General features: G+C 36.1%; 31 protein-coding genes and 1 long non-coding RNA gene across 63 annotated transcripts; 18 read left to right on the plus strand and 14 right to left on the minus strand.

Annotated features, from left to right (window-relative positions):
* The first annotated feature begins 1,884 nt into the window (after positions 1-1,884).
* LOC123309136 (troponin I) lies at positions 1,885-16,497 on the plus strand. Of its 18 annotated transcripts, none has more exons than XM_044892070.1 (15): positions 1,886-2,008; positions 3,122-3,158; positions 4,004-4,024; positions 4,377-4,505; positions 4,564-4,687; positions 5,472-5,572; positions 11,716-11,759; positions 11,861-12,002; positions 13,166-13,195; positions 13,604-13,642; positions 14,901-14,940; positions 15,004-15,267; positions 15,435-15,695; positions 15,951-16,307; positions 16,372-16,497. In XM_044892070.1, exons 2-15 carry the CDS (start codon positions 3,144-3,146, stop codon positions 16,380-16,382), a joined length of 1,578 nt encoding a protein of 525 aa, XP_044748005.1. In that variant the 5' UTR covers positions 1,886-2,008; positions 3,122-3,143; the 3' UTR covers positions 16,383-16,497. The 18 variants fall into 18 exon arrangements, 17 of the variants coding, with proteins under 17 accessions (XP_044748010.1, XP_044748009.1, XP_044748015.1 ...); XM_044892068.1 differs by lacking the exon at positions 5,472-5,572 and adding an exon at positions 6,209-6,309 and having other exon boundaries at positions 1,887-2,008; XM_044892069.1 differs by lacking the exon at positions 5,472-5,572 and adding an exon at positions 7,053-7,153 and having other exon boundaries at positions 1,887-2,008.
* A 998-nt stretch (positions 16,498-17,495) lies between these two features.
* LOC123309140 (CD151 antigen-like) lies at positions 17,496-31,142 on the plus strand. Its single transcript, XM_044892086.1, has 6 exons — positions 17,496-17,779; positions 28,488-28,593; positions 28,911-29,102; positions 29,160-29,333; positions 29,619-29,771; positions 30,390-31,142. Exons 2-6 carry the CDS (start codon positions 28,522-28,524, stop codon positions 30,564-30,566), a joined length of 768 nt encoding a protein of 255 aa, XP_044748021.1. The 5' UTR covers positions 17,496-17,779; positions 28,488-28,521; the 3' UTR covers positions 30,567-31,142.
* Positions 22,999-26,488, plus strand: LOC123309135 (sorting nexin lst-4). The gene is made up of 3 exons (XM_044892066.1): positions 22,999-23,823; positions 24,380-25,102; positions 25,179-26,488. Exons 1-3 carry the CDS (start codon positions 23,295-23,297, stop codon positions 25,562-25,564), a joined length of 1,638 nt encoding a protein of 545 aa, XP_044748001.1. The 5' UTR covers positions 22,999-23,294; the 3' UTR covers positions 25,565-26,488.
* On the minus strand, positions 31,139-40,389 carry LOC123309139 (transmembrane protein 237). Its single transcript, XM_044892085.1, has 5 exons — positions 39,788-40,389; positions 36,195-36,738; positions 34,180-34,404; positions 31,678-31,858; positions 31,139-31,350 (listed from the first exon to the last, which is right to left on the minus strand). The coding sequence occupies exons 1-5, from the start codon at positions 40,194-40,196 to the stop codon at positions 31,180-31,182; spliced, it is 1,530 nt and encodes a 509-aa protein (XP_044748020.1). The 5' UTR covers positions 40,197-40,389; the 3' UTR covers positions 31,139-31,179.
* Positions 40,390-44,811: 4,422 nt separating this feature from the next.
* LOC123309141 (phospholipid hydroperoxide glutathione peroxidase-like) lies at positions 44,812-49,973 on the minus strand. Of its 2 annotated transcripts, XM_044892087.1 has the most exons (3): positions 47,980-48,303; positions 47,777-47,918; positions 44,812-45,369 (listed from the first exon to the last, which is right to left on the minus strand). In XM_044892087.1, exons 2-3 carry the CDS (start codon positions 47,811-47,813, stop codon positions 44,834-44,836), a joined length of 573 nt encoding a protein of 190 aa, XP_044748022.1. In that variant the 5' UTR covers positions 47,814-47,918; positions 47,980-48,303; the 3' UTR covers positions 44,812-44,833. The 2 variants fall into 2 exon arrangements, with proteins under 2 accessions (XP_044748022.1, XP_044748023.1); XM_044892088.1 differs by lacking the exons at positions 47,777-47,918; positions 47,980-48,303 and adding an exon at positions 49,430-49,973.
* LOC123309134 (DNA-binding protein D-ETS-4) lies at positions 48,336-68,907 on the plus strand. Its single transcript, XM_044892065.1, has 5 exons — positions 48,336-48,553; positions 54,643-55,753; positions 59,591-59,745; positions 65,141-65,264; positions 67,659-68,907. Exons 1-5 carry the CDS (start codon positions 48,515-48,517, stop codon positions 67,994-67,996), a joined length of 1,767 nt encoding a protein of 588 aa, XP_044748000.1. The 5' UTR covers positions 48,336-48,514; the 3' UTR covers positions 67,997-68,907.
* A 2,535-nt stretch (positions 68,908-71,442) lies between these two features.
* LOC123310433 (uncharacterized threonine-rich GPI-anchored glycoprotein PJ4664.02-like) lies at positions 71,443-104,417 on the minus strand. Its single transcript, XM_044893900.1, has 15 exons — positions 104,097-104,417; positions 101,533-101,682; positions 84,300-86,252; positions 83,923-84,060; positions 80,514-80,855; positions 80,164-80,307; positions 78,795-78,926; positions 76,126-78,660; positions 75,384-75,680; positions 74,054-74,965; positions 73,943-73,993; positions 73,513-73,839; positions 72,670-73,449; positions 72,454-72,586; positions 71,443-71,779 (listed from the first exon to the last, which is right to left on the minus strand). Exons 2-14 carry the CDS (start codon positions 101,599-101,601, stop codon positions 72,473-72,475), a joined length of 7,794 nt encoding a protein of 2,597 aa, XP_044749835.1. The 5' UTR covers positions 101,602-101,682; positions 104,097-104,417; the 3' UTR covers positions 71,443-71,779; positions 72,454-72,472.
* A 540-nt stretch (positions 104,418-104,957) lies between these two features.
* Positions 104,958-105,882, plus strand: LOC123309362 (39S ribosomal protein L17, mitochondrial). Its single transcript, XM_044892444.1, has 2 exons — positions 104,958-105,253; positions 105,314-105,882. Exons 1-2 carry the CDS (start codon positions 105,056-105,058, stop codon positions 105,734-105,736), a joined length of 621 nt encoding a protein of 206 aa, XP_044748379.1. The 5' UTR covers positions 104,958-105,055; the 3' UTR covers positions 105,737-105,882.
* Positions 105,883-106,637: 755 nt separating this feature from the next.
* LOC123310103 (zinc finger protein 8-like) lies at positions 106,638-108,663 on the plus strand. Its single transcript, XM_044893484.1, has 4 exons — positions 106,638-106,714; positions 106,766-106,900; positions 106,952-107,759; positions 107,854-108,663. Exons 1-4 carry the CDS (start codon positions 106,655-106,657, stop codon positions 108,414-108,416), a joined length of 1,566 nt encoding a protein of 521 aa, XP_044749419.1. The 5' UTR covers positions 106,638-106,654; the 3' UTR covers positions 108,417-108,663.
* A 1,424-nt stretch (positions 108,664-110,087) lies between these two features.
* LOC123309624 (zinc finger protein 43-like) lies at positions 110,088-111,947 on the minus strand. The gene is made up of 3 exons (XM_044892825.1): positions 111,730-111,947; positions 110,874-111,681; positions 110,088-110,801 (listed from the first exon to the last, which is right to left on the minus strand). The coding sequence occupies exons 1-3, from the start codon at positions 111,853-111,855 to the stop codon at positions 110,290-110,292; spliced, it is 1,446 nt and encodes a 481-aa protein (XP_044748760.1). The 5' UTR covers positions 111,856-111,947; the 3' UTR covers positions 110,088-110,289.
* Positions 111,948-112,520: 573 nt separating this feature from the next.
* Positions 112,521-114,154, minus strand: LOC123309625 (upstream stimulatory factor 1). Of its 2 annotated transcripts, XM_044892827.1 has the most exons (5): positions 114,014-114,154; positions 113,657-113,826; positions 113,494-113,604; positions 113,363-113,433; positions 112,521-113,286 (listed from the first exon to the last, which is right to left on the minus strand). In XM_044892827.1, the coding sequence occupies exons 1-5, from the start codon at positions 114,040-114,042 to the stop codon at positions 112,927-112,929; spliced, it is 741 nt and encodes a 246-aa protein (XP_044748762.1). In that variant the 5' UTR covers positions 114,043-114,154; the 3' UTR covers positions 112,521-112,926. The 2 variants fall into 2 exon arrangements, with proteins under 2 accessions (XP_044748762.1, XP_044748761.1); XM_044892826.1 differs by having other exon boundaries at positions 113,363-113,604.
* Positions 114,155-114,332: 178 nt separating this feature from the next.
* Positions 114,333-115,537, minus strand: LOC123310136 (inner centromere protein-like). The gene is made up of 4 exons (XM_044893536.1): positions 115,426-115,537; positions 114,993-115,203; positions 114,673-114,935; positions 114,333-114,615 (listed from the first exon to the last, which is right to left on the minus strand). The coding sequence occupies exons 1-4, from the start codon at positions 115,469-115,471 to the stop codon at positions 114,434-114,436; spliced, it is 702 nt and encodes a 233-aa protein (XP_044749471.1). The 5' UTR covers positions 115,472-115,537; the 3' UTR covers positions 114,333-114,433.
* Positions 115,538-117,355: 1,818 nt separating this feature from the next.
* LOC123310133 (tRNA pseudouridine(38/39) synthase) lies at positions 117,356-119,213 on the plus strand. 2 transcript variants are annotated; one of them, XM_044893530.1, is made up of 9 exons: positions 117,359-117,525; positions 117,588-117,712; positions 117,775-117,976; positions 118,034-118,246; positions 118,301-118,448; positions 118,500-118,647; positions 118,697-118,843; positions 118,895-119,031; positions 119,091-119,213. In XM_044893530.1, the coding sequence occupies exons 1-9, from the start codon at positions 117,451-117,453 to the stop codon at positions 119,168-119,170; spliced, it is 1,275 nt and encodes a 424-aa protein (XP_044749465.1). In that variant the 5' UTR covers positions 117,359-117,450; the 3' UTR covers positions 119,171-119,213. The 2 variants fall into 2 exon arrangements, with proteins under 2 accessions (XP_044749464.1, XP_044749465.1); XM_044893529.1 differs by having other exon boundaries at positions 117,356-117,525; positions 118,301-118,647.
* A 165-nt stretch (positions 119,214-119,378) lies between these two features.
* Positions 119,379-120,466, minus strand: LOC123310134 (TIP41-like protein). The gene is made up of 3 exons (XM_044893531.1): positions 120,195-120,466; positions 119,742-120,141; positions 119,379-119,684 (listed from the first exon to the last, which is right to left on the minus strand). The coding sequence occupies exons 1-3, from the start codon at positions 120,368-120,370 to the stop codon at positions 119,388-119,390; spliced, it is 873 nt and encodes a 290-aa protein (XP_044749466.1). The 5' UTR covers positions 120,371-120,466; the 3' UTR covers positions 119,379-119,387.
* A 486-nt stretch (positions 120,467-120,952) lies between these two features.
* Positions 120,953-135,680, plus strand: LOC123310434 (TWiK family of potassium channels protein 9). Its single transcript, XM_044893901.1, has 7 exons — positions 120,953-121,629; positions 125,945-126,190; positions 130,087-130,348; positions 133,090-133,258; positions 133,838-134,019; positions 134,294-134,514; positions 135,390-135,680. The coding sequence occupies exons 2-7, from the start codon at positions 126,014-126,016 to the stop codon at positions 135,678-135,680; spliced, it is 1,302 nt and encodes a 433-aa protein (XP_044749836.1). The 5' UTR covers positions 120,953-121,629; positions 125,945-126,013.
* Positions 135,681-136,604: 924 nt separating this feature from the next.
* Positions 136,605-142,687, plus strand: LOC123310135 (lipid storage droplets surface-binding protein 1-like). 4 transcript variants are annotated; one of them, XM_044893532.1, is made up of 6 exons: positions 136,605-136,761; positions 139,032-139,166; positions 140,011-140,208; positions 140,611-140,884; positions 141,664-141,774; positions 142,337-142,687. In XM_044893532.1, exons 1-6 carry the CDS (start codon positions 136,753-136,755, stop codon positions 142,378-142,380), a joined length of 771 nt encoding a protein of 256 aa, XP_044749467.1. In that variant the 5' UTR covers positions 136,605-136,752; the 3' UTR covers positions 142,381-142,687. The 4 variants fall into 4 exon arrangements, with proteins under 4 accessions (XP_044749467.1, XP_044749468.1, XP_044749470.1 ...); XM_044893533.1 differs by having other exon boundaries at positions 140,623-140,884; XM_044893534.1 differs by lacking the exon at positions 136,605-136,761 and adding an exon at positions 138,442-138,600.
* Positions 142,688-143,239: 552 nt separating this feature from the next.
* LOC123310138 lies at positions 143,240-144,021 on the plus strand. The gene is made up of 2 exons (XR_006537333.1): positions 143,240-143,769; positions 143,983-144,021. It is a non-coding gene; the product is annotated as an uncharacterized LOC123310138 (long non-coding RNA).
* A 2,604-nt stretch (positions 144,022-146,625) lies between these two features.
* Positions 146,626-150,126, plus strand: LOC123310132 (cytochrome P450 4g15). Its single transcript, XM_044893527.1, has 6 exons — positions 146,626-146,778; positions 148,046-148,275; positions 148,337-148,717; positions 148,768-149,490; positions 149,551-149,736; positions 149,795-150,126. Exons 2-6 carry the CDS (start codon positions 148,059-148,061, stop codon positions 149,965-149,967), a joined length of 1,680 nt encoding a protein of 559 aa, XP_044749462.1. The 5' UTR covers positions 146,626-146,778; positions 148,046-148,058; the 3' UTR covers positions 149,968-150,126.
* A 1,022-nt stretch (positions 150,127-151,148) lies between these two features.
* On the minus strand, positions 151,149-161,121 carry LOC123309007 (DENN domain-containing protein 5B). 3 transcript variants are annotated; one of them, XM_044891844.1, is made up of 20 exons: positions 160,815-161,121; positions 160,648-160,757; positions 160,420-160,596; positions 160,115-160,359; positions 159,994-160,060; positions 159,705-159,927; positions 159,472-159,606; positions 159,215-159,420; positions 158,812-159,117; positions 158,164-158,754; positions 157,696-157,957; positions 157,401-157,466; positions 156,385-156,496; positions 155,623-155,873; positions 155,426-155,565; positions 155,250-155,368; positions 153,311-153,519; positions 153,073-153,252; positions 152,825-153,020; positions 151,149-152,379 (listed from the first exon to the last, which is right to left on the minus strand). In XM_044891844.1, exons 1-20 carry the CDS (start codon positions 160,888-160,890, stop codon positions 152,184-152,186), a joined length of 3,867 nt encoding a protein of 1,288 aa, XP_044747779.1. In that variant the 5' UTR covers positions 160,891-161,121; the 3' UTR covers positions 151,149-152,183. The 3 variants fall into 3 exon arrangements, with proteins under 3 accessions (XP_044747779.1, XP_044747782.1, XP_044747780.1); XM_044891847.1 differs by lacking the exon at positions 157,401-157,466 and having other exon boundaries at positions 156,385-156,493; positions 160,815-161,120; XM_044891845.1 differs by lacking the exon at positions 157,401-157,466 and having other exon boundaries at positions 160,815-161,119.
* A 255-nt stretch (positions 161,122-161,376) lies between these two features.
* LOC123309008 (integrator complex subunit 6-B) lies at positions 161,377-165,673 on the plus strand. Its single transcript, XM_044891848.1, has 13 exons — positions 161,377-161,540; positions 161,590-161,738; positions 161,805-162,020; positions 162,201-162,466; positions 162,517-162,718; positions 162,780-162,985; positions 163,041-163,187; positions 163,242-163,350; positions 163,468-163,616; positions 163,672-163,905; positions 164,050-164,450; positions 164,534-164,912; positions 165,041-165,673. Exons 1-13 carry the CDS (start codon positions 161,491-161,493, stop codon positions 165,299-165,301), a joined length of 2,769 nt encoding a protein of 922 aa, XP_044747783.1. The 5' UTR covers positions 161,377-161,490; the 3' UTR covers positions 165,302-165,673.
* A 581-nt stretch (positions 165,674-166,254) lies between these two features.
* LOC123310530 (proteolipid protein DM beta) lies at positions 166,255-169,380 on the minus strand. 2 transcript variants are annotated; one of them, XM_044894034.1, is made up of 6 exons: positions 169,238-169,380; positions 168,819-168,975; positions 168,549-168,708; positions 168,346-168,496; positions 168,142-168,290; positions 166,255-167,994 (listed from the first exon to the last, which is right to left on the minus strand). In XM_044894034.1, the coding sequence occupies exons 1-6, from the start codon at positions 169,239-169,241 to the stop codon at positions 167,866-167,868; spliced, it is 750 nt and encodes a 249-aa protein (XP_044749969.1). In that variant the 5' UTR covers positions 169,242-169,380; the 3' UTR covers positions 166,255-167,865. The 2 variants fall into 2 exon arrangements, with proteins under 2 accessions (XP_044749969.1, XP_044749968.1); XM_044894033.1 differs by lacking the exon at positions 169,238-169,380 and adding an exon at positions 169,028-169,198.
* On the plus strand, positions 169,285-172,946 carry LOC123310528 (NEDD8 ultimate buster 1-like). Of its 2 annotated transcripts, none has more exons than XM_044894029.1 (11): positions 169,285-169,369; positions 169,957-170,132; positions 170,192-170,451; positions 170,530-170,731; positions 170,810-170,967; positions 171,026-171,222; positions 171,291-171,452; positions 171,513-171,639; positions 171,694-171,943; positions 172,007-172,148; positions 172,202-172,946. In XM_044894029.1, the coding sequence occupies exons 2-11, from the start codon at positions 170,004-170,006 to the stop codon at positions 172,363-172,365; spliced, it is 1,791 nt and encodes a 596-aa protein (XP_044749964.1). In that variant the 5' UTR covers positions 169,285-169,369; positions 169,957-170,003; the 3' UTR covers positions 172,366-172,946. The 2 variants fall into 2 exon arrangements, with proteins under 2 accessions (XP_044749964.1, XP_044749963.1); XM_044894028.1 differs by lacking the exon at positions 169,285-169,369 and adding an exon at positions 169,494-169,628 and having other exon boundaries at positions 169,931-170,132.
* A 1,362-nt stretch (positions 172,947-174,308) lies between these two features.
* On the minus strand, positions 174,309-190,485 carry LOC123310435 (cilia- and flagella-associated protein 44). Its single transcript, XM_044893902.1, has 27 exons — positions 190,231-190,485; positions 189,997-190,159; positions 189,710-189,867; positions 189,404-189,567; positions 189,211-189,341; positions 188,640-188,963; positions 186,386-186,628; positions 185,917-186,027; positions 185,665-185,859; positions 185,223-185,493; positions 184,905-185,016; positions 184,523-184,636; positions 184,223-184,465; positions 183,628-184,168; positions 183,158-183,373; positions 182,678-182,869; positions 182,339-182,617; positions 181,355-181,554; positions 180,875-181,296; positions 180,565-180,733; positions 179,046-179,184; positions 178,788-178,984; positions 178,401-178,677; positions 176,951-177,181; positions 176,696-176,898; positions 176,378-176,630; positions 174,309-174,925 (listed from the first exon to the last, which is right to left on the minus strand). Exons 1-27 carry the CDS (start codon positions 190,374-190,376, stop codon positions 174,452-174,454), a joined length of 6,168 nt encoding a protein of 2,055 aa, XP_044749837.1. The 5' UTR covers positions 190,377-190,485; the 3' UTR covers positions 174,309-174,451.
* A 1,385-nt stretch (positions 190,486-191,870) lies between these two features.
* On the plus strand, positions 191,871-206,806 carry LOC123310529 (G-protein coupled receptor moody-like). 2 transcript variants are annotated; one of them, XM_044894032.1, is made up of 3 exons: positions 191,871-192,106; positions 203,143-203,283; positions 205,108-206,806. In XM_044894032.1, exons 1-3 carry the CDS (start codon positions 192,075-192,077, stop codon positions 205,937-205,939), a joined length of 1,005 nt encoding a protein of 334 aa, XP_044749967.1. In that variant the 5' UTR covers positions 191,871-192,074; the 3' UTR covers positions 205,940-206,806. The 2 variants fall into 2 exon arrangements, with proteins under 2 accessions (XP_044749967.1, XP_044749966.1); XM_044894031.1 differs by lacking the exon at positions 191,871-192,106 and adding an exon at positions 198,904-199,270.
* Positions 206,807-207,408: 602 nt separating this feature from the next.
* On the minus strand, positions 207,409-209,715 carry LOC123308977 (UMP-CMP kinase-like). 3 transcript variants are annotated; one of them, XM_044891804.1, is made up of 2 exons: positions 209,560-209,715; positions 207,409-208,030 (listed from the first exon to the last, which is right to left on the minus strand). In XM_044891804.1, exon 2 carries the CDS (start codon positions 208,010-208,012, stop codon positions 207,419-207,421), a length of 594 nt encoding a protein of 197 aa, XP_044747739.1. In that variant the 5' UTR covers positions 208,013-208,030; positions 209,560-209,715; the 3' UTR covers positions 207,409-207,418. The 3 variants fall into 3 exon arrangements, with proteins under 3 accessions (XP_044747739.1, XP_044747741.1, XP_044747740.1); XM_044891806.1 differs by having other exon boundaries at positions 209,504-209,645; XM_044891805.1 differs by lacking the exon at positions 209,560-209,715 and adding an exon at positions 209,224-209,363.
* On the plus strand, positions 209,266-212,171 carry LOC123308975 (probable methylmalonate-semialdehyde dehydrogenase [acylating], mitochondrial). The gene is made up of 5 exons (XM_044891802.1): positions 209,266-209,403; positions 210,220-210,580; positions 210,648-210,928; positions 210,987-211,409; positions 211,544-212,171. Exons 1-5 carry the CDS (start codon positions 209,380-209,382, stop codon positions 212,012-212,014), a joined length of 1,560 nt encoding a protein of 519 aa, XP_044747737.1. The 5' UTR covers positions 209,266-209,379; the 3' UTR covers positions 212,015-212,171.
* Positions 212,172-213,153: 982 nt separating this feature from the next.
* LOC123308976 (proteasome inhibitor PI31 subunit) lies at positions 213,154-214,433 on the plus strand. Its single transcript, XM_044891803.1, has one exon. It carries the CDS (start codon positions 213,266-213,268, stop codon positions 214,130-214,132), a length of 867 nt encoding a protein of 288 aa, XP_044747738.1. The 5' UTR covers positions 213,154-213,265; the 3' UTR covers positions 214,133-214,433.
* Positions 214,434-214,570: 137 nt separating this feature from the next.
* On the plus strand, positions 214,571-216,978 carry LOC123310436. The gene has a single exon (XM_044893903.1). The coding sequence runs from the start codon at positions 215,308-215,310 to the stop codon at positions 216,976-216,978; it is 1,671 nt and encodes a 556-aa protein (XP_044749838.1). The 5' UTR covers positions 214,571-215,307.
* Positions 216,979-218,121: 1,143 nt separating this feature from the next.
* On the minus strand, positions 218,122-231,322 carry LOC123308974 (probable serine/threonine-protein kinase MARK-A). 2 transcript variants are annotated; one of them, XM_044891801.1, is made up of 4 exons: positions 230,998-231,322; positions 225,741-225,873; positions 222,605-222,708; positions 218,122-220,059 (listed from the first exon to the last, which is right to left on the minus strand). In XM_044891801.1, exons 2-4 carry the CDS (start codon positions 225,744-225,746, stop codon positions 218,139-218,141), a joined length of 2,031 nt encoding a protein of 676 aa, XP_044747736.1. In that variant the 5' UTR covers positions 225,747-225,873; positions 230,998-231,322; the 3' UTR covers positions 218,122-218,138. The 2 variants fall into 2 exon arrangements, with proteins under 2 accessions (XP_044747736.1, XP_044747735.1); XM_044891800.1 differs by lacking the exon at positions 218,122-220,059 and having other exon boundaries at positions 220,208-222,708.
* A 5,313-nt stretch (positions 231,323-236,635) lies between these two features.
* Positions 236,636-239,897, minus strand: LOC123310064 (ADP-ribosylation factor GTPase-activating protein 2). The gene is made up of 10 exons (XM_044893432.1): positions 239,738-239,897; positions 239,461-239,652; positions 239,275-239,403; positions 239,017-239,130; positions 238,768-238,914; positions 238,422-238,708; positions 237,861-238,144; positions 237,363-237,554; positions 237,178-237,302; positions 236,636-237,122 (listed from the first exon to the last, which is right to left on the minus strand). Exons 1-10 carry the CDS (start codon positions 239,813-239,815, stop codon positions 237,105-237,107), a joined length of 1,566 nt encoding a protein of 521 aa, XP_044749367.1. The 5' UTR covers positions 239,816-239,897; the 3' UTR covers positions 236,636-237,104.
* A 313-nt stretch (positions 239,898-240,210) lies between these two features.
* LOC123310437 lies at positions 240,211-275,857 on the plus strand. The gene is made up of 3 exons (XM_044893904.1): positions 240,211-240,616; positions 255,299-255,465; positions 275,600-275,857. Exons 1-3 carry the CDS (start codon positions 240,505-240,507, stop codon positions 275,855-275,857), a joined length of 537 nt encoding a protein of 178 aa, XP_044749839.1. The 5' UTR covers positions 240,211-240,504.
* Positions 261,638-265,044, minus strand: LOC123309067. Its single transcript, XM_044891924.1, has 4 exons — positions 264,230-265,044; positions 263,130-263,621; positions 262,818-262,886; positions 261,638-262,208 (listed from the first exon to the last, which is right to left on the minus strand). The coding sequence occupies exons 1-4, from the start codon at positions 264,831-264,833 to the stop codon at positions 262,027-262,029; spliced, it is 1,347 nt and encodes a 448-aa protein (XP_044747859.1). The 5' UTR covers positions 264,834-265,044; the 3' UTR covers positions 261,638-262,026.
* Positions 275,858-281,413: the final 5,556 nt, after the last annotated feature.

The raw sequence follows: 281,413 nt of genomic DNA on the forward strand, positions 1-281,413 counted from the left end.
GTCATAATGCTTTTTTTAATCAATGTAATGATAAACTTACATAATTTATTCTGTAATTAAACCAGGACTAACTAGGAGTTCTTCAACCCCTTTCACGAGTTTTACCATTACAAGAACATCTGCAGGTTGGTTAAAGTTAGTTGAAGTTGAATGAATTATCCTTACGAAGATAATATGATTTAGCATCCATTTTAATGACGGTTTTTCATCAAATAATGCACACATCAATTCAGTCATTGGAAAATTATTGAATGACCCAGCATTCGTCGCCAAAATGCTGTATTCCTCTTTTTCAAACATAAAACTATTTTTTTTTTTTATTGAGATTTGATTCCAATTTTGGGTATAAGCATTCAAAGTAAATTAATTTTCAATCCTTCGGCCAATCAAAAACGATGGAAGGGAACTGAATACTCGATATCAAATATTTTCATCATTAATGAATGAATATTACATATCCCTTCATGGATGAATGGGAAATTCTTCAACCATTCATCCTATCGAAATCAATTCATGGTAGGAAGGTTCTTTCCCTTAAAATTAGACATACAACGCCATCTGTCCTTTATATATTCGTCTAGCCTCTTTGCTCCAACATGGGAGTTCGCTGCATTCAAAGCTGATATTTTTAAATGATGTTTTCTTCTAGTTTGCTAGGTGGATTGAACAGAAATACATCAGACTATTTTTAGTTGATTCAGGATTTGTTAATAGTCCACTGGTTGTTTCACACTGCAATCTATCAGCTTGGAAATTTATATTCAACTTCATAATCTTACCTACGCCATGGTAGGAAACACAAAAAAGCAGAAGCACATAAAAAATTTACACATGAGTTACAGAGAACCAAATTATACTATTTTGAAACCGATGTAGTTATTTCTGATATATTATATTGAAAATGAAGTCAAAAATTCTATTAAGGGAAAAATGAAAGACAAAAAGAGCAAAAACGAATATGTTCTTTATATGCAAACTCAAAATTTAATATTTTTTCGCACTACTAAAAAACTAGCTGAAGTAAGCTTATGTAGTGTGAAGTATTGTATTGGGTATAATTTTTTCCACATACAGATCTCAATCTGTCGATAAATTTTGGACTTTAGGACAATAATTCAAACTTTGCAGAAATCGTGTATAATTAGTGTATAAGTCGAAATTATTTTTGATTCTATAGAGTGATAAAAAAGATTCTACCTTTTTCAAATGAGAATACTGAATTATTTAATAATTTTCTGAGTCTACATGAAATTCTGATTTCGAAATACCCCAACTTCTTGACGTAGGTCACAAATTTCATGGTTATGATGGTTTAAACTTGAGATCGTTTGTTGCAAACCGTTCAAGATGAGTAGGTATGACTTTTTTATGTAACACCCGAAGAGTTTTCAAGTCTTCTGGAGTTTTTGGAACACTATTTTGTCAGTATAAAAGACAATGTGATTTTTCGAAAATGACCTCTAAAAATGTCCATTTTTCCAAACAAATTAGAATGTTTCCTCAAAATTGAAGACAGACAGAATAGTTCAGGGCATGCTCTTTGAAAATATGGCATGGTAGTATTTTATCTTTGCTACCTTATTTTATTTATGTAAATTTCACATGAAAGAAGAATATAACTTAAAATTTTCCGGTAATATTGTTGCCAAGAGCTGAAAAAAATTGAGTAATAATTATATGAGGACAGTATTGCTATCCCCACATGAATCAAACAAAATAAAATTTACACAATTCTGAAACAATACACCGCATATTGTACAACCCGAAAAATTCGGAGAAAAAATAGAAAATAACAGATATACAGCTAACCAATCAGCACCAGAGTATCAAATGCCTCCTGTTCTATTTCAGTACCTGTAGAGGAGGAAAATTCCTAATTGGTAGGTGCTGCCTGAGAGGGGGAAAATCAGCGACTTATCCTAGTGTTCCACGCTTTTCAGTCTCAACAGTCAGCACAGGAATCTCTTGTTGGCTGCTCAACATTTACCATCTTGAATTTTTGAACCAGGTACGTCACCCAAAGGTTATATAAGAAGTGCATTTATAAAACTTTTCTTGTCGAGGGACATCCTACACGATAATCAGTGCTACCAGTGAAAATCAGTGAATTTTTCTTCGGTTAGTGCGAGTGGTTTGTAAAATGTGATCACGTGATCAATCGCGCTATTTTGAAAGGGTGCAAACGTGAAATTTTGAAATGTGTCACCAAAATCAACAGAATATTTTTGATGCAAATTTCATCAAACGTGGAATTTTTATTTATTCATTCACAGGAATTGAAAGTAAAACTCTTTCTGAAATATATTATGCACCGAAAGATCTATTTGAAAAAAAGGATTAAAAAAATTGATAAAATTTTCGGAAATAACCACGAAAGTATTACTACATTTTTAGTCCAAATTTCAGTGTTGGCTCAGTATGAAAAAACCGCTCTCACAGTTATTTGAGATAATTGAAGAGAAATATCATTGAAAATTTTCCATATCAAGCAAGATTTCAATTTTATAGAAAGATTCGATCAATTCATCTACATCTTTCTGAGATAACGTGGTCCTTTAAATAACCTGCTGCCAAATTTGGTCCGAGCTGTTGTTCTATTTTTGTTGTTATACAGTAAAGGGGATATATTTAGATCATGGCATCAAGTAAACATGTCTAATGAAGCCTAAATTACTTCATATTCCTCTCATTATTAAACTGTCCAAATCTAATCCATGCATATTCTAAAATTTCAAATATTCAGGACAAGCAAAGAGAATTTGGCAATTTTCATATGTTGGGAGAGTTTTTGTTTATAGTCAATCGAAGATTGTGTGATAAATGGATTCTTGAATTTATTGCTTCCAAATTTTTAAACCAATAATCATTTGAATCGATCAACGGGTCTAAGGATCGATTTTCATAAACTTATTATTGAAAATTTTATTCGTGAATTCCAGAACAAAATAAATAAGACGAGGGGCGCAAAGTGAAAATACAATAGAATAAAAAAATATTACTGAAAACTGAAACATACCAATAAAATTAGAAAAAGTCTACATAAGTGACGTTTCATCCTTGTTCAAACTTGGATCGTTCAAAATAACAAACCTAATATATTGTTAATCGAAACTTTTTTCAGGACAACAAAAACATCCAACAAAATGGCGGACGATGAAGTGAGGTTAGTACATCAATCATAATACATCGTGTATTCGAAATAATTTCAAATACAGAAGAATTTCAGGCGTTACTGAAGTTATGAAATGCTATTATTGCATCAAATCATTTCAAATTTCTGATTTTGATTTCTTTTTCATGTATTTATTTTGATGCCCTGACCATCATGGACCAACAGTATTAGGATAATGTCTAGAAACTTCAAAGACTCCTCAAAGTTTCAAGGTAATTATTTTCAAAATATTTAGTTTTTGGAACAATGCTTCGTAGATGCACCTGAAAAATAATTGATTATAGCTTTTTGATTACCTTTTTGAGACATGACAAATTATACAGATCTGTTCTGTGAACTTAACATTGGCTTTGAAATTTGAATTTTGCTATGGCCTTCTACTTGTTGATATCAACAATGGTTTAATTTTTAAGCTTTGATTGTAGTTGTCCCCTTTTATGTAGTTTATTGGAATAATAGTGATTAGAAAATAATTACTTGGGAATTATTGGAGAAGTAAGTGCTTTTTAAGTTTTGTGTTTGCATGTTCCCATCATAACTGATATTTACATAATGAGTTTTGAAAATATTATCACAATGATTCTTCCATTTCTGTTCGAATCAAGTTTTATTACATTTTATAACTGTAATTCCTTTAAATACACACATGTTTCATCAACTTACTACAAAACTATTCACTGAGATTAATTAATTCCTCATTTCCATATTTTTTGCGTTAATTTCTGTGTACTGAACATTCACTCGTGTCGAATTCAAGCAAAATTCACAGTAACAATATTAACAACAATGAAAAATTTGGATATATTCTAATTGTTTTTTTTTATTTTCCAGCAAAAGAAGAAACTTGAGGAGGCACGTAAGATGATGAGATCGAATATTCCCTGATGTACAATACTTAAAAAATTTAAATTCATCCTTACATTTTCTTTCCTTTGAAATAATATAAGAGTTATTTGAGAAATCTAGGTATTTTATGAAGAAACGAATGTGGTTTGAAGTTCAAAGTAAACTTCCTTTTTGAAAAAAAATTATAATATTTTTTGAAATAAATAATGAAATTTTTTTTTCATACTTTGAGTAGGGAAAAAAAAGTGTTTGGTTGGAGGTTCTTTGAAAGCATTTTTAGTTAAAATGGGAATATTCGTTTGTTTCAAATTTAAAAAAGTTATTCAAAAAAAAAATAAAAAATATAATATGAAAATAGGAAAAGAAGAGGAAACAGTCCGAGATCGAGCGCAAGAGGGCTGAAGTTAGGGCTCGTATGGAGGAAGCCTCCAAGGCCAAAAAGGCTAAGAAAGGTTTCATGACCCCCGAGAGAAAGAAGAAATTGAGGGTAAGTACCTCCTAAACTTGTAATTTCGAAATATTGATTTTCACTTGGGGACAAACAGTTGCTGCTGAGAAAAAAAGCTGCCGAAGAATTGAAAAAGGAACAAGAACGTAAAGCAGCCGAAAGAAGGCGCATCATCGAGGAAAGATGTGGTAAACCAAAAATAATCGAAGATGCAAACGAAGGTAAATATCGTTTTTTCAGTTACGTATATTTTAAGTCGTTATTTTTTGACGGACTGGTGAAAATGATGACCACAAAATGAGCTTCAGAAAATTTCGAAGAAAAAACACATGTTTGAATGTTTGTTAGATCAAAGTTATTTTGAGATTCAAACATCACTTTATTGGCTGAATGAAATGGTTTTATTATTAAATATTATAATTATTATAATAATTATAATTATTATTTTTATTGAAATATCTATGTTTTTAACTAGGAATGCAATATTTGGAAAGAGAAACTTAATGCTCTACCAAAGCTGAGGAAGCTCAAAAATTTTGAGTCTTCTATTTTCAATTTTTTTCAGCAATTTTTCAAATATGAGAATCTAAACGTTTACTCACTTATCCTACACATTCTTTTGCCCATTTCATTACAAGTTCCACAGTTTCAGGTGGAAATTCAATCTTATATTTGTAGTACAATAGTACAAAACCAGTACACTCAAAACATTGATCCTGAAACGATCACGATATTCCTGAACTTTTGTTGAGCAGTATATTTATCGAAACATACGAATTTCAACATACCTCAATGTAGTCCAACAAGCTTCGGACATTTCAAAAATAGACGCCGAGCGATCGAAAACACAAATGAAATGTTTTCTTCGAAATTGGAATGATGCCATTTTGTGTCATCACTGACGCCCAAACGTTTCTACACCATGGGAAAGTGTACATCTCCTCAGATCATTTATGCGGATCTCGAACGAATAAAAATAAATTGTTGATTTTTCGTTTTGTCTAGAACAACTTAAAAGCATACTCAAACAATATCACGACAGAATCGCACAATTGGAAAGCGCTAGATTTGATGTGGAATATCTAGTAAGCGTCAAAGACATGGAGGTCAGCCCAAAATAATCGTAAATCTCAAGCACGTGGCGCTTCTACGTCTATGTATCCAACATAATAATTTTTTCAATGCGGGTACCTCTTTTTTCCCTAAACACACCACCCAAGTTACACTCCACTATGAAACGAAAAAATTTTTGATTTTTTTTACATATATTTTTATTATTCCCATCATTATGACATTTTAGAGAAAAAGTGGTACCCCTGTGCACTCGTCGTTGGCATGTGCAAAAATGCATTCAATACTTTTTTGCTTTTTGCTTTTTGAAGACTACTTTTTTCATCTTTTTTGACGAATGCATTTTCTAAGAACCATTTCTCACCATCGCAAGAAATTGTGTTTTGGGAAATTGAAGAAGAATATCTATGAAATTCTTCACTTTCACTTTCATTCATAATATTTTTCTTCTACATTCCGATTAGGTAGCGTTATTTATAGATCACTAGGTAGATCTAATTTTAACCTGGACCAAAGACTGCGTTCTGTAACTTGAGATGTGTTTAGATTGTTGGAAGATTTCTGGGATCTTATATGGAACAATTTTCGTGATATATTCTGACGAAATACTCAGAATTAATTTTAAGTGTTGCTTTTCGAACAATCCTTTACTCATACAAGAATACTTTTAGCCCAATTAAAACAATACTGTGAGGCTTACCATAAAAGAATTGTCGAACTTGAAAATAAGAAATTTGACCTTGAAAAAGAAGTGGAATTCAGAGATTTCCAGGTAGAACACGAGGGAGATTAATCTTGCACTTTGGCATTGATGATTACGGTGTTGCCAACAGTTTTTGTATTTTACACTTACACACCCATTCCACTGTTTTTTCAATGAGCTTCTTTTTTCACGTCACACATTTTTTTCGGGTTGTTGGCAACACTGGAACGAGCACGGTAGAGCTTTTCGCACAACGTATTATTAATTTGCAAACTTAGACGTTTTAACGAGTATATACCAATTTTTACTTATGCGAACTACACAAAACACTTTTTCACCCATTTTTACTTTTTCAATCTTTGCATTTTGCTTCGCTTCTCCTTTTTTATTTGGTGTATGGATGTTTCCATAATGCTACCCCATAACATTCACATCTTTTTCAGAGAATATCAGTATTCTTAGCTGAAAGGTCAAATTTTCAAAAAAAAAAATTAATTATTCGAATATCTTATCGAAATTAATTTGAATAATTATTCGATCAAGTATTGTACTCACAGATCGCTGTATAGTATTTTTTTCATTGATTAATTAAAATTATTTTTGAACCTTAATTGGTTCGCAAATGTTCTAAAAATATTCCTGGGATAAAATAGGTTAAACTGGATGAAAAAAACATCTGGCCCACATTGTTCTAAATTAATATGAATATCGAAGATTAAAACTTGGATTCGCTCAGATAAATAGATATATAAAATAGCCCAAGAGGACCAAAATGAATTCACCAATGATTTTATTGAAATTATTTATTTTAGCCGAACTTCAAACCATATGTAGGAGCTATTATGAAAAAATTTGCAAACTCGAAGAAGACAAATACGATTTAGAAGTTATCGAAAAAAATAAAGCATTCGAGGTACACCTCATTGAGGGTAAAAAAAATGGCAGTTATTGAAAGAGAACGATGTGATTTTTTGAAAGATTTTAGGGCGCTATTACGGAATGGCATATTTATTCCGAGTGTAATCTCAAAAATTTGCATCACCCAAAAATTCGATCAAGCACTTGAATCCATACAAAACTTTTTCAGTCGTGGATTATTCGAAAATATAGTAATTTAAAATGTTTAAATACACTTTCATTCAACGTTATTTTTGATAATGAACCATCCTTACTATTTTTCCTAGATGAAATAAAAAAGATAATGTAATTTATTTGCAGAATATATTTATTATTGATATTAGGTTCCATGTAACATGGAAAATGCGAAAAAACGAAATAAATTTAGTAGTTAGTAGTACTTTTTATTTATTTTTTTTTCAAGCGATAACTCTAGAAAATAAATATCATAATGAGTTTGTAGAATAAAAAATATGGGATTTTTTTTAAATACGTAATTGACAATCAACTGAACATTCCCTTGAAAGAAAGTATTTTAACCAGCCACTCATTGTTCTGATATTTTGTATGAATATATTCTGCGAAAATGCTACATTTAGAGTACGTTTACATCCATTTTTTGCTACTACAAAAACGGGAAAGTTAATTATAAATAATTCAAACGAATCGATATGACTGCGTCATTCAGGTACTTGATTGATCGAATTTTGTAACAAGAAGTGCTAAATTGAGCACAACGTGAGAATTGATTTTTGTTTTCATACATACGATCTTATTTTTGAGGTTATTCTCTATTTTACCCCGCAATGTAAATAAGCAGCTGTTGTGAATTTGACAGTAATCCCTTTTCATAGACAAAGGGATTCCATCCTCAAAACCAATCCCTAGTATACACAAAACACAAACAGTTTCACAACTGCAATATTATAAACACAAAAATCACAACATGACGATATAGCGTAAAGGGCCCCATACAATACTCATGATTTGTTCGAGTTAGAGAAGAGATCTCAGCTAGGCTCTTGAAACCTTATTTATTTTATTATTTTCAGTTAGTTTGAGTCGAGGACATACACATCAGATGACATTAATACATGATTTTCAAGAAAAATCTTGAGTGTGAGAATAGTCGAGTAAGATTTTCGACCAAAAATAATTTTATGCAATTTTCATATTAGAATGGGAAAGCAATCTTCGAAAATCTTATTTTTTTATCTTACGAATATTGACAAGAAGAATGCAGGTCCAATTTTGGTTTTGGCATTATGCCTGCAATATTTTTTCAAAATAAGAATGTTTATTTCTATATGTTTTATTGATATTAATATTTATGTTCAAAATCTTCTAGATTATGTATTTCGATTTTTGTCTTGTTAAGATCAAAATTGTTCACTTTTTGGATAAGTTAATTTGGAAAAATCAAAGAAATCCAGATTTCTAATATTCTTTTACAGTGCTGTCTTTTCACGTTAAATTCTCATACCCACTGTCAGAACTCATTAAATGGGGCAATAAATAAATTTTGGAGAAAAATGGTCAGAAATTAATATCGAGATAATAATGATTTCTGAAGGCATCAAAGGATTCCTCTTAATTTATTATTTTTATCATACATTCTTCAACGAATAAAATGGGTTGCTTTTGTTAGGTTAGCGATCAAGAAATTTCAGATTATTCACTAAATAAATTTATCGGAATTAAAGAAAATATTCCACGATCTTTTTCCTGATTTAAGAAATTATCGTTTTTTAATGGCCATTCACCAAAATTATGCTTTGCCCCACACGTCACACGAAGATGGTAAAACAAAAGTCGCCTTATGTGGTGTCCAAGTACTTCTGTTTTTCTGTGTCGGGCTATGACTGTACAACCATCTTATGGGGCATTTCCGTTTCCGATTTCTAGGAGAACTGAAGAAGATTTGCAAAGAATATTATGACAGAATGTATATTTGCGAGGAGCAGAAGTGGGATTTGGAACGCGAAGTCAGGAAAAGAGATTGGGAGGTACAAGAAACATATAAAACGAGTGACGACTCATAGTGTTAATAGCTTCATCAGACATAATTCATATAAGATATTACAGAATGTCTTTTCCAATCGAAACAAGTGCTATGCAGATTAGGCCGGTGATAATCAATAAATTTTGGCATTAATCGTAAAGCTCATGACATGTTTATGTCGAAATATCTTGTCAAGTTTCCAATGAGGTTGATCTTCAAATCTGACCAGTGGTTTCCGCGTTTTATCTTTAGGACACAGGCATAGAATATCAAGACTGAACTACAGGTTCCATTTTCAATCAATCAACAAGTTTGACAATTGAAATCTTCCAGTCTATTGATTTTGACAAAGAAAATACAAATTTCTATATGCTTCATCCGAGAACTCTTTTTTATATTGGGATATACTACTATATAATTCTCAACAGATAAATCTCATTGGCTTAAAAACCATTTCATACCATCTGACGTGACTTTTGAAAAAGATTTCAAAAGCTTTCAAGTCATCTCTATGATCAAATCGGCTATAGCTGCATAGCACTAGATATTCCACTCATTTTATGTTACTTCGTTGTGGTTGATACCTCCTTCAACCAAATGGTAGATAATTATCATGAAGTGTTGAGCCGTATTTTGACCATCCCATTTTAAGCCCTCAATATCGTGACTAACAACTGAGACTAAACAAAATAATACACCAAGGTCTGTCATTGTCAGTATCATTCTATGTTAACTTGTCCGGACAATGTCTTGATGTGCTGGTTGTCATTCATACAGTTTCATACGACGGTTTTTCAGTTGTTTTTTTTTGTGAAGTTGGTATCAGTGCAATCAGACAGACTTTCTTGTGGAAAGAGATCCTAAGATAATATCTCCTGGCTTCATGGCTTTGTTCGAAGTATCCCTGAACCTTCAGAAGCTGATCGCTTTGCTTTGGTCTCTGACAAACAATCAGATTTCTTTGTAATGCAGAAATACCTAGTTTTTAATGCAAATTTCAAGACAAGGCAGGCGACACAAAATTTTGGTTACGATCAAAAATTCACTATATCATTTGGAATTTCGTGGTTACAAAAAAAACAGCAGTAGTGCCTTTTGCTATGGTTTTCACTTCCTCAACTCCATTCTCCTAACCTTATTAGAGATTTTCTTTGTGGAACGTCAAGAATTTTGCCTTGGATGGTAAAAGGATGAAGTTGAGAAACTGGAGTTCGCATATTTTGGTTTGTTAATATGGTTGCTGCTAAAATTGCTAAAATGTCCAACAGAGAAATGACAACTAGAGGCTCTCTTAACGTTAGTTTAACATTTGATAATCGCCCTCGGATATAAACTCAATGTGAAATTTTTGAGATAAACTTTGCTTGCAAATCAAACATCAAAAAAAGAAGAAGCAAACTGATTGTCATTCAAAGTTGTTCTCTGGTGGAATCATCTGATATGCGGAATTATTCTTAATCGTAGATTAGGTGAAAAATTGAGCTTGAAACTAGCTTTCCTTACTCGGCAAGCAATTGGCAATAAGCACCTGCAGCTTTTCTGAGAATAATCGACTAGTACTACTGCCTAACGTTTTCTCACAAAGAGCATAGAGGCTCAACAACCCAACTTCCCTCCGAAATACGGCATGGCCCTTCATGCATGAAAACCCTAATTTTTTTGCGGAAATACTTCATGTTCCAAGCCTTTGACAAATGAAGAAGGAAGAAATCGGAAATCGGCAAGAAAACAGAAGTGCCATGCTTGTTTCACGAATTTTCTAAAGATCCAACATCCTCTTTGTTATTTTAGGATCCCGTTTCTATATTCAGTTTGTTAATAATATGTCTAATAACATTGAGAATCAAGAAACCTGGGGCCCACTCTGTCAGAAAATGGCATTCTTCGACACCAAAACAATTTAAATGGTTAAATAGTAATCTTACAGCCCTCTTCACAACGTTTCGGTTTGAAAGAGTGCCATCTTCTGCCTTTTTCTGAACAAATATAAAGTATCCAGCTTCTGGAACACTGCAAATGACCAGATAAACAACCAGAAGACCAATCCCTCTTTTGAAAACCTATGAAAGCGTTGTTTTTTCAGATTTTTTACCATGAGTATATTTTTGTAGTATAAACGTTTCACTATTTTATTTTTTTAGATTTTCTATTTTGTTACAATGTTTTTGAGCACATTGTGATTCTATTTAATATCACCTTTTTTCTCTGTTTCTGTCACTCCATTCTTGTATATAGCTAGCTTTTGTGTAACATCCTTTCTCTACCTATCCTTCTTTTCTGTTGTTTTCTGTTTGGTATTTGCATGCACGCATGAGTGTTGTAAGAGGTTTGTCTGTATTCTCTGGTGAACCAATATTTCCCATACTTCAAACAACATAATTGAATTAATCATTTCTTCTGATATTGTTTCACCTGAGCATTTTCAAAAGAAGTTACTGTTCATTATCGAATAAAACTCTGTAGATATGCTCTTCAATCTTAGTAAATTGTCCTAATTTGTGGAAAAAATTTAGAAACTGAACAGTAAATTCGTTATTTCCTCCTGTATACTTTCTAATATTTAAAATTGCGAACAGATTGCAGACCTCAACACCCAAGTCAATGACCTCAGAGGAAAATTGTAAGTGCCACCTGTACTGATTTAATTTAATTATATAATGCAACTTGTTTTTTCCATGAAAAATGGGTTAATTCAGAATTTTCATGTATTTTTTCTTATAGCGTGAAACCTACTTTGAAGAAGGTATCCAAATACGAGAACAAATTCGCTAAACTTCAGAAGAAGGCAGCAGAATTCAACTTCCGTAATCAACTCAAAGTTGTCAAGAAGAAGGAGTTCACCCTAGAAGAAGAAGATAAAGAGGTGAGTTATTCTGAGTGAAAAAAATAGTTGATTAGATATAATGTAAGCGAATATCTTTCTCAGGTAACCCAGGATGAAAAAGTCAATAATAAACGTTCATTTTTGTTGATTGTTTTTTTGTTTTTTTTAAGTTTTAATTATTTTTAACATTTTTTAATCTCAAAAATATCGCAATTCTTGATTTATTCTCACAACTAGCAGTGCAAATTTGTCCTTTCTTCGATTTACAAATAATAATTAATAATCGAGAAAGTGCTTTTTAGGTAAATCTCTCGAAACGCCTTATAATTAAAAAAAAAGGTTTCGATGAACTCAAATCTTGAAGAGAATTTTTCACTATACATACAGGGTATATCTTCATTGGTTGAGTAGATCTACTCAAAAAAAACTGGTGCCGAAAATTTGTGAAAATTTCTATAGACAAAAATATTGAACAACCAAGTTTTTTGCACTAAGATGTCGATATAATTTTGTTAATCACACTTTTCAATAAATTTAGAAAGGTTTAGTAGATTGCATCAGCTCTAAAGGATACATCCTGTACGCAACAATGCTTTATAACTTTTCAAAATGAATATCTTCAATAATAAATTGATTGTGAGCTTTTTTAATGAAATTATATCAAAAATTGGAAGCGAATCCTGTTATCAATGGCTATATTGATATATTTCTAGAAAGAATTAATAATTTCTTATAATTACCTGTCCCCCTTCAAATCACAGTTGATTCAGGTTGAATTTATTTTTCACAGCCCAAGAAATCTGAAAAAGCGGAATGGCAGAAGAAATAAATTTTGGCAGCCCAGTTTTTTTTTAAATAATCGAATACACATATTTTTCTTCGTTAAGTTAAAAAATAAAACATAGCCTAGATATTGTCTTGTTTATTCGAAGACATACCAATATATATACACCTTTTTAGTAGTTGCATTTTTCACAAGTAACTACATTTTTCCTAATATTTTCATTTTGTATTTTGAAGCTTTTTAATTTTTTTTTAATATGGATAATTAGAGGTGAGAGAACCTTGCTGCAATATTCTGCTGTTTGGTTTTTAACAATAATTATGCGCTGCTGTTTCTCAATTTTCCTAAGACGGTTTTTTATAATGTGCCAGTTTTAATTGACTAACTTGCTTGCTGTAACTAAATTGTCGTTTTTCAGACTTCTCAAAATGCTTCTGCATCTCAAAAGGTAAAAATGGTATAACGATACATTTTCAGTAGATTGCTTGTACTGCACATCTTTAGATATGAATTTGTAGGAAAGTTTATGCACTGTAATATATTTTTTTTTCAGGAAATTTAAATTTTAGTTAGTTCAAATAATTTTTTATTCCAAACATGCTATTGTTCGAAGCTTCAGATATTTTTATTTGCTAATTCATTATGTCCTGCCTATTTTAAAAGAATAAATGTACCAAAATCCGAAAGATATGTTGGTATACAATATTGAAAGATTAATTTTTTTTATTTTATTTTACTCACTTTTTCAGTAGGCTGATTATTGTTGAACGAGCACCCTCTTGCATTCTTTGTTGTTTTTCTTCACTGTCCTTTCACAAGTGCTAATAGACTCTGATATATTTGATGATATTTTCAGAAAAAACCCGACTGGTCCAAAAAGGGTGAAGATAAGAAGGTACAAGAAGTTGAAGCATGAGTATATCACCCTGATTAACATCGAAGCCTTGTTGGTGCAAAAAAATTTTAAATACTCCCTAAGAACTGTCAGTTTTTCGAAACTGCATGTACTCGGGTACTTAATTCTGTGTATGTCTAAGTTATACTTTATGTAATTTATTTTAAAAAAGAATGAAGATTATCTATGTTTGTGTTGTCTCTGTCTTGAACCTGTTTCCTGTCATTTTTAATATGTCCTTATGTTATTGATGAAATCACCAAGCATGAGTTAAGTAATGGAAAAAATTATCCCCGACGTAATGAAGTCCTGAATGAAAAAATAATAATTAAAATAATATTCATTCACGAATTAACTGATTTTAAAAGTCCAAACACTAAATGTTCGTAACAGTTAAGTCCCAAGTTGAAACAAATACTGACATAACATGAAAGATTATACTAGCGTCATAATAAGGTTTTGTAAAGGGCATTCGCGATAGGTGTGCACAAAATGATTATAACAGTTGAACAGATTTTAGGCCGGTCCTGTAATTATAATTTTGAGATTTCTTAAATTTAATTTCTTGGACTGATCATTGCAGAATTTATTCTAAAATTACTTTTTTTTTTGCTGACCATAAATACAAGATTAGGTAAAATAAAAACAAATTCATTAAAAAATAGCTAGAAAATTTTCGTTGACTAATTGATGAGGTATTTTCTTTTGAAATTTTTCGTATAATCCTTGTCCATAAAACATAAATTTCCATGGCAGTTTCTAGTTTATTTTCATATTCTTTATTATTTTTATCTCATTCTAGTAAAAGGCCTTGCTAGTAAGTTTCAGTTTACAATAAGTAGTAATATTATTCTTTCAATTAATTATTTCGTTATTTAACCTTACAATTCTATCAAAAAATATATTTAAACCATACAGAGTGTGAAGAAAATAATTTTAAGGAATGATTCCTAGCCAAAAAATAGTGTTGGTCTGTCAAATAAATTTTCTGTATTCGAGCAAACAAGGACTAACAGAGCAGACCTTCTATAGGAGCTAGAAGGCAATCAAAAAAGTGGTGTGTCCCATGATATCAATTTTTTTGATTGCCTTCTCGTTTCAATGGCTTTTCATTTACACCCTTAATAATAACAACAATAAATTGCACAAATTTCGGATAAATTTGACCTAGTTTTCTCGGCAGTCCACCTAGAATCGATCGAATAAACTGACTCACCCATATTCAGTCATATATATCACTCCTTTTGACACATTTCAGGAAGGTGAAGAACCACCCCAACCCCCACCAGCAGAAGGAGGTGAGTATTCCAACCCCATTATAAAACATTATTTAAGTTCCTCTCCCTTTCTGAATATATCAGATGCCAAAGCAGGGGAAACTCCACCAGGAGCTCCAGGTGAAGCACCTAAAGAAGGGGAAGCTGCACCCCCAGCAGAAGGAGAAGCACCTCCTGCCGAGGGAGCTGCTGAAGCTAAGCCACCTGCTGAAGGCGAAACTCCAGCTGAAGGACAGCCTCCCACCGAGGGTGAACAACCAAGTGCTGCTGAAGGGGAAGCTCCTAAGGAGGGAGAAGTCCCAGCAGAAGGGGTAGAGGCGCCCCCAGAACCACCTGCTGAACCAACAGGTGAGCAAATCTCCTCAGAAATATCTGTGAGAGGTAAAGATCTGACAGAAGCTGCCAGAAACATCGACCCTTCTTATTTAGAACAACATCCAACATTTTTCTTGAAAACTCTCGTTGACGGACAATAAAAATAGCTCTCAATCAGCAACAAAATAATTGTCTTGCAGGTTTCGAAAAGTTCAAAAAGATTGTCACCGAAAAGGATTACGACATCATCGCTCTACCAGAAGGTGTCATTGCCCCAACTGACAATAAAGATGATGTCAATATCCCCCACTATTCTCTTGTGGAAAAGAGAAGGAATAGTGGTGAAGGCGTTTTGCTTTACATCAAAGATTCTTTGAGATACAAGGTAGTCGACTTGGCTACTGATAATACCGAAGGACACCCGAGCATGGAGGATTTGGTGGCTAAGCTAGAGAAAAATGGTAACAAATAAAACTCATGGTGAAGTCCACTCATTTCATCCTTCGCACATCAATAATGGTCGAATTGTAACAAAACTGTAACGGTACTATATAAACGCAGAAGTTGATAATCTCTCATGGACATATTTCATTGTTATTGTTTTCTCTCACTCTTCATTTGGATGGACTAATCATATTTGTTATAATCTCCATGATACATCGAAGGTGTTTCACTTCTTGCGAGATTATTTGGTCAAAACATCGCTCCAATTCCAGGCTTACAATCTCCGACAAGTGGCGAAGTTCCTACAGACGCTGCCCCAGTGGAAGGTGCTCCTACAGAAGGTGCTCCAGCTGCAGAGGAAGGTGCTCCAGCTCCTGCAGAAGGTGCTACCCCCGACGGAGCAGTTGCGGAAGCAGGTGAGCCCAAACCTGAAGGAACTGAACCCCCAGCAGAAGCTGCCCAGCCAGCAACAGAAACTGTCCAACCCTCTGCAGAAGCTGGTGCTCCACAAGAAGCTACTCCAGCTGAACCAGCTCCACCTGCTGAAGAATCACCTGCTGCTCCAACTGAAACAGCTGAATCTGCTGAACCTGCTTCAGTTGAAGTACCAACATCACCAATGGTTGAAGGTAAATGACAGATGAATTAGGCGTTTTATAGATTGGTTTATGAGTGATATTTTTTCTGTTGCAGCTGCTGCCTAGGATGGGAGGATTTGAAGGGATTGCTACCTTAGAAACATTTTCTCTTGTTTTTTATTACTTATTTATTAGTTAAGATGAGAATTGTGGGAATGCAAGAATAAATATTTTTGATTTATCAGTTTTTTCTTTACATATTTGAGGTTTTCCAGAAAATTTACTTTAATAGGTATGAAATATGTGGCTGCGTCGACAGTTAAGGAAGCATGCTTTTTATTTCTCACTCTGTAACTCTCAAAACGTTCATAATGAGCCAATCGAATCCAACAACCATGAGGCATTTCCGCCACCGACTGCCACTATCTTGAATTTATGAATTTTGCTGATAAAATTGTAGAAAATAACATTTTTGAATATTGCGCATAGAATAACGAGAGTACGAAAGGTTTTCTATTTTCAAGATGAAAATCGTGAAAGAATATCTATGGATTCTGACAACTATTCTTAAGAGAGACTCTATTCATAGATAGATGGCACTACTTCTGCCCGAACAAAATAATTTCAAGGGAGTTAACCCCCCCTGACTCTATTCTCGAAAAACTATGACAATTTTGATGCTTTTCCTGTAAAAATACTTTAAGAATTGAATATTCTGTGAAATAATGAAAATATGGTGGGTAAATTCTTGATCTGCAAGATGTAGATTCAAAGAATATCTTTAGATCCTGAGAAAAATCAATGAGGAGATAATACTTTCAAAATAGCCTCAAAAAAGTATGCATATTTTTGTGTTTTTTTTTTGTAAAGGTTATAACTGAAATATTACGTGAAATAATGAAAACTATATACAATATTTATGATTCTCAGGATACAGATTAAAAGGATATTTATCGAGTTGGACAATTATTCATGAAAATGACCAATATTTTGAAAATAGCCTCGAAAATGTGTAAATTTCGATGATTTCTTGTTAATCTTTCCAAAATATACCGTTGTTAGTCGATAATAAGATGTTATAAAGACATGGGTCCAAGACTCTCCTCGATTACTGAGTCAGGCCACCCCGATCGCCTGACTTGACGCTGGTACACCACCAAGAGCCAAGGCGCATATTCGAATCGGTCAAACTCAAGCTCAATATTCCACCTTCACCTTGATCTAGGTACACAATAGACAAAAACGGAAGAGGGACTAGTCGAAACCATTCACCAATTCTATCCTCTCCCATTCTCTCTGATCCATTAGGTGAAATATCCTCAACGTGAACCACGTGATCTTCACGTACAAGCTGTCGCTGAATGAATCTCGGTTGGCTTAGAAAAGTTGCGCGTGCAAACCAACATCGATCAACGTGTGCTGTGCGTAAACGTCAAAATAGTGTGTGAGCCTTTTGTTTTTTTTTTTTGTAATGCGATAAGAAGAAGATGACAGCTCTCTATTGGTCGATATATTGATTATTGGTGAGTGGGCAGGCTGAGTAATTACATTTTTTACGTTGCGTTTTGCCGATGTAGCGTTAGAATTTACCACATCGGTATATATCTACCTGTGTGGAATTGCCAATTTCAAGGTTGCTCATTAATTCATTACCGTTTTTTCAAATGGCCTTACGTATTGTACAAGTGTTGCAATAGGTTAGAAATGTACGGAATGGATGCTGTAATTCTAGACGACGGAAATATCGCAATAAATTTGAATCCTAATCTTAAAGATTGCTCCTTCAACTCCATCCCAATTTGTTATCACGGATTGATATTATTCAAATTAATTTCGATTTTACGATGCTGGCCTTCCGAATTTTCCATATGTGCTCAGTTTTGTTATCTACGTATTTATGGAAATACGCGGAAAGAATATTCTATTTTAGGTGCACATTTTTGCCTATTCAGTTGCCAGGAGAAGTTGTCTGATATAGTCTATCGTTTGAGTTGTTTCCACAAGAGATCACACGTATTTGGAGATTCACAAAGTTCCATATAAGATTGTGAAAATATCCTAGAATTGATAATGCCAACTGGATATTCAATGAAAATAGCGATAAATGAAGAATTGTACAAAAATTTCTTATCTGAAAGACGTTGTTCATACTTATAACATTTTTTTTCAATGAATCAAACCAGAAAAAAGCTCTTCTGTCAAAGTAGTTCAATTTCCAACATCGAAATAAATGAAAAAATATTCTATGTTGAAGTCAATCAAATTTGTCACCAATTTATCTAAATATCAAGAGTGTTATAAGTCACTTATCACACTGTGGTTGATTATGGGTAAAATAGGTGAGCTTACTGGATGTGTTAACTACCATCAGGTCATTTAAAACAACTCAATACTAAATCAGTTCATTATAAGATTTGGGATTTCCAGGAGAGACCAGGTTTACACGAAAAATCCAAATTAGATAATGAAATTTCAATGTAAGAATAATTAATAAAACTCACAATACACTGAAAAATGCGTAAAAATAAATTGCTACATGATTTCGTACACCCAATGACTCTTTTACCTTTAATTTGAGCAAGAATTTTTTTGCTCCATTTTGGGAATATAAAATGAAAGATTGCTGCGTATATCTCCATTCAAATCATTCTTCGAACATTGTTTACCATAGAATTAATTGGCTGGTAAAAATTCAAATTCAATTCAATTCAATTTCATCCCTTTAATGAAAAATTGTAAGGAGAACCATATCAGGGATGAAATCAAAGATATCTCTTTGATTATGATAGAGCACAAAATAATACTAATTCTGTAGTTTTTAAGCTCTAATTTCAGGTTGTAGTTGTAGGAAAAAAATATGTTACACCACTGTTGATAGGTATATATTTGGAAAGGTTATCTACAACGCGAAATTCAAAGGTTAATCTACTGACATTAACAATATGAACAGGAGATAAAATATCAGCGGGCTTTTGGTCGTGATCTCCCTATTCAAATATTGCAGCTCAACAAGATAGAATGGTTGTTCCGAATAAAAAAGCATTACTTTTATCATCTGTGTGACAGTAGCATAACTGTAAGGGAGACTTTGATATAAAAATATTTCTCCCATTCGTAATCTTCGTGGAAAACATGTCATTCATCAATAATAATTCATTTTCATAATTTTCTATGATTTTCGACATTTGAGAAATGTCATGGGACCTGAAATTATACATCTATAGATTGAAACATAAGGTGTAGAAAAATTTTAATCGTCAATTATATCAACCAAACTGTTTCTCACATTAAATGTGAACCAGAGAATACTAATAAAACTTCTCTCTTCAGCGTATTCAAAATTTGAGTTAATTTCTTCATCAACACGTTATATATACAGTATATCTGTCACTCTAGCATCACATTCTGACTTATATGTGTACCGCTCCAAAAATATATTTATTTAATTGTCTACGCCATCATAAATTAGAACTTCATGACGAAATCTGTTGCACTCTGTTGGATTCAAAAATAAATAGTGCTCTAGAAATAAACCGTAAGTTCTGCTCTGTGTGATCATACGCCATAATATGTACCTATTTCTGGAATACCAGGAGAAGTTTTCATTTGAATTCTAAGAATGACCACTGATGGTCACGAAAAAATGAAAATCAAATTTTAAAAATGTCAATGGGGTTGTATGGATTTAATAATAACTGGAAGATTTATATATGTGGTTATTTTATTTGAATGTCATATTGAATTCTGAATGATTGATTTCGAAGTATTCTGGAAGTTAGTACATTTCTTAATTAAATATAAATAAGAATATAAAAATATGAGGCTGTATCTTTTTCTGACTCTAGAATTCCTCAAATTTGTCCTTCACTTGTATCTGAATTTGTATCATAATCATATCGACAGTTTATTCAATGTTCTCGTACAAACTGACGTCAATGAAGTAGTTATACAGTTGCATATGATTAAATTTGAGAACATCAATTGAGGGGTGGTAAATTATTTATGTATCAAAAGAGTTAGCTCAATGAAATCTGTTGCAAACGCAGTATATCCACAAAATCATTTCAAGCAAAAAGTATTGACGAGAAAAAATGTTAACATTTGTTACATAGTCGGAAATATTCAAGATTTTAAACACTGATTCATCAATTCCTAAGTTTCCACAATATTTGAATTCAAAATTGGGAAAAAATAGGCTTAAGCAAATGATCGGAATTGAGATTGTTTGCTGGTACAAGAATTTTATTTTTTTCTATTTATTCCTTTGGAATCCACGTCTCTCGAAATTAAACTAAAAATTTTATGGGTGTTATAAACATAAGGTCATTTTTTCGGGCAGTTATTCCTGGAGTCATCAGATCAACCACTTCAACCCAAAAAGTTCCACAGTAAGAAAGGTAAATCCACAATATCCGCAAAGTCCTCATTCTTCCCAACAATGCAGCTAGTTCATAAAACAAACAATAGACAGAACCTGTCTACGTGTAATCAGGTTTTCAAACTTGACACTTTCTTTTTATCATAAAGGCTCAAACAGGTCCCATTCTAAGAATATTGCTGACAGGTGGCTTGAAACTTGACACGTCGGTACCTTATTTTATTAGAGGTGTACCGTAAAGTACCCCTCCAAGAAGGGTTTTGAATTCTTACTTCGTACATAATGCTAAGCCGGAAAAAAATTATATTCAACTCGAAAACTCATGAACACTCAAATTCTGAATATTTTTTTCGAAGTTGAAAATGTTTTGTTCCCCTTAGAATAAAATTTGATTCGTTCTCTCTTGTTTGCATGATAATTCATAAACCATTTGAATTCATTCCTGGTTCAGTGTCCAAAAAGGTACTTCCTGAAATAACATCCTCAATTTTCAACTGCGGATGACAAAATTGGACATCATTTCGTGATCGGATTCAGAAGATCGGTTTTAGCAACATCGCAATAACTTTTAATTACAGAATTCGCTTTGAGTTATTTCTAGAAATTACCCTTCTTGTTTATGACTTGTGAGAAGACGAGATAGCTCTCTGCTAAATATTGCAAATCACTGGTTGAAGTCGATTCAGTGCGTTGCTAGATTTAGAACAATCTCAGTTCTAAAATTAATTTTACTATTTTTGTATGAGAATAGATGGTGAAAGATATAACGTTGAACTTTTGCGAATTAAAAGAAAGTATAGAAAAGTTTGACACCCTGTAGCTTCATACTTTACGTGAAGTATTTCAAACTCTGTCTCATTCACCAATTCGAAAGACCATCATCAAATTTGAAGGCCCTTTAAGCTTAAAGACTCATTTTTAGTAGGGTTGAAGGAAGCTTTGAAATTAAAGGGTCTAATATAAGTATAAATTCCTACGATTAATTGATTAAACAACCATCTGTTCAATTTCGAACCAGTCCAGTTCTTCAAACGATATAATTGGCGTTTTTTCTATAATTTGTGCACTTATGTCCAACTGTACTCGACTTTGAAGAGTTTAATTGATTTACGAGCATCGAACCGACTAAAAATCATGTGTCAACGCACAAGTGTGTCAGGACTCATAAAAAAAGTAGGTATATAAAACATTCTAGGCGTAGGATTATGCTTGAGCAATTCTAGAAGAACCGAGAAAGAAGAGATTGTTAATTGATGGGTGTTTGTGAGGTAAACTCCAGATTGGGTATAAGAAATAGCTTCGTTGTCATTGGTATCTGGAATATCAGTTACATATATCCATAAAAGGAACCTCGAAAAAACCCGTTGTATTGAACCAACGTCTATATCGAAAGTTTGGTTCACAATGGGCATATTTGAATTCTTGAATAATTTGTTGAGTAAACGGAACACCATGTTCTTGGGAAACGATATACAAATATTTCGAGAGTAATGAAGTCTAACATACAGAGTGACTAGAGTGAGTGAAGAAATATAATATTTTGCGTATACATTGTTTTGAAGAAAAATGCTCACACAGGTCAATTCCGAGGAGTTTTTTGTCAACTCTCTCTTTATTATATGGGTGAAATGAATTTATTGAATTAGAATTTTTACTTTCTTCATAAATTTAGAGGTCAATAACAATACACTTTAGGAATGTTATCGAAAACATGTCTTTTGTGTGGGGAAGTAATTTATGAAAAATGAAAGAACGTATCCATGACAGTAGGAGATGAAAAACGTTCACTAATTCATTAGAATGAGCCACACAAACCAAATCAGTGAATATTATTAGGATTCCATAATAGTTGTATTTGTGCTAATAAACAATTCATGTGATTAATTAAATTTCGCAATAGGTAGGTACAATATGAAGAATCAGGATCACGGATCAACAGAGAACGAGAAATATAACTTCTATATAAGGAAAATTCAAGAACACGAGTAAAGAAATCTAACGTCTGAATGGAAAATAAAAACTTGAATTGATTTGAATCGGTCTTGGGATTCATGACATAGTTTTTTTTGCTTCGAAAGTTGATGTAACACATTTACCATGCATTCACTTCAATCGTTTAACCATTTTTCAAACATGTATAATCTATTAGAAATTGAATGTTGATCAATCAGAATCAGTACCTATTTTATTTTTCTGATAGATTTGATCTATTTTCAAGTGAATGATGGTTTATTTGTTTATTATACCTTTTGATGAAAATGAACTTCGACTTTCAAGACATTTTTTGTTGAGCAGTGTACACAGAACGCTGGTGGCGGTACATATCGGTCAGTTATCAAACTTCACTGACGGCTGACTTCCTACTTCAATTTGACACTTGTGTATTGTCTTGTCAGCCTGTCAGCCACCTGCTATGTATTTGGGTGTTTTTCTGACCCCTTGGGATACCAAAACTCGTGAAAATAAACAACACAATATTTGTTTTGATAACGATAGTACAGTTCCAATCTTTAATCAAATGTTTTCCGCCAAGTTCAGTTGATCGTGTAAAGTGATGCGAAAATCGACTAGGTTAAGTGGTTCAGTGATATTCTGATTAAGCTCCTGCCTGAAATAAGTCAAATGTCAACTAGTGGTATTCCGATATAAATTAGTTGATAATGGAATCGTTCAGGGTAAGATCATTGTACGATTTCACCGGTGAACCAAACACAGCAGAGTTGTCAATCTCAGCTGGTCAAATCCTGACAGTAATCAGGACTGATGTTGGTGAGGGTTGGTGGGAAGGAATCAACGAAAATGGTCGTTCAGGACTCTTCCCTCAAGCTTACGTGGAAAGAATTGATTTCACCCAACCCCCTGTGGCTCCTCCACCGACGTTACCACCTCCAAACAATGCAGGTTGGACTGGGGCAACACAACCGACTCCGGTTCAAGGAACAGCCCCACAAGAAGACGACTGGGATGATGACTGGGATAACGATGAGACTTATAGTGAAATTGGCGGTATGAACGCAGCCCCCATTGAGAATATTTATAGCAACGAAAGGAATTTGAACTTTAATAATGTACCATCGGATTATTCCGGTGAAAGTAGCTTGAATATGGATGGTAAAGGCTCGGTTACAAAGAAGAGTTTAAATAGGTTTTCCTCATACGTAAAGTCTGGTTTGGAAAGTTATATATTAGGTAAGTAATTTTGAATGATGTTGAGAAGGCTGAACGGAAAGAGAAATTTTGAATCATGCTAGTATCACTGTTATGACTCACTTAGATGTCAATAAAAGTATCACGTTGAGTCATTAATAAGAACACAATTGATAATTAGTGCTTTATCATTGAATGAGGACAACTCCTTCGTTGTTTTCGTAGGTTTTTCTCAAATATTCTTAAACGCCCTCTAGTCAATTGTTTTAATTAGTAGTATGATTGAGAGGGGATGTTTTTGAGGCTGGTAAACAGGAAGAGATACTGCTTATCTACACCAGACAAAGAATTGGAATTCTAAGTAACGAAGATGATAAAGAGTTTTTAACAATGTGAGCCATATCCATCTCTTTTTGAGGAAATTTGAGGTGATAAATGGAACATCTACATCTGAATTGTTTAAATTCAAATGAAATATTTTGATTTAAGGTTTTGTTGATTCATATGTGCTCTTATTGAAGATGATCGATGCTATTCAAGTCTCTTTTTCGATAGCCAAAAATGAATTCTTGAATGATATCCTGTAATTTTCTTGCAGGAACCGTAAATCCCACACCAAACTGCTATAAGATAAGAATAAGAAAAGAAAACGAGACAATAAGATGGGATTTCGTAACGAACCCCTACACAGTGCAAATCGCATCTCCAAAGAAAGCCAGCAAAATGGGCGGTCTAAAATCCTTCATCGCCTACCACGTGACCCCCTCTTTTTCGGGCATCGAGGTAGCGAGAAGATACAAACATTTCGACTGGCTTCACGACCGTCTCAGGGCAAAGTACAACATAATCGCAATACCTCCCCTGCCCGACAAACAAGTATCCGGCAGGTACGAAGAGCATTTCATCGAGCATCGGAGGATGCAACTGCAGGAGTTCATCAATTACATGTGCCGGCATCCGGTTCTGTCGCAGAGCGAGGTCTGGCATCATTTCCTGACGTGCACGGATGAGAAACAGTGGAAACAGGGTAAGAGGAACGCGGAGAGGGATCAGATGGTCGGGGCCAATTTTTGCTTGCAAATCGAAGCTCCCGACAAGGAATTGTTGGCTTCGAATGTGGAAGCGACGATGGATATGAACATAAATAGTATTAATCAGATCGATCAGGCTCTGAAGGGGTTGATGCAGACCGTTGTCGATCAGCAGAAAAAGTGCTCCAATATGTATAAGAGGGAAATGCAGAAGGTCGGGGAGAGCTTCTTCGCCTTGGGTACGGCCTTTGAATCGGCAGAGAAGGGGATGTTCTCAGATTTCACCACAGGTGAGTTGTGGTCATTTTAAATGTGGAATCTTCCGTAGTTTGTTTAATTTTTCGTGAAATGTGAACCGTCTTTCAGATATTAAAAGAATGGGATCGACTTACATGACCATCGGGAAACTGTTCGAGGATCAGGCCAAAGTGGACTGGCAGTGCTTGGCCGATAAACTGTACATCTACAAGGGAATCACGGGTTGCTACCCTGACATCTTCTGTCTTCAGAGATCGGCCGAACAGAAAAAGAGGGAGTGCGAGAGGAACGTTCAGGTGCAACAACCTCAATTGTTGGAGATCAGGAAGAGGACCGACGTTCTGACCTACGCGGTCTTCGCGGAATTGGCGCACTTCCATTCGGAGAAAGACGGTGAGATCAAGCTGGCCATGAAAACGTTCCTGCAGGAACAGGTTAACTTTTATAAGAACATCGTCAGTAAATTGGAGGACACTTTGCAGCGTTTTCAATGAATCGGATTAGTCACTTTGTTGAGTCGATTGAAAATACACAGTTCCTTCCAGAATCAATATTTTTCCGAAATCGAGGAGAATTTGAAAAATTTGTATATCCATTTTATTTTTCTTGAATTTTCTTTGCGAAACTGCAAATATAAAATCGTTACCCAGGATGTCTAAGAAGAAGAAACTTTTATATTGTATTTCGAACATGCTCAACCTGGTTCAAGCGTGAATACATGGATTTCGCAAGTTTGGCTGTGTTTAAAAGTATTTCATACCTTTTGTATGTTGAGTAATCCACCTGGTATGTTCATATATATTTTCATAAGTATATATTATACATCCTACCGATATGTACATTTTGTAAAATTATACCTAGAATGAACTCAGATTTAAAACGGTGATCGTGAAATTTGCTTCTGGTTTTTACTTTTTATATTTATCGATAAAATGGATTTATTGAATTGTTTTTGTTATTGGGAAAAATTGGAAATTCATTGCATCAATTTCATTTCAGCTGCAGCTTTTAAAGTAATAATTATTCTTCGTTTTCTCTATTTTTTTTTTTGAATATTTTCAGTAATATTTGGGTTCAGCTTTAACAGATTTTCTCTGGCAGTTTATCGAATGGAGAAACTTCGTCACTTAACCAAAGCTTTTAATATTCTTTGATATTTCTTATTCCGTTTCCAGTCGTATTGTGCTGCTGCTCAAATGGGGTACTCTTAATCCTTAATTTACCAAACATTTTTTAAGTGTTTCAGCTTTATTGTTATACGTGTAATTATCTGTAATTTATGATGAACGTAATGTATTGGTTTTCCCATCAATTAATTATTACTTGTGCATTTAGGCAATTATGTAATTTTGTTGAATATGTATATTTTATTGTACCTCATATTATTTACTCTTTATAATTATATAAAATAAAAGTTTTGTTATGCGTTTTTATTTCCTGACTCGAAATCCTATTTCCATTCTGTTAGTACTTGTATTGCTGATAGTTCTGATCAAAATACAGGGTGTTTACTGAATATGTGGCTAAAATTCAAATTTCAATCTGCGAAATCTCCTGTTATATTCGTCTGATCCAATTGGAATTTCCGGTTCTACAATCAGCGTTGGCTAGGCTTCCATCCTAGCACAAAAACTCGATTTCGAAAATCTCGATTTTTTGGGTCAAAAATGAGCAAGGGGTTAGACCCCCCTAAAACGACCTATTTTCTACTCTGTCAGAAAATCAGGATGTTTTATTACTGTCTTAGGATATGGAGTGCATAGAATTTGTTTTGAAGATTCTAGAAAACCAAACAGTTGATGATTCAATATAGAATTTCATTCCAGAGAGCTCTTCGAAGTCAACTGGAAAATGAAAAGTGGAAAAACAAAAAAAATTATTTTCTCCTAAACAGTGTTAGATGTACGAAATTTTGGCATGGAAATATGGGTTTCCGAACACGCCGAATCCATTGCAAGCAATTTCGAAAGCCTATCTCCCTTCGTTTAGATTTTCATCTTGGAAATGGCATTTATCAAAAATTGCAATTTTCAATCTGCGATATCTCCTGTTATATTCGTCTGATCCAATTGGGATTTCCGGTTCTATAATCAGTGTTGCCTGAGCTTCAATCCTAGCACAAAAACTCGATTTCGAAAATCCCGATTTTTTGGGTCAAAAATGAGCAAGGGGTTAGACCCCCCTAAAATGACCTATTTGCAACTCTATCTGAAAATCAGGATGTTCTATTACTGTCTTAGGATATGGAGTGCATAGAATTTGTTTTGAAGATTCTAGGAAACCAAACAGTTGATGATTCAATAGCGAATTGCACTCCAGAGAGCTCTTCGAAGTCAACTCGAAAATGAAAAGTGGAAAAACAAAAAAAATTATCTTCTCCTAAACAGGGCCAGATATTTGAAATTTTGATGTGAAAATATAGGTTTCCGAACATGCTGAATCTATTGCAAGCAATTTCGAAAGGCTATCTCCCTTCGTTTAGATTTTCATCTTGAAAATGACATTTTTCAAAAATTCCGAATTTCACTTGAGAATTCGTCAGGACCGAACGGTTGCGCCGAAATGGATTAAATTCTCAGTTTTGTTACTTGAAGAGTTGCTCTTTCAGAATATATATCACGTTTAGATCTACGATAATTTTCCTGGAAAAAAAACTACTCGAAAGCTGACCTTCGAAAAATTCCCAAAAAGTTGGGTTCAGTTGAAACTTCCTCAAGAGCAAACGGTTGCGCCGAAATGGATGAAATTCTCAGATTTACTACTAGAAGAGTGGCTCTTTCAGAATATGTATGAGTATGTTTTTTTGCTAGATACCCAACTCGAATATTCAAAAATGGAAAAATTCAATATAGCGAGACCAGATCAGATTAGTCTCTTAATTTTGTGTCACACTTGAGCTACAATTCCTGTTTAAAAACTTGGAGAATTAGCTGAATACAAGGGGATGAAGTTAGACAAGAGAAATTCCCGCTTTTAAATCCTATGAACAAAGTTGACAAAAAATTTCAGATAAAACAGTCGTGGGCATAGAGGATGAATGATTTCACTTGAAACCGTATTTATAAATAACGTTTGAAGTCCCAATATTTAATTTTCAAGAACTGATTCAAATAAGATCAAGCCATCAATGCTCTTCGAAGGTATGAAACTGTACAAAATTTTTCGGATTTGTCCATTTTATTCGTTAAATTTCCGATAAAATGTTTCATGAACGTGTAGACGCCACAGTTTTATTGTAACCTTGCCGGATATCGTGCGATGGAATTGAAGATTCTGAATCACGACACTATTTCCCATCAGGAATCACACTTCTTATGCTTCCCCCATCGTGGCAGGAACTATAATTCTAAAAAAAATGTAAAATGCTCTTATTTATATCTAGATACCCATTTTCAATGAATATTTTTTATTTTCCAGGTTATATTGCAATGTGGAAATTATCGGAAAAATTATGGCAAGAAAAGGATGTTGCTCGACTACTTGCCTGAAGAATATCCTGAATTTTTTCAATTTAATATTCTTGGTGAGTTGTGCCTTAGGCTATACCTGCAACATACATGTTTTATTTAGAATAGGTAATTGTAGATATATTAACTTTCACTTGGGGAACCCATTTTCTTATTAGTAACCTTCAAACCTAATTCAGCACAGCACTCCTTGAAAATATTGAACGATATACCTTAGATGGCTCGCTTTCGTTGGGATTTCAATCTTCTGAAAGAAAAATAGAGCCCAGAGTAGGCGACTCTGGACTCTGCTAGTCCAATTTCTTATGTCTTTTATTGTTCATGGCCATATTGGCTTTAACTTCCTTGATTTATAATTTATTTTCTGTATTAGTTTGTCGCTTTGGGAGTCTTGGCTGTCACAATATGGAATCTTGGCAACCAATCTGAGCTGATCGACCTCCTAACATCACCTACCTACTCCATCCTGATAGATTTCTTGATGGTAGCTGGTGCGATTCTGCTGGTCGTTTCTTTCCTGGGTTGCTACGGGGTGATCAAAGAAAACAGGAAATTCCTCCTACTGGTAAGTGGCACATATGGAGATTTTTCGATATATGCTAAATTTGTGAATATATTTCAGTACGTATTTGTGCTTCTCTTCATTGTTCTGATGGAACTTATGGTGGCCTTTCTTGGGTACATATACAAGGAGAACGTCGACGAGGAATTGAAGGTGAATTTGAACAGAACGATGTTGGACAATTTTGGAATCGACGACTCCAAAACTCGTGCGATAGACGTTATGCAGAGAAGGGTAAGTGATTGTTGATTGTTATTATCATCATTATTACATTGTATATTGTTAGTTATTGTCTCAAATTTAACGTTTTTCTTTACTTTTGAAGTAAGTGTTGGTGATTCTTCGAAAATTTTATTATTTCTTCACGTTGTCTAAATCAATTGAAGTTGTTGAGATTTTGTTCAAATATTTTTTTTAAATTCAATTTTTTTGCTCTTATAGTTTAACCATTTTATCTTATAACTTTCTTCATTTGATGTAATATGTACAATTATCAATTATCTATGTATTTGTTTACAGTTTTCTTGCTGCGGTGCAGTGCAATTCGAAGATTGGCAGTACTCCATCTGGAGAACGTCAAATATGACGAAAAATCTGGTCCCAGATTCTTGCTGCAAAACAATCACTACCGGATGTGGAGTTAGGGATCATCCTTCGAATATAAATTACGATGTAAGTGAGAAAAATGTAGAAAATTCTCGAAAAATTCGAGAAAATAAGGATGATTCAATTTTTGAGCAGTGTATACACGGCGAGTCTTTGACTAGTACCACTGTTTTAACAGCAGATTCTTGAGCTCCCAAAAAACACTTTTTTTTCTTACCATTTTTACTGAATCGGCTCGGCGTCAAAGATACAGGCTGTTGAAAAACCATAAAAAATGTTATTTTCAATTATATCTCACTAAAAAAATCCGAAAACTCTCAAAACTAAGTTGTACGCTAACTAATGAATATTTGAACGTTTTGTAAAATAAAAGAATTCTTCATATTTTTTCGTATAATGCGCCGTTTTCGAGTAATTTGATGTGAAAATCGAAAAATTGGGTACTTTGACTCTTTTCAAAAGATCCACAGATGTGTAGTGTCACAGATTTAGCTATAGTTATACTCTGAATGTAATTTTTTTTCAAGAGGTGGCACAGCTCATTATCAGGGCCGAACCGAAAAAAATGGTATGAGAAAAAAGTTTCTTTTCACCTGAAGAATCTACTTTTAAGATATTTGTACGTTGGAGACTCACCCTGTATTATCAGTGGCGGAATATTTATTTTGTGTATGTTTTTTTCAGGGTTGCTTGGATAAGATGGAAGAAGAGATGAAGAATGGCTTGATAACGATGATTCTCTTAGGTTTAGGCGTAGGTTTAACTCAAATAATAGGAATAATTTTAGGCATTCAATTGTATTTGAATTTGAAAGAAGAAATCGACATAAACGAACTTAGGAGAATTTTACACAATACGTGATTCAGTCTCAACTCATTTCCACTCCAATTGTGAAAACTTTTTTTAATTGTTGTGTACTTAATGTAATTTCGGAAGATATTGTTGACTACCTATCGTGAAAATGTTTTTTGTATATTTTTATCTATATCAGATGATTTCGAAAGTGTTACCATGAACTTAAATGCATTTGAACATGAATATCGAACATCTGGATTTGTTCTTTTATATTCATCTTCCAGAATAAGAAATGATTAATTGAAAGTTGGAACTCGTGCATATTCCAGAAATGCAAGGAATAATTTACTTTTTACTGTTTGCTGAATTTCAAGAATCATTTACCTTTCAAAAGACATGATAATCCAGTTTATCATGATCATATTTTTGATTGATTTATACTAAATTGCATTCAATTATTGATGTATTCAGAGTAAACTTAAAATATATTGTATATATTTACCTATTTTAAGATTGAATCTAACCATGCCAGTCTCAAACAAGTGATATTAAATGTATTATTTATTTATTCTCCTCCTTTTACTAGTCAACTAAATAAATTGTGAGTATAATAAAAAGTTCAATAAAACTTTTCAAACTCAACCTCTTCGTATTTATTATCATCGTCGTGAAATAATTATTACCGACACAAGCATTTTTCTGGAAGATATTTCAACATGCTCTGCAGATGCACGTACAGCATGTTATCGACGTCCGATGCAGTGGCTGCAACTAACATCCATGGAAGCAACACAAAGATGAATCTCCACAGGGATATGTGATTCCACTTCTTGATTTCGCTCACGGTTATCTGAAAGGAATCATCGATTGATGTACTCGAAAAATTGGATAAACACCCGGGTAGTCAGAGGGTTTTGCGCCCTCTTAACCTGGGCGTTCACCCATCCACACTTCGAACTTGATCAACGATGCTTAGCTCTCAGAGAAAATTGATATTTCCAAATCTAAAATCCCAGTAATTTTTCCTTTATTCTTCAGTGATACACGATACCAACAAATTTTGAAAGAATTATTTATGAGAAATATCAGGGCTATCCCTCTTTCAATCATTGACCACAAAAATTTTTTTTGTACTTTTGTCTTCATATCTCTTCTGTAAATTAGATTCCGTACTTACATTCAGATCCAAGATTGTTAGATTGCTATCTGATAATAGGCCAAGCTTATTTTCTATGCTACAAACTGATAAATGCAATATCAATCCTACGGCGTATAAAAGTATCACTATGATGCCTATCACTCTATAAGTCATGGAGAAGTCGAAAAAATGCCTTCTGTTGATATGTGCGATGTCTATCCTGAAATATTCGAAAATATTAGAAACTTCCGGACATTTTTCACACTTTGTATATTTCGAAAATAGACTACGCAAAAAAATTAACGCACATTCTGAAAATCTCAATTTTAATGAAAGTTAACTCTACATTGACTTTATAACTTATTTTTTATGTTCTCTGGGGAAGGTTTTGAACGAAACAAGACACATTAAATGGAAGAAAAATTCAGGATTTCACCGAATCTTATGTTAAAGAAGAGAAATGAACAATTTTCAAAATACTGAAATGCTGATAAATGATTTAATACTTGGTATTTCCACCCCTTGCGTTAATTACAGCTCGGCAACGACGGTTCATACTCAAAATGAGTGATCTTAAAATGTTCTGATCTAATCCTTCCCAGATTTTTCCGAGTTGGATTCCTAAGTCATTAAGAGTAGCTGGATGATTTTTTGAACTTCTCAGCCTTCTATTGAGGTTGTCCCAAACCTGCTCAATCGGATTGAGATCTGGACTTCTTGCTGGCCATTCCATTCGAGAGACTTCAACCTCTTCAAGGTACTCCAGAACGATGCGCGCACGATGGGGTCTGGCATTATCGTCCATAAAAATGAAATTTTCACCAATGTATGGGGCAAATCGCACTACGTGCTCTTCAAGAATGTTCCTTATACTTATCAGCATTCATAGCTCCATTATCAACGACCACTAGGTCTGTGCGAGCAGTCAAAGATATTCCACCCCGTACAATAATCGATCCTCCCCCGAAACCAGTAGTATTCAGGAAATTGCACTGAGCATATCTTTTATGTGGACGTCTATATACAAGGGAACGTCGATCACAATGGTAGAGGCAGAATCTAGACTCATCTGTGAAGAGAACTCTTTCCCAATCGGCCTCTTCCCAATGGATATGCTCTCTCGCAAAATCCAAACGCGCCCTTCGATGGGCTGAGGTAAGAGCTGGGCCTCTTGCCGCGACACGAGGCCTTGAATCATATTCTCTGAGTCGATTTCTTATTGTCTGCGTGCTAATTTGAACCTCATGAGTTTGCTCAAGCTGAATTTGAAGGAGGCGAGCTGTTGCAAACCGTTGTCTCAACGAAGAAACTCTCAAGTAACGTTCTTGAATGGCAGTTGTTACCCGTGGTCTACCCTGTCCTGGTCTTCGGACATTCATACCTGTCTCCCTGAATCGCTGCAACATTCTGGACACACTTGTATGGGAAACTCCTAACCTTTCTGCAATTATTGTGTATGTCCACCCTTCTTCTCGCAAAACTGTCGCTTAGGCACATTCCTCTTGGGTCAAATTGCGTGTTTCGCGTTGCATAGCGATCGAGTGTAGAAAATCAAATGAAAGAAAAACTATTGATCACTAGAATTGATCGAGAACAACTGATTTTAGAATGGAGCCAATACATTCAAAATCTGATAATATCATTTTTTTTTATTCCTGCTGGGAAAAAACATCTGTATTGAAGAAAACCGTTGAAAGTGGATAACATATGCATGCATAATTCTGATAAAAATAATTATCATTGAGAACACCTTCAGTTGTAGAATAAATTTGAGATTTCTGTTATGTGCTTTAATTTTTTTGCGCAGTGTATTTTCAAAGTGGTAATATAATAATGTTTAGTGTAAATCTTGACAAACATTACATGTAAGAAACATTCTAGTAGGCTTTTTCGATAAGCTTCCTTCATCTTTCGAGAAATAAGACACACAAACTATCGCCGAAACTACAAATTCATAATTTCTCCGAAAAAAAATGAGTTTTACAAAAGGAAAGCTTTTCATATGAGACACCCTGTAGAATACAAAATTGAACCCGATTCGCTTGGGTTCGATAATGAAACGTGATCCAGGCTACCATCATAATTAAAATTAATTCAATCAAATGAATAGCCAGCGAAGTTTTTCCTGATTTAATGCGACTTCAGATAAAAGGTCAAGGTGATCGTTAAACTGATCGTTTCAATAACGAAGTCAAGGTGAATATCGATAGACATTAAATGAAATATTTAACGAGATAGAATAATAATGAAAATATGGCCATTCAAATTTTCATGCCACCGACAAATAAAGCCACAAAAACTTCGGCAATAAAATCATGAGTTATAACTAAACTTCCTCGTGATGAGAACGAAATATTTATGTTAAACTCCTTCAAGTAAAAATGGTGATTGATGAAAAAAAGAATCATCGTTTTAAGATTTTCACTAAGATGGATTTCTTTTGCATATTTCATATAAAGACAAGATTGTTATTCTAAAATGTAATCCCAGTTTTCACAAACTTTCATCAATGAAGAATCGAAGAATGCAGAGATTTCTTACCTGTCTAAGGATGAAACAAGGCATATGGTTATAAATAAGTAGAAAAGGGTTATATACACATCGTTGAAATTCGAATAAAAGTGTAGGAAGTCAACAGTCTGATAGTGCGAATTGCATATCAGATACAACCATTGTCCGAAAGCCAGTCCAGCTAAAAGTCCATGACATGGAAGAAAGATCTTCATGCAATATTTCTGAATGCAAATGGCGACAGTCAATGGCGCCCTGAAAAAAAATGGCGGATAAGAACTTCCTCGGATTTTTGGTTCGGAACAAAATTAACTGAGGATAACTTTATCAATAGTGACTGAATAGGAAATGAAATGCAGCCATTTCAAAACATATTTTACGATTTTATGACCATCTCTACTTTGATTTCTTAATTCTAATCTACGCGTACGAGGATATATTGAAAAATTCTTAGCCTACTATAGAAACAAACAAAATTTCAATGTCAAAATATTTTTTTACTCAATATATTCTCCTCTTTATTGGATACATTTATTACAGCGAACCTGCAACGTCTCTAGACCTTTCAAAAAAAATTTTCTTCTTGCCCTGCAAACCAGATCTCCACAGCTTTTAAAACCTCCTCGTTGGAAGAAAATTTACGACCCTTTAAACTTTCTTTCAGTTGAGGAAAGAGATGATAGTCGGATGGAACCAAATCTGGTGAATAAGGGGGGTATTCTAGTAATTCAAACCCTAAATCACGAATTTTTTGCATGGCGACATGAGTTTTGTGTGCAGGGGCGTTGTCCTGAAAAACAAAACACCTTTGGATAGCTTTCCGCGTCTTTTCTCTTCAATTTTTTCCCGTAGAGTGGTCAGTAATGTCGAATAGTAATCTCCGGTTATTCTTCTACCCTTATCCAAAAAATCAATCATGATTACCCCATGGCATTCCCAAAAAACTGAAGCAAGAACTTTTCCAGCAGATTTTTGGACACGAAACTTCTTAGGTCTTGGAGAACCAGAGTGTCGCATTTCATCGATTGTTGCTTTGTTTCTGTATCGTAGAAATGTACCCAAGTCTCATCCATGGTAACAATACGGTTTAAGAAGTCTACATCGTTTTCAAATCGAGCACAGATCGAACGCGATGCTTCTACACTTGCACGCTTTTGGTCAACATTCAAACATTTGGGGATCCACTTTGCAGCAATTTTTCTCATGTCCAAATTGACGTGAACTATATGATGAACGCGTTCGTATGAGATATTCAGTGCTTCAGATATCCATTTTAACCCAATTCGACGGTCTGATAAAATCATGTCATGAACTGCATCGATATTTTTGGGGACTGACACAGAAACTGGCCTTCCCGATCGGTCATCATCTTCAATGGAAAATTTACCTCTTTTGAAGCTTGCAGTCCAATTTTTCACGGTCGCATACGAAGGACATTGATCACCAAGGGTATTAAGCATATCTTCGTAAATCTGCTTACTTAAGGGGAAGTAATACCTCAAAAATCTAAATTCAAAAACGGCTTTCACTAGTTCTCAATTCACGCTTTCAATTTTGTACGTAAAGCCTTGTATTTCTTTTAAATTAAAGTTAAAGGACGTCTTGATGTCACCTCGTCTCTTTTTCTTTTTCAATTCAGTTGGTTTTTAATGGAAAAAAGAAGTTGAACTTTAGTATCTATAAAAATTGTTTCCACAAATCATTTTTAGACGGTTTTTCAAAATATTGTTGAAAAACTGTAAAAGAACTCGAACTAGTTTTCTTCTAGCTCTTTTATAGTTCTCGAGATTCCTCAGTAAATCACGAATTTTGCTCACCCTGTACACAAATTATTCACTTCAATTTAAGAGCAGTGTTTTTTAAGGGCGTTGTTTCTCTCACAAAATTTCATCGATTTATGAACAAAAGTTTCGAGAGAAAGCTTGGGAACTATCAATAAGTTTTTTGAGATATATAGCTTAATCAAATCTTTGACTTCTATATGAAAAAGTACGGAAAGAGTGAAATGTCTTCTTATCTGAATAAAAAAGTTGTCCCCAACCTACCTTGGCTTCCTCTGGGGAAAATCATCCAGCACATTCGGATCCTTATACATGGCCCTGCTGGACGGCCGGCTGGCAACCTCAAATTTATTTTTTTTCTGGACATACAAACGCTCCGTCGGATCCTGCACCTCCTTCACCCTCTTCCCCCTGCCCAAATCCTCGTGATTATTCTCGAAAACGTCATCTTGAAGCTCCTCCAGAGCTATCGTGATGTCGGTCTTCGCCTCTTGCTCTTCTTCTTTCTTTTTGTGTTTCCTCTTGTTGTTGGTCATCGGAGAGCTGGAATCTCTCTTCTTCTTTTTACTCTTTTTCTTCTCCTTCGGTATCATCATCTCCCTGCTGTCGCCCAATCCTAGTTCTGGGTCGACGTGTCTCTTTTTTCTGGATTTCGATTTTTTAGCTGTCGTCACTTCTTCGCCATCTCTGTTGTTGTACAGGTCCTGGATGGCGTTGTACGCTTTTCTTTCGTCCGGGTCTAGTTGGTTGTAGTCCTTTTTCCTTCGGTAGTGTTTCCTCTCTTCTGGGCTGAGGAGTTCCAAGTTTCCTGCGGATTAGGCTGGATTTAAGGGGGTTTATTTTTGATTTTTTCATGCTAGTGACAGTGACGTGTACTTTGATCGATTTTCTGAAAAATTCTAATGCTTTGTGGTCTTAGATGTTTCTTCTAAAAGGCCTGGTACTTTCACCTTCGAATAACTAAATTTATTCGATAGATAAGTCTTTTCACATTCAGAGAGTGTTATTCATCGAATAAATCTGTCATTGAAACTCGTTAATAAGATTTTATTTGTCATAGATCGAATGTCGGTACGTCATTATTGGTTGAATTTTCTAGATTCTGGATGTCTGGTTATTCTTTGTGTGATTCTCACGAAATATTTGCTTACTGGTTGAAATTATGACAATTTCTACAATGTGGTGTCTCATTTTACATTAATCAGTGAAAAGTAGTATACCGTGTTTTCATAGAATTGTTATTCGTCAAATAATTTCATCTGAAAGCATCGAAATAAGATATCCTTCTGATAGGAAATTATTCGAAAGATACTTTTCGATATTGAATAAAATTTATTCGAAGGTGAAAGTACCGGGCCTAAATCATTTAATTCTGAATTCTTCGAATCCTTCTGCAAACATTGGCAAAAAAAATAAACGAGTGTCAGTACTAGTAGGTCTAAATAAAATAAATTTTAACATCAATTATTGCGGTTTGTAGAAGAGAGAATTGATGAAAATGATCGTGAATAAATATGAAACGTGAAAATCCTCTTGAAAAGCTCAGTGAAGGTCTGAAATATGATAATAGTTTGCTAATATATGAAGTAATTAATTCATTAGGGAAACAACAATGAGAGGCAGAAATGAAATTTCCTTCAAGATAATATATGAGTACCTAACTCTGAATATATTCTGTGGTTTTTATGGGCTCCTAAGATATCCAGATCATAACCCCATAGAATATTTCTTATGGGGAAAATAAAAGGATATGGTTTATACATTGAAGACACCCAGTCGAGAGACCATTTGAAGAAGAGAATTATGTACTGTTATGTTTTATTCGGAAGGCTATCACCAATCTAAAAATTCGAGGAGGAATGGAGGAATGCGAGAAGAAATGTCTACAAGCAAATGGTTTTCATTTCGAACAACTCTTGAAATAACGTTGACTGAATTCCAATATCAGTTCCCATTTTTATTTTCATTACTTATTATTATTCAATGTTTTCCATTTGTTTTTATACTACTAAATGTATTTATTTAAACTCCCGACTACCTAATATATGTTTTTTTACGAATACTTTCAGGTTTCACATTCACATAAACAGGACTGTTTATGTGAATAGATTCAGTTTTTCGAACTTTGTCCAATTTCAAATATTCATAAAAAAAGTATTGAGGATGTCACAAATTTGAGTGGTAAAACGTATTGAAGCTCAATTTCCAAAAAGCTGAACAATTATTTGAAATTCGAGATACGAACTGATATTTTTAACTTTAACACTCCGAATGAGTACTAATGAGTCCAGCCCTGGAATATTAAAATAATTGATATCTCTCTGACTCGATCTTCGCATATGTCAATAACCTCCCACGTTTCAATAAATTCCGTCGATCAGTTCGGCTTTGATGATAGTCTCAGTCACTATTCCCATGAATTTCGAAAATCACACTGTAGCTTTCTTAGGAAAGTCAGAAATTAATTTTTTATAGTCAATCCGTACTCAGCTGGTCCTTCTCTATCTCTACTAAGAGTATGTACAGTTTCTCCCGGGACACCCTGTATATCCTTCCATACTTACAACAAGAAAACCCTTTATTCAAAGTTATAGACTCTCCCTATTCATTGAAACAACCACATTTACCACATTTAACTGCAGAAAAATTAATGGAATCGAATAGTGGTTTCTGAATTGCCCATAATATACAGGGTGAGTCTTCGACTCGTACAAATATTTCAATAGGAGATTCATGAGGTAAAAAAAAACACTAATTTCCCATACCATTTTTTTCCGATTCGGCTCTGATAAAAAGATATAGACATTTTAAGTTTTCATAATGAAATGTTCCACTATATCGATTGAAATTTATTCTGGGAGGATTTTGCATCTCTTCATAAACTTTTTAGAATTTACGCAGGAGCAAATCGTTGATTTCATTTTTAATTGATTTTGTTTCAGAGATTGGGAGTGAAAACCCTAAAAAGTTTATGAAGAAATGTTCCACTCCTGGAAGAATTAAATTAAATTCAGAATAACTAGCTAAATCTGTGACACTACACATCTGTGGATCTTTTAAAAAGAGTTGTATTCAGTCAAAGTTCCCAATTTTTCGAATTTCACAGATATTTTTTTATTTTCGAACATCATATTACTCGAAAACGGCGCATTATACGAGAAAATATGAAGAATACTATCATTTTACAGAACGTTCAAATATTCATTAGATAGCATCCAATATTTAGTATCAAGAGTTGGGTTCTTTGAATTTTTGGTATTTTTATGGTACGTAATGGTCATAATGAGAAAACTGGAAGACGTGGGTGTAATCTTGTATTCGAAAAAGATTCATCAAATAAATGAAAAATTATATTTCGAAATTCATTTCATTCGATAAAACCGTTTATGAGTTAGAACTAAAAATAATTTTTTTTTATAGTTTTTCAACAGCTTGTATCTTCAAAACCGAGCTGAGTCAGAAAAAATGGTAAAGGAACAAAGTGTTCCTTTTGACCTCAAGAATCTAATGTTACAATATTTTACCAGTCAGAGACTCCCCCTGTATGTATACCCTACATCCCTACATGAATAAAAATTTTGAGTGGTATCTTTTATTATGGTGGATCAAATTTTGAAACTTTTCTTGGGAAATGGATATTTGTGGGGTTGAAGATTGGGAAAATAATAAAATAAAATAAAATAAATAAAACTGAAAAAAAAATATAAAATAAAAGGATTAAAATAAAAAATAAAATAAAATTGAAAAAAATAAAATAAAATGAATTGAAATAAGAAAAATAAAATATAATAATGCAATTATAAGCAGAAGGTCTGCCTAAACCAGGAATTCGGAGTCTTTTCCATTGTGTGACTGACCTGAAAGTTCTTCGGGAATTTTCTCATCCTCGTAGAAGCTCAGACTTTGCGGCCTGGAATCAGTAAAATGGGAATGCTTGTTTATATCCCTCTTCATCTCTGTCTCGATGAGGGACAATATCTTGGTGTTGATCTGCGTCTCTCCATCCACCGATATCTCCCTGCTGGGCATGTGACCGTTGATGGTGTTGAGGTTGTCGTTGAAATCGTCCATCTGAAACGCTCTATTAGACTCGCCATCTTCAGAGTTGTCCGTCCGGCTCAGGCTGAGGTTGCTCTGGTTGTCCCTGTCGGAGCTGGTGTCCGATTTCAGTATTTTGTGCACCTGAACCACCGTCTCGTATTTCGAATCCTCCCTCAGCTTGTGCCTCTTCGTGCGAGGCGAGGGGGTTGCCAGTTTGGTGCTCATTTTCGGCGTGGGGTCGTTATCGATCAGCTGAAGGAAGACACGTCAATCACCGGTCACATTTTCGCGGTTCACCACTGAATCTCGGCGGCACTATGAGCTACTTTTCTCGTATTTCCCCAGGATTTCTCCCATTTTCGTGAGGGGTTGATGCTATGACCTTTGGACGTTTTGTTTGTGTTCCGACGAGAGCCGCTGCGCGTGCGCCCGATGCGGAAGAAGAGCACGTTGTGTGGGTGGGTGTGACGTCAAATGGTTGTCGTGGTAACTGGATGTTGGAATGAAAACACGGGACTTGACATTTGCGATTCGTCGTGTGGGTTGAAAATTCTTATTTGCTGTTTTTTTTTTTTTAATTTGTATTGAGGGTGAGGAGGAAGCTTTATGAGTCATAAAGATTTTTACTTCTTTATTCGGTGAAGCTTCGACTTATGCTCCACCTTTGATATTTGATAAAATCTACTTTTCGGTGAGTCTTTGATTCGTAAAAATATTTCAACAGTAGATTCTTGACATCAAAAGAAACACTTTCTTTCCTTACCATTTTTTCCGAATCGGCTCGGTTTAAAAGATACAGGCTGTTGAAAAACCATAAAAAATGTTATTTTTGGTTCTATCTCAGAAACGGTTTTATCGAATGAAATGAGTTTCGGAATATAGTTTTTCATTGATTTGATGAATCTTTTTCGAACACAAGATATCACCCACGTCTTCTAGTTTTCTCATTATGACCATTACGTACCATAAAAATACCAAAAATTCGAAGAACCCAACTCTTGAAACTAAGTTGGACACTATCTAATGAATATTTGGATGTTAAGTAAAATAAAAGTATTCTTCATATTTTCTCGTATACTGGTCCGTTTTCGAGTTATCTGATGTTCAAAATTGAAAATTTCTGTGATATTCGGAAAATTGGATACTTTGGCTGAATGCAACTCTGTATAAAAGATCCACAGATGTGCAGTGTCATGGATTCAACAAGTCATTCTGAAGAGAAGTTTGTTTCTCCAGGGGTGGCATAGGTCATTATGAAAACTTAAAATTGCTATATCTTTTTATCAGAGCCGAATCGGAAAAAATGATATAAGAAAAACTTTTCTTTCGACATCAAGAATCTGCTGTTAAAATATTTGTACGAGTCAAAGTCTCACCCTGTATACTAAATATTCTCATGAAGTATTATATTTTCTGTCCTTAAAATCTGCATTTTAATCGATAAAAATCAAATGTCATAATTAAGTGCATTTCACGTAAATTTAAAAAAATCGCAACTACTGAACTACGCGTTTCGGCAAATTGAGATTAAAACCATTCGAATTCTCACAAAGAAATTATCTATGAAAAAAAAAATCATTAAAATCCTAGGTAGGTCATAACTTTTATTCTTCTTATAATGTGAGAAAAGATGTACAACTTCGTGATGCGTTAGGCATTTCAAGAAGTCGACAAGAAAATGTAAATATTCTTGGACGTCAATGAAACATTCTAAGCATCTCAGTCATACCAAAAATTTGTTAGCTGTCCGTCAGGGCACTGAAAGCATCTTTCTGACTTGAGATATACAGAGTGTAGGTAAATGAATAGTTGCGCAAAATTTTAAGGCGTGATTTCCTGTCTGAAAATATAGATATACTTTTTTTGAGCGTCCCTTGCTTAGAAACAGCTCGCGAAAGATGGCAGTCAGAAAACTGAGAGAAATGACAGTAAGCAGACATTCTATGGGCGAGAGAAGGCAATCAAAACAAATAAAGAAAAGTATTCTGTTGATTAATTACTTTTTTCTCAAAAATCGTTACTTCCTGCAAGAAACTACAAGAGAGTCCTCATTTGTTTGGAAAAGAATGAATCTATACGAAAGTAAGTAATTTTTCAGGTGTATAATATGAATGAAGAAAAAAGTTTCTTAATCAACAAATTTTTTTCTTCTCTTTCTTGTCCTCATAGAATGTTTGCCCAATTTCATTTCTGTCACTTTCCTGGTTATTAAGGAAAAAATTGAAAATTGTTTTTCAAGTAACATCTCAAGGATCTGTACATCTAATTGAGGGCTGCTAAAAAACTTCATAGGAAAGACCTACACTATTTTTAGACAAAGAATCACCAAACTTCATCGCAACTTTTCACTTACACCCTGTATAAACAATAACATATTATTATAATCTACCCAATACAATAAAAATGTTCCTGAAACTTCATGTTGGCGTCTTAATACTCAGATCTCCCGTTTTATATTTTTTTTCTAGAGCTCATTCACGTATTCCTTCAAGGATATCAGACCTCTTTACCATCAGCCATTTACCAGTCTTGAAACGCAGAGTGAAATAACTCCCAGTTACATGAAACAAGCGTTAAAATCTACATGCTTTATCACCTTCGTTTCATTTTTCTCCTCCAGCCTCTCAATGTAAATTAGTTATTTGCATTCGGTTTTACCGCAACAAATGTTTCGCATAAATCTTATACCTTCCTATTGTTATCGGAATAACCAGTTATGTCATCGCAACGCAAACAGCTATTCTATTCCGCTCGATGGAAATCATTTTCGCGGTGTTTTCCCGACGTCCAGACTGTGAGAAAATCGATTTTTTTCGACGCCCACATTGTGCATCGATGATGTCACAAGAATTCACCGGTGCCATTCAGAATTTCTGGAATTAGTTCCCCGTTCATGTTTTTATAGATCGAGAATGAGGGAGATCATAATTGCTATTCTATATGACTTGATGTAAACCGCATGAATTGGTTTTTTTTTATCAGGAAATGATATTTTATGTGATGTAGGTATTGGCACAACGTGTTAACAATTCGATTTATGACTAGAAGAGTTGCTCTTTCAGAATATGTATCACGTTTAGATCTACGATAATTTTCCTGGAAGATACGCAACTGGAAATATGACCTTTGAAAAATTCCCAAAAAGTTGGGTTCAGTTAAAACTTCCTCGAGACCGAACGGTTGTGCCAGAATGGATGAAGTTCTCAGATTTACAACTAGAAGAGTTGCTCTTTCAGAATATGTACCACATTTCCATCCACGGTTACTTTTATTAAGAGAAAAATTACTCGAACGGTGACTATCGAAAAATTACAAAAAAAAATGGAATCACATAAATACAGTACCAGATATTCGGAATTTTGGTATGGAAATATAGGTTTCCGAACCCGCTGAATCCATTGCGAGCAATTTCGAAAGCATATCTCCCTTCGTTTATATTTTCATCTTTGAAATGGCATTTTTCAAAAATTGCAATTTTCAATCTGCGATATCTCCTGTTATATTCGTCTGATCCAATTGGAATTTCCGGTTCTATAATCGGTGTTGCCTAGGCTTCCATCCTAGCACAAAAACTCGATTTCGAAAATCTTGATTTTTTGGGTCAAAAATGAGCAAGGGGTTAGACCCCCTAAAATGACCTATTTCCTACTCTGTCTGAAGATGATGATGTTCTAATACTGTCCTAGGATGCTGAGTGCATTGAAATTGTTTTGAAGATTCTAGAAAACCAAACAGTTGATGATTCAATAGAGAATTGTACTGGGGAGAGCTCTTCGAAGTCAACTCGAAAATAAAAAGTGGAAAAACAAAAAAAATTATCTTCTCCTAAACAGAGCCAGATATTTGAAATTTTGGTGTGAAAATATAAGTTTCCGAACACGCTGAATCTATTGCGAGCAATTTCGAAACCCTATCTCGTTTCGTTTAGATTTTCATCTTGAAAATGACATTTTTCGAAAATTCCGAATTTCACTTGAGCATTCGTCAAGACCGAACGATTGTGCCGGAATGGATGGAATTTGGATTTGTTACTAGAAGAGTTGCTCTTCCAGAATATGTATCGTATTTGAATCTACGATAATTAAAAACTGCGCGAAACCTGACCTTCGAAAAATGCCCAAAAAGTTGGGTTCAGTTAAAACTTTCTCAAGACCGAACGGTTGTGCCGAGATATATGAAGTTCTCAGATTTATTACAAGAAGAGTTGCTCTTTCAGAATATGTATCACGTTTAGATCTACGATAATTTTCCTGGAAGAGAAACAGAAACTACTCGAAAGCTGACCTTCGAAAAATTCCCAAAAAGTTGGGTTCAGTTAGAACCTCCTCAAGACTGAACGGTTGTGCCGAAATGGATGAAGTTCTCAGATTTATTACAAGAAGAGTTGCTCTTTCAGAATATGTATCACGTATAGATCTACGGTAATTTTTGGAAGATACGCAACTGGAAAGATGACCTTTGAAAAATTCCCTAAAAGTTGGGTTCAGTTAAAACTTCCTCAAGACTGAAAGGTTGTGCCGAAATTGATGAAGTTCTCAGATTTATTACTAAAAGAGTTTCTCTTTCGGAATATGTATCACTTTTAGCTCTACGATCAGTTTTCTGGGATACAAGAAGGTTACCACCTCGTTCAGGTATGTTTCTCTGAAGATTCCTCTATATGATTCCAAAAATCAAAATGGAAAAGAGGTTAGATGAGAAAATCTAGAACAAATCATATTTTATTTCATACATAAAGAAAAATACATCTTCTAAACACCATCTAATTCCTCAAAACAGTCAGTTACAGAAAAAAACTTGTGTACACTTTCACTTAAAAATATTTGCATAATTCCAATTCCAAGAAGAATTACATGTTGCATTTACCAATACTTCTTCAACGAATCAACCAGCTCGTTGGGGCTCGTATTAGGCCCAAACCTTTCAACAGGCTGCCCCTCCTTGTTGACGATAAACTTCGTAAAGTTCCACTTGATGAAATCCCCCAAAACGCCACCTTGATGCAATTTCAGATACTTCCACAGAGGCGATCCATCCTTCCCGTTCACGTGTATCTTGTCGAAAACGTCGAAAGGTAAGTTTAGCGTCTTGACGTAATGCTTGATGTTAGATCTGTCACCGGGTTCGGTCCTAGCGAATTGGTTGCAAGGAAACGCCAAAATTCTCAAACCCTTGCTCTCGGCGTATCGCTTATGGAGCTCCTTCAGCTCCTCGAAGTGGGTCTTGGATAGGCCGCACTCGCTGGCGATGTTGACGATGATGCAAACGTGGCCCTCGTATTTCTCCAGGGACACAGGTTCGCCATTCAGGTCGTTCACGGTGAAATAATAGATGGATCTGGCTTCTTTGTAATCTACCCCGGACATTCTGTGTGGTTCAGCTTCGAGTTGCGAGTGGACTGAGGAAAGTTGACGGAAAATGGGGTAAAGCTTAGATGGTTACCGCGAAATTACTATTTGTATCTATTATTCAGTATCGACTGTTGGACGGTTAGATTAGCTGTATGAAATATTGATGGAATTCGAGTTGAAAATCAATAGAGTTATTGCGACTTACTCTTATTTGGTTTCATACAGGGAATTCATCATTTGGAACACTTCGAAATTCATAAACAATCATACCAAGAAAAATTCCTAAGAAATTCCAGATACCATGAATATGACACACGAGAGAAAAGCTATGTATGCTTGAAGCTCTACAATGGTCTTCCAGAGTTAATCACCGACTGCATTTTATACAGCTGTCAAGAAATGACTACTGGAGAAGACGACACTGTATACTCTCGATGAATTCGTTGGTTTGTCATTGTTTCTTTCTCTCGAGTCCCTGCTCGGGCGCCATTCTTTGTAACGACGCTATTTCGGATATCTCGAGTGCCAGCTATTCATTAAACAGAAAATAGCGAACCTACCTACAAGGTTTCTTGTTATCTAGGATGTTAGCGATAACTAGTTATAGTCAAAATCCGAGTTCACAAAGTTTATTAATTGTTTCGCAATAAAGAACACAATAGGCACTATTACAAAGCTCTGAGAATCCACCGATTTACAGGGATATAGAATAAATCAATTTTTCTCGGAATTATAAACAAATAGCAATGCAAAGTTCTTGAATTTGAGGAACGAGTTGAACAAAGACGGCAAAGAAAGACGACAGTTCACTGTTGAGTGCTTCCTATTCCTCCCCGGGTTTTCACACCAGCAGAGAATCGTACTAAGAGTAGAGGTCGAGTTGGGGCGAAGAATAACAAAATTACCTTCAGAATAACTAGCTAGCTCTGTGACCCTACACATCCGTGGATCTTTTAAATAGAGTTGTATTCACCCAAAGTACCCAATTTTTCAAATTTCACAGATACTTTTTAATTTTTGAACATCAAATTACTCGAAAACGGCGCATTATACGAAAAAATATGAAGAATAATTTTATTTTACAGAATGCTCAAAAATTCATAAGCGTCCAATTCAGTTTTAAGAGGTTGGTAACTATCATACCAAGTAAAATTCCCAAGAAATTCAAGATACCGTGAATATGACACACGACAGAAAAGCTATGTATGCCAGTATGCCTGAAACTCTACAATGGTCTTCCAGAGTTAATCATCGACTGCATTTAATACAGCTGTCAAGGAATTACTACTGGAGAAGACGACATAGTATACTCTCGATGAATTCGTTGGTTTGTCATTATTTCTTTTTCGCGAGTCCCTGCTCGGGCGCCATTTTTTGTAACGACGTTATCTCGTATATCTCGAGCACCAGCTGTTCTTTAAAGGAAAAATAGCAAACCTATCTACAAGGTTTCTTGTTATCTAGGGTGTTAGCGATAACTAGTGATAGTCAAAATCCGAGTTCACAAAGTTTATTAGTTGTTTCGCAATAAAGAACACAACAGGCACTATTACAAAGCTCTAAGAATCCACCGATTTACAGGGATATAGAATAAATCAATTTTTCTCGGAATTATAAACAAATAGCAATGCAAAGTTCTTGAATTTGAGGAACGAGTTGAACAAAGACGGCAAAGAAACACGACGGTTCACTGTTGAGTGCTTCCTATTCCTCCCCGGGTTTTCACACCAGCAGAGAATCGTACTAAGAGTAGAGGTCGAGTTGGGGCAAAGAATAACAAAATTACCTTCAGAATAACTAGCTAGCTCTGTGACACTACACTTCTGTGGATCTTTTAAATAGAGTTGTATTCACCCAAAGTACCCAATTTTTTAAATTTCACATATACTTTTTAATTTTTGAACATCAAATTACTCGAAAACGGCGCATTATACGAGAAAATATGAAGAATAATTTTATTTTACAGAATGCTCAAATATTCTAAGCGTCCAATTCAGTTTTAAGAGGTTGGTATTTTTATGGTATGTCATGATCATAATGGGAAAACTGGAAGACGTGGAAGATATCTTGTATTCGAATAAGATGCATTAAACTATATTCTGAAATTCATTTCATTCGATAGAACCGTTTGTGAGATTTTTTATGGTTTTTCAGCAGCCTGTATCTTTTAAACCGAGCCGTTTCGGTAAAAATGTTAAATGAGAAAAGTGTTTCTTTTGACCTCAAGAATATACTGTTAAGATATTTGTACGAGTCAAAGACTCTATCTGTATATAGCCCAGAATTCTCAATACCGCGTTAGCAGAATAATCAGAATACTTATTTAAACATATAATTAATCGAAATCAGAATGTACACTGAAAACAGAATGATCAGAATTCGAATTAGGTACTACTAAATACAGAATAATCAGAAGTAATGGACCAGCGGCGAGACATCTCCTTTTGTACCTACCGGTGGGGTGTGGAAAAGGTATGTCCCTCATGTGCATGTGATTCTCTTCTGTTTAGGGGCAAGGCGAGGGAAAACATCTCTTACTTAAGTCAAATAACGTCCACGATAAGCTACTGAAGTTTATTGTATCCTATATATACATCTGAAAGCATATTGAAACGTGAAATGTGCATAAAATGATCTCTTAAAGCTCTGAAACCTACCCTTAACTCATATCGAAAGATCAAGGAGTCTTAGCGACAAAATCCCAATCGATAAGTTTGGAAATACCACTGATTACCTGCCCCAACTCGCAAAAAACGGAAACAATTCCTTCTTCCGCAATTTGTACCAGGGCTTTACCGACCAATCTGCAAAATTGAGCAACCGCAAAATGACTAATCCCCGCTAATTCAAAAGGCAAATTTCAAAACGCATTGCATCGAAACCATACAACTTTAAAAACGTCGGACTTGTCTTCAGTTATCCACACTTCGTTCGGGCAGATCTTTCACTTGCTGCTTCGCTAGCCAAAGTAGGCCAGCACTTTAGAAAGAGGTGTCTCTGGTAACAGTGGTAACATTGAGTTGCTGACCGTGGTACTGAGCGCTTCGATCGCCTCCTTGTATCGAGCGTGTATTGAGGTGCAGAGAATTCTTTGAAAAAAAGTTGGATTTTCGATAGACTGATTGTTCGAATGTGGCCAAATTGGTAGAGGAACTTTTGTGGAGATTTTGTGCGAGGAGATAGCGATCTGAAATGGTTATTTTGAGGAGAAATACCGACGTTGAAGAAACGGTAAGTGCGCATACATGACTTAACCGCTTAACGTCTTTAAGAATGTACCAGAGAATTTCTTGGTGGAAAAGCGGGTCTCTCTTCAGGGATTGTTGGTTGAAATTCAATAATTGAGCGTTTTTTATAACTTTACACGAAAAGTAAAGAATACTTCCACTATCTACAGGGTATTCTGGCACTACGTGACACTTTCCCAAGAACGTGAATAAAGTACATATTTAAAGACGAGTCAGGAATGCTTTAATTTTTGTTCCTACGACGCCTCCTGCTAAGATAAACGCCACCAAATGGTACCCATTCAGTTTTTTGTGATGACGACTCAACCGATTCTAGTATTTTTTGAATTTGAGTCAAAACAAATATCGGTACCTACTACCTTCAATATAAGACTTTGGGACCGCCAGAAACGGACTGGCCCTAGCATCTAATGGTCAGAAACTTTTTTGTTTGAAGATATCGGGGAAATTCTTCCATTAATGTATTTCATTCTTAATCCTAAACAAACTTATACCACTGCAATATCGAAAAATTGAACCAAGCAATTCATGATTGAACATCAAAATATTTCTGTATGATTATTGCAAGCTGTTTATGGTTGATATGGTCACTAAAAACTGCTAAATGACTCCAAAATTTGTCTCCATAAGTATTCTCCTAAAAAGAGAAGATGGAGAAGGTAAGAGACATGTTAGGATAGCAGCATTGGAACTATTGGAAGAAGAGGTTTTGAATAGAAAGAAGAATATTTCGAATTCAATCATAAAAATGCTTGTAACACATGTAAATATAGTTTTTGTTTGCAGAATCAATGATAAAATAAATAAATGACACGCCCTCTATGTACCTAGAAGAAATTGTTCAGAAAAAGTTACTTACCCTTTGATTTCTTCTATCTATTTCAGCTTGATAATGATCTTGCTACTCAACGTCTACTCCCCTGTTTATTTTTGAATTCTCCAATTCTTTGAATATTTTACATCACTTTAGCAATAAGTCTTATCTACCAAAACATGTACTTTTCCCTTCTGCAATTCTGGTAAATCTAGTATTTCAAGGAGAAAAATCTAATTCGAATTATTCGTTAATATTACAGAAAACCGAATATATAATATCAATTCTGAAGAAGTAACGGACTTTTATGATTCCATGAAAAAATCGAAAAATTATATTTTTTTGTATGTTTACATGTTCAACACAAAAGTTTTCCAATTTTTCAGCGATAATATTCGTGGTTTTGTAAATTAAACATTTTCGGTATTCAGAATTATACAGACGAATGTTGTTATTAACTTTTTAACGTCGGAATTATCTATAAATAACAAAGGGAAAACCACTGTAAACAACTTCATTCATGCTTAATCCCCTCATACAACGTGATATGAAATAAATATGAAGTTTTTTGGTACGAATTGATAGACCTCGAATTGTACCTTCAACTTGTGTGAAATTACCATTTATCTATTGAATAAATTACGAGACGAGTGATATTTTTGTTTCTCCCCATGTATGAAAAAAATACACTTTATCAGTTGATGGTACTATGTTTTGTTGGGTTACAATTACATAAATCAGAATGTTAGTGATCATTTCTGAGGATGAATTTATTACAAATCTAAAAAGTACCGTAACATTTTACTTTCTCTCAAAGTTCTTCTTGAATTAGTCATCGGTTACCCCATTTACGAAACCTTTGCATGGGTGTTTTAAATTCCTCCCAAATGATCTTGAACACTCCTATCAACGTAGAATCAAACGTTCTATCCGATAAAAACATTGAAATTTTGACTCATTGATTGATCTTGAAAATTGTCTAGGTATATGATTCATATAATTGAAACACTCTATTTGTGACACGAAAAAATGAGATAATTAACGGTTTGTATAATCAATATTCGTAAAGTACGATTCATTCAATATCGATAAATTCCTACTACTAGCTACTAATACTAGGTACTCAAATAAGTTACACCTATTTCATTCAGTAATACTATTTCGATGACTAATAAGGTGTTGTGTATGAAAATGCAGTTTCATGTCATTTTCCCGAGGTTTTCCTTCGTATGTGTCATTCGCATATATTTAGAAGCGATGTTATAATGATTTCATTGATGTTTGTGGTTTTTCTTCGAAAGCATCTCATTTAAGCCTGATTGAATTTTTAAGAGGACTTTCTAGTGGGTATGTTCCTTCTCATTTATCGATTTTTGCTTGAATGTAAATTCAGAGATTTCTACAAATAACTAACATATACATTGTGTTTGAATAAAGCTATCAATGCTTCTCACATGTAAAGTTCTGACCTCCATCATTAGGGAGATGTATCTAAGTAGAGGCTACAAGAAAAAATGGGTATGGAAGACTCACTGTGGGCCACCCACAGTGGAACAGCCAGTGTATGACATTTAGAACCATTCTATGACCCGAAATTGAATTTTATTTTGCTGGAAATCTGAGAAAATACAGTCTGTCAAATTGAGAATATTTCTTCAGTTTCTACGTCTTACCAAGCCTTCAAAGATTGAATATTAAGCATTACTCCTTCAGTTTAATCAACATGCCATGGTCTGCATCTTGGCGGAGATGGAAAAAATCGTATACAATTGTAAATTTGTACGTAATATTACGTTTGGGGTTCCACGCCGAAGGTAACTTGTCATTACAGAAAGAACCGCCATAATTTCAGAGCTAATAAAGGAATGTAACTGGACCTGCGATATTTTTATTCGACACAAGTCATGGACACCGTATAATTGACTTTCTCTTCTTCGTGGAAGAATGACGCACTCTGTATGTGTTACCAGGTTCACTGCTATGTTCTTGTCTTGGTACATATTTCGATATCGAACGATATCCAGTAGTGAAAGTGTCAGCCAATCATTTTTAGTTCTTTAAATATCGGTTACCTAACACTGAAGAGGAGCACAGAATAAAGGGATACCTGTGACTCGAGTTACAAGACGTTTCTGAAAAATTGTCTCAAATATTTCGCCACATCTTGGTTTGTATTCGAGATATTGAAAAAAATCCAAAACTTTTCAGTAATTTTAATGTTTTATGTAATACTCTTAATGGATCATAGAAATTATTTGCCATTTCATAGATAGAGAGGAGAATCGGTGGTTTTTTAATGGGAAACCTTACAATTTTCAATGTAGTTCTTAGAAAGTTTTTAGAGAAACTAAATATCTCTGAAAAGCATGATATTTTTGAAAAATCGCTAACAAGATGCTTTTCGTTGAAAAATAAAGAGTGTCCCATTCAAAGAACACTGACTCCTCTCCTCTATATCCCTGAAAATTAATTTCTATGATACGTTTTGGAATTTCTCGAGCATAAACGAAGATATAGCAAAATATTTGAGACAGTCATTTCTCAGAAACGCCATGTCAAGTCTCATACTTCTCGAGATACTCTCAGTGAGCATCTGTACAAAAAGCCCACGCAGTTTTCGTGTTTTATTAGCTATTGCGATTTGATTGGTTTTTAATGTTATGTTGAACAGGCTTTAGGCCCTTACAGATTGCATTTTAGGACCTGAGTTGATATGAAGTTTCTTCATATTTTGACCTCTAGAGTCACCCCTGGAATATATGAACGTGAATCCGGACACCCTGTATGATATGTACTTCATGAAATCTCGAAAATAGCTATTTCCCAGTGTCGTGGGAATCTAAGGAGTCGGTTACCAATCATCACCTCGAATAAACAATCAAGCCTGTTGAAAAAAAAAACGGCATACATCTATGACGTAACGAATAGATGGGAATTTCACAGAACTCGAACCCGAGTGAACTGTGATTGAAGAAAAAAACGAGGAATTATATTGCGAGATGACGTCATATCTTTGACAATGCTAATTCGGTTAGATAGACCCATTCGTGATTTTCGCGGATCAAGGTGAGCACAGAAGAGACAAAGAGAGGGATTTGATACAGTTCGTGGTTGGACTAGGATGGATAGAGGAAACCCAGTGAGATCCGTGAATTTAACCGGTGTACATCGGTTTTTGTGCGTGTAATTGCGTTGGTTTTTGTGACGACTATGTTTGGTACGTACATAGAGAATTCTTCGTTTTTGGATTCGAGATCGAATCACAGAAAAAAAAACGTTATTCTTCCTCTCTTCCACGATTTAATCGGTCTTCAGAATTTCTTGGCAATATTTTGATTTCATTGGCATTGTAATTGCTCCAATTATTCCTCAAATGAGTAGTTTGTCTTGTCACCCCTCTGAACTAAACGGATGGTGTAATAGCAAGCAACACCTAATTGATTTCCCAAAAACTTCGAAAAATAACCTTTGGTATTCATCAAACAATAAGCTCAAATAGTCATCTGAAAGAATCTACAGATCATATTAATTTTTGAACTACCCTGCTCCTGAATATTCATTGAGTTCTCTACAACTATATCATAATGCTATATAATTTTATAAATTGCTCAGATTAATTCAACTTCACTATCTAGCTATTATATGAAAAATTAATCATCTGAAATTAGGTATTATTGAGTTCATTTAAAATTCGTGAAGTAACTTGTTTCTCGAGAATTATGACTGATTGAAAGATTATATTGGCTCAAAGGATAACAATTTGAACAATTGGATACTTTGGCTGCATACAACTCTGTAAAGAAGATCCACAGATGTGTAGTGTCACAGATTTAGCTAGTTCTTCTGAAGGTGATTTTGCTTTTCCAATCATGGCACAGCTCATTATGAAAACTATATCTTTTTATCAGGGCCGAATAACGAATATGGTATAGGAAAAAAGGGTCTTTTTTGACCTCAACAATCTGCTATATTTGTACGAATCAAAGTCATACCATGTATACAGTGCAGTGAGTAAAAACCCTGTCTCTGAAAATGTGAAGAGCCAAAAATTGAAGAAAAATTGTGGAAAACCATCCTGTGCAATACTCCCTCTTTCATCAGCCAAAAATGAATCCAAAAGTTGTGTAATCCCCTCTCCAATAATTCCACGAACTCTTGACATATCAAAAATATCAATTATCCCTACTCACAGTCTGTCAACACCATTCACGAAAGATAAATATTTTCAAGATATTCAAACAAACATATTGTCTTCATTTATATTTATCGATTTCTGGCTCTAATGATAGATCAAAGAAGTGTTTTTTTTTTACTTATTTCTGTCCAGTTTTTCCCGAAATAGGACCTGTAACTTACCATCATTGAGGAAACCTAAAATAATTCTCTTATTTTCATATACGTGACGTCGGTAAACAGACGAAGTTGCTTGTTTTTCTTTAAAATATTTCTTCTAATTTTATCTAAGACTCGGCCAATTCATAGTTTGTTGATCTGAGGAGACTCAGAATCGGTCCACGAGCACTGAAAGAAAGTGATTCATCCAAGAAGTTCGAGTTTTGAAGTTCAAAGTTAATCATCCAAGGTAAATTGTTTGAGTTCGACTGTGTCATTATTCAACCTTCTATTTCATTTATATATCATTCTTTTATTGCTATTGAAACATCGTGATTTCAATTTTGGCATTCTAACCGTGTCTGGGGCTGTATCACACTTTTTTGAGCCTTACACACTATAGATCAGTTTAAGCTAGTTGTGGATGAAACTCATTTTGAAAAATTTATTTTCAAAATACACCCAACAGAATATATTCCTTACTGTGTACGTTAAATTCTTGATGTTGGAGATTGAATACATTCTGGATGATAATTTGGGCTGTCTCCCTTTCCATGTTTTCCCAGAATTGAGAGCATCCAACACAAATAATAAATTATGGTTGTTCCTATTCCATTTCTACTTCTATTTCACTCTTCTTATAGCCTAATCATCTCCTTATGTACCTTCTAGAAGTTATTATTTGCTCTTGGAGTAAAAATCTTTGCTGTTCTCTGGATGAATCCACTTCATCATATGCTGATTATAGGGGTAACGCCATTTTTTTTGACCAGGCACCATTGATAACAAACTTCATGCTTCCTGAAGTAATTTGAAGTGTTTTCTAATCGATTCATTTAGGTTTGAGGAAAATGTTGTCTTTCGAAATGATTTCCGAACAGCTAACATAGTTTGAACACGTATCTCATACTTCTTTTTCTTTTCAGATGCCTCAAATAGTCCCTTCAGCAGGGTTCACCCCACCGTGCGACTATAGCACCTTCGCAGACAATTTCGACTTATCGTTGCTGCCAGGGGGAGAACAACCACTCTCCCCATCGACGCTCTTATACGCACAATCGCCCCAAAGCAGCGACCAGAAGAAAGACAACGAATTCAAGGTCTACACCACGTTTCACAACGTTGAGCAAGAACAGTGCGAAGATTCCAGCTTCCGTCCAGACTTCAACAAGCTACTGGACTCGGACTCCGAAAGCTCCAGCTCAAACCTACCCCAATCTCCTGTTTCGAACATTTATTTGGAGGTCCCATCCAACAGCTTCCAACCTAACAGTCCCAACAGTGTTGGTTCGCTCTCACCTTACTCGTCGCAGAGTTTGCTGTCGCCAAACGATCAGTTTGGTTCGTACAGGCAGTCTTTAGAAGCCAATTTCTACCCAAGTTCACCTGAACAATCCCTTTATGCTCCCTCACCTTCATCTGTTTACTCCAAGTCCCCAAGAGAGGATTACCTGCAGAATCACTACATCAAAACTGAATCTATTTCTCCAATTCCCCCATTCAGTACTTTCACGATCAAAGAGGAGTCGTTCCTGAATTCCTGTGGGTTTTCTTCTCCCTCCAGCCCTGACAACTCTGGTACTACGTCATTGAGCAAGATACCGGATGCTCCTGACGTCACTGGTTTGCTGGAAACCCCGTTTCTAAACAAACAAATCAAGCAGGAAGAAAGCACAGTGGATTTCAGCAGTTTGCTCAACCACTACCCAGAAAACAGCGTGCTTAAGAGCTTCTTGGACAGTTCCTTCAGCCAGAAACTCAGATCTGACCATCAGCAGATCGAAGAGGGGCCGAAAGACCACAAGCTCCTTAGGGAAGCCCTTAGGGACACCAGTTACCAGAAGAAGTACAACGCGAGAGCTATCGATTTCGACCTTTTGGAGTCTTACATAAAGATGGAGGAGGATGAAAAATCGACGCAAGACGAGTTGAACGAACAGATCGCGAGGGAAAACATCGAGCCCGTTTTGAACATAGCCATCGAACAGATGAGGAAGGAGGTGGATAAGACTTGTGCAACACTTGGAATTTCGACTGGTGAGCGTTGTTCTTGATTTGTTCCCCGGCGGGTGAAAGTTGGAGTCGGTATTTCCAGAGAAATTCGCGAAATCCATTTCGGTTTACGTAATTTGATATGTTTCTGGCGAGAAATGGGAATTCATTTTGCTCAATATCGATAAATTGAGGGATTGGAATAGTTACATCATTACTTCCACATCGTTTTTGATGGTTTCATTCGAGTATTGCACGATATCAACAATTATTTTCTTTGGAGATTCGATAACTGAAGTATATGATACATTCACTGAGCAAGTTGAGCTACTACAATAGTATCTTCTAGTAGATAAAGAATTTGAGTAGGTTAATGATCTCATTATTGCGAATATAACGTAATTTACTTTTGGCTCAATCAAGTGTATACATACAGGGTGTCCCAGAACTCAACGGGGTGACAGGATTGATTGTAACTATCATAAGAAAAAACAGAAAAAAAATCTAGCCCATGCGGTTTGAAATTATGGGCATTTAAAAAAAAAATTTGGTCGAAGTGTAACCATTTTTCGGTTATTGTGGTTAATTTTTATTATTTTTGTTCATTTAAGCTTTGGAACCGTAACCCTGAATAACATTTTTAGGGTCACAGTCAAAAATAATGACACAATTGCCCCAAGTTTCTCAGAATTAATACTATTTGTTAAACTATGAATTTAAAATTTTCAAAATTTGTCGACTTTAATAGGCCCTCCTGAAAAAAATGTACTAGAGTGCTTTGGCAAATGCCATTAAAAGTTGGCGCATTCAATCAGGATTGTAAAATGGTACAATACTTGTTAGTTTCATACTAAAAAAAAAAAGAAGAAAAAAATAAAAACCTCAAGTAACCCGATTTTTGCTAACCCATTCTAGATATCGATTGAAATTTATTTTGGGAGGATTTTGCATCTCTTCACAAACCTTTTAGGGCTTTCACTCCCAATCTCTGAAACAAAATTAATTAAAAATGAAATCAACGATTTGCTCCTGCGTGAATTCTTGCACTAATTTGTCAGGAGCAAATTGACTAGAAAAAATTGTTGCCTGACAATGAACTCAAAATAAATAACGTTGAAACTATAATTCTTCGTAACGTTTCGGAGTCTATATCAGACTCCTTCATCAGACGAAAAAATCTACTTTTGAAAATCTTCTGGAATGGGGTATTTTCCTAAAACTCAAAAAAAGAATTAAAAATTATTTTTGGAAACCATTTTCCATTGTTTAGTCACCACATAAAAGGTTCCACTCAAAATTCAGTAGGAAAAAAAATATAGCCTTTGAAAAAAAATATGTGAGAGCTTGTGACGTAGAATGCCTTTACTAGAGTCTAGTAATTTTTGTGAATTCGACAACATCGGAACTGATCAAGAGGATATAGAACTTGGAACATAAATGCATTTATGTTCCAAGATACAGAATTATATCTTCCTGAAACCGATGACAGTTTCTGACATTGTTTTAAACGTTCTTGTCAGATTGTTATAACTTGTGGAAATGGAGTCGAATTTTTCAAAAGCAAGCAGTGAAAATTTACCACCTGTAAACTTTTTCATATTGATGACTTTAGGAACCTATAAAATATATCAGCAATGCCTTCTTTCATCAACAATAACAGCCCAAGGAAGATCGAAGATCGAATATTAACTGACAATAAACAACCATAGACTCAATAATATATTATCAAGTCTATGGAGATCAGAAAACATTGATGAGAGTCATTGATGGCAATACACAACCATAGACGCAATAATATATGGAGATCAGAAAATTTGATGAGAAACATTGATGAGTGTTCCAACGATGCCGGATTGTAAAAGTGACGTAGAATGTTTCTGGGAGAATGCCTCCGCGATGTGAATTTCCGTAATTAAAAACAGGCTAAATACAACTGTTAAAATAGAAAAAAAATACTTTTCCATATATTTGAGATATGAGGATTTCGTTGATATATATTTTGAAATTTAGGAAAATACCCCATTGTCGCTTTTTGTCTGACATTAATTGTCAACACACAGAAACAGAGACTGCACAGAAACGTTGATTCATTTAATTTTGAAATTACCGGATGACAGTTCCTTCTTTAATAAATTGATCCAAATATGATCTATTCCTACCGAACAATTTGCCAAATTATTAATTTTGTTTCAGAGATTGGGAGTGAAAGCCCTAAAAGGTTTGTGAAGTAACCCATTCTACTCAATCAAAATTTTTTTTATTCGCACAAGTTCTTGGTAGGTTCCATCTATCCATCTCTCTCATCATTTTGCCATAAAATTCAGAACCTACCAAGAACTTGTGCGAATAAAAAACATTTTGACTGAGTAGAATGGGTTAGCAAAAATCGGGTTACTTGAGGTTTTCATTTTTTTCTTCTTTTTTTTAGTATGAAAGTAACAAGTATTGTACCATTTTACAATCCTGATTAAATGCGCCAACTTTTAATGGCATTTGCCAAGGCACTCTAGTATATTTTTTTTAAGGAGGGCCTATCAAAGTCGACAAATTTTGAAAATTTTAAATTCATAGTTTAACAAATAGTATTAATTCTGAGAAACTTGGGACACTTGTGTCATTATTTTTGACTGTGATTCTAGAAATGTTATTAAGGTTACGGTTCCAAAGCTTAAATGAACAAAAATAATAAAAATTAACCACAATAACCGAAAAATGGTTACACTTCGACCAAATTTTTAATTTTTTTTTTAAATTTTCAAACTGCATGGGATAGCGATTCCATTCAAAACATGGTCAGTAAAAATTTTCTGAGTTAAGATCGGAGAAAAAAATATAAACCTATTCTTGTTTTCAACATGTTTATGATTAGTCTCAAATACTTGGCCTTCTATCCACCTAAAGCGGATAATTTTTTTTGCCCAGTTATGTAGACCAAATCCAGGATATTCTTTAGGATACCAATAATAGAATTTCCTCCTACGCCTTCTAGACAACCCAATAACGATCATATGAATAAAACGATTATTAATTTATTCATTCCAATGTTCCAGTATACTAATGAGTTAATTGATCATTGAAAAAAAAACTTCATCGGCTCAAGTTATTTAGAGCTACTTCCCCTTGAAAACTGCAACCTTGGAATAGCTGAATAGATTACTACTAGTAGTATTAACCTGTCCACATTCACTCACGTAACTCTGGGAAAAATTCTTCTGGTATAATAATAACAATACTGTGTTAGAGTGATACACGCATTTGTGAAGGGTGTGGCATTGTATAAGGTTAAATTGTTGAGATTATCATTGTGGCCGATCGTTTGTTATTGTTGATAATATTACGAAATGATCTAGTTGGGTGGAGTACCCAGTATAACTACGCCTGCCCATAAGTTTGATACGGTTTCCGTAATTCTATTTGCATAATACTCAAGTGTCCCATATTTTCCACGTAAATACTTCGTTCGATATGAAGTTTTGAGAAAATACAAGCAATAGTCGATATCTATACATCATTATTTATTTTTTAGAACCCACCACTCTTTCATAAGTTCAAGTACCAACTTCGAACTAAAGGGAGGGTGAAGTTTATGTTAGTATCACCCTTGTAAAGATTATTTTGATTGCAAAATACCAGTGGTGAACCTCATCAAAATTTGGTTGATTACTCGCCAAAAAGTAGTGTGTGTCTTCAATACCTGATATTATTGCAAATAATGAAGAAAAAATTTTGGGGGTTCCACAAGGGAATATTCTTGGGTCAACTTTCTTTATTCATAATGGCGATACACTGAGGATTGCTCATGAATCGATCACGAAACTCAGAGTACCCCTTCCAGGAGAAATATTTCCATAGAAACAAGCCTAAAGTTGAATTTTCTTGCAGATCCATCGCATTGGAACGCAGCCAATGTTTTCTCATGGATCCAGTGGACTTCAAGGGAATTCAACCTTCCCGAACCTTCTGCCGATCAGTGGAACATTTCTGGAATAGATCTTCTGGAGCTTTCCGAAGAAGGATTCTTACACAGATCGAATCAGGTGAATATTTTCACTTATTTGAATTTTTTCGTTTCATCTCACACCTCTGGTCATCTCAGGTGCTGAAAAATACTTGTGAAAATTATGGAATCATTCTTGAGCCATATTTCAAACCGAACAAATTATTTCATTGAAGGTTCAATATGTTATTGGTGAGAAGATTAATCTGAGTGTGCTAATCAGGCCCCCTGCGATAATCAAATGTTATTTTTTCCTATATTTATTGTCCGGGCAACTGTACAGATAACATTTATCATTATTGCTTGAATTATCCTTGCGAAAATGACGAAATAATTTCGATAGAGAGATCTTTACTGCAGAAAAACTGTTACTATGTTAGTCCCTATCTACGGCTGCGAATTTAAAAGATAATCCATACGCCAACTTCGTGATCTTTATCATTCAAAACAAAAATGAGAGACGATTGTGTAAATTTCTCCTTTGGGACTATCTGGACGTGTGTTTACACAACTGATCTATTGGTCATCTTGGGTCGAAGTAAACAAGGTGTATGGACCCGATATAAAATTGTTTTTTGCCTGGATGTCAGGAATGGATTGATATGTGATGGCTTCAAATAAGTGAGCTGACCGTTAGGTAGAGCCTGCCTGTTTTCATACATGTCCAGATTGTCAATGATTAAATGAAGATTTAACCGTTATGTTCACCTTCTCGTGGATATTGACCTACATCCACATCCAAATAAAAAACGACGTAGACATAATAAAAGTAAAACCGACTTTTATTAGAGTCTACGTTGGACACTCAAGAACTAGACAAAGTTCGCAAAGTTCCATTGAAGGCAGGAAGACAGAAAATCAACTCCTACCCTTCTAAACATGTCTACGTCATCCTGATTCAATTTTGGGGAATACAAGAAAGATCCATTTGGATATTTCATAAGAATTGATTTGCTTTTAACCTCAAGGATCCACTGTTAAAATATTGATACGAATCAAAGACTCACTCTGTATAATTTGAAAGATACGTAACTTATATTTTTCTGATGACCTTTAAGACTTGCCCTATCACCTAGTTGTGGCTTGACCTGGTCATCTGGGACACCTTGTATGTCCCAACACGTAATTAAATCTCAAGTTATAATTTTTTGGTGCCCATTTGCGGAGGTTTATCATTGAAAGGCGATAAACCGAAGAAGAAACGCTGCTAAATGAGCCCATCCCCGTTTCTGCCTCACTAACATCCTCAACATCCATACCAATTACGAAATCCTCAACAAACCGTTTAAAATTCATAATTCATACTTCTTCGCTCCTTTCCTGTTAATATGCACAAAGACCGTTTCTTGGAAATTTCAATTTTCAACGCTTCGTCGAGAATATTTATGCGGACTGCTTGTGAAGAAAATGGATTTAATTTCTCAACAGAAATCACGACTGTTGTAAACTTAACATTCGAAGTGGAGATGTGGGAATGGCATGTAATAAAATGAACATTTCAAATAATATACTTATCTGAAAGGCATTAACGCTCCCATATAAATAAAGATTTTTCCATCAAACAAGAGCAATCTCAATCAACCGTGAACAATTAACTTAAATAGGATTCAGATTGCTTACTTGGAATAGAAACAATTACCCAGCGCTATTCAACGCGGCATTTAAAATAGAATCAAATCGTAAAGATTTTTTTTTTTGCGAGAATACACAATAGTGTAGATTTTTCGGACAACACTCAACCGGTGATGATATCACTAGTTTATTTATAATGATCAGATGAGAGGGAATGTGTAATTTCAAGAATGTGAAATGTTTACACTCAAGATACGATTTATTAGATGGAATATTTAAACTTTGTTCTATTCGATTCTTGTGTGTGGAATCAATTGTTTACACGAATCGAGGAAAACTGAAGGACTCTTTAGTGGTTTCAGAGGTCGATACACCTGAATATACTTAGGAAAGTGGGCAATTTTTCAACACTTTTCTTTTTAAGATATTTTCTAAAATAAATGAGGCACATTTTCGGCACATATCATCCAGAGACAAACGAAGATATCGTGAAAAGGTTTCCACTAATGGACTTTTCACGAAAATGTAAGAATATGTTATACAGCGTATCCCAAATGTGAGATATGATGTCATCGATAGTTTTTGCAAATAGTAATCCCAAATTTTCTACGACCTTCCTTAAAGTACACTGCGCATAAAAATTTACGCACATTCTGAAAATCTCAATTTTAATGAAAGTTAACCCTACATTGACTTTATAACTTATTTTTTATGTTCTCTCGGGAAGGTTTTGAACGAAACAAGACACATTAAATGGAAGAAAAATTCAGGATTTCACCGAATCTTATGTGAAAGAAGAGAAATGAACAATTTTCAAAATACTGAAATGCTGATAAGTGATTTAATACTTGGTTTTTCCACCCCTTGCGTTAATTACAGCTCGGCAACGACGGTTCATACTCAAAATAAGTGATCTTAAAATGTTCTGATCTAATCCTTCCCAGATTTCTCCGAGTTGGGTTCCTAAGTCATTGAGAGTAGCTGGATGATTTTCTGAACTTCTCAGCCTTCTATTGAGGTTGTCCCAAAACCTGCTCAATCGGATTGAGATCTGGACTTCTTGCTGGCCATTCCATTCGAGAGACTTCAACCTCTTCAAGGTACTCCTGAACGATGCACGCACGATGGGGTCTGGCATTATCGTCCATAAAAATGAAATTTTCAACAATGTATGGGGCAAATGGCACTACATGCTCTTCAAGAATGTTCCTTATATACTTATCAGTATTCATAGCTCCATTATCAACGACCACTAGGTCTGTGCGAGCAGTCAAAGATATTCCACCCCATACCATAATCGATCCTCCCCCGAAACCAGTAGTATTCAGGAAATTGCACTGAGCATATTTTTCATGTGGGCGTCTGTATACAAGTGAACGTCGATCACAATTGTAGAGGCAGAATCTAGACTCATCTGTGAAGAGAACTCTTTCCCAATCGGCTTCTTCCCAATGGATATGCTCTCTCGCAAAATCCAAACGCGCCCTTCGATGGGCTGGGGTAAGAGCTGGGCCTCTTGCCGCGACACGAGGCCTTAAATCATATTCTCTGAGGCGATTTCTCATTGTCTGAGTGCTAATTTGCACCTCATGAGTTTGCTCAAGCTGAATTTGAAGGAAGCGAGCGGTTGCAAACCGTTGTCTCAACGAAGAAACTCTCAAGTAACGTTCTTGAATGGCAGTTGTTACCCGTGGTCTACCCTGTCCTGGTCTTCGGACATTCATAGCTGTCTCCCTGAATCGCTGCAACATTCTGGACACACTTGTATGGGAAACTGCAAACCTTTCTGCAATTCTTGTGTATGTCTACCCTTCTTCTCGCAAAACTACACATTCCTCTTGGGTCAAATTGCGTGTTTCGCGTTGCATAGCGATCGAGTGTAGAAAATCAAACGAAAGAAAAACTATTGATCACTAGAATTGATCGAGAACAACTGATTTTAGAATGGAGCCAATACATTCAAAATCTGATAATATCTGATAAATCTGATAATATCATCTTTTTTCATTCCTGCTGGAAAAAAACATCTGTCATCTATCATTGAAAACACCTTCATTTGTAGAATAAATTTGAGATTTCCATAATGTGCATTAATTTTTTTGCGCAGTGTAAATATAAAGTTACATATGAGTACCAAATATCAAGTTCTTATTCCTTGTATATAACTGTTCAACCTTGATTAATTGACAGAAGCAAAATGAGCGGCCTTGGGCAATGTCATCCAACGTCCTTCGAACAGTTATATTAGCCGATATCGAAACAAAGAAATCTTATGGCATGCATTTGCACACGGGGAGAAAGTCTTTCGAATCTGACCCACTTGACTAATTCAACCACATGGAATGCGTTTTAATCTACTATCGAGAATCAATTAAACGGCCAACATATTATTTGCGAGGCCACGTTCAATCCATTCCCGACTCGTAGAAAACCGTTTTGCGAGAGTTTCTTGCGAAAAATGCTGCACTCAGGGAAAGTGTAATGATATATCTTCGTGTGGTATTCAAATGATCAGTTTTTCCGTCATTTCTAGGCGATGGAAATCGGCTTTTTCAGCCTTGTTAGAATGTATCGTATCATTTCATTATAGATCTCTACCATTTAGGCTACTGGCAATTGGTGACAGTCAAAAAATAGCAGCATTTTTTCAAACTTTTTGTTGAAAATGAAAAGTGACTAAAAACGCAGTTTTAATCAGAATATAACAGGAATTTCGCTTCATTTGACGATTTAATCGAAGAAGCAAGGGGTAGATGTCCTTTTTAACTTTGTTTAAAGGTTATTTTGAGCCTTCAGATTATCACATAACAGTTGGCTCTCATGATTCACCATCTGGAATTCATGAACATTAGAAAACGCATGTTTTCTTAATTTTTATTTATCTACAGGGTGAGTCTTTGACGCTTACTTATATTTTAAGCGTAGATTCTTGAGGTCAGAAGAAACACTTTCTTTCTTTTCCATTTTTTTCGAATAGGCTCGGTTCAAAAGATACTGGTTGTTGAAAAAGCATAAAAAAATTTCATTTTTAATTCTCACAAACGGTTTTATCGAATCATATGAATTTCGGAGTATAGTTTTTCACTTATTTGATGAATTCTTTTCGAACACAAGATATCACCCACGTCTTCCAGTTTTCTCATTACGACCATTACGTACCATAAAAATACTAAAATTTCAAAGAACCCAACTCTTGAAACTGAGTTGCACGCTATCTAATGAATATTTGAACGTTTCTCAAAATAAAAGTATTTATCATATTTTCTCGTATAATGAGCCGTTTACGAGTGATTTGATGTTCAAAAATTAAAAAGTATCTATGAAATTTCAAAAATTGGGTACTTTGGCTGAATACAGCTCTGTTTAAAAGATCCACAGATGTGTAGTGACACAGATTTAGCTAGTTTTTCTGAAGGTAATTTTGATTTTCCAGGGTTGGCACAGCTCATTACGAAAACTAAAAATGGCTATCTTTTTATCAGGACCGAATCTAAATAATGGTATAGGAAAGAGTGTTTCTTTTGACGTCAAGAACCTAGTGTTGAAATATTTGTACAATAATTAGTATTGAATAAGAAAAATAGATAAAACCACGTGTGATTCCTGAATTTTCACAACATGCAATGCAATTGAGGATGCATTAGAGAGATATAGCTCTCTTACGTCCAGTTGCAGGAAAGTCCATTGAAATTTAATACTTCATTAAAATCTTAATCCTCCATTTTCCCCTTCAAAAATGACAGTTTTAAATTTTGATGGGAAATCAAATCTTAATGGACTTTCCTGCAACTGGACGTTAGAGCCATAATTTTTTTTTTAATTATTTTACTGCGAAAGTACCTACAACACTAATTTTTTTTCAGGGTGGAATGATTTTACATGCCCAGTTGGAAATATGGAAAGCAGCACATTGCAGTGACGATCTCAGTATGTCATGGCTTCCAGAAACTGCATCCAGTAATGCTTCTAGTGGAGATATATCTGATGGTGAGTAATAACTCAAAAGACATATCCCTAAACCTAAACTTTTCAGTGGATTTCAGTGTACAATTAGCCTATGCAACCGAAAGAATGCAACAATTTCCCACGAAATTTTCAATTTGAATCATTCTTAGCATAGGTAGAGATATATTTAATTGAATTTGCACTTCACTGCGTCAAAAATCTTCTCAAATTGTTTTGATTTTGTGCAAACCAAGACAAAATAATCTCGCTTATCGAACAAAAGCTGTCTCTTCCTTATAACTCCTTCACTCGATTCGAAATATCAGTAGTATACTTCAAGGTAAACCACATTAACTCGTGAACACCCATTATTATTATGAAGAAACTATAATATGTCGATTGTTCTGTAGAAGAAATAAAACCAACGCGAAGCAGGTTATTTAATTGTTCAATGAAAATGGGCAGATTTTGAAATCTGATCGTTGTTTTACTTTTATGGGAAATCAGTACCTTCCCCATAATTTCTTAGTCATGCTGAATTTATTGTCTGGAATATTATTCATAGTCGAGAACCTCTAGATTTACAGATAAAAACCTGATTCTGAAGCCTGTTTTGAAGCGAAATTTGGTAGAATATTCTAAAACATGAAGCTGTCTTCATAATGATCATTTTGAGAATTTGAAATCACATGCCAAACCTGGGTTGGTCCATGGTCCTTTCATATAAGTTTTTCCGAATTTGAATAGATAGGTGTATCTATTTTATTCATTGAGCTGAGTTGTGGAGAATTTGGGGCGTTTTGAAAAAGTTTGTGAAGGAGTTTCAACCCAATCGACTGAGAAATTGCTAAATTTTTCAGTTGGATGGAAACCGTTTCAGTGAATTGATCGTATATGGAAAAAGCAAACTGAATTACAGATACATATAGGAGGATATATTGAAAAATTCTTAGCCTACTATAGAACCAAACAAAATTTCAATGTCAAAACATTTTATTACTCAACATATTCCTATCTTACTTGGATACCTTTATTACAGCAAACCTGCAACGTCTCTAGACCTTTCAAAAAAATGTTTCTTCTTGCTCTGCAAACCAGACCTCCACAGCTTTTATAACCTCCTCGTTGGAAGAAAATTTACGACCTTTTGAACTTTTTTTCGGTTGAGGAAAGAAATGATAGTCTGATGGAGCCAAATCTGGTGGATAAGGGGGGTGTTCTATTAATTCAAACCATAAATCACGAACTGTTTGCATGGCAACATGAGATTTGTGTGCAGGGGCGTTGTCCTGCAAAAACAAAACACCTTTGGATAGCTTTCCGCGTCTTTTCTCTTAAATTTTTTTCCGTAGACTGGTCAGTAATCTCGAATAGTAATCTGCTGTTCTTGTTATATCCTTATACAACAAAAAACTGAAGCAAGAACTTTTCCAGCAGATTTTTGGACACTAAACAAACTTCTTAGATCTTGCAGAACCAGAGTGTCGCCATTCCATCAATTGTTGCTTTGTTTCTGGATCGTAGAAATATACCCAAGTCTCATCCATAGTAACAATTCGGTTTAAGAAGCCTACATCGTTTTCAAATCGAGCACAGATCGAACGCGATGCTTCTACCCTTGCACGCTTTTGGTCAGCATTCAAACATTTGGGGATCCATTTTGCAGCCATTTTTCTCATGTCCAAATTGACGTGAACTATATGATGAACGTGTTCGTATGAAATATTCAGTGCTTCAGATATTCGTTTCAGCCCAATTTGACGGTCTGATAAAATCATGTCATGAACTGCATCGATATTTGTTGGGACTGACACAGAAACTAGCCTTCCCGATCGGTCATCATCTTCAATCGAAAATTTACCCCTTTTGAAGCTTGCAGTCCAATTTTTCACGGTCGCATACGAAGGACATTGATCACCAAGGGTTTAAAGCATATATAGATATCTTCGTAAATGTATGTACTTGATGATGACTCGATACTTTCGATTTTAACAATTTCGGTGGACATCTTCATTATTTTAATTTATTGCGTGACTCTGGTTCACTTTTTTGATCACAAACTTCACACTGACACTTCTTATGAGTAATTGTTCGATGCTATGGTAACGCAATATTTTTTTAAAGCATGGAAGGCTGGTCTAGGCTAACCAGATATCAATACATCCTCGTACATTGATAAATAATGATTTATAACAACCTATCTCAATCTCAGAAAGACTCTAGGTTACGATAGCTCAGGTTATGTTAGGTTAAGGTAGTTTAGGTTAGGATGGATTTGGTTAGGTTAGTTTAGGTTGGCTTAGCTTGGGTTGTATACATTTTGGAAGACAATAAGCTAAGAAGTACTTTCAAACACAGAACCCCAACTGCCAAAGTTCATCACCCTTCTTTATTTCCACTATTTTCAACCCAGTTTGATAATCTTAAATTTTCCAGATGACGATGACGTATCGTCCATCCAATCAGATCCAAGCAAACCCTCCACCTCCAGAACAGGCACTCACATCCACCTATGGCAGTTCCTGAAGGAACTCCTGCAGAACCCACAGACGCACGGCTCCTGCATACGGTGGATGGACCGTACGAAGGGCATCTTCAAAATAGAGGACTCCGTCAAGGTGGCACGCCTGTGGGGCAGGAGAAAGAACAGGCCTGCCATGAACTACGATAAGCTAAGTAGATCCATCAGGCAATACTACAAAAAGGGCATAATGAAGAAAACCGAGAGATCTCAAAGGTTGGTGTATCAGTTTTGCCACCCGTACAACAATTAAACCTGCAGCTTGTAAATTCCGTCGAAATTTGTAAATATTATATTTATTCCGGTTGTTACGGTAAGGTTTAGGTAAAGGGGTACGGTCGCATTTTGGATTTGTCAAAATGCGCTAAATCTCGCGGGGTATGACTGCGAGACGCTAATTATTAATGAAATTCAGCCAGTTAGGCGATTTCCGATGTCGTTTTGGAAGGTAATTTCCTCTATCGATTTTGTAATTCACCGGTGAGTAGGGTAGATTCAGAGGCAATGTAAACTGGGGTAGTTTCTGACAGCTCGGACTTGTAAGTTTCGTAGCGGAGATCTACGTCCCTTCAAGGTTTATATTTCTGAAAATAATACCCGAAAATGTCGGTGATTTTGGTCCCATATATCTATGATATATTACTCATGTAAGTTCTATGAACACGTTTATGAGATGCAATAATTATATAGTCAGTAAGTTGAGATTTTAAATTTATTTATCGTGATATTTAGTGTACTCTGAATGAGGGATTTCTCTTAAATTCTCACGCATATATAAGCAACATATTTAAGTACAGGATACTTCGGAAATGTTCCTCCTAAACTCATTAACGAAAAACAATAACTTTTTTCTATATAGAAAAATTTAATTTTGTGCCCATACCTCTGGAACCTTTTCGAAGACCTGTACTGTATATTTTCGCAATCCATTAATACTCAGCTTTTATTTATACTCATTAAGTATAACAGAATCCTGAAGTGTAAGGAATTCAATGATCTTGATAGCATAGGCACTGATTTAAAATGGTAATCGTATATTGTAAATAATAAAATGATTAAAATTCTTAGTAAAATTGTGATATTTTGTACAAAATCAAAATCCTAAGAATGTATTCGTCGTTTTGAAAATGTATTTAATATTTAAATAAATTCGATTTTCCCATACTTCTTTTCATTTTCCAAACCTTCACCTTTGATACAAATAGAGTTGAGAACATGAAAGAACGACAGTGAGATGATCAGAAAATTTCGAAACATATTTGGATGTTTCTCGAAATTTTCGTTTTTGAACGATACCTCGAATGTGACTGAACGTAGATAAATGGAGAAAAAAGAAACTACTGTGAGTACTTACTAATTTTTTTTTAATTTGCCTTTGCTTTGACTTTTGTTGTTTCCCTTTCCCAATAAACCAAGAGGTTTTATTAAATCTATCATCTATGGTGTTGGTTCTTTCAGAGTCAAGAAGGGAAATGTTCTATGATGGTTTCTCCAAAAATTCATTGACTTCTCAGGAATTTTATAATATCTATCTGAGAAAACCTTGTTTTGATTATTGTGGCGTATGAGATGGAACATTATCCAGTGATAACTTCTGAATAATTCATAAAGTAATTCAGAATATTAGGTATGTTATAAAATGCTAATGACAAACATCAAACCAACAAAGGCATTTCATATTTTCGAATGAATAAATTTGTATTGCTTTGATCGGTCATATAATTAATTGATAACTGTCATGAAATGTTTGGGAATTTATTCTTTTTTCCGGCAAAAGGAACACAAAGTATAAACGTGATTGTCCACGATCAAAAAAGGAAAAAAGATCAGATCAACCTTATTGATAAAACTTCAGTTTCATATTATTCTATGCGTATAGATTGTAGTGTTTTATTATCATCATTTTCAAAATCGAAAATCGAGTTTGGTATCAATCAATTTCTGACGATGAAATGAGCGTAAAAAATGAATATAAGAATATAATAAAAAAATTAAAGGTGGGTCATAAAGTTAATTCCGAGAGTTATCAATAATTCATATTTGTCCACACGTGGATGACCTAATCTTCGTCCGAAGATGCTGAGAGCCTACGATTATGGTTTTGGTGCAGTAAGAAGTAGAAACTTCAAGGCTGATTTAGTGTAAAAAATACCGGAAAATAAGTTGGAGCCAGGCTGAATATATAGAAGCGGACCGCACTCTAATAAGCCTTCTAGTTTGACAAGGTCGACTACATTCTAAAAATTATGCTGGAGTACCTATCAGGTCCGCATTATGGTTTCATTCTGCCCGATATCCAGAAACGTGACTATGCAATTTGGGTTTGCGTTCAATAGGAGTATTTATATGCAGAATGGATGTATAGGAAAAGGATCGGTTTCCTATAAAAAATATACAACACGAGTTTTTATTAGGTACCTATTCCCAGAAGATTTTGAGACACGATGTGATATTATCGCCTAAAACGAAACATTCTTAGTAATGATAATAATGAATGTTCTTTATTGGAAAAATACAGTCTGGTTATTCCACAATTATTTTGGTTAGGGGTCGTCAAGTTCTTGAAAATTTCAAGATCTTGTCTTGATTTCAGGATTCGAGGAAGACAAGAAGTAATTCCAGAATTTCAAAACAAGACAAGAAATTTTTATCTCAATAGCAAGATTTCTTGTCAAGAAAACAAGAAATATTGAAATATGTTGTTTAACGCAAAACGTGTTTATTTGTGAAGAAAGACCTATTTCTATTTATAGCACATTTTTCAACTGGAATCTAGTGTCGCTATTTCAACTTTCATGCATACACTTCTTTATGTTCATGGAAACATGGTATAATTTTCGTTTATTTATTATTTGCCTTTGATACTTGTGTCCAAATGAATTTCTTAAGAATACGAGGATATATTGAAAATTTCTTAGCCTACTATAGAACCAATTAAAGTTTCAACGTCAAAATATTTTATTACTCAACATAGTCTCCTCTTAATTGGATAAATTTATTTCAGCGAACCTGCAACGTCTCTAGACCTTTAAAAACCAAGTTTCTTCTTGCTCTCCAGACCTCCACAGCTTTTATTATCTCTTCGTTGGAAGAAAATTTACGACCTTTTAAACTTTTTTTCAGTTGAGGAAAGAAATGATAGTCGGATGGAGCCAAATCTGGTGAATAAGGGGGGTGTTCTAGTAATTCAAACCTTAAATCACGAATTTTTTGTATGGCAACATGAGATTTGTGTGCAGGGGCGTTGTCCTGCAAAAACAAAATACCTTTGGATAGCTTTCCGCTTCTTTTCACTTTAATTTTTTCCCGTAGAGTGGTCAGTAATGTCGAATAGTAATCTTCTCTACCATTATCCAAAAAAACAATCATGATTACTCTATGGCAATCCCAATAAACTGAAGCAAGAACTTTTCTCTATCGTCAGAATTGGAGCCAAATGACTCAGCAGAAGTTCTGTGTACTGAAGAGTCATTAAATGTCATTTATGGTAAAAAAAATCTTGTTTTCCTTATTCTTTATTTCGACAGACAACACTTTACAAACTACAACAACAATTTATACAAAAATATTCTAACAGTAGTTCAACCATATTCATCTTACATACAGTTGAATTACCAAAAAATGAGTATTAGTTCAGCTGGTCTCAATAACAATATATCAAATGAGCAAAAATATTTCATTTCTATACACCAAGGTTCAAAAACATAAAATTCATTACCTACGACTAAAACACAATCAAACTTCGATAACATCCATCAAATCACGTATAATTATCAGTCATTTCATTTACTCTACATGCAAAATATCGCTTATGTGTGATATCCAAGATAAAATGAGAAATTCGTATTCTCGAAATTGACTCAGCTTTCGTTGAGGATAGTTACAAGAATCTTAGTGGTAAAATAAATAAGACTTAGCTACGTAATATAGCACATTTCTATTCGCCATCCCTCACACTGGCTGACGAACCTCTGGCAACACTTCCAACAATTCTGGAACCTGAACCCATTATGGTTTGGAAGGATGTTGCTGCATTCTGGAAGCAAGGCACAATGAGGAACAGAAAATCTTTATTCGAAGACTCCACACGAAAAATTCTAGTTAGATCTACATGAGGTATGTAAAAAGAGATTTTTTTGATAGATTATGTACAGAGAGAAGAAATAACAGAGAAAATTGATCATTTGATCCATGAGTTAGATGGGAATACGATAATGTTCAATTAATGTTTCGAAAAATGTTAAAATGCCGAGGAAATGATTGAAATGAATAATGTCTGTGACAGTCTTAGAACATAAATACCTACATGTATCTATGTTCCAAGGTGACAGTGGTGATTCCAGGAGTGAGTAAGTATATTTTTATACTTATTTGAAGTTCTGTGAGGTGTTTGTTGATATAAAATAGGTAATCTTTATATTGAATCGTTGAAAGGGGAGGTTATTGATGTTTTCGAAGATAACTAAGATGACATAAACTCATTATGATTATATAAACGTCCTCTGGTTCATCGTGAATCAGATTTTCATTGAGGATGAATAGACCAACCCTTTTTCATACCCAATCTCTTACTACGCAGATTCGTTTTACTTGAAATGAAGTCTCAATAATTTTTCTGAGGTTAATCAACGAAATGATGAGTTGATGATAACATGCTGATGCAGAATGATGTTGAAGAGATGCAGATATCAGGGAATTGTCATTGTTTACCATTTACCGCTCATTTTGACTAAGAATAATCTTCGTCAATAGACGTAACATCGCTGTTTGGGACTGAACTACTTCCAGCAATGTTCGCCAAAGATCCACTGGATAATGATCGGGCTAAATTTTTCACTGCATCCTAGAAAATCAGTTGAATGTATCATAAGATAATTCTAGACTTGAAAACCCTAAGGAATAAGAATGAAAGTGAGGAGCTCATACCTGGAATGCTGATCCCAAGAATCCAGAAATAGCCCTTGTCACGTTAACTGCTGCAGTTAACAGTCTTCCCCTCACCATAGATCCAGCGTCATCAGATACTCCACTGACTGGTCTCAGCCTAACTGGGGGAATGGTCACTCTTCCCTTAGTAGTAGGAGCAACCACTTCGTCATCATCTGATAAACTATTACTCACTGGTGTTGGAGCATAAGTCGACGTCCTAACTGCTCTTGCTCTTCCTCTTGTTGTAGTTTCCACCACAGGAGATTCCGTGGTTGTTACCTTATTTTTCTGTGAAACCGCCCTAGTAACAGGTTTTGTGGTTTCCCTCTCTGACACCCCACTCGAACCAGGCATGAACACTTGGACGTTCTCCTTGTTCAAGCTCTGCAAGCTCTTGAAAGACGTCAAATCCAGGTTTTTAGCAGCAGATGGATCTTTCTGTATGGCTTCGAGCTGCTTGATGAGCTTCTGAATGTCGTCTTGGGTCAGAGAATTCGGTTTACTCGTTTTAGGTGGCGGTGAAACCATCGGCGTTAAGTGCGTGGGTTCATTGGTCATGATGTCTTCCTCGACTTTCGGTTTTGGCTTTTTCGTTGTCGTTTTGGGCTTTCTTGATGGTGCTTTCGTTGGTGGTGGCGCGAATGCGTCAAGGAGCCAGTTTAGTCGCTGAAGGAGTGGTCCACGTGTGGGTTGGGTGGTTGTTCTGGGTTTTCTCGTTGTTCTAACTGTGGGTTTTTTTGTTGTTGCAGCAGTTACTTCGTTAGTTGTGAAGAATCCCTGAAAAAAAAATGCAAGGTAGCGACGGTATTGGGCAAAATTCAGAAATTCTTGTAGACTTACCGATTGTTCAAGCTGGTCGGCCAATTGTTTAGGAGTCGATGGTCCAATACCCCTTTCCTTCAGTAAAGCAGCAAGTATCGCATCATTGGAAGTACCATATGTGGTTTCTTTCTTTGGAGAAGGTGTAACACCGTTCATATTCAATAATTTGATCAAGTTTTCAATCTGCCTCATTCTTTCTTTCTCAGCCTCATCTTCCAATTGCAATCTTACTGTTGTGGTGGGTTCTGTGGTGGTGGTAGTTGTCCTCCTAGTAGTAGTGGTAGTTGGTTTCGTAGTTGGAGTTTTAACTTTTCTACTGTCCCTCTCTTTTGCCAGAGAGATTATCTGAAATAATTCAAACTATGTAATGCAGCTTAGTACAAATCGAAAATGAATGTTGCTCTAGAAGATCTGAAGAAAAAGATAAGTGAAACTATAGAAAACATACCCTGTTCGCCAAATTGCCCGTAGAGGCTCCGTTTCCAAAATTGTTCAAGTTCTAGAAATAAAATCGATCACAAATTATGGAGCTGGGAATGATAATTTCTCCAGAACTCACCAAATTGGTCAAAAGCGACAGTTGCTTCAATATTGCAGCCTGTTCTTTCTCCAAACGTCTTATCATCTCCAAATCTTGCTTCTGTTGTTCTGTCAATTTTTTCCTGGGTTTGATACTATCGATCAGTTTTTTCAATAGTTCCTCCAAACTTTCACTAGTCGTCTCAACTTTTTCAGTGGTTGTTTTTTGAGTAATTGTTGTCGGTGCTTGTGTTGTTGTTTTGATGGTTGTACTTTCCTCGTTATTGGTCCTTCTGGGTCTTTCAGTGCTGAAGAATGATAACAGGGGAAAGTCGCTAGGATTGAAATATGGGAATAGAGTTGTGGACTGAAGTGCCTTTCCTGTTCTGGATGATACCGCTGGTTTGCTAGTGAAAGGGGGAGGTGTGGATGAATCCTGTACTTCACTCATCATAACCATAGGTGTAGTAGTGGTAGTTGTCATAGGAACTATTGTTGTAGTCGTCGTAGGGGGTAAAGTAGTGGTTGGAGGCATAGTTGTGGTAGTTATTCTTCTGGTGGTAGTTGCTTTAGTGGTTGTAGTTGGCATAGTGGTTGTAGTTGCTTTAGTGGTTGTAGTTGGCATAGTGGTTGTAGTTGCTCTAGTGGTTGTGGTTGCCTTTGTTGTGGTTGGAACTGTTGTAGTAGGAAGAACAGTGGTGGTGGTTGGAGCATTTGTTGTCATGATGGTTGTTGATAAAGGTGCGCGATAAGTTGAGGAAAACCTGAAGGGAAATTGCGTTGTCGGAGCAACAGGCAATCTGGTCGTTCCAATCGATTGAAGAGTTGTAATGAGTGTACTCAAGAACGATGGAATTGCAGTACTTGATGGCACGTTCAAAGGAACGACAGTTACTGTATTCACTGTTGGGAGAGCTGTAGTTGTTGAGCTTCTGATTGCGTTATCATCAACCTACAAAAAAACTGGTTGTTGGAAGGGGTTAATGCATGAAGAATGATCAAATCAAAATTGATTGACTGAGAATCTCAAATAGTTTGAGTTCATATGGTGATAACTCATAATTGTATGATTTGATCATTCTTTCTTTAATCATCATAATCGTAAACCAATGTGAAACCTTGCCTTGTTGTCAACTTCAAAAATCTTATTGTCTTCCAATGTTTCCAAAGGTTTTATATTTTTCAAATGCGATAAGAGCTGCTCCAAACTGATTACCTCTGTGGTCAGCTGTTGAAAACACAGTTCGAATCACGAAAACTGTTACTAAATTCGAGCATTTGAAACTGCATCTTTCTCTTCAAGGCAACGTGACAATCAAGGCTTGGACTTCGAACATCTTGTGCCTTAAGATGTTGTACCGATTTCTTACCTTTGTTGTGGACTCCTGGTTAGGGGACGTATTATTTACAAGGCTATTATAGGCCTGGACTGTTTTCCCGTTAAGCAATTCCGATATTGAAGGTAGGGTGGTGGAGGGAACAAGTGTAGTGCTGCTGATAACATTGTCAGGAATGACAGTATTAGAAGAAGATGTTTCTTCTTCAGTCGAGGATTCAACAGTTGTTGAATCCATCATTGCTGTCATCCCAATAGTGTTTGGTATAATTTCTGGTTTATTTGTGGTGGAAATCAAACTATTTACAGTACTTGTGGGGGTTGTGCTCACCTATAAGTGAATAGTTGGATAAGCAAACATTGATCTGAGCTGGAGGTCAGTTGGTTAATGGTATTAGTGCCTAGTGTGAGAAAAATCAGCAAGTCGGAGATTACAAGAGAGGAAAAGAACAGTTTTCTCAAACTACTATGCAATTTTGAAGAAAATTTCTATTGAAAAAAGTGCTAATAAAGCTGAATAGTTTGTATCAAAATAAGAGACAGTTTTGGTAAAGATATTCCGTAGGTAAGATCTATGGAGAATACAATGACTCTCCGATTTGCTGGTCACCAACTCCTTTCAATTTTTGAAAAGTAAAGCTATCGATGATACGTTACCAATTAATCACAACATATATTGTGCATTGAAAACTCTGAAGAACATTTCTGGAAGGAGTCAGGTGACAAGATGATGAAAAGCAGTGAACCAAAACCAAAAGTTATCGACATAAAAATACCATTTCGAGTTTTGTGTTATCCATTTCGTTCCCCTTGTCTGGTGTTACTTGGTTACTTGTTATATCTGGCAAGGGTGGAGGATTGGCTCTAGTATCGAAACCTCTTACCCTTATAACAGGTTCCATCGGTATAAGGGTGCCATTTGGATACTTTCTAATAACAGTATTGTTAGGATACACTCCAACTATCACAAATGGTGTTTCTTTAGGGTAGACAAGAGGTCTTTTTCTTAAGATCGTATTATTTGGTAATACTGCGAATATGAAGAAGTCTGGCCCCATAGATGAAGTATCTATATTGTTCGATACCTCGTCCTCTACATTCTGTAGTAATTTTCCCATGCGTCCAGAGCCGGGTGTAGTACCGTTGGTGATAGGAGACAAAGTAGTTGAAGGCGTGTTAGAAGTATTTACAGACATTCCAGTTGTTACAACAGAAGAAGGAGTTGAATTGTCTTCAGTTGGTACTATGTTAGATTTGGAAGTAGTTTGTGAAACGCTAACTGTCGTTGTTAAGACTGTGTTTGTTGGAGTACTCGTCATTCTTCCTTGAGTGGTGAAAGTAGTTGTACTAGGGGACGTAGTTTTTTCAGTGGACATTATAGAGTTTTGTATGGTATTCGCAGCTTTGTCATCGATGGTTGGATAAGTAGTTTTTACAGTGTCTGTTGGAGTACTCGTCATTCTACCTTGCGTGGTAAAAGTAGTTGTAGTAGGAGACGTCGTTTTTTCAGAAGACATAATAGAGTTTTGTTTGGTATTCGCAGCTTTGTCATCGCTATTTGGATAAGTAGTTTTTCCAGTGGTAAAATAAGAATCCGATACTTTTCCAGGAATTGAAATAGTACTTGTCAAGAAATCATCGGGGGTGATGGCATTGGAAAAAAGATCATTAGCTGAGAATATTGACACGCTGTCTGGGCTCACTTCAAATCTAGAGAACGTGGGTATAGTCGAGAAATACGAGAAAACACTCTCCGTACTGGATATTCCAGTTGTTGCCTCTGAAGTATCAGAATTACCCACTGTGGTCACATCCATTGGTACTGTACTTTCAGTAATCGTAGATGATTCAGTTGGAGTAGTACTTGGTACTTCAGTACTTGAGGAATGGGTACTCGTTTGTTGAGTGACATCGCTCGCTGTCATTCCAGTTGTCGTTGCAATAGTAGTAGTTGGAGTGTTAGTCATAGTACTGGTAGAGGTACTAAGTGGTACCTCGGTAGAAGTCGGAATTGGGGAAGTCATAGGTGAAGTAGCAGGTTTTGGTACAACGGTCGTTGTTGAAGGTAAAGTACTAGATGGTTCCATACTACTTGATGGTTCCATACTACTAGACGGTTCCATACTACTAGATGGTTCCATAGAAACAGATAGTTCCATTGTACTAGATGGTACCATAGTACTAGATGATACCATAGTACTAGATGGTTCCATAGTACTTGATGGTTCAGTATTACTGCTTTTAGCAGGTGTAAAGAGTGAAGTTGCAGAAGGTGGATTAGAAGTTATTGGCTCTGATGTCGTACTATCGAGAGGGGCAGATGTGGAAGAGAAACGATTCATAGCGAGAAAACTTTGTATATTCATAATAATCGGATGTATTCTCGGAGTTGTGGAATAAAGTATATTGTCTTCTATATATTGTGGAATTGTTGAGAGAGCCAAAGATATGGATAAGGGTGAATCTGTAGCTGAGGTGGTTGGGGATACTGTTGTGGTTGTTGATGGTACCTCAGTAGAGGTACTTTCGGTTTTATTATCACCTAGAGTAGAATCAGTATTCAGAATAGAAGACGTGAAGGGTTCAGGGGAAGCCATAGTTTTTTCAGTTTTTAAGTCACCAGTTAAAGGTTTCAAAGTACCAGAAGAACTGACAGAGGGTGTTGCATACAGAAAGTTAGATAGTTTCGGTGTAACATAAACCAGTTTAGTCGTTTCAGGGAGCTTAGTTGAGTCAGGATGTGGGGTAGTTAGAGAGTTCAAAATGTCCAAGAGTTTGCCTATCGTTCTCTTCTGTAACACTTGCTCGTCGGAGATGTTATCTAGTACCACTAGTGGATTGATAGTGGTGCTCTGTGCCAGTGTCGAAGAAAAAGATGCAGTTTCTAAATCTAAATTGCTAGGTGTGGTGGTTCTAGCGCTTAGTGTGTTAAAATTGGTACCTACTTGTTTCGGATTGTCTGTCGTTGTGACCGTAGTGGTTTCAGTGGTGGTTGCAGCCTGAATGGCCGATAGTGAATCTAATATTCTTTGTATTATTGTCGTCGGTTTTTCGCTGGTAGAAGCGTCTCGCTTATTCGATTTTAGTTTTTGTTGCGTCGTGTCGTCAGGTCTGGATGATTTCTCGTGTGATTTCTTCGGTGCCAGACTAAGAATGGCCGAGCTTTTGGTTGGTTCCGGCGAAGACGAAGGTGCGTAATTGACAATTGTCGGTTCCGTTGTGATGTTTATTCCTGTGATCGAATTTATGATTCTCTCGATGATGGACACCGGTTTCTCTGTGGTTTGGAAGCTCTTTTCCTGTTTGGCGTCCTTGGGATAACGAAATATTATGGTTATTGCTTGTTTGTTCGTGAAATCCTCAATGAATTTTACGAAAAAATCGAATGAAATTCAGTTTTGATGATTTTGCCTACGTTTTTTTATTCAAATAGCAGTGTATTTACCAAGGAATTAGAATTAGCATCTTCGGAAGCTTGATATTCTCCTTTTATCAAGTTAGCGGATGATATACCACGACTCGGAATGTCGAACGAAATGTACTCTAATCCTACTTCAGGATCCTCCTTGGGTTTCACCTAAAATTTGTTATAAATGTGTACTTTGGATGGACGTCTAGTTTTTGTTTGTCTCAAGATGGAAGAAGATGAGAAGGAAGTGACAGAATGGAAAAGGAAAATATGAAAAATGAGGAAATGTGTTTTGGAAACATCAGTGAAGAAATGTGCTCCGAAAAAGTGTTTAGAGTTTTTATTACAAAATTAAAAATTTCTTCGTACAAAAATAAAATGGTACACCTCTCCTTAAACTGATTTTTTCTATATTAATGAACTCATGACTCAACTAATGCTGTTTTAGTTGCAAGTCCATCATTATGGATGAAAAATGAAATACTCACGTTGTCTACCTAATTCCAAAAACATTTATCATGTTATTTTGCTACATGAAATTCAAAAAACCAGTTAGAATTAATGCATGCAAAAATACAGTGAAGAACTAGATGAAAGACAATATGTGATATGATAATACAGAACCCTCAATCATTTAGGAAGTACCTAATAACTTATATCTGTTTTACCATTCCATAATAAATCATTATATATCTATATCTCGTATTACGCTCAATTTTCAAAAAAATTCAGTTCAATCAAGTCAGACTTTATCACACAAAAAATAATTATATTTTTTACTTTCCCATGAATTTTACTACTACTATATATAATGTTTGTACAAAAATCACCACCTTCATCAAATGGGAAAAACTATTTTCAATTTTATTCGAAACAATTTGTTAGGTACTCTAAGCTCTGACCCTAAGATGGAAGTGAACACCAAAATTATATTTACATCAAGAATGAAAAGAAAAAAGAACGATAAATGAAAGTGAGATGAAAAATGGAATGAAACTAAAGAATCAATACAGATATGTATACTTACTGACTAAATAGTAAGAACCAACACCAATGTGTGCATATTTAAAGTGAGAAATAATATATGGATGACGCTGTAGGTGTAGTAGCTGATGTAGAAGTGCAGAGCCTCCCTTTAAAGCATGTGAAAACCTCTTCTATAGCCCTGCATATTCCTTAAGCAAAAACAAAGTGAGGTTAGTTGGTGAGACCGGAACCGAACCCCCGAAGAAATCCTGATAAGAATCAGAATTTCTTGCCGAAGAGTGAAATTTTATTTGATACAAGATGCACCATTTTATTCATTTGTAAAATTGAGAAAATTCAATAGCTACTATTTACTATCCAAAACGCTTTGTGGAATGGAAAAGGATTCTTGATTAAATCAACTGAAAATATCGCTTACCGTTGCGCTATAGGACCGTACTGAAGGAATTGTTGGGATGTAAGCTGGAGGAGCTGTTGACGACCTTGCTACGGTCCTGGATGAACCTCCAGACCTGTATCTTGAGCTGTAACGACTGCTTTTGTGGAGTGGAGCGGATGTAGACTGCAAATTTTTGTCAATTAACGCCAAATTTTCGAAATTCTAGATTTCAGTGTTAAAATTCACTCGATCGATTTATGCCATGAACACACTGATTTTTATAAGCAAAATATGTATAAAAATGACTGAGGACCCATTGAACAATCGGAGTTTGGTACCCAATCTCCATAAAACAAAGAAGAAAATTGAAAATTTGCCATATTGTTTACCTGTCCCCTATTATTCCCAACATCGGCAGCATTCCTGGTTTTGTTCGTGGAGTATTTATCGTTCTCCTTGCTCTTCCTGTTGAAAGACAGACCTTTGGATGGCACGCTATTTAGAGGTTTCTTCGAGACCGAACTGAATTTCGAATGGAATTTGTGATCCTTTGGTTCTTTAGCGGGTGCCAAAGTGGACCTGGACACTGTTTTACCAACTGGCGTGGTCGTGTATTTTTTGTTTTTCAATTCGAGATTCTTGAAACTTGGCGATAGTCGTTTCTTCGTTGGTCTGTATGTTGTCGATGTGGTTGGCGCTTTGGGCTGTACTTCGTTTTCCAAGTCTTCGACCTGAAAAGGAACAGTTCGAATCAGAATGAAGAAGGAGCATAAGGAAGGGAAAAGTTACACAACCAATACAGAAATTAGGTATCTTAGAGAGTACAGAGACAGAGACGTTCACAGAAATGTAACTGAATAGTTTACAGAAAAGTATTCGGAAATTCTAACAGACCAGTGCAAGGAAAATTTTATAAAAAAGTGTACGCAAAGTTGCACCAGAAAGTGTTTAAGGATGTTTACAGAATATAGTTTGAAAGAACGTACAGAAAAATGAATTTATACAGAAATATGAAGGAAGAATTTATAGAGAGGTCTATGAAGAATTGAACAGAATGGTATAAACAGAGGTTCACAGAAAATGTTCGGAAAATTATACAAGGAAGTTTACAGAAATGTAATATAAACAGAAAAGTCTGAATAGTCATTAGAAAAGAACAATAATATTTATGAAACTTTGCATACAAGTACAATGATGCGTTACACAAATAAAAGATATTAATGGTTCCACATTCTATCCCCAACCCTGTTTATAATGAATATTCCTGAATGTGGCCTTTTCTTTCCACTTCCTCGGGAAATAATTAATATTGTCAGTTACAAGAAATTGTCATTTCTATTAAACAATGTTGCCGAACGCAGATGCATAAACCTTTTTGTAGCTGTTCAGTATACAACGATAATTGCTACTTTCAAATCTCAATTCTTCCGTATACTTATAGCGTAGACACGAGATGTTATTACGGCAGAGGAAGTGTTTGGGTAATTGTTACTGAGAACTTGATATTCATGAGATTAATATAGGCAGATATGATTGGAATGGCTCCCACAAAAATTATTTATGGACAATGATGGAAAAACAGGAAATACTAGAATTCGCATTCCACAATTGACAATTTTGATATGGCATATCATAATAGGTAGGTACAGGGCTTTCGCCAGGTCTTTCGAAAAATCACCAAAAAGATAGGGTTAGTTAAAACTTCCTCAAGACCGAACGGTTGAGCCGACATGAATAAAATTCTCAAATTTATTACAAGAAGAGTTGCACTTTCAGAATATGTATTACATTCAGATCTACGATAATTTTCCTTAAAGATAAATTACTCTAAAGATGACCTTCGAAAAATTCCCAAAATGTTGGTTTCAGTTAAAACTTCTTCAAGACCGAACGGTTCTGCCGAAATGAATGAAATTCTCAGATTTATTACAAGAAGAGTTACTCTTTCAGAATATGTATCACATTCAGATATAGGATAATTTTCCTGGAAGATAAATTACTCTAAAGATGACCTTCGAAAAATTCCCAAAATGTTGGTTTCAGTTAAAACTTCTTCAAGACCGAACGGTTCTGCCGAAATGAATGAAATTCTCAGATTTATTACAAGAAGAGTTACTCTTTCAGAATATGTATCACATTTAGATATAGGATAATTTTCCTGGAAGATAAATTACTCTAAAGATGACCTTCGAAAAATTCCCAAAAACTTGGGTTCAGTTAAACCTTTCTCAAGACCGAACGGTTGTGCCGACATGAATGAAATTCTCAGATTTATTACAAAAAGAGTTGCACTTTCAGAATATGTATCACATTTGGAATCACGATAATATTCCTGGAAGATAAATTACTCTAAAGATGACCTTCGAGAAATTCCCAAAAAGTTAGGTTCAGTTAAAACTTCTTCAAGACCGAACGGTTGAGCCGACATAAATGAAATTCTCAGATTTATTTTTAGAAGAGTTGCTCTTTCAGAATATGTATCACATTCAGATCTACGATGATTTTTCTGGAAGATAATCCACTCGAAAGATGACCTTAGAAAAATTCCCAAAAAGTTTGGTTCAGTTAAAACTTCATCAAGACCGAAGGGTTGTGCTGAAACGGATGAAGTTCTCAGATTTATTACTAGAAGAGTTGCTCTTTCATAATATGTATCACATTCACATATACGATAATTTTCCTGGAAGATAATTCACTCTAAAGATGACCTTCGAAAAATTGCCAAAAAGTTGGGTTCAGTTAAAACTTCCTCAAGACCGAACGGTTGTGCCGAGATTAATGAAATCCTCAGATTTTTTACTAGAAGAGTTGCTCTTTAAGAATATGTATCACATTCAGATCTACTCTTATATATATAACAATCCAAAAACGTATTTCATCATACGAACGAAAAATCAACACAAGCAAAAAATTTATGATTTTTTTATGCGAACAATAGAAGTACAAGGTAAGAACTGCGCTGTACAGGATCTCATGAAATAATTTGCAATCCACTTCATTTCCCAGCATGCAACTTGAATATTATCATAATGCAAGCTGGACCAATAATTGTGACCCATGTTTAATACAGCAACTTTTAAAAGAGAAAGTTGTTTCGATTCTTGACCGGCAAACTAGATTTGCACTTCGTGAAGGTATACGCTTGATTGCTAAAACGATAAATATAAGTATGAAATAACCAAATATCGTTGCTGTAACCGTTTACAACCGCGTCCATTTTTTACTCCCAACGTTGAGATAACTGAATTATACTTTTTACTCGCGATCCTTTTCTCAAACACTGATTGACATCATGAATGAATGATCGATTCAATGATGATATTACCTTTGTATTTTTATGAAACGACGTGTCAATATTTAGCATTGTTATTTATCGATTTGCTCGTACATGAGTGGAATAACTACGAATATAAAGTGTGCGGTTAGTTGTTGAAAGCTTACGACTATAATAACGAGAAATTTAATCCCCTTTCGCAGTAAAAAATTCATCATAATCCTGGAATAGCGTGAGGCATTTCAATAAGATTAAAACATGCAGTAATCAAAAGGTTGTTGGTAGCAAAGCCAAATTAAAGTTTTTTTGACTGAAAACTGCATTTTTCATTGGCCATTATGAACATTTATTCCAATCAATGATGATGAAGTTCAGAAATGTTGTTACCGTTTCAAAAGATGACATAATTATATTGAAACGCCCTTTACATTCTCAATATACTTCCGCAACCTAACCTGGACAACGTTCATCACTCTTAATCCTTTTTCGAAGAACACAGAAAAGCGGAATAAACAAATACTCACATATTTTAAAGGAGAGGTCGTGGTTCTAGTTGGTGCCTTGGGAGAGGCCAACACTGATCTAGGTGCTACTGAAGAACTGACTGACTCGATCTTCTTCGTTTTTGTATCTTCTTCTGGTACGTTAGACGGCCTTGACTCCTGCAAGAATGCCAAGTTCATTGTTTACGAAGATCCATTGTGTTATTCAGCGGAATCTCATGATGTTACATTCCGATAAAAGATTTTGTACAAAACGTATTTGATGAAATCTTCCATTTTTCCACGACTTATTCAGACAAGCTGAATATAAAGTCTCCACCACCCACAATTCATGACCAAAACCTACCCTCCTCGAAAAATTTTCAAGATACGCCATATTATGCAGACAACCAACTTACCTTCTCGTGTTTCTTGGACTGAAGAAGGGCCTTGAAGGGCTCTGGATAATTATCAGAGGCACTTATGTCCTCTTCCGAACTGGTCAACCCATTAAACTTCGTTTCCAATGATTTTTTGGTGGTCAATCGTTTACCACCAGGTCTTGCTATGGGTTTCCTCGTGATTGTCCTCTTAGATGTCACCTCTGTCACTTGAGACACAACCGATTCCTTTACTTCCTGTTTCCTGTGCGTCTTTCTCCTAGACGTTACCTTAACACTCGATATTTTACTGGATGTTGACACGTCTGAACTTGTGGAGATGGAAGGTGTAGCGTTTTCCGGTGGGTTTATCACTCTTACCTCGTTTTCTGATGGGATGAATTGGTCCAACTGATTAGGCTTTCTTCCAGATTCCGATACTAGTTTGGTTTCGCCTTCGAAAAGTGGTAGCACCTCGAGCTTGGATTCATCGATGTTTGGGGGTGATCTAGCGTTGAATCTTTGACGTGGTGACCTGGTGACATGTTCACTAGATCTTGAAGTTTGTCTTTTGTTGCTGCTACTACCAATTTGGTCTGGAGAAGCTTGGACTCTACTTCTCCCCCTGCTGCTAGCTTGTCTGGTATTCTGCTTCGAATCTGTTGGTGCTTTTGGTACTTCAGCCTCAATTTTCCTACCTGTTCTCGATCTACTCGAAGGAGATTCTTCAGCTGTGGGAAAAACTGAAGGGGATCTTCTTGGAGGTATTGCGCTTGTCGTAGCTGACTCCGTTCTTCTTCTTCCACCTCTTCTCGATGGTATAGTTACAGTTTGTACAGTTTCAGCTGGTTTTCTAGTGGCTCTAGTCCTAGATCTACCTAAAGTGGAGGCTTCGATAGTTCTTGGAGTCGCATTACTTCGAGTTCTAACCGGTGGACTGTCTTCATTCAGGGGACTTGCAGACCTTCCCCTGGATGATCCACCAAATTCTTCCACAGTCCTAGAGGCTACTCTTGGTGCAGTTTCGAAATTTTCTACTACCCTCTGGTTGGATCTTGCACGAGTTGGGATTGCTGCTTCGTCGTTTCTTGAATGAGTGTTGACTCTTGTTTTTATCGTTTTCTTGACGGTTTTCTTTGGTAATGGCGGCTCGCTTAGAATTGAGGCTATACCAATTGGGGGCGGTACCTTTGGAACTGAGTTTCGAACGATTTCTTTCCTAATTTCATTCTCATCCTTGATTGGGTCTGAGATTTTGTTGGTAAGGATCGGATTTTCGGCCCTAGGAGCAGGTATTTCACTTGGTGGTTCTTGTCTGTAAATCGGACCTGAATGTTCGATCACTGATGTTCTTCTTGAGGGTATATCGTTGCTGTTTCTAGAACGTGAAGCACCGTTTCGCGATGCAGGAATTGCATTATCGTTTGTGTTTCTTGTGTTTCCATTTCTGGAGCCCCTATTGCCTCCATTCCTTGAGCCCCCATTCCTAACATCCATTCTTCGTTCCACTTCTTTACTAGCACCAGTCCTCACATTGTTTCTGGTTATTGGGACAACTCTCTCGTTTAGTTTGGGCTGAACGTCTTCTTCTCTAAATAGGGAACTTCCATCGGTGTCTACTTTAACAGTTGGAATCCCCTGCTCCTCAGAATATCTCTCTGCGCTGGTTTCTGCTGAGGAACGCCTCTCTGATGATTTAGCTTCGATTTCAGGGATGAACTGCGGTTCGAAGTTGGGTTCTGGCAGGTCCTTCAATTTTGGAGCATCTCCCTCGTCGATATGTTCTTCAACTGCGTAACTTTGAGTGGAGGATGATGGGGTTGGATAATTTGGTTTTTCAATAGGTGCAGAGGTAGAAGGCTCCTGTCTTCTTCTTGAGGGTATTCTTCTGCTAGGTGTCTCGGACGGTTGTGAGTATGACGTTTCTGTGTTGGTGAACCTTGATCTTCCTCTTCCTCGTACTGGGGTATCTGCGTTCGTTGCATCTTGTCTCTGAAAAGAAGATGTCAATTGGTTAATTGGGGCTTAAAACGACGGATACGGGAAGAGGTATCAACAATCGGAATTGAAAAAATGGAATAAGACTGTTTAGGTTTAGGTGATCCAATGAAATACGAGGATGTATTGATATCTAGTTAACCAGAGTTACGCAATAATTTAAAAGAAAGAAGATGTCCACCGAAATTGTGAAAATCGAAAATTGGAGTATGAAGCCATCATCAAGTACCTGTATTTAAAAGGGTTGGGAGGTAAGCAGATTTACGGAGATATGCTTAATACCCTTGGGGTGATCAATGTCTTTCGTATAAGACCGTGAAAAATTGGACTGCAAGCTTCAAAAGAGGTGAATTTTCCATTGAAGATGATGACCGATCGGGAAGGCCAGCTTCTGTGTCAGTACCCGAAAATATCGATGCAGTTTTGAAAGATCGACAGATGTGAAGTGTCACAGATTTATCTAGATATTCTGAAGGTAATTTTGTTGTGGGGGGTGCAGGGTGTGTGTGCGTGTGTGGTGGGTGCAGGATGTGTGTTTCGAGTGTTGAGTGTCGAATGTCGAGTGTCGAGTGTCGAGTGTCAAGTGTCGAGTGTCAAGTGTCAAGTGTCGAGTGTCAAGTGTCTAGTGTCGAGTGTCGAGTGTCGAGTGTCGAGTGTCGAGTGTCGAGTGTCGAGTGTCTAGTGTCGAGTGTCGAGTGTCGAGTGTCAAGTGTCGAGTGTCGAGTGTCGAGTGTCGAGTGTCGAGTGTCGAGTGTCGAGTGTCGAGTGTCGAGTGTCGAGTGTCGAGTGTCAAGTGTCGAGTGTCGAGTGTCAAGTGTCGAGTGTCGAGTGTCGAGTGTCAAGTGTCGAGTGTCGAGTGTCAAGTGTCGAGTGTCAAGTGTCGAATGTCGAGTGTCGAGTGTCAAGTGTCGAGTGTCGAGTGTCAAGTGTCGAGTGTCGAGTGTCGAGTGTCAAGTGTCGAGTGTCAAGTGTCAAGTGTCGAGTGTCAAGTGTCAAGTGTCGAGTGTCAAGTGTCGAGTGTCAAGTGTCGAATGTCGAGTGTCAAGTGTCAAGTGTCGAGTGTCAAGTGTCGAATGTCGAGTGTCAAGTGTCGAGTGTCAAGTGTCGAGTGTCGATTGTCAAGTGTCGAGTGGCGAGTGTCAAGTGTCGAGTGTCAAGTGTCAAGTGTCAAGTGTCAAGTGTCAAGTGTCAAGTGTCAAGTGTCAAGTGTCGAGTGTCGAGTGTCAAGTGTCAAGTGTCTAGTGTCAAGTGTCGAGTGTCAAGTGTCGAGTGACGAGTGTGTGTGTGTGTGTGTGTGTGTGTGTGTGTGTGTGTGTGTGTGTGTGTGTGTGTGTTTTTCTGGAGTATCCATTTCGATTTTTAGTATTTATACAGGGTGCGACTTTGACTCTTACAAATATTTTAACAGTAGATTCTTGACATCTAAAGACAAACTTTTTTCCTCTGCTATTTTTTCCAAATCGTCTCGGTATAAAAGATACAGAGGCTGTTGAAAAACCATAAAAATCTTTTTCACCAGATTTGGCTCCATCCGACTATCATCTCTTTCCTCAACTGAAAAAAAGTTTAAAAGGTCTGGTTTGCAGAGCAAGAAGAAACATTCTTTTGAAAGGTCTAGAGACGTTGCAGGTTCGCTTTATTGAATGTATCCAATTAAGAGGAGAATATGTTGAGTAATGAAATATTTTGACATTGAAATTTTGTTAGGTTTTATAGTAGGCTAAGAATTTTTCAATATATCGTCGTATGCTATACCTATGTCTGAAAGAAAATTACTTTGAAACTCATTCATATTTGAAATCATTTTTCGATATATATTCGAAAAAATATTTCTATCAGTTCTCACTGGCACCGCCCTTGAATACCATTCTTGCTGACAATTATTGAGAAAGGTGTTTTTCCTTGTGGTTAGTTGTCTGGAAAGCACCAAATGAAATATGAATAATTTTATTGTGTATTTACAAACTTTCAAGTAACCTTTCTTGAATCGACCTCAGACTAGCATAATCTAGAATTCACGGATTAACCACACTCCACCTACATCCCAAGAAATAAAGTAACTTTCCCGAAAAATTATACAAAATTGAGCAATTTCCTGCACAAAAATCCTCTACATAAAATTCATGAATGGCCAGGAAGTGCAACACGGAAAAATTTCTAAGCAATCTTCGCATAATACGAATATCACTCTTCGAACGATATTCGCTCAACCGGCATTAAATCTGCATGTTCGGAAGCAATTCCAGAACAAAAGACCGATTACAGCGTTGAATCGGATCCCATTATGGACGAAAGTGAGATGTGTACAGACGTAACACGAAATGGCGTATCAAATTGTTCAGCGAAATAATTAGGAATTGCTTTCCCCGAAAACAAAGGCTGCAGACGCCTCACAATGCAAACATGCTTCTTAAATTTCGGTAAATCGTTTGTTTTCAACGAGGGACCCATTGAAAAGTCATCATTCTTACTTACGTAAAGTGGTTTCGATTTTACGCTCTTTAAGTCGGGTAAGACTAACATTATATCCGACAATACTAAACAATCTCACAGATTATCATTCAAAACCGATGAAAAAGCTGCAGATTCTACACAAACAAAATATCCCAACTCTTTCTAAATGAAAAAAGGAACACTACGAGAATATATTGAAAAATTCTTAGCCTACTATGAGTACTATAGAACCAAATTTCAATGTCAAATATTTAATTAGTCAACATATTCTCCTCTTAATTGGATATATTTATTACAGCGAACCTGCAACGTCTCTAGACCTTTCAAAACCATGATTCTTCTTGCTCTGCAAACCAGACCTCCACAGCTTTTATTACCTCCTTGTTGGAAGAAAATTTACGACCTTTTAAACTTTTTTCAGTTGAGGAAAGAGATGATAGTCGGATGGAGCCAAATCTGGAGAATGAGGGGGGTGTTCTAGTAATTCAAACCCTAGATCACGAATTTTTTGCATGAAAGCATGAGATTTGTGTTCAGGGGCGTTGTCCTGCAAAAACAAAACACCTTTGGATAGCTTTCCGAGTCTTTTCTCTTCAATTTTTTCCTGTAGAGTGGTCAGTAATAACGAATAGTAATCTCTGGTTATTGTTCTGTCCTTATCCAGAAAATCAATCATGATTACTCCATGGCAATCCCAAAAAACTGAAGCAAGAACTTTTCCAGCAGATTTTTGGACACGAAACTTCTTCGGTCTTGGAGAACCAGAGTGTCGCCATTCTATCGATTGTTGCTTTCTTTCTGGATCGTAGAAATGTACCCAAGTCTCATCCATAGTATCAATTCAGTTTGGAAGTCTACATCGTTTTCAAATCGAGCACAGATCGAACGCGATGCTTCTACCCTTGCAAGCTTTTGGTCAACATTCAAACATTTGGGAATCCAGTTATCCGTTTTAGCTCAATTCGACGGTCTGATAAAATCATGTCATGAACTGCATCGATATTTTCGGGAACTGACACAAAAACTGGCTTTCCCGATCGGCCATCATCTTCAATGGAAAATTCACCTCTTTTGAAGCTTGAAGTCCAATTTTTGACGGTTGCATACGAAGGACACATTCTGCTGTTAAAGTTCCATCAAGGAAAATAGGTAGCAACTCCAATTGAGATTGAAGTGGTGTCTTTTATTGAATTATCTGGCTTCTGGCTATATTCTTTCATTTGGCATTTTGGAATACTCTGTTTACCATTTCCCAAGATCATTGGATCATCGAAAAAAAATATGCAATCTGAAAATTGCTCAATAACTGCACAAACTGCGAGACAAATTTATGAATATTGCCAACATAAAACTAATAGACGATCGAATTATAACTATTTTCGGTTCCTCAGTTTCGCAGTCGTCTAAACTAATTAGCCAGTTTGACCTTCTAATGTTGCATTCGACCCAAAATTAAAGAAATCAAATAAATCATGTCGACCGTTTTATCGGTTAATTAATCGAGGTTTCTTCGAGTATCGAAATTATTGCTGTTTTTTTTTGGTTCACAGTGAATTCGGAAGAATGCTCAAGGATGAAGGAAAAAATTTGATCGTAGAAAAGTTACAAATTTCGGAGTGAGGTTGAAGTAATAATGGACGACTGAAGTTCTTCGTTCAGTTGGGAATGCTATAAATGACATTGAGATAAGAATTTAATATATTATTTATACAGGGTGAGTCTTTGACTCGTATCTACAAATATTTTAACAGTAGATTCCTGAGCTCGAAAGAAACACATTTATCCTTTACCATTTTTTCCGAATCAGCTCGGTTTAAAAGATACAGGCTGTTGGAAAACCATGAAAAAATGTTACTTTTAGTTCTATCTCACGAAAGGTTTCATCAAATGAAATGAATTTAGGAATATAGTTTTTCATTTATTCAATGAATCTTTTTCGAACACAAGATATCACCCACGTCTTCCAGTTTTTTCATTATGACCATTACGTACCATAAAAATAACAGAAATTCAAAGAATCCATTTCTAGAAACTAAGTTGGACGCTATCTTATGAATGTTTGAACGTTTTTTCGAGTAATTTGATGTTCAAAAATTAAAAAGTATCCCAATTTGAAAAATTGGGTACCTACTTTGGCTGAATACAATTTTGTTCGATAGATGTGTAGTGTCACAGATTCTGCTGGTTATTCTAAAGTTAATTTTGTTTTTTCAGGAGTGGCAGAACTGATTATGAAAATTCAAAATGACTACGTATCTTTTTATTAAGCCGATTCGAAAAAAATAGACACGCCTGTATATTTGTTACAGAAACGATGGTTCTTCTCTTTCCCTGCTTTTTCAAAAGAATGTATTTCTTGTGAGATACTTTCTTAGTTTGCTTATTATGCTCAATGCTATTTTTGGACTATGTATCCAGCCAAAGCTAGGTTAATAAAAAGTTTTTTTTTACTTTTTCAATGACGTGAGTTATTCTTTACTATTTTCTGATAATTTTAATATTAAACAACAGTTCAGAGGTCCAACTTGGCAGTCCACCTGGGAAATAGTACAGCAGAGGCTAGAAATACGTTTAGACACAGAATATAGACGCGAAATTCCATAACCTACTCGACAACGAATTTTTTTGAACGCACTTCATATTTATCTATAATTTGTAATGCATCAAAAGGGGTACTTATGTCCTCATCTATAGACGCAAATACATAAAATGAAATCAATTGAATTCAATCAATAACACCTTTAAAACACGAACACAATGCTGCTTCAATATACAAACAAAAATATCCGGTTCTGCCAAAATCAGGAAAGACAACCTATTCAAATTCGAGAAAATGTCATCCACGAAAACCGGCCGAGTGAAATCGTAAACACAAAAACTAGTTAACATTTTCATCAAGGCGGGGCTTTTCAGACCGAACCTATTCCTCACATTCAACACGAAAAAAGATCGAAGATAATGTGGATGTGGGATAAACCGACAAGAGTTTCGTGATACTCTGAAGTAAATGCAAAATATATAAGTTCAACGTGTGATAGAGTGTACAAATAAACCAATTATGGAATTTTTAAAGTTGCTCAAAGTCTTTGGAGTGGTGCTTGTTCTTGTCGTCGAGAGCAAGGTCGTACGATCTAAAATATGTAGAGCACATAAAGTTATGCATTTAATAAAACAGTATTATACAGGTAGAAACACTTTCATTTGTTGAACTCAGGCTAACAGATAGTTAGATTAAGAAAATGTTCAATGGATACAAGGTATTTTCATTTTTTGGGGGGAAACCATTCACACAAGTTGTATCAGCAAGGCAATTTTTTGAATTTAGGAAAACTCAACTACCGTTGTAGACAGTGCATGCCAAACACCTCAATTTTTCATGGAATATTGCGTGATTTGAATTGAAAATGGGGAATATTAATTTCCAGGGTTACTTTCTACTCTATACTACGAGGATGTATTGATATCCTAGTCCAGTTCCATGCATAAAAAAATATTGCGTTACCATAGCAACGAACAATACCTCGATAGAAGTGTCAGTGTGAAGTTTGAGGTAAAAAAAGTAAACCAGATTTACGCAATAAATTGAAAGAAAGGAGATGTCCACCGAAATTGTGAAATCGTAAAATTGGAGTATCGAGGCATGATTAAGTACCTGTATTTAAAGCAGATTTACGAAGATATGCTTAATACCTCAAAACAGGTAAATTTTCCATTGAAGATGATGACCGATCGGGAAGGCCAGTTTTTCTGTCAGTTTCCGAAAATATCGATGCAGTTCATGAAATGATTTTATCAGACCGTCGAATTGGGCTAAATCGGATATCTGAAGCACTGAATATCTCATACAAACGCGTTCATCATATAGTTCACGTCAATTTGGACATGAGAAAAATTGCTGCAAAATGGATCCCCAAATGTTTGAATGTTGATCAAGAGCGTGCAAGGGTAGAAGCAACGCGTTCGATCTGTGCTCGATTTGGAAACGATGTAGACTTCTTAAACCGATTTGTTACTATGGATGAGACTTGGGTACATTTCCACGATCCAGAAACAAAGCAACAATCGATGGAATGGCGACACTATGGTTCTCCAAGACCTAAGAATTTTCGTGTCCAAAAATCTGCTGGAAAAGTTCTTGTTTCAGTTTTTTGGGATTGGCATGGAGTAATCATGATTGAGTTTTTGGATAAGGGTAGAACAATAACCGGAGATTACTATTCGACATAACTGACCACTATACGGGAAAAAATCAAAGAGAAAAGACGCTGAAAGCTATCCAAAGGTGTTTTGTTTTTGCAGGACAACGCTCCTGCACACAAATCTCATGTTGTCATGCAAAAAATTCGTGATTTAGGGTTTGAATTACTAGAACACCACCAGATTTGGCTCCATCCGACAATAATCTCTTTCTTCAACTGAAAAAAAGTTTGAAAGATCGTAAATTTTCTTCCAACGAGGAGGTCATAAGAGCTGTGGAGGTCTGGTTTGCAGAGCAAGAAGAAACTTTTTTTTTGAAAGGTCTAGAGACGTTGCAGGTTCGATGTAATAAAGTATCAGTGTTTGGATTGAATTTTCGGCCGAAAATGCCATAAAGGACATAATGCTTAAGTTTCGGGAGTTCGTAATTCATTTGAAGGCAGTTTTGTCATCCCTAATGCACTCTGATTGGTTTAGAGTTAGATTAATCCAGAGCGAGTGCCTTCAACTATCATGGGGTGAGTATAAGCATCTTCTGAGAATAAAAGTTTCTACCTATTACTGGCATAGGTAGCCTTCATCAATAGCAATTCACCAATCTCCCATTCTCAAATCGTACATCACTAATCAATGCTCTAGGAAGAATGCTTTCAATACCAGTAGATCCTATACTTCAGCCTAATTTATGCAATAATTTGTTCTCCTCCACTAAGTCACGTCCTATCCATGATTGATGATTGAATAATAGTCGATCTCCTAGATGCAACACGTCAAAGTACTCAAGATTAAATACATCGAGGTCGCTTCAGACGTGTGTAAAATTCGAAAAAGTTCACTTTCACCGAGAAGCGTTAATATTTTTCCAGCTATGATTTATATATAGACGGAACGCCATAAAAGCCTCAGGAGCTTTTCTTGCGCCATACGAGGATGGATGGTTACTTCTTGGTGAACAACAATTACATTTGTAGATCACTTTTCAAACATCCAATGCCGCCATAAATTCATCACTGGTCATTGTGCAATTTCATCTTGGAAGACTGGATTGATGGTCTTGAGGAAGATGTTGAAGACAATTTGAATTGCGTCTGGTTTAGATTGTTTAATTGATATTCTCGTTCAAGGTGTGGGATAATCAAGTTTATATCTATTGCTGGAAGGTTCTAACAACATTCTTCAATTAACTGCTTCATTTTTGCGAGAATGATTTGGCTGATCAGCCTGAGATAAAGCTGAAATACGTAATACGAGTCATTTCAATTCAGTTTTAGCTGATTTGAGGCCAAAAACACACTGTTTCAGAGTTGAAAAGTCTCAAATAACTCTACCTCCAAGAAGCACCAATGTCAAGGAGAAGCCAAGTGTATTGTATTGTATTCGAATTTTCCTATTTGCACAGTTATGAATCAATTCTTCATCATATTCATTGACTTTATAGCGTTTTCTCTGTTTCTCATCGTATTTTTAGAAACCAGATCACAATAGATCAAATAGGATCAATGAATAAAAAATGGACGTAGTGTTTGTATGTAGGCGACCCCAATAACAAGTAGTACTGATAAAATGTGTTCAATAATGCATTCTTCTTGTTAAGCACCAAGGAAGATTATGATTATTGCCTCTGGTGCAACCATATGTTTGCGAAATTATTATAATGAAGAAATTGCAGAGAATGATCAGTAAGGAATGGTTTATTATCAGAAACTGTACATCTCATGAAATGGAAAAGTATGTAATACGTTCAATCAGCACTTGTTAATGCATGTCGAACAAGCCTATACTATCTATTTGCTAGATTGGATACATTTGGAAAGCATGTTAAAATTCAATTTGACACACTCGAGAAATTGAAGACATAAGAGATGACATAATTTTTTGATAAAAATTCATTCAACAAACATTCATCGTGAACCAGAAAAATTCAATCCATAAAAATGTTGGTTGTACAGGGTGAATTTAAGTTCGAAGAAAATTCCAGCCTATACAGCTCAAGCCACCTGTTGATAAATAACTTTTTTCTCAAAAACCGTTATTTTCAGCAAAAAATTAGAAGAAATCTTATAATCGCAGTTAATCAAGCTGTCAAGAATAATTCCTCTATGGTATAATATGTGTAAGAAAAGAAGTTTCATCATGCGAAACAAATTTAGGGGTGCTTTTTTCTAATCCTTGCAATTACAAACTCCAAATTGAGACCTTATAACCCCCCTGTATTTCAACAGTGGATATCAATATGAATATTCCAGCTTTCATGGACAATCTAAATGACACCTTTTATTGAGAAACCTTGTCATTCGGTTTTATAATGAATCCATAATAAATCTCCACATTAATAATAAAAATCGACCTTGCTCTCATGAAAAACCTACTTGTCCATAGAATTCGACCGAAGTCAAGAGAGAACAGCTCACAATTTTTCAGATATAAGAGACAGCCTTTGACGTAAATGCAACTGATTAATGCAAGTCAATTTTTTTCGCTGGTCACGATTTCATTAGTTGTGAAACCATTAATTGTTCCATTACACAGACAGGAATTGATACCGTTGAGTCTGAGAATTTTGAAAAGGATTAATAGGTGTGGTGCCTGAACCTGAGTGTTACATAAATTGATTCGTACTTTTAGATGATAATATGTAAGAATTGAACGTTCAAGTTTGCACTGCGATTGTCCAGATTAAAACGAATCGTGTGATAGTACTTTATACTTTAGGTCTCCAAAGTCATATTCTACGGACTTTCACTATACTGTAATTCGGTTATAAAATACACTGCTCAACAGATGATAAGAATTATTGACCTTCCATCAATTCATTTAATTATAAAAGCTGCCTCAAGCAGAAAACGATACCCGATAGATTCGGGTGACTTGGGACAGTCCTGCAACTTGGGACAATTACCTCCTTTGAAGATTTCTTTGTTTCTTACCATTTATGAGTGAAGGGACAAACTTATAAGATTGTATAGCATTTTTTGGGTTAGTTTAACAATTAATTCCTGTTGAGTTTGCCGTGACTAGAGCGTTTGAATTGACAAGAAAAATTAACGAATTCAGGAGTGTAAAAGCGCTTTTTTTTATGGCCCTTATACTTTCTAGTGTCCTGTACTTGTGTTTCACTTTGTGCATGTGAAATTTTTTTTCTGGATACATGGGATATTGGGATATTAGATATGTCATAAAACAAGGTTGTTTACAAATCAAACGGCAACACGGATCTCATTCATTTATTTTGTTGTTTCAAAACTATACACCGTCCCAAGTCACCTATTTCATTTGAGAGTTGAGAAATCAATATACTTTAGCTTGTGCCCAAGCCTTCCAAATCCCTGGGTGACTTGGACCAATAAATTCTATTTTTTTCAAAATTTATATCCGAATTCTTAAGCATGGTGTATATATCCTAATCAAAAGTTTGAGTCATTAAGCATATTCTAACCTCTTTTTCAGATAAAAATAGGTCACCGTTTTGAAAATATAACAAGTTTGAATTCAAAAGCAGTTGTACGAACAATAAACTGTTCTGAATATCGTAAACCTCTTTCTCTCAAACGAAGAAAGAGATTTGAATGCACCGAAATTCTTTTATGGATATACCACATCCTACATCATTAGAAAACACTTCATTACATCACTCTCAATCAAAAACTTTCGTTTTCGTTCAATATTTCCCAGAATGCTCTTTCGAAGTCATAAAAAAATTTAATCTTAAATTTCCTTTCGAAGATACGTAAGTTCATAACAAATAGGGTAGTTGTTGAAAATACAGAACTGAACTGAAAGGTAGGGCTATATTTATATATTTGAACATTTGGTATTGATCGTGTTATACTTTCACCGATGCCTCATTCAATTATAATAACTCTTTGTAACGGATTAAATTTTAATCAGGATTTGTATCACAGAAGTGGCTCGCGAACTTTTATGACATAATTAAAACACCGCAAAATTTGAAAGCACCGACAATCCATTCGTCGATCGCCAAATAATGAAGCCATGGAGATAAATCTTTATGAAACACTTCACATCGTGCACTCTAATCCTTAATAATCAATCAATATGGAGATGTTTCGCCATGAAAGTTGTTTTATCGACTTTTCAACATAAATTGCCTTTATACTTCCTGTGTTTTGAGTCGGGATCTCAGAAACATATAGAACAGTTCGATATTCACTGAAACTATGGACAAAGAAGTGTTTGATTTACCTACTGAATTTATTCGAGACACAGTAGGAAATATTCAATATTTAACTTTCGTTGTCGTGAAGGCTTTTCTCAAAAACAACTCGAGATAACTCGATGAAAATTTCGAAGCTAGACTGATGAAATCCTAAAAAAGCAATGCAGAAATCACCATAATATAGATTTAGAAGAAGTCATCAATGTTGATTAAGGAAAATTCGTTTTCATAGTGCAATACAGTTAATTCGATTTGAGTCTACAAGCTTCTAGTGACATTGTGACAAGCTGTCCATCACATGACGAGAAAGATTTTTGTTCAAGGTTTTTTTCCAATTTGAAACCAGTTGAAGTTTTTTTTTTCCACTAGAAAACCAACGATGATCAAGAGATTTAATTCACCTGTCAACTATTATTTTGACTTTGAATATTCATTATGACTTTTTCATGTTATTATCAACAGACGCTGACATTCAAATTACAAAGTTCACGCGAATCCAATGATTAGTGTCTGTCAGTGAAAATGATCTGCAGTAATATTACCTAAATTGGGCATTAAATTTCACCTAGTTATTTCAACTTTCTAGGGAAGTAAATTGCCGAACGAATGAAGTGATTTATTCATTGCGGAACATGATTTTACCTGTGATAATTGCATAATATTCCATATCATAACTTTGTTAACCATTGGATTTTTAAATTTGGGTGTTTCGTGAATCGATTAGAGATAGTCAATTTGATTGAGAGATATGACACTACACATCTGTGCGGATCTTTCAAACAGAGTTGCATTCAGCCAAAGTACCCAATTTTTCAAATTTCGCAGATACTTTTTTGATTTTTGAACATCAAATTACTCGAAAACGGCACCGAACCTATTCGGAAAAAATGGTAAAGGAAAGAAGAGTTTCTTTCGACCTCAGGAATCTACTGTTGAAATATTTGTACCAGCCAAATTTGTTATAGAAGTTTGTTGTGATTCTCCTGAACAATTGTAGTGTTTTATCTTATATTTACTGCCCTCGGTTCGTTTCCTACCCAAATATCACGGATGCAGCTGTCAAATCATCAGTTTTTATCCCAAATTATCATAATTAACAAAATGATTTCACGTTCGAATTATTGACGAGCAAGGACAGTCAGAAATTTAACGTAACGGAAATCAATGAAATACCAACGGTCAGCTCCATTCCATAGAATTATTTTTCACCTTCTAATACTCGAATCTATGAAACAGGAAATTATGTCGCACTCTTGGTTTCATTATTCCATATAATCAACGTTGTGCATTCAATAAGATCTACCTCTCTAGTAATAAGCCTTCGGCTGGCTTTTTTTTTTCTGAGTAGATTGCATTCTGCTTTGAGCTGACTGCAAATGCTATTCCTGTCATAACCTACCTTCAAACTTGTATTTGTTTCGAAATATACTTGTATCGGTTGCTTGAATTTTGAAGTTTGAATTTCGCCTTCGAGTTATATCTGACGTTTTACCATTTGTCCCATCATTATAGATTTTTTTAAACGATGAGGATTTGTTTGTATCGATAATGTTCCAATCGATTGATTTTCAATCGACCAGCTAATAGCAACTGAACCAGATGATTGTTGGTGGTATTCAATAATGTCACTTTCATTTCAACCTATAAGGTCACACGCTTGAAACTTTTTAACTTTGCAATAGCCAATGGCTTCGTTGAAAGTCAACGGTCAGTGTAGGAATATATGCAAGTCCCTTGAAGGATGCATTTGTTTTTGAGGCGTTTTTTCTGTAGTTCGTTGATTCAATTTTTATTCCTCCTAACAATATCTTTCACGTATAATAAATACGTGAAACCCATGCAGGTAAAAATAGATGAAAAAATTTCAGGGAAAATTAGAAGAAGATAAAAATAAGGAAATAGAATCATATACAGGCTTTCAGAAACCTGCATACAGGATGTTCCTCGTTCTTTGAAATTCATTGTGTTTTAAAAATTTCGAACTTTCGATGAAGTCACCGACGAAAGAAAGTTGAAACCAATTAATTGAGAACGTATTCGGAATTAAGCATATTTTTAAGAGTAGGAAGTGTACATTGTATCGGAATTGGAATATCCGTGCAGATTAATTCGTCAGATGGTTAAATTCAGTTACGGACAACTTTCTTTTTTCGATAGTCGTTCAATCGGACCGTAAAAATATTACTTCAGCTCTAAACCGAAGGAATTCTGCCATTGTCTGAAACATCTTGCGTTAATGAATTCTTTTAAACATAACAGCGGTTTTTCTTATAACGCAATGTCTTTGAGTATTGGTTTATTCCAAGTCTAAAACTAGGTATTGATTTTTTCAATAGCTTCAACAATGATCCAAAGCAATTTACAATTATATGGCACAAGGGCCTTCTTTTTAAAAAATTCAAGAACATTCATTTTCATTTTTATTTCACTTTCACCTAACTTTTCGGTATCTTGAACTTTTTTATAGTTTTGTAGTTTGACAATAGTCGACGTAGGTGATTATGACACTGATGGCATTATACAGGGTGTAAATGAATAGTGAATTGATGTGGCCGATACTTGATGAAGCCTAGAATTGAAATAAAAACGTATGTTGGACTCGAATTCAAATTACGACCAATAATTTTTATTATTTCAGTGGACTCTACGTAAAAAAAAGAATAGGGGTTAACCAAATGAATTTTTCACCAAATTTTCAGCAATAATTGTGATTAGTTCTCTATAAACGTCTAATAGGGTATCTACCGTGGGATACCTTGCATACGGTATGAAGAATTATCATTCAAAATCCTATAGAAATTGCTAGAAGGAAGATGGAAGAATTATTCTCGAGGAATTGTTACAAACCATACAATCTACCATATGCCATCAGCTATCATTTCACGCCAAAAAATGCATGGTTATTATCATAATGCTTTCGCGATCTGACATTTAAATAGGTATGAGAATTTAATGGGAAAATATACATATAAGCGAATGTAGAGGATATTTCAACCATCTCCAAAATGAACAAGAGGACCACTTTTACTTTTCAATATCGATGTAGTTTACGGTATGGAGGTGGTTTAAATTACCGATACTATACAGGGTGAGTCTTTAACTCGTACAAATATTTTAACAGTAGATTCTTGAGGTCAAAAAAAAACACTTTTTTCCTTTACCATTTTCACTGAATCAGATAGGTTTACAATTCACAAAAACATCTCTAATTTCGATTTGAATCAAGCTTGTCTCTTTTTCAAAGTCATCTGGCTTGTGAGACGGATGTATACAGTGCAGAAAAAACTTTTTTGAGTAACCATAATGGATTCCAGTCAAAACCACAAGACTTTCGAGGAAAACTCCTTCACCAACACTACCCTGACCGGTTATTTTGATCTTTCAGTATCATAATCGATCTGAAATAGTATCAAGGACGTTCATAATTGAAACTGCTGAACTGATTTCATATTCTGATCGCCACCTAAAGAATTCTATGATGTTTCTCAAGAAGATCGACAGTTCCTATCTGTCCTGGTGATGAAATCGAAAGTTATTATCGGAGAAAATCCAACAGGTTATTAACAATTTAAATTCGATATAGAACGTTTGTCACAGAACGGAAACGTTTGAAGAAATGGATGAAAACGAAAGTTTTGAATTTATCGATTTTACGGGTTTCCTGAAATACTTGTTTCATTCTATAGTGGATAAACTTGCCAAAAGCTACCAAATCTATCGTTTTGCGACCAAATGCAGATCAAATATGATTCAAATATTTGTTCGTCTTGGATCAATATTCAGTTACATGAAATTTCATTTAAAATTGAATGTGAATCTCCATCTTTTAAAGAATATTCATTACAAGATTTTGGAGTAGGTATACACTCACAAATTCGATTCAGGAATGAGATAAAAATGGCTATCATTCCTAGACAATTCTTGAAAACACGCTTCTCCTCGTTTTACTTGAATTCCAAGACTTATTAAGAGATATGAGATATACATCTCTCATTTCTTATGTGAAACACAGAGATTAGAGATCTGTATCTCCCCACCTTTGGTGGAATAATCATACTATACAATTTTTCAGGTCGTAAAATGTTCCCAAAACTCTACCATTTACTTAAAGCATTCATTTTAAGTGAATCGTCCCTTCAAAGTAACTTAGTTTATTATCTTTGTCACCAATATAAGGATGGTCTATTTAGTACACAAAATATATAATGTAAATCACGTTCTTGTGTGGTTATGACTATAATGATAGTATTTTCTCTTCCAGATATTTTTATTCAAGATACATCTGAGAATGATACGAAAACAATTCGGTAATACATAGTGTCGACAAAGTTTTATATATTCCATTTGAAATTCTCTCTAAATTGTTTTATTATCCGATAGGCGTAACAATAAAAACTTTCATTTGGCTGTTTTATGGTTATGATAAACATAACTTGATTCACTTACCGTTTGAGTTCTTCTTTGAGCTTCGACGTGTAGGAAGAAGATAAAGAATAATATATAAAATATCTTCATTGTGCACTTTCACATACAGTTCACAATACTATCAATAGATTTTCAAAGTCACACACGTGAAACTTCGATGGAGTCAAGACCCTGTAACAAAAAATCAATTTTAGAAATTGGTTTATTTTTAGCATCCCCATAAATTTTACAATTGTTGATAGAAGAAAATTAATCATTTATAATTATGAATCACAATCGGCGTATGATATTCAACACATTTGAATATGCATCGAGAATTCAGGGAAATCTCTTCTTTGATTTTATTGATGTAAATTTATGATTGAAAGTAAACTTGACAAGTTAAAATTCTCCTTTTTCGGAATAATTTGCATGCATATGAACTTGAAGAATTTAAACTGTGCATAATTGAAGCTGATGCATATTTTGCTCCAATTTAAACTTTCAAATCTTCAGTTTTGAAGAAGTATATATATAAAAGAAATATATGAAAAACTATACCAACTACTTTTTGTGATTACATACTTTGATGGTAAATGCTTTTTACTTCAAATTAAAAAAAAAGATTGCCATTATCATTCTAACTCAACCTGCATGTATATAAAATTGTATGCGAGTGAACTTGCATTTCACAGCTAGATCTATAACCCCAAATAATTGTGATTGCTAGATGTTAGGATAGCTGCATTGGAAGAAGAGATTTTTAATAGAATAGTTCTTGCAGTAGTAGGTAATGAAAAAATATTTTGACATTCAGTCATAAAAATGCTTGTAACTCGAGAACAATGCATTTTTTCGATGTTGCACCGGTATACCATTTTTTGCAGAATTAATGATAAAATACATAAATGGAGGAATTTCGCTGATATCTACAACCAGAAAAAGTTTCTGACCATTGAGTGCTAGGGTCAGTCCGTTCCTGGTGGTGCTGAAAACTTTATGGGGATGATGTTGGAAACATATCATCAAACTGCATTTTTTTTTCAATATTTAAATGAGTATCAATATTATATCAGCACAAAAAGGACCATTCATCTCATAACGCTGCTATGATGTTAGAAGGAAATTACCTCTACTAATTATCAATTAAATCGAGTTCATGTAAGCAAGTTAATGAATAATTTATTCAATCGATATACTTCATCGAATGAGTTTCACAATAATTTCATTGCATTATTCATACCTTGGTCAGTTTATTATTCATTCTAGAATAACTCAATATAAAATCAAACATTTAATTTTCTAAAATTTTCGAGAGACAATAAAAAAGAGTTTCATTTCAACTTATTTGAATAAATATGTACTAAAGCGGTGATGAAATATAGAGTATTCGGAAACTAAACCGGCAAACAGAGAAGGCAGATTCTACATTTGATTTCACGCCAATTTAAACTTAATTTTCCCTGAAGAACTCATGTTCAAATCAATTCTATCCGGCCCATTGTAACTTCCGAATGAAAAGAGCTTGGAATTTCCAGGGTTGGTTTAGGGTCCGAATGAGCGCATTAAGTCCTTAAGCGACGAAATCTACTGAAAGGTTTCGGAGTTATAGGTATTTGAAATTTTTTCAATATTTGCAAAAATACCGATTCAATTCAATCAAAACTTAGTGAGTGTTTTTGGATTACCGATTCAAAGAGTTGTGGTGAATTTCGGATCGTATCACTATAGAGGGTTAGTCTTTGACTCCTACAAATATTTTAAGAGTAGATTCTTGACTTCAAAAGAAACACTTTTTTCCTTTACCATTTTCTCTGAATTGGATCGGTTTAAAAGTTACAGGCTGTTGAAAAACCATAAAAAATTTCTCAGAAACGGTTTTATCGAATGAAATGAATTTCGGAATATAGTTTTTCATTTATTTGATTGATCTTTTTCGGAAACAAGATATCACCCACGTCTTCCAGTTTTCTTATTATGACATTACGTACCATTATATTATTAATATTATTTGAACTGGTACGTACCATAAAATTACCAAAAATTCAAAGAACCCAAATCTTGAAACTAACTTGATGCTATCTAATGAATATTTATCGAGTAATTTGATGTTCAAAACTTAAGAAGTATCTGTGATAATTGAAAAATTGGGTGTTTTGGCTGAATACAACCCTGTTTAAAAGATCCACAGATATGTAGTGTCACAGATTTAGCTAGTTATTCTGAAGGTAACTATATTTGTTCAGGGGTGAAAACACTGAAAACCTTAAATGGCTATATCTTTTTATCAGGGCCAAATCGGAAAAAATTAAATGTAAAAGAAGTGTTTCTCTTGACATCAAGAATCTACTGTTGATTGAGTTTTATGAACTGAGGAATAAATGTACATATTTCAGTTTTGCCTAATACCTTCATCCAATGAAGTTAGGCAGTTAGAACATCGACCGATATTCGATCCAGATTTGAAATGCGGCAAATTTAAATTTTTGATTTCTATGGTTAGAGGCGTTAGGGTTACAATATTTCTATGATTTTGAAATTAATGAACATAATAGTAAAAAGTTCGCATCTTTATTCGATAAGGTACTTGAGATTCCAGGACCTACCATAGCGTCCCATGCGGGGTAATCCAGGGGGTTAGGGGTGGAAACAAGAAGCGGTAAAAAAAAGCGCGCACACTCGATTCAGCGCCCGATGTGAAAGACAGCGCGTCGGAATTGTTACTGGTTATCTGCAATCGCTGGAAATTTTCATAAGATACTCAAAAAACTGTATCAAACGGTTTCCCTCTCACTTAATTCGATCGGTGGGCAGCAGATTCGGTCTTTCTACTTCCAAGTGCCCCCCGATGGTAATTGGCGAGGACCCCCTCCCCCAAAACAATTAAAAAGGTGATTTTACTGCTTTTCCTTAAGCGCGGCGACATTCACTTCTTCGAGCTCTTGGTGTCGTTTCTCGTTTTATACTTGGCTGGCTCGCTCCGAGATTCATACAGATTATTTGAATAAGAAAACTCAATGAAACGTGGAATTTTACTTAATTTTCTGTGGACATATTACAAAAATCGGACATTCAGAATAAAAGAAAAAAAATTATACATGAGCTCCAAATTTTAGTGAACCTTATGTAAGCTAGCCTACTCGACTCTCAAAATATTCATGAATAAACAGGGCTTTTCCCTCTGAGGCTTCAGTATACTATTTTTTTTTCTTGAAAAAAAGTCATATTTCTATGGTTGACTATTAATAATGAAATTCTACACGTTCAACCTCCTGTAGCGGGGACATGCTCATTTGATAACACTTCCATTACATTTTCATTCATCACCCCATTACCGGCTCTATTTCGAATCTTGAATTGTTCTGTTTACAGAACATTTTGTCGATATCGACTATCGATGTACTGGAGTTCCTCATCCCTTCCTATCGGTCGATACTTGCCGTACAGTTAAATGTATTTAGTGTTGCCTAAGCTCAGACAGACCACAGAGCACAAATATTCATAACTGAGGTTAGAACCTCCTAACCTCTTGATAATCGCTTGATTTTCTTGGATAATTTATAACATGAATCAAGCCGATGTTTCTAAATTAGTTTCTAGATTAAAAACGAAGGTAAATCCTCGTCTCAGAAAATTTCGAAATCCTAATGGTCCCGAGGGTAGATTACATAAACTCAGAAAAACAGTCACTGCATTATTCAAATATGAAAGGATAGAGCTGAATTATCCCAGGGCAGATGAGGCTCGAATGTATGCTGAGAGAGTAAGTTATCAAAATTCAGAAAAGAATATTCTGGAGAGAATAACGAATAAATCATTTCAGCTGATTTCGGAAGCTCTGCGCCATGGGGACTGTCATAAAACCACAATGGAATTGGCTGATTATTGGCTAATCGAAAAACAGTTGGTTCACAAATTGTTCAAAGTATTTGTTCCCAGGTACCAGGACTATAATATATCATACACAAAATTATACAGAGCACCCAGGCCGCCTTATCCTATGGATCAGCATCCCAAAGCTGTCTTGGAATTGAGAGGTCATCCATATCCAACATTATTACCTGATAACAGTTCAAATAAAAACTTATTACACAATGTACTTCTAGAAGAAGCAAAGAAAGCGTATAGAGCTAAAAAGTATGCTGAAATTGCAGCTAAAATTGATTCTGTTGAGAAAAAACTAGAAAGTGTTAGTTTAGAATCAGATAATGCAAAAGTTGTCAATACAGTAGAAACTCCAAATTAATTTGAGTTTAATGTCTGTTTTAAGCCTATTTGAGATCTCTCAGAATTGAGATGTTTTCAGTTATGGAAGGTCTATATAACACATTTATCATAGTCTATCTATCAATTTATATAGCGAATATTGAAAAAGAGACAGATCAATTTCAAGTTTTGAAGTGTTATTTTGCAGCCTGCCCTATAATTCTGTATCTTGTAAGTGCTGATCAGAAGAAATTATCTAGATAATTATGGTACACTATCATAACATATAATTTACTTGAAGATTAAATAAACAAATTTCTAACATGCATGACTTATACAAGTGAATTCAGCCTACAATTTTTTAAATTGCTCTACCATTGTGAATATAAAAAGTGAGGATTGCGAAAGAAAAGGTAGTTTTTAGAAATGAATTATACTGCTAGTTGCTGCTATCTGGTCTTATTGTTAGTTTCAAAGGTTCTGGTAAGTAGCTCTATCTAGAACCATTTTTTTCTATTTATTATCAGTATCCTAAGTTCTTATATTCTTTTTTCATTAAAAAATTTTAATTTCTAAATTTTTATGTTAACAATTAGATTTGTTCAACTCTCATACAAATCCAGCTATCTGTTGGTGAAGAACAGATTTCCAGGCAACAAGATCGTCAAGGAATGGGAATAATTATAGAAAAGATTCAACAAAAAACAGTTCAAACGGAAGAGGTGGAAATGAGGACTTCAGCAATGGTCAGCATTCGAGAAGGACAATATAAGGGATAAGGAAAAATTATTGTGAATATACTTCTTTATGTAAAAAAAAAGCTAAAATAAAAATTTTCTAAAAGAAATTGTGAAGATCACCAAAGATTCTGGAGAGTAGACTCTACATCACTCCAACTGTTTTCATAGAAAGAGATATCTCCTCTTTGAGATAGGTTAGCTCTTTGCTTTCAGGATCTATGAACATTACAGAGGTTAACAAGTTACGTCAACCTACTGTCAGTGATGTCAACCCAACGGTGGGTTTGTTATTAAAATAATGAAGTCTTGAAAAGTAATTAAATTTTCAGAAAGCAATGATGTCTGTAGAATACAGTATATCTGGTAACAAAAAATGTAGATTGTGTCTGCGAAAGACCGCAGCATATATAAATCTTTTCGAAGGAAATTTTCAGCAAATGATAGTGGAGTTGACTTCTCTTGAGGTAATTCTAGGATTTTCGCGAGAAACAACAAATTTCATTAGCCTTTTTCAGATATCTGAAAACGACGGTTATCCTACCACGGCTTGTATCAGTTGCATTGATGAAATTCAACAAGCAACCAAAACTAGAAGAAGGATTATTGAATGTCATAAAAAGTTAGTTCAATTGCATATGAATCAACAAAATATTAATAAACCTGAGATAATTGTATTAACTGATTATTCCGATTCAGAAGATAATGGGGTTGAAATAAATCAAGATGAAGGTTTAGAAGAAATCCTCACTTATAGTGAAGTTGATGGATTGGACGATTTGGTAATAAAAACAGAACTAACTGAAGAGAGTAATGATATGACTTATGATGTTTTCGATGATTTGAATACTGAGAATGATGTGAATATTTTGGAAGATGTTAAAGTAAAAGATAGATCTGGTAAACAATACGATATGACACTATTCAATGCAAGGAAGGAAATGTTTCCAAATGAAAAAAGATCACGAAAACAGGACATTAGAAAAATTATAACTGATAAACACTACATTTGTGATGAATGTGGACAAGATTTTTCGAATGATAAGTATGCCTTCAATCTCCATAAATTGAAACATAAAAAGAGTACTTGTAAAATATGTGGAATTGTCATCAGGTCTGATAACATGAGTAAGCACTTAGATTGTCATACTAGTGGTCCTAGAGTTTGTGATTTGTGTGGAGTGACCTGTAAAAATTTGGAAAGTTTAAGAGGTCATATATTCTACATGCATAGAAAGTCTGCAGATGAATATAAATGTGATCAGTGTCCGAGAAGTTATCGTATGAAATATAAGCTTGAAGAACACAAAAACAAAGAACATATAGGTAAGAAATAAAAATCTATTGAAATATTTCATTCCAGTATAATAACTAAAATTAAGTAGCATATCGATTTTGTATCTACTGAGTCTTATTACAGGGGCTAGAAAACATATCTGTCATATTTGTGACAAAAAATTTTTCACAGCTAAAGATATGAGAAGCCATATCAATATGACCCATAAGAAATTACGTCCTCATAAATGTGACCACTGTCAAAAAGGCTTTTCCAGCAAATATGCATTGAAGACACACATACGGCAACACACCAATGAAGCTCCCTATAAATGTTCCATATGTGCAGAAGGTTTTAGGCAAAACGTTTCCCTTCGTACTCATATGAAGTCGAAACACAACATTGAAGAAGATAAGAAGTTTCCATGTGAATTTTGCAGCAAGTCGTTCATCTCTTATTTTGCCCTTAAAGTACACCTGCGACTACACAATGATAACAATTATAAATGTGATGATTGCCAAGAGTATTTCCATCAGAAAATTTATCTATTAAATCACTTGAAGAATGTGCATAACATGAATGAAAATATAATAGACATAAATAAGTTTCGAACTAATGATTATGAAAAAGATGAAAGTAAACATGAAGACGAGATTACCATGAATGAAAGTATGACTAAAATGGACAGTAGTGAGCAATGTACTTGATTCCAAAAATTCCGCCAGGGATTTTCTTCAGAACCTGAATGCTTGAATCACATATTCTAAAGTACATGCTCATACGACATGAATGTGGATGTAACATAATTTTAGTCCAAATTTTATCAAAAATATATTAGCAAAAAGGATGTGATTTGAGCTTTAATGTAAATATATCAATTCACAATTATATTTGTGATAAAACATTTTATGGATTGTAAATATTATATTTTAGAAATAGATAGAATAAATCAGCGATAGGGCTACTTTTTTTGTTGAAATCTCAGAAACTTTTGGTTTCTGGCAGTCTTGGAATGTATCCCTATGGTGATAGCTGTAGTCACTCATTGCATAGCTAGACATAGGTTGTCTCAAAGATTATAGAGATACAATCTTTGGTTGTCTCTTGTCTCTGCCTCTTGAATGAAACTGACCAGAAACCGGAAGTTTACTCTAAAATGCCATGTTGCCAAAGTGTTATGGTTTTATGGAGATATAGGATTTTCGTGTTCTGTGGTTCACATTAGACTGAGAAACTTCATATACATGAATATTCATATTCTTTCTACTTATAACAAAACGGTTTCCCCTTCGCTCGGTTATGTTAATAATGCTTGAAGTGAATATAAATAAGAGACTGATATAAATTTTATAAATAAAGGTTCTGGTGACAGGTGCAAAATATTATTTATGGTTCACCACAGAACCTTATTATTTATTGACAGAGGTTATCTCTGTTATTATTATTATGGAAAAAAGATTGTAATGTCTCTACCCTCTATAATTGTTTCTCGGTGTGTGTGGATTTATTTAGGTTCTAAAAATAAAATAAGACGAAAAACTTAATCTCGAAAGTAGTCCACGCCTGAAAAAACAGTATGTCTATCACAAAAGAATGCAGACTATGTCTCCAAAAGACTATAAAGTATATAACGTCCAGTTTCATAATCAAATTTAAAGTCACTTTAGGTTTAAAGCTTCCTTTAATGTCATTTTTAGTTGGGTTAAAGGAAGCTTTAAAATTAAAGCGACTTTAGGTTTGATTATGAAACCGGCCGTTAATCTCATAGACAAAGGATTTCTATGTTCTATTGGAAGAACACTAATCAGAGCTGTTAGTATGGAGGATACATACTCTCCATACTGTTTGCAAACGCAAAGAGTAACAGAGATATTGGTACTACTAGTACAATCCCGTAGTAACTCTTTGGGCTGAACCAAATGGTAGTCTTTGGCTGAACTGCTGAAGGGATTTAACAGAAACCAGAGGTGATTCTTGCCGAACTTTTTATTAGACTTTAAATTTCGATTTTTTTGGAAATTAATCATCAATCAAGTCCCAGAAATTCTGTTTTCTGGGAATGAAAGACGAGGGCAAAGAGATTCCTCTTTGACGAGGATCTGCAAAATATAATATTATGGTCCGACGCTCCGCGAACTGGACTAGTGGTCCACTTCTGGGTCTATGTTCTCTATGTTCCCTGTGCCCCCTAACCGATGACTGGAAAAGCTTTCAAACAATCTGAATAGATTCATTAAAGTATGATTAAGTACATATTACAAATATATATTGAAATCAAGAAGATAACATCTTCATTGGTTCTCTATTGAAACAGATTAATATAAAAGGCAGCTCAACACTTGTATGCGTTACAAATATTTGGCATATTTTTTCATTTCGTATTTTACTTCATACACTTAATGAGCCTTATGCTTGAAGAAAAAATTATTTTATATAAAAAATGTTTTCAACAGTACACGCTACACTAAGAGCGATTGTTTTATACATATCTTTTAGCTCCTTTCCGAATAGAAAAACCGAATATTCATTCCATTCATTCACACCTGGTTCATCCCAGATATGCTTCCCAAATGGGCCTCTTTAGTCCTTTTTATCATCTTCATTAGCTTCATTACTAACATTAATCTTAAATTTTTTTATATCAACCATACTCTCTTCCATGTTATGTACAGTCTTCATATGGTTAAACAAATAAATACTTTGATTGAAATATTCCTCACACTCATCACATTTATAGCACTGCTCACTGTGTAGTCTCAGATGTACCTTAAGGGCAAAATTCGAACCAAACGACTTGTCACAAAACTCACAAGGAAAATTCTTGTTTTCTTCAATATTGTGCTTTGATTTGAGATGTGAACGAAGAGAAACATTCTGTCGGAAACCTTCGGCACATATGGAACACTTAAATGGAGTTTCATTGGTATGTTGTCGAGTGTGGGTCTTCAAGGCATGTAAACTAGAAAAGCCCTTGTTACAATACTGGCAGATGTATGGTCGTAGTTTCTCATGGGTCATACTGACGTGCTTTTTCAAATCCCAGTTAGAAAAGAACTTTTTCTGACAAATATTACATGTATACCGACGAGATCCTGCAAAGAATAGATTAAATGGAAAAACCAATGATGAATTTGAGAAGGGGAAGAAATATGTTCTCCACCTACCTGTATGTTCTTTATTTTTATGACTTTCAAGCTTATATTTTTTTCGATAACTTTTGGAGCACTGGTCACATTTAAATTTATCAGCCGATGTTGTATGCATGTAATATATATGACTCCTCAAACTTTCGATATTTTTACATGTTTTTCCACATGATTCACACACTCTAGGACCACTGTTGTGTCCATCTATATGCTTCTTCATGTTATCAGTCCTAGTAACAATGCCACAAATTTCACATTTGCTCTTTTTATGTTTTGACCTATGAAGCCTGATAGTATATAGATCATAAGGGAAAACTTCACCACATTCATCACAAATATAGTGTTTTGGTATTTGGTCTCTTCCAAGTAGCTGGTCCTGCCTTCTTTTATTTATACATGCTACTTTTAGGGGATCAAATAATGATAAGTCATTATATAAGTCACAAGATCTATTTTTCAACTTGGAATCTATTTCTTCAGTAGGAATGTTGTTTTGAATTTTCGAAGGATCATATTCCTCATAGGTGATATTCTCATTATCCTCAGTAAGTTCAGATTTTATCACTAAATCACTGTAATCTTCGTAGATGGAGTTATCTTTCAAGCATTTATCTTCTTTTAACTCATCAGTTTTGCTTCTCGACTCTTTTGAATTATGAATAGATCCATCGTGGGAATTTTGGCCTGGTTCATTTATGGTATTTGTGTACAATTGTTCTAACTTCTTATGGCATTCCAAAATTCGATTCCTAGTTTTAAACGCCTGTTGAATTTCATCAATACAAATGATGCAAGCAATCTTTGGGAAAATATCGTCTTCTGTTATCTGAAAATGTTGATATGATTCAATGATAACACCCTATGAAAAACAAACCTTAAGAGAGGTCAACTCAAGTATCATTTGCTGAAAATTTCCTTCGAAAAGATTTATCGACGCTTCAGTCTTTTGCAGGCAAAGTCTGCACTTTTTATTTACAGGCATACAGTTTTGGATAGACATATCTTGTTCTCAAAATTCCAAATTTCCAAAACATCCAAAGTGACAACTCTCTTTAGTCCTTTAGATAACCAAAAAATACAAACAAGTTTCCATAGACTTAATGTAATTTTATGATGTTCTGTGTTTTTGACCAAAGAGGTTTGTGATTTTCATAAATCTACTTTCTCTATGTTCTGTTTTTAAAGAGGGTTATAATTTTTTTGCCTAAATTTACGGTGTTTTCACTGTTTTATTTCACCATGGCCTAAATTTAGCAAAAAGTTGCAAAGGCGTTCTTGAGGTTTTGCAAACCACGATGGCTTTAACGGATAAACAGAATGGTACCATTGCTCTCATTATCAGCGTGACAGGTCTCCTGTATCTCTTCTTTATTTTGATGATAATTCCAATTTTACCATTGGATGAAGAGAATCCAGTATTGAAATATTCTCCGATGATATCCATTTTAGTTATATGTGGCGCAATTGGCTTTTTCTTTATAGGCAGTTTATCTGTGTTTACCATTTTCGTGATGCATAAATCTAGACATTTAAGTATGTGATTATTAAACAAAGCCACCGTCAAGAGATGTTTTTTACTTTCAACCACTTTTTCAGTATGGTAACAGTACCACTGTACTGGCAACGATGTTTACCCATTGATGGCAAAGCAAAAAAACCTCCAAATAATGTTAGTGATATTTTTTATGTAGTTATATAATAACAATCATTAACATAAATTCAATGGCAATAATCAACTATCACTAATGCTATCATCATAAATGAGAAAGTTTCACAAACCTCTAACTAAAATGCACAAATCAAGTATTGCATTTGCATTTTAAAACAAATAATTCAACAAAATATCAGATTATTAGCCATATATAACAATTGCAGGAAATTCCTGGAAATCTAGAAATTCAGAATATTGTCCAGTGTACTTACATTAACATAAATTGATCATAGTATAGAATCCCACCAATTGGTACTGGATGAATTAATTCTGATGACCAAAATTTTCACATTTGAACTTTTGAAAAATGGGAAAACTCAATCATATGGTCTGTTATCTCGCATAACATAATAAATTTGACTAAGAAATCTCATTGTCTGGTATTTCAATACCGTTCCTTTTCAACATTTCCCTAAGTGTTCTATTTTCACATTCTAGCGAGAAATTTTTTTGCTTCAATATTTCAATTGATTGTTGATGAGCTTTGTTTTCTTTGAGACAACTATCTAAATGCAGCTGTACATCTTTCAATTCTATAATATAATCACAGGCTTTGGCTAAAATTCCCCCCTTTGACTGTCCATCATAATGACCATTTCCTTTGATATCGGAAGAACTTCCTTCTGGAATTATTTTCGCTAATTTAGCTATCCAGTTGTTGATTTTATCTCTCCTTCTCCTTTCAACTTCGTTATGTGTCGCCCTTCTCCTCTCGTCTCTCTACAAATAATGCAACAAGTAATTCAAAGATATATTTTCCAAAGGAATTGCAGGGTCCTGATGAAGAAATACATACTTTTTTAATATGTAATAATCCACTATTATTGGTCTCTACAATGGAAGATCTTGGTGCTATTGCTCTTGTACCTGTTTGTGTTGTGAAAACATCATTATTTCCTATAACATACAGCTGACCATTTAAATTACTTGTTAATACGGGTTGGGGGTTACCCATAGGGTATCCAGTTCCAGCAGCTACTATTTGTGGTCCAGAATCTCCACTGTCATCAACTTGAAGTACTCGGTATGTAACAATCCCTATAAGAATACATAAGTCACAGGGAAAATTCATTGAAAATATTTCTGTTACCGTCCGGTGATCTAAGGGAATAATGTACTTCATCTCCAGGAGTTTCTAGTAATGTTTGCGGTGATAGGTGATTAACAATATTTTGCTCATCATCACTATCAATACCATGTTGGTGTTTGTCAATGATTTCTTCAGTGATCAGGACTTTTGATTCCACAATTTCTGTCTCACTGTAATCAACAATGAATGTTTACGAAAGCTGTGATTATCATTTCGATACTTTATCAATTGAGTTATTCAAACATAAACATTTGCTCATTATCAGAACAAATGAATGACCTTGTAGAACTTATGGCATTACATAATTCTTTCGAATATGTACAATATTTGTGGTTTTTAGACTAAAACCGCCTTTACCTGGAATCTAATGGATCCAACATATCCATTGTAGAGTTATTCCTTATGAGAACCTCTTGAGTTTTTGAACTTTCCTGCGATTTTGGTCACGGGGACAAAACAGGTCATGTGACGCGACAAGAACTGACAATTCAATGGGGCAATGTTGCCAGTTTTGTTTTGACAGATACATTTTTTGATTATTTTCTTCTTCTTCCTTTCAATGGTTATCGGATACTTTCGATAAAACACTGCACATACACTACTCATCAGTAAAAAGTGTCTGGAGAGGGGTCAAACATAATTTAATTTTTTGGCTTTCACAAGATCAAGAAAAGGATCATTCTTAAAAATATTCATTTACTGTATATAAAAATAAATCATTTGGAATTTTTAAAGCTTCATAATGCTACAATAGTAGGGAATGGATTAGAACCTTCGTCAGTCAGAAAAATGTTCAGGATTTTCCCATGTAGCACTTTCTGTTCTCTTCAATAATTTTGGATTAATTTTTTTGAATAATTCTCTCAAGTCAACATCCTGACCTCTACAGAAGAAGAGAGAATTCGTTATCCTGAATCCTAAGTTATTCTGGATGCTATCCTGTTTGGAAACATTTGATGCTAGAAAAAAAGTTATTACTTGATGACAAATTTTTTTATCGTACAGGGTGATCTTACCCAACATCCAATCAGGAATTTCCTTCTTTTTCTTATAACCATCATCATCTAAATCGTAATCGTCTCCATTGAGATCATATTCAACAGGTGGAAAGGATGGTTCTTGTCGGGTCAAGTATACAGGAAAAGAAAACCAAGATTTTTGAAATGATTCTCCAGCCTTGATATTATTTTTTTGCTCAATTTTTTTCTGTAAAGCTACCTTTGCTGCCTCTTCTTCTTTCTTCCTTTGTTCGGTTCTTGCCTTGACCAATAATCTCCGCCTATGAAATAATACTGTTCAACCAAAGCTGATCGAAAGTTGTATCTAAACCAATTACCTGTACTTCTCTTCTTTCAGCAACCTCAGCCTTTCTTCCTTTTGTTTTAGAACCGATTTAGCTCTCTCTTCTTTTATACGAAGTAACTCCAATTTTCTTTGTATTTCTCTTTCCTCTGCTTCTTTACGTTGCTGAATTACCTTTCTTAGTTTTGCTTCATATTTATTTCTCTCCAAAATAGTAGCCCCCTCAAGTCTGGTTTCTCTTTCTTCTGAAATAAGTATTTGAACATTAGTATTTTTTCAGAAAAATTACTAAATTCTTTGAAAACTGAATAGAGGGTACACAATTCATCAAAAATTTTTCAATTTCTTCTCTTCATTTTCCTTGTTTGATACATTTTATTTCATCATACTCCTCTACCTTACTGAAAGATAGAAAAGAGTTGATAAATACAAGGTGTACTCAAGAAGTGAATAAAATTTCATTTCACCTTCATTATTTGCTATATCCTCACACTTTGAAGTCATTTTTCTCATAGAATTCTCTATATTAACTTTATCAATGTTCAGTGAAAGAAATAAAGTAGGTAAACAAAAGGAACCATATATATATATATATATATATACATTATATAAATATGAGAAAGGAGTGGGGGATATTTATCAGCCATATCTTAAAGGTCTTTGTTTGAGTTAAACTCCCACATCAATTCAATCATTATTCTGGAAAAATTCAAAGTGCTAATTTTTTTAATTCATTTGAGTACTTCTTAGTGAAATAGGTATCCAAAATACAATTGAACAAGGGTAGCAATGAACATTTTTGATGTTTGTTAGGCTCCATCCTTATAAAAAAGGGTAGTTTTGTTTTAGATGTAAAATTATCTGAATAAAAACTGAAATTGAAATAAAATGAAAAACTATATATGGCAAGGTTGGATTCTTACATGTATTCTGCCATCCATAAGGTACACAAAACGTTGCATGGCACTTCTATTCAATCATAATTGATTTGGCAAGATTTATATCAGGTACCATATTTTCCATATCTTGTTCCTGTTTACATTGCTTGCACAGAACATTAACAGACCCATTGACCTACTTTATAGGCGTTTTCGGAAACTTACCCGGGTTCATTCGATCCCTAACCTTTGCGTTCGTTTACCTAACCCGAACATCTAACCCGTGTTCGGAAAGTACGGTGCTGCTACCTCGATCACTGACTCGGGTTGATTTTCCGTAACCCTACACAAAAGCAGGGTCGTTCGAATCGCTAGAGTCACCGCATGCGCACTGCAGTTTAGTTTTGTATCTGAAAAACGCGGGAATAAGCTTTCTACTCATATTCTCAATATTTATGGAAATAGAAGAGAATTCGGCTCAATGTGAAATGTGTAGTTTCATTAGCTAATTCCACTATAGCTGCAATTTTCTTCTTGCTCCTAATTACGATAAATATTTATTGATATGGATCGAACTACAAATTATAAGATATGGCAAACGCCAATGAATTCAAGCAAAGCATCAGAAAATCCAATTATTAATTGGGAACAGGAACCCAGAAAAACTGACTAGGAATAAAATCATCCCATATTTTGTTATTTATTTATTTATTCTTGAAAATTACAACGCTCAAGCTAGCAGCCCCTCCCAATTCCGGTAAAATCTTGGTTATTGTTTCATTGAGGTTCTGGGGAACTGCAGATTCTAGGATGATCCAATCCCCAAGAAAACTTCCAGATCTTTACATTTCAACGATCTATTATTGACGAAACACTCAAGTTTTTATGAATTTCCCAGAACTGTCTCTGGTAATATGATGTAAACAGGCTCTGTTTCGTATATAAATATTCATCCATGAAACGGAGTTCCAATAGGAATATAACATTTCTCTGCAAGATTGCAAGAAGATTCTTACGACTTTTTCTTATAAACTCTGTGTCTGCATCAACAAAATGTGTAAAGTTTAAAATAAATTTGAATGACGTTTTGGTTTATTATTCTCACGACTGACACTTCCAAATCCTAACCTGATAAGTTCGTGAACTTAGAACCGGGTCAGTGATCCGAGAAGATCCGTCACGTGACCTCAATGGATCGAGTTAGTAACCCTGAGTAAGTTTCCGAAAACGCCTATATGATTGCTTGCAGCAGCTCGAAGCTTTTTTGTGTTCTTGCAAAGAGGTTAATCTTTGGTTCTTCGCTCAGCACAGCAGGAAGATGATCTACTCTACTCTATTCCTGCAAACTGCAAAGAGGTTAATCTTTGATTCCTGCGGAGTAGACAGCAGAGTGTAGAACACAGAAGAACATCAAACCTCTGCTAAGCCCAAAAATCTTTGAACAGAGAAAACAACTGATAGACAATTCTATGCTATGTTATCTCTTCTATGAGTGTCTATGACTCTTCAGTCTGAAACCATAGAAATTAGTAGATCTGTGGTTTAAAATGTTTGAATAAAAAAACATTACAACTTTTGAACATTCCTTTTGCTTGTATTACTTGAGAACCAATAATGGAAAAAATACGAGGCATTCAAGTAAATAAGTTGAATAAGAGTTGTGAGAATTTGGAAGAATTATCAAAAGAGGTATAAAAATAATTAATTTCATTGTATGAACAGAAAACATTACTGATTTATTTGAATTTCAGCAACTGATATCTCAGATAAAAAGTCTGCAAGCTCATAATTTGCAGCTGAAAAGTATTTTATCGAAAAGTTTAAATCGTAATGAAGTCTCTAGTCCAAAGAAACAAAAACCTTTTGATTTCACGAAGTATGTAAATTTTTTAATAACCATTACAACAGGTAACTGTTAGATTCTTGCATTATTTACAGGTGTTCTACTAGGCATATCCTGCTGAAATTTTTTTATTTAGGGTGGGATTACCAGGGCTTTGCCACCCAGGAAAATACAAATGATACTATTGAATATCATTTATTCAAAGCATTAGAAAGGACCTGTCTCATTAAAGATAGAGCTTCTTCGAATTACCATAGGTGTGGTAGAACAGACAAAGGCGTCAGTTCTTTTGGGCAGGTTTGTGATGTATTCTACTTGTGATCATCTGATTACTTATATTAATTATCCTATCAGGTGATTTCTATAACTGTAAGAAGTAAACTGAGTGAAGATCAAATGGACAAAATTGAAGAGGAAATCAATTACTGTCAAGTTCTCAACAGAGTGCTGCCAAAAGAAATCCAATGTATAGCATGGAGGCCAGTTTCTGAAGGATTCAGTGCAAGATTTGATTGTAAAAGTCGGACATATAAATATTTTTTCCCAATGGGAAAACTGAATATAGAAGTATATAAAACTTATAGAAATATTGGAGATTATTCATTTCACCTGTATTTTCAGAACATGCGGAAAGCATCTGCTTATTGTTTAGGAACTCACGATTTCAGGAATTTATGTAAAATGGACGTTGGAAATGGTGTTGTAGAATTTGAAAGGACCATAGTGGAGGTTATAATTGAACCAGTACTCCCCAATCAATCGTTAGATGGTAATTATATTAATATTAAATTATTATATATACATGTTTTTTTTTATGTAGAATATAGTATGTTTGTTCTGACCATAAAAAGTGGAGGATTCTTATGGCATCAAATAAGGTGTATGCTGGGAATACTATTCTTAGTTGGTCAGAATAAGGAACCACCAGAAATTATTCAGGAACTTCTGAATGTGGAGAAAAACCCTTGGTAAATACTGAAACGTATAATTTTTGAATGAAAATATGAAAATTTTCAGTAAACCAGATTACAACATGGCTAGTGAAATTCCGTTGAATTTATATTCTGCGGACTATATCTTGGAATCTGACTGGTACTGTGAAGAAGAAAATCTGACCACAGTTGTGGAGGAATTGAGAAAAATGTGGACTCTTAACTCAATAAAGTAAGTAGATTGTTGAGAATTGAATATCTGAAAAAAAAGTTCTTATTGTAGATCCGATATGATGAGGACTATGATAAATGATTTAAGCAAGGAACTAAAACAACCCAATATCAAATGCTTATCTGAAAGTCTCATTCAAGGAATTAGATCAAAAGAATATCTTCCTGTGATGAAAAGAAAAAAATGTGGTAAGTTGAATATTTATCTTATATCGATAAAGATTAAACAAAAAATTACATATTTACAGATAGTTTAGAGAAGAAAATAGCCCATTACCTCAAAAGAAGTAGAATAACCATCAAAGATGAGGAGAAAACAGACTTGTAGACATTTATCTATGCTAATAAATTAAATTGGAGTGTGTCCATAATTTTCTTTACTTTTTTCCACCAATGCAATCGAATTACAGAGCAAAAAAAAAGCCGAACAAAGTAGAGTGAAGTGAACTAAAGCAAAGTGAGATGCAAGTAAAGAAAAGTGAAAAATTTGTCCTGAAAAACAGGCAAGCACAGCTTGTTATCAAATAATGTTCAAATTTCTATTCTTATGTTCCATTTATTGATTTATCACTTGAGCACTCGTCACTTTTTACATTAGAAAAGGAAAGTTTTTCATAAACTGCTGTTCTTAGAGGCATATAAGGTGACAGAAGATTGGGATCCCCAAAGCAGGTTAAGGGTAATTTCACATGGTTGAAAGCACATTCCTTATTACTATATTCCCTGATAACGTAGTTGGTGTTGAAATCATGGTAATATCTAGTATCATTAACTCGTACCATAACGTTATCAACTCTCAGGAAATATCTTAAAAGTACGAAGAAGCAACTTGGCATTACTCTCTAAAAAAGAAATTCAAATCAGCTGAATTGAAATTATGAATTACTCAGTTCCCTCACTATTTTGATTGTACATGACGAGATGCCATTATCATGTAGTTCATCTTCGAATAACATCAGTTCCTGGTAAAAGAGTATTTTCTCCTTGACTTTGAGTTTTTCAATATCGATTCTTTCTTCAGTAGATTCAATTATGATATCTTCTGAAAGTGTTCCTTTGTAATCTGTGGAAAAAGTCCAATCAAATGGTCTGATCTTTTCCCCTAAGTTATCAGGGGACCTTGTTTCCTTCCACGCTTCAGCACAAGCAACTTGAATAGGTAATCTTCCGTTTGAAACCAATTTCAAAGCGTCTAGAGTATTGAATTCTATTTTTCCTCCAGAAGGATGTATCAGAGTGAGTATATTATTAGGAAATACCATTTCAGGAAGGTGAGGTAATTCCAATGTTTTATTGTACCTACAAAACTATTTAAGCATCCTCAAATTTTACTGTCGTATAAAACGACTTACGTGCACAACAAACAGCAATTACTTGTGGTATTCTTACAAGTATTTGGGGTCGTACATATCGAGTTTAATATATGAGATTTCTTGTATTTTATTATCCAATCGTTGAATATATGCTGTTCGGAATTAACAGGCAAACGTTGGATCTGACCCTCATCAGTTACTTCAGATTTACTCATATTTATAATCTACTGAATATTTGTTCCTCAGTGTTTACTTTTTGCATATAAACAATGTTATGTCAAAATTTCGAGGAAGAAACGTCAGAGTACAGAACACAGATTTTCATCGAGTTCAATGACCCGGTCACAGAACACAGTCATGAAGTTAGTTACGTTCGGTAAATGGCGATCCGAGTTACTCTGTTCGAGTTAATGTTCAAGCCACCTGACGGCGAAATTTACAAACGCGATAAGTAGGTTAGGTTAGGTTAGGTTAGGCATTGAACTCTATGGGAACCCATAGAGTTCAATGAGGTTAGGTTAGGTTAGAGTTAATGTTCAAGCCACCTGACGGCGAAATTTACAAACGCGATAAGTAGGTTAGCTAAGTTATTGTCATTGAATTCAAGAATGAATTGAGTTCAATGGTTGATTGGAGCCCGTTTTTGCATTTATTAACAGTTGTTTGTGTAATTGAATACTTGGATGTTCGGTCACAACAGATGGTTCGAAGATGATCTAGAATCGAAATATAAAAGATGTGGAGCTCATCACAACACAACACACTAATAATAATAATAAATATCTATAACTAGGATCATAAAACATTATTATAGTCGAAAGTAGGGATGGCAACGAGTGATATCGATATATCGAATACATCGATGTATTTCAAAGTTAACTACCCTTGAGTATTTCATGAACCGAAAAACGCATTCTAAAATGTGGATATTTCGTTTGAATTCATTACTGAAAGGACTAAAATCTCAAAAAATATTCTATACCCCAAAAACAATCTTTCCAATGGAATAAAGGAGCAGGAACGGTTACGACTTGATGACCATTCCAAAAATCAGGATTCGAGGAAACAAAGTCCACGAAAATTAGCCATAAAGGATTAGACGTTCAGCACGCATAAATCGCATTGCAAATGTTCAGAATGCACGATATTTTCCGTATATCGGCCAACGCCAATAGAGACGTAGAGCCCCAGTCATTCGACGTCGCGACGCCTGGCTAGGTCGTGCTCAGGTCCAGCCCCGACAGCATCCGCGCTCGCTATAAAGTTACGCGTTTTCACCCCAGTCCGTCCTTCGGCATGTTACGTCGATATTCCTCGTTCTCGTGGTACAGAAAACAGGAAAAACAATAATTTTCGGGAAAACTGAAAATGTGTACTCAACGTTTCGAATTTTTTCGCTCCGATGTGAATATATCTTCGAGTTTTCGAAAACTGGACGGTAGAAGGTGCTGACGAATGTTTTTTGTACCACCAGGTATTTCTCGAGGTTTCAGTCTCAAGGGATGATTCATCCTCTTCAAAAAATTGTATGGGTCCTTCAGCCATCCCAAAAATTTGTTTTTTGAAGAACCTTTTTTTAAATTTATGTTGAGCGCTTTATTCATTTCTCACTAAAAGTAACGTTCTTTGAGAAGAAAAAAAAATATCAACGGGTATCTATAGTTTATTCTACTTAAATTTAGTAGTAGGTAGGTGGATATCATGCTGACATCATACAGAGTGTCTGTAAATAAATGCGAAGGACTAAAGGACATGATTCCTCGATCTAAATTAGCAGGGGAAGTTCATATAATTTTTTTTCAAAATCGCCCTAATTAGATGCTGCTTACAACATTTTTTTATCCCATAACTTTATTATTAGGGGTTGAAAGTAACGACTCCTTCAAAAATTGTTTTCGTAGGAAAGATTTTCGAAAAATGAAACTCTCTTATGGTTTCCCATTCAATTCTGGAGAATAAAGGCTCTTATAAGAGGTGCTGACCAGGTTTCATTCTATTTCATCAAATGAGTGATTCAGAGAATGAAATATACTTCCCTTGCTAATTTTCATCGAGGATATTTAAAGACACACCCTGTATAGAGGATTAACACCAGAGTGTCCTCTGTTTTCTATGTCACTCAGTATATTTCTTGCGGGGGAAGTCAAGGACGTACAAAAGGCATCACTTAAATAAATTAATTATACAGGATGAGTCTTTGACTCGTACAAATATTTTAACAGATTCTTGAGATCAAAAGAAACACTTTTTCCATGCCATTTTCTCTGAATCGGCTTAGTTCAGAAGATACAGGCTGTTGAAAAACCATTAAAAAAATGTTATTTTTAGTTCTATCTCTGTAACAGTTTTATAGAAGGAAATGAATTTCAGAGAATAGTTTTTCATTTATTTGATTAATCTTTTTCGAACACAAGATATTACCCATGTCTTCCAGTTTTCTCATTATGACCATTACGTACCATCAAAAAACCAAAAATTCAAAGAACCCAACTCTTGAAACTAAGTTGGACGCTATCTAATGAATATTTAAAAAGTATTCGTGAAATTTAAAAAATTGGGTACTTTGAATACAAAAGTCTGTAAAGTCTGTTTCTTTTAAACTGAGTCGATTCTGAAAAAATGGTATGAGAAAAAAGTGTTTCTTTTGACCTCAAGAATCTACTGTTAAAATATCTGTACGAGTCAAAGATTCAACCTGTATAAAGAGTACAGGTATCTGAATTTAACGTGAATATACATAAGTCATATTTTAAAGGTCAAATATTACAAAAATTAAATTTGAATTGAATATTCTGGTGATTTTCTACACAAGGCTGTTTTCAGATGAAAACGAATCATTCTGAGATCTTTTTGAGAGTCATTCAATCGATCTCTCTGTGCCTACTTCACAGTACTCCTCCATCCGTTCATTTTTAACCGGGAAAACTGCATCAAAACTCTCGAATATCAAAGAGATCCTCACGTTACAGATAAAATTCCCATGAAATTATGACCACGCTCATTTTCCGTTTGGATTGAATAGGTGCAGCATTTCTTATCCACTTTTCTTTTACGATTTCGGTACTTTGGCAGCCAGCCAACGCTGATGTAGGTAGACCATATATCCATCGCTAGAATCTCCCACGAACGATCAGAAGTAATCCATGAAAGCTTATGGTCTAATTTTTCCTGATAGCGGCTCTCCAAACCAGCGGGGGACTGATGAAATGTTGCGTTATTGTTATTGGAGTTAGAGTTATTAGAGCCGTTAGCATTTTGCGAGAAAATTGATTCGGGAAAATTAATTTTCTCGAGGCTAGAGTGTATTTAGTATTTAGTATTTTCCCCATTCGTTTTGTGGTGTAAACTCCCACAGGAATATTGTTAGTATTTTAGGAATTCGACTCTAGGTTAGGATGAAGCATGAAGCTATAGTAGGTCTTGTAGGATACCAATAAATTTTCGCATAATTAACGAACAATATGTAGGTTTTAAGAACTTCTCGCATTATTTTTGAGCCTAGAATCCCCTGTTGAATCTTGGAAAACTTGGAAATAATAAAACTTTGTGCAGAGTTCGCAGCTTTTTCAACTTCGCGTAAGTAGAATGAGGAAAGAATCACTGGAGACCTAATAACATGAATAATTCATTCGTATATCGGGCACTGAGCTGCCCTGAGCCAATCTTCGATTCTAATCAGAGCCAACATAAAAATTGCAACACGATCCGCATTCGGGAATAAACATGGCATAAGTGCCCAACTATCGATTGCAATGCAGAATCAGAGTTCGCTAAGGCAAGAAAATTACATGGCTAGTCACAAACACGAAAGCAAGCTAATAAAACGTGGAACTTTGAAGGCGATATCCCTGTGAATCTCTGTCGTAATTTATCGAGGCATCAAACGGCTAATTCACTTTAGAATTTCCAGTAATAGACAGGGTGTCCCACTGTGGGTGGCCTATTAGACGTTTACGGAGAGAACAATCATACGATTGTTCTGAAAATTTGGGTACTACTATTTTAAATGTGTCTACGTTACCGCTTTTAGGAAAAATACTTACAGGGTGAGGTGAAATACACTGCGCAAAAAAATTAACGCACATTATGGAAATCTCAAATTTATTCTACAACTGAAGGTGTTGTCAATGATAATTATTTTTATCAGAATTATGCATGCATATGTTATCCACTTTGAATGGTTTTCTTCAATACAGATGTTTTTTTCCCAGCAGGAATAAAAAAAGATGATATTATCAGATTTTGAATGTATTGGCTCCGTTATAAAATCAGTTGTTCTCGATCAATTCTAGTGATCAATAGTTTTTCTTTCGTTTGATTTCCTACACTCGATCGCTATGCAACGCGAAACACGCAATTTGACCCAAGAGGAATGTGCCCAAGCGGTAGTTTTGATAGAAGAAGGGTGGACATACACAAGAATTGCAGAAAGGTTTGGAGTTTTCCATACAAGTGTGTCCAGAATGTTGCAGCGATTCAGGGAGACAGGTATGAATGTCCGAAGACCAGGACAGGGTAACCACTGCCATTCAAGAACGTTACTTGAGAGTTTCTTCGTTGAGACAACGGTTTGCAACCGCTCGCCTCCTTCAAATTCAGCTTGAGCAAACTCATGAGGTGCAAATTAGCACTCAGACAATAAGAAATCGCCTCAGAGAATATGATTTAAGGCCTCGTATCGCGGCAAGAGGCCCAGCTCTCACCCCAGCCCATCGAAGGGCGCGTTTGGATTTTGCTAGAGAGCATATCCATTGGGAAGAGGCCGATTGGGAAAGAGTTCCTTTTACAGATGAGTCTAGATTCTGCCTCTACCATTGTGATCGACGTTCCCTTGTATACAGACGTCCACATGGAAGATATGCTCAGTACAATTTCCTGAATACTACTGGTTTCAGGGGAGGATCGATTATGGTATGGGGTGGAATATCTTTGCCATTTGCCCCATACATTGGTGAAAATTTCATTTTTATGGACGATAATGCCAGACCCCATCGTGCTCGCATCCTTCAGGAATACCTTCAAGAGGTTGAAGTCTCTCGAATGAAATGGCCAGCAAGAAGTCCAGATCCCAATCCGATTGAGCAGGTTTGGGACAACCTCAATAGAAGGCTGAGAAGTTCAGAAAATCATCCAGCTACTCTTAATGACTTAGGAATCCAACTCGGAGAAATCTGGGAAGGATTAGATCAGAACATTTTAAGATCACTCATTTTGAGTATGAACCGTCGTTGCCGAGCTCTAATTAACGCAAGGGGTGGAAATACCAAGTATTAAATCACTTATCAGCATTTCAGTATTTTGAAAATTGTTCATTTCTCTTCTTTCACATAAGATTCGGTGAAATCCAGAATTTTTCTTCCATTTAATGTGTCTTATTTCGTTCAAAACCTTCCCGAGAGAACATAAAAAATAAGTTATAAAGTCAATGTAGAGTTAACTTTCATTAAAATTGGGATTTTCAGAATGTGCGTTAATTTTTTTGCGCAGTGTATTTGTAAGAGTCAAAGACTCACCCTGTATAAATAACTTGGGTGTTCGAAATCTACATGCTTGTATAAAGACATTGTCCCTATACAATGGTTTCAGCATGATACAGAGTCACCAATAAATCCACGTTATAATTGTTAATGCGGATGACCAAACTTACGATATCTGGACAATTTTTACATAATCTCTATCTTCAAGGGGTGTAAAATATAATAAGAAATTTCTATAAATTGATAAATTCTTCCTTTCTCAAGAAAAAAGACTGCAATAAACTGATTTTTTCAATTTTGAATCTTGAACAGCAATCCCTGCATCCTGCAGCCAATTTAAGAGTGCGCTCTGATTGTAAATGATCTGGAAAAGTTGCGAAAATGAGTTACCACCAAATCCATCAGCACCCTGTCCCCGAGTCGTCAGTTATAGTCACGACGCCACGTGATTGGAAAACAAGACTGAAAGATTTTTGGAAAAATTTACACCTGAAATCTGCCTGTCAACACATCGGACTTCTGGTCATATTGACCGTCTACACAGTAGCTGGAGGGATGGTAAGTTTTGACTCAGAGGGAAAACCACACGATGAATTCCAAAAAATATTGAATTTCAACTCAGAAAAACCATCATATACCTACTCAAAACGCAAAATTAGGCTTGTAGGTTTAGGTAAATCCCATATCGAAATTATTTATATCTTCTCGCATTAAACGCTCGACTTTCAGTAGGATTCATTTGAGATAAGTGGCTGTAAATTTGCTAGGGAATAAATCACTCCTCACTCAAGATGTAAACTAAATTTTCCTGCTTCTCAATACGATCCAGATGTCGTAAATTTAACGAGGATTCAATTCGTTTTCCGAGATGACATCAGTGGATGTTATCTCGAAAATATATCCTATACAGGTTGTTTTTGATAGTGCAGATCCCACATGAAAGAAAAAATATTTCAAGGTATAATAATTTCAAAAGAATACAAGATAACTTGTGAAGAGTAAGTTATATAATTTCAATTCTCCAAGGAAAAAGTAATATCGATGTTGTCATTAATTTTTCTAGAGTTTCCCTGTATATTACACTGTATAACTGTATTACACTCTCTCTCAAAAACTCTAACGTGAAACAGAAATGAATCAAAATATTTTTCAAACATAATACAGACAAATTTTCAGGTAAATTTCCATTGAATTAAAAATATTGATCTTTCCAAAACTCACCATCAAAGACTCATTCTTAATGATATTAGTCAACAAAAAACGAAGACGAAGAATTATCTTGTTGTGATTCGAACAATTTTAATGAGGAAAACAGAATCCTAACTGAGCTAAACGATGTTAATTAGAATTCATCGCTGGAATCCATTCATTCATAGTGTAATTAATCATAAACAACATAAATTGTATGCCAAATTGAGAAGCATCGTGTGTTTGTGCAAATTTTGTGTACGATATTAATATAAATTATTAATTTAAACTGTTATGCAATATGCTGAGGTGAACTATCTGCTGTTTCTCGACTGTGGTTTTCATGGCTGGGAAAGGCATGTTGAAGGAAAATTGGATAATGACCCTATTTCCATAATGTAGGGGTGGTTCGAAACATCTGCATACATTTACTAGCGCTGTAAATTAAACGTATAGGTACGCCTATGTTTTTCACGATTATTTCATACTTTTCAAGGGTAGTTTTCGACGTATCCACACTAGTTCACCCATAGCTACCCTAATAATTTGTGATTTGATAATGAAGCACATTCTGATCTCTTTTTTAATTTTCTCTTCTTGTATACATATTCCTTAATACTTTAATATTACTGCTTCAACTTCAAGTTGACACTCTTTGACCATTATCGAATAGATTGTAAATCTTGTCTATCCCTTATCATAAATTTCAATTTACTCCCTCTGAGATCCTTTCTTATATAATATTCAGTCGATAACCTAGGAAGGGCTGAAGTGAAATATATCGCCCTACATGTCTCCAAAGTTACAACGCCTAATGACAACCAAAAACGTGATCAGCAAAAGAAGGGTGACAACGTAAACCCCTATTTAAGATAACCCGAGAGATGCGCACACGTTTACCCCACAAAAAATACTTTCTCCCTTATATAGCTTGTCTTCGGAGATCCTGAGATAGAAACGAATTACCAAGTGGTATTCGACTAACCCCAATCGAACTGTTGGGGGTTGAAACTTGCAAATCCTCGATGTCTTGCAAGGTCCCATGCAGGTCAAATAAGCCACAATCATCGATTTCCGGTTGGAATGTTTCCAAGAAACGAAAACGGAATATATCTTGGGCGAAATGTAATTTTAATGCGCCCTCTGCGTGCCAGCATACAGGTATTGGGCAAAATGGACGTAAAAGAAACGATTTATTAGCTTATAAAAATCTCTACCTTTATGCTAAACGTTGGATGCGATAAGGTCCAGAGGAAACTTTCAATCATGAGTGCCACATATGCAAATTCAATTGATTTTTTCGTTTACGAGTGCGATCGTTCATACTACGAGGATATATTGAAAAATTCTTAGCCTACTATAGAACCAAACAAAATTTCAATGACAAAATATTTCATTACCCAACATATTCTCCCCTTAATGCAAACCAGACCTCCACAGCTTTCATTACCTCCTCGTTGGAAGAAAATTTACGACATTTTTCAGTTGAGGAAAGAGATGATAGTCGGATGGAGCAAAATCTGGTGAATTAGGGGGGTGTTCTAGTAATTCAAACCCTAAATCACGAATTTTTTGCATGGCTACATGAGATTTGTGTACAGGGGCGTTGTCCTGCAAAAACAAAACACCTTTGGATAGCTTTCCGCATCTTTTCTCTTTAATTTTTTCCGTAGAGTAGTCAGTAATGTCGAATAGTAATCTCCGGTTTTTGTTCTATCCTTATCCAAAAAATCTATCATGATTTCTCCATGGCAATCCCAAAAAACTGAAGCAAGAACTTCTCCAGCAGATTTTTGGGCACGAATCTTCTTAGGTCTTGGAGAACCAGAGTGTCGCCATTCCATCGATTGTTGCTTTGTTTCTGGATCTTAGAAATGTACCCAAGTCTCATCCATGGTAACAATTCGGTTCAAGAATTCTACATCGTTTTCAAATCGAGCACAGATCGAACGCGATGCTTCTACCCTTGCACGCTTTTGGTCAACATTCAAACATTTGGGGATCCATTTTGCAGCAATTTCTCTCATGTCCAAATTGACGTGAACTATATGATGAACGCGTTCGTATGAAATATTCAGTGCTTCAGATATCCGTTTTAGCCCAATTCGACGGTCTGATAAAATCATGTCATGAACTGCATCGATATTTTCGGGGACTGACACAGAAACTGGCCTTCCTGATCGGTCATCATCTTCAATGGAAAATTTACCTCTTTTGAAGATTGCAGTCCAATTTTTAACGGTCGCATACGAAGGACATTGATCACCAAGGCTATTAAGCATATCTTCGTAAATCTGCTTACCTTTTAACCCTTTTGAATACAGGTATTTGATGATGGCTCGATACTCCAATTTTTCGATTTTCACAATTTCGGTGGACATCTTCTTTCTTTTGATTCATTGCGTAACTCTGATTTACTTTTTTGACCTCAAACTCCACCGACACTTCTAATGAGTTTTTGTTCGTTGCTATAGTAACGCAATATTTTTTTTTATGCATGGAACAGGTCTAGGCTAACCAGATATCAATACATCCTCGTATTATACGATAAAGGAGGAAATCCAAAAGTCGCAATTGTAACATTCTAAAATTCTGATCCAAATATGATTCGTTACCCGTGTTTTTTAGCCTTGCAAGAACCACTGGAACCTACCATAATACGGTGGCTTTTTTACACTAAATTTTCCGATTTATTTCTGTTTGGAAGTAACCCTCAATGCCTTTAGAGAATTCGAAAAGTCATTAACTCATGAAAAATATCACCCCAAAAGGAAAAACACAAAAGTGTTGAAATATTGTAGCAGATATTGATTGAGCAAAATTTCATTTAGCTGGCAACGTGTCAGAGTGTTGGCTTCATGGTCCACTTCTCTAACATTCGTGGAGTAAGTAGAGCATGGGATTGTCAACTTACGATCTGGTCTTTCTCCATTAGCCTTTATCTGTGAGATTTTCAATCATCTAACCAACAATGTGTGCATTCATTCCAAACTCTATGATAATATTGCAGTAAAATGAATAAAACTTCTGGCTAAAATTTCCACTCAATCTGAAATCATCCTTTTCGTCAATCCTAAATCGAATACACTCTGTATCGTATTCAACATTCTCGTTGTTTATAAGATGGAGCGAGAACAAGAAGAATACCTACGCCAGTATTTGTTGTGATTATTGAAACCATTTTCCACACTTTGCTTCTCGAAATAAAACTATCACGTATGTTCGAAGCATTTCCACATATCCCGATCCAACTATTTACATTTCAGGTATTCCGCAGGCTAGAATATCCAGCGGAATTAGAGAAAATAAACGTGTTCAACGTTACTTTATCCACGAGCAGACGAACGTTGATACAGAGCATCTTGAACGGGGAGAATTTCACCACGTTCGAGAAGGAGCTGCAAAATTACGAGGAGGTTTTGAGGAGGGCCTTCGAGGCTGGAGTGTCCATCAGACCGGAAGAGCAAATCGTCAAATGGACCATCCTGAGGGCTGTTTTTTTCTCCTCAACCGTCCTCACCACTATAGGTACGTGAGGGGGATGTTTTCCCTTGCTTTCGAGATAGGAACACTCATGAATTTTTCCACACTTTCTCCCAACCATGTTATCTTTATTTAATGAAGACTATGAAGAGTTATAAACCTATCTTGTAGATCTCGAATCTCGAATCATAATAATATAAAGTTAAGATTCCAGTAAAACCACTCATAGAAAAAAGATATTTCCTTCCACAGAAATGTCTTTCAGCTAAAGATAAATCGACCAGTGCATCCAGACGGATAAATTCACGTTATAAAATTAAAATGGCGCCGCTTTCATTTCCTCATTTCAGGAAAACTGGAAAATGCACTAGTCATCTTTCGCTCCTTCTTTATACATGTAGAAAATTTTATAAAGAACCATTTGTTATCTGTCATATTTCAACCACAATGAAAAAAGGAGAAGGAGCATCGAACAAGACTTCAATAACCATTTTTCTTGTATGGACAGTATAGAAAACGATTGGCTTAGTTAGAGCATTAAACTTCTGATGGCTTTGTCAAACTGGAGGTTTTTATGAGACAGTTATTTATAGCGGGAAAGCTTGGACAAGGTCGAGGTTGAGAATTTCCCCTTGATTTCGATATAGGAGTTAGGAACTCGCATGAATTTTTGCATACTTTCTCCCAAGATTACTCCAGAAAATTCCCAAAAGGATGGATTTACTTCAAACTTTGTCAAGACAAAACCACTGTATTAGGATCGATGAAATTTCGAGAATTATTTCAAAAAGAGTTGCTCTTTCAGAATATGTATCACTCTCAACTCTACAACTCTTTGTCTTGGAGATACGAATGTCCAAAGTTGACCTTCAAAAATTTTCAAAAAAGATGAGATCACTTGAAATTGAAAATTCATCAATTGAGCCGAGATTAATGAAATTCTCAGATTTATTACTAGAATAGTTGCTCTTTCAGAATATGTATCGCATTTAGATCTACGATAATTTTCCTGGTAGATAATCGACTCGAAAAATGACCTTCGAAAATTTCCCAAAAAGTTGGGTTCAGTTAAAACTTCCTCAAGATCGAACGGTTGTGCCAAAATGGACGAAATTGTCAGATTTATTACTAGAAGAGTTTCTCTTTCAGAATATGTTTCACATTTGGATCTGCGATAATTTTCCTGGAAGATAAATTACTCTAAAGATGACCTTCGAAAACCTCCCAAAAAGTTGGGTTCAGTTTTCAGTTAAAACTTCCTCAAGGCCGAACGGTAGTGCCGAAATGAATGATATCTTGAAATTTATCACAAGAAAAGTTGCTCTTTCAGAATATGTAGCACATGTAGATCTACAATAATTTTTCTCTTAGAAATTTGAACTTCCGAAAATTTCGAACGTTTTTATCAGACAGTTATTTATAGAAGGGCAGTTTGGATAAGGCCGAGGTTCGAAACTATAAACTTTCACTTTCTTGTCACGCATACTTAGTTATTCAATTCTGAAAGGTGTTCTTCTTATTTTATTGACGATGTCAGTTCCCTTGCGGTGTTTTTGTGTACGCGCTTCGAAGATGATTGAATTGATGTGAAATTTATGTTATTTCGTATACAGTTGCAGAATGTAACATGAATTTTGAGTGGAAATTCTCGCTCTAACATATGCGAGACGTGGGGGAAAGTTTGATGTTTGTATATAGATACATATTTCGCAAAGTTATGTGAATTGGATTGAATATGTGTTTCTTCGGTCTTGCTCTATTTTATGTTTCGTCGAAGGACTTCAGAACTGGATAGAAATTGTTCGACATGAGTTATAGTGAATATTTGTAGAAAATATACTATGAAAATAAGCAATTACGAGGATTTAAAACAGGTGTCCCGAAATTCTGTTGAAAAAATTCTTAAAAAAGTGTTAGATCATTGTCAAAATTGGGATTTAAATCAATAAATCAGTTGAAATCAATTGTAGTCCAAATCCCATGTGAAAAATCATACTATGGCGAGCTAAATAAAAAGGTCTTTTGTAGGCAGAACTCGTATTATCATTTCCCCCAAAATATTCTGTCACATCAACATTTTTCTTTCTCAGAACACGTCCTCCTTATGAAAACATACGTCATCCTATATATCAACGAATTTCACGACTCATCTTGGTGAGAAAACATCCTCCATCTCTCTTAGTTGAATGTGAAGGGTGTAGAAATTCCTCGCTATAGAAGTGTTTTCGGTATGGATGGTCCTCCATAGTTTTCGGTTCCCAGCGAGAACGATAATACATTAATTTATACAGACGGTTGGATGTTCAACACTTGTCGCAAAATGGCGAATGCGCAGGTTATTTATCATTTCGTGAATTTGAGTGGAAAAACATTTATTGATCTGAATAATGAGAGTTTGAGAGTCCTATTTAGTAGATAAAAGTGAATTAGTACTGGTTTTTATAAGTATCTATCTGTCCATACTCTCCATACAAATATTTTGGAACTGAAAATATGAAACTCAAAAATATGAGGTCACTTAAAAATTTGTCAAGATCGAACGGTTCCACTGAGGTCGATGAAATTTCGGGATTTATTACTAGAAGAGTTGCTCTTTTGGAATATGTATCACATTTAGATCTACAAGGATTTTTCTGGGAGATATAAGTGTTGAAAGTTGACATTAGAAGAATCTCGAAAAAGATGGGGTACACTTGAAAGATTCTTTGTATATCACAATTTTTTCTTCGTTCTGCAATCAGTTTGGGAGATAATAAACCCCTTAATCGAATCCATTCAAAATGCAGGATATGGAAATATAACCCCTGAGACAACAGAGGGTCGAATTTTTTGCATCGTGTTCGCCCTAGTTGGGATTCCCTTAACTTTGACAGTTATCGCAGATTGGGGTAAACTTTTCGCCCATGCTGCTTCCAGTTTTGTCAAGCATATTCCACCACTGCCATATGGACTTAGGTGAGTTCGTTTAAGATTGATCTGCATTTGATTTATGAATCGGAGTTAAAAAAAAAATCAGACTGTGCTATTAACGGTTGAATCACAGCCGTCAATAGCTTTTTCTTTGAAAATCCATTTTGTTTCTTATTGCGATAATGTTTTTTAGTGAACCGAAATAACGTTTTTTAATTTCATTGTAGTTTTTGTGGTGTATACTTTTCTTAATCCTCCAAATAGTAGAATTGATTGTAAATGAAACGACTTACGCCCACAGATGTAGAAAAGTCTGTTAAAATTTAACGCTCTATTTAAATTTTATTCCTTCATTATTGCCTTCAATAAGACGGTATCAAATTTTAATGGAGCATTAAATTTTAATGGACGTTGCACCAAGCTGTCTTATTTTTTACATTATTTCACGTGGGGTTTGTTTTCTATGTCATTTGGTGTAGTTTTAGAGAAACATCTGAGATCGTAAGTTATGGATGGCAATTTGAGAATCTCGAATGTAAAAGGTACAAAGTAAAATAAGAATTCCTCGTGGAGGATCGCCAAGAATATCAACACTTTCTTTCATTAAATTCTCATTGTTTTCAGGTGCGCATTAGTTGTACAAAGAACCACTTCCTACGCTTTCTTGTCTGTTTGTTTTTTGTTCATTTACCTCGCCATAGGAGCTGCTGCCTTCGTAGAATGGGAAGAAGACTGGACGTTTTTTGAAGGGTTCTACTTCTGCTTCATAACAATGACCACCATCGGATTTGGAGATTTAGTGCCTAGTAAGGAAAACCATTTAAATTAATAATTTTTCGCGTGAACTGTGCAGCACCAAACACATTTAAGACGTTATTTAGTTTACTAGAGAATTTGTCAACCATCGAATTATAATATTTACGCCAAATTTCAGTGTATTATAGATACTAAGAGAAAAACTTGAGAAAAATTCTAACTTTTTATACCCTGTATCTGTGTCTGCCGTCCTATGTTTATGAGACTTTATCTATATTCTTCATTTCAACTTTGTTGTGAAAATGTACCCAAGTTCTTTTGCAGAACAGCCAACCTACATGCTTCTGTGTACCTTGTACATTCTCATCGGATTGGCTCTAACTTCGACTATCATAGAGCTTGTACGAACACAATATGCTCAATCCTGGAAACAGCTTAGAGCTCTACAGGGTCCCTTAGCAGATCAATTCAGGAAAATAGCAGATAATGCGACTGGATTGGACGTACTATCTTTTCAGCAAGATTTCATGAAGGTTATCACGGCCGTGAGTACATATTTGTTTTGTGATCCTCGAAAAATATTTCTCTTGAGAAGTTTCATCTTTATATTTTAAAATTTTTCTCATAACATATCTGTCAACCACGTTAATTTTAAACCTTCAGAAGAAATAGAGAATTCAAAGACTCACTTCTTTGTCCTCTGTATATATACCCAAGATTTTTATTATATCGAATATAGGGAATTTTCCGTCAAACCATAAATTCATAATGAGAAGAAAGCAGAACGAAATTTCTCTGGTGGGATGAAAAAATTGCAAACATTCCACGCATTAGCTTAAAACGTAGAGTGGCTCTCAGAGCATTTAATGATGCATTGGTTACGTTAAAAAATTCCACCCTTTTCGCTCATAAAAAGCAGATGGCTTTTAAATATAACATTCCGAATAGAATGCGGTTAAAATTCCAGGGCATAAATGTCTCTTACGTAGTTCCATTTCTCAGCCAATTAATCTTTCGAAGACACAATAGGGATATATTAATTATACCGTTTCTATAGAATAAGTTGAAAGTGGAAGATTGATAGGGTTTTTCCGGTTTTGATAAACATCTTTTCGTGTTCCTCAGGAAATAAGAAACGGACATTGCTAAAAAAACTAAACTAAAACTTGAGATTCATTCCAGCTATCTCTGACTGATTGTTAGGACAGACCTTTATTTATTCCCCAAGATATTTTATGTAAATTGAAGAAAATTTAGAAAAAGATTGACCTGTTTGGATTAATAAACGTTTATTTAGTTATTTACTAATATTTCATTGTTTGAAGTCTTTCTAATTGACGTGGTTTTTCAAGAGGGAATTGTTTCAATTATTGCTGATTTTTATTTCTGTTTTCCACTTGTCCGATGAGGTTTTTTGCAGGTTTCAGTGCCTAAAAAGTTGACTGGTTCGTCGAAGAGAGACAAAAAAGTTAATGTTACAGACTGGGAAGACGCTATGGAAGCTGCCATAAGAGATATGATCGTTAAAAATTCCGCAAGCCAAAATTTTCCTCCTGTTGTACAATTTATAATATACGAGACTTCAGTGTATTTGTTTTTTTTTCTCTACATCCCTAACCAAACCCAATTTGTTGGGATTCATATTTTTTCAAGAGGACTGCTATATTGTTCTTTAGCAAATAATTCATACAATTTTTTCGGATTGGATTAGATGGAAATTAATGGGAAATTTTATATGTTCAATTGTTGATTATGAAAAGTGCGTATTGGGAAATTTTATGTTTTGAAATAAAAGTATATTGGAGGTTTTAAGTTGAATGAATCATCAATAGATTGAATTCATGTAGGTTGTCAGAATCTTGAATTATCCTCCGATGCTGGGGGTGGAGATAAACTTTTATTTCCTAGAGTAGGTAGAAGTCAGTGAAACGATCAAAAATTAGTACCACAAATTATCGAATTATTTTGGAAGCTTGATGACTTGAAAGTTTGGTACATGTTTTGGGGTTTATCTTTATCTGTAAAATTGAGAAAAATGTCCGTTTCTGTGGATTGAGATTATTTTCCAAGAAAAAGCTCTAGATATTTCTGGTGAAATCAGGAGTAAAATTTCAAATTGATAAGATTCCTTACCTTACCTGTTGCACGATGAATAAATAATGTTGCTATTGTGAATTTTCTGGGAAAACAGAAAAGACATAGGGTCTTCGGGGTTCTTTTTCGTCAATTTTACTGGTATAACTTCTAGATTTCCCAACTTTTCATCATCCCATTGAACTGGGTCCAAAATTATATTGTGATCAGGAGATCTTTTGTGGTACGATGTATGACTAAGGAATTACCTTTTACTCGCTCTACTCAATGGACTTTGCCCCAACTGTCTGATTAGAGAAGGATGGATGGATAACATTCCCACTACCAGGGTCGGACTAATTATTTAAAATTCGGATAAAACAAGAAACGTTTTTCGTGAAATATACCATTTAAAGGTACCTATCAGATTTGAAATGAACTTCTCTCATGGGAGAAGAAAATTGGAAACTATCAGTGGGTGTAACGAACTGAGAAGGTGAAGATTTAATAATATGTAATTGAATAAGCTCAATACAGACCTGTCCTAGGTCTAGAGTACGCGATACACGTCATGCAAGTCCCCTTTTATATATGTAGTTTGTTTGGGCATCAAACATTGTTCAAATTTTACCGGTGGAAGATTTGTATCTAGAATCTACAATAACCCAGTGAAAGTTTTCCTAAGTTGTGAATTATTGACCTAGTTGAAGATGGTAGAGGTAAGTAGTCGATTTATATTTGAAATGAATTCAATATACATAGGTGCTTGGTTTTGTAGAGCACAAAATTTAAGAGTATGGTTTCTCCCAGTGTAAAGTTACCTTAAATGAATTTGAATTTGCTTTGTTTAAACTGAAAAGGACAAGAAATATTGAATTTTATTGAAGAACAAAGGCCAATGATTGAAATACAAGTACTATATTGTTTAAAATACAAATAATATCTTCTCTAACATCTTTCATATCCGACAAAATAATGAGTTTGTCCTTCAGAATACTACTACTTAATTTTATGGGCAGTTTCCTATTTCAAGTGAATGTTTGTAAAAGTGCATAGAGTCTTTGACAAAAAGAGAGATTTTTTGCCCCTAAAATAATAATGTTGATTCAAGTTTACTCAGAAGAATTTGTTATTATTTTTTGATGAATTTGAACACTCTGATCAATCTGATGCTGAGTACCTAATCTATTCAACCTCAACACAGATGAATTCCTGAAAAGCAGAAGAATGAAAAACATTTCGTAAAAGTGAATGATCAGTGCAAAATCCAACATATTCGGCCAAATTTTGGAGAGATTACTGAGAAAACAATTTTTTCTGCTCCTGTTCGTTTTTACCTAGAGACTCTGAGTTGGAATTAATTCATTTGCGCTCTTTTTGATGTATGCAAATGTTATACAGGGTGTCCCAAACTTGAATTCGTCACCGATAATCAAATGGCAATCCTAATTTTTATGATTACACATACGTACCAAATATCAAATTCTTATTCCTTGTTGTTTGAGAGATATTTTACAGACATTTGAAAATGAAGGAACTCAATGACATGCTAAGGAGGTATTTGTTTATCAGGTTTGACGAACAAAAAAGTTGAATGAAAACAAATGAGGAGAGTGTAGTATCGTACCAAAATAAAATTAACAAGTATTTGACGCTTGGTATGCATGTATGTTTTGATATATCCTTCAAGAATAGTAAAAAATAGCATATTCAAAAAAAAATTTCGATTACTGATATCTCAAATTTGGAAAACGCTATATGACATTTTCCTATATAAAAAAAAAGAGCAATTCAAAATAACAAATCCCCTGTGCTAGTATATTTACAACAAAACTGTCTTGGATTCACTGAATTCATACCAAGTTCGAGAAATGAGTGAAGAAAAATTAAGAAAAAAGGTCGGTTTGGTAAACACACGTCGGTCGCGTGAGGATAAGTATCACTTTCCGCACTTGTTAGGAAAATAACTATGTACCTTGATCCTTGACATTGGAAAACTTTTCCTCTGCTAAAAATTTTGTACACAACTTTAGTAGCCTTCTTATGCGCAATATGCAGAAGACTAATTTCTTGTCAAACCTTGAATTGATTCAATACAATACTCTTTAAAAGACGCTAGACGAGGTTTTTCATCAAATTACAATAAATTGTCCTGGAAAACTTTTTTAATTTTCGTGATTTGAACAATTCAGAAGATTGGACATTGTGAATCATAAGCCGATAGACATAACAGTTTCCGATTTGATATGCGGTAGTCCAATCAAGCTTATCTTAATTAATTATTCGTATATCTCAAAACAGTCAATCTCATGCCACAGTGGGAGATCAATCCTTTATCAGCAATCAGCGAAATGATGTATTCATATCATAGGAATGGACACAAAAACCATACGATAAATATTTTCCACATGATTTTTTTTACCGTCATTATCTGATCAAAGTCCTCCGTTTCACCGGTTTAAGTGGTGATTGTCGCTGATCTATGTCCTCATTTCTCAGACGACTGTTGCAATTGCGTCTCAGATCTGTTGTTGAATAAGTGAACTCACAAAATTCTTGTAAGTACAATTTTGGAAACTCAACTTATATCTATATGGGAAAAAATCTTTATTCTCACTACGTGATATTCGAAAAAAAAATAAGTTCATGTCAGTCAAGTTATCTACCTTTTTAAAAATAGTTGTCTTCTTATTCTTCTTTTCTTATGTGGAGATTGACTATTTTCCTTCAATATTTTTTTTATATCTACCATCGTCATCTAATTGAAACTTCCCTTATTTTCTCCAAGATGAATGAAGTAAATGATGATCTGTTGAAAAAAATGTTCGAAGAAAATATTCCACAGTATTTTGAATAAAATAAGAGGGTCCACTTGAACTTTGAAATTGTGGTGCTACATCAGATAATCATCTATATAAGACCGAATGAAAATGCTTATTATTCTATTAAATATCACAAATAATCTCATCGTTAACTCACTTTTCTTCAGATTAAAATGGCTGAAAATAACGAGAAAGCAATTGAAATGGCTCCAACCTGTATGACGTCAGTGAACAGAATTGTGAAGCTACCAGTCGTTGAAACATCAATCCAGACAGCATCCAATGTTTACGAAAAAGTGAAGGTAAGATCAAATGAAGAAAAATAACCCTATTTTTTCAAAAATAATTATACATACATTTCTTAAAGCGTTTGATCTTCACGAAATCATTCACATATGAGTGCTATAATATACGTTATTTTTTTTTGGAATTTCAATAACTTTGATGACATTTATATTCATTTATTTTTACACAATATTTCCAAGAATATTTCTTAATGAAAATTAATTTCCTTCATCAAACGTTTTTGTCGTATGGATAAAGTAAGAAAACTATCATATGAATTGCACATAATATAACAAGGAAACAAAAATATGTTTTCATTAGATAAAACAATAAATTTTTGACGAAGAAAAAAATGAATTTTACCTCACATCGTTAAAAAGATTGCATTTTTAGGGAATAATTTTCCACCTTAATTAGGATTCTCATGCTGAATTTAACAGGAATGATCTTTCATCTTTATCAGTTACCTTTGCGCCTATTATCTTTCTGATTTATTCATGTTCTTTGAGTATAACAAGAATAACGTTTTGTTTTTGTCCTTGTCTATAAAAGAGCTTGGTAAGAGATTATACAAGGTGAGTCTTCGACCCGTACGAATATTTTAACAGTAGATTCTTGAGGTCAAAAGAAACACTTTTTTCCCCTACTTTTTTTTTCTAATCGGTGGGGTTTGAAAGGTACAGGCTGTTGAAAAACCATAAAAAAATGTTATTTTCAGTTGAAAAAATGGTTAATTTGGCTGTTAAAATATCCACAGATGTGTAGTGTCACAGATTTAGCCAATTATTCACAGAGAAATCGTGATTTTGGTCTCAGTTTCAGAATTTCCTGAAATAATTTTTTTTTTTCGATTTTTTTCAGGATATAAATGGATATGCAAAATGGGGCTTCGAAACCATGGAAAACACCTTTCACAGCGTCGTTGAGGCCGGCAAACCCTACGCCGTTGACGCAGTTCAAAAGCTCGATGGTCCAATCAAGAGAGTGGACAACGTCCTCTGCAGCGGCTTAGATTACGTCGAGGCCAAAGTTCCAGCAGTCAAACTGCCCCCATGCGAGGTAAGAATCGAATCACCACATCTGAACACATTTTTGCTGAAAAACGCTGCGAATTCTTCAAAATGCGGCCTTCAAAATATTCCCACCTCAACTATTCACAAGTTTATATTCGGCAGCATGATTTGGAACACTTTCCGCAAAATTTCAAGTACTGGGATGCAGGAAACTATATTTCCTACTGATTCTCCAACTTTTACTTCTTTTATAGCCCTTTGAAACTCGTCAATGGCTCTGCCACACCCTGTATCAGTTGTTCTTTCCCGAAAAAATTGGTGAAAACATCTTTGGTCCTTTTTTGGACGATTTTTGCAATTAAAAAACACTTTATTCTCATTATCACTGCAGCAAAAACATTTTACATGACTCCATCATCATCCACTCAATAATCCTACCCTTATTCAGATCATTTCACAGTTGTACAACTCCACGAAGGGCTATGTTCACGACACCGTCAGCCCTACGGTTGATGCTGCCTACAAGACCGTTCATGCAGTTGTAGATCCAGCTGTCAATATGGCTAGGACCGTTGTTGATCCCGCTGTTCAAGCTGCTAAGCCCACCGTAGAAGCTGCTTATAAAATGGTGGAGCCAATGGTGCAACCAGCGATGGACAAGGCCAACGCTCTGAAAGAAAGGGTACTCCATGGTGAAATGAAGGAGGAAGAAGAAAAAGAAGGTTGGTTTTAACAACTTTTCCCGTTTCTGACATAGAAAACAGAACACCCAGTATCCTAGAACATCCCAGTATTTACTAGAAAGAATTTCTAGGAATGTATTCTACACTACACTAAGACGTTTGTAAAAAAACGCTTGTTAGAAAGATACTCGTAATGAAATAAATAAATTGTTATTATTATTGTTATAAACACTGGGTTTTCTATTTTCTCTCTCACATAATTTAGCAGAAAACACACAACAACTTTCAACTGGCGCAAAATTTTCAATTTTTGTGACATTGCCGTTTTGGGTTGGAAAAGATAGCATTTGGTCCTTAATTTCTTGTTACTGAGAATAAGTAAGCATCAAAAAGTCAATCAAAAATTGATTTTTCTCGTGAATTAGGCAATGAAAAATTGCTGCATCCTCAGTCCAAAAAATTTTCAAATTAACTGCAATGAAATGAAAAATTTCAACAATGAAAAAAAGATTTCGGAAAGTCTGTTCAATACTACAATCTTTAAGTGAAATCATCAGCTTTTAATTGGATCTTGATTATCAAATTGTTGTGATGATCATTTGAAGGATGATATTCTTTGGAAATCATCTAGAAAGTGAAGTATGCAATAAAAAAATTGATCCCATGACATCGAATGAAAATGAAAAAAAACTTTTTATCACACATTTTACCAATTTCTGTCGCAAGCTAACTCAATTGAATTCAATTTGTCATCCTTCAAAGAACATAACAATTTGGTAATTTCCCTTTTACTAATACCCCAATCTATTCACTTCTAGGGAGGATACCATTAATTTTAATTTCTTGGAAAATTCACTTATTAACTGAATTCTTCGAGTTAATTATTCATATTTACTATAGTCTCAGTTTACTACGATCTCCAATTATTGGTAGGTATTGATTTGGATTCTTTCTGTATACATATGTATCTGGTTTTCCAAAAGTTTAAGGAATTTTCACTTTTCCTGTTGCTACTTCTTCTAGTCGGTGTAAATTATTTTAATTCTACTGGTCTAGAAAGCCCCCCTTTTGGAGTTACAGAACCTAAAATAGCCTTTTATCCCAAATCCGACCATACGAAAATCACAAAATTTTGTTGCATCAATTTCGGGACACCTGTATTCCATAGAAATTCCTTTGGTGTCAAAAGATCAATTCAGGAATAATATACTACCTGAATAAGTTACCGATGTTGTTTTTAAAATAGCATAAAACTATTCGATACATAAGAATTCGTTTCAAAAACGCAATAGGGACCTATTTCTTCCATATCCAAAAGTATAATTTCCATACTTAAAACACTGATGTAGGTACCTGTTCGATAGATAAAAACCTTATTAGTGTGATCTGATCTGGTTTCGATTTTCCATATCTGTCGAAAATTCCTCAAATTTTCACACGAAAGACATACATCCTATCCACATATACTCAAGCATTTTTTTCTTGTTTCAGAAAGCATAGATGAGGGCCATGAAGATGAGAATGATAACCATTAAAGTCCTATTGTTGTTATGTTTGTGTGCTCAGTCTTCAAGAAATAATCGAGAGGAATCGTATCAAGAAAAATGGATACACTCCACTAACCATCTTTCTATAGATATCTGTACAATATTTCAGATAAATATGTGAAAGATTACCTTCAGTTCCTTCCTTTGTCTTCTTGGACTCTACGTTTTATAGGTTTAAGATTATTATTTATTTTATACTTTGTTTGAGAAATCGTGAAATTTTGAAAGACTGTATCGTATTTCCATACTAGATGTTATGAACATTGAATTTTAAAAATACACTTTTTACTCTATAGTTTTGTGTTTTTTTTTTAATATCCTCAGTTCAGAAAAAATTGATAAGAATGCTTTACCCACATAATTAATCAGGGAAAAATTTATGGGTAACAATCTTGGTTAGAGAAAAACAAATCCCCTATATGAAAAAAACGTATTTTTTTGAGTATGGAATTTTACTTTTTTCAGTATCTACGTGGAAATCTTGGCTGGAAATTTTTCTTCTGAAATTCTTTAGGGTTTAAAAATTTAAATAGTTCATTTGCTCCTTCTTAAATTCTTGTACTCTATATAATTTGTCAGGTTATTTCACTTTTTTAATTGATTTTGTTTCAGAGACTGATGGGACTTAAAACCCTAAAGAATCTCAGAAGAGATTCCTCCTAGATTGAATTTCAATCGATATCTTGAAGATAACTTTATGTTACGACTATGAATTTCTATTTGAGACTTTGGTCATGTTAATGAAGTAAAAATTGACTGCGAGACACTAAAAAACTGTTTTCACCCCTAAGTTTGGTGTTGTCTGTTACATATAGAATAGATTTATTTAGAGTTTTGCGTCGCTATCCACCGATGAATAACCTCCATCCTGTATATTCCAACCAATTCTCCTGGAAAGATAACTCCTTTTATCCAAGGCGTATTAACAAGGTTCTGGTGAAGATAATTCATATTGTTCAAAATAAACAATTCGAGGTAATTGTGATTATAAACTTCCCATGGAAATTCCTTCGATTTTTTGTAACGGGGCTAACAAAACAACTTAAACTTGAACTCTGGCAGGTCACCTATATATTTGATATTCCCAAAATAAATCCCAATTAATGTAACGAGAGCATCATCGAGTTGTAGTACGCTAAAGTTTATTAAAAAAATCTAGAATGAAATTCTTCACGAATCTCTCAATTTTACTCGTTTTCCTATCATTTTGTTGGGTAAACTGTGGAGTGATATCGCCTTATAGAAATTGCGACCCAACTTTGTGTAGCAGGATGAGATGCTACAGGGTGGATGAATCTGTATGTGACAAGAACAGCGAAGTTTTTGTTCCAAGGGATGGAATCTGTCATTGCTGCGATAGCTGTATGTCTATAGACAGTAAGTATTCGAACTCTTTCAGTGTTTTTTAATTCATGGCACAGAGAAGAGAGAAGATTCATTGGTTCTAACTTGAACCACAAATACGTCAAGTCCTAAAGTTTTAAATAACCGTCATAAAAATTCAAATCTTTAAGTGCCCTACTCAATAATTAACTGAACATGCAGTCCAAAAAATCCTATAGCTTTTCTAATATTCCACTATTTTTTCAGAGTTTTTGGGAATGAGAGATTCATACAGCTGACTGACTTGAAACAGAAGAGATCGTACATCGTTCAGATCACTCTCTTTTTTCATTATTTCTATTTTCCCAGATGTATTTATGATATTTTATGTTTATTTATATGAAGTACAATTATATATAACTTAATCTTAGATTAATTTTGTAATCAGTTAAGATAATAAACACATTTCAGGAATAAAATAACTACTATTACTTAAAAAATTCGGAAAAAAATCAAACATCATATCGGGGACATTTTGTAAAAAGATTTGAATAGACACAAACTATATACAGGGTGAGTCTTTGACTCGTACGAATATTTCAACAGTAGATTCTTGCGGCCGAAAGAAACACAATTTTCCTATACCATTTTTTCCGATTCGACTCGGTTTGAAAGATACAGGCTGTTGAAAAACCATATAAAAAACTTATTCTTGGTTTTATCTCACAAAAGGTTTTATCGAATGAAATGAATTTCCAGGTATAGTTTTTCATTTATTTGATGAATCTTTTGCGAACACAAGATATCATCCACATCTTCCAGTTTTCTCAGTATGACCATTACGTAACCATAAAAATACCAAAAATTCAAAGAAACGTTGAAACTAAGTTGGACGCTATTCAATGAATATTTGAACGTTTTGTAAAATAAAAGTCCACAGATATTCCATATTTTCTAAACAAAAAACGATTGAATGATCCATTCTTTTTGTCTCCCAATTTTACACATAATATCTATAAACTAAATAATTTTTCTGATTGAAAATTGATAATTCATACGGTAAATGAAAAAAAATTTAGAATTATCTTCCATTGAATCCTATAAAAAAGTATTGGCATATGAAACGTGCTTTTAGATCAAACAAGAAGTATTTGAAAACAAAAAAATTAATGACATTAAATTAGAATTTATATCCAAAAACTCTTAAGACCAATGCTTTGAATACTTTTGTTTACAAACATTGTAAATGCATGTTTCCTGAATTTGTTACAGATTTTATACTTTGGTAAGCACCTATCCGAATAATACCTAATCCTAATAGAAAAAAATGCTTCATTGCTTTGCATTCTTTATATCATTTCCTACTTACATGTGGCTTTCAAATCCAGACTTCTGGATTTGTTCATAGTTCCCTCGGGTACGAACATTTGGTCATATTTAAGAACCTATATTCATTTACCCAGTTTCACATTCTGCTAGTTTCGCGATGATTGCAAGAATAGAATAGAAACATAATGGAAGATCCTTGCTTTCAACCTTGGAAATAATGAAAAACTTGAACTTCAAAATTATTGGCAGTAGGACCAGTAAGTACTGTGAGACGTATTTGAAATATTCAAATGAATTAGATGCTCTATAACTCGACCTCTCTTTGGATACAAAGTACGGACAATAACAATTCTGAATTGAATATGGAAAGTTTAATAAGTAAATTTTCCATTAACTATTTCATCGTGTCCCATAAAATCATGTTGACTACTTTGGCAGAATTTTTTTGATTATGTACCTAATTTTGCATTGAGAAACATTTGTCATATAATGCAAAATTATATTCTGGAGGCAGGAAATCAATTATAGTAATATGGCAAGTACTGTTACTTAGGTTTCGTTCTTCCAAAGCACACAATACCTCTCAATATGTCATTAACCTGAAATGAAAAATTTAAAATGTTAGTTCAACGCTGAAGACAGTTGATAAAATGCTTCCATTGCAATGAATTCTTCAATATAAGACCCAATTTCATACCTTTATTTGAAACAAGAATCATTTTTCGAGAAAAATTGACTCAAATTGTATTTGAGCTGCTCTATTTGAAAAAAATATGGAAAGTTGCTCAATTTCGCATAAAAATAGACCTTTCCGAGGATTTTTCTACAAAATAGTAAATACAGAAGATATGAATTCTGTTAGCAACGCTCTACTAACTCTGTAAACTTATCTCAAAACGAAATTAAAACTCTCATAACTCGAAAACTAATGGACCTGAAATACTTTTTCAAAGAGCATTCATCTAACTGGAATATTTTCCCAACAGTTTATTCCTCAGGACTCTATACTTCTTATTAAAGAAAAGACCTATAGGCACTTGAAATTTTGAGGGTTGATGGTCCAACATTCAGATTTAATTGGGAAAATGCTCTAGATGGTTTCGGAGTTATAGTTAGGTACCTGAAAAAAAGACTTTTTTACCCATCCAATCAATCTCAAACGCATCAACTAGTTGTGAGCACCTTTACGAAAGTAGATAGTCGCAAAATTCAGTTGGTATAGAATCTAGTAAATAAAAAAATTCTCTTCGGAGCAACGTAACTTTTCAATAGAACGTTTCTGCGCATAACTCCATAGAAACTTTTCGTCTTGTTTTGAAGCATTCAACTCAAGAAAGTTCAATGTTTTGAAGTGCTGAACCTATACCCCAATTAATTCTCGTTAATACTGGGACACCCTGTATAATGTGAATTTAAAAGAATACTTTCAGCTCGAAGAAATAGGCCTAACAGGTAGATATGCATCAAAGGGAATTTAATTTTTTCCTCAATACGAATTCTAATAATTTCCATTGTCAATACATTATCGATGGCGTTGATATTGTTTTTATTCATGAAATGCAAAATATTCATTCAGCATCAAACAAAAACGTCAAACTTTGGCGGAATAAATACTCGTGTAGGATTTCTAGGGGTACTATAAAAGGTTTTGGGTCGAAAGGGGAACACAAGTCCCAGTGTTCTATTTCTAGGGAAAAAAAGAAAGAGAACAGTTCAGTGCATATAATTAAATAGGTGAGTTTTTCAGATCTGTAATTGAAATATACATTAGCTTGTTTTTTTCTTGTCCAACGAGGTCAAGTTGATTCGTTCGATCTTTGAACAGCTTCATCGTTTGATGAGAGACTTGCAAAGAATTCGTGAACCATGATTAAAACAATCCTATTTTCTATTTCATCCTTTCGTATGAGGGAAAGTCATTATACTTATCTTCAAAAATGAAGTTATTCTTGAATTTGTCTCTTGATTTGAGTGATTTCATGGTCAGCTTCAGGTGAGATACTGTACGATTTCGAAAACACAGTCTACTTGCATTATCTCAGACAGAAAAAAAATTCTGGGAATTTACACGGTAAAGCAGAGAAAGTTCTTTTGTTTTGAGTTCACTCGGCAGATTATTTTATTTCAAATTTTGAAATTTGATTATAATTCTTGGTTAAACAAAAAAGTTGAAAAAACAACGCAAGAAGAAAAGCATTGCATCGAGAGAAGATTAAAGAAAATGTATATTGTATTTTGCGTCTTCTAGAAAAATCACAAAAATCCTAATTTATTCTGATTGATTCATAAACATTAATACAAATTTGGATCACTACGTAAATGCTGAATACAATAGTAACCGCCATTTTGAATTTTTGCCATGATGTTTTCATGACCTTCGATCCTAAAAATTTCTGAGGAAGAATTCACAAAGGAATGCATGATCATCCACCATCTTGGAGCCACCATATTGAATTAATAAATATCCATATAGAGAACTTCTTCAACTTTCAATTTATCATTAATTCTATGGCAATAGAATCTCTATTATCTTTGATGAAAGCTGAAAAAAATATCGCAGATTGAATGGAATCGAAGCATATCAAAAAAACAAGCCACCATTTTGAAACCGGCATTTCTAAAAATTTCTAAGGAAGAATTCACCCAGAAATGCATAATCATCCACCATCTTGCAGCCACCATATTGAATTAATAAATATCCATATAGAGAACTCCTTCAACTTTCAATTTATCATTAATTCTATGGCAATAGAATAAATTATCTCTGACCAAAGCTCAAAAAAAATCGCAAATTGAATGGAATCGAAGCATAACAAAAAAACAAGCCACCATTTTGAAACAGACATTTCTGTGATATTAAAATTAATTAATGTACTTAATTTTGAGCTTTTATAACATCGCTATCATCACTTGGCGATAAACAAAAAGAAAGGACACTGATTTTTTCGAAATAGAGACCATAGACACCCAAAAATCATCACGGAAATCTTGAATTCCCCAGGTTCCATTTCAAAATGTCGGCTACGGTAGCGACTCCAGTGGTGGGTGCCGCTCCCGGCATTGTTTCCGCCAGCAATGTCTTCTACTTCCTCCTGGTACCAGCTCTCGTCTTATGGTACGCCTACTGGAAAATTTCCAGACGTCACCTGGAAGAACTCGCAGCCAAAATACCCGGCCCTGAAGGTTTACCCTTCTTCGGAAACGCCCTAGAATTCACCGGAACGTCCCACGGTGAGTTACGCCACTGACACAACGATTAGAAGAAAATTCAACGTTAACTTTCGTCTTTCAGTCATCTTCAAGACGGTCTTGGACAAGTCCAAGGATTTCGGAAAACTGATCAAATTGTGGATTGGACACAGACTCCTTGTGTTCTTGATCGACCCAGACGATGTAGAACTGATCCTCAGCTCCCACGAGCACATCGACAAGGCCCCAGATTACAAATTCTTCAAACCTTGGTTGGGAGACGGTCTTCTCATCTCCACCGGTCCAAAATGGAGGGCACACAGGAAACTTATAGCCCCAGCTTTCCACTTGAACGTGTTGAAATCCTTCGTGGACCTCTTCAACGCCAACAGCTTGCACGTCGTCGATAAGCTGAGGAAAACGATGGGCAAAGAAATCGACTGTCACGACTACATGTCTGAAGCTACTGTGGAAATTCTTTTGGGTAAATAACCCTCAATTTACGAGGAATATGTTCTTATTTATCTGTTACAGAAACTGCTATGGGAGTCAGCAAGAACACTCAAGATCAGAGCGGATATGACTACGCCATGGCTGTCATGAAGATGTGCGACATCCTCCATCTCCGCCACACCAAATTCTGGCTCAACCCCGACGTCATCTTCAACCTAACCAAATACAAATCATACCAAGACAAACTCATCAACACCATCCACAGCCTAACCCGTAAAGTAATCAAATCCAAGAAGGCAGCCTTCTCCAAAGGTATCCGTGGATCAATAGCTGAGGTACCAGAGAACCTCAAGTCAAAAACCGTGGACAGAACCGAAGCAAAGACTGTCGTTGAGGGACTTTCCTTCGGCCAATCGGCAGGATTGAAGGATGATCTGGATGTCGACGAGGATATTGGTGAAAAGAAACGTATGGCTTTCTTGGACTTGATGATCGAGTCTTCCCAGAGCGGTGTCGTGATTAACGACGAGGAAATCAAGGAGCAGGTAGACACCATCATGTTCGAAGGCCACGATACCACGGCTGCAGGCTCCAGTTTCTTCCTTTGCATGATGGGCGTGCACACTGACATCCAAGAGAAAGTTTTCGAAGAACTGAACGAGATCTTCAAGGGTTCAGACAGGCCAGCCACCTTCGCCGACACTTTGGAGATGAAATACTTGGAGAGGTGCCTTATGGAGACGCTAAGGATGTACCCTCCAGTACCTCTGATCGCCAGACAGCTCAGGAGAGACATCAAATTGAGTAATAACATAAATTCTACTGAGGGAAGAGGGATACTCATTTAATTTTGTTGTTTTATAGGTGCTTCCGACCATATTGTACCAGCTGGATGTACCGTTGTTATTCCAACCTTCAAGATCCATCGCGATCCAGATACCTATCCTAATCCAGACAAATTCGACCCTGACAATTTCCTACCAGAACGCACAGCAAACAGACATTACTACTCCTTTATACCATTCAGCGCTGGACCAAGAAGTTGCGTTGGTAAGTTTAAATTATCCTATTTTAGGTTGCTTCCTGATACATAATTTCTTTTCTCCAGGTCGTAAATACGCCATGTTGAAACTGAAGATTCTTCTGTCTCACCTCCTGAGAAACTTCAAGGTTGTCTCCGATGTACCAGAAAAAGACTACCAACTCCAGGCTGACATCATTTTGAAACGTGCCGATGGATTCAGGATTAGGCTTGAACCAAGGAAAAAGGTTGCGGCTTAAACAACTACCTACCTAGCGTACTCTCTCCAAGTGATAATTTGTGTATATGCTGTATAAAACTATGAAAACTAGGAATTGTGAAGTGATTATTGTTACATTATTTATATTTAATTATATAGGTATGATGATGCATAACTAATAAAAGTTATAGGGACTGAATTTTTTCTTTTTTTTTTCATACACATAAACTGCCTCTCGTAAACTATATGAGTATGAAACTCGCTAAGGAAAGGTTTCTTCTACTTCACAGATTACAGACCACTGTGTGGTCAGTCTTTGACTCGTACAAATATTTTAACGATGGATTCTTGAGGTCAAAAAAAACACTTTTTCAATATTTAAACTTTTGTTAACTTCGATTATGTTGCAATAACAATAATGAATTCATTTTCACAAAAGCTTTCAGCACTCGTCGTGAGATGTCAGAGTTCTAAAACGAAGTATAGAATTCTACGAATTTTCTTAAGAATTTGGTACAATACTTGGTAGATGTCAGAGTGGAAGATATAGTACTGAGAATCCCCGTACGAAATCATGTAAATAATTCAAATTTCTTAATACCACTTGTCTTCAGTAGGGTCTTGACTGATCCTATGAGCGGATGACGAGCCTGGAATCTGATCGGTGATTAAATTCTGTTTAGTTTTTCTCTAATCGCAACGAGAATTAACTAATTTTCTGACGCTCACTGAAGACAATTACCAATTTTATAAATAATGTAATATAGTGATATAATGTTTTGAGATGTAATAAAATAATCAAACTTTTGTAAATCTAGTTCATCTTCAGACTTTTAATTCAAGCAAAAATTATGGAGAAGAATTTTGTGGCACTTTATTGATATTTTTATAAAGTTATGTACCGACAGTTATATCAGTTTTATTGCCGAATTTCTTAATAATCTCCAGAAATTGTACCTACCTGATTTAACTACTAGCATAAAGAAAGAACTGATTCTTTTGAACTTTGTAAAACACATTTCTAATGTTTAGTGTTATAAAGTTCACTTTTCTTTGTAGGGTATGAATTCGAATTATTCTTGGAGATATTCACTAAATGAGTTGATTGTAAATTTTTGTTCCTGTTCCCCCAAAAATTATGCTTATGTACGAAAAAATATTCTTACACATCAAACTTACCATCAGGTCTTCTATTCGTTCATGAAATAAACAAATACAAAAAACAATCGGAAGAATATACTTTATTTTTTCAAACAAGAATGAATATCTTTAACAAAAAAAATATAATTAATTATTGCCTCTAAATGTCTAAAAGTAGGCCACATTTAAGTTGAATCCAAGAATTCTTTCCTAACGTCATATATAGTTAGATAAGGGCCTTAAACCTTAAAGTACAATATCATTCTATATTTTTGGTTTGATAAAGGAACCAAAAGTAAACACATAAAATTACATTCAATAAGACATATTATTGTGTCGTTAAAATAGATAGAATTTTCAAAGGTGCTGATCCATAAATGAACATTCAATTTCAACATTGATAAATGGTGAAGTTTCCAGTAAAGATTCGATAAAATAACACCAACAAAAATCATTTCATGTCATTAATTCCATATATTCAATGAATACTGGAAACCAACACACAAAGATTTATTATACATACATTTTCAAAAATTTTGTATACGATATTTCAAAAAGATCAAGTATATTTTAATATTTTAATTTGAGGGGATCATATCAATAAAATGGAAAAAAATATATACACACACCATCGAAAATATTTGAACATTCCACATAAATGAAACGGTTGATTAATAAAAAAATTATATGTAATATCATTTGGTAACTATGCTGCCTTCAAAAAATATTCTTAATGAAATATTTTTTTATAACCTATTCTGAGAGTTGGCACATAAGATCAGTTAAACTTGAAATAAGTAAAAATATTACAGAAAATTCAGATGAATATTAAGTAAAAAAAAATGTTTTTATCATTGATTAAAATAAAAATGAATTATACTTACATGTCCTATGGAACTAATATCATTCCTTATTGAAGATTGAATTAAGGTCGTGAATCACTCAAACGTTGATTTTCTACGGGGAATCCCCATCTGAATTTTCTATAAACTTCTCGAAATAGGAAACTATAACCAACTTAATAAATACGAAAATTGACTAAAGATTCACTTACATGCTACTTTTTTGTCATTCTTCACGTCAGATCTTTGGATTGTACTTAATAATAGATTCTTTTCAACAATGAGAAGGTGATGAAATACCGTGGGTTACAGAATTTTCCAAGACAACATCCAGCTCGTCCAGGGGAAGTAATATCTGTCTGAGAAAAGTGAGCAAACCGCGATTTTTCAAAAAAGATTCATCTTCGTACATTTCGGAAGTGATCTTGCACGCTGACATCGGCACCAACATCCTGTGCAGAAGGTGTTCCCTGTGAATAAAGACATTTTGGCCTTGTTGGTTACCCATTGACGATAAGAAACACGAAAAAGTTGATCAAACCGATTAAAAAAAAAAACAATCAAATACAATGTTTTCTATGATTTGTGAAATGCTGATGATGGCATTTTCGTCGGGGTATGAGTTGTGTTAGGCTGACAAGGTTGAATGACACCCCTGTCAATACATCGAGTAAGGGTGGTTGGCTAGTTCGATTTAGATCGTTACAATTGTTACATTAGACATTGCCCTTGTTGGTTACCCATTAACGATAAGAAACACGAAAAAGTTGATCAAACCGATTTGAATAAAAAAAAAAACAAAGTTTTTCATGTTTTGCGAAATACTAATGATACTTTAAGACCCAGTGATGTACAGGGTGTCCCAAATTTTCGTACCATTCGTTTAATTGTATAATCTGCAACACAAACACCTACCTGACGCTCAAACAAATGAATAACTGGAATTTGCCGTCTTTCCCTAGGGCTTTGCTACTGCTCATTATTTCATCCACCAGGTGGCAGTAGCATCTCCAAACGGCGACGGTTTTCTGGTAATTTCTCTCCAAACTAGCCGATCTTGTACCGCCGCTTTCTTCCATCAGGCAAGACTCGAACTCTTCTTTGATCCACACTGAAAAGGTTACGTTATAACCTACCCCCACAAAAAATCTACCTGTTTATACCTAGATAATCCCACAGATAATGTTTGCCGACGAAAAGTTTCGCGGATTTGAATCCGAGCAGAAAAACGTTCTCCATGCAATGAACCAAACCTTTTTCTCCGCATAATAGGGCGGTCAGCGTTGTATTCCTTTCGGAACTCCTCCGATATTGCCATTTCACTATGTTATTGATGCAGTCGCCTTGAAAAAAATGAGAATCGTGAGGATTTTTCGCAGAGAGTCGAGAAACTATTTTTACTTAGCATATGCTGTATCTGTGATTGTTTGAGCTCAGTCTTTGGGGCGGGCGGAGCTGGAGACCTTGACCTGGGAGGTGTGGTTACTTTGTTCTGCGAAGCGGTGGGGTTATCCTCTCCTTCTTTGCAGGGGGGAAGCAAGCTGCCGACTAACAGTCTTTCCGTAGAGCCGTCGTCTACCCCTCTGCCCAACCATCTTCCACAAGGGAATCTGAAGCATATTAAGGACGGAAAAAACTTACCTTATTGAATTCGATACTGAAAAAATGAAGGCAAAGAGTGCAGTGTGAGGAAAAAGTAGAAGAGAATCAGTGTGGCCTGTCAGGGCGGCAGCTTATCGCAAAGAATTAGAACGTTTTCGGGCTTTATACCGTAATATGCGGCATTTTCGTCGGGGTATGAGTTGTGTTACCCTGACTAGGCGGAATGAGACCTCTGTCAACACTTTGAGTGATGGTGTTGGTTGGCTAGTTCGGTTTAGATCGTTACATTTGTTGATTTTATATCATGGGATGTTAAGTTTCTGAATAAATTTCATTTATACCGTAGTATCAAACAACAGGGGATTTACAGAATGTTTTAATAATATAGGGTGGGCAAAATTCGTTGTCTACTGAGGGGATCTCGAGAACTATAGCAGCTAGAAGAAAACGGATATCACATTCTCAATCCAAATCTGAAAACAGAATCGGCCTATCATTTTTAGATTTCGAGTTATAAACAAAAATTGAGATTTTGACGATACAGAACATTTCTCATAACTTTTTTGTCTTTCAACTTTCTTAGGCACTTTCAAAAGACTTTTTTCCAATTCAAAAATAAAAAATCAATAAAAGTTTGCATTTAAAAAATGAAAGTTCCCTAATGATTCAAAATGAAAAAATATGTTGAGCTCATCAGTGGATTCTACGTAAAAAAGTGTCCGTAGAAGGTTCAAGTTTCAGGTTTGTAACTTCAAAGACAAAAAAGTTATGAGAACTTCACGAAATTGTCAAACTCAAAAACGAAGTATCGTAGGAGGCTGTGGTTTTCACCATTCTTTGTTTCTCCGAAAATGAGCTCGGAAATGTGTCATCCGTTTTCTTCTAGCTGCTATAGTTCTCGAGATCCTCTCAGTAGACAACGAATTTTGCCCACCCTGTACAAGGTTAGTCTTTGTCTCGTACAAATATTTTAACAGTAGATTCTTGAGGTCAAAAGAAACACTTTTTTCCTTTGCCATTTTTTCCGAATCGGTTCGGTTTAAAAGATACAGGCTGTTGAAAAACCATAAAAATGTTATTTTTAGTTGTTTCTCACAAACGGTTTTATCGAATGTTATTAATTTCGGAATATAGTTTTTCATTTATTTGATGAAACTTTTGCGAACATAAGATATCACCCACGTCTTCCAGTTTTCTCATTATGATCATTACGTGCAATAGAAATACCAAAAATTCAAAGAACCTAACACTTGACACTAAGTTTGACGCTATCTAATGAATATTTGAACGTTTTGTAAAATAAAAGTATTCTTCATATTCTCTCGTATAATGCGCCGTTTTCGAGTAATTTGATGTTGAAAAATCAAAAAGTATCTGTGAAATTTGAAAAATTGGGTACTCTAGCTGAGTACAACTCTGTTCAAAAGATCCACAGATTTGTAGTGGCGCAGATTTAGCTAGTTATTCTGAAGGTAACTTTGTTTTTTCAGGGGTGGCACAGCTCATTATGAAAACTTAAAATTTATCAGGGCTGAATTGGAAAACATTAGAGGAACAAAAGTACTTCTTTTGACCTCCAAAAACTAGCTTTAAAATATTTGTACGAGTCAAAGACTCACCCTGTATAGACTCATTCAAATTTCACACTTTTTCCCAGAAGAACTACTCATTTTACTGAAAAAAATTGGCGGTCCTGCAACTCTGCAGCATTTCATATCAAATATTCAAAAAGACTCACTTATAAACATGTCCGGTGATGTCATTTCTGACCAACACGAAGTCTATCATCCATTTCGCATGCATACCCGAGTTATCATGGCCGATCCTGAGCGTCGTCAACACGCCAAGGTTCTGATTCTGAAACAAAATCGACGTAGTACGACCATACCTTGTACTGGTCCAAACCACGCTCACCTTGTGCTCGAAGTTGATGGTCGCCTTCGGAACATTAACCCGTTTGGTCTCCGACAGAGTGCCCGACAGCACCACCCAAACGTTAGCCGACGTAACCGTACCCTTTTTACTTGGTACTATCACAATTCTATACGGTATCACTGAAAACGACGATATGATTTAGGTTGTTCTTCATAAGGTTACCAAGGAGGACTTACCAGTTGTAGGATAGGTACTAGTGAAACAAAAATAATCTACTGCGTTCAGAGAGAGCAAATGGTAGAGGAATTGTTCCCGTTCTTCGTCGCATCTGAGGAACGCCGACCTCTTGTAGAGGTTCTTAAGCAGGGCCTGATCCGACAACAGGGTCCTTATGTGCTTGGAGAGTAGCTTCTTTTCCAGGGCCAGCCGAACCCAGGCTCTGGCTTTGCCGATGCACGTCTTCACGTCCAGCATCGCCTGGACGTTACTGAAAGGTGTTAACACTCATTTTTTGGTTGTTATCAGGGCCGTCTTCAACCAGATGTTGATTAGTTTTATGATCTGATTGAATGAGGTCATATAGAGGGCGCGACAGAACCGATTGACGTGATTAGAAGGGTCGTTGTTGGTAGGAACAGGTAGGCGCGGAAGGGATCTTTGTGTTCCTTAGGGTCTAGGGTCTGCATTTGGGCCGGTATGCATTGGGGCTTTGCCGATCTTAAGTTTTACTAAAATGACCGTTGACGTTTCTGTCTGCTCTGTAAACGCAATCAAAACTTGTGCTGGCCAACTTGAGGAAACAGCAGGTGAACGACGAGGGCATGGACAACAGAGAACGCAGTCACTAAGACTGAAAGAAGTGAAGAACATGACCTGAGTGACATCTGGTTGCAGCAGGATGGATTAGCTAAAACCGTTTTTTAAGCCCTTTGAACTCGTAAATCGACTCTGTCGCGCCCTATTCAGCTATTCGATATTTTTTTCAATCAAATACTCACATGATATCTACAAGTAACGTCTCGGGTAAATGTGGAAGTTCCGTCTTCAAATTTCTATCGCTACCATGACTAGACCAGTAGTCTACTTGGAGTGCAAGTCTTGACATCTCTGCTGTATGGGAGAAAAACGATAATCATCTACCGATTAACACGTGGCTTATTCAGTATACGATCAATTATTGCCACTAACTTCCGGCATATTTTACTTTTTTTATTCAGTAAGTGTGATAAATTCAAAAATCTATTGTTTAATTTAAAGATTCATTATCAGCTTATATGTGTTTTACTAAATTCTGTAACAATGACAACGTTTTCTTCAGTTTTTGATCAAACTACTCCGTCTCCTCGTACTTTAGAGTCTCTCAAAAACTAAAGAAAGTAGTCGCACAAAATTGATGGATGATTGGTGTAACTACAAAATGATCGTTTTAATATGTGCAATGTGGAGTTAAGCATTAAAGTTTTTAGTAGCAATTCGGCAAGCACAATGTTTTTTAAATTCAACTGATACTTTCATAATATTTCACGAAAAAAACATCAGCAAATTCCTGAAAGTTCGACAGCAGCATTGTTTCGTTGAATTTTTTCTTTAATATTTTTGTCTTGGTCGACGATAAATGAAGTTTTGCGTTTAACTGATGAAATATTATCTCACTCACGTCGTGATGAAAAAAATAGCCAGAAAAAGTGCTAGGCTAACTTCACACACAAGATCATGTGATAAATCATGGACGTTTAACATTTATTCATCATTCTTGCCGAACTACAGAAGATGCAGGTTATGAAAATTACACTTCCACCACTTTCAAGCCGAGATTCTTCATTTCGCATGATTAATTTCTCAATTCAAACAAAACTTCGAACAAAGCTCAAGATCCTCACCAAGCACCTCACCATGTGCGTTAAATTGTTAATATCCCACCCAAACCAAAGCTACATCGTGTTAACACAAACATCTAAATAAAAATTTGTACAAAACGTTTTTTAAACCTGAGATGCATTCTGGCCTCATGTACCTACTACACTTCGACTCAACAACGTCGGCAGAGTTTGTTGTCTTGATTTTTCTTCCTTCTTTTTCTCTATACAGAGAAAACGTCATTCAAAATATAATTCTTTGAAGCCACCTGAGATAAAGTTCGAAAATTGTAAGGAGCTGCGCATCAAATTTGCAGAGAAGAGGAGAAGAAGAGAAAGGTTACATGTGATACAGGGTGTGTCCCCAAAATTTCCGAACCAACGTTCGAGAAAACAAAACATGAAATGGTTTAAGAAATAATTAAAATCGTTTGATGCAAAAAAAGTGAATACCTCGAGAGAGATAGTGATTCTCTTTCATCGAAAGAGGCTGGTGAGTTTCCTGATACGCCAACAGATGGGACCACAGGGCTGATTTTCCCCTCTTCTTTTGCAGCGCGTGTGACCACACCCTTTCAAGAAAATCGCACAAGGATGCCACTAAAGTACTTTCTTCAACGGCTCCGGAATTATCCGAAGCATTGTTGCTAGATAGGGTCACCCCTTCCGCTCCCAATTTTGCAAGCAGCATTCTCTTGGTTTTGGCCTTGCAGTCCTACAATATTAAAAAAAAAAAACGCTACAAATTTTACACAACTTGTGTAAAATGTTCTCAAATGCGCATGCATGCAGTAGGATCTTCTGTCATGTCAGAAAATGGGATGACATCTTTGACAAGTGACAGATAACACACAGACTTAATATATCACCGGAAAAACCTCACTAAGAGGTCAAGTTCTTCTTTACGGACATTTTACTCACTTTTAACAACTTCTCCACAAACGTCCAGTTGGTCTGGGCTAACAGGGCCGGGGACATGTCTTGAGCTGCTCCGCTCTTGTTCGCATTGGCTCGATCCCCGCTCAAACTCATCGGTCTCGGTATATTCATGTCTTTTTTGAGCGCGCTAGCCCTCGGTATACTACCCTTATTGACCACGGGCGTCTTGTTCAGTATCTCCTTATTCAACAGGGGAAAATTCTTCGAAGAAGTCGACCTGCTGTTCATAATCTCCCTGGGGGAGGGAGATTCGAAATCCGGATTCGTCAATCTTCTCTCCAGCAACTTCTGCGTATCGTGGGATATGGTGCAGGGTTCGTAACACAGGGACCGCATGAGATTCTCACCACCGTACCTCTGTTTCAACAATTTTATCCTGTTGTCGAATATGACCAGGTTGTTGTCCACCTCACCCCACGTGGATAGAATTTTATTGTCGATGAGGGTGGCGAACATTTGAGATTCGAGGAAGCGCCACAGGAAGGCCCTGTGTTGTTCCGGTTGATCGCTCAGGAAAGAGGATTTGTCGAAGTTTTGCATCGAGTCCCGGTTATTGAGCCAATCTTCTTTAGCCTGGAAATTCGAGGAGATTTCTGTGGGAAAATAGTTCATTTGGCTCTAAATCCTTACCTGGTTAGGAAATATGACGAAATTTTCATACGATTGAAAAATGTGCACGAATCTGTTCAAGAAAATCTCCCGTAACGAATTGTTGAACCTAAGATCTTCGATGTAAGTGTCGGCAGGAAGACTTGAGTCATTTTGATCCAAAGTCACGCCAGTTCTTCTCACTATATCGGCAATCCTTTGTAAAGCTTCGGACCTAGCTGACCCCGGAGGCGATGGGGGCCTTTCGCAGTCTAATGTGTCATGTACGGAGAGTTTACGTCTGTTTTGTGGTTTGAGAGGTAACGTACAACTCCTCGATATAATCTCCTACAAATCGTCAACATTTCTACTCTTTCTTGTCTTATATTTGAGTAGTACATAAAATAAATACATAATTTAGCTTTAAAATCGACAAACACCTCACCTGAGTATTTGTGTTCCTGTTATTTTCAGAATTCGGCACTTGTATCCCAAATTTATCTAGCGCAGACCAAATTTCACTAACAAACGCTTCCCTATGCGGAAACGACGTAGTTTCCTCCGGTAGCTGAACCTTGCATTTATCTATATCTACATAACAAAGACTAGCTTCGGATGCTACCTTGATATTTTCCGAGGAAGCATTCAGACCTAAAACGTAACCTTATGTGTCACGAATCACATGAAAATTAACCTTCTTACCCATTAAAAAAGGAACCGGTGCATCGAGAAAATGATGCAGTGATGCTGGCAAGATTGGCACGTACACGTGAGGCCATGTGAAGGGAAAAAGAAGTGAGGTTATACCTTCGGCTACCACCATTAACTTTTGACAATCTAAAATCATTCGGCTGTCAAAAAGCAATTTATACGACTCGATCTTAGGAATCTTCCACTATACCTAGACTTGAATAAAATAGGTAAGGTTTGCCTACCTGTACTCCTAAGAAGGATTTGATTCTCGAGCAGAAGACACGTGAACAGTTGAACTACAATATCGACACCTAACCAAACAAACATTAGCCTTAATGAGTAGTCGAGATGAGGCAGTTCCAACGGTGGGGCGGGACTTTGTAAAACGATACTAGTAGGAGGCAATTGAGGATCAGAAGGAGGTAGATGCACCAATATACTCTTTCCAGGAGTCGGTAATTCGATCTAAATAACATAATATTCTCAATAATCATATCGGTATGAACAATTTCATGTTGTCGATCTACTCACTTCATATAAAAGATTAAACACATAACTTTCCAGAGAATATTGGGAATTCGACAGTCTTTTAGCACACCTGGAAGTGAAATCTATGAATCAATACCCACCGTATACAGAAATAATAACAAACCTGTAAAGATTTTCTAAAAATATCTTAGCTGCCTGAACATAAGCGCTTCTACATAAAATTGCTATGCTTTTTGAAACAAAAAGTTTATCCCTTGATATATCGTAGTATTGCAAAGCTGCACCCGTCGGATTGTGAGGATTCAATTTAAAATGTCTTGGTAGAGATCTAGATTGGGGCACCTGATTCTGATTATTAAGTACTGGCCTTGATCTTGAGCCACTTGATAATTCCGTTATATACATAGCCTGAAAATATACCGTTTTGAATTCCATCCATACGAGTTCCGAATGAATCCTAAATATTACCTGTAAAGTTTGCATAGCTGTACAGATGTCCCTATTCCTAACTTCCTCATAGAATATCAAGCTGAAACCATAAAATCGTTTTCCATCCTCTTTAGTGATCAAAAAAGAATGAAAAGTAGGAGCTTGTGTGACTGAATGCTTTTGAGTACGAAATTTGAGACCATTAGGTAGGCACAACTAAAATGAAAACTTTTAGTTTTCCCTGTGAATGGCATGTGATCATCTCACCATTCCAACAGCTTGCTCGTCAAGTGGATATGCTGCTATATTGTCAGGGTAATGGCTTAAAACCTTTGTTTTGTAAGATCTCTCCAAAGGAGAAACTTGCAAATTGTCCTCTGTAATACATGTTATTCAATTACAGCCCATTTCACTTCTATTCATGCATGTCATACCTGCATACTTATCAGGCTCTAATCCTGAGCCCAAATCCAGACCACTTATGACAAAGTAATCAGCAAATTTGATCATTGTTACTTCTAAGACGATTCAATTTTTGTTCTTAAAAATTATCACATTTGTGTTTCTTATTTAGTGAGTATTATATGAAGATTCCAGTCAAAATCATCGGAATTTTGCGTTATATTTTTACATGCTCTAATTCATTTATCCTTAATAAAGAGAACGCCATTTTGCACTTTCTGTTTATATTTTTCCACAATTATTTTGATAAATTCCATATGACGAATCATTCAATCAATGATTTTGAACTATATGTCAGATTATCTACCAAATCTCAAGGGATAACAGAGAAGAAGTGACCTTTTAAACATTAAATGGAATTCATGTTATGAAAATTATTTCCCTCCTAATCAAATTATTAATAGACTCATATAAGAAAAGATATTTAAAATCCTGATTTCAATGTGAAAGAAAAAGACTCAATACTATGAATAAATTTTCCCCATTCGAGGGTCTTTCAACACACTGGCAACGCTGACAATCGTAAACATAGTAAACAATTGTCACTGTTCGATCGGCTTTCTTGGAGGAAAGATGCGAGAAGAAATTAATATTGTTTTACAAAATTGATTAAAAATATTTTATTTCAAGCTTAATTTCTGTTGAAAAATGACGATTATAGTATTTTTAATTGATACTTCAGCCTCGATGTTCCAAAGGTATTCGAATAGCGCTAGTAAATAACATACCTAACCAAATTTATTTCAGGACGTATATAGGAGGTCGAAACACAATTTTAGATGTTGCCAAATCCGCTGTTGAAACATTTGTCAAAGTGAGGCAGAGAAATATGGATAGCAGAAACGATAGGTATATGCTTCTCACGTTCGAGGAACATCCGAATAATATCAAAGCAGGTAGGTTTTTTGATAGATAATGCCTGAAATAGTGGTGAATGCTCAATATTGATGAGGATATTTCAGGATGGAAAGAAAACTTGGCAACGTTCATGAACGAACTGAAGAACCTACAATGTTTTTCTATGACTACGATGGGAACTGCTGTAAAACAAGCTTTCGATATTTTAAATATAAATAGAATGACTTCTGGTATCGACACGTATGGCCAAGGAAGATGTCCTTTTTTTCTGGAAACTGCTATTATTGTTTTAATTACAGATGGTGGAAAATTAACTAATGGTAATTTCATATTTTTCTATGGCTGTTCTTGTTCTTCCAAGGCCAACATACACTACTCACAAAAATGTTTGTTTCTTTCTGTAAATTTATTTATGAGAATACTTTGATCTAATTCTGATTTACTTCATTGTACATGTACACAACAATGTGGCTATTTGTAAAATCACTTTTTATATTAAGCTAATGGGGTTCAAGAAGACTTCACCCTTCCAATGCACTCACCTATACCCGGTTCTGAATTAACTCGAGAACCTTTTCGTTGGGACCAGCGATTATTTGCGTTAGTTCTGAGGCTGTCAGGCACTCCGGCAATAGATAGGGACACTGGGTTGGTCCCAAGCGATAACAGTCCCATAGATGCCATGTGCGAAGTCACCGGGGGAAGATCGTACTGTATAACTTCACATAGAATGTTGAACCAGTGCATCGATAGCTTAGTACAAAAGGTATTATTTTGTAGGGAGATTGTAGGAGTTTTCTGATCAGTTCTTTTCAGGTTCAGAATGGTGTAGTAATAAATTTTGAAAAAATAGGACCCGATCCACCACCCCCTCAGTTTGACAAAAATGAAGAGGGAAAGGATGAACTGAAGGAAAACGATTGGATGGAAACTATACATAATCCATTGAATATATCTTGGCATAACTGCAGGAAGATGATTTATGTACCAAAACCAACCCCTAAATCTTTTTTTATGGGTAAGTTCCAACATTTCATGGTTTTTCGATTCTTTTATGTCAAATTTTTATTAACTCTTAGGTTTTTGGCCTATTCCTGAATCATTCTGGCCCGAGTTGACTACCTCGGTGTTACCAGCTAGATCGGCCCATCCTAACGTAAGATTCACGTGTACCAGTCAAGAACCTCTCGTTATTGAAAATTTACCTTTCGATAAATACGAATTGGAGCCTTCTCCCTTAACGCAATATATTTTATCTAGGAAACAACCAAAGACTTGTTGGCAGGTACGTTTAATGTAGGTTTTGATGAGAATAAATTTGTAATGTTAAGTGTTTCCAGGTCTTTGTTGCAAATAGTTATAAAAATTCTGATGTCGGTCATCCATTTGGATATTTGAAAGCCAGTACCAACCTGACATGTGTCAATCTGTTCGTAATGCCCTATAATTACCCCGTTTTACTACCTCTGTTAGATGAGCTGTCCAAGGTATGCCGTTCAATCAATTTAATGTTTTATGGTTTACGTTTATTTTTTATTCAGATACACAGATGGAAACCGACACCCGAGTGGCGGACACAGTTTCAAAACTATTTGAGGACTTTACCTGCCTATTATGCGGCGCCTTTGAGGAAAGCGCTGACAAGAATGGGTAAGGAATTTTTTTCTATGGTTCTAACCTAATTTACATAAATTTAAATATTTTCTCCTCATTCGTACAATTTTTCAGAAATATCCATCGTTAATCCATCAATATTGAACTTTCCAGGTACCCCAATGCCTCTAGCACAGACTTTGATACCGGAAAACTCAGAAGCTTTAAGTTACACGGTTTCGAACTACCTCAAAAGGATAAAAAATTCCGCAAAATCAGAGTACGATAAAATGTGTAACGATATAATACAAAGACAAAACAATGTACGTTTTCCAACAAACGAGTGCCCGAACAATATTTACCATCCTTAATTTTCAGGTGAATAACCACAAAAATAGTTATAGCGTACCCGAGAAAGTACTGGTGAAGGTCACACTTAAAAAAGAACTGATAAGTCACCCCTTACTGTCAGATAAATTCAACGCTCAACGAGATCAATTGTTACCTCAAGGAAGCCCCATTAGCCTCTCGATACCGAATTTGGACAAGGAAAGGCAGAGTATGAGTTTCAAGAACGCTTTTGAGATACCTCGAAACAGGTTGATTTATCAGGTGAGCTGAATAAATCGATGTAAAAATTTATTGAATTTTTCCTAACTTCGTTTTTCGATTGAAGGTGATACCTAACCTAACCTAACTTTGTTTGTCGATTGAAGGTGATACCTAACCTAACCTAACTTTATTTTTCGATTGAAGGTGATACGAATGAGGAACAACTTCATGCAGCCCGATTGGATATCGCACGATCTGGACAGTGCGCATTCTTTGCCGATCTCTCAGATGGGCAACTATCAAGAACACCTCAAAAGACAAACTCCCCAACTTCGAGAGATCGAAAGCACGCCCGTTAGGCAACATATGTTTGGAAATCCGTTCAAAATCGACAAGAGGATGATGGTAGATGAAGCCGACATAGATCTAGTGGGCTCACCGGGCACAAACAGAAACAACAAACGTCCAATATCCAGCACCGATAACAACAGTAGGGCATCTGCGAAGAGAAAACCAGGACCTCTACCGAAGCAGTTCAGGTTCAGAAGACCGAGTGAAAACGTTTCATCAGCTCCTTCGACTCCTGAACGTTCACCCTCACCTTGGTATAATTTTTTTGATAATTCTCCACATATCAATATTTTTCTCCTTTCGGCTCAGTTCTTCATTTGATCTTTTTTTTTTTAAGGTCGAACATCATAGAGAGGGACATTCCGAGTTTCGATGAGCCTCCACTCATAATCGAAAACGGTCTGGATTCCCCATTGAGCAGTCCCATGTCGAGTGATAGGTCCAGATCTCCGTCGCCCCCGTTGGAAGTGCCAAATCATAGTGTACCTAACGAGAATCACGTTGCATTAAGGACTAATCCGGTTCAGTACAATTGTTCGCCTGTGATGGAAGTGAACATGAACTCTTCAAACAGTTTATCGTATTCTAATTCGTCGGTGTCGAACTCGAATAGTGACGATAAAATATCGCAAATTCTGAAGGAAGTCAACAGTTTGCCTTCCGTAGTCCTGAATCATAACAATCACGAACCTGCAGTTCCGGAGCAGAAGCCTGTGGTGAGTTTTCATGTCTACCTGTCAACTATGACAGGTGACGTAACTTTCTGTCACTGCTGCCAATCAGATTGCAAGTTGTCACATGTCATGTCAACTTGACATATAATACATGTAATGATTTTTCACAGGTCCAGTCCGAAGAGGAGATCGAAGATATCAAAGCACAAAACTTCCAAATACGGAAAACGCTCAATAAATTGGTGAGGAGGCCGGGGAAGAACTACTCGGAACTGTTCAACACTATAAGAACTCTGAAAGGTGATGCTGACATGCAAGTTGGTGTTGTTAAACTGATAATCAAAGAATCGTTGAGGTTCAAAAGACAATACTTGGTCTCCTTGTTGGAGGAACACATAAATACTCTGAAGGGTATAGAAAACAAACAATAAACGGGGGTCGTGTGTAACTTTTCTAATTTTATACTTTGATACAAGATGCAAAACCCAATGTTCTCTAATTCAAACGATTCTATGTTATGAAATGTAACAATTGCGTTTCATTCAATTGATTGTTGTCGTTATTGACGTGCAAAATTTCGAATTTTACTTTGAGACATTGTAAATATTAACAAAGGAGTGCCTTAACGGGCTAAAATTCGTTGATTTTGTGTTGCGATGACTGGATCTGAGAATTTTGTACATATACGAGATGATTAAAACTGTTATTTCTTTTCGGAATTGAGTTTTGTAAATTTGAAAGTTTTTAGATGTTAATTTTATTAATAAATTATTTATTCTATATAGCCTCATTAAATATTTTGATATATCTTATCGTTCATATCATTCTGGACCAAACCTCAGGTTATCCTCCCTCACGTTAGTATACAGGGTCTGACAAAACTGAGAAGGAAACATTTCTTCATCCTGAAGTTTGAAAAAAATACAGATCTTTGAAGAAAATTTCCTGAAAATAATTATTTTCAACTAGTAAATTCAACTTTACCAGCTGGTTTGCTTCAAAAAACTATAGTGGAATGAATTCATCAATACCGAGGACAAAAAACCTACTCTTTGCGATGCCCATGTCTGTGATCGGTGCTAACTTCACTGCTGTCAAAACGTACGGCGGAATTTTCTGTGATCGTGGACATAGAAATACCAAACGAGGCAGAGACAACTCTCTCAGTTGTCTCTGAAACGAGGATTCGTTTACATTTGAGTTTGATGAACGTTGAAAATCTCCATTTTCTCGAACTTTTTTCGGTCATTTTCAATAGATGCCTACGGATAAATGAAGCATTTTTCCGAATCCTCTAAAGCAGTCCATCTTCCCTTCACCACTCTGTGCTCTCATAGATTAATGAATACTACCTGATCTTGGGACCGATAAAATCAAAGAAATCTTCAAGTTGTCTGCTTTTATTTAATGATAGAATATAGTTCCATAAACAGATACAAAAATATACATATATGCAACTAACAGTGGTTTCCGATATTATTAGTTCTACTTGCTTGAACGAACACTGCGTGATATTTCACAGATGATGCATAGCAGATGTAAAGTAAATTTAAGTTGTTCACTTTTTCCATCCCACGATAAAATGGTAAAATACGAGATGTCCACTTTAAAACATATTCAACAATCGTGGATTCCAATACATACATCTCTTACAATAATACTTGAATTTCTTGCTGTATAAAGACTGTACAAAAGCTTTTCTAAGACGAAATATGGTTTCAATATTCTGTAGATATGTTAAGACACCCTATATTATCTTGATCCCATTTATGCCACGATTATTATTGTACCTATCATAAGATTAAGATGACTCACAAATTTTTCCTATATATCTTCAAAAAAAAAAAAAGGAGACACCACTCGAATGTTAATTGCATGGAATATCTTACATATAAAGCCAAATTCACACATCAAAACGTTATATGCATATTATTTCTGCATCATTTCACTTCTATATGATATAATTTCACTGCATAAATTCTGCTGTAACATTTTTCCTATCTACAAAGTATGAAGAAAAGCAAATTGAGATTTTTGAAATAAATACCTATAGAAATACGCCTGTAATACAATATTAACTGTACATAAATTATTTACTTCAATTCAACAACATGAATGATAAGAATATAATAAGAAGGTTTTAGCTGCCTTAGCTGCTCTAACTATAACTCCAACCTTGTTCATGTACTTGAATTTGCAATTTAAACATGTGCAGACGAAAAAAAACATTCTTTTTCCAATATAATGTACGAACAAGGCATTTTGAAAAAAAAATTGAAATTAACTTAATCATTCTCAAAAAACAAACTATAATACTCATGGGTAAATGATGATGGAATGAAATATTCAGTGGATACTGAAAAATAAATTAAAATATCGACATCGTCACTCATTCGCATCACAGTGTATATAAATCTATGAGAGCACTTGTCCAAATCGTGTTGGTGCTCTACAAACTTAGGTTATGTAAGATTTAACCTAATACTAGAACATAATCTGGTACGTTACACAATATTCAATTTGGCCACTTAACGAGCTCCAGACCATGATTAGGGCTACACTAAGCATTCTAAAATCCTACATAATTTTATCCTTGGAAGCCATTCTCAGTCTTGCACATGTTATCATAAATTGTTACCTCGAAGATCCAATTCAAAGTGATATGTGCTTTGTGATTCAAAGTTAATCAACTGAATTATAGCAACCAAAAGTATTCCCACTTTGGAGCAGTCGAGAATCTTAGTCCTTAATCTAATTTTAACTTAACATTCTTTTCGGACGGATAAAAAAACGTTAAAGTACCCAGAAAATACACCTCAAACTTTCAATGATAGATGTTGCAAGAGTTTCGTTGAACTGACGGTTGAGCAGCAAGGTACAAAAATTTGAACGACTCTTGCGACATTTTATCATTTAGCGGCTGGGGGATTCTTCAGAAATTTTGATGGGGCATCCCCCATCTTATTTCTGGTAGGTGTATCTCCTGGGCCGTATCCTAGAAACGATCTTTGGCTGACAGCATCTCGTGGTCGCCTTGCAGCATTTGAAGATCTTCGAGTTCTTGGAATTTTTCATGGTCCCTTATGTGAGCGTAATTTGCAGAAAGACACATCAAATAATGCACCTGAGATGAGGAACAATGATATCGAAGGAAATATAGATTTGAAGAGAATTCAAAATTGATACATTGACAGCATCCGATATAACCTTGTGTAATGGTTAAAAGTTTCTCCTATATTTATTCAACAGATAATAAACTTCAAGTACTCACCAAACTCAAGATCACCAATACGCAAGCCACAGTTGCAAATATAAACATTATTTCAACTTTCTCCACATAATCAATACAAAAACTCTTCACTTCCTTCTCTCCACTTATTTTCATCCTTTCCTGAGGAGTATTGTCCGGCAGTAAGAAATCTGAAAAATTCTCTAATTGAGTACTTATCAATTCAGAACATCATGTAGAACTTACAGAATTGTGTTAAGTCGATGGGATCTTGATAAGTTGCTACTCTAGGATTCTCACACATTTTCCAAAATACAGTGTAAACAAAGGTCACCAGTACCAGAAAAGTAAACTTTATTATCCATACCAAAGTTAGAACATAGGTGATAGCCATAAACTGAAAAAAAAATTTTTTAGTTTTCATTTTCAGCACTTCGATTATTACTTACTATTGCACAACTTATTCTTCCTCCAACTCGATGTCTCCAAGCTCTATACACTTTATGCCTAGTAGCTCCAGTTGCCAAGCAGCCCACAAACAAAATCATAAGTCCAAGAGCACCCATACAAGCACCAATTATAACAAAAGTCATTTTAACTGCCTCAATCCTGAAATAATTTTTGTTAACAAGCGCCAATTCCTGCGAGACTTATACATTTATTCCATAATCCGTTTCAGGGGAAGTAGGTTCAGTATCTATTTGGTTATTTTCTCTTACCAGAATATATTCAGTTTAAATATTTCCCGAAACATCAACACTGCTAGGGTGGCTCCTCTGTACATGGTTCCACAAAATATCGATACTCCCAAAGCACACATAATAGTGGCAATGAGAGTTGCGTATGGTATTCTGGTGAGACATGCATCACATCCACCTGGAACATTTTTTTATGATGAAATGAGATCGATATTCAAAGAAAATTTTACTTTGTTCAACTTCTAAGTACGTTTGCACAGAAAAAACACTCTCTTCTGATCTACTTCGAGGTACATCAAAGGAGGTTTCTTGGATAGGTGCCCTCCGATAATTATTCATAATTGACTCAATAAGGTGCAATTACTCATATTATAAAAATTAACCACACCTTGCGTGAGAAAAGCCAGATAACTTCTGATAAGATAAAATGTTAATCTTACCCATCTTGTAAACAATTTCGATAAGCAAACGGATTCTGATATAAAACAGTTAGTCATGTACCCTCTCCTAGGGTTAACGACTCTATTCTTCCATAATTAGAGCAAATCGTCGTTAATGCAACAGATTCTTACGTAAATAACAACAATTTTCTAATTGCAACTGTCAGTGTCAAACTCATTGTTTTCTCGACCAAGTCATTTTTGACCTAACCGGTCTTTACTCTACTGTAATGTTTTCGAAGGACTGACCATTTATTATAAAAAGAAAACAATGTGTTGTTGTCTTCTGTTCTCTGGTTTTCTTTGTTTCTTTTTCGTCCTTCAACTTCAGCTGATTTTTGTTGATTTGTGATCACGTGGCTTCAAACTGCATGCGAGATGCAAGTCATGTGTTGAATCAAAGAGTATCAACAAGAGTATTCACTCTATCATTTTGGCCGGTTGCGTTTTAATGCCCTTGAATGTTCCTTGGTTTAGTGGAGGGACGAAAACGAAAGCAGATGTTCGTTCTGTTCGCAAGTCCCAATCTGATTGGTCGCCCAGATTCTGTAGTGAATGTAGTAGTGATGACTGTAGTGAATCTGAGCGCAGTATTGCTGGCGCGTAGCGTCTCCCCACTTCAAGGTTGAAATTCCATGCATTCGATCTTCCCTTGTAAATCGGCGAAGTGAAACCTCTTGTTGTTACTCTTTGGTTGAATGCAGTATTTTATTTTTTAGTTTCTTGATATCTTCTATACATTTCATGAACACAAATTCGAAAAATCATGTTTTTCGACTTGAAGAAAGAGGACGTGCTTATGCAGGTTCGGGAAAAATTAAGGGATGACAAGATCAAGCTATGGTTGGATCCTTATTACGATCAAACAAAGGGCCCAGTGAACGATGAATTGAAGGTAATGAATGACCGCGACTAAACGAAAAATTAATCTGAAATAAAAATTATTTATTTCAGAGATTAGCTGAAAGTTTTTCTGCTTCTCTGAAAATTGATTTAGATTCTTGCCTAGAAGTGCTTACCGAACTGCAAGAAAGTTCCCTTGAGAATTTGAAGCAGAATACAAGATACAAAGAAAGCGGTTTAGCAACTCTAAAAATAAAGGTTTTACATCACCAAAGCCCTCCAAAAATAATTCGTAAAGAACTATTGTTAACTTTAAAAGCGAGTGATTTGAAATCTTTGATTATGCAAGATATTACTGTTCCAGACAATGGGTGAGTCAAAAATTGAGGCTCAAATTTGAACTTTATGCATTTCATGTGAGCGGCAATATAATATATTTCAATTTGCAGGTTGAAATTGATATCATCGGGCAAAGTTCTAGCGGACAATGAATCTTTGTTGAATCAGGGTGTCAAACATGGTAATATGATTTTAGCCATTGTTGTAGGGGATTCCCAAAATGAAATGAAAGAAAGTGAGGACCAGATCAAAGAATTAGAAGGAATTAAATCAGACTCTAGGTTACTCGCCTCTGATGATAAGTATATTGAGGTGACAAAATTATTTTTTATAGATCTAAATTTTGTAGAATTTAGGTAGAATTAAGTAATTCATGCGAAGAATTTTTAGTTGGAGGATCAATTCGGTAATATTGTCAGAATGCCTCCTGCAGAGAAGGAAGCCCTAGTAATTGCAATGACTCTTCAGAAAAAAGGTGAAGTTGCCATGAAGAAAGGCGATTATTCCAGAGCATTGGTTATGTTTTTAGAAGCAGACCAGGAGTATAAGTAGGATAATTTTACATTTTCAGTTTCGTGATGTTTGGATAAAAATAATTTTTCACAGGCAATGCAACTCAAAGTGGTTGGCTGCAGTTGATAACTATGGTTTGCTGGATTTGGATATAGCCTGGTGCTACTTGTGCCTTCAAAGCGTTTCCAATTTACCTGATGCTCAAGAAAGACTGAAACGATGTGAAGAAGTTTTCAACCGAACCTATGGTCGTAATTTCGAGAGAGTTAATGCCGTTAAGGGATATTCAGGTTGGGATATGTCGTTTAAAGCGGTTTCTATTCATATTTTCCAGATTTTTAATGGTACATTTTTCCAGGAAATGAAGAAGCCCTTGTTATGAGGCTGCATTTGCTTCAAGCAGTCCTTTTATATCATCAGAACAAGAGAAACGAAGCTTTGCGTATGTTCCACGTAACCGAGCACGAACTGAACGGTCTGAAAATCGATGAACACAGCATCGTTCATCTTCTAGAATTAGGTGATAATGCCGATAGTATTATTTGAAGAGTAAATTAATTAACGTTTTGATTAATTTCAGGTTACACTTTGGATGAATCGAAAAGGGCGTTGAGAGCCACAAAGGGCAACGTCGGTCAATCTGTGCAGTACATTACCGACATGAAAGAGCAGGAAAAGAGGGTGAAAGCGAAGGCGTTGTTGGACAAGTGAGATTATCGAATTTTTTGTGGGAAAAGTAGTTCAAAATGATCGTATTTTAGGGAGAGGAAAAAGCTAGGGTTATGCGCTGACGGTAAGCAATACGTTGAGCCCAATTATCTGGAGATACTGGTTGATATGGGTTATGATAGAGAGGCAGCTAGAATCGCCCTGCAAAAAAACAACAATATCATAACGAACAGCGTGCAGTATATTCAGGACAATCCGATGCCTGGTCCTAGTGCTTCGGGACATTCCGATGTCGTGGTTCAACATGACCTAGAGGATATAGTGGAAAGTCTGCTACCCCAAGTGAGTGAATTTTTTCCGAAGGATTGAGAGATGTGTAAGTTTCTAATTTTTTTCCCGTTTAAGTTGGTTGCTGTGGGTTTCACTGCAGAAATGGCAACGTTGGCTTTGTATAAACACGGCGGAAACATTTACAAAGCTGCTGAGGATTTGTTGAATAATAACGGGATTATTGATGCGGAATCAGCTGGAATCAACTTGGAAGAAGGTAGGATTCGCGTAATTGAAACAATAATTCGGAAAATCATGATATTTTTTCAGTTGCTAGGAAAAAGGCTAAAACCGAAGAGTCGGACGAAAATGATCCGAAAAATGAAGCTTACAATCGTTTAGTGACCGATATGAATGTTGAGGAAGATCTCGATTTGTCCCTTCAGCAAGAAGAGCAAATGCTCAAGATGTTTTTGGAGCTCCTTCAAAAATGATTTACTCGAGTTTTTTCCTCACATACATCGATTATTTCGTTTACAGACTGATATCGAGATCTTAATTCGCTTATTCAACAACAAAATAGCAATTAAGGATCTCCTTAATTGATTACGACTGATTATTTTTTGTTAACTATCACAATTCATTTTGTTTAGTGACTGACTTTTTGAAGATTTCTATTTGTTTCTTCAACAGAAAGTGCGTATGTTGAAGATCCTAATTTGCTTCTTCAACAACAAAAAAGCGATTGATTCAAGTTTTTGGGTCTCCTAAATTGGTTTCGACTGATTATTTTTTGTGAATTATCACAGTTTATAGCGACTGATTCAAATGTTTAAGATCTCGATTTGTTGCTTCAACCCAAAGTGCAATTGCATCCGAGTTTTTTTGGATAAGTTCCAAAATTGAATTCAATATTGAGAATTTTTCTTTCTCAAATATTATATTGCTAAAAGACTGATGTGAATGTTGAAGAGGAGCTTATTTTTTCTTTAACAGGAAATGTGCAATTGCTTAAAATATTTTGAGGTCTTTACATAATTGTTTTTAATATTAAATGAATATTTTCTGTTCGAATATATTGATTCTTTTCATTAAGTGATTGTTTTGAAGGTGATTTGTACCTTCCTCAATACGAGCAATTGCTTAAAATATTTTTGGATCATTTCAAGATTGATTTTGATAACATTACTATTTTTGAGGATTGCTTTGAAGGTTAGATCGTGAATTGTCGCTTCCTCAATACGAGCAATTGCTTAAAATATTTTTGTATCTTTTCAAGATTGATTTGATAACAAGAATATTTTTTGTGATTGTTTTGAAGGTTTATGATCGTGATTTGAACCTTCCTCGATCAAGCAATTGCTTCAAATATTTTTGGATCTTTTCAAAACTTATTTTGATTGCAAGACTACTTTTGGTGATTGTTTTGAAGGTTGATGATCGTGATTTGTCCATTCCACAATAAGAGCAATTGCTTCAAAAGCAATTGGGTCTTTTTCAAAATTAATTTTGATAGCGAGTGTTTTTTTTTAAATATGTTGATTCACATTCTAACTGATATGAAGGTTGATATTAAGTCTTCCAATGAGAGCAATAATTGCTTCAAATGCATGAGGATCTCTTTCAAAATTGATTTTGATATTTTAAATTTCTTTTTTTATATTTTGATCTTCTCACGTGTTTGATATGAAGGTTGATAATCCTGATTTGTCCCTTCCACAATAAAAGCAAATGCTTCGAATTTTCAGAGCCTCTTTTTGAAATCGAATTTTATACTAAGAAATTTTTTGTCAAATATCTTGATTTATTTCATTAAAATGATTGATATGATCTTAATTTATTCCTTGAAAAATGGGAGCAATTGCTTTTAAACTTGGTTTCAATGTTAACAATATTTTTTGTCAAATTGGTTATTTTCATTTAGTGGTTGATATCTTGGTTTGTCCCTTCCTCAATAGGAGCAATTGCTTCAAATGTTTTTCAACCTCTTTCAAAATTGATTTTGATTGTGAGAATATTTTATTCGAATTAATAGATTTATTTATATAAGGATTGATGATTCTATTTGTCACTTTCTCAATGAGAGCAATTGCTTCAAATGTTTTTTAACTTCTTTCAGAATCGATTTTGATTGTGATAACATTTTTTGTCCCACTACTAGATTCATTTTATTTTGTGATTCATATAAACGTTGATAATCTTCATTTGTCCTTTTCAATGATAATAATGTTTGAATTATTTTAGCTACCTCAGCATAATTTGTAGATTGTAATCTTTTACCATTTTAGACTGATAAATCATAGTTTTGTATTGGTGAAAAATATATATTTATGCTGTATTTTTTCAATTTGAAAGTTTTTTATTCAACAGCCTCGTCCCAATGTTCTCTAAACTGTATACTTCTACAGCAAAACCCTAAAAGTCCCCAAGGACTTATAAGCACGTCTTACAAGAAAAAATTTAATAAAACAATCACAGTCGACCTCAAGGTAACTGGATTCAAACAGTGGAACGATATAATAGAAAAGTTACGTAAACAAACATCAAATTAACAATAAATCAAAATAACACAAAAAAATCTCATCTTTGAAAAGTAATGATATCCAGTCCCGTAGCAAACACCCTGTTCAGCAATTCCTCCACCATTCTCCTAACAGGCGCGTGCTCATCGTCCCAGTCGATCTCCACCTCTGCCAATTCCACCTTATCGATGGAGTCCTTGGAGCCGCACAGGCACTCCTCCCACACTTGAATAACTTCCGCCAACTTGACCTTATCTATCGAATCTCTGGAGAAGCAAGAGCAAGAACTCAGTCTTTGCGAGATGGTCTCCGCCGCCTCTCCTCGCTTCAGCACCTCTATAGGTATTTCTTCCACCGTCCTCATCATGATGTTGCACAGGGAGATGTGGTATTTGAATTCCTCCGTCTGCGACATCATGTCCTTGAGAATGTCGTCCATGATCATCCCTACGTATAGCCTTATTTCGCCAGGGGACATTGCTGACACCGGAGGTGGCGGCTTGGCTGCTTCTTTCTTGATAAGGGAGGTCTCCTGTGAAGAATTCATTGGTTTATCATTTCAATTTTGCCCAACCCTGCTTTGGTTTAGAGAAAGAAAACCCCTGCAGACTTTGCTGAAAGTTTACTCTTCCAATGGGGGAATTCTCCTCAATTTGTGTTATCACAGCATATGCAAGCTTAAACAGAATAATTACGAGTTTCATTCATGAATTTTTCAAATGCACCACGGAAACTAATCAAAATCATTCTTCAAATATGAGGTTTCAAAATTTAAATCGCTTCGTTTCTAGTTTACGATTCGGCAACAGCGCCTACTAGAAAATAAAAAGAACAATGGCTTGTTTATAAAAAAACAGCTGTTGATGTCATAGATGTATAATACTAACCTAGATGGCGAACCTGTCAAAATTTTTGAGGCAAACAGACGCCATTTGCAGTTTGGGATAGTTTCTGTTTTGATGTGGTAGCGTGGTATTATATTTACATATATTTACATTTTCAATTATTTTTCACACAGATCGGAAATATTCTTCATTTGAGATTGGTCAATATTTCGATTTTCAGAATTCGTTTTTCATAACTTTTAAAATTCGACTGAATTGCGCATGTTCATCCCGCATACTTCTATAATATCTTTATAGTTCATCCCAAACTACAAATGGCGGCCAAATGCCTCACATCGTTCTTCGTTAACGGATATGAAGTTCGACGTCCAGTTGGTATTATAGGTCCATGGTTGATGTACGGCCATCATAACGCGTGTACTCACTGGCGTGCCTCAACAGCAACCAGCCATAAGAATCCCATAAAATTTCACGACCTTCCTCATTCGTCGCAGACTTCATATACAGCCATCTTTGACTATCTCATCAGAATAGTGTATTTGTTGTCCTTTATTATCAACGCATATTTCAGTCGATGTTGCCAACTTGTGCAATAGAAACAAAACGCTTTAAATTTCAAATACCCATTTTTATTTTTCATTCTTAAGTACTTGAAATAATTTTTTTGGGAAACGGTTGAAATGGTTATTTCAAAATGTGACGTTTCAAAGATATTTCATAAAAAATACATCATTTTCGTCAAAAGGGAGTATTCCCTGTTGTAGTGCCAATTAAGAAACATACTTTCTTCAAAAATTGATTCACGATTTATGAATCTAAAGAATCCAAACTAGATATGAAAATATGGATGTATATTAAGCAGAAGAAACAGAGAATACTGCGAAACAACGAGTAAAATAAACACCTATTAGACGATGATTTCTACAATGAAGTAAATATTTCTGAATATTTTTGGAACATCTACACTAAACTGCCAAAGTTAAAACATTTCCCTGCTGTCTCTCTATCTAATAACCTAATGAACTTCAAAATAATTTCGAAGGACCAATATTAGGGTACTAACTCCGGCCCTGTCTAAGACCGACGATTCGCCACGCTGCCAACTTGTGCAAATATTACTATCACTCAAGAAATATTACCGAGTCCATGAAGTCGAAGCTGGTGACTTTCAAAAGCTCCGCGCCACTTTTTATGTCGTCCAGCTGTTGTTTGGAAGGTTCAGCACCAATCTTATCAACAATTTCTTTCACGATTTCGTTCACGCTCGCGTAGTCGACCAGCGGCGTGATGGTCTCCTTGATGAAATTTTCCAAGGAAACCGTGTCCAATTTCACCTCCAAATTATCCAGGATGTTCTGCATGATGGTCCTTATGACTTCTTCCTTCTTCTCCCTGGAAGTTTGATGAATTGGAGAGTCTCCAATGGAAGTTGAGTGAACTTTTGTCTAAATACTGACCTTTTGTCATCCTGAACTCCGATCGTAGGTAGCTCTATCTCCGAGAAATCCTCACCGATCAATTCGGGATACAGATATTCACGAGCGTGTTCAATGTCTTCGAAAGCTTCTTTTTTAGCACCGTCCACTTTACCTTCATCCTCCTTCTTTCCAGCGGGTAGACGACTCTTCGATTTAAGTGCTTGGATTTCCTTCGTCATCACCTGTTATTAAGTCAATTACGATTTTTCATCTCATTTATGGTGATCTACTCACTTCAATTTCCCTCTCCTGTTGCTTCAGTATATCCCTCAAGCTTTGCAATTCGCTTTCGATCTCTTCTGTGTTACTCTTTCTTTTATTCACCATCTCTCTCTTCTTGTCCTGATTAGCTATCTCGGAGGACAGTTCCAGTTTTTCTTTTTTCAGTAAACCCAACAAATCCAAACGCGCTGTGTTGTCTCTCAACGCTTCAGTGTATTCGATCTCAGCGTTTTCCAGTTTTTTCTGGAAAAGCACCAATAAGTCATATCGTATTCGAAAAGGACCAATTTTTTTCCAAAAAGAAACATTTGAAGTAACGCGACATACTAGACAGGACGCTCTTTACACCCTTCCAAAGTGAACTTTTCACCTGGAAAAGTTAGAAGGACGACTTGATACTTGGGACAGTCCTGTAACTTGGGACAATTACCCCCCTTGCAGAATTCTTTGTTTCTTACCGTTTATGAGTGAAGGGACAAACTTTTAAGATTGTGTAGCGTCTTTTCGGTTAGTTTAACAATTAATTCCTGTTGAGTTTGCCGTGACCAGAGCGTTTGAATTGACAGGAAGAATTAACGAATTCAGGAGAGTGAAAGCGCGTTTTTTATGGCCCTTATACTTTCTAGTGTCCTGTACGTGTGTTTCACTTTGTGCATGTGTAATTTTTTTCTGGATACGTGAGATATTGGGATATTAGATATGTCATGAAACTAGGTTGTTTACAAATCAAACCGCAACACGGATCTCATTCATTTATTTTGTTGTTTCATAGGGTGACTTGGGACAATGCCGAATAGATACAAGCGGCGCATTGACAGCAGGAAATATGCCGATTTTTCGCAGGATATTATTATTTACGTTATTACCACAAAGAAATAACCAAAGAATGAAAGAAATCAAAGCTCCCTTGTTTTGTTTAGTTTTTTTACATTTGTGTTGCAATTTTTTACTTTCGCTGTAATAGGGGTTTAACATTTGATTTCCTTACCGAATTTCAATAGTATAATCACAAATTCTAATTTTTCAAAACTATACACCGTCCCAAGTCACCTATTTCATTTGAGAGTTGAAAAATCAATAGATTTTAACTTGTGTCCCAAGCCCCCCTATCGGTGGGTATATTTTATTTTTTTCAAAATTTATATCCGAATTCTGAAGCATGGTATATATCCTAATCAATAGTCTGAGTCATTAAGCATATTCGAACCTCTTTTTCAGATAAAAATAGGTCACCGTTTTGAAAATATGACAAGTTGAATTCAACAATCGTCCCAAGTCACCCGAATCTTGTGTAGACAACAAAAATCTGATCAAAGAGATTGATAACTACGCTTGCTCAACACTGAGCTACTCATTTGGACCACCACCGATTTAGCAGGCCTATAGAGAAAAATTAAAACAACACTGGCGAAACATCATAAGCATTCAAAAAAAAGAACCCAGAATTCAGTTCAAGACTTACCTCCCACAGTATCATTTCATCGCGATAGATAGACTTGACGTCTGCCAAGGACAACCTGAGTTCGTGGACCATCTTCCTGAGGAGCGCCTCCATCAATTCGTTGACTATATCGTCGCCGAAGGTCTTCTTCTCCAGATGTTCATCGATCACGTCCACCTTCAACACTTTACCGAATTTCAATAACGCCAAATCGATTATTTGCTGCTTCAGAACCGCTATTTGGGTGTGCATGTATTTCAGGTCGGTCTTCATCCTGGCCAGATGCTTGATGTCCACCCTGAAAAACAGAATAAGATCATTCCACGTAAAGCCACATCAAAAACAATTTTTTTAAGGGTCGAAGATAAGGGAAGTTCTCTGTGTCCAGCTTTACGTATATAAACTCACAAATGTCTCGACTTCAGTTTCATAGTCTCCGTTTGCAGTTCCCCAACTCGTCTGTACAATTTAGACAGGGCAGTTTTCGAAAACACCAGACATTCCGAGATGGGCCAAGTTTCCCCGGGACCTTTAAGGTTCTGTATCTGATCCAGATTCAGCATGATGGTGCACTCGACTTCGTTCAGCTTCTGCTGCTTTTCTCTCTGAAACGGTCAAGTTAGAGCTGAGGGATGTTCAGGGGACAAACAACCTGTCTTCGCTTACCTGGTAGCTCGTCAGTTCATCTTGACTAGCTTGGAGGGACAGATTCATCACCCTCAACTTCTTCATGTTCAGTTCGAGGTCTTTTTTCATTCCCTCGATTTCTCTCTGGCATTCCCTGACCCCGATTTCCAGTTGATGCCTGATTGGAAATAGAAAATATCAATTTTCAGTGAAATGATTTCGAGGAAGAAAAATTCTCCCTTTAACAAAGCATAGTTGAGAACAACTAGAACTGCTCTGCTAGTCTGCAACACCACGAATTCATCATTACGTTGTTTGTTATTGCTTGAAAAGGATATTGGAGGAGAGCTCCTAATCAATAATCCTATTATTCAGCTCGTATATTCTGGAAATTGAGTAATATGTGGATATATTGGAAAATTCTTAGCCTACTATAGAACCAAACAAAATTTCAATGTCAAAATATTTTATTACTCAACATATTCTCCTCTCAATTGGATACATTACAGCGAACCTACAACGTCTCTAGACCTTTCAAAAAAAAAGTTTCTTCTTATTGCTCTGCAAACCAGACCTCCACAGCTTTTATAACCTCCTCGTTGAAAGAAAATTTACGACCTTTTAAACTTTCTTTCAGTTTAGGAAAGGGATGATAGTTGGATGGAGCCAAATCTGCTGAATAAATCAATCATGATTACTCCATGGCAATCCAAAAAAACTGAAGCGAGAACTTTTCCAGCAGATTTTAGGACACGAAAATTCTTAGGTCTTGTAGAACCAGAGTGTCGCCATTCCATCGATTGTTGCTTTGTTTTTGGATCGTAGAAATGTACCCAAGTCTCATCCATAGTAACAATTCGGTTCAAGAACATCGTTTTCCAATCGAGCACAGATCGATTGCGATGCTTCTACCCTTGCACGCTTTTGGTCAACATTCAAACATTTGGGGATCCTTGCTGCAATTTTTCTCATGTCCAGATTGACGTGAACTATATGATGAACGCGTTCGTATGAAATATTCAGTGCTTCAGATATACGTTTTAGCCCAATTCGTCGGTTTGATAAAATCATGTCGTGAACTGCATCGATATTTTCGGGGACTTACACAGAAATTGGCCTTCCTGATCGGTCATCATCTTCAATGGAAAATTTACCTCTTTTGAAGCTTGCAGTCCAACTTTTCACGGTCGCATACGAAGGACATTGATCACCAAGGGTATTAAGCATTTCTTCGTAAATCTACTTACCTCTTAACCCTTTTGAATAGTTACTTGATGATGGCTCGATACTCCAATTTTTCGATTTTCACAATTTCGGTAGACATCTTCTTTCTTTTAATTCATTTTGTAACTCTGGTTTACTTTATTGACCTCAAACTTCACACTGACACTTCTAATGAGTTATTGTTCGTTGCTTTGGTAACGCAATATTTGTTTATGCATGGAACTGTTCTAAGTGTTCTAGGCTAACTAGATATCCTTTCAATACATCCTCGTAAAACAGAAATTGAAGAAATGGGATAAAATTGACTCCTCTGCGAAGAAAATTTCTCAGTTACCTTTCTGAACGCAGTGCTATTGTATTATCGAATATTTCTTGCTCACAACCCTTAGGACAAACATTCAGATCCTGCTTTATGAAGCCGAAATCTCTGGAATCGATACTTCTGGTGTCGTCCTCTTCTTCAGACTCTGAACTGGAAGATGACGACGACTCTGAACTGGAATCTGGAAAAATAATGATTTTTTTAGCATGTCCTTCGAAGATTTTAGCAGTAACTTTTGAAACAATTCAATCAGCCAATCATAAATGAGAAAAATATGGTTAAAAGCACCGGTCAATTCTTTTTATGAAGTAAGAGAACTTACCGTCGCCGTGTGGTACCTTGGGCGGCTTGTACTTCTTCTTGAACACCTTCTTCAGGAAATCGGAGAACTTGTTGTCGTGTATCAGCTTGTTGAACTGCTCGTGGATGAGTCCCTGCTGCTCCAGGTTCTTCTCGATAGCCACATTCTGGGTCTCGATCTGCGACTTGACCTCGTTGATCACGTCCTCCATGTCCAACACGTTGGTCATCCTCCCGTTCACCTTCTCCTGGAGCACCTCCTCGTGCGCCTCGAAGTCCCTCAGTATAACGAGCTCCTGGTGGAGCTTGTGGATGAAGAGGTCGCAGAAGAAACCACCGACCAGGGCCTCGGCCCGCTCGTTGTTCAAATTCTCCAGACGATCGTCGAAGTCTTCCAGGATGTCGTTCATTTTCTGGATGATCTCTTCCTGCTCGAAGAGCATCCTGAAATTTTGACGGGTTTCAGGTTGGTGAATCTGGAATATTCGGGGTTTTCTCGAACCGTGTTAGACGAAAGGCTCGTATCTCTAGTTCCCAGGGGGTGGCAGCCCCTCTGGAAAGGTCCAGTAGCTCGGAGATGGAGGATTCGCACACGTCTTTGCTTCGTTGGAGGAACGATGTGTCTTGGAAGAAATCGTCTATGTTTTGGTCGCTGTCCAACCCCAGGATTATTTCCCTTTCCGCACTGTCTGCGTCTGGTTCCTGAGGGATTGAATTCGAATGGAAATTTTGAAATAATGAAGAGGTTTCATTGTGATTTACAGGAAAAAATTCGTGAGTATAGTTTCATTTTTGTCTTCTCCAAAGTATGAAAGTAGATAAACAGCACAAGTTCTAGCGCACTTTTGGCCAGTCTCACATGTAGGTAAATTCTTATAAGAAATTCTTAGGTGCTAATTAGAGAAACTGGTTCACTGTGAAATTTTGTTGTATTCCGTTCAGGGTCATAACGTAGAAAGCTCCAATACAGTCCTAGGCAGCTGTAAGCAGACAACCCCTGGTAAACTCAAAGAGCTTCAGTTACACTTATTTGCTTAGCTGTTTATTCAGCTATCTACAGATGTCTGCTGAGCCGTTTGAAGGTTTGTTGGAGCTATGAAGGGTAGAGAGATGAGAGAGATAGTTGGAGATGTCTAGAGCTTTCTACGTAGTGACCTAGAACGAAAAACAGCACCACGAGCAGGGGAGTTCGATTCTTTATATCTCTGTTACATCTCAGCAACAACATCTGGCCGAGATTTTAGTAAACTTTCAACTCCACGAACTGTACGATCGAAAATGTCACCATGTAGTGAATTTCAATAATTTCCATGCATTGTTAAAGCTTATATGCTCCTGTTTTGAGTAACACCATAGAATTTTGTTGTCACCTGTCAAAAATGACAGGTGTCACCTGTCAAAATAGCGAGAATTTCGAGATTAACCTCTGACTGATAAATTTGAAGGCGAAAAGATGGATTTTTCTTCAAAAATTCCACGTACTCACCTCCACGAACCTCTGGATGTAGTCCTGCGGCACGTACATGAAATGCTCCTCGGCAAACTCCGCCTCCTCGTCCTTCAGAACTACCTGGAACTGCTTCTCGGGATGCTCGGACTCCTTCTCCGGCGGCACTGGAGGACCTTTCTTCCTCGTCTCTGGCGGTATCTCGTCATGGATCTTCTTCAGTTTCTTCTCGTACCTGAGCAGCAGCTGCCTCACCTCCTCCTTCTGATCCCTCAGGCTGTACACCTTCTGGCTGAACTTGTGGCGTATGCTGTATTGCTTTCGAGGGGGGAGATATTGTTTTAAAGCGATCGTTTCTCGTTTTTTCCTAGAAGTTACCTTCCTTCTGCTCATTATGATCTGTCGGTACTTCTTCAGGGTTGTCTCCCTTTCTTGCGGATTGGTCACTTTGTAATTGTCGCTGGTCTTGAGTTTGAAGTCTCCTATGTTCTTTTCTGCGTACGACAAGGCGGCCACGTCGTCTGGGTGGTCCAGTCCTTCGACTGGTTGGAGAGCCATGAAATCTTCCCACTGAAAAACGCGTTGCTGAAGTCACCGGTTGTTTAATTGTTTCGTACTTGACTTTGACATAACACGTAGGTTACTTCCTATTGAATATACTTTGGGGAGGTTCGAAATACACGTCGAAAAATCAATGAGCAACCTTCAGAAAAGATCTGTACAGGTAGAGAATAAATTATCTACGTTATAGAGAAATCCTCTTCAAGATCTGAGTTGTGGTTCGAGGGTTATGTAAGAACAAACAAACAAACGAGAACTAACTAACACTAGCTCACAATGAAAGCAAGAAGCACCTACTTGTTCTTGTCTAGATTCCCACTTAGCCTTTCTCGTTCTATATTTGTTCAGGAGTCTGGTGAATTTGGCGTCCAGTCTCATGTCCAATGTGGACTGGGACAAGGTAAGGAGGAAATACTCCAGTTCCTTAGCTTTCTTCTTCCTGGCAACTTTTGCTTTTGCAGCCGCCGCAGCCCTCTCGACAGTCCTGTGGGATATAATCAAACGGTGCAGTTTCTAGAACACTCGAAATTTAACGAATGTACCTACTCGACTTCATGTTTTACTCCTTTCTTTTCTATTATAAGAGCAGCATGTGGAAGGATTTATGAGTAAAATTGACAATTTTTGGGTGAAACAGAAAACACTCTTGTCAATTAGATGTAGCGAGTGAGATAAGATTAGGAACACTTGCCACTATTGACCTTCGAAATCCAACAAAGAGAGAGAAAGTTTTTGGTGTAAGTGAAGGTGTAAGTTACAATTTATACCGTATTAAATATTGACCTGCCTTTGAGATCCGCCTCCAAGATCCTCATGTCTATGTAGGCGTGCATGTTGAAGAGGGCCGGAGAAAGCCTCTTCTGCCTCAGGCAACTTATCTTGGTATCCCTGACCAGAGCAGTTATGGTTACAGGGAAATAATCCACCCTGTTCAGATAGTAGGACCGCAGTTTCTTCAGCAACGTGTCTGCCTTAGAAAGGTCGAAAGCGATCTTCCTCCTAACCAGAGCCACCTTCCTCTCCAGCAGGATGTGCAAGGCTTCCGTCACCCTAGGATCTATCTCCAGATGATCCTGTTTTATCCTCTGGCTCTCGGGGAGGGCTGCGTTTCTAGCTAGAATGGCAGCGTATCTTTCCCTTAGGGCCGCGATCTTATCCCTGTAGATCTTCTTGTTTTGGTTCGCCACCTTCATGATCCTGTCGTTCTCCGCCTTGATCATGGCCTGCTCCAGGCTCAGGACGTCTTGGCCCTTCTCATCGGGCACCTCGGGCAACTGTTGGTATCTAGTGGCCGTTTCTGGTATGGACCTTAGGAAGAAGATTCGTCAGATGAAATAAAGAGCTGCAGAATGGTCGCCTTACTTCTGCGGCACGTAGTCTTGATCGTCGGGATGGAAGGTATACGAGAAAACGTTTCCATCATGGCCACAGGAGAAGAAGTATTTTTCGTCGTAGCTGAAGGCCATCTTGGGCACGAAACCGTTCAGATTTTCGTGCATCGCCAGCGTCCAATAATCGCCCAGGTCTCGAAAATCGTTAGGGTTCACCCTGTTCACACGTATGGTACCGTCCTGCATGGCGAAAATCATGTATTTCCTGTTGTAGCTGAAAAACCGTTTCAATATAGTCAAAGGGGGTTCCTAATTCGAATTCCTCACTCACTTGTAGACGTAACTAGAGATTTCCACGTCGTCAGCGTCGTCTATCATTTGGAATCTCAGAGGAATGTCGTCTTTTTGGTCTATCTGATATTCGTAGATGTAACCAGCATCGTACCTGAGATGGGAAAGAAGATTTGCCAATTTAAAATCGACTAAGTATCGCCTCAGAGGTTCAGAAACAAAACTTTCGAATATGAGGAAAGAGTTTTATCACGAGGGACCCTAAGTGCACCTCTGTCGTCTATGGTGCACTGTACAGTTCGCGATCCGTCTTCTGGAAGCTTCGCAAATCTCATTTGCAGTCTCTGGATCTTATTTTATAATGACCAAATCAATGTTGAAATAGGGACAACTGTACAAAATTAATTTAATGATCCTCTCACCCTGAGATCGATAACCAAATTGTATTATCTGGAGTGTACTGCATCCAAAGAATATCCCCAGGCGTTTCCGGTATGTATAAGGGATCCCACTTGATGGAAGATTCAGAATCAGCTGTAAAAAAACTTTAATTTGATTCGGAAACATCGATTATCAGGTTACGACTGAAATAAGAGATATTCAACATTGATTCGTTCAAAAACTGACTTCTGCATCAGCTCCTGAAGGTATTTGGATCAAATTGATCTGAATCCAGAAGATTTTTCTCATTTCCAAAGTTGAATATCATATTGGCATTTTGTGCCGTTAGGATATCTTGCCTAAAAACAGTTCTTCGTCGATTTCCAATCCTGGATTCTCTTCCTTAATCTTCTCCATCTCCACTCTCTTTTTTTCCACCTTCTCAGCTTTCCGCGCCTCTATGATAGAGATCTCGATGTCCCTTCTGATCTGCGACTTGTAGCTGAGGAATTTTCTGACCTTTGGCTTGACCTTCAGGAGGTACGAAACCGTCGTGTAGAACTGCGGCTCGGTAGGCACTTCTACCTCGAAGAAGGAACCATGGAGGCAACCGACGCTCACCGTGTTGGACTGCAAAGGTCAAAGATCGATAACTACGTGATTAATTGCGAAAAGAATGACCCTAAGTACGCCCCTGTCGTTCTATTCTTCGAAAGAAACAGAGTTTGGGTCGATTTGTTTAGAATTTTAGAGGCTATGTGGGTTGTTTTCGAATAATACCTCGTTATTTTTCTCACTTACGTAGTTCGGTTTCCAAATGATGCAGTTTGGTATATCCGGCGATGGTATATAACCGATAGGTACCAATATAACGCAGTCCTTCTTCGTTTCCAATTTGAATATGAAGATCGTTGAGTCCGCACCGCCACTGACCAAAACCTTCTGCGTTGGGTTTATGGAAACGCAGGTTACAGGCTCACTGTGGGGTTTGATGATCTGGGGAAAATGATACAAATCAATTCCGTTCGCAGATCCTAGCTATTGTTCACCTGCCTGTATCACGCTGAAAGTTATGTCTTCCTCTTCTTCTTGTAGATCGAGCAAGCAAACCCTTAGATTACCGTCGTTGAAACCCATGATGATCTCATCTGCCGATTTCACCAGCTGGAATTCGAAAAGAGTTAGATTGGAAGCTTCTATTCCCAAATAGTTGCTAGAGAATTTCAACTCGCGTGAGTGGACTTATGGATAGATTTGATGGAACCTTCATTCGAATAATAGTAAAGGTTCAATCAATTCTATCCGTTATCCATCGAGGTGGGAGTTGTGGCACACTGATGAGGTCAAATGAGGCCCAAACCATGGTGAACATCTACTCTTCCTCGATGGAATGATCTTTCTGATCATGGTTTGCTAGCTCTTTCTAGGTCGTACAATTTCGAATGATGGGAACGAAGAGACAAGGCCTCATTGGACCACAGTTATAAGATGATAGGACTTCGCTCCTTCAAAAGTGAATTACCGTAATGGGCAGCCAGAGCAGGCAGGATCCTTTGGCGGGAAATTTGTACTCGAAAACGATCTTCCTCTTCAAATAGTTGTACGCAAGAAATCGACCACCTATGCCTAGGGTAATGAAGAAGTGTTTGCAAGGGGAGACAGCTAGATCCATCACATCTCCAGCGTGGCATTTCACCAGTCTCTGACCTTGCTCTGGAGTCACGTAGACGTTGCAGTCTATCAGCCAGATACCGCCATTGCCGTCCTGAAAATGAGCGTGACACAGAGTGAGCACGAAAATGAAAAATGGAAACACAAAAAAATTATTTTCATGTAAACAGGATATTTGGATGTTTGGTATATGGATATAGGTTTTCGAACACGCTGCATCTATTGCGAGCAATTTCGAAAGGCTATCGCCCTTCGTTTAGATTTTCATCGTTGAGATGGAATTTTATATTCTTTATATTTTTTATATTCGTCTGATCCAATTGGGATTTCTGGTTCAATAATCAGCGTTGCCAAGGCTTTCACCCTAACACAAAAACTCGGTTTCGAAAATGTCGATTTTTTGGGTCAAAAATGAGCAAGGGGTGAGACCCCCCTAAAATGACCTATTTGCTACTCTGTCTGAAAATCAGGATGTTCTATTACTGTCTTAGGATACGGAGTGCATAGAATTTGTTTTGAAGATTCAAGAAAACCAAACAGTTGATGATTCAATAGTGAATTGCACTCCAGAGAGCTCTTCGATGTCAACTCGAAAATGAAAAGTGAAAAAACAAAACAAATTATTTTCTCCCAAACTGGGCCAGATATTTGAAATTTTGGTATGAAAATATAGGTTTTCGAACACGCTGAATCTATTGCGAGTAGTTTCGAAAGCCTATCTCCCTGCGTTCAGATTTTCATCTCTGAAATGGCATTTTTTTAAAATTGCAAATTTCAATCTGCGATATCTCCTCTTATATTCGTCTGATCCAATTGGGATTTCTGGTTCAATAATAAGCGGTGCCAAGGCTTTCACCCTAGTACAAAAACTCGATTTCGAAAATGTCGATTTTTTGGGTCAAAAATGAGCAAGGGGTTAGACCCCCCTAAAATGACCTATTTGCTACTCTGTCTGAAAATCAGGATGTTCTATTACTGTCTTAGGATATGGAGTGTATAGAATTTGTTTTGAAGATTCTAGAAAACCAAACAGTTCATGATTCAATTGAGAATTGCATTCCAGAGAGCTCTTCGAAGTCAACTCGAAAATGAAAAGTGGAAAAACAAAACAAATTATTTTCTCTCAAACTGGGCCAGATATTTCAAATTTTGGTATGAAAATATAGATTTTCGAATAAGCTGAATCTATTGCGAGCAATTTCGAAGGCCTATCTTCCTTCGTTTAGATTTTCATCTTGGAAATGGCATTTTTTTGAAATTGCAATTTTCAATCTGCGAAATCTCCTGTTATATTCGTGTGATCCAATTGGGATTTCCGGTTCTATGATCAGCGTTGCCAAGGCTTTCACCCTAGCACAAAAACTCGATTTCGAAAATCTCGATTTTTTGGGTCAAAAATGAGCAAGGGGTTAGACCCCCCTAAAATGACCTATTTGCTACTCTGCCTGAAAATCAGGATGTTCCATTACTATTCTAGGATGTGGAGTGCATAGAATTTGTTCCGAAGATTCTGAAAAACCAAACAGTTGATGCTTCAATAGCAAATTGCACTCCAGAGAGCTCTTCGAAGTCAACTCGAAAATGAAAAGTGGAAAAACAAAAAAAATTATTTTCTCCTAAACAGGGCCAGATATTTGAAATTTTCTTATGAAAATATGGGTTTTCGAAGACGCTGAATCTATTACAAGCAATTCCGAAAGCCTATCTCCCTTCGTTTAGATTATCATCTTGGAAATGACAGTTTTCAAAAATTGCAAATTTCACTTGAGAATTCGTCAAGACCGAACGGTCGCTCCGAGATGGATGAAATCTTGAGATTTATCACAAGAAGAGTTGCTCTTTCAGAATATGTATAACAATCGGATCTACGATGATTTTCCTGGAAGATACGCGACTCGAAAGTTGACTCTCAAAATATTTCCAAAAAGTTGGGGTCAGTTGAAACTTCCTCAAGATCGAACGACTCTGCCGGGATGAATGAAATTGTCGGATTTGTCACTAGAAGAGTTGCTCTTTCAGAATATGTATCACATTTGGATCTACGATAATTTTCCTGAAAGATACGCGACTCGAAAGTTAAAGTTTGTCCGAAGAAGCTAACAAACCTGTGCGAAATAGTGGTAAGATTCTGGATCGTGCCTATATCTCTTGATGATAGACATCAGCATAGTCCCGGGCGTGTAAAAATCGTACGAAGGTTCTATCATCACCACCCTGTCATCCTCTGGTGGATCAGCCTGGTCGATCTTCTCATACCACCAAACCCTCACGTGTCCATCCTGGGACACCGTCCACAGCTCCCCCTCTAAGTAGAAGATCTGCACGATCTGTTCCTCGTGCAGGGGCTTCCTGTTGTTCCTCATCACTTCCACCTTTATAAGCCCTCCTTCCCACACCAGAAGGTTACCCCATTTACAACCGGATACCACCTGGAGAAAAAATTTAGGAGAAGCCATCAACCCATGATGAAGCTTTACCAGTAGATTGTTGCAGCTGAAGGTTACAACATTGGTTATCACTAAGTACATTGAAACCTCAAGTAGGCTACTACTACTACCAAACTCTACAGAGTTTAACCCTTCTTAGAAAGAAATAGAAGAACAAATGCATTGAGTAACCTCATTTTGTCAACTGGTTACACTTCATTATCGATTTTCTTCCAGTGGCCAACCTTACCTTCTCATCTGGCATTGGAATAACCCCCACAATGTCTGTATATTCAGTTTTTCCAAATCTTCCTACTTCACCCTTCAACTTGAGGCCGGTGAAGGTGTTGCACATTTTCCAAAACTTGATGTGAGCTACCCCTTAGAAATATGAACGAAATGAATTAAATTTTGATCGATTGAGTGGGGTCTTTCCCACCTACCAGCAGAGCACAGTTGTCCTGGCACACTTTCCGAAAACTTCACCCTGTACACGTCGTTTACGTAGGATTTGGTCCTCAGAAGAATGGTGTGCCTTGGCCAGTCGTAAATTGTTATGAGGTAGTCTGGTTCGCCAGCCTGGGATACCAACAGCATACCGTCAGGACTAAAGAAGCATAATTTGTTATTATAATGAAATTTGGAAGTTTTTCAGAAGCAGCTTCTTCACTGATCTGCTGAGCTTAATCCTGATGAATGTCCATATGGAAAAAAGCCTTGTTCTTGATTCTATTCGACAGAATATTTACCTGTAATCGAGATTTGTAAAAGAGGCTGTTGATCCTCCTTTCAGTACGCAAATGATCTCTAATGAAGGCCACTCGTAAATAACCACCAAGGGTTTTGCTCCAAACTTGTTTCCATTTTCAGCAACTGCTATATGCGAAAATTCAGGGTTGGGATTTGTCTACGGAAAAGCCATTGAATCAATACTCCAGTCTTTCTCTTTGAAATTCAAATATTTGTGTTTTCGAGTAAGGAAATGATAGTATAGTAGATTGTAATATTCTCAGAAAATCTAAAAAAGGGACCGTACCCTTATATTTCCTATTCCACCTCCTAGAGCTGTTCTTCTGAATATCATCTCGCCACTTGGTACGTTAAAAATATGAATGATATTCCCCGAAGTGAATAATAGATGATCAGGATCAGCCATTGCCAAATTGAAGTATTTCCGCAGAGTAAATCCATATGAATAACTTCGAAACTGTTAAGGGACAAGTCAAGGTCAAAGAAATAGTTCATAAAAGGTGTAAGAATCAAAGGATACTCGAATTTCAGAATCTCTTCGTGAATAGTACAGTTCTCACTCAATCTAGGACCTGATAGGAAAGTGGCACTATCATAGACTTCTTCCTCTTCTATTTCTTCCCCTTCGATAGATATGTCTTCGACATCATCTTCTGTATCAGTCATTTTTGAAATTGGGGTTTTTCAGGAAAATGTTTCAACACATCATTTTTAAATTCTGATTGAAACGACACTATTTAACGTTTCTAGGTAACCATTATGTGAACTGGTTGAAGAAAATATTTAATCGATGTAACGTTGGAGACCATATACAAAGTGTTTATGAATAGGAAGGCAAACACAGTTTGAATGAATATGTAAGAGTCAGAAACCATTCCTTTAAATGTGCAGTGTAAGGTATACAACGTTACAATGAATATTTCTGCTCAAAAACATAGTTGAGTAAGAGTTTATCAGCATTTTTCCACGTCTTTTCTGTCTGTCCATAGACATATTGTCCAATTCATAAAAAAAAATTGGATTTCGATCTGTGGCGTCATGAATTCAGTACTTATTTTAGTTTTCCGAAGAACAGAATTGTTTTATGGTTGAGTGTGGCGTTTTAGATGTGGACCTCCATCTTCCCAAACATAAATCGAAATAAATTATCAGACGGTCAGGAATTTCAACGGCGGATATACAAATTTTTTTATCGGAACAGGATGAGAAATCCTGAGGTTCACAGAACTGATAAAGAAATTATGTGCGAAAGTAAATTTCGTGTTTCATGCTTATCGGAAATGACGACCAGGCTGGCCTTGACCAGAGCTCGTTGAAAAAATAGCGATTGACATGTGTGCAATTATGAACCAATGGAATAATCGAAGTAAAAATTTGAAAAAAAGTTTCAAATCTGTTGAAGGTCAAAATATGGGTTTTCGTATACGATAACGGACATGAAACAATCTCTCTCACTCCATGAATATCAGAAATATTCGTGGGGAAGGTATAAAAAACTATTAAAAATTTTTTTCCTAAGAATTGTGTATCTTAGGAACCATCTGTTGGATGCCGTTCATATTTTGCACTCACCTTCGAAACGTTATTTCACTATCAAATACTAGTTTTTAATTTGATAGAATCTGTACTCGAAAATATTGGGATAATATTTTTGTTCTGGACTAGCCAAGCATCTTTGGACGAGGTCAGTAGCTGGATGGGTGACCGCTATGGTTATGAATTTGAAAAGCACTCCAGAGTTCCTGAATACAGTGTCAGAGCTTCTATGAGTTTATTTTAAATCCCTATGTCTCGAGAACTGACAATTTCAAAAGACTCATAATTTCTTTTTTCCTCGAATCCGATGAAGATTCATTTTTGGAAGATGATTTTGTGGATTAAATCAAAGCTCACTTATAATATATTGTAATAAGGTATACTTTCAAATATTGCCCTATACTCATATGTAAAAAATTCAACAATTAATAACTTCACAGTGGTTCCAGTATAACTGAATGTTTTTACTTGAAATATTTCCTGAATTTTCTACTACTCTATACTATTTTGTTTATAATTCTCTCCTTATCGACCTATTCATTATCACTGCAGCTGTTATTTATCGTCTACACCATATCCTTATATTCCTTAACCAACGAATAGTTGGAAATTGAATGATTCCTATTCGGATAAAATTGAGTTGTTACTAATATCCATAAGGCTCCTTCAAAAATCCTTAGCTCCAGGCAGTCACTAACAAAGTTGAGGAAGAAATGCACAACGTTCCAACAATCGAATCAGTTTCCTGTTCAATTGTTCACAGTGTGAAGCAGAAACGAATATTTGGCTGATATATCTACGAGTAGACTTAGGTTTTTCCTGTGAAAGATGTTTCATACGGGATTCGAAGCTTTAGTAAGGTGAGTGATCATTTTATCACGAAAACCGAAGATTTTTCTAGTTATCTTTTCAATTTCTACACGTCTTTTAGATGATGTGAATATTCATTCAGTTGTATCGAACCTCTAATCATTTCCTACTTGAAAAGATCTCTTGTCTTCAGCATATAAACAAGAGTAGCCGTTGTAACGAAAGGTATTTTTGTCTTCATTTAAGGCCACTCATCTCCTGCCATTCAATTTTCATTAGAACCAACTGTGCAACAACTACTTACATTTTCTCCAAACTAACAGCATCCAAACACCTTACAATACAAACCTCGCAGTTAGTTAATGTCGATTCGTCTATAAATCAATTTGATTGTTTCCTGTATGATCTTTTGCAACTCGCGTGCACAGAGATGCTGTAAAAAATTTATGGACCCATCAAATCCGTGATAAACCTTAAGAGATACAACAAAGACAACCGATATTCGAAAGAGGTACGAATTGAGAAAAGCATTATAAACTAGATCAGTATTAGAGAAACCTTCGGTAAGCCTGACAATTTCTGGATGTTATAAGTGATATCGTTGTTAAAATTCACGTTTCAAACCAAAATGTTCCCAGTCATAAGGTAAAAATAAAAATTCAATGTTTGTATTACAAAAAATATACGTTTACTTGGAAAGCTATATGCTCGCATTCACTAATTGAATTGGAAAAAGTACAAACTCCAGATAATAGCTCGTTCGTCTATTTCCATTTTAATTAGGTGTATTAATTGGTAGAAATTGATACAACCAGCTAGAAACAACTGCCTATCGGTTGAAACAAAAGGTTCAACGATCCACTGAAATAGGAGATTTGGCATTGCTATTTCAGAACGTCGATGGCATTCAATTTTGCATTGTGAGATACGTAACTTACGTAGGTGATATCTTTGGGTATTCAACTCAATGGTAGTATCTTTCAATGTTATCAATTGTTAAGGTATTCGGCATGATAAAACTTGATTTCAATAGGAACAAGAACGGTTGAACTTCGAACAGTGTTCAATAACACATAATAAGGTTCCTTATTTTGTATGCACGAAACTTATGCATAATTTCACCTAATTATTGTTCAGTTTCTTGATCATATACAGGGTGAGTGTTTGACTCGTACATATATTTTAACAGTGGATTCAAAAGAAAAACCCTTAGTAGATGGCAAAGGAAAAAAGTGTTTCTTTCGACCTCAAGAATCAACTGTTAAAATATTTGTACAAGTCAAAGACTGTATATTGAAATATCAACAACACCTTCCAATGCAACAGTTGAAAGCTTTGGCATCTCGAATTTCAATATCTCGTATGACTTAAACAATTCTCTCCTTGACGAAATGGAAAGTAGATTAACTGGAATCATTCAAAATGCGTCAGGTGTTCTTGAATGAATCGGGTGAGAAATTTTTCGAATAAACGATGAGTCACGATAACCCAAGAGCTATTGGACGTTTATGCGGAAGATATCTCCGCTATATTTTATAGTAATAGTTCCGTGAAACTGATATGAATGCTTGTTGCAACGGAAATTACCGTTGTAAAATAGGGTCTTGTTTTTATATTGAAAAGCATAGGGAACAGATGGCAAAAGTGATAAAAAGATACGTCTTTAGCAATATGTTGACACCAGAAACATGCATCAGGACAAACGAGCCTGAGAATGTTAGTTTGAAAGTATCTAGTTTCCTATCAAACTTCTAACTATTCGAAATTATGTCATCCTTAAAGAAGGCAGAGATTCTCAATTGGGATAAACTAAGAATCATCACTATCATTATCAGGATCCCATATCTAGTTGTTAATACTAGGACTCACTAAAGGCGTGAATAAATAAATTTGATTCAGTAATGAATTGTGCAAGATCAAACCCTTGAAATAAAATTTCAGTCATTTTTGGTATATTGCCTTATTTGGACCAATTTGTACACCAAAACAACGTCATATAGCAGTTCAATGTCACAACAAATGTGACGATAATGTTGGGTTTTATATCTACGTCCAAGATATTCGTATAATGATTTTAAAACAAATTCGATAACAACCATGTCTGCAAGGTAGAACCGGCCAGCATTGAGATTTTCCTTGAACTCCTTTACTATTTCGAAATTAAATATTGACACTCGAATATTTTCTTCATCAAAACAAGGAATACTTATGGAGAAGTCGTATGAAACACAATAATGATAGGTATGATTGAACTTATCCTGAAACTGAGCAATGTAACCAGGCGAATTGGAGCTAGAAATAAATTTGAACCTATACTATTGGTAAAACTCATGATATGCGATTTTTTAATTGCAATCTTTTGTGCGAACAGGTTTATCGAAATAAGTTTCCGAATATGGTTTTCCATTTATTTGATGAATCTTTTTCGGACACAAGATATCACCCACGTCTTCTAGTTCTCTCATTATGACCATTACGTACCATAAACATACCAAAAATTCAAAGAACCCAACTATTGAAACTAAGTTTTATTAATCTATGGTTAGACTTCATATGTCGTTTTCGAGTAATTCGATGTTCAAAAATTTAATAGTATCTGTGAAATTTGAATAATTGGCTGAATGTAACTCTTCTTAAAAGATCCACAGATGTGTAGTGTCACAGATTTAGCTAGTTATTCTGAAGGTAATTTTGTTTTTCCAGGGGTGGCACAGATCATTACGAAAACTTACAATGGCTATGTCTTTTCATCTATGTATCTAAGTGTTCTATACAAACACTGCTCAACAATAGGGATCGCGTATGAATGTCTCTCAATTATAGGTTTTTGTGATAGATGGGGCATAAAAAACCATGTGATATTTGTTTTTTTCTCGTTTGAAATCATAGGTTGGCTTTAAATCGACAATAATTGAAAAAATGAGAGCAATATCGATGAAAAATTATGTAATTGAACTCAGTTCCACTATGATAGAAAGTGATCATATTTTCATCTAATTTTCCATTTCCTCCTGTGATGAATTCATAAGCTTGATCCCCAATCAAGGTTCCAGCTCTGACGTAACTCGACTGGAACCTTAACAATGGAAGAAGGGAATGATGACCTCTCACTGCGCTCAAAAATGGCAATTAATCTCTGTTGACAATTTCAATGATCCGCACTAATTGGTGACTAATTTTTTCAACACTGCTATTTCGTACGTATTCATCACTGGATTTTATTAGGTAGGTCCGGCTGTATCTTGAACTCTGTATATGTCTCATATTGTAGATGAGATCGTATTGGAAACTTGATGATTTCCTTGTTATTCCAGCGGAGTTAATTGGACACATATGGAAGCTGCGTAGGAGGAATAAATAGGTACTGATGTTGAAGAAACATCTCAGTCTGCTTATCGCGAACGTAATCTTTAATAAATACGTATATCATTTCAACTTTCTTCGACATACAGTATTCATATAGGGATATGGGTGAGAGGTTTCAAACGTCCTGATATACAGGGTGTTAATGAATAGTTTGAGTTTTGTCAAAAATATTGTGGGTCTTGTATATGATGTTTTTGAGAAGCTTAGAGCGTCCTTATGAAGGCTATAAGAAAGAAACTAGGTCTTATATGAATAACCATAAACTAAAGGAACTCTTTCTTCTGACCCCATCTTTTTGGGAATTTTTCGAGGGTCAACTTTCACCACGCGTATCTTCCAGAAAAATCATCGTAGATCTAAATGTGGTACATATTCTAAAGGAGAAAACTTTCTAGTAATAAATCTCGAAATTTCATCGAGCTCGGTGGGACTATTCGATCTTGACGATTCTTTAACTGACCCCATCTTTTAGGGAGCTTTTCGAGGGTCATTTTTACACGCGTAGCTTCCAGAAAAATCATCGCAGATCTAAATGTGATACATATTCTTAAAGAGCAACTCTTCTAGTGATAAATCTGATAATTTCATCCATTTCGGCACAACCGTTCGGTTTTGAGGAAGTTTCAACTGACTGACCCTTCTTTTTGAGAATTTTTCGAAGGTCAAATTTCGAGTGGGGTATCTTCTAGGAAAATTATCGTAGATCTAAATGTGATCCATATTCTGAAAGATCAACTCTTCTAGTAATAAATCTGTAAATTTCATCCATTTCGGCACAACCGTTCGGTCTTGAGCAAGTTTCAACTGACCTCATCTTTTTGAGAATTTTTCGATGGTCAGCTTTCTTCCAGAAAAATAATCATAGATTCGAATGTTATACATATTCTGAAAGAGCAACTCTTCTTGTAATAAATCTCGAAATTTCATAGAGTGGCGGTTGCTATAGATATTTAAAGATTATTAAAATCATCGAATCTAATTAAATCCGTATCTTTTGATCCAATGGAATCATCAAACCAATTATTATCGTGGAAAATGTAACCTTTCCAACAATACTCCTAATTTGGTGAATTCTGTTCGAACTTCTTGTTTGAACAAATTTTCCCAGGTCTCATGAACGATAAACCTCCTGACCTATACTTCACTAACGATGTTACCGAATTAATTAGATTATCATTTATCCATATCCCACGCAAGTTTTCAATGAGGCTCGAGATGCTTTTTCAGGCGTCAAAAATTAATGTAGTTGGGTCAGCTGTTCCTATACTTTGTCTAGTTTCTCGTCAGCCCATTATTTACGTCTTAACTACAAAGAATCCTGTGTTTTATTTACGTCGAGTTCTGGATTTAATAGGTTAACGTTGAGACCGAGCTTTTTCCCTTCCATAAAATTTTATTTTATACGAAAAACACTTGTTTCTTTGTCTAATAATATCTTCGAGCATTTGTTCCGATAACTTTCAGTTTTAGGAAGAATAATAGGAATAAGAAGGGTGGCGAAATTTTTGTCTGGCTGAGGTTTGCGATTGAGGATCAAACTAGGTTTATTTTTGAGAATGAATGGAACCTCATTTGTTTGTTTAGATTTTTTGAAAGCTGTTAGGAGTAGACTGAAAAATTATGATGGAAATATTGATCGCTCATAAAAATTATTGTACTCAATGGCCTATACAAGATAGAAATCGTGCTTTTCTCAAATTTGACTATCTCTAATCATTTTTTTTCATTGACGAGCTTTCGGGTGGAAATATACACGTTGAATGCAATACAAATACCTACAATTTTTTCGAGTGTTTATCAAATAAAACTTGCTTCCAAAACTTAGTTGAGCCTCATATAAATACTAATATTTGATGGGAAGATGGGTAAAATGTAGGTGAGTTTACAGTATCTTCGGAATTCAATTTTTGTGTAAATAGATATACCAAGTAACCTCAGATAATTGATATGAAATCGATAATAATTATCATCAATTTTTGGAATATTGGTCAGTGACCAAAATGGAGTGTGATTTATTGTGTTCTTTGATTACATTATGTTTGTTTTGTCTGTATGAATAAAAATTTTGTTTCATTTTTCGAAAAATGTATAGTTTGGATCCTCCATTTCGAATATCATACACCAAAAAAATGAGGTATCACTAAAAAACAAACAAAAAATGTGCTCAAACCTTCAAATGAACATAAAAAACCGAACACCCGGTATTAATCAATTTATTAGAAAGAATGTACAGCTATCTCAGTTAATATTGTTTTTACAAAACGTTTAAATGGGCAAATATGAATTTTTTTATGGGCATTCAGAATTCAGTACTAGGAAAGTCAAAAAGCGTCGTAAACATAAAAACTTTCCTCTGATTTCAAATATACAGGGTGAGTCTTTGACGGTAGACTCCTGAGGTCAAAAGAAACACTCTTTTCTTATACCATTTTGGTATAGTTTTCATAATGAGCAGTGCCCTTGTAAAAACCAAATTACCTTCAGAATAACAAACTTAATTTGTGACAATACACATCTGTGGATCTTTTAAACAGAGGTGTATTCAGCCAAAGTACCCAATTTTTGAAATTTCACATATACTTTTCAATTTTTGAACATCAAATTACTCGAAAACGGCGCATTATACGAGAAAATATGAGGAATACTTTTATTTTACAAAACGTTCAAATATTCATTAGATAGCGTCCAACTTAGTTTCAAGAGTTGGGTTCTTTGAATTTTTGGTATGTTTATGGTACGTAATGGTCATAATGAGAAAACTGGAAGACGTGGGTGATATCTTGTGCTCGAAAAAGATTCATCAAATGAATGAAAAACTATATTCCAAAATCCATTTCATTCGATGAAACCGTTTGTGAAATAGGACTTAAAATGAGTTTTTTTTATGGTTTTTCAACAGCCTGTATCTTTTAAACCGAACCGATTAGGAAAAAATGGTAAAGGAAAAAAGTGTTTCGTTTGCCCTCTAGAATCTACTGTTAAAATTTGTGTACGAGTCAAAGAATGACCCTGTATATTTGAAATCGAAAGAGCTTAACCATTAGTTGAACGAAAGGTGTACGATGCTTTTTTGCATCTCATGTTGCTGAATGCCCTTAAAAAAGGTTGTTTGACGTATTCTGACATTTTCGGAAAAAATAAAGCAAGGTTGGTTTCTGTGGGAATCTTTATTTCGTTTATCTGTCTTTTTATTTATTTATTCATCGTATTTATCTTTTTATTTGTACAATTCATACGCCCCATTCCACAGCGGAAATCAATTAAGAATATTCATATTTTATGACGTTAAATATTTGTCAAAGTAACTTTCTCTTAGCACACAACCCAATTTTCGGGTTATTTTGAAGTGCGAAATCGGTACTGATGATGAATCAGTGCCGAAACAGAGTGTACAGTAGATAACGGAGGCTAAAAATCGTAAGGGCGATAAGAAACACGAAAGGTACCAGAGAAACGGACACAAAAGCGAAAGATAACACTCCCGTGTATCCAGTTTGAAAGGTAAATCAGCGTTAGTCATGATCTTGGTTAGTTCCAATGGTACTTCCAACGAAATGATTACTAACTAAATGACTAACGACACCGAGAGAGCCCGGGCCTCGATGGTAGTGGCTGGCTCATTCAGTCGATCACTTGTTGCATTTTACTACGCGCGGCAGTTTATTACCAGTTAAAGGCTGCAATTAAAATTAATTTTTAACCATCCTGTGCGTGTTGTCATCTGACAAAAGGGATAGTCCCCTATGTGATGCTCCATTTAAATTAACTCTTCTGTGTTCAGTGATGGATCGGAATTGTTCTGTGATGGAGGAGGTGACCGCGCGTTCGCATTTTTCGGAACTGGTGAGGTACGTACGTGTTTTGTTTTTGTTTTTCTTCATCTGCCGGCCTGGAGTTTGGAGGTGCGACACCAGAGTCGCGTTTAGACATGTGTCTTGCATATTGTGCGAAGTTACGCGTCTTCGCTCCAAATTCAAGTCCGAAAATAAATCGTTTTGCGAGAGTTCGACGGTGCGGCGTTTTGAAATTCGCGTTGTTGTTGAAATTGCCGATTTCCGATGGTGATTCGTAAGCGAACTCTGTCCTTCGACGATAATTCAGCATTTCCTTTTCATTCATGCGATTCGTGATGGAACTGTGGGAATGCACCGGAAAAATTCGAATATTTCCTCGAATTCTAACAATTCGCGGTTTACCTGGGTGAATTTTTGGGTTTTCTCCGGGGTAATTCGGAAAAAATTGGGTATAGAATTCTTTGCGAATTTTGGTTTTATATAGCAACGTACCTGGGCTAATTTTGAGGATTGAAACGCTGGAATTTTCACATAAGATTGATTATTTTCAGAGTCCTCGAAACAATTTTCATCGTACCACATCGAAATTCAAATTAGAAGTCAGAGGCTTCAATACGCTTGATCAAATCTATCTTCTTCTTATATTAATAAAAGAGGATCTATGGTTTACTTCAAAATGATTTATTGTTCAAACGATCGCACCAAATTGGACAATTCTTTTTTTGTTGTGTTTATTATTGTTAGGGCAAGGTTTATATAAAAAAATATTCCCAAAAAAAATTGTACAGAACAGAAAAAAAGGCATTCCTCTTTCTTACGACCAATCGAGCAATCATAGAGTACTTATAGGTTTTCGACATTTGGACAAAAAGTTAACTTATATCGAGTAAATCGAAACACATTTTTGTTTATGGAATATCATCCACAGCACGTCTCCTTTACTCATATGCCACATTGTCACACAATCACTATGAGTTAGTTATTATTATCTACCTTAGAAATAATTTAAATGGCAAAACTAGGTTTGCCGGGTCAGCTAGTTTTAAATAAATAAGCGCACTTCCATCAGGTATTTTCTTGAACCCTGTAAATGCCCCAAAAAAATCCTCACTGACTATTATCGATAAAATACATAGTAGGATAAATGATATTCACTGAAGATTATTTCCTTAGAAAATTGATAAGGATTCATAAAAAACTCGAAATCACTAAAACATGAAACTAACCATAACACTTGTGTACCCCTCAAAGTTAGCTGATTCGAAATCCTCTATTGTGTTGAATTACTTAATACTAAGCTTCATATACAGGATGAGTCTTCGACTCGTACAAATATTTTAACAGTAGATTCTTGAGGTCAAATGAAACACTTTTTTCATAGACCATTTTTTACGATTCTGCCCTGATAAAAAGATATAGCCATTTTAAGTTTCCTTAATGAGCTATGCCACCCCTGGAGAAAGAAAATTCCCTTCAGAATAACGGGCTAAAACTATGACACTACACATCTGTGGGTGTTCGAAACAGAGTTGTATTCAGTCAAAGTACCCAATTTTCCGAATATTTTTAAATTTTGAACATCAAATTAACCGAAAACAGCGCATTATACGAGAAAATATGAAGAATACTTTTATTTTACAAAATATTCAAATATTCATTTGATAGCATCCAACTTAGTTTCAAAAGTTGAGATCTTTGAGTTTTTGGTATTTTTATGGTACGTAATGGTCATAATGAGAAAACTGGAAGACCTGGATGATATCTTGTTTTCGAAAAAGATTAATCAAATAAATGAAAAACTATAGTCCGAAATTCATTTCATTCCGTAAAACCCTTTGTGAGATAGATCTAAAAATAAAATTTTTTTATGTTTTTTCAACAGCCTGTATCTTTTAAACCGAGCCGATTCGGAAAAAATGGTATAGGAAAAAAGTGTTTCTTTTGACCTCAAGAATCTACTGTTGAAATATTTGTAAGAGTCAAGTACTCATCCTGTATAATTTCAAAAATTCTTTAGTCAACTTCGACACTTCCTGTGTTTGTATATACACAATCATAGTTTATAGCCCATTTTGTTACGATCTAGATTTGTTTATGGTATAGAGAATTCTCCCATCGGTTTTTTTGAGTCGCTTGAATATGAAAATCAACCACAGAATAAAACTGTAGCATTTCCGCTTTACCGGAAATAACATGCAAATTCCTCGGAAACAGGACTATCAAATCCATTAAGTTTCTGTTCATTACTTTAGAATCAAACAACAATTTGGTCGAATCCATTCAATCTAGTGATAATTAACTCGAATTATTTCATTTTTTCAATTTTTATGTCATTGTTCAACATCCTGACTAACGACGCAGTAGATAATCCTTGTCTACTGCCATGTAATCTTGTATTCAAATATTCACTTGTTGTTAATCAATTGAAATTCAAACACACCAAGTCTATTGAATAATTTCTGTTGACTCGATGAATGAAACTATTTTTTCGATTGGCGTACAAGCAATTTCCATAATAAATTATTTCTCCATTACGTTATTTGTTTCAAGAACAGTTGATTGCTGCCAAATGCTCCGAAGAAAAGGCTATTTTGGGAAAGAAATAAAAAATTATTCAACTTATTTTGCCTCGATAATCTGGGGCCAAATTTTGTTGCATTAATTTAGGGCACACCCTGTATTGCACGAATATAAACCTGCAGTACTTATCACTTCCTGTCATAAGAAGGTATTTCACGTGATCTCAACAAATGACGGAATAAATTCTCAGATTCCTAGCATAAGACATGAAACAAATTGAAATCTGATCACTTTCACCGTTCGTTGGTCAAAAGTAAAGTTATTGAACATAAACCTGTTGCTAATAAAATAAATCCATGCAAAATGTGCACTTTACGCTCGAATCCCAGAGCTCTTTGCAATCTTATCACCAATAATTAACAACAACAGTTCCAAACTATAATTTTTCGAAGTAATTTTACAGAAGTACCTACTTAGAGAAATGAAAAAACAGACTTATGCGTATCTAAAAGAGAGTTCCTATCAAAAAACTAAAACTAAATGCAGTTCGAATCATAAAATTGTCCAATTTTAAAATTTTTCGGACATTATATGCATTCCTAAGATTTTATTCGCTCAACGTACGGAGGACTGTTCCAGTGTATCGAAAAATGAAGTCGAATACAAACGGAGGATACATCAATTAAGCTAATTGAACTACGACCCCAGTTTATTCGTATGAGCCCATCATCGAGCTTGGAAAACAAGGGGAGAGGTCATTGATATTTTAGGATGGAAAATGAATTTCATTCTACCACTCGTATTGGAAAAATAGTATACCATTCAACTAGCATGTTATAATGGCAATTTTCTAAAGGATAACGTTAGGTAAATCGTCCAAGTAGAGTACCTGATGACTTAATATACGAGTTGAATAATATACAGGGTGTCCCATGGTGGGTAACCATTATAGGTATTTACGGAGAATGGATCATAGGATATTTATTACTACTTGGTATAGGAAAAAAGTGTTTCTTTTGAACTCAAGAATCTATACTGTTAAAATATTTGTACGAGTCAAAGACCAACCCTGTATCGTGGCTATTCACATTTTGTATTAATACTCAATGCTGAAATTTGAATTTGAGCTTGTCCTTCCTGGTCCAGAGCATAGATAAAATGTGATAAGCTATACCGACCATTTCCTCGACCTATCTTAACCATTCCCTTCATACAGAAGTTTTTTCAAGGGACAGCCCTTATCGACAACAGTAGTTGTGAAACTGATAAACAAGACAAAGGCAGAAGCATGCATTGCTCTCGTCTCAAAGCCAGAGTAGTCGTTTAACGGGGATCCACAAGGATCAGTTCTGTTCTCTGTTATTTTCGATGGGTGTCAATTTCTTCATCAATGGTGATTTTTACAGGTACTCCCGGCCCATGCTGACAGCGGCTGGAGTGATCACCCTCATCATCATGGTGATTGGAGTCGTGGGAAATTCCCTGACAGTTGTGGCGTTGATCAGAAACGCCAAGATCAGGACCGTAGCCGCTGCGTTTATAGCAAGGTGAGAGCATTAATTGATATTTGGATCTCTTGGACTCTTTGATTGGTTTAGAAACTAGAAATGACGTTAAAATTATATGTTCGTGGTTCATGATATAATGAGCGATTATTCTCATTAAAATTCCTGAATGTGAGTAATGAAGAAGTTATACAAAAATATGACTTTTTGCGATAAGACTGAGCGATTAAAACGAGCAGTTTAAATGGAAAAGTTCGTAATTGTTCTATTTGTATTCAAAGTAATTTAACTCCCAATATATCGTATTGCAATCGTAAATAATTATAGTCCGTTAGAAGTTTGATAGAATTAAAATGGACACATACAAGGTGAGTCTTCGACTCGTACAAATATTTTAATATTAAATTCTTGAGGTCAGAAGAAACACTTTTTTTCTATATCATTTTTTCCGAATCAGCTTGGTTTAAAAGATACTGGCAGCAGATTCACCCCGTATATGAAAGATCCACTCAAATTTTTGACAAGGAATCACCCCTTGAATGTTTTCTATTCATTTAGACCCTGTATAAATTTCGTGCTTGGAATAAATGAACTACGCCATAAAACGAAAGGAGGAGCTGACTTTTTTGACATCCATCTAAAATGTATATTTCCAAATTCGAATCATGAATATTTACGGGCTTATGTAGGAACTGATATATATGGAAAAATATTTTATTATTCAACGTAGGAAGATACAGTGCATTCAATTATCTGCACGTTCTTTTTGGTTCGTTTATTTAACAATGCAAATTTTGCTTGGTGCAGGATATGAGGATATCCTACCTTCAAAATTTTAACATGGACAATTCCTTTTCGATTTTTCTACCACTCTTTGAATAGTTGATAAAAGTTATATCATAAGATGAGTTTTTCTGTAAACTTCTTTCAATTTTTTTTCTTCCTATTCAAATATAGGCCAATAGATATTTGGAGCTTCATGACTCTTGTTAGTTTAGATTCTGAAACAAGATCTTCCTTGATTTTAAAGAATCTCGAAATAGATGTCGAATAAATCGAAGAAAAAGGATAGTTCTAGGAATAATTCTTCATTTGAAGATGGTTTGAGAGTATGTATATTTTCCAAGAAATTCTCTGGATTTTTCCTACTCAAATGAGTGTTTCTTCCAAGAAGAGGATAGCAGAAAGTCCATTAATCGATTAGCACAATCAGATGTGATAAACGAATGGACAAGTCATCAAGTTCCAGTTTTCATAATGTTAACAATCTTCAGACGATGACGATAATACCGTTTGAGTATCTTCAATCTTCATCATCTAATTCTTGGAAATATATCTTGCTGCCGCAAACCCGATTGAAAAACAGTTGGTTTTCCGATGATTCACAAATGGTGATCTCGTACTGATTCATGAAATTCTTGCGGCATCGCTATTTCTTATATATCTTCGAATATAATCGCCTCTCACCATACTTTGTTTCTTGTTATAACATCGAATACCTATATCGCATGCTAAAGCTATGTTAAGCAGGATTTTTCAATAGTACTTTTTGAAGTCTCTGAAAATGCTATTTATATTATACTTATATTTCAATATTGAAGTCATAAGCAGAGACTAACAGTTTGTCTCTGTAATAAGCATGTATTAATACACTAGTGAAAAGACCAAAAAAGTTTAGGGATGGAAATCAAAGAGAAATAATCGTACAGCTAATTTCAAGAAAGAAAAATGAAGTTGGGGTTTTAACAGTAAAGGTTCTTTTCAAAAGGTCACCCTGTATAAGCTAAAACAGTCCACAAAACACACAAATCAAATAAATTTAAGCCCATCTTTCCATGAAGTAACGAAAACATATTTTTCTTACAGCCTGTGCATCTCCGACCTCCTGTTCTGCTTCTTGGTAGTACCTTTCGCAGCCAGCCAGTTCTTCCACGGCACCTGGATCCACGGTAAAGTCCTGTGTTCCATGATCCCCATGCTGAGGTACGGCAGCGTAGGAGTGTCCCTCCTCAGCATTGTCATCATATCCATCAACCGCTACATCCTCATAGCTTGGCCATCGCTGTACCCCAGCATCTTCACCAAGACCAGGGTCACCCTCTACATCATCGGGATCTGGGCCTTCAGCTACGGCATCCAGATACCCACCTTGTTCGGGGTCTGGGGCACCTTTGGTTTAGACGAAAAACTCGGCACTTGCTCCATCAAGGAAGACGAGTACTGTAGGAATCCGAAGAACATGTTGTTCTTCTATGGTTTCGCGACCCCTTGCATCGTGATCATAATCTGTTACGCGAAGATCTTCTGGGTGGTACGGCAGTCTCACAAAAGAATGGCGGAGCACACCACGAGTACCAACTACAAGAGGAGCGAAATGCACATCACCAAAATGGTTTTGGTCATTTTCATCTGCTTTGTCGTGTGTTACCTACCCCTGGCGATTGTTAAACTGTTGGACAGTGAGGTTGATCATCCTCCCCTTCACGTCCTTGGGTACATCCTTCTTTACTCAGCGTCCTGCGTCAATCCAGTGGTTTACGTCACGATGAACAAGCAGTACAGACAGGCGTATCTGAACACAATCCGGTGTGACTTCATGAACAACATAGAGTCTTACAATACGCAGCCGCAGAACAGTAAAACGCATTTATCAGTGAATTATCTGAAAAATATGGTGATAAAATCGCCCAAAGTATGACCAATTCAGTGATTGAAGCTCAAATGTAAGGTGAAACGTTTGGGAAATGCGAATTGCAGTATTATGGACTGATAGCCACGATTTAAGGTCTGAATCATACCAATGCATATGTGATATTACGATAGATTGAGTTGAGAAGAAGAGATTTCGGAGGGATTTGTCTATAAATAATACTCTTTTCTGTTGAATTTCACTCAAATAACATTATACTTGCCTGGGTTGTTTCGGATTCGATTTAAGCTACTTTATTCCTTATCGACTGCAATCTCCTGAACTGTGGTTGTGATTGAGCAACTTATCATGGGGCTTCGATAAGTTTATCTATTCTTGGAAAGAAAACCACGATCGAATCATAACATGAATGGTCGAGTTGAGGTCTTTTTCTGAAAGAAATTTTATAATCGAACCAACAGTATAATGTGGAATCAATTTTCAACAGAATTTCCTGTTGAAAATCCTCTAAAAAACTGATGAAAGTATTTTCATTCCTCAAAGACTGTTGAACCTGTTAAAATAAACTTCCAAATAGTTAGAAACCATTTTGGTGACCAAGCATTTCCATGTGATAAATATGCCATTTCAATTAAATTTGTACATAGTTAAAATTAATGTATGTTATTTATTTTTAGTTGAGATAATTATTATTGAATTTTTAATCGTTGCGTTGAAGAGTACAAAGATATATCGCGAATAAAACGGAATATTTGCTTCGTTTTATGCAAGGATTCCGCCTTACATTAAGGATTTTATCTTGTTCCATACCCCGATGTAAATAATTTTATTGCAGAAGTTCATTATGTACCATTGAATTGAATTTATTCTGTAGGGAATATTCATACTGAAGAAATAAACAATATTTGTAGATTACGCTGTGACTGTTTACCTAATATAACAATCCATTCCTCCATTTCTGTTTCAAATATCCAAAAAACGACATTAGGAATTGAGGACAGTCATAAAAAGTTGGGATCGCCATAAAAATTATTGATTATATACCAAATTTCAGCTTAGAGTTTATATGTATGGATGCTATGGAGACCCGTTTGCGCCAAACACACTTAGCGTTAAATGTCCCTTAAAATGAACCCTTAACTTAAATTACGTTGCACCAACTGTTAAGTGACATTTAAATGGCTAAAGCTAGCCTTAAATTTAAGAGCTCCTATAATGACCACTTAGGTATTTAAGGGCGGGATTCTAACCTAAAATAATTTGTTGAACTGGCTGCAGAACTTCCCACAAATTATTCTATAGTTAGCAACAAACTCTTTTCCTTAAGCTCATTATTCGCAACATATCCCAAAAATTTTGTACATCAGTACATATTGTGTATTGTAACCCAAGTTGTGAGGGTTAAAGAAACGATGAAGCGTTTCGAGAAAAGGTTGTGCCCTAAATTTTAACTAGGCTTGTTTTGGTGGCTGCACTACAGTGAACCCAGAAGATTAATGCTTGAATGAAAGACAGACTCATTTAATATCATATATATTTCGACATAACCTTCTTAACATCTTCATAAACCTTATCGGGATCTTTGGAAGCGTCAATGGTATGAACGAGTTTCAGCATGTTATAATGCTGAATTATCGGACTAGTTTGGGAAAGGTAAGTTTCTATCCTCTTCCTTAGACTCTCTTCGTTATCGTCGCTCCTTCCGCTACCCTCCGCGCCCCTCTTGAGGCACCTATTCACGCATTCCTCCAGAGGACAATCGAAAAACAAGACGCACTGGAGGTCGACATGATCTGCCACGTCTTTGGTCCATCCATCCACGTTGTCCTGGTTCCTTGGGAAGCCGTCGATCAAAAACCTTTCTTTGTGAGATTCGAACATGGCGTTTTTTAAGAGGCCGCAGCTTATGGCAACTGGTACTATTTTTCCCTCTTTTAAGTAGGTGTCTATCAGTTTTCCGTACTGGGAGTTTGGTTTGGTCCTCTCTTCCCTCAGCAGGTCTCCCGCTGAGAGGTGGACGTAGTTGAAGTCTGACACTATTTTGCTGCATTGGGTGCCTTTGCCGGCACCAGGTGCACCTAGCACAAATATCACCTTCGGTCGCATCACTTTGCTCATCATATTTTACAGGTTGGAGACCTGAAGACAAAATATTTAGTGAAAAATGGAAATTATGGTATGAAGGGTATGGAAAAAAGTAATTTTCTTGTGGTATCAATTCACTATTGACAGAGAGAGTTGTCTCTCGACGCAACCATATACAGAGTGGGTCGTTAAAAACGAAACACAGGTTCTGTAGGTCGGTTGAACCGAATTATAAAGGGTGAGTCTTTGACTCTTACAAATATTTCAAGAGTAGATTCTGGAAGTCGAAAGAAACACTTTTTACCTCTACCATTTTTTACGAATTGGCTCGGTTTAAAAGATACAGGCTGTTGAAAGACCAAACGGTTTTTCATTTATTTGATTAATCTTTTTAGAACTCAAGATAACACCGACGTCTTCCAGTTTTCTCATTATGACCATAAAAATACAGAAAATTCAAAAACCCAACTCTTGAAAATAAGCTGGACGCCATCTGCATTGATATTTCAACGTTTTGTATAGTAAAATGACAGTATTCTTCATATTTTCTCGTATAATGCGCCGTTTTCGTGTAATTTGATGTTGAAAAATCAAAAATAACTGTGAAATTCGAAAAATTGGGCACTATGCAACACATATAACACCTCATACACGACAGCATTCTGACTGACAAGACCTTTATTGAAATGAGCCTTTTAAAAACTTGAGGACTCAGCTTTGGACGCTAGACTGAAAGGATGAAATTGAAACCCTCATCTGAACACACATCTGCTAACGGGCGAAGTGATTGCGCGTTGTTTGTTTTGGGACAGCCTGTATAACCTCCCTGAAATTTTCAAGATGCTTTCCTCCAACTGAAAGGATGGGGTAGTATCCGACAAAAACCCTTTCAGATCTGGGATCCAATCGACTAATTTTGAGGGTTAGAAAATTTCCAAGGAAATTCGTGTTTCATTGTGCTGAGCCCGCTCGAGGTTTCGTGACACCCGCCCCTGGTTGTCATCGTCGAATATTATTGAATCAATTTCGTTATTTTATCCTTCGTAAATGTTTGTTCTATTCAGCCTGTATTGAATTAACTCTCAACAATTGGAATTGGTTTCTTTCCATCATATCTCATCCTATCAGTCTTTCTATCGCATTTGCGCCCGAGGTCTTATGAAATTCGATGTGGAAATAAATTGAAAATACATTTTGTGTTATTTAAATGTATGATAATTTTCTTGTGCAGTTGACCTTTTACTCACTGGGCAGTTACTTTTGAGACTGAGAACGGGAATATTCAAAATTACTCGGTCGCTTTGTTTAGTGACGGTCTGAAACTTCGAAATAACACTCACTCAACACCTCACACACAATATTCATTATTGCAATCAATTCCCTTTATAAATACAACGAAAAACATGCTACCAATACAGAGGACTTTGGTAAGTGAAAAACGCATGTTTTTAATGTGGGAAGCTAATTGAATAGGCTACGTCAATAATAAAATTAAAATTTTCGCACCCTACAATGCCATGAACTAACCTCAAATTTTATCGACTTTCTAGCTTAACTATAATGAATTTAGAGGATTCATTTACCTTTAGAAATGAGGATCTGTTAATTTTTCAAGCAACCATTCCTCACACTGCGATTATCACATACTGATATAAGTTGTGAAGAATTTTATAAATCGATTAACATGTAAGAGTAGAGTACAAGGAATTATCATCATCCGGAAGCAGTGGCGTCGAAAAGTTAGGGCGTAAAGGGTTAGTTGCACTTAAGAATTTTATTATTTCGATGAAGATCTATTGTACCTAGTATTGTATCCTATCGTCTGATACGATTGATCAGATATGTGCCCCTTAATATGGAAAAATTATCGTCCAATTGATCATAATGCTCTTTATTGAAGTTAATTATTGTTGGACCACCATCTAACCTATAGAGGTCACATAAAATACATTATTCATGATTCTTATTAGTGAATACTTAAATGAAGGAGTGGATAATTCGTAGAGGGGATCATTAATTGAATAACCCTGCGTCGTTCTTTACAGAACGGGATGATCTGCTGGTTTTTTACGATCTACCAGTGACGTAATTCGAAGAAGTTTTAGGGAAAAAGATGAGCCCCAAAAAGAATGACAAGATATTCTCATACTGACTTGATTATTGTTCTCCATGCCGAAGCTATCTTCAAATCATTTCTTCAGAACATAAAATCCACCCTTTACACAATGTATATTTTTTCGTAGCTTCAACCCTTAACGAAAGGATTGAGGAACTATTCGAACGTAGCTCCAACAACCAAACTCTTCATCGATGGACAATTCGTCGAATCAAAAACATCCGATTGGGTGGACCTGCACAACCCAGCAACCAACGAAGTAGTTACCAGGGTTCCTTTGACTACTAACGAAGAAATGGAGGCAGCTGTTGAATCCTGCAAGAGAGCCTACGAATCCTGGAGCAAAACCACAGTATTGACCAGACAACAGTATATGCTCAAACTGCAAGCTTTAATCAGGAGGGACCTCAAGAAGATCGCTGACAACATAACAACGGAACAAGGGAAGACTCTGATAGATGCCGAAGGAGATGTTATGAGGGGGATACGTAAGTTGACTTTAAACCTCAAATTATTCCAAGATTCAAAATTTTCATATTATTATTGATGTCGTAGAGGTGGTAGACCATAGCTGCGCAGCTGGAACTCTTTTACAAGGGGAGTCCTTACAAAACATAGCCAAGGATATGGATATAGTTTCCCACAAATGCCCCTTAGGCGTAACTGCCGGAATATGCCCCTTCAACTTCCCCGCCATGGTTCCCCTTTGGATGTTCCCCCTAGCGCTCATTGCTGGAAACACAATGCTCGTCAAACCCTCCGAGAGAGATCCTGGAGCTACCATAATGCTGATGGAACTTCTGAACGAAGCCGGAGTTCCCCCTGGCGTTGTAAATGTGAGGAACCAGCCTTTAAAGATTCAGGACCACCAATTTACCCTTAAATCTCTTCCAGGTGATTCATGGTACCCACGATTCGGTCAACTTCATATGCGACCATAAGGACATCAAAGCCATAAGCTTTGTTGGCTCCGACAAGGCTGGAAAATACATATACGAACGAGGTGCGAGGAATGGAAAGCGGGTGCAGTCCAATATGGGCGCTAAAAATCACGCTATAGTCATGCCTGACGCTGATAAAGAAGCCACCATTAATCAGATCATCGGTGCTTCTATGGGAGCTGCTGGCCAGAGATGCATGGCCATCAGTGTCTGCATCCTGGTTGGAGAAAGCCAGAAATGGATCCCAGACTTGGTCAAGAAGGCTAAGGAATTGAAGGTCAACGCCGGGCATGAGCCTGGTACTGATTTGGGACCTGTCATATCTCCTCAGGCGAAGCAGAGGATTTTGGACCTCGTGGAAGCTGGAATCAAGCAGGTAGCGTCAAGATATGGTTAATTTTTTTCGGATAATATTTGATCCCACCAACAGTCTTGTCAGCTTTTCTCTGCTGTCATTCTGTGACTAAAAATTCCAGAGGAACAAATCTTTTCACTCGGTTATTTTTTCAGGGTGCCAAGTGTGCCCTTGATGGAAGAAACATCAAGGTTGAAAAATACCCCAATGGCAACTTCGTAGGCCCTACAATCCTCACAGATGTCACCGTCGATCAAGATTGCTACAAAGAAGAAATCTTCGGCCCTGTTCTTTCTGTAATATCAGCTAACACCTTGGAAGATGCCATAAACATCATCAACTCGAACCCATATGGTAATGGTACGGCTATATTCACTTCCAACGGAAGTTCGGCCAGACAGTTCGTCAACGATGTAGATGCTGGACAGATTGGGGTGAATGTCCCCATTCCAGTACCCTTGCCCATGTTCAGTTTCACCGGGTCCAGAGGAAGCCATCATGGCGATTTGCACTTTTATGGAAAGCAAGGACTGAACTTCTACACCCAGACGAAGACTATAACTTCTTTGTGGAGGAAAGGACAAGCATCAACGAAAGCCTCAGTTTCTATGCCTGTTCACAACTGATTAAATATAGGTTAGGTTAGGTGGATCAAGAAAAAATGTCTTCCATATTATTATATATTAGAAAAAATATTTTTCTCTGAATTGTCATATCGAAACTACCAATATTTCATATTCAAAAACTGCCGTTGGAAAGGATAAAATAAATATATGAAATGGATCCATCTTATTTATCCCCATTTTCAATCGACACTGCGATTTTGACTTTTCATCAAAACTTTTATGAATTCGAAACAGCAAAGATGGCGGCCGAGTTTTGTGGTTCTGGTGGTTTGTGATTGTCTTGCAGATTCGATAAATTTCGAATCCGAATCAGGTAATTTAGGTCATTTCCTTTTTTATTTTGAAAACTAGGTGGAAATTCATAGTAGAATATCGCACATTTTATATTCATGATCGAGAAAATGCTTCTCTGTTCTCATCAGGATATTCACCTTATTGAGATCAATTTTATACATGAGATATGTTCCTATTTCTTTCCAATATATCAATAAGCTTACATTTATCGGCCAACAAAAGAAGAGCTTGTTCGATTGAAGCATATGGCAGTCGTACGATTTTTTTCAGTACCTACTGACAGCCGTGGGGTCGAGGACCTTTATTTACATTGAAAAATTGTTTGTGGAGGACTTGACCAGGTGTTTCTATATTCATGAGTTTTTTAAATTTGCCAGCTTTATACAGCTGGATTCATAATTTAGTAAATGGCTGTGAAATAAAAGTAAAAGCGTTCCCAAAACAAGACTGCAGTTCATCTAAACATTTAATTCATTGTGTTTCTAATCGAACACCAGAGACAAAAAAACAATTCCCTGTCTCTGGAGTATCTTAGGATTAACTAAAATTAAGGGTCCAACCACAGAACACTAATATACAGGGTCCAACAGTGAAACACGTTAAAATTTGTCCTCCTGCTGAGGACCATGTATTTCAAGAACTATGAATTGTACAACAGAATGGCAACACTTTCAAGTGATTTACCAAACCTAGGAAATTGTGTTATGAAATTTAAATAATTAAATGTGAGAAATGGATAACATGAAATTGTTAAAACTTCCAAAAAATTTCGTTGAGTTGAAGTGCTAAATGGGCTTAAAAAAGTAAAAGTACATACCTTCTGTGTGAAATTTCTACACAGAATAAAAACAATAACATAACCTATACAAACTGCTCTGTCACTATTCATTTTCATAATATTTCCATTTTGTAAATCTATAGTGTCATTGCTGAAATATTACAATCTCATCATCGAATATGGCAGAAAATCCTTTTGGATGGGATTTACTCTTTAGTGGTATAAAAAACGACATAAGAAATAACCAAGATCTCTTGATTGGGCTGGTCCACTATACCCTCGTCTCGAATGGCTTTAATTGTATTGGTTTGGGGGAATCTAAGCACCTCACTGGCGATGAACCCAAAAGTGAAACTCTTCCAGAAGGTTGGACCGATCATTATACTATACGATACACCTATCAAGGTGTCCTATATAATTTGAAAGGTACCAACTTGGATGACGCTATAATGGTAAATCTGATAAGAGTTGATGAACGAAATGTATCTTTTGTACAACTGAACACAAGGTCAGTGGTAAAACGTTCAGGACCTTTAAATGAGATGATTCCAGAATATACTGCTATGATCGATGTTATTAAAAAGCAACTTATAGATAAAGTCATTGTATCGAAAAAGAATCGTGAGAGTTCAACTCAAACACAACCTTCAACTACGCCTCATAGGTGGCAACAAAGCCTCACATCTAACTCTCCAAGTAATTCGAATAATGCTTTGTATGAGAATAGGGATTATAGGGAATCCTTTGGGCATTTCATGGATCCTGTAGGAAGGAATGATTTAGATCCTTTTGGTGTAGGTGTAGATCCTTTGAGAATAGGGCGTCCCAATCGGCCAAGTGGAGGTGGAGGAATGCTTTTTACACCTCCTGGAGCGTTTGGACCAACTCATCCTTTACCTCCGGGCTTACCACCTGGTGCCGTACCCCCAGGTGCTAGATTTGATCCATTCAGGCCTCCGGAGACTGATCGCTGGAGTGGTAGAAGGAATCGCCGTCCAGATAACGATGAATTTATGCCTCCAGGATATGATGATATGTTTATGTGAAGCATTATTCGTTTTATTGTGAAATAATCATTACACATCAAGTAATGCTTTTATTCATTTCCATTACTTGTGGCCTAACATTATTGTCTCCTTAATTATGTACCTTTAGTTTTGAAAATGCCTGTGTCCTAGGGTTGATGAAATGTTAAGTTTAAAATTGAAACATATTTGATAACTGGTGCAAGTAAAAAATATGGAGGTTTCATTTCAACAGTTTAATAATCCATTATAGAGAGATTAAGAAAATTGAGGCTGTATTTGATAGGATTGAACGATATTTCAATAAATATTTTGTTTTAAATTCATTATTTTTCAAAATGTCCCACTTAAGTGATGCGTAGCGTTCACCCATTCACGTATCAACCTCGTTGCAAGCTTCTCGATTTTGGGCTCTGCCTACCCATTTTGGAAATTTATTCAGCAATTCGATGATTTTATCTCCCACATTCTAAAAAAATGAAGAAGTGAAACAATATTTCTGTGTTGATTCCGTAATAGTGGAGTTGAAAATGAATTGCTAAAATGATATTTCCTTCGCTCTTTTATTCCTCATTGACCACCAAGAACATTATAAAATTCTGCACCCCCTAAAATCACTCTTGGAACCGCCTCTGGTCAGAACCTACTTCGACCATTATCTTATGCGTTATGCCTTTCCCTTGGAGAAAATATAAGAGATATAATACATGTGTATCATCTGTTAAGGTATACCTATCATCAACAACCATATAAAAGAAATGAATATCAGTCTTAATTGAATACTGCTCAGTTTCCTTCGAGGACATGCGGGTATTTAAACGCTTTTCAGCAACAATTCCACTTGATAATAAGCTTCACCCAACCACAAAAACAAGCTTCAATCTCCTCTCGATTTTTTTGTTCTCGAACGCGAAGTAATTAAAATCAAAACCGTGACGATTTCCATTTGTCGTGACAATACATTTATAAGACAAAAGTTATTAATAATAGGATACTGACGATCAATTGAAGAGAGAAAGCATCTCGCGTTTTGTTCGAGCAAATCGTCGCTCTGCACTTGCAGAACTTTCTATCCTTTGTACAAATAAAACACTTATAATCTGCATCAGTGTCACTTTGAATTCATCGTCAAGGGTAGGGGATCTGTACCACATTTGTGATTATAGGAGTGGAAAGTATAATACCTGAAGATAACGATGTTATTCACCAGTTGGGGTTCGAGATTCAGCGGTGTTAAAATGTTCTTGCCTACGTTAGTGATCTTTTTCGCGTTTTATAGTGAAATAAACGCGGTACCATCCACCAACGTCCACCAAATCAAACTGCCCACTTCAAAATCTGTCAAAATCTTCGAAGATGACCCTAGTTGGGCTAACAACGATAGACAAACCAACAGAAATCCAAACAGATCTACAGATAGGGCGGACACAACCGGAGACTCACCTACCAGCGATGAAAATTTCGACCAGTACGCCCTAGAAAGATTCCTTAACACTTACGCCGAGAAATTCCGTAAAAAACACCATCCAAACTCGATAAACACCAGGTACGAGGACGACAACAACCAATCAGAGGAAGATCAACGTCCTGCATCCTCTAACGACAAAGAAGAAAAATCCAAAAATTGGAATATGATGCAGGTTCAAAAGCACAAACATCCTTTCGAAGATAAGAACGGTTGGGTGAGTATGGATCCTGTACCTTGGTCGCTGTCGAAAATATCGAAATGGCACAGTGAAAAAAAACCAATGAGGAAACCGGAAGTGTCTTACGAAGCCTTAGAGACTCCTCTAGAGGCTGACTTGGAAACCAGTGGTTACGATGATATTCCTTCAAAACCATCCTGGTACCACAAACCGAGACCGTACAAGATAAAACCTTCAACACAATACAAACCTGTTACGATGAGCTCATTCAACGAAGACCAGAACGAAGAAGATAACTTTTACCAGATGAACAGACCAACCATAGTGGTCCAAGAGCCTGAATTCACCGAACCTGGCTCCTACGAACACAAAGTACAAATCCATTACAACACAGATTCATCACATTACCAAGGGAACAAACATTTTATCAAGAGACCAACGTACCAAACTCACAGATACGATACCAAAACCCACAAAAACTGCGATCACTCTGCTGAGGAGATAATAACCGATGGTCAACCTTCTAACTTTCCTAGCAACAGGAGGAAATCCTCGGAGATCCCTGAAACTCACCCTTTCACTGGAAATGGCGACTGGATTCTTCTCTCCACAACCAAAGGTTATAAAAGCCCCAAAACGCGTCAAAGGTCTCTTCAAATATCACTGAATCCTAAGCAAACTTCAGTCGAATCAACCAGGAAAAGTATTCAGGTTTTTCCTAATCTTATACCGTCTAAAACCAATAATAAATTGAACGATGAGGTTCAGTTAGACCAGAAAGAACCTGATTCTATCGGACTCAGAAGAGGAGTTCAATTAACAGTACTGCCACCTTTGAAGAATTCCAAGATTAACATGACAACATCCCATGGAGGCTTACTCCAGGTAGAATCAACATTTGAAACAGTCGAACAAGCGCAGAAGAGACAAGCAAGAAAAGTACTGGATAACTTCAGGAAGAAACCAATAAGAACAAAGATAGGAAAAGGTAAAGTTATAAGGAGACCTGCAGTGCAAAAATTGAATGTTGCCTTACCAGTCACTTCATTGAATGAGCGTATAGGAAGTCCAGACATATCTGCTGTTTTAGCTGCAGCTGGTGCTGGTATGATCCCAGCCACTATGGCCATGTTGGTACCAATGGCGATGGGTGGAAAAAGAAGACGAAGAGATTTAACATATCATCATCGTCCAGGTCTCCCAAATCACACCTTTCAATAATTGGTTGTAGTAACGCTTCATTAGAATTAAGTTAATTTATTTGGTTTCGCTTGAGATGCGTTTTCATTCTGTATCAGGTCCATTTCACTCTTTCATTCGTGCCAACTTCAAAATAATTATATCTTTATGGGCGTACAAGTTGGTTGAATGAGAATTCTCAACAGAGCATTAGGTAACTAGTTTGAGGACAATATATCTGTGATATATTATTATGTTTAATTCGTCATTTGAGTAGACATGAAAAACTATGAACTCTTTAATTCCAAATAGTCTTTATTGTTTTTCTACGACTTCTTGCATAGGTTTTCATGAATGTTTACAGTAAAATATAATGAAAATAAAAATAAATTGTGAATATAACAATGAACGACTGAATGCATCGTTACTGTTTTTGTTTAAACTTTTTGATGTGGAATTAAACTTTAGGTATATTATTTTGGATTCATTATTTGTGCCCTTTTCCTATATTTCATCCTAATTCTACTATTTTGTTGGAAATATTGAATGCATGTTTAACTCTGTATAATATTCATACATGTTTATACAGGGTCTAAATGAATAGTTTAGAGACATTTAAGCAGCTATTCCTTGTCGAGTCTTTCATATATATTTTTGTCTGAGCAACATCTGCTCATATACAGCTCCCTTAAAGATGACACCTGAAAGCAATTTTTTTCTTAGAAACCTGAAGGTATATTTCTGGGGTATAGGTATATAAAATATATCACACTCAGAAAAAGTATCGAATTTAAGCCATTCTACGAAGATTACTATTGTTTCGAATTTGGAATTGAAAGAACTTGAAGATTTTGTTTTGGATGAACCTCTCATTTGTGGATTGGTGGATTGAAAATATTGAAACAATACTCGTTAATAACTTAATAAAATATAATTAATCTCAAGTTACAGTCTCACTTTACAATAAATATATTACACCAACTACATTTTTGGTTCAAATCATGTCAAACCCAAATGATTATCCCTTATTTATCTATGTACTCTCAAAATTCACGCAACCAAAGAACGTTTAAGCTCATTTCATCAAGTTTCATCGTTGAAATCTCTAGCCAAATTTCGAAAGCACATAAACTACCCCAGTATGAATTAAATAATGACTTTGATGATTATTGGTAAATGAATGGAATCACGATAAAAAAATTCTATCTGTGTGATGTTCTGTAGTGCCTATCTAGCTTGGTTTGTACTTTTTCAATGTAATTCGAAATGGATCTAGTGGCGTTTTTGACTAGTTCTAGTCCCAGGTTTATCTTCAAGTGGAAAATGTCTTTTATCAACTCAACAACAGAATGCACTTTGTTTTCCAAAGGTTCTGTTGTGTTTTTGATCGTGGTTGTTGTGGGTATTTCTGTAGTTGAAAAATGGACTTTGTTCTCTGATGTGGTGACTTTTTCTGTTATCTCTTCGGTAACAGGGGAAGTCTCTCTTACTTCTTTATCACTATAAATATCATTTTCCATATCATCGACATCAACATCTCTCCTACGCCGTCTTATTTTTAACATCCTTGGTCCATGTTCGGGAACAGCTACTGGTGTAATTTCTTCTACGCTACCTTTTGGAGCATTTCCAACAACGAATTTTTGCTCATGGTCCTTGGTAGAATCCACCTCGTTGTTTTTATAATTCAACTGGTAGCTGTCTTTGCTGTAAGAATTGACGAGATAACTGTCTTTGTTTGAACCTACAGGGACACTTTCTACAGTCCCCTGTACCATACCGTTTTGTTTGTTATGGTGGTTGTTGAAGTTTTGCTGCCTGTGGTAGTTTTTGGTATTTTGCGAAACGTGGTGGTTTTGATGATTGGCGAAGTTTTGCTGAGATGGATAGTAGTTCTTTTGCTTGTGTTCAACTGGTCTTCTGGTGGTTTGGGTACTGCTGTACATGCTGCTTTGGAGTTTTTCCAGAGGCATTCCAGCTATAACTTTTCCAAAAGCTTCTTCTTCTGCTATACCACCTGAGTAAATGTCGTTGTAATAATAAGCCCCTTCCTTATCTTTCCTATCGACTTCATAGATACGCCTTGCCGCTCCAAACGGATATAAGAAGTAACTGGCCAGTCCAGCAGTTACCATAAGTCCAACCAAACCAACACCCAGAGTCGGCATCATCTCTCTAGATAAATAATTGTAGATTTGGGTCCCTATTGGCTTTTCTTTCACTTGTTTCTTGTTTTTCGTTACTTTTGTAGTTGTGGAATTGGAAGTTTTCTCCTGTGGTTTCTTCCTTCTGTTTTTGTTCTTGTTCTTTTTGGTTTTGTTCTTTTTCTTCTTGTTGTTCGTTGCCTCTTCTGTTATATTAGCATCGCCTTCTTTCCCTTCCAGTGTTAAATGTTGCGAGTCAGATACCTCGTTTTTGTCAGATGTGGGAGCAACAGCTGTAGTTTTATCCACATTTTTCGAGGTTGAAGATTCAATATTCGATTTTTCTGTTGTGGTCTTGATACTGGATAATCTATTGAAAAGGGTAACTTTGGTCTTTTCTGTTGGGTGTTGCGTTACTTCCTTTATAGAAGTGCCGATAGTTTTTGTGTCATTCTTCTTTTTGGCGTTGTTCAAGGTGGATGCCTTGATTTTGACCAAAGGCGTTGGTTTTTGTTTCCTCGAGGAATTTTCCGTGACAGCTTTTATTTGTGCTGTCGTTGTTTGTGTTGGTCTGCTTGTTGTCGTTCTTTTCTTGAACACAGGCTTAACGATTTTTGTACCACTATTGACTTCTATGATTTTCGTATCTTCGGTATCGTTTGTGTTGATTACTTTGGGAGTTGTGGAACTGGCATCACCACTGAGTAATATCCAAGTTGAGATACCGCTGTTGGTGGTGGGACGTTGTACTTTGTAGAAGTTTAGTTTTTTGGTTGTTTCTTCTAGTTTTAGCGAGTCTTCGTCGACTGGGATAGCAACTCCAGCATGTGAGTATTCGATATTATCATCTTTTTCCTTTTTCTTGGTTTGCGCTCTAACTTTCGGTGGTGTTCTGGTGTCTAAAACAAGATCATCGGAGGATTTTCTTATTTCCATGAGCTGATTGCCAGGCCTTTCTGCTGGCTCGAAGTGAAGAGATCTAAAACATAGAAATGTGTAATGGAAACATTGCATTTGGATTCAGTAAGAGTATGATCTCAAGAATTCCAACTGTACTTTCAATTCACATCTATTTTTCATTCTCGACAATCATACAATTTGGGAATGACGGAAATAAGAACACAAAATTGTTTTTAACATTTATTTACAACAGTTCGAATACTAAATCTATTTCGATGATACAAAAATTTCTCAGGCAGAGAAGTATGGCCAAAAATCAGGAATAAATAAATAAATAAATAAATAATACCTTCATTAAAACTCATAGACTATTCACATTCAAAAGCACCTCAAATACTCAATGTTTTGGTCGCATTGGTGATCGAAACTTCATCTGATTTGGATTCATTTCATTGTGTTCAGGGACTAGATATTTCTTTCTTTGAAAAATAAGGGAGAATACTCCTATAGTTCTAAAGAATTTGAACCAATTACTCAAACAAACGAAAAAATGCCAGACTTGGCTTTGTCTTGCATTTTGGAGTACAAACTCATATTCTTCCCTATCTTGCAAGAATTTTCACCTACTTCTTTTAACCAACTTAAGAGCTGGATTATGTAACGCGTATTTTTTCCCGAATTGGTCTATAGCTTGAGGTATATGATTCAAATTTATATTATCAATTCTTCTTCTATGTAAGTAATCCTGAACATTTTCCCAGGTTTTCGTTTGATGGTTCCAAAACCAGCCGTCTGGGTGATGTACAGCCTTGTGGACGTGTTTATGATGCAACACTTGTGGTTTTGGTTTGGCCTTGATGCCGATGAACAAGAACAACAGGGGTATCCACCAAGGAAACAGCGCTAATATCAAAAAGAAGCCGATCAAGAAAAACAGAGTTGCAGGTACGAGATACAAATAAGGGTTCTTCAAAAAATTTAGAATACCACCAAATTTATTTCCTACCCAATCTATCGCATCCAACATTCCTTTAATATCTGGCCAGCCCATACCACCATTACTTCCGTCCCCACCATTACCTCCATTTCCCCCACTAGCGCCAGAACCACCGGTTCCCCCACTCCCAGGAGAACCGCCAGCTGAATCTGCTTGAGCCCCTATAGGATCAGCCTGAGGAGCTGCAGGATCAGCCTGGCCAACACCAGCATCAGCCCCTTCTTCCACGGGGTCTTCAACAGCTTCAACAGGTACATCCTCCTCGGGGTTTTCCGCTTGGTAGGTATCAATAGAGGGAGTTCTATCACTGGCTGTGTTTTGGTGAAAATGTGAATTGATCACCAGATTCAAATCCGAGCATCCTTGGCGCTGTTGGGGGCTCAAAACAGAACTTGAGATGTGCACTGTTGGGCATCCACTACCATCAACTCCAATCGAGTCTTTGAGGTTTGATGCAGCAGGTCGCATGTCTAGATTGAAAGTGCTTATGGCGTTTGTTAAAGGGTTGTCTTCTGCAGCATCTAGTTGCACTGCATCGGAGTCAGCTCCTGTTGGAGGTTCTTCTATAGGAGGTAGGGGAAATGTTGGTGAATTTGAGCTTATTTCAGGCATTGGGTTCGGGTATGGAACACCGCTTTCATACCAATTTTGTTTGATTTCTTCGATCGTTGGTTTATGACCAGGTTTTGGCACATACTTCACCCTTGTTGGTTTCTTCTTCTTGTTGGAAGTTGTACTGGGTGTGGCTGGTTTTCTTCTCGTACCAGAATTAGGTTTTTTGGACAAATTCAACTCTGTGTAATTCTTATACCTGTTCCAATCGTTCTTGTTTTTGATTCTATTGTTCGGCCAACCAAAACTGTTGCTTTTCGTTGAGCTAGTAGGAATTGGAGTCGTAGATTTGATTTTGCTGATCCAACCAGGAGTTCTCGTGGTTTTCATCGTGGGATGAGTGATAACCAAGGAGTTACTGAAGTTTGAGGGTACTTTCGTTAGGTTTATAACTATTGGTTTATGGGTGACTGTTATGAATTTAATAGGTTTTGGAGTTACCGCCGGTTTACTGATTTTTATTTGAAACACGCCTGGTTTTTGGGAAACGGTTTTGTTATTGATTTTATTCGGGATCGGTTGAAGAGTTTGCGTGTTTCTGATAGGTTTCCTTACGAAGTTGGTGTATAGGGAAGAATTTGATTTCGTTCTATTCGTTTGTTTCAAAGTTTTGTTACCTTCGTTGCTTGTTTTAACTGATGAATTGTTTTTATTATTTTTCGTTGTTTTCACAGTGTTTCGTTCGAAATTTGAATACAGTGCGGAGTTTTTCTTGTTACTGAACTTTCTGGATTCATCATCTGATTCCCCAGAAGGTGTTTTATTACCGAAAAAACTATCATTATTGGTGAAATTTACTGTTCTGAAATTTCTCAAGATTTCTTCAAATTGAAAATCTCCATTTTCGGGACTTTTTGATCGACGACCAGTCAAGCTATCTGAATCGTTCTTAGCTAGGAAAAAGTTGGGTCCAAAATCGAAAATATCGAATATTTGAGGTACTTTATTAGAGTTTGAAAGGGATGGAAGAGGTAGAGAGCTACTGTCATGTAATTCTAGTTTTTCTTCTTTGTACCTGGATGTTGTGAAATCTAGTGGCACGCATTGAGCCATTAAGAAAGTCATTAAGAACACTACACCAGAGACTACACATCGCGACTTTGCCGACGTCATTTTCACCTGAAAAAGAAAAAAGTCCATCAGAAAAAATCTGAAAAGTTAGCAATTATAATAAGGATTTGATGCAGACATTGCAGATATTTGAATTTGTTTTTTCGCCCTTTTTTTTCAATTAAGAAGAGCATTTTTTCCGTTTCTGAGATACCGGGTGTTTCCTGAAAATCATAAAACATTCAAACCCTTAAAATCGCTAAATCGAAACTTTTTGGCAAGGTCAAGGTTAGCAATTCCGTAACAGTTCTTTGCTACCATCGAGTTCAGGAAAAACAAGCGGTTTTTAGGTCAATCGTTGGTGAATACCGGCATAAAAAATACAGTAATCGTCCGACTCTATATTTTCGTATGGACAACAAACAGAATACCTGAGAAATGATTCATATGTTCTTGAAGAAGCGACCAATAGGTGTTGGACGAGGAGAAGCTGTTAAATATTCTATTTACCGCTACGGCCAACGACTCCATAGCTATTATAGCTATTATCTTGGCGTCTCAGTACAGAGTCGGCCTCATGAAATTGTCCCCAATGTTTTTCCATAATTTAGAAACTTTCAGTGTAGGAGGTAGCTCTGTCTTTTTAAATGCTTGAGATTTTAACATATCTTTATAAGTCGCCTGATTATGTGATTAGAATTTAAACACACAATAAGTGGTGGACCAAAAAAGTATCCTTTCGAGTTCAAAAATCTACCGGGTGTTTAGTGAAGGAGCTTGCCCATAAAAGTGAAGAAACGTCCCATCCGAGTACAATTTGAATCGATTCAGAAGGTATGGGTGATTTCACTTTTTCCCATTGGTTCTCAATCTTATTTGATCCTCCTCAGTTCTACCCTGAGTACGACCAATAATGGAGTCCCTGACCATACCACCAGCCAAGGCACGAAAGTGGATCATCAAGATTTTACCATATAATGGACCCGTTCAGCGTACCTTCCGATAACCATCATTTGTTTTGTTAGCTTGTTGTATATGCACTTTTTATGGTCAAGTGGATCATGAATTGAAAATAGGATAATAGGATGGATAGGCCAATATGAGGCGTTATATGACATGAAAATTTTCCTGAATATGAGTATAGGCAAGGCCATGGAAGGTCTCAAAGTTATTTTACGTGGGTTTTCCATTGATTTGACTGGAATTGGTGTTTCAAACTGGAATTTTTACTGTTACTCGGTGAATAAAGGCTTCGTCAATTTTTTTAGCGATCTACTTCACTGCTCAAACTTTCTTGTCCTTCCAATTATCATCGTGAGTGTAATATTTGATTGATTGTATTCAAAATGTGCGGAAATCCTGTTTGAAAATGGTTGTTCCATATTTGGAGGAGGTTGTTGTATCGATCGGAATTTGTATTAGTTCGAATCAATACGTTCTTGAAGATTAGAAGAAGCATTTGGATTTTCACAGAATTATTACTCAAACCAAGCAAGATTTTTTTTTACTACTGAATTCACATTGATTATAATTGAAATTCTTGTGCTTGCTACCATCACACGTATTTTCATGGTAACAGCCTATGTTTGAAGAATGGATTTTGGAAATCAAGAACATATGCCAAAAATTTAGAGCCCTTTTTCCTCACAGGCTTATTTCACTTGAAAATCATCGGATACCAAAGATATCATCTATTTGTGAGGATCACGTGGCTAGTGATATCTGGATAAAATTGAGAAAATCTTATACTTTTGAATGAGGTACAAGAAAGCGAAATATCCGCATTGGCTGAGATATTAGTCATCATTTCATATCTCATTCCAGAACTTCGCAAAACTAGGACATACACTGTCATGAAGTATTTTCATGATGTCTGTTGAATTAGAGTTCCGTTTTACGACTGTCTTAAACTTCAGTTAGTCTGCATTATGTGAAGCAAATTTTCTGTAAATTATCCTATTATATGGTAAAATTGGATAATGACAACCATTTGCGGGAAACACTTGAAAACTTCTTGAAAATTGAAACCTGTTTCGAATGAACTAAAACGAGAATATACAGGGTGTAGATGAATAGTTGCGAAAAAGGGGTTGTATATGTACGCATCAGGAGCTCAAAAAAAGTTTATCTACGAAAATTGAAATTCGATACGTATACAGGTGCTCCGGAATTCACACCTTGTGGATCTCTATTTCTAACTGCATTCAACAATTTAATCTTGAAATTTTTCACGAAAATTTTGATTTGTTGAGGGACGTTTTCATCTCATTATATCTCCTTTTTCTTGAATTTACTTTTCGGCAGTTTTTCAGCATATTTCGTTGAAGTTCTTGACGCAGTGACATTGTCGATTCAATTTTCTATATTGCACAAATTTTCATGTTGATTTGTACAATGATAACGCTGAAAATCGTGAAATACTGATTAAAAATATTCAGTTCTATCCAGCTGAGATTCAAACTTCAAACGGTAAATTAGATATCCTCCTAAGAAAGTGATTCTCTAGAACTAGATCGAACTAGGAAAAATCTCTTTCACCCTAGGTCAAAAAAATGCATCACTGACTGAGAGAAGAAAAAGGATTTCATGATAATATATAATAGAAGCACTGACTTCTTATCTCAGAAACTTTAGTAGACTTCGACATACTGAATTTCAATTGTATCTGCAAAATTTTGACACAATAACCGCAAAATAGTTTTCTGTGGGTCGCAGTTAAGGGACTCTAACTTTCTAGGGTTACATTTTACACTATCATGTCCTGAAATATATTGAGCAGTTCTGTAGAAGTCAAATATTTCACCAGATAAGGGTGATTTTTGCCTGTCAGTTCAACACATTTTTTATATAACTTCAACGATGAAATATAGATCTACAGGATCACGAACTTTTTTGGAGAACAACCTGAGAGGTCGCAAGTCACTGAAATTTCTAGACGACTCCTATTTTCCTCGAGATTATCGATTTTTCTTCGAATCGACACAATTTTTCCGAGCATTCTGCAAGTTCATAGAACTGACGTATTTGAAGCTTATAGAATTCTTCAGTTTTGGTAGGATTAAATTTTTTTTTACGTATTTTCGTAAGAAGACGTTACTTACCGTCATTGTGAAAGCGTCGAAGGACAGTGAGATGAACAACTGGCACTTGGCACTGGTACATTCGAAGAACTACTGCTGGAAGAACCCTGGGAGCTGACCCAACGCTCAACATAGCGGTATCCATGGCTGGCACCTGAAAACAGAATAATGCTACGTATTATTATCAGGTTATTAAGCGGAATAAGAAATACATAATGATATTTCGTTGGCGAGTGCATCTCTTCGGACTAATGAAAAAAACTGCTTCCATTTTGGGGCCCGTTATGGTAACATTTTTGGGAGTCCAGAGTTGGCTAGGAATCCATGATAAGAAAAGATTTGCCCTATCGTCAATTTTATTATTATTATTCTCATTTTTACGGGGAAGACGAAGATATTCCTTGCCACAACTTGGTTGTGGCAAGAAACAAATGATTGATCACTTTAGATATATCATCTCACGTTTTGCTATCAAATTCTTGAGATCTGATTTCTCCAAATCAACCTATTTTTTCAAGCAGTCTGTTTATAACACTCTACTGAAAAAATCATGGTCAAACATGCTATGCAATTTTTGAACAAGCAGTATTTTCATCTATATTTGGAAAGTCAAAAATTTTCTGATTAGTAAGGGGCAATTTTTCACTATTTTTTGTTGAGATACTCCCACAGACTTCCACGAGTATTTTGGCTGTACTGTTCTACCAATTTATGCAGAAAACTAAAACCTCCCGCATATAATATGTTAAGAACATAATCTAACATATTCAAAACAGAAAAAAAAATGTTTTTCTCATTAATTCAAAGCGATATGAACTGAATATTCTGGACAGATGTCTAAAATCTTTGGAACCACCAAAATCAGTTGTAACCGAACTAATTTGTACTCTCAATAAAACCATTCGGATAGTTTCTTGGTGGACCGCCCCTGTACATACGGAATCTAGGTCGGATTATTCTATCAGTCTTACATAAGCAGGTAACATGTGTTGCCTACATCCAACCGGACGAGCCACAATTCTGAAGTCTAAAAATTCTGAAAAAACATGAAAATTCCTTAAAAACGTTCAAATTTTTGGTGGATTTCAGAATCCCATAGGAGTTTACTAAATCTGTTCCCCCATGTAAAAAACTCAGTTTTCTTGTAGGTATTATTCTCCTCAACGATTCAACGATTCAATTTCACACTTTTCTCCATTTTCTCTAAATTTTATATATCTGTATCATGATTTGGAATGAAAATTGATCATATGATGTTTCACTTCCTTAACATCAAATCCATAAGTGGAAATTCTGCGTTGATCTTTTGAAAAATATCGATTTTCTTGAGTACTTCATCGATGAAAACGTAAGATAGTTTCATTGAAGTCTCTGGCATTGAATGATCTGATTTTTCATTGGTTTCCACTTCCAGATATTAGCTAGATTTCAACAACTAGTTGCATCTAGTCAGTCAAATGAAAATGAACAATTTTCTCCGAAAAATTTCGAACTATTCTTGGCGGAAAGCATTCGCAGCAATGAATTATTCATTGTGGACTAGTGATCTACTACCGATTCACCAGAAACATGAAATAATACCTAGTTTTAGTCATCCTTATGCTAATTGTTGGAAATTCCAAAAGAAAAGCTTAGAACTTCGTGAACTTTCAATCCGGTTATAAAAGATTCCAGTCAACTCACTTTCTCAGGTTATTTTTAGGTAGTTCTGTTATTGACCCTGATAGTTTTTGCACGTATAGGCACCTATAGGCTTATTTCATTTTCGGTTGTTATCTTCTTTGATTCAAGTAATTATCAGTATGAAAATTTTGAACAGTTTTCTCATGAGCCCAATGATCAGCGATTCTTTCAGTTCGTGGCTGTAATCCATTGATTATGAGGGCTGAAAATTCGTAGAGAATAGGTTGAATAGCAAAACGTGGATTGCCATCTTTTAATGGCAGATTCAAACACTGATCTGGGTCATTTATACTAATTATTTCAATACAGCTGAACGGTTGAGGAATTTCGATACTTTGCCAAATTATTCAGCAGAACGCAAACATATTACCACCATTATCGCGTTAATAGGTTGTTTAACATTTCGTGCTTGAGAAGCTCTAAAAAGATAAATAAAAAATTTCGTCTATTTCACCGAAGAAAATGAAACTGTTATAAAAGTATTTGTCATCCGAAGCCCTAATCGATAGACTTGTGTATTTTATACGCTCTGATTCTTTCGGCAACTGGAAGTGTCACATTTACGATAATTAAGGATGGAAATTAATCAGTTTATTAAGTAATAAGTCCGCGTGTAATTGAGTTTTATTCATTGTTCCATTCGCACTACACGAGATGGTTATTTTGATGTTTCTTGATGAAATTAGGTGCACAGTTATGAAACATCTTATATTATATAGAACTATGTAATTCAGTCTTTGGGTTTAGTATGATATTTATGAATCTTTTTCCCAATATACTTCCCCAAATTTTCTAATCTGCCACTATCATTCTCAACATTTTCTCCAAATTCAAGGCTCCAGTTTGTTCATTTCATTACAGAAGGAATGATTCTTAATATGTTGGGGGACAAATCTATTTTCCATGTGAATTTCAAGACTAAATTTGGTATGCTTTGGATTGTGCGAATCAGGTCAAAAATGGACCGTTCTGATATATGATAGCCATATTGATGCCAATTCCTTATCACTAAGGAAGTTTTGCAATGCAAGAAAAACATGGAAGATATCCATCTACTATCTACCTAAAAAATAATGGATTTCTTGCTCTCCAACCTAATTTTTCATTCGAGATTCGAGGTATTGAAAAATGCATCGATTGTTCTATTAGCCTCCTTTTATAGATGCAGAAACAATTTTTGGCTATAACAGTGATACACCTGACAATCCACAGTAGAAAGTTTCTATAATTCGCTACTTATTAAACTGCCAAATCACGTTTATATATATAAGGCAGTATAAGGTGCTCGCAGAAAATAAAAAGATGTGGCATATAAGTTGACTCCCACAAGAATATGGCGAAAACTATAGAAAAAGTGTTATGCACGTCCAGGTGAACTACTGACAGTAATGAATAGGCTGAAGGCCTTAACCTTGTATTGTTCAATGATGTAAGAGATCTTTATTCACCATAAATAAGAGTGGTATCGTCTGGCGTATTTCATTAGTACGTAAGATCGTCTCAATCCATCTCCAATCGAGAGAAGTGTGTCAGTGAGGCTAACTGTACAGCTTGCTGCTGAATACAAATTTTATTTCCCATTTGAAACAGTCGAACCGACTTTTATATGCGGAATGTAGCTCGGATGTGGGATGAAGAGGAAAAAATTTAGAAAAATGTTCTAGTTTGCCAGTTCCCAATGAGAACTCCTATCTATGTGCTCTTTCATGATCTGAATTGTTTTGTTATGACAAAGTTAGCAATGAGACATGCGAAAAATATCCATAGAAAAACATTTCGTAAGGGACAAGGCTTTGCTATAGGTTTCTATCAGTTTAAATTCTCGATCAGTTAATTTTTTCATCTCACAATCAATCTTTGATAAAATGCTTGACTCATTTTGCAAAATCAAACAAAATAACTCGGAAGTTTTTATAAACTAATTATTGAATTCAAAATTGAAAACTGATGTCCAAAAAAGATGCTGGTACTGAAAAATTACGAATACACTTTTTCTTTGAATTAATATGAAAAGGGAAAGTGTGTGTAATCGATGTAATCTTAAGATAAGCTTCTGGCGAATTTATTTCTCTCTTTCGGATGAGTGTTTCTCAATTTAATAACTACTTATTTACTACGATGAAAGTGATACATTTCCATAATTCGCATATATGAAGGATTATTTCATGGCCTTGTGAATTTAAATGGATTCTTAGATCCGGATAAAGGGTGTCTTGAAATTTGATGGGAAACTGAAGCATACTTGGGGTGGTTTTTAGTCAATTGGACCAGAATTGCAAATATAAGTTTAGGTCTCTAATGAAGTCTTGAAGACGGTTTTTAGAACAGTCGAAAAATGAACTGATGAGGCCCACTGAGGTGTTTTTCTACATAGGAAATAAACAGCTGGGGAAAACATTTTTATATTGTCAGAAGTGATATTTTTCAGTGATCATTTTGAGTTCTATTGTTTCCATCATGAAATATTGGAATTCGAGAAATAGAAATACCCACGTAAAATATAAATACGATGAATACGTTGAAAACAGGTCAATCAATTAAAATTTTCCTCGTTGGAGGAAGACGTGTGGAAATTTGTTAGTTTCCTAACCAAACATACAGGGTGTCTCGAAATTAATGCAACAAAATTTGGTCACTGTTTCTCGTGACAAAATTAGGAGACCCCTATTTTTTATTTTACCAGAAGGCCCCCTATTTTAGAATTTAAGCCCCCAGAAAATAGTCTGTTCCTTCCATCTCAAAATCCGATCATCAGTAAATTTGGCACACATAGGACTTCTGTGGTATGCAATATCTCAAAGTGCTGCCCATTTTGGCAATGGACCCCTTGGAAGACACTTTTTACTGGACCACAATGTTTTTGGGACCACTAAACGTAATCCACGTGAAAATTCTTATATAACGTCAGAAACCCCGATTCAAGCGTTCACTACAATTTTCTTCTACATCTTCTACATACTGACGGCAATGACACTAAACATTATTCTGGTCACGTTTCAGGCATACGCCAGTATTTAATCTTTCATTATAACCTACTCTTCTAGTGTCAGAGTAAATATTGTCTAAAACAAATTATTTCCAGTGTATTTATCCTACCTCAATGCTGTACGCATATCTCATCATGATTTTTCTGTTAATTTTCAGACTAACTCTTTTGTAAAAATACCATTGATTTAAAGGAACATTTGAGAATATATAGCTGTGAAATTCGATGACCAAATGTATAGATTATTACTCGAATCAATTCTAGAGGCCTCTGCTTCACAAAAATCTTTTGAAGGCGATAAAAATCTGCCTTAATAACATGAGTATCATATTTTTTCATCACCGTATCTGGTGCGGTAATGAGTTCATTACCAGGTCTGATTATACAATGATGGGATCGAAATATATATATAGTGCCTTTTCCTATATTCTCAGGGAATTGACACAATACTTTTCTCCATGTATCCAATAAATAGCACACAATTGCCTCATTCTTACTGCTCTTTTAATATATCGAAACGAATCGATAATTTGACTCGATTTTGCAATACGGTAATGACTCGCGAAGGATTAGATAAAAAATTTTCATTGTAGTATTGAATCTACTCACGTCATCCCAGTTAACAGCCTTAAGCACCTAAATCCAATCCTTCGAATCAAAATCCATTCAAAATAACGACCAAACACACACACCACACATGCCCCTGCTTTTCACATTCTTCGCAGAAATGAATTCTGATCAGTACGCAAATTTTCGCGTTTCCACAAGGAGAAAATAAGGTCGTATAGTTGTACGAGGTACAAAATTCTCGATCCAAATGTGCCAGTTTTTTAAAGGCCTGTCGATGATCGGTTTCGATCGATTTTCTATACTACAAATCGTCGCACTCGCGTTTTTCAGATTATAATGATAGGTTTGCTCTTGCGGTTGTTGCTGTCGGACATGGAGCAAGAATAACAGGAGAGATTGTGTTCTGCAGCCAACTCTTGAGGCAGGGAGATCGGCGGCAGTTGGCAGTCAGTGGGGACATGCTGGTTGCTTCGTTTCTTGGGATTCCTATGGATGGAGAATTGCTTATACCCGATTCGGCGAATGGGACTGAGAAACAAGTGTAGAAAGTGATAGGTCTCTTGATGATCATTTATTGAGCATCATACCCGATCATCATATCGTTAGAGTGGGCAACAGCCTCAGGCTTGAGTACGTCCGGCGGTTTTGATTGTTGAATTGGAGTGTTTTCGTTTTTAAGTCAATGAAAGTATTCTTGATGAAGTTGATTCATGCGGTGGTTTCGGCTAGTTGGTTTATAGCCCATAGTGGAAGAGGCGAAGAATTTATCGCAGAAATGTCTTCAGATATATCCCAATATGAATATCCTATAGGTTTTCCCTCTCGGTGGAGTTGCGCATTAGTAGAAGGGAAGCTGAAATGTGTCCTCTGAAGGGTTGTTTTCGCTGTTTTTCGATCATATCTGCGTAGGACTGAATATTTCGAAGAAATGCTTGATATGAATGTTGTAGAGTTTTAAATTTCGCGTCAAATGAGACCAGATGCATATATTTTGGATTAACCGTTTCCGTTATACAGTTACTCAAAGTTTGACCAATTTGTCAGAATAATGACAAATATTCGTTTTAACACTGTTGTGAGAATATCTTCTGAAATAACCTATCAATGATGAAAGCGATCTCTAACTGAATGCTTGAGCGTTAAATTCTGCGTCAAATGGCATAAGGAGCTTTTTACCACCCATTTGAAAATGATAACTTTCGAACAAAAAATTCACTCCCATTATAGCAACTGCTTAATGCGATGCATTCACATTTTTCTCTCTCGTATATGATTTATAACAAGAAATATGAAGTTTTACTGCATTACATCTGTCAAAAGTCAAAAAAATCCTTCTCTTCTTACTGCACTCAAGCAATGTGCTTCATTATTATCTCTCACACAAGCAAAACGCTTGCTTTCATTCACAATATTCTAGTCACAAATTATTTGAGCAGAAAATGTTCAAGACGTAGCACAAAGTTTGAGACCACTAGAGAAAGTTTCTAACACTTATTGAAATGAATAGAGAAATATATAAATATGAACAGTATATTTGCAACATAACTTGCCGAATATATTTCGTAGCTTTTCGATGAAAACCTTCCTCCAAATATACCTGCAGCCCTTCAAAATTTAAATTATTGGTCATCGGGTTCAAATAATATACAGGGTGAGTCTTCGACTTGTACAGTAGATTCTTGAGCTCAAGAGAAACACTTTTTTCCTATACCATTTTTTTCGATACTGCCCTGATAAAAAGATACAGCCATTTTAAATTTTCATAATGAGTTATGCCACCTCTGGAAAAATGAAATTACCTTCAGAGTAACTAGCTGAATCTGTGATACTAGACATCTGTGGATTTACTAAACAGAGTTGTATTCAGCCAAAGTACATAATTTTTCAAATTTCACAGATATTTTTCAATTTTTGAATATCAAATTACTCGAAAACGGCGAATTATACGAGAAAATATGAAGAATACTTTTAATTTACAAAACGTTCAAGTGTTCATTAGATAGCGTCCAACTCAGTTTCAAGAGTTGAATTTTTGGTATTATATGGTACGTTAATGATCATAATGAGAAATCTGGAAGACGTGGATGATATCTTGTGTGGGAAAAAGATTCATCAAATGAATGAAAAACTATATTCCGAAATTCATTTCTTTCGATAAAACCGTTTGTGAGATAGAACTAAAAATATCATTTTTTATGGTTTTTCAACAGCCTGTATCTTTTAAACCGGGCCGATTCGAAAAAAATAGTAGAGAAAAAAAGTGTTTCTTTTGACCTCAAGAATCTATTGATGTTGAAATATTCGTACAAGTCAAATACTCACCCTCTGAGCAGGGTTTCCTAGTTGAAATAACGAAGTTTTTAGTATTTGTTCGTATAAGCAGCAACTTCGGACCATTAATAATATTTTAGTCAGATAGATCAGAAGCGAAGGCCCTAGTACCCAAATTTTCAAAACAATCCTATGATCCGCGTTCTCAGTGAACTTCTAATAGGCCACCTATTGTGGGAGACACCCTGTATACAAGGTCTAGCAAGCATACCATCTACCGAACATACATTTTTTCCCAATTATCCTGACCCCTCGTTCCAAATTTCCAAATTTGATGAACGATCATAGATTATTATCTTCATCAACACTTCATCACCATATTAATTAATTACTGGCCGGGCTTATTTCTTGTAAACAACATCGGAAATTCCTGCGTCCAACTGCAGTCGAATGCAGATGATAATAGGGAGATCGAATTGAGACTTGGACCTGCTTTCGAATCTGATTACGAAACTTTTTCACGGAAACTCAAAGTGCCCGAGTGTAACACTTAACGAAAAAATCGAGCGCGTGTTCCTATACCCACTAGATCCAGAGGTGAAAACAAAATTTCTTTCGGAAGGTCGTCCTTGAAGCGAGATTGATTGAGTTATTTTCTTTCACTATGATCTGGTTACCTTGATTTCAAGGTCTCTATTAACGGAAAATTATAATAGGCAGATCTGTGATTATTATTGGCTCAATAAATAAAATTAACTCCTCTTTAAAAGTCGAGGATATTAAATTAATTCGTCTTTTCTCTTCGGAAAAACCCAATTCAGTTGATTCGTTTGGAAGTTATCAGAAAAAAAGCTGAATTATGGTACATAGTAACATTTGGAGGCATATATCTTCGCTGGGGTGCAGGAAAAAAAATTAAAGCAGTCCTGACTCGTCTTTAATACTTTATTCACACATGAGATAGAGTCACGTATAGGAGGGACTCTTTCGAGATACCCTTTAGGTACAAACTGGAGAGAAAATCATTCAAACGTGCATTTCGAAAAACATGTACGAAAAATGATAGAGATCAAAAGATTTTGTTTTTGAACTCAAGTTTTGTTCATTCGAGTATCCACCAAATGAAAAATTTTCGAAATTATTTCGTCGAAAAAACTTGCAAAACTATGTTACGAGTAGTGAAGTTTATTCCTCAATAAATACTACAATCAATATCCAAGAGTTTGTGCATTTTTATGTTCTCGTACAAAATTCAGGAAATCAGTTCTACTTACCTGGATTCCAGGAATGAGAAAACTTCTCTGTGTGAGAAAGGACGCGATTAAGACAGGCGATTTTTAACTGCTTCCTTCATTATTGTATTTTTACGCATCATATCCCAAACATCTTCAGTACTTAATTATAGTTATGAAGGTAGAACACTATGGGGATATTAAAGAAACTGCAACAAGAAACAACACAAAGTGCATTTTTCTCTCGTAATAAGCTTAATTATGGAAATTAATGAATGACGAAGATGAAGTGCTGTGTGACGATTGAACTATCACTCTGGTGTTCTTCATTGAATTTCGAAGTTGTTGTCCTAAAGAATATGAAGCAAGAAAATAATATTCGTCCAAGAAAAAGAAGATGTATGAACTAAGGATTATTCCTTGGATACGTAGACGGTGAGAGTAGGTGATAATGAGAGTGGCTTTTTTTTTGAGGAAATTAGAGGTCTACTAACTTTTCTCTAATGAAATTTTTGAACTCTGTTCGTCAGATTATGCTAAAATTTTGCAAGAGCCCGCTCCAGACGTTATTTTAAAATCAAGTAATTGATTTCATGTTGATCAGATTTATATTTTTGAGAATGTTGGAAAGATAATATATTTTATTTCTCTGGGGAACCAAAAAGCAGCTATCAGCGAGTTCTATATGTGGATGGAAGACCGCTATGGTTTTGAATATGAACGATCACGCTGAAGCTTCTCGTTTCACGGTAGTGATTTTCCTATTCATTTGGAAAAATCAATTCTTGGTTAATTTTTTACTGTGATTCATCTGAAAGTTGTTTATTTCACCCAAGATAGAATCGATCTCTATTCACTTCCTTTGTAATGTGGCTCTTTCTCCTTCGGGCAAGAAAAGTTCAACAAAGTAACCCAATTTTGACGGAATTATAAGCGGAGTTGATCTAGACTTTCCTATTCATCGATCTTTACTGAGAGAACGCGTTAAAATCGGCCGCTTTTGCTAGAATTTGAGTTATTCCATTCAGCCTTAATATGAGACATTCGAATGGTCATTCATTTACCGTTAATTGGATTCCTTCCTATAGTCATTTCATCGCGTTAATTCCGAATGAATACTGTGTGCCAATTAGTTTGGTCGTATGCAAGGTCATTCGTGATTATTGTTGGGGTATTTTTGAATGGCACGAAACGTGAGTTATTTGACTCCAATATGAAGGATTAGTTCAATTCTTGAATATATTTTACACAAAGTAACAAATAAAGTTGTTGCTATATTATATGTATGTGCATATTATTCTCAAAATAGAATCTAACCATTCCAAAACTAGAATTGAAGGAAAAAGGCTTAGAAATTTTACGTGGGTTAAGCCTGAATAGGGGTTGAACCGCTGATTCATGGAGTGTAGAGATAGGAAGCCTATTGATACTGCACTGATGTCAAAGCTCTGCGAAAAAGCGTCTGGTGGCAGAGGTTCCAAAGTCTAGTTTTAGTCTATGTTTAAGTAATGAATGAACGTGTTCTGAACTACTATAATAAAATCCTTACTGCAGCATTCGCCCTGTCGATCACGCGTTTGCACGTTCTACAGAATTCACTATGAAATATTTTGAAATGAATCCCGTCCTGCCTTTACCAGTTTTTTTAAATCTGTCAGTTATTCAATTGCTATATATTCGAGACAAATTTGTGACAAGAATGTGATGTATCAAAACTACATCTACATTTTTTTCTGTCAATATTTCAATTGCTATGTATCTGAGACAAATTTGTGACAATGAGATGTATCAAAAACATATCTTAGTTCTGTTCTGTCGATGTTTCAGCTCTGTAACGCCTTTGTGAAAAATTTGGAATGTCATGGATTATTACTACTATTAGAGTTATCCCTAATTGCGATGTATCTTAGACAAATCTGTGACAAAAACCGAGATGTATCACAAATAGATCTACGTCCAGTTATGACGATGTTTCATCTCTGTAAGGCCTTTGTGGAAAATTAGGAACTATTATTAGAGTTATCTCTAATTGCGATGTATCTGAGACAAATCTGTGACAAGAATGTGATGTATCTAAACTACATCTACGTTCTGTTCTGCAGATGTTTCAGGACTAAACGTCTTTGTAACAATTCTTGGAACATCGAAGGAAAACTTGGAATAAAACAAAAAAATGTATATACAGATGATTTATTTGTAAAATAATTCCCATATGACAAACAAATAAAATTGATCTACTTAAAACATATGTTATATACATACTCATTATACAAAAACTCAGTTTACATAACTTTATAAATATATATGAAATAACAGATAAAATTCAGGATTTACAACTATGCTATTTTTTTTAGCAATAATTTCATCAATTCAAATAATTATAATCTGCAGAATGAAGTTGAAATGTAAATGAAAATAGGATCACTGGTACTATTTCTTCAATTGTTCCTTTGAACTTTTATTCATTGCTAACTTGTCACTTAAGGAAAATTACATTTTCAATGTACGAATCCCTGATACATTAAAGAACTACAATTTCAAGGCACATTCTGCTATAAATTTACTAAATATTTCTCAATTTTTAACAAATTTATGTTGGTTTATGTGCCAGGATGAACTCAACCAAAATATTCCAATTAAATGCTAATAACCATACTTGTCCTGGAATTAATAGAGTTAGATAAATTAAAAAATGAAAAAAAGACATAAAAAATACCTGTAATGAAGACATTACTCCATTTGCTAATGAACTTAATTTTCCAGCTACTTTAGACACACCTTGTCTTACACTTTCTTTTACTTCTTCTACATCATAATATTGTACATTATTTCTTTGATTGTCTGAAATGACATCAGTAATGCAAGAAAAAAATTGAGAAGATATTTATCATCATTTTTTACCTCTGTCATTTCCGAAAAATTCCGACGAGGATATGCTGGAAGAGCCCTGGAAACGGTTGAGATTCGCCTTAGTCTCGTAATCCGTACTTTGGTCGGTGAAAAACTGGTCGGAAGATATGGCCTTAGCGTTGCCAAATTTTTTTTGCGCTGCGTCACCTGTCGCTGCGTCAAATTTCTTGGGAGTTTTCTCAACTGAAAGGAATGACAATCTTAGATTAAAAAAAACCGTGTCGAAATTTTCAACAAAATTGCTTGTGGGCATGCTTCAGTTCCAAATTTTGAATGTATCGGAGTGAAATTTTGCATGTTTGAGCTGACTAAGTGTCTAATGATTTTGAGCAAAATCGATCCAGTCGTTTTCGAGTTTTTTGAATATGGCAAAAATTTGGGTATCTTTTATTCAGATTACTCTACTTTGCGCCACCTGGTGTGCATTTTTGTAACTACAGTCAGTTTTTTGGGTATTTCAAGTTTTCACTCGATCATTTTCTTTCTTACCTTGGCTTCTACTCTTGGGTTTCTCCGGCGGGTCATCAACCACGACCCAATCGCTCTTCGAACTGCTACTGCTGTTCGATTCCAAGAGGAAGGCCTCCAACTTGCTGCTATTGAAACCGCTCACGTTTCTGCTCATCCCGAAACCAGGTCCAAAGGAAAAATCGTCAAAGATATCGTCGGTCAGCCTCAACTTGCTGAGAGAGCTCAGAGTGCTGCTGGAGTTCGATTGAACGTTTTCCTGCTCGATCGTTTGCATATCGCTGAGCGCAGAATGGCTGATTCCACTGAAATATCAATCATGAAGTGAATTTGGTGAAACTTCACCGATTTTGTTCGTAATTTTTCAATTCATGTGGACTTTTTTAGGTTAAGTCAGCCAGAACCATAAAATAATAAAAAAGCCATATTTTTTACTCAGAGACATGTTCTTCTGTGATTTCAACTCACCTAACCTAAAAAAAAACGATCATGGACAACTGCACCCATAAAAAATTACAAACAAAATCAATCACTCTCCGTAAAGTGTAGTACACAGATAATTGAATTGAATTGGGTACCGACCTTCTATTTCCAACTCCCATGCCGAGCCTCTCCACCTGGTTGGCCTTCTTCGGATCGGTCTTCTTCATTTCTTCCTCCTTCTTCTGCTGCTGCATACTGAGATCCTTGTAGGCGAGTCGAACGGCCGCCTCGCGTTCTTCTTGTTCCTTGAGAGACAGGGCCGCAGCCTTGGCATTTTCCTCCATCATCCGCAACCTGCTTTCCTCGGCGAGCTCCGCCTCCCTCTCGATTTCGGCAAAGTTCGTTTTGACTTTGGTTGCTCCCAGGCCTCCCTTCTTCGCTCCGAGCTGATAAATACAAAAACAGTCTTTAGGAAAGAATTCATTCAGTGAGTTTTCAACCTTACTCCTCCTTTTCTGGTCGTCGGTTTTCTCGCAGCGATAGTGGATTTTCTAGGTTCGAAGTTTTGATTGCTCAAAGTGAAATCGATTTTTGGTCCTTCTTCAGGAGGGTTGTTGTTGGAAATGTTATTTTTCTTTTCCTCTATCTGCACCTGAAATCATTCAGATAGGTAACTTCATGTCTGAGATGGGGCTCTGTTATAAAAACTTAGATTTTCAAATTATCTTGGTCCATTACAATAAAAAGTACATACTTGAACGAAATTCTGTTCTGGTAATTCAGGAGATGAAAACTTTTCATGTTCTGTAAAGAAATCCACTTCTTTTTCTTCTTCATTCTTCTCTTCATGATGGGGATGAATGTGCAGCTGAGAATGTTAGAAAACAATCACAAAAAGCTCTGAATTAATAAGAGTTGCAAATTAAAAAGTTAGTAGTTAGCATAATATGAATGAATGATAAAAATCATACTTTATCTTTGGTTCATCTGAAATTTCCTGAATGACTCTTACCTGATTATTATTCAATAAAGATTTGAGTGCTAGCTGACTCAGTTTGTCCCTATAGAGTTGAGCAGCTCGAGAATTATACTTCTTTTGAGCATCAGTGGTATTGCAGTTATGTTGGGAGAAGAATTGCATCTAGAAATCAACTCATGACAAAACCGGTAATTTTTTGAATTGTCTTAGGGAACTTACAGCATTTGCGTTGCCCCCTAATTGCATTTGTCTTATTTGTTGCCATGTCCAGTTAGTATCCAGCTGTGTTGAGCGAACAAAAGTTAAATGGACACCTAAGCTTCTATGTACAGCTGAACAATCTATACAGATGAATACACCATATGTTACACTTGACCATGTTGGATTTTTGGCATTGCAGTCGAAACAAACCTGAAATACCATTATATTTAAAATACACGTCATTCTGTTGGGAAACTTGAGTTTCTCTCATCCTTGTTATTTCAAGACCATGTACCTTATTGGTAGGAACAGATCTAAGTCTGTGGAAAACTGCCTCAATATCTTCTTTACTCAATTGTGATTGGGAATCCATTTTACTGTCGAGGATATTCTAATTTTCTGATTACTCAAATGTTGACAACCTTGTCACACAATTGTGATGTGATGACACAATTTTAAACGTCAAAACTGTCAAAAGTGAAATGGCCAACATAGACAATCTGGCCAACGTGACGTTCATTCATAGAAGTGAGAAAACTCTCCTTTAAAACGATTTTCTCTACAAAAACCAATGAAATATTAGCTTTATAATTCATATCATTCATTTAACATTCATATATCTCCAGTCTTCACATACTATTTAGCAAATAATATTACTTTTACTTGGAAACATCTTGAAAATTCCAGAACTGAAATGTTTTCTGCAATATTTTTCCCTGAGGTCATATATATATCCCTAGAGGGCGCTAAACAATTTCATTCATAAAAATGGACAGAATAAACAATTACAAAGAGAGAGTGACAAACTAGTAAACAAAGATAGTGCCGAAGTTTTCGAAGTTTTCGTCGTGTATTTTTGCGTGTATAAAATGGAAAAATTATACAGGTTGTTGACATGAAAGTGATTTTCGTTCAGTGCGAGATCTGTGAATTGTTTGAAGAAATTTATCACCCATGCTGTAGACTTCGGTCTTAGAAATTTCTAATTAACCTCAATGCAAATTAATTGCTATTTGTCTTTGCATTTAAAATTCGTTGCAGTTATTACGTGAAAATTCAATTATGGGCAACATTGATGAGATGAAAAATGAAGGTGGTCCTGATCTGTCCCCGACAACTGAGGCTAGCAAACTTTTGGAACAAGCATTAATGCAGATGGATGGAATTATTTCAGGTTAGTTTGTTTTGTACCTTGTGAAAAGTTTTTATCTAATCATTTTATGAGGGGAGTGTGATATTGAATGGCATTACGTACACCTAGTGCTCTTTTTAGATCATTATGTAATTATAATGATGATGAACTCCAGCTATCTTGATGACTTGATAGTGAAAAACTATAAGTTTACTTGATTGATCACCTACCTTAGTAGTTATGTTAGTACTGTGTACCTGGAAAAAATTTCAAAATGCTTTATTCATGAAATTTGAATATTTTTCATCCAGATTTGAATTATTCCGCTTTTTTCCAATAATATTTTATTGCCAGAAATGAAAAATGTTTGAATATTGCTGTTATAATAATTTCTGCTTTCTCCATAATTGAATAGAATTTGCGTGCTTTCCCTAAAATCTAAAATTTATTATCATGATTATTTCTTGCTAATTGTCCGCACAGCTGTGCCAGGACAGCTGTATTCTGTTAGCTGATGGTGCAAATATTGGGATTTATGATTTGAGAAACGGTATCAGCTGGATTTGAAGATACTCCTGAACTCCTGGAACCTTTCTGGCTACGCTCCTGCATCCTGGTTTATTATTCCAAATCCGTTTGGCACTTTGGTTTAAAACAATAGAATTATCTGAAGAAATTAATGACCATTACTTCATTTAATAAAGTTAAGGATACATAAGTATCAACAATCAACACCCATTTCCTATATAAATATAATGATCTATGAATAACATTCCGATTTTCATAGAATGTTTTTCACATCATTCAACTAACAAGGTTGAGGCATTGATAATATTATGTAGGTGAGGTAATGAACTAATCTGACAGAAAAATGAGTTTTTGTTTTCCTAAATGCGTATTTGTTTGTGCAACTAGAATGGCTGCAGATAATGAAGAAAGGTAACATTTTTCGTCCGATTCTTTTAAAATATGCATTGTTTTTATATGAGGCTGAAACTTGAAAGGATTCATTGAATGGATTTGCCTACTTGCTGGAAGATATGATTATTTCAAAAGACAAAGGAGATATTTCAGTTTTCATCATGAAATTACTAGAATTCTGTCATGTTGCGTTTTCAAACGAATAAAATATTTAAATTGCATGCTATGTGTGAATTAAGAACACAATATCAAGCAGCCGATTCGCCAGTGGTATGAAAACGTCCCATTTTTAAATAAGCATTTCAACCGTTTCCCAAAAAAAAAAAATATTTTGAGCACTTAATGATGTAAAATAAGAATGGTCGTTTGAAATTTAAAGCGTTTCGTTTCTATTGCACAAGTTGGCAACATCGACTGAAATATGCGTTGATAATAAAGGACAACAAATACACTATCTCGATGAGATAGACAAAGATGGCTGTCTATGAAGTCTGCGACGAACGAGGAAGGTTGTAAAATTTTATGAAATTTTTATGGCCGGTTGCTGTTGAGGCTCACCAGTGAGTACGCTCCTTATGATGGCTGTTATTTTATAAACAAGCCATTGTTCTTTTTATTTTCTAGTAGGCGCTGTTGCCAAATCGTAAACTAGAAACGAAGAGATTTAAATTTTAAAACCTCATATTTGAAGAATGATTTTGAATAGTTTCTGCGGTGCGTTTGAAAAATTCATGAATGAAACTCATGATTATTCAGTTTAAATTTGCATATGCTGTGATAATCCAAATTGAAAAGAATGGGGAATTCTTCAGTTATCACTGCATATGCAATTTTAAACTGAATAATTATGAGTTTCGTTCATGATTTTTTTAAATTCTCCGCGGAAACTATTCAAAATCATCCTTCTAATATGGGGTTTTAAAATTTAAATCGTTTTGTGCGGAGTTTACGATTTGGCAACAGCGCATACAAGACAATGAAAAGAACAATGTCCGATCAGCTTGTTTATAAAATAACAGCTGTTGGTCTACAAGCGCGTATTTACTGGCGAGCTTCAACAGCAACCGGCCATAAAAATCCCATAAAATTTTACGACCTTCCTCGTTCGTCGCAGCTTTCATAGACAGCAATCTTTGTCTATCTCATCAAGATAATGCATTTGTTGTCATTTACTTTTAAGGCATATTTCAGTCGGTGTTGCCAGCTTGTGCAATTCTCACAAAACGCTTTAAACTATAAATACCCATTTTTATTTTTCATTTTTAAGTGCTTAAAATAATTTTTTTTGGGAAACTGTTGAAATGGTTATTTCAAAATGTGACGTTTCAAAGATATTTCATAAAAAATACATAATTTTCTTCAGAAGGAGTATTCCCTATTCCCCATTACCGACAGATGAGGCTATAAAACTGGCAACTTACTCACTTACTTTCATAAATGTATGTGAGGTCGACGAAAAAATGTAATATGAACCTCGGGAAAAAAAATCTGTCTATATTGTCTTGCCTGTTTGCTATCCTCGTCTGCGCCTCGGCTATTTATTTGCAGGTCCGACTGTAATGGACAGTTTTTCGTCCTTGGTACATAAATAAGTACTCTTCTCCTGTGAGTTTCCTGTTTTTCACTTGAAACTCGAAAATTATATCCAGGAGTCACTAATATCTCTGTCGGGCCTCCCTCGTTAAAACAGAGGATGCTTATTTGAACCCCCCTGGACGGATATACACTCCTATTGTTTCGTTCATCTTCATCTCGACGCTGATGACTCCCCATACACCCCGAAACGCCACGACCATCATCTATTCGAATCTGACTCATTATTGCTTTCGGCTTCCCCGTCCCTCGCGGAAGAATTACGGATTGTCTGGTCGGCGGCGGCGGCGGCAGAGAGGCGGCGCACTGCTCCCTCTGTCTCCCTTCCCCGTAGTCATTCGCTCCAGCGGAGTCTGAGAGTGCTGCGACCCCGTTCCCGTGTACCCCGGAAGACGGCAGTTGTGCCGCAGACACGACGACGTGCCTCAACAGGTGCGAGCGCCTCTCAGGTGTCTTTACGTGCCCGAACGTGTCCGCGTCGTGGTGGGGGAGACGGTCCGAGGCAAGAGTGCCGCGGTGCGTGAGGATAGAGCGTGTGAGGCCGAAGTGAATTGTGATTTTTTTTTCGGATTTTTTCGACGGTTGTATTGGTGTGGTTCTAATTGATTTTTTTTCTGAGTGTAGGCCTCGAGACGCTCCCAGTTGGCATCGAATTTGGGACACCCTGTATAGGGTGTCCAAATTTGTTGTCTGGTGGGGCAACTAGGAGAGCTAAAGCAAAACCGACGACATGTTTCGGACCTCTTTTCCGAAGGAAGAGAGAATATTGAAGATCGTAGTTTTTATACAAAATGCGAAAGACTTGGGGAGATGCGAGGGGAGATGATTCCTCGATGAAAATAAGCAGGGGTAGTTCCTATAAATTTTTTTCGAAATCAACCTCCATTCCAAGATACAGCCTTTGGAAGGCGATGACCAGTTGACAGTTTTTAATTTTTTTTACGGGTTCTGAAAAACACTGAGTCATGAAACTATACATAATATGAAGCACTAAGTAGATGTTACTCACAGTTTTTTTAGATCTGATAACTTCATTATTAGGGGTTGAATATAACAACCCCTTATGATTTTCCTTCAGAAATTGTTTTCGTGGGATGGATTTTCGAAAAATAAAATTCTCGTATAGTTTCCCATTCAATTCTGGAGAAAAAAAGTCTGTTGCAGAATTTCGATACTGTTGATACTTTTCTTGGAATAAATAAAAACTCACAAGTAGTATACGAAGGTCTATGAGGCAGAGAGTTGATTCATGTATTTTAGCAGGAGGTAGTCATTCTATGGAACTTATACGATGAAATGGAATGAACAGTGATCAGAACTGCTTGTAAGTTTTCATTTATCCCGAGAAAAGTATCGACTGTATCGAAATTTTGCAGGAAACTTTTTTTCTTCAGAATAGAATGGGAAACCATAAGAGAATTTTATTTTCGAAAATCTATCTCACGAAAACAATTTTTGAAGGAAAATCATAAGGGGTTGTTATTGTCAACCACTAATAATGGTTATGAGTTCTAAAAAAATTGTTTTCGTGGGATATATTGTCGAAAATAAAATTCTTTTATGGTTTCCCATTCGATTCTGGAGAAAAAGTCTCTTGCAAAATTTCTATACAGTCGATACTTTTCTCGGGATAAATAAAAACTTACAAGCAGTTCTGATCACTGTTCATTTCATTCCATCGTGTAAAAAATGTACCATAGAATGACTACCTCCCGCTAAAATACATGCATCAACTCTCTGCCTCATAGACCTTCGTATACTGCTTGTAAGTTTTTATTTATTCCGAGAAAAGTATAGACTGTATCGAAATTTAGCAAGATACTTTTTTTCTCCAGAATTGAATGAAAAATCATAAGAGAATTTTATTTTTCGAAAATCTACTCCACGAAAACAATTTGTGAAGGAAAATCATAAGGGGTTGTTATTTTTAACCCTTAATAATAAAGTTATGGAATCTAAAAAAATTGTGTGGGTAACATCTACTCAGTGCTTCATATTATGTATAGTTTTACCACTCAGTGTTCCTTAGAACCCATAAAAAAATTAAAAACTGTCAACTCGTCATCGCCTTTTTAAGGGTGTATCTTGGAAGGGAGGTCGATTTCAGAAAAAAATTATAGAAACCACCCCTTCTCATTTCCATCGAGGAATCCTCTCCCTAAGTCCCCCACATTTGTTTACAGACACCCTGTATTAGTGAAAATTCGAAAATTTCACATAACTTTTCTCTCTTTGAAGTTGGGGATCTGAAACTCGAACTTTCTACATGTACTTATTTACGTATATAAGGTTTTCGCTGGCAATCTGAAAATATTTCGAATTATGAATCAAAGTAGTATTTTTCCAAAAAAAAACTGTATTATTGAGTTTCTCGCAGGACGCTAGCTAAACATGAGACAAAAATGTAGGATGTGAGTTCTATACAGGGTGGGCCATCCTTAACTATCCACCCCGAATTTTGAGCTTTGGGATGGAATAACGAAAAAACGCTCGGTCAGGTCAAATTTTGTTGAAAGGGGGACAAAGAAGGGTGTTGAAATGAGTTTGTTATCCCTACCCCTCTAGCCGAGGTCGAGTAGCACCTTGTTGAAAAGGCAATTCAATTTCCTACACGAGTGTATTTTTTTATCGCTTTATTATTATACAGAGTGACTCAGTATTCCATCAATAACATTCACACGCCGAATTTGGATCTTTGAGATGGAAAAAACGAGGTACTGCTCGACCCCTTTTCCCTATTCAAAAATGAGAGCTATTAGGGGTTACGGCTAGAGGGGTAGTGATATCAAACTCATTTGAACACCCTTATTTGTGCCCCTTTCAACAAAATTTGACCTATCCGAGCGTTTTTTCGTTTTTCCATCCCAAAGCTCAAAATTCGGGGTGGAAACTTATGGATGGCCCATCCTGTATGTGTCGATAATAGGGTGCATATTTGGTCTCGTGTTTATTGACGAAATATCAAGTTTTTCGGTCAAGGAATGGACCCCTTCCTTAGTAAATATCCTTTATTTATACTCGCGTTCGGATTCAACAGGTCAGAATGGGATTAAACAGCCCCAGAACCCCACGTCTTCCCCAATAGGCCCGTCGCGAGTCCATAACAAATAACCGGAAACGAAGTGTACCCGAACCGCCTCCCTGATGAACCGGAAATTGGACGGACCGACACATAAATTTCGCCCGTCTGGGCGCCATTTTTGACACCTCTTAATGGCGCGGACGACGTTTCCACACGTCTCCTATAAATAGACGACGCTGTGGACCAGTCGCAATCGTCGGCCACACACGGGAGGTTTTATCTGACGGGCAAACCCCGGTAGGCTCGAAACTAACATGAAAAATAAGTAACACCTTGATACCTATTGATTTTTATCCAAAGATTGTTTTTTCTAAGAATTGTATCAGTTGGGGCAATCTGCCCTGAAAGTTTCAAGTCCGTAGCTCTTTTATTTCAAAACTTACGATTTATTACGCTTATCGTGATAGCGAACTTGAAAAGACTTCGGAAATAGGTGTACAAATTCCAGGAAATATTCAGAAATATGGGAAATATTTGAGAAATGTAGGAAATACATCAGAAATATTTCAGAAATTTCTCAAGAATATTTCAGAAAATTGTCAGAAATATTTCAGAAATTTCTCAAGAGTATTTCAGAAATTTGTCAGAAATATTTCAGAAATTTCTCTGGAAAATTTCGGAAATTTCGTAGAAATTTCTCAGAAATATTTTAGAAACCTCGAAAATATTTCAGAAATACGAGAAATATCTTAGATATACATATAAAAAAAATATTCGAGAAATATCGAGAATATTTCAGAAATATATTAGAAATAACCGAATTTTTTGAGAAATATCGGTAGTATAACACAAATGATAATTCTTTCCAAGGTCAATCCGAAATGTCAGAAAATATCGAGAATATTTCGAAATATCGAAAATTTCAACAAATTGCTTGAGTTCTTTAGGAAATACAAGAAATATACAAAATTTTTCGGCAATATCAGAAATTTCTAGAAGCCTAGATTATATATTTCAGAAATATCTTGAAAATATCGGACGTATTCAAGATATATCGAAAATATTTCAGAAATATCTTAGACATACCGAAATTTTTTCATCGATTTCAGTAGTTTTTCACGAATGATTATTATTCTTCCAAGGTCAATCCGAAATATTTGAGAAGTATCCGAAATGTCTTGAGGTTTTGAGAAATACAGGAAATATCAGAAGTTCTTCAGAAATATTTCAAAAATATTGGAAATATTTCTAAAATATCTCAGAAATACCGGAAGTTTTTGAGGAATATCGGAAATATTTCAGAAATATTTTAGAAATATCGGAAATATTTCAGAAATATTTTAGAAATAACGAAAATTTTTGAAATCTTCAGAAATATCTCAGAAATATCGGAAATTCTGAAGAAATATCGGAATTATTTCAAAGATATGAGATTTTGAGAGATAAAGGCAATGTTCTTCGCATAAATTCTAGGCATATATAAGAAATAAGTGAACTAAATAAACTCTACTGGTGAAAAACCTCTCGGTATAGTCGGCGAGCCAAAAAAAAAAACTTTTTGTGGGAAATACTGGACAATAAAACTCGTGTGCCTCGCTTTCCAACTACTCAACCCTGTTTTTCGTAAAAATCGACCAATTCCCCAAACGCGGAGTGATCTACCGTTGTTCGCTGATGGATTAACCGCGAAATTAGCTGCTTGGGCCCTGATGGATGCTCCCACCTTCGACGAGAAACCTCCGGGGACGGCGTCAACCGGATGACTCCTCTTTTCTGACGTAGACGAGTCTGTTTGGAACTTCGACGTACAGCCAGAGATTTCCATTCATCATGGTAGGATGTGAGGGAAGTTAACCCGGATGACGCGGTGGTGGTGGCTGAACATGTGCCATTCTGGCAGGCTGCACGAATCCGACATGAGAAGTGAGTTTTGGTCATTATGTTTTGGTAGTAGAGTACCTAAAGGGTGAGTCTTCGACTTTTAACAGTAGATTCTTGGGGTTAAAAGGAACACTTTTTTCTTTTACGATTTCTTCAGATTCGGCTCGGTTTAAAAGATACAGGCTGTTGAAAAACCATAAAAAATGTCCACTTTTCTCATTTCACCATTAAAAATAACAATAAAATCAAAGAACTTAACCCTTTAATCTAAGTTGGACGCTGTCTAATGAATATTTGAACGTTTTGTAAAATAAAAATATTCTTCATCTTCTCTTGGATAATGAGCCGTTTTCGAGTGAATTGATATTCAAAAATAAAAAATATCTGTGATATTCGAAAAATTGAGTACTTTAGCTGAATACAACTCTGTTTGAAGGATCCACAGATGCATAGTGTCAAAGATTAAGCTAGTTATTCTGAAGATAAGTCCTCCAGAAAGCCTTCAAACAGATATCAGCCTGGAGGATGAAACTCTAGAACAGGTCGAGCAGTTCAAATACTTGGGAAGCTTCTTAAATACTAGGGCTAACCTAGACACGGAAATACAAAACCGTATCAATTCGGCATCACGGGCATTCTGGAGCTAAAGGTCAGAGTGTTTCAAGATCACGACCTCAATCTGAAGACCAAGACAGCTGTTTACAAAGCAGTGGTCCTCCCAACGCTTCTTTACGGAAGCGAAAGCTGGACGCCCTACAGGCGACATATTAAACAGCTTGAACAAACGCAACAACATCCAAGACAAAAAATGCACATCCTATGTTTCCACAAAGTTTCAAATGCAGACGTCTTGCAGCGCGCGAGTTGTATAACAATTGAGACTCGAGTAAAGAGGGACTGACTCAGATGGAGCGGCCACATTCTGAGGATGCAAGACACAAGACTCCCCAAAGTAGCTCTGTATGGCGAATTGACAGAGGGAGCTCGGAAACCATGAGGCCAGTATAAGCGGTTTAAGGATATACTGCATCAATCAGTAAATGGCAATCATAACTGGGAACAGTTATGACAGTGGAGGTCTTTTTTCCACAGTTATAACGGAGACTCGAGAAGAATACAGCAGCGGCCAGATCTGGTTGGTGACTATCGATGCCCGGAGTGTGGAAGGATCTGTAGGTCATGGTTGGGTCTCTTCAGTCACAGGAGGGCACTCAGTCGCAAGTAGCCCTAAGAAATTATAAGTTTGATAGCACCGATAGTTTTGTTTTTGAGTCTTTTTGTAGATGTGTATGTGGGCAACAGGATACAGCAATGAATGAAGGTAATTTTGTTCCAGGGATAGCAGAGCTCATTATGAGAATTTCAATGGCTATATCCTTTTATCAGGGCCGAATCGGAAGAAATGGTATAGGAAAAAAGTGTTTCTTTTGACCTCAAGAATCTACAGTTGAAATACTTGTACGAGTCAAAGACTCACCCTGTATAGGTGTTCTTCTAACGTGTTGGAAGTTGGCCCAATACGTAGTTTGCTATTTTCGATATTTTTTTGGGCCTAAATTGTGCTTTGTTCTGTTGAAATGTTTTCAAAGGCATCAGCGCAAAAATATGTATCTGAATCTTTCTCCTGTATTTCAATTTCTCCATCAAATTAGGAAGGAATCTGAAGATTACGATCGACGTTCATGTCCTGAAGGTCCTAAAAGATTTTACGCCTTCTTGAGCTTCATAATATAACGGCCAGCTTTTATCGTTCGGTATTTATTGCCCTATTTCGGCCGAATGCTGCAATTACCATGAGTACGTGAAGTTTCAGGATATTATTCGTGATGAACGATCTCGGCCCTACTGGGTCTTAAAGCTCATAGTTTCGCATTTATGTGAGATTACAATATGTGCGTATGACTCTGGAGAATTTAATTTATTTCTACGGTTGTGTTTGCTGCGGCTTAGTGTGAAAAAATGAGTGAAGCATAGACGTGAAGTCGGGAGCTATTTCAGATTGTTCAAATTCATAACTAGAGCGAAAAATTGCTGAAATTTTCACAGTGATGTGTGCAAAAATAGAGTTGAAATTACTGAAAAATATTCGAATTGCATTCAGCTCAGTTTCGAACCTCCCATGTGATCATTTCTCTTATAAATGGGCGAGTCAATAAAGACCTGTATTGGAAGTGGCATTTGTTGTAGTTCGATCATTTCCAGAACTAAGATAACGCATTGCTACTGCTTAAGTATTAGACTAAACCTGAATCAAACTCATTTGGAATCATCCTTTGATTTGGAGCAAAACAGTTAGAAGTTATCAATCACCCTGTAATAAAAAATCGACATTATTTAAATTCTTTTATATTTCAACAGTATATTCTTGAGGTCAAATGAAACACTTTTTTCCTCTACCATTTTTTCCGAATCGGCTCGGTTTGAAATGTACAGGCTGTTGAAAAACCACAAAAAAATTTATTTTTAGTTCTATCTCACAAACGGTTTTATCGAATGAAATGAATTTCGGAATATAGTTTTTCATTCATTTGATTAATCTTTTTCGAACACAAGAAATCACCCACGTCTCCCAGTTTTCTCATTATAACCATTACGTACCATAAAAATACCAAAACATCAAAGAACCCACCTCTTGAAACTAAGTTGGACGTTGTCTAATGAAAATTTGAACGTTTTGTGAAGTAAAAGTATAATTAATATTTTCTCGTACAATGCGCCGTTTTCGTGTAATTTGATGTTTGAAAATAAAAAAATTCTGAGAAATTAAAAAAATTGGCTAAATACAAAACTGTTTAAAAGATCCACAAATGTGTAGTATCACAGATTTAGCTAGTTATTCGGAAGATAATTTTGTTTTTATGGGATGGCACAGCTCATTATGAACCCTTAAAATCTTTTTATCAGGGCCTACTCAGAAAAAAGGAGTAGGAAAAAAGTGTCTCTTTTGATCTCAATAATCTACTGTTGAAATATTTGTACGAGTCAAAGACTCACCCTGTATAATTCGTTCCTGAGGACCTACAGAGCCGCTGTTTCGTTTTCAATGGCCTACTGTATGAATATGACAAGTTGACTATCGACCAGCGCATTCGCCATCTTGTTATAATTATTTCAAACTTAGATATTTTTCTCTCTCGAATGAATATTTTTCAACTAATACCCGAGAAGAAAAGTTTACTGCAGACGCGGAACATTATTAATACTTACCTCGAAAACTCCCCAAACTTTAGATTAATTTCTGAAGAAGATCCCCACTTTTCATATCAGCTAAGCTATATTACCGACTCGTTCAGATTGATTGGTTTATACCCTCTCTCTCTCCCATTTCACCCCGTGAAATCCAGCGGATTATATTTCTTCTGTTATTGGTCGACATGCTATGCTTATCGGGCACATATTTGTCGATGTGAAAAGAAAATGAAGGAAATAAATATCTGTCGGGATCTGCTGAAGACGTTCTCATTGGAATTCAGCGAAACGTGAAACGGGAAGACATTCTGTTGGGGTCAGTGGCGTGCCAGAGTTTGTCAGTTGGAAAATGTATCTGGTTGTTTCGATAATAAGGAGTTTTCTGGACCTATAATTCATCCTTTATATATAATGTACCTACTACGTGACATAAAAAACAGAACACGCAGTATTTATGAATTTATTCAAACAATTTTTCATACACACAATGTCAATTCTACAATGTACCACCCTTAATATATCAGCCTCCATGCAAAAACAGAAAAAATTCAAAAGTAGGTAAACCTTGGTTTAAAAAACAAGACAAACAATATGTGAAACCGTAATTTTTCAGAAACGCCCTGTAACTCGAGAACCAATCAAGAGATCTATGATAAGCTTTCTGATATACAGGGTGTATTTGAAGGTGAGGCCTTTTTTCCAACAGAAGGTAGAACTGGTCAAAATGAAGCGTTTAACCAAGAATCACCTATACAAAACTTTCGAAATTACGAAAAAAACGAACAAAAAATTGAAAATGATTACTGAAATAGATCCTAATACGACCCTAGACCGTTTGTTAGCTGAATTATCGCAAAGCAGTGGGAAAAAACTCATCTCCTGATTCGACCATGTGGTTTCGTTTAGGATATTGGCTCGTTCGATATTTAAGTGGTATGAAAATGGAAACTTAGGACTGCCAAATTGTTCTCATTGTTTTTTAGTAACTTACACGATTTCATAAAATGGCTCATTTCGATACCAACTGACAGAAGAGACTTAGGACACAAGTGTGTAAAAAATAGAACAATACTTCAAAATCTCACCAATAAAATTCGTCTTAATCATTCACGAATTTTTTCACAATGGGCATCACAATCTTCTTGCTCGCACATTCCAACAATCGTCGTAAAAATGGGATGAAATGGGGAAACATCATAGAACTTTTTCAACATAACTAACATATAAGCACTTTCAAGAAACTGCCTCGATTTTCTACATTTTTCTTCACCCTAAATTGCACTATACAACAATTGTGGTTCTCTCAAAAGTAACCTGATGCATCTAATCCGATGAACTTGGTACTGAACCATTCATTGTCCAGCCATATGTTCATGTTTTGTTTCGTATTTTCGATGCCGGAGTCACCTTCCACAGTCCCGTACTTGAAATTCAATGAAATTTTGTCGAACTTCTAGGGGTTGTATCTCAGCCATCTTGGATATTTTATACAGACAATTTTTGGTCAAACGACTTATTTTGATGGGTTCTACTTTCTGTCAAAAAAGGCTCACCTTTGAAAACTCGAAAGAATAGATCTTCATCTCCTTATTTTCCGAAAATATCATCCCTAATGCTCCAGGGTGCCATCGAACGGGTTCAAACCGTTCTCCTGCAATTTTTATACCCAAGACGTTGAAAAATTAACGTTCCAGACGCCCCCCTCCCCCAACCTGCGTCCCCGAAGCAGCGTCCCCATTACAGAAAAACAAACATCTGGAAGGAGACAACCTAAGCTGCGGCATCCGTGCCGGTGGATTATTTGCAGAGCAGCTGTCCTTCCGGGAGATTTATCTCCCTTGATTATTTGGAACACGGGACGTATTCTTCGGCTGGGAATTCAGCCTGTCAATTAACTTCGAGTTGTCGATTAGCGCTCAAGTTGGAAACAGTTGTCGACCTACAGTTTCCTGCACAAATCGGGAATTTTTCATTCGTTCTGTTGTCGGTCTGATTCACGAAAGAATTTGATTTGGAAAGAGGTTTTTCCATCTCTCTGTAGTTATATCAATTTTTCTAAAATACACTGCGCAAACAAATTAACGCACATTATGGGAATCTCAAATTTATTCTACAACTGAAAGTGTTCTCAAGGATAATTATTTTTATCAGAATTATGCATGCATATGTTATCCACTTTCAACGGTTTTCTTCAATACAGATGTTTTTTCCCAGCAGGAATAAAAAACAATGATATTATCAGATTTTGAATGTATTGGCTCCATTCTAAAATCAGTTGTTCTCGATCAATTCTAGTGATCAATAGTTTTTCTTTCGTTTGATTTTCTACACTCGATCGCTATGCAACGCGAAACACGCAAGTTGACCCAAGAGGAATGTGCTCAAGCGGTAGTTTTGCGATAAGAAGGGTGGACATACACAAGAATTGCAGAAAGGTTTGGAGTTTCCCATACAAGTGTGTCCAGAATGTTGCAGCGATTCAGGGAGACAGGTATGAATGTCCGAAGACCAGGACAGGGTAGACCACGGGTAACAACTGCCATTCAAGAACGTTACTTGAGAGTTTCTTCGTTGAGACAACGGTTTGCAACCGCTCGCCTCCTTCAAATTCGGCTTGAGCAAACTCATGAGGTGCAAATTAGCACTCAGACAATAAGAAATCGCCTCAGAGAATATGATTTAAGGCCTCGTGTCGCGGCAAGAGGCCCAGTTCTTACCCCAGCCCATCGAAGGGCGCGTTTGGATTTTGCGAGAGAGCATATCCATTGGGAATAGGCCGATTGGGAAAGAGTTCTCTTTACAGATGAGTCTAGATTCTGCACTACCATTGTGATCGACGTTCCCTTGTATACAGACGTCCACATGAAAGTTATGCTCAGTGCAATTTCCTGAATACTACTGGTTTCGGGGGAGGATCGATTATGGTATGGGGTGGAATATCTTTGACTGCTCGCACAGACCTAGTGGTCGTTGATAATGGAGCTATGAATGCTGATAAGTATATAAGGAACATTCTTGAAGAGCATGTAGTGCCATTTGCCCTTAAAAATTGGTGAAAATTTCATTTTTATGGACGATAATGCTAGACCCCATAGTGCGCGCATCGTTCAGGAGTACCTTGAAGAGGTTGAAGTCTCTCGAATGGAATGGCCAGCAAGAAGTCCAGATCTCAATCCGATTGAGCAGGTTTGGGACAACCTCAATAGAAGGCTGAGAAGTTGAGAAAATCATCCAGCTACTCTTAATGACTTAGGAATCCAACTCGGAGAAATCTGGGAAGGATTAGATCAGAACATTTTAAGATCACTCATTTTGAGTATGAACCGTTGTTGCCCAGCTGTAATTTACGCAAGGGGTGGAAATACCAAGTATTAAATCACTTATCAGCATTTCTGTATTTTGAAAATTGTTCATTTCTCTTTTTTCACATAAGATTCGGTGAAATCCTGAATTTTTCTTCCATTTAATGTGTCTTGTTTCGTTCAAAACCTTCCCGAGAGAACATAAAAAATAAGTTATAAAGTCAATGTAGAGTTAACTTTCATTCAAATCGAGATTTTCAGAATGTGCGTTAATTTTTGGCGCAGTGTAAAACAAACATCACTTCTTTATCTGAATTCATCACTAAAGAGAATGATTTACAATCCAAAATCCCAGTTCAGCCGTTCTCTGCACCAAGCCAGTCGATCACTTCATTGCTAGAAGTGAGAGCAAGACAAATTGAGAACGTTATTAGTTATTCGGTCCGCAATTGACTTATAATATAATAATATACACAATTGATCTTATAAGGATGGAATTTATGTTGTTTAAGAACTCTCATGATGGTTGTCCGTGAAACACCAGAAAGATCGGCCAATTTCCTAGTACTAAAGGTCGCATCCATTGCTACATGACCCAAGACAGCCACGTCCCTAGCTTCGTCACTTTCATGCACCCTCTTTTTGTTTCCGACTGAACCAGTATAGTCGGAGTTTTAGGGTCAAATAGTACTCGATACGGTCTTCAAAATAAGTTATCACAAGACCCTCTCATGCCTATTCGAAATCGTGGGGTTCCGCGACAAATGGAAACGAGAACCAATAAAAGTGTGAAATTTATGTTGTTTTTTTTTACAGGCAACAACGGCTCCCTGAATGCCCATTCCCCAGACTACGGGTTCGGATCGTCGCCCTCGGGGGTGCGGGAGGCTGCCAACAACCTGGTTACGGCCCTACGTAACACCAAGGCCCCCCCAAGTCCGGATCCGCAGGTCCTGAAGACGCTGCTCGACTGGATTCAACAGGTAAGCCATTTTACGACCCAGATCTACTTATTAGGGTTCATGATGCAAGTCTGGTGGTATTCATTGTTTACGGCGGGGAAAACTGCCCCTGGAATGCGAAAAAGCATGGGCGTAGACAGGTCGGGGACAGCAGGATGGGCAGAGACCCCATCAACCCAGAAAAGTATAATGTACAGCTGCAGGAAATACTGAAGCTTAGCAGAACCTCAAGATATTATCTTTAGAACAGGCGCAAGCTTCAAACATTCCTCAGATGTTCCAACGGCTGCTGAAAATCTCTATTTTTTTCAGTCAAAAATGAGCAAGAGGGGTCTAACACCTCTCTAAAATGACATATTTGCTCTTTTGTCTCGAAATCAGGGTGTTCTATTATTGTTTTAGGATTTGGAGTGCATAGAAGTTGTTTTGTAGATTGTATTAAAATAAAAAGTTGATGATTCAATGGAGAATTGCACTCAGGAGAGCCCTTCAAAGTGAACTTGAAAATGGAAAAACAAAAAAATTCATTTTTTTTACATTATCTGTGTAAGATATTTGGAAGTTTGGTATGAAAATAAAGGTTTTCGAACACAATGAATCTAGTGCAAGAAATTCTTAAAAGCTTTCTCCCTTCGTTTAGATTTTCATCTCAGAAATGGCATTTTTCAAAAATTGCAATTTTCAATCTGCGATATCTCCTCCTATATTCGTCTGATCCAATTGGGATTTCCGGTTCTATGATCAGTTGCCAAGGCTTTCACCCTAGCACAAAAACTCGATTTCGAAAATCTCGATTTTTTTAAGTCAAAAATGAGCAAGGCTTAGACCCCCCTAAAATGACCTATTTGATACTCTGTCTGAAAATCAGCATGTTCTATTAGTGTCTAAAAATATGGAGTGCGTAGAAATTGTTCCGAAGAAACAACAGTTGATGATTCAATAGAGAATTGCACTCCAGAGAGCTCTTCGAAGTCAACTCGAAAATGAAAAGTGGAAAAACAAAAAAAATTATTTTCACCTAAACAGGGCCAGATATTTGGAATTTTGGTATGAAAATATGGGTTTTCGAACACGCTGAATCTATTGCGAGTAATTTCGAGAGCCTGTCTCCCTTCGTTCAGATTTTCATCCTGGAAATGACATTTTTCAAAAATTGCAATTTTCAATCTGCGATATCTCCTGTTATATTGGTCCGATCCAATTAGGATTTCCGGTTTTATAATCAGCGTTGCCAAGGCTTCCACCCCAGAACAAAAACTCGATTTCGAAAATCTCGATTTTTTGGGTAAAAAATGAGCAAGGGCTTAGACCTCTGTAAAATGACCTATTTGCTACTCTGTGTAAAAATCTGGATGTTCTATTACTGTCCTAGGATACGGAGTGCATAGAATTTGTTGTGAATATTCTAGAAAACCAAACAGTTGATGATTCAATAGAGAATTGCACTCCAGAGAGCTCTTCGAAGTCAACTCGAAAATGAAAAGTGAAAAAACAAAACAAAAATATTTTCTGTTGAACAGGGCCAGATATTTGAAATTTTGGTATAAAAACATGGGTTTCCGGACACGCTGAATCTATTGCGAGCAATTTCGAGAGCCTCCCTCCCTTCGTTTAGATTTTCATCTTGGAAATGGTATTCAAAAATTGCGAATTTCACTTGAGAATTCGTCAAGACCGAACGGTCGTGCAGAAATGGATGAAATTCCCAGATTTATCATTAGAAGTGTTGCTCTTTCAGAATATGTATCACGTTTAGATCTGCGCTAATTTTCCTGGAAGATAAGCTACTCGAAAAACGCCCTTCAAAAAGTTCCCAAAAAGTTGAGTTCAGTTAAAACTTCCTCAAGATCGAACGGTTGCGCCGAAATGGATGACATTCTCAGATTTATTACTAGAAGAGTTGCTCTTTCAGAATATGTATCATATTTAGATGTACTAGAATCGAGACTAGAATTATCCTGAAAAAAAAACTACTCGAAAGCTGACCTCCGAAAAATTCGAAAAAGATGGGGTCAGTTGAAACTTCCTCAAAACCGAACGGTTGTGCCGATATGGATGAAATTGTCAGATTTATTACTAGAAGAGTTGCTCTTTCAGAATATGTATAACATTCGTATCTACGATGGTTTTCCTAGAAGATACACGACTCAAGGCTTGACCTTCGAAAAATTCCCAAAAAGTGGGGCTCAGTTGAAACTTCCTCAAAGTGAGCAAGAGGTTAGACCCCTCTAAAATGAAATATTTTCTTTTTTGTCTCGAAATCAGGGTTTTCTTTCACTGTCCTAGGATATGGAGAGAGCCCTTCATCAAAATGTAGGTAATTGAAAATGAAAAATGGAAAAACAAAAAAATTCATTTTCTCTAAAATAGTTTGGTATGAGCTAACCAATAAAAAACTAACCAGTCCAATCGTGAGATGTTTGAAAATTTGGAATTGAAATTCCTCTACCCAATGCCGAAAGCAAACATCCGATCGCGTTTTCGTTTGCTCAAATCTTTCGTCTGCTGACTGATATTCAACAGGTTTCCGCTTGCTCGCCGTCGTATTCCGACTCGTATTTTAACATATTCGTACGTATTTCGGCAGCGAAAATTGCATTTAATTTATTGGTTCAAAAACGAATGAACTCGCGAACGTTTCATTCCTCTTTTCAGTGTGGGGCGCGGAAATGCTGGATTTATGGGTTTTCATTAAGCGAAAGGAACGAAGTTTCATTCCGACTGCGGATTTACGAATGGATTGAGCGGTCTGTGCTTCCAGATGCACGAATATTATAGTGAAGTTTTTTTTATATGTAGATAATGGGGAGTCGTTTTTTGGTGTCAATAAAGAGAGGCTTGTGTTCAACGTTGAAATAACCATGCTGAAAACGTCGAAAGAATTTCTTTCATGATTTATCAGATTTGTCATCAAAAACTCCCACAAGCACTCTCCCAAGTCAACTCGAAAATGAAAAGTGGAAAAACAAAAAAAATTATTTTCTCCTAAACAAGGCCAGATATTTGAGATTTTGGTATGAAAATATAGGTTTTCAAACACGCTGAATCTATTGCGAGCAATTTTGAGAGCCTTTCTCTCTTCGTTTAGATTTTCATCTTGGAAATGGCATTTTTCAAAAATGGCAATTTTCAATCTGCGATATCTCCTGTTATATTCGTCTGATCCAATTGGGATTTCCGGTTATATAATCAGCGTTGCCAAGGCTTCCACCCTAGCACAAAAACTCGATTTCGAAAATCTCGATTTTTTTGGTCAAAAATGAGTAAGGGGTTAGACCCCCTAAAATGACCTATTTGCTATTCTGTCTGGAAATCAGGATGTTTTATTACTGTCTTAGGATATGGAGTGCATAGAATTGGTTTTGAAGATTCTGGAAAACCAAACAGTTGATAATTCAATAGAGAATTGCACTCCAGAGAGCTCTTCGAAGTCAACTCGAAAATGAAAAGTGGAAAAACAAAAAAAATTATTTTCAACTAAACAGGGCCAAATATTTGAAATTTTGGTATTAAAATATAGGTTTTTGAACACGCTGAATCTATTGCGAGCAATTTCGAGAGCCTGTCTCCCTTCGTTTAGATTTTCATCCTGGAAATGGAATATTTCAAAAATTGCAATTTTCAACCTGCGATATCTCCTGTTATATTTGTCTGATCCAATTCGGGTTTTCGGTTATATAATCAGCGTTGCCTAGGCTTCCACCCCAGCACAAAAACTCGATTTCGAAAATCTCGATTTTTTTTGGTCAAAAATGAGTAAGGGGTTAGACCCCCTAAAATGACCTATTTGCTATTCTGTCTGAAAATCAGGATGTTCCATTACTATCCTAGGATATGGAGTGCATAGAATTTGTTCCGAAGATTCTGGAAAACCAAACAGTTGATGCTTCAATAGAGAATTGCACTTCAGAAAGCTCTTCGAAATCAACTCTGAAATGAAAAATGGAAAAACAAAAAAAAATATTTTCTCCTAAACAGGGCCAGATATTTGAAATTTCCGTATGAAAATATAGGTTTTCGAACACGCTGAATCTATTGCGAGCAATTTCGAGAGCCTGTCTCCCTTCGTTCAGATTTTCATCTTGGAAATGACATTTTTCAAAAATTGCAATTTTAAACCTGCTTTATCTCCTGTTATATTCGTCTGATCCAATTGGGATTTCCGGTTATATAATCAGCGTTGCCTAGGCTTCCACCCTAGCATAAAAACTCCATTTCGAAAATCTCGATTTTTTAGGTCAAAAATGGGCAAGGGGTTGGACCCCCCTAAAACGACCTATTAGCTACTATGTCTGAAAATCAGGATTTTCCATTACTATCGTAGGATATGGACTGCATAGAATTTGTTCCGAAGATTATGGAAAACCAAACAGTTGATGATTCAATAGAGAATTGCACTCTAGAGAGCCCTTCGAAGTCAACTCGAAAATGAAAAGTGGAAAAATAAAAAATAAATTTTCTCTTTAACAGGGCCAGATATTTGAAATGTTGGTATGAAAATATAGGTTTTCGAACACGCTGAATCTATTGCGAGCAATTCCGAAAGCCTATCGCCCTTCGTTTAGATTTTCATCTTCGAAATGGCATTTTTCAAAAATTACAATATTCAATCTGCGATATCTCCTGTTGTATTCGTCTGATCCAATTGGGATTTCCGGTTATATAATCAGCGTTGCCTAGGCTTCCACCCTAGCACGAATATTCAATTTCGAAAATCTCGATTTTTTGGGTCAAAAATGAGCAAGGGGTTAGACCCTCTAAACTGACCTATTTCCTACTCTGTCTGAAAATCTGGATGTTCCATTACTATCCTAGGATATGTAGTGCATAGAATTTGTTCCGAAGATTCTGAAAAACCAAACAGTCGATGATTCAATAGAGAATTGCACTCTAGAGAGCTCTTCGAAGTCAACTCGAAAATGAAAAGTGGAAAAACAAAAAAAATTATTTTCTACTAAACTGGGCCAGATAGGGAAAATTTTGGTATGAAAATATATGTTTTCGAACACGCTGAATCTATTGCGGGCAATTTCGAGAGCCTATCTCCATTCGTTTCGATTTTCATCTTGGAAATGGCATTTTTTCAAAAATTGCAAATTTCACTTGAGAATCCGTCAAGACCGAACGGTTGTGCCCAGATGGATGAAATTCTCGGATTTATTACTAGAAGAGTTGCTCTTTCAGAAAATGTATCACATTTTCATCCACGGTATGTTTTATCGAGAGAAAAATTACTCGAACGGTGACTATCGAAAAATTGTTGTTTAAAACTGAATAATAAATACACTCTCGTTCCTAGGATCAAACGCAATAAATTCGAATGACCCCGAACTTCCCCTCATCCATACCCTTCGACGTATTTTTCAAACTTAACCCATCGGGTGATATCTCCGGGAGATTCTGCAGGAATTAGCGATAACGTGCGAAAGCTTTGCAAACAACGTCACTTTCTTATTGTTCTTCAGTAAAATGCGAAACTTCAAAGTTGCAATTTGGTGATTTTACCCACACTTCCAGTCGTTGAACTTTCATTTCCTGTTCCAACCCTCGGTAGGGTAGAAAATGAAGCCTATCCCTTCCGATCCTGCAAAGGAGCGGGAATGAAAGGAAGGGAAGTCGAATGGCAGTGAAGTGTCCTGTTGACGAGTTGGCACAGTCCCTACCTCACTCGTAAAACTTGTACAGATTCCGTGTCCCTTCGGGGAAAATCCTCAGTGGTTTCCGATACCGACATCGATTTCCTGATTTTTCCCCTGCTGAAAGACGGAATCAATGGTGGGAAGGTTGGGACTACCTGCCAAAAACGTACTGGGCGATGATGAAACGTCATCAAGGGAAAAATAAGTGGAATGGAGACTTCATGGAAGTTTTAGTGTACGTTTAACGGAAATCTAGTACTCCTAGAAGTTTTTTATCATCAATTTTCGAGAGGAAGTTTTTGTTGTGTATGGTTCAAGCATACTTGATGTCGAATGTGATAAAATGTCAATTTTTGACATCAAGTATTTATATTTTCCAAATTTTGATTTTAAATTAATTTCCTAAGGGGCAATTTTGAATAAAATTGCTTTAAATGTCTTTAAGATAGTTTTTCCTATAGTATATTCGGATAGGATTGAAAAATACTGTCATATTGATGGAGTACATGAAACACGCTGTATATAAAAGAAACTTATTGACTTATTACATCTATTTATAAAATAATATTCTCTATCGCTATGAAAACTAAAATATTTTTAATATGAACAAATCAACACAATATAACGAGCGTTCGAAACATTTATGCATCAAGTAGGCTATGGAATGACGAGGTTAGTTATTTTTTTATATACGTTTTTCTGGAAAATTATGTACTTCTATATCTCAGATTGTATAACTTCAATGCCATCGATATTATGTCAATAAGGCGGTACGTTTAAGCGCATAGAACATCTTCGAAATTCCCCAGCCTACTCGACGTTTTTTTTTGTTCGAAATGATCTGTTTAGCATCTAAAATATAACGAGGATTGTATCCAAGCTGGTTGGAAATAGCTACAGGTTATGCTACTTCTTTGTACGAAACGACGAACTAGACAAATCATCATTTGTAACGTCCCGCTGTGCAAGGAGCATAAACCTTGGTCCCGCAAGCGAATGCGAACACCCCGTGTATTTCTTCCTTGTTCAGACGATAAGGGCCCAGGTGGATGGCCACGACCTGATGGGAGCCGTATACTGGAAGCTGAGTTTGTTGGAATTGCAGAGAATTTGTACATCCAGTGACTAGAAAAGAGAAAAAACCCCCTTACATTCGCAAAGGAAAAAGTGAAAAGATATGGAAATGTTGAATCTGACATCCAAATGTCAAATCTGACACCCAAATGTCAAATCTGACACCTTAATGTCAAATTTGACACTTGAATGTCAAATTTGACACTTGAATGTCAAATCTGACAGCCGAATCTCGTATGCCAAATACAATTGAAAAATCTCCTGATAATTCCTGTTTTTGGATGCATTATTCAATTTATTCAATTTCGAATTGAAGAATAACTTCACAAGGAGAAAATCAACAATTTTACAACTTTGAACTAGCGTAATTCGAATTTCAGAACTGTACTTGGAATTTTAAGCTGGCTCAGATGAATTTTGTTTTTTTATAACAAGTAGGCTTCTGTCAGCATTTGTATAGGGCTGTATTTGACTCAATCGTCATATAAAATTTATGTGAAGTACTGTCATGTCGATTTTAAAAGAACATCCTTTATCATCATCGGTAGATCAATGATACTTGGAATACGAGATGCAAAATATATTTCAACCTTTTTTTCAAAATAAACTTTTTCTTCATATATCATTTTTTTTTGTCGAAAAGACTGCTTTAATACTTACCGAACGTCGCATGAAGAAACGGCGTAGTTTGATTCGTCGCGTGTATGACCATGAAGCAACCGCCAGGCACTGCAAAAAAAAGTTATCGAAAAAAGTCGACGAAAAAAAGTTAACGAAAAAAAGTTATCGAAAAAAGTTAACGAAAAAAGTTGTCGAAAAAGAGTAAACAAAAAAGAAGTTACCAGAAAAAATCCCAGAAGAATAAGTTAACGAAAAATAGTTATCGAAAAAAGTTAACGAAAAAAAGTTGTCGAGAAAAAAAAGTTGGCGAAAAAAAGTTGTAAAAAATGTTTCCAGTGTAGAAACCCTCACCTCTGAAGAAAGGGATACTGCCGCTCGGCTCTACGATACCGCAAAGCGCCCTGGAAGAGCTGAGGTTCCTGAAGGGCAGCTGACCACCTCCACCCCCAAGATTCCTGTTGATGTTGAAGATGTGCGGACTACTACCTGAGGGTGCCTGAAGATGAGGACGGTTCATCGACGGATTGTTCCCCGGCTGTATCGGAGGGATGCTTGGTTGCAAGATGTCGCCGAAGCAACGCAAACTCTGCTGTCCTGCCAGACTCCTCTTCATGGCAAGGGGGATCGGCGGTACGCTAAGGGATGGTTTGGGGTCCTGGTTCTTGGGCATGTGGCCATTGGGGGCCATATCTACCAGCTGTTCGTCGTTGGGGAGGTCTGGTAGGATTCTGCTCCGGGATGCCTCGAAGGCGTTTACGATCTGCTTGAGGTCTTTCTCCATCCTCGCCAAGGAGACTATTATGTTGCTGCTGTTGTGGTGGTCGTGGATCTCTTCTGTGAAATCAACTGATCGAGAGGAGTTATGGTTAGGTTTATGGAAAATAAGATCAGGAGAGCATTGATGTGAAGTCAGGAAAGCTTTGGTTTCTGAATTTACTTCTAATCTATCCTGAAATTTTCGAGGCCATCTGGCGTACAACGACTTAAGTTTTCTCATTTATATGGCTATTCAAAAGTAGATTTCTGGCTATATTTCTTCTCTGCCATCAAATCGTTCTGCAACCACTCCAATTTGAAGTCTGATGCTGACTGAGAAGAGATTGAAATACGTCTGGATTAAGCAAGGATAGCAAGTACTGGTAAATAATTTGCAGTTAAACAGTTAAACGCTTTGAGAGACAACTAAATCAATCAGACTGGCACTGCACATTTATAATTCTATTGTGTAGATCTTGGGAGAACCAGAGAAGTGTTGGGAAACCCTAGCAAAGATGGTTTTGTTGGCATCAGACAAGCAACTGGTACAAACATGGTCATCGATAAGTCCAGAATCGACAGTTTTAAGGAGAAAGAAAAGACCTACATCCTTCAGTCTGCAGTGGACGAAATGGGTCGCGAAGAAGAAGAAAACTTTTTCAAAGTATGTAAAAATCGGTGTACCAAACACTCACCAGTTTGTTGACTGGACGCCGGAGCGGAGTCGATCACAACCTCAACGGCCATCTTCTCATGATCGTCATCATCGGAATCGAAATCTTCAGCATCGTTAGTGTCTGAGCCGAAGATCAAGTTAAAATCTGGCAAGCTTTCAGGAGAACACTTCTTCTCGATGGTGAGGTCCAACATCTGCTGCGCTGAAGACGGTGGAGGTCCAACCAGACCCTTCAACGAATAGTGCAACTGCGCAGAAGAACCTCCCAAATCCGACCTCTTATCCGATAAGTTGAAGAAGGACAATGACGGAGAAGATTTGGCGTTGTCATTCGTCGATTTCAAATCTTCGAAGGTCGGGAAGACCTTGTCCAAACCTTCCAGGAGCAGGAGTCTGGAGATGGCCAACGGGCTTCCCTTGTATGTGGTCTCCTTCAGCATGCAACCCATCCTGACCTTCCTGGACTTGCAACGGTAGGTCACCCTCCTCGAGGACATGAACTTGCTGATGTACTCCCTTCTGCTCTTGCAGGACACCTTGAAGATCTTGAAATTTTCCCCGTGACGTACGTGTCGCTCCTGGATCACCACTATGGATGGCACTTTCCTACCTCCCGGTCTCATCTTGACGTGCGGAAATTGACAGGTGAACTGCTGGCGGTTCGTGTGCCTGGCCGGTACTTATAGACTGAGGCCAGGGGGGCTTCTTGTTATTGTTAACGATATAACGCTGGCGATAAGGTTGAATGGATTGAGTCATTCGATGGTCGATAAGTTGGTTAATTCGAAAATATTGCCATCGAAGACGGTTCTTCCAGAAATCCGAGACAATGGATGTTTATGGTATTTTTATTGCTTCGCAAGCTAGTTGTTTGAAAATAGCGCAGACATAATAAGTTTTGGGTGCGCGACTGTGACAGCGCGTGTTTTATGATACTAAAGGGATAAGGATAAACAGAACTCAATGAATTCATTGAAATGAATTTCCAGGAATAATATATGTGTCAGTTGGGATAAGAAAGTAACATATTTTCGAGCTGCTATTCACATTTGATCGTTGTACAATGATTATTGATTCATTTAATCTTATTATGAGAAGCCGGGAAAATCTTCAGAGCGACGTAAGGTACAGGGTGTCCCCAATTCGGTGCTCTCTGAGAATAAAACAAGGCTGCGTGTTAGCGCCTTTACTGTTCAATATTTTCGCCATAGCTGTCTCCGGTCTCGCTAATTGCTGACATGAGTATGCCTGTCAGAGGTGTTGGAATGAGATTCAGATTTGATGGAAGCCTATTTAACCTGAAGCGCCTCAGAGCAAAAACCCGTTCAAAGTTTATCACGGAACTTCAATATGCAGACGACTGCGCACTTATCGCTAGCAGCCCAGATGATCTACAGATAATGCTGGACACCTATAAACATATATACCAAAACTTTAGGCCTTAAACTCGATGTCCACAAAACCAAAATTCTGGTGAGTTCGCCAGAACAGACACAGAAATACACAACCGTATCAATTCAGCATCACGGGCATTCTGGAAGCTAAAGGTTAGAGTGTTCAAAAATCACGACCTCAATCTGAAGACCAAGACAGCTGTTTACAAAGCAGTCGTCCTCCCAACGCTTCTTTACGGAAGCGAAAGCTGGACGCTCTACAGGCGACATATTAAACAGCTTGAACTAACGCAACGTCAAGTGTCGAGTGTCGAGTGTCGAGTGTCAAGTGTCGAGTGTCGAGTGTCAAGTGTCGAGTGTCGAGTGTCAAGTGTCGAGTATCAAGTGTCAAGTGTCGAGTGTCAAGTGTCGAGTGTCGAGTGTCGAGTGTCAAGTGTCGAGTGTCTAGTGTCGAGTGTCGAGTGTCAAGTGTCGAGTGTCAAGTGTCGAGTGTCAAGTGTCGAGTGTCAAGTGTCGAGTGTCAAGTGTCAAGTGTCGAGTGTCAAGTGTCGAGTGTCAAGTGTCAAGTGTCGAGTGTCGAGTGTCAAGTGTCGAGTGTCTAGTGTCGAGTGTCGAGTGTCAAGTGTCAAGTGTCGAGTGTCTAGTGTCGAGTGTCGAGTGTCAAGTGTCGAGTGTCGAGTGTCGAGTGTCAAGTGTCGAGTGTCAAGTGTCAAGTGTCGAGTGTCAAGTGTCGAGTGTCAAGTGTCGAGTGTCGAGTGTCAAGTGTCGAGTGTCAAGTGTCGAGTGTCCAGTGTCGAGTGTCAAGTGTCAAGTGTCGAGTGTGTGGCGTGTGTGTGTGGGGTGTGTGGGTGGAGTGTGTATGTGGGTTGAGTGTGTGTGTGCGTGTGTGTGTGTGTGGTGTGCGTGTGTGGTAGCTGTTTACAAAGCAGTGGTCCTCCCAACGCTTCTTTACGGAAGCGAAAGCTGGACGCCCTACAGGCGACATATTAAACTGCTTCAACTAACGCAACGTCAAGTGTCGAGTGTCGAGTGTCAAGTGTCGAGTGTCAAGTGTCGAGTGTCGAGTGTCAAGTGTCGTGTGTCGAGTGTCGAGTGTCAAGTGTCAAGTGTCGAGTGTCAAGTCTAGAGTGTCGAGTGTGTGGCGTGTGTGTGTGGGGTGTGTGGGTGGAGTGTGTGTGTGGGTGGAGTGTGTGTGTGGGTTGAGTGTGTGTGTGTGTGTGTGTGGTAGCTGTTTACAAAGCAGTGGTCCTCCCAACGCTTCTTTACAGAAGCGAAAGCTGGACGCCCTACAGGCGACATATTAAACAGCTTGAACAAACGCAACAAGACACAAGACACAAGACTCCCCAAAATAGCTCTGTATGGCGAATTGACAGAGGGAGCTCGGAAACCAGGAGTCCAGTAGAAAGCGGTTTAAGGATTAATCCCTAAATTCAATTAATGCCAATTATAACTGGAACAACTAGCGTTAGACAGATCACAGTGGAGGTCTTTGGTCCACAGTTATAATGGAGACTCGAGAAGAATACAGCGGCGGCCAGATCTGGTTGGTGACTATCCATGCCTGGAGTGTGGAAGGATCTGTAGGTCACGGTTGGGTTTCTGAAATTTCAGATCGCGTGAAACGCCGAAAAGAAATAACAAGATTCCTTTCGGCGGAAAACATCAGGCCGAAGTTCCAACGCCGGGATATTTCGGATCGTTTCCAGGCTTTTCAATTGGAATTTCGTTAATTAACTGGCAGATATGAGGGATAATCGGAAACGCTTGGGCCCCGACTGAACCGTAATCTAATTTCTAACGGACAGGTACTGAATTTGGGTCAGAAAGGATTAATCGAACATCCCCTATCTGTGAATGCGGGGTTTGCAGCAGCACTGCCCAATGGTTAACTTGTTAAGCCTCCCATTTTAATTGATTGTGCCGCATCAGATGGATCCTCGTTCAAATCGAGCTTGATTAATGCCGAAATTGCCGATGTCCTGGAAGTATTACACGACTGTCTACCATATTGGATCTGCACTGTCGGAGTTTATGCATAAATAAAAAAACTGCGAAGAATTAGGCGTCGACAAGACAGGAAGAATTCTTGTCTTGACGTTTTCTGGATATATTAAATCTTGTCCAGACTCAAGAAATCTCAAGATCTTGAAATTTCTTGATTATCCAGCGACACCGTAGCTACATGGTGATTCCTCGGCAAACTTTTCATTGCGTTTCGTGATAACACCACAATCTGGTGGTTCCCCGATATTTATTTGCTTTCTGAGGAACTCAAAATGACGGCGCACAGTTGCACTCTTTTGCCAGTTCAGTTGAGTGAGGTTATTATTACCAAGAAAATATAGAAAGAAGGCTCAATAGGAGATCGAAAATACTCGGCACACAAGCGTGCATTGGCTATCATACAATCAGGCAGTGCAATTTGAATAATAACAACGTTTTGACAAACAAGTTGTAGTTATTTCAAATTATCTTCTTTTTAACTTAACTTATTACTATTGTCTATTGATACGCCACTACCAACGGACTCAGTTCTGTCAATTGAACTTGATTTTGACACCTTCTACGTCATCACCCTTCCAATCTGCTTGGAACTTAATTGCAACTTCTTTATACAGGGTGTTCCTAAATTGAACGTACAAACGAAAAGGGGGGATTCCTTAAGTGAGTTTAAGAAAAACAAGTCCCATAAACATGGGGTCGCAAACGTTTCGTTTTCGAGATACAGAGTGTTGAAGTTTGAATTTTTTTCAAGTTTTTTTCTCATAGTATCTACACTTCACAAGATATTCAACTGAAATTTGGCATAGATATTACATTTTAGAGTTCTCACCACGTGATATGGCAATTTCGATAGAAGATCTACAGGGTGATATTTTTTCTGGAACACTGCCACCTGTTCTTCTGCAGAACTTTTTTTTGGTGAGCAACTGTTGATTTGAAAAAATGTAAAAAGAAGCTTTGTTCTTATACTAAACTTTTCCGTCTCTTGTAGTTTTATCGTATCTACCAACGATTACAAATTGGCCTTCCTATCATAGTTACGAGAATTTCGAGAGAATCGTTCAAATTTTTTTTCTCGAAATAGTTGGTAGATACGACAAAACTACAAGAGACCGAAAAGTTCAGTATAAGAACAAAGCTTCTTTTTACATTTCTTCAAATTAACAGTTGCTCACCAAAAAAAAGTTCTGCAGAAGAACAGGTCGCAGTGTTCCAGAAAAAATATCACCCTGTAGATCTTCTATCGAAATTGCCATGTCACGTGGAGAGAACTCTAAAATGTAATATCTATGCCAAATTTCAGTTGAATATCTTGTGAAGTGTAGATACTCTGAGAAAAAAACTTGAAAAAAATTCAAACTTCAACACTCTGTATCTCGAAAACGAAACGTTTGCGACCCCATGTTTATGGGACTTTTTTTTCTTAAACTCACTTAAGGAATCTCCCCTTTTCGTTTGTACGTTCAATTTAGGAACACCCTGTATACCTACTCTTGATTATCATAAAGTTATTACTATAAGTTACATTGACTCTTCAGTGAACAGAACGTCTGCTGGTTCCGATTTTGAATATTCACTAACAAGCAATGGAGAGAAACTAAAGCAACTTCGAGTAATGCTTCGAGTAATAAATCTGAATCTGAAACCGCAGCTGCTAAAGCTGCAGCTGCAGGGAAAAAGCTGCATTCACCAATGCAAGATAGTGGTAGGTACTAGTGGCAATACTGACAGAAAGAAATTCTGTTATTCTTCTGAAATACAGGTGGACACAAGTACCAACGGCGAAAATACTAAATAAGTCAAAATTATACCATGTTTTCATGAACATAAAAAAGTGCATGAATGTAAAAATTGCAAATCCAGATTCCAATTGGATTTTCAACAAGATTATCATATTAATTATTTTCAGTTTGCATTTTTCTAGCAGAAAATCTTTTTCACCAATAAACACGGTTAGCGTATTCATGGTTAGACCAGATATTTAAAGATTTCTTGTATTGACATAAAATTTCTTGACTTGTGTTGAAATTCTCGAAATCTTCTTAACCGTCCAAGTTTCATTGTTCAAATTCAGATCGAGATGAAAATTTTTCGAGGTCATAACCTGAAAATTACGTCCCAGTGTCCTGAAAGAACAGGAGATCTTCATCTGAGGAAACACCAACGCCTAACCGAATACTTCCAAGGCTCATTCCGACCGTTAGGGTCGCGTTATTGGAACTTCATATTGGGAATCGGAAAATGCGCAATATTCTAGGAGACCGCGACCCGTGGAAATTCCACAATATATACGGAAAATACACGTGCGCGTTTCCGCGGGCGTTTCGATCCACAAGACAGGCCGTGCATAGTTTTCCACTCTTTTTAACAACCTTCGGTCGGGTTATCGCAAATCCGAAATGCGGATAGGGCGTTTCTGGCTTTTTCGCTTAAACTCGGTTAGCGCGACAAGTTTGTTCCATTTGGATCGTCGGCGAGGGGTTGAAAGGGTGGTAAATGTAGATTTTTCATCGATCGGTCGCGTTGGGGGGATCAAGATGAAGTATACCGGTTGTTTGGGATGATGAACCTTGAAACAGGCATGAAAAACAAATTGTAGAACGAAAATTCCGCATAATTGTAGCGCCAATAATTGGCGAGTTGGTCATGAACAAGCGTAGGAAATCCCAGAGAGGTTGAGAACTTTTGAACACAACTCTAGACCGGTTGCGTGATCATTGTCCCTCATCAGTGCAGTGTAGCGTTCAAATATTTCAACCGGAGGATGGGGTCTTAAGCGAAACCGGCTCAACTCTTTTAGAATATGTATCATATTTAAATCTACGGTGATTTTTCTGGTATATACGCGTGTTGAATGTTGAACTTCAAAAAGTTGCCATAAAGATGAGGCCAGTTGAAAAATCGTCAAGATAGAGCTCGATGAAATTTCGAGATTTATATCTAGAAGAGTTGCTCTTTGAAAACTTGAGAGAAGTGTCCTTCGTATGTGAAAAATTGAACTGCAAGCTTCAAAAAAGGTAAATTTTTCATTGAAGATGATGACCGATCGGAAAGGCCAGTTTCTGTGTCAGTCCCCGAAAATATCGATGCAGTTATGACATGATTTTATCAGACCGTCGAATTGGGCTAAATGAATTTGGACATGAGAAAAATTGCTGCAAAATGGATCCCCAAATGTTTGAATCTTGACCAAAAGCGTGCAAGGGTAGAAGCATCGCGTTCGATCTGTGCTCGATTTGAAAACGATGTAGACTTCTTAAGCCGAATTGTTACTATGGATGAGACTTGGGTACATTTCTACGATCCAGAAACAAAGCAACAATAGATGGAATGGCGACACTCTGGTTCTCAAAGACCGAAGAAGTTTCGTGTCCAAACATCTGCTGGAAAATTTCTTGCTTCAATTTTTTGGGATTGCCATGGAGTAATCATGATTGATTTTTTGGATAAGAATGGAACAATAACCGGAGATTACTATTCCACATCACTGACCACTCTACGGGAGAACACTAAAGAGAAAAGACGCGGAAAGCTATCCAAAGGTGTTTTGTTTTTGCAGGTCAACGCCCCTGTACACAAATCTCATGTTGCCATGCAAAAATTCGTGATTTAGGGTTTGAATTACTAGAACACCCCCCTTAACACCAGATTTGGCTTCATCCGACTATCATCTCTTTCCACAAAAAAGTTTAAAAGGTCGTGAATTTTCTTCCAACGAGGAGGTAATGAAAGCTGTGGAGGCCTGGTTTGCAGAGCAAGAAGAAAAACTTTTTTTTGATGGTGTAGAGACGTTGCAGGTTCGCTGTAATAAATGTATCCAATTAAGAGGAGAATATGTCGAGTAATAAAATATTTTGACATTGAAATTTTGTTCGGTTCCATAGTAGGCTAACAGCGGGTTTCATAAAACTTTGATTGTCCGATCAAAGATTTGACAGTCACTCGATTTATAATACGAAATCACTGAAACATTTTCATTTCTCAATATATTGAAGAAGTAGAAATTGAAAATTATTGAATGGACGTATGAACATCATAATTTGATGCGAATAGGATATTCTGAATAATCATGACTGAATTATCGATTGAAACAAATTGACGTCTATTCGTCAATCAAGCGTTGATTCCCCGATCAAGCTTTATGAAACAGGGGGTTAAGAATTTTTCAATATATCCTCGTAGCCTAGTTTTGATACCAATCGACCCTTCTCGAGTTCTTCCCGTCTCAATCATCCCGATTTACGAGCGATAACTTTGACCTCAGAGCCGTCGTAAAGTCTATGATCGCCACTCGACAATCCCCAGCGGATCTAATCTAACACTCGTCGGCAATAAAAAATTAGTTGCAACGCCTCCTTTACAAATAGTCCGTGAAATGAGAATAAAAATAAAATTCCCGGTGTCCCCTAGGAATAGGTGTTAACGTAGGAATCCGAGTGTCCTCAGGATTTCCAGAATAGAAAGTCGACGACAGTTCGGTGTCGCGCGAGGGAGTTAGGACGCGTTTCCTAGCTCTTATTGACGTTTGACAGATCCGAGGACGCTCGGAATAATCATTTGAATTAATGTCGGACACACGATTTGGGTCGTTGTACGAACATCTGTTTTAGTGCGTCGTTTTGGCTACGTCGGGATATAGATAGTAGTAGTGTCATATTTTTGGACGTATACGATACCTGAGTGACGACAAGTTGCGTTTTGTTGGAGAATTTAAGACGGTTGAGCGGGAATTTGACTTGTACAAGGTGGAACCAAGTAAATATCTTTGAAACGAGTAAAATGACTCATAACCCATATGATGTCATGTTTTTTGTGACCATTTTATTTCCGGTTTCATCGGAAATACCCTCAACTTTTCAATTTGGATGGGACACTCTGTATAAAGGGTGAGTCTTTGACTCGTACAAATATTTTAACAGTTGATTCTTGAGGTCAGAAGAAACATTTTTTTCCTTTACCATTTTTTACGAATCGGTTCGGTTTAAAAGATACAGGGTGTTGAAAAACCATTAAAAAAAATTATTTTCAGTTCTCTCTCCCAAACGGTTTTACCGCATGAAATGGATTTCGGAATGTAGTTTTTACTTTATTTGATGAATCTTATTCGAACACAAGATATCACCCACGTCTTCCAGTTTTCTCATGATGACCCTTACGTACCATGATAATACCAAAATTCGAACCCTCTTGAAACTGAATTGGACGCTGTCAAATGAATATTTGAACGTTTTGTAAAATAAAAGTATAATTCATATTTTCTCGTATAATGTGACATTTTCGAGCAATTTGTTGTTCAAAAATCGAAAAGGAACTGTGAAATTTGAAAAATTGGGTACTTTGGCTGAATACAACTCTGTTTAAAAGATCCACTGATGTATCTGTGATGGTGTCACAGATTTAGCTTGTTATTCTGAAGGCAAATTTGTTTTTCTAGGGGTACCACAGCTCATTAAAAAAACCTAAATTTGCTATATCTTCTTATCAGGGCCAAATCAGAGAAATGGTATAGGAAAAATGTATTTCTTGTGACTTCAAGAATCTTCTGTTGAAATATTTGTTTGAGTCACAAGCTCTCCCTGTTTTTTTCCCAATTTCTAATTCGTACATACTCAGGTCAGCGCCTTGCATTTGAAGAATAGGAAAATTTATTAACCATGTGAATAAAAACGTAAACTGTTTTTTCTTAAGATTACTCAAGGAATCTCCTCTTTTCGTTTGGTGGTTCAATTGAGGAATAACCTGTATATCGTAATTTTGTGTGGATTGCCTCCTTTTCAGAAAAAGTTACTAGCAGATTAAATAATGTTTTTTGTAAGGTTTTTGAGTTCTCTATAATTGGAGTTACTAGAAACGTCTTCCTCTTTGCTCCAAACCCTTCTCAGATTTTCTTCTAACATATTCAAAATCCTCATTTAAAATCAGTAGATCATCGTCGATTTGATGAACGTCGACATGACAATTTACGTAGAAAATGGTACAGCAGAAGCTTCAATTTACGTCTATTAAACGCAGAATATTGACCTTCAAATCTCAATAGTGATTTCTTTCTCGACTTTTTGAATTACTTTCACTTTCCTATGTACAAATTCCAAATAAGAGGGTCTTTTTAATTTTACAGGGTTAAATTAACATCTCAGATGCGTTATGCGCCATTGCACATGCCTGGAAAGTTATACAAATACCTTCCTATTAGTTTCAAAGATATTTATTTGGTTCCATTGTGTACCCCAACCGTATATACTAATTTAACAGTAGATTCCAGTGGTTGAACGACTTTTTCAGCTGAATTATTCCTTTCTAAGTCAGCTGGATTCCAATGAATACATTCTCGACTTAATATATATATCTATTAGATTTAAATCGGGAGATCTTGGAGGCCAGTGTGAAGTCTTCCAATCCGAACTAAAACACTCAGTATGGACCAAACCGACGAAGTAGAAGACGAGGTGACCTTCCTCCTCCGTCTGAAACCAGCCCCCACTCCTCCCATAAGAAAAAAAGACAGGAACCTCGATTCCCCGACCAGGAAATGGGACATAGTGATCGAGCACCACAGTTCCGACATCGAATCGACGAGCAGCCGTCACAGTTCTCCCGTGTTCGGTAGACGGATCCACCACGGCCGTAATGACGGCCAGAACTTGTCCCCGTTGATGGACCGTCGATGCGGGGCGAACGAGGTTTACGTGAACTACGGCGCGCCGCCGCTGCCTCCCAGATGGCAGCCTTCGGCGCCGCCCCCTGAAGATGACGCGAATTCGTACGCGAAACGCGGGAACGATGAATGGTCTGGAAATTATACGCAGTTCGGTTCTAGATACGTTGGACGGCCGGAGGAAAACTATTTCAATTTTCCTCAGACGAATTGGATTGGTTCAGGGTATCCTGTATATACTGAAGGTAATTTGAGAATACAGGGTGGCATGAGACTAGAAAAACGAAGTATGGTTTTGTTTTGTGATCAGGATGTTAATTTTTATCTGAAAATTGTTTGGATTCAATCGATATCAATGAAATACGATTTTGGATGTGCTATTTTTATTTGCAATTCATAAAAATCCACAAAAATTTAAAATTATGGACAAAAAAATACTTAGAACTTTGAATATCACACAAATGTACGCGATGTGGATTTTTGAATCTTACAAATATTTTTTGCCCTGTATGGTGATATGTTATACGTCAAAGGTGTTATTTCTGTGCAATACATTGTTTTGAATTGAAAAAATTAGTTATTGGGATTAATACAATATACCATCAAAGCATACATACTTCAGTTCTTTACATATTATTTACAAAATTCTCAGAACAACAATTAGAAAAAACCTTGCAGAGGTATACAAGACCTGTATGTTAGCTCGTCAGTATAGCTTTTTTATGATTTCTTTATGATATGGTCTCTTCATCACACAATATAAGTACAAATTGATTAATGAATGAACAAAATCCTCATAAAACTTTGACTGTCCAATGAACAATATGACAGTCACTTGATTTCCAAAACTAAATCAAAAAAACCTTCGCATTTCTGAATATATTGAAGGACTAGAACTTGAAAATCATTGAATGGACGTATAAAGGTCTTAATCGCTTCTAAATGAACCCTTCATTGAAGGGATGCTTTTTTCATACAACAATTTACGTAGATGAACAGTTCTCAATTGACTTTGTAAAATTTGTTTCTGCAAATGGCCCTTATAACCTATATTAGGGTCTTAGTAACACATTTGAAACACAGATGGCACTCCCATCGCTTTACTCGCTTCGTTTCCCCTCATTCAATTCTATGATCCTTGTATGCAATATGCAATCAGTGGGGACCAGTTCTGTCAATGGAATTCGCTTCAAATGACAGATGACACTCAAAATTTCTGAGAACATAGAAGACAATTATGTCGAACGACAAATAGATCGGCTGCGGGTTCTTCCTCGATTGTCTCACAAATCATCCAGTATTCCGCCAGCACACTGACGACCTGTTTTTCTAGCAACGCACCCTGCAAACTTCATCCCGCAGCCGGCACTGGAAGTTCAGCATCGGCCGAATTCTTCGACGTATCTCGACGTGGGCGAAACTCCGAACTATCCTTCGAGGAATCCGTTTTCGAAGGACCAGAATCCTTCGGGTAAGCCCCCGTTCTCTCCCCCGCCCCAGCAAAAATTCGCCAGACCCCCCAAGCCCCTGCCGAGGAGTTCGCTTCCCAGGGATGTCCAAGACGGTGACGATAGAGGAAGGGATAGAGTAACGGTCAGTCTGGGCTTGACTTCCTGCTTCAGCTTGAACGTTTAATCTGCAGCGTTTCCGCCGTAACACACTTGTTTTTTGATGAATGTATTACTAAGCTTGGAAATTTTGTTGTCGTACTAATATTTGCTAGATTTTCACGGCCCACTAGGTCATACAAATCGGAATAGCGTTAGGGAGAAGCGAAAAAGTTACAATAAATAGGAGGCCTCATTTTATATAACAAAGTTTGTATTATTTTTTCGTGTAAGCGGCAACGTTGCAACATTGATAGTATTTAGTCAAATAGATCAGAAGCGTAAACCCTAGTACTCAAATTATCAGAACAATCCTATGATCCATTCTCCGCAAACGTCCAATAGGCCACGGGAGACCCTGTATACCCATAATGGGGAATTCTCCTCAATTTGGGTTATCACAGCATATGCAAGTTTAAACTGAGTAATTATGAGTTTCATTCATGAATTTTTCAAATGCACAGCGGAAACTATTCAAAATCATTCTTCAAATATGAGGTTTTAAAATTTAAATCGCTTCGTTTCTAGTGTACGATTTGGCAACAGCGCCTGCTAGAAAATAAAAAGAACAATGGCTTGTTTATAAAATAACAGCTGTTGATTTACAGCTATCATAAGGCGCGTACTCACTGGCAAGCCTCAACAGCAACCGGCCATAAAAATCCCATAAAATTTGACGACCTTCCTCGTTCGTCGCAGACTTCATAGACAGCCATCTTTGTCTATCTCATCTTTCATTCTTTTATTATCAACGCATATTTCAGTCGATGTTGCCAACTTGTGCAATAGAAACGAAACGCTTTAAATTTTAAATACCCATTTTTATTTTTCATTTTTAAGTACTTAAAATATTTTTTTTTGGGAAACGGTTGAAATGGTTATTTCAAAATGTGACGTTTCGAAGATATTTCCTAAAAAATACCTCATTTTCGTCAGAAGGAGTATTCCCTGTTGATCAGAACAGATCAGAAGCGTAAACTGTAGTACTCAAATTATCCTAAGAATCCTGTGTTCCGTTCTGCGTAAACGTCTAATAGGCCACTTACTGCGTGACACCCTGTATACCCTTAATTGAATTGAAGTAGAGTGCTTCGGAAATAGTCTTTTTAATATGTTCCTCATAGACATAAAATGTATTGATGTATTAAACTTTCATCGAAGATCCCCATATTTTCAATATGTTTCCTACCCATATATGTAGGTTTTTTTCTCCAGAGATAATTTTGTCATTGAAAAGCACTTGGGAAATTGTTGTAGTTCAATGAGAATTAATCCACTTTTCTTTCGTATGAAAAGTAATATATTCCACCAGTTCAATCGAGATGTTTGTAGCACTCAATACGAGTAAATTCTATAAACTATTATCTTGTATTGTGAATCTTATATATCTTGATACTCCTGAAGATTTCATACCTTTGGTGCAGAAAAATGGGGGATTCGATTTGGATTTTAAAGTTGTAATAATGAGAAGTTTCCAAACGACTAATATATTTTGGACTTTACAATCACTACCGAATGTTATCTTGATCGATTTGGACGAAAAAATTTCTCTTGATGGATATCTACGAGAAATGTTCACACGTAGATTCTTAAAGCACAAAGTGAAATATATATTTGTCTCCGATGTCCTTCCTGCAGACCTTACAAGAACCATTCAGAAATTCTACATAAACGAGGCATTTTTAGTGGAAAAATCAACAGGAACAATTTCGACCTACTTTCCTTTCAGACTCAAGGATATAAAGAAATTGGACCCCAACCTGGTAACGATTGGAAATTGTAGGGAATTAAATTCGGAAAAAACACTGACAAACCGATCACTTTCTCCGAAAGTTGAAACTGATGGATGGACAGTTCACGCCCTTAGTATGAACATGAATGATTACTTCGAATATCAGTTGATTGAAATGATGGTTCAACATTTAAAGATGAGATCTATTTACAGCACATATTCCTATATCTACAAGTTGAGGTTTGCGGATTTCGCTTTCAATAATGAGTTCGATCTTTTATATAGCCAACAACAAATTAGACACACTCTAGTTACCGACTGTACCGCACCATTCATATACGATTCAGTCTTTTTCCATGTTAAAACGCCTGATGTGAATCCTCTTAGGATATACCCTTTGAAAATTTTCACATTGTCGGTTTGGATCCTCCTTCTGGTGTCTATATTTTTCGTATCGCTGTCAATAGCCAAATTTGGACGTTCAAAAATCAACTCGATAGTGGTAAATAATTTTTTCACTATTCTGTTTCTGATAATGGAACAATCCAAGAAGCTCCCGATGAAGAGATGTTCTGGCATCATCTTGATGTATTTAACGATTTTTTTCTCGTTTATGATCAATTCATTTTATAAGGGTAAACTTTATGACCACCTTGTTGGTGTTGAACCCAACACAGTAAAACTTACGAACGAAGAGATCCTGAGGAATCGCATGATCTGTTTTTCCAACGATGTACCACATTCAATATCTTCAATCCTACCGAAAAATAGATGGATTAGATCTAATGATTCTGAAATATGCGCTGATTTGGCAGTAAGACAAGATTTAGCATCACTCATACCCGAAAGACTTGTAAAAATGAATCGGTCCAGTTTTATGCTGCAGAGAATCAAACCTTCTTTTTTCAGTGTTCGACTGTCTTTGTATTTTCCCAGAGGACATCCCTTGTTACATCCTATAAATAAGGTGTTCGTCCATTTTTTCGAACATGGAATTGTTGATAGAATGTACTCGAAGTACGATAAGGAAAAAGAAGTTAAGATGAATGTTGGCAGAAAAAAACTTGACATGAAACGTTTCACTGCTCCTATGGCTCTATGGTTTATTGGTGTTTTTGCAGCTTTCATTGCTTTTATTTATGAGAAATATGCCGGAAGAATCAGGATTGATGTTTCTTATAAAAAAAGGCTGGCTTCATTTTAGAATATATTCACTTTCATTAGTCCAGAGGTGTACCAAGATAGATCTTCATAATGACATCGAGTTATGCCTGGATTACTCTGATAATTTTTGTGTTTTATGTGGTGAGAGAATTAAACAAAAATTTTCCCAAGATCAGTTGTTTTTCATTTTCCTGCTGTTGGAAAATAATAGATGAGTCGGTGACCGGCGCATACGCCATTTCCACTAGTTTTCTCAAGAGATATCCAGTTTTCTACCTTTTAGTTTTTTGGTATTATTTTTTTGGTATCTATAAGATATCGGTTATATATATAGTAAGTATTTGACTTATACATGTATATTTCAACAGTAAATTCTTGAGTCCAAAGAAAACACTCTTTTTATACCATTTTTTCGGTTAGTTTTCTTCAGGAGTGTTGCTGTGCCTCATCTCCAAGATGTAGATGGAAAATCAGTTTTCCTAGAACATAATCCCAAACTATCTCTCTCCCTTCAAGAATCGGGAATGGGGAATTCTCCTCAATTTGGGTTATCACAGCATATGCAAGTTTAAACTGAATAATTATGAGTTTCATTCATGATTTTTTCAAGTGCACTGCGGAAACTAGTCAAAATCATTCTTCAAATATGGGGTTTTAAAATTTAAATCGCTTCGTTTCTAGTTTGCGATTTTGCAACAGCGCCTACTAGAAAATAAAAGGAACAATGGCTTGTTTATAAAATAACAGCTGTTGATTTACAGCTATCATAAGGCACGTACTCACTGGCGAGCCTAAACAGCAACCGGCCATAAAAATCCCATAAAATTTTACGACCTTCCTCGTTCGTCGCAGACTTCATAGACAGCCATCTTTGTCTATCTCATCAAGATAGTTTATTTGTTGTCCTTTATTATCAACGCATATTTCAGTCGATGTTGCCATCTTGAGCAATAGAAACGAAACGCTTTAAATTTTAAATAGCCATTTTTATTTTTCATTTTTAAGTACTTGAAATATTTTTGTATGGAAAACGGTTGAAATGGCTATTTCAAAATGTGACGTTTCAAAGATATTTCATCAAAAATAAACCATTTTCGTCAGAAGGAGTATTCCCTATTGTTTTAATCTCACCAGAAGAATAAGAAACTATTTCATCAGGTTGTTGTGAAAACTGCTTTTAATCTGAAATTCAGAGACGAAGCGACATCATTGTAATGTTCTGATCAGAACAGACTGGCTGTTATTCCCAACTATTATCTCTGTTCTTCCTTGTCCTATTTCATTACGAGGCATCAGGTGGGATACTGCGGTTGGAGATATTAGCGTCGTGTATTTGAGTGTTTTCATCTTCCTGGTTGATAACCACCATAAAATCTATCTTTGATTTTGTTCATTTCCCAAAATGAATCTTTGTGATCCCAGCAGTGAAAAAAAAAACTTCTCCCAGTGGATATTTAAGATTATTATACAGGGTGTCCCAAATTCGAGTGCCTATTAGACGTTTCTGGAGAACTGGGCATTTAAAATCTGAAAATTGGTATTATGATATTGTTCGAAATCCTCTACTAATCTTAGATATTTCTCCAATTTTTTCGTTTTTGATATGATTGAGTATTCAATACTGAGTGCATTTCTGTTAAAATCATTGTATACGCGTATTCAGTATTATGTTTGTTATTCCTATTCTAAATATCTTAAGCACAACGGGTTTTCACATTTTCGGAGTCGAAGAATATGGGTATATCGTACATTTCCTGAATTTTGAAAAACTTGCCACAGGGTGTTCTAAATGTTGTGTCAAAAGTTGGTATCATGATTTGCTCATAACTTTCGATTTTCAAATGATAACCCAATTTTTTTATGATTGCGTTGGATTCTGTGAATAAAAATAGTGGTAGTGTTCCCACACATTAATGCTCCTAAAATGAATAATTCCTCAGTTATTTAGGATTTTCTGAATTTATGTTGTTCGTAGAGTACAATTCATAAAATCTGTTTCATATCAATAATAATAAGAAAGTGGGTAGGAAGAAATTTGAGATGAACCACTTTACAGCACCTATAATAATGTGGTTGATTGGTGTTTTAGCAGCATCCCTAGCTTTCATTCATGAAAAATTTGTCAGCAGACTCCGAATCGAAATTTTTTTTGGAAAAAGGCAAATTTAAAGTCAAATTGCATTCACTTATGTGCCTCTTTCTTTGGTTATTCTGAGCGACATTCTTCAATGGCCTTTACGGTCAGAAAAACTATTGAAACTATAGAATTCATACCTGGAATGACGCCCATGTACTCAGTGATATCGAAAAACAGATGTTACATTCTACACACATTTTTCATGTGAAATGTAGATTTTTTCCGTCCGCCACTTCAGTGATAAAGTGTTAAATTTCATTGTTTTAAATAAAAATCCCATGTTATTTTTACATATTCCAGTCCCATATTTTTTTCTTGTTCATATTATATAATATACGTCTTGTGTCTGATTGTTCTTTCAATTAAAAAACCCAAATATTAGTTCCGTCAAGTTGGCTCATCATTTTAATTGATAATATGATAATGAACATAGACTTCCGTAGACCAAGATTAAGACAGCACTCCGCACTTGTGAACCTCAGTTTTAACCAATTATCCTACCTAATT

The sequence above is a fragment of the Coccinella septempunctata genome, chromosome 3 (genome assembly GCF_907165205.1).
Source record: "Coccinella septempunctata chromosome 3, icCocSept1.1, whole genome shotgun sequence".
Taxonomy (NCBI): Eukaryota; Metazoa; Arthropoda; class Insecta; order Coleoptera; family Coccinellidae; genus Coccinella; species Coccinella septempunctata.

Bases quoted from the DNA above. Each gene is read 5' to 3' on its own strand.
- LOC123309136 (XM_044892070.1), top strand. The intron at 4,506-4,563 runs GTAAGTACCTCC...GGGGACAAACAG, and splicing joins AGAGAAAGAAGAAATTGAGG to TTGCTGCTGAGAAAAAAAGC. The intron at 15,696-15,950 runs GTAACAAATAAA...CTCCAATTCCAG, and splicing joins GGCTAAGCTAGAGAAAAATG to GCTTACAATCTCCGACAAGT.
- LOC123309135 (XM_044892066.1), top strand. From the start codon at position 23,295: ATGGAATCGTTCAGGGTAAGATCATTGTACGATTTCACCGGTGAACCA. The intron at 23,824-24,379 runs GTAAGTAATTTT...ATTTTCTTGCAG, and splicing joins TTTGGAAAGTTATATATTAG to GAACCGTAAATCCCACACCA. The intron at 25,103-25,178 runs GTGAGTTGTGGT...ACCGTCTTTCAG, and splicing joins GTTCTCAGATTTCACCACAG to ATATTAAAAGAATGGGATCG.
- LOC123309140 (XM_044892086.1), top strand. From the start codon at position 28,522: ATGGCAAGAAAAGGATGTTGCTCGACTACTTGCCTGAAGAATATCCTG. The intron at 29,103-29,159 runs GTAAGTGGCACA...AATATATTTCAG, and splicing joins ACAGGAAATTCCTCCTACTG to TACGTATTTGTGCTTCTCTT. The intron at 29,334-29,618 runs GTAAGTGATTGT...ATTTGTTTACAG, and splicing joins TAGACGTTATGCAGAGAAGG to TTTTCTTGCTGCGGTGCAGT.
- LOC123309139 (XM_044892085.1), bottom strand. From the start codon at position 40,196: ATGAGCACCAAACTGGCAACCCCCTCGCCTCGCACGAAGAGGCACAAG. The intron at 34,405-36,194 runs GTAGGTTGGGGA...ATTTTTTTTCAG, and splicing joins TTTCCCCAGAGGAAGCCAAG to GGCGCCATTGACTGTCGCCA. The intron at 31,351-31,677 runs GTAAGTACGGAA...GATTCCTTTCAG, and splicing joins TAACAATCTTGGATCTGAAT to ATAACCGTGAGCGAAATCAA.
- LOC123309141 (XM_044892087.1), bottom strand. From the start codon at position 47,813: ATGCACATGAGGGACATACCTTTTCCACACCCCACCG. The intron at 45,370-47,776 runs GTAGGTACAAAA...AACTTTCCTCAG, and splicing joins ACCTTTTCCACACCCCACCG to TCCACTCGCAACTCGAAGCT.
- LOC123309134 (XM_044892065.1), top strand. From the start codon at position 48,515: ATGGTTATTTTGAGGAGAAATACCGACGTTGAAGAAACG. The intron at 48,554-54,642 runs GTAAGTGCGCAT...TTTTCTTTTCAG, and splicing joins ATACCGACGTTGAAGAAACG to ATGCCTCAAATAGTCCCTTC. The intron at 55,754-59,590 runs GTGAGCGTTGTT...ATTTTCTTGCAG, and splicing joins AACACTTGGAATTTCGACTG to ATCCATCGCATTGGAACGCA.
- LOC123310433 (XM_044893900.1), bottom strand. From the start codon at position 101,601: ATGAAGATATTTTATATATTATTCTTTATCTTCTTCCTACACGTCGAA. The intron at 78,927-80,163 runs GTAAGCGATATT...AACAAATTTTAG, and splicing joins TACGGTCCTATAGCGCAACG to GTGAAACCCAAGGAGGATCC. The intron at 75,681-76,125 runs GTATTTTTATGT...ATTCACTTATAG, and splicing joins ATAACACAAAACTCGAAATG to GTGAGCACAACCCCCACAAG.
- LOC123309362 (XM_044892444.1), top strand. From the start codon at position 105,056: ATGAATCAAGCCGATGTTTCTAAATTAGTTTCTAGATTAAAAACGAAG. The intron at 105,254-105,313 runs GTAAGTTATCAA...AAATCATTTCAG, and splicing joins CTCGAATGTATGCTGAGAGA to CTGATTTCGGAAGCTCTGCG.
- LOC123310103 (XM_044893484.1), top strand. From the start codon at position 106,655: ATGAACATTACAGAGGTTAACAAGTTACGTCAACCTACTGTCAGTGAT. The intron at 106,715-106,765 runs GTGGGTTTGTTA...TTAAATTTTCAG, and splicing joins TCAGTGATGTCAACCCAACG to AAAGCAATGATGTCTGTAGA. The intron at 107,760-107,853 runs GTAAGAAATAAA...GTCTTATTACAG, and splicing joins CAAAAACAAAGAACATATAG to GGGCTAGAAAACATATCTGT.
- LOC123309624 (XM_044892825.1), bottom strand. From the start codon at position 111,855: ATGTCTATCCAAAACTGTATGCCTGTAAATAAAAAGTGCAGACTTTGC. The intron at 111,682-111,729 runs GTTTGTTTTTCA...CAACATTTTCAG, and splicing joins TTGAGTTGACCTCTCTTAAG to ATAACAGAAGACGATATTTT. The intron at 110,802-110,873 runs GTAGGTGGAGAA...TATTCTTTGCAG, and splicing joins TAAAAATAAAGAACATACAG to GATCTCGTCGGTATACATGT.
- LOC123309625 (XM_044892826.1), bottom strand. From the start codon at position 114,042: ATGGATATGTTGGATCCATTAGATTCCAG. The intron at 113,827-114,013 runs GTAAAGGCGGTT...TGTTGATTACAG, and splicing joins TTGGATCCATTAGATTCCAG to TGAGACAGAAATTGTGGAAT. The intron at 113,287-113,362 runs GTATGTATTTCT...CATTATTTGTAG, and splicing joins GATTATTACATATTAAAAAA to AGAGACGAGAGGAGAAGGGC.
- LOC123310136 (XM_044893536.1), bottom strand. From the start codon at position 115,471: ATGAGAAAAATGACTTCAAAGTGTGAGGATATAGCAAATAATGAAG. The intron at 115,204-115,425 runs GTGAAATGAAAT...TACTTATTTCAG, and splicing joins GGATATAGCAAATAATGAAG to AAGAAAGAGAAACCAGACTT. The intron at 114,936-114,992 runs GTAATTGGTTTA...ATTATTTCATAG, and splicing joins CTGAAAGAAGAGAAGTACAG to GCGGAGATTATTGGTCAAGG.
- LOC123310133 (XM_044893529.1), top strand. From the start codon at position 117,451: ATGGAAAAAATACGAGGCATTCAAGTAAATAAGTTGAATAAGAGTTGT. The intron at 117,713-117,774 runs GTATGTAAATTT...CATTATTTACAG, and splicing joins AAACCTTTTGATTTCACGAA to GTGTTCTACTAGGCATATCC. The intron at 117,977-118,033 runs GTTTGTGATGTA...TTATCCTATCAG, and splicing joins GCGTCAGTTCTTTTGGGCAG to GTGATTTCTATAACTGTAAG.
- LOC123310134 (XM_044893531.1), bottom strand. From the start codon at position 120,370: ATGAGTAAATCTGAAGTAACTGATGAGGGTCAGATCCAACGTTTGCCT. The intron at 120,142-120,194 runs GTAAGTCGTTTT...ATAGTTTTGTAG, and splicing joins AATTGCTGTTTGTTGTGCAC to GTACAATAAAACATTGGAAT. The intron at 119,685-119,741 runs GTGAGGGAACTG...TTTCTTTTTTAG, and splicing joins CGTCATGTACAATCAAAATA to AGAGTAATGCCAAGTTGCTT.
- LOC123310434 (XM_044893901.1), top strand. From the start codon at position 126,014: ATGAGTTACCACCAAATCCATCAGCACCCTGTCCCCGAGTCGTCAGTT. The intron at 130,349-133,089 runs GTACGTGAGGGG...TTCAAAATGCAG, and splicing joins AACCGTCCTCACCACTATAG to GATATGGAAATATAACCCCT. The intron at 133,259-133,837 runs GTGAGTTCGTTT...CATTGTTTTCAG, and splicing joins CCACTGCCATATGGACTTAG to GTGCGCATTAGTTGTACAAA.
- LOC123310135 (XM_044893532.1), top strand. The intron at 139,167-140,010 runs GTAAGATCAAAT...GATTTTTTTCAG, and splicing joins ATGTTTACGAAAAAGTGAAG to GATATAAATGGATATGCAAA. The intron at 141,775-142,336 runs GTAGGTATTGAT...TTCTTGTTTCAG, and splicing joins ACTACGATCTCCAATTATTG to AAAGCATAGATGAGGGCCAT.
- LOC123310132 (XM_044893527.1), top strand. From the start codon at position 148,059: ATGTCGGCTACGGTAGCGACTCCAGTGGTGGGTGCCGCTCCCGGCATT. The intron at 148,276-148,336 runs GTGAGTTACGCC...TTCGTCTTTCAG, and splicing joins ATTCACCGGAACGTCCCACG to TCATCTTCAAGACGGTCTTG. The intron at 148,718-148,767 runs GTAAATAACCCT...TATCTGTTACAG, and splicing joins TACTGTGGAAATTCTTTTGG to AAACTGCTATGGGAGTCAGC.
- LOC123309007 (XM_044891844.1), bottom strand. From the start codon at position 160,890: ATGATCAAATTTGCTGATTACTTTGTCATAAGTGGTCTGGATTTGGGC. The intron at 157,467-157,695 runs GTATTCACTTTT...TTCTCTGTATAG, and splicing joins GAATCACTATCTCTCTCGAG to AGAAAAAGAAGGAAGAAAAA. The intron at 155,369-155,425 runs GTGAGCGTGGTT...ATTTTGTTTCAG, and splicing joins CCATCAACTTCGAGCACAAG to AATCAGAACCTTGGCGTGTT.
- LOC123309008 (XM_044891848.1), top strand. From the start codon at position 161,491: ATGACGATTATAGTATTTTTAATTGATACTTCAGCCTCGATGTTCCAA. The intron at 161,541-161,589 runs GTATTCGAATAG...AATTTATTTCAG, and splicing joins TCAGCCTCGATGTTCCAAAG to GACGTATATAGGAGGTCGAA. The intron at 162,467-162,516 runs GTATTATTTTGT...AGTTCTTTTCAG, and splicing joins TCGATAGCTTAGTACAAAAG to GTTCAGAATGGTGTAGTAAT.
- LOC123310530 (XM_044894033.1), bottom strand. From the start codon at position 169,136: ATGAATAATTATCGGAGGGCACCTATCCAAGAAACCTCCTTTGATGTA. The intron at 168,976-169,027 runs GTAAAATTTTCT...AAAATGTTCCAG, and splicing joins GTACTTAGAAGTTGAACAAA to GTGGATGTGATGCATGTCTC. The intron at 168,291-168,345 runs GTAAGTTCTACA...AGAATTTTTCAG, and splicing joins CATCGACTTAACACAATTCT to ATTTCTTACTGCCGGACAAT.
- LOC123310528 (XM_044894029.1), top strand. From the start codon at position 170,004: ATGTTTTTCGACTTGAAGAAAGAGGACGTGCTTATGCAGGTTCGGGAA. The intron at 170,452-170,529 runs GTGAGTCAAAAA...TTCAATTTGCAG, and splicing joins ATTACTGTTCCAGACAATGG to GTTGAAATTGATATCATCGG. The intron at 171,223-171,290 runs GTTGGGATATGT...ACATTTTTCCAG, and splicing joins TGCCGTTAAGGGATATTCAG to GAAATGAAGAAGCCCTTGTT.
- LOC123310435 (XM_044893902.1), bottom strand. From the start codon at position 190,376: ATGACTGATACAGAAGATGATGTCGAAGACATATCTATCGAAGGGGAA. The intron at 181,555-182,338 runs GTGAGTACGTGG...TCAATCCCTCAG, and splicing joins ACATCCAGAGGTTCGTGGAG to GAACCAGACGCAGACAGTGC. The intron at 176,631-176,695 runs GTCAGTATTTAG...TCAAACTTCCAG, and splicing joins GGAGTTCAGGATGACAAAAG to GGAGAAGAAGGAAGAAGTCA.
- LOC123310529 (XM_044894031.1), top strand. From the start codon at position 199,206: ATGGATCGGAATTGTTCTGTGATGGAGGAGGTGACCGCGCGTTCGCAT. The intron at 199,271-203,142 runs GTACGTACGTGT...TGATTTTTACAG, and splicing joins CATTTTTCGGAACTGGTGAG to GTACTCCCGGCCCATGCTGA. The intron at 203,284-205,107 runs GTGAGAGCATTA...TTTTTCTTACAG, and splicing joins GCCGCTGCGTTTATAGCAAG to CCTGTGCATCTCCGACCTCC.
- LOC123308977 (XM_044891804.1), bottom strand. From the start codon at position 208,012: ATGATGAGCAAAGTGATGCGACCGAAGGTGATATTTGTGCTAGGTGCA.
- LOC123308975 (XM_044891802.1), top strand. From the start codon at position 209,380: ATGCTACCAATACAGAGGACTTTG. The intron at 209,404-210,219 runs GTAAGTGAAAAA...ATTTTTTCGTAG, and splicing joins TACCAATACAGAGGACTTTG to CTTCAACCCTTAACGAAAGG. The intron at 211,410-211,543 runs GTAGCGTCAAGA...TTATTTTTTCAG, and splicing joins TGGAAGCTGGAATCAAGCAG to GGTGCCAAGTGTGCCCTTGA.
- LOC123308976 (XM_044891803.1), top strand. From the start codon at position 213,266: ATGGCAGAAAATCCTTTTGGATGGGATTTACTCTTTAGTGGTATAAAA.
- LOC123310436 (XM_044893903.1), top strand. From the start codon at position 215,308: ATGTTATTCACCAGTTGGGGTTCGAGATTCAGCGGTGTTAAAATGTTC.
- LOC123310064 (XM_044893432.1), bottom strand. From the start codon at position 239,815: ATGGATTCCCAATCACAATTGAGTAAAGAAGATATTGAGGCAGTTTTC. The intron at 239,653-239,737 runs GTACATGGTCTT...ATGGTATTTCAG, and splicing joins GATCTGTTCCTACCAATAAG to GTTTGTTTCGACTGCAATGC. The intron at 239,404-239,460 runs GTAAGTTCCCTA...GTTGATTTCTAG, and splicing joins TAGGGGGCAACGCAAATGCT to ATGCAATTCTTCTCCCAACA.
- LOC123310437 (XM_044893904.1), top strand. From the start codon at position 240,505: ATGGGCAACATTGATGAGATGAAAAATGAAGGTGGTCCTGATCTGTCC. The intron at 240,617-255,298 runs GTTAGTTTGTTT...TTTTTTTTACAG, and splicing joins GATGGATGGAATTATTTCAG to GCAACAACGGCTCCCTGAAT. The intron at 255,466-275,599 runs GTAAGCCATTTT...CTGTTTTTCTAG, and splicing joins TGCTCGACTGGATTCAACAG to CAACGCACCCTGCAAACTTC.
- LOC123309067 (XM_044891924.1), bottom strand. From the start codon at position 264,833: ATGAGACCGGGAGGTAGGAAAGTGCCATCCATAGTGGTGATCCAGGAG. The intron at 262,887-263,129 runs GTGAGGGTTTCT...TTTTTTTTGCAG, and splicing joins CAGTATCCCTTTCTTCAGAG to TGCCTGGCGGTTGCTTCATG. The intron at 262,209-262,817 runs GTAAGTATTAAA...TCTCTTTTCTAG, and splicing joins GTTTCTTCATGCGACGTTCG to TCACTGGATGTACAAATTCT.